Genomic DNA, 207,945 nt, shown 5'->3' on the forward strand with positions numbered 1-207,945 from the left:
GAGGTTGAGACAATGTCTTTGGTTTTAAAAGATGATTTCACAATTTTCCCTCTCTGACATGCACCACAAAGTGCATCTGAATGATAGTCAATGTCTGGTAGCCCTTTCACAAGTTGTAACTTACTAAGCTTAGAGATTAACCTCCAGTTAGCATGTCCCAACCTTCTGTGCCACATCCATTTCTTATCATTCACTGATAGTAGGCAGATCACCTTCTGATCAGCCAGTTCAGAAAAATTGATTTTATAGACATTGTCAACTCTCTTTCCCTTGAACACAATGGATTTGTCTTTCTTGTTGATTACTGTACAGTTGGGTTTTTCAAAAAGCACATCATAACCATTATCACAAAATTGACTTATGCTCAAAAGGTTATGTTCAAGACCATCTACCAACCATACATTATTAATTGAGGTAGAGGAATTACCAATAGTTCCTGTACCTATGATCCTGCCTGACTGGTTGCCTCCAAATTTCACATTTCCTCCCTCTTTCATTGTTAGGCTGAGGAACATGGACTTGTCTCCTGTCATGTGTCTTGAGCAACCGCTGTCTAGGTACCATGATCTTTGCTTTGGCACTGCTCTTAGACATACCTGCATCATTGACATTTTTAGATTTAGGTACCCATTGTTCTATGGGTCCTGGAAGGTTAGTACTTAAGGCTTTACTCTTCACTTCTTGTACCTTGTGCTGTGAGTTGGGTTGCTTCTGATTAACCATCACCTTAGGTTTTGGTACTTCAGAAGCAGCAACTGTCTTCTTCTGAAACTTAGACTTCAGAACCCCAGATTTTGGTTTCACCAGACTCTGAGGAATAGGTTCTGATCTTTTCAGGATCCTAACCTTTGAAGTTTTGGAATCAGATTTGATCATAGCCTTTGACTTAGAGTTCTTTGGCTTTGAAGTAATCTTAGCCTTAAAACTGGAAGCTTCAGGTTCTGATTGAACAACAGTTTCCAACTCAGCCCCTTCTGGTACAAAGAATGTTTTCAGACCTTCCTTGATGCATTCACAACAAGACTTTAGATTGGTTTTCTCCAGTTTCACTTCTGGAAAACCAATTCCTCTGCCATTGTTCTTGTAAATGCTATAAATCATAGAAGCCACTCTGCTTCTGTCAATGCCAGATATAATGAAGTCTTCAAGAGCAATTTCATGATTACTTAAAGGTTTTTCATTACACTTTTCTTGTAGCTTCTGACATAAGAACCTGAGCTGGTCTTCATATGTTTTACACATGAAGTCAAAGCCCCTAAGTCCCTGTTCAGAAGCTTTCAGATCCAATAGAGTTGATTTTTGCTGTTGTACCAAATCAGCATATTTTTCTTTTAAATCCTTCAACTCATTGGTTCTTACTTCAAAATGTGTAAGAAGTTCTTTAAGTGACTCAACAAGTTCATCTCTGGGAATTTTGGAATATACCTCATTTTCATCTTCTGAGTCTGAATCTGATCCAGCTTCTGAAGTTGCTGTTGCTACCAACCCAACAGCTACCTTTGCATCTTCATCAGCTTCCTCTTTATCAGATCCAGATTCACTACCCAAATCATCCCAGGTTGCCATTAAACTCTGCTTAATCTGCTTCTTGAGTTTGCTTGGTTTGAAGGTAGACCTCTTTGACTTGTCCTTTGACTTTTCTCTTTGAAGATCAGGGCATTCAGCAATGAAGTGACCTGGCTTCTTACAGTTGAAGCATCCCTTCTGATCTTCTTTCCTTGAGCTTCTGGAGTTACCCCTTCTGGAGAGAAACTTTCTGTTCTTCTTGGCCAGATATTGAAGTCTGTTTGAGAGCATGGCCATTTCTGCAGCATCTGGTTCAGAATCTGAACTTGACTGTTCTTCCTCTTCAGATTCAACCACTTTGAGAGCTTTTGATGACTTGCCTTTGGATGGAAGAGCTATTGATTTACTCTTCTTAGTAGACTCATGTTCATTAAGACTTAACTCATGAACTTTGAGAGAACTAACAAGATCTTCGACACTTAAAGTGTTTAAATCTTTAGCTTCCTCAATGGCAGTCACTTTTGGTCTCCATCTGGCAGGTAAGCTTCTGAGTATCTTGCTTACATGATCAGAAGCAACATAGCTCTTCTTTAGAATCTGTAGACCAGAAACTAAGGTTTGAAACCTTGAGTACATCTCCTCAATAGTTTCATCATCCTTCATTTTGAATAACTCATACTGATGTACAAGCAGGAGAGCCTTTGCTTCTTTGACCTTCTTGCTCCCTTCATAATTTGAACAGAGAGAAGCAAACATAGCTTTAGCAGTGGATTTGTCACTCATCTTCATGTATTCTGCTTTGGGTATGGCAGTGACAAGAGCTCCTCTGATAATATGATGCTTCTTGTAAAGTTTCCTCAGTTCTGGAGTATGTTTCTTTCTATCCACAGCAGCTCCTTCTTCATCAAGGACTAAACTACCAACGCCGTCTTCCAGAATATCCCACAATTCTTCATCTAGGCTCATGATGTAACTGTAAAAATTGGTCTTCCACCAAGAGAACTCTTCAGCATCTCCATTGAACTTTGGAATTTTTCCAACACTGGTTTTCTTACTATCACTATAATCATGTGAGACATTTTTATAGCTAGTATCACCATCAGGAGGAGGAGTAGTCATGTTTTTCTCAGATCTTTGACTGTTGCACGGTTAAGTGATACACAACAGACCAAGGCTCTAGATACCAATTGAAGGTGAGAAAAAACACAAGAAGGGGGGTTGAATTGTGTTTTTGGAAAATTCTTCGTTTCTCCTAAAAACTGAACACACTGATCAGAAGCTAAGTGAGACAGCTTCTGAAGTGATAATCAGAATCTAAATGCAGCGGAATAAATCAGAGAGAGAGAAGAAGAACGACACAAAGCAATTATACTGGTTCCTTCCACAATCCGGAAGTAGTCCAGTCCCCCTTGCACTTCCAAGGAGATTTCACTATGAGTAATATCTGATTACAAATGCTCAAGCACACAAGCAAGAGACTTCCAATGCTCAAGCACACAAGCAAGAGACTTCCTTTGCTCAAGAACACAATCAAGAGACTTCCTGCTCAAGCACAACTGCAAGAGACTTCCTAACTAAACAAAATTACACAGAAAATTGTTTAAGGTTGAACACTTGATATACAATCAGAGGTGCTCACAATACAAATCAGATACAGACTCAATGGACTTAAGAATTTCTAAGATATGACTTTGAGACACAGAAATTCTAAGTGAATGCAGAACAATTTCAGCAGAGGTTTGGTACTTGTGAAAATCTTTTTTTGAGTCTTTCGTTCAGCGTTCTTGCATTGCCAATTCTCTAGGTCTTCACTCCTTTATATAGAGGTGTGAAAGAGACGTTGTGAAATTGCCAGCACACCAAAGAGTCGTTGTTGAAGCTTGATCTTTCACCAATGATCTTTTGCCTGATTTGGTTGTTGTCCTATGAAGAACCAATTTGAAATCCATTCCTTATCCAAAGGAACATCTATGCAGGCGAGACCGTATTCTGGAGCTGTTTTCTTGTCTTGAAGTGCAGACACAAAACAGAGTAGTGGAGAACGTGGTTGTACAATTCGTACAAAGTACAATGTCAACGCTTTCGTCCAAATTGCAAACACATGCCTTCAAACACCTTTGAAATGACCGTTGCAAACTCCACTAATCCTTTGTTTGTGTTTTCGAATCCAATAGACAGCTTTTGCATTGATGATTCTTCAATTCTTGATTCTTTGCAAATCCAGTTGATATTCAGCTTCTGGTGAAATGGCTTCTGATGAGGCAGCTTCTGATGATGCAGCTTCTGATGAGATGACTTCTGCAGCTTCTGATGATGCAGCTTCTGATGATGTGACTTCTGGACCTCTTGTCTTCAGGAGCACTATTCTTCAGGAGCAGCTTACTTCAGGAGCGCTATTTCTTCAGGAGCAGCTTGACTTCAGGAGCGCTTTTTCTTTAGGAGCAAGTTGCCTTCAGGAGCGTCCAAGCTTCAAATTTTTGTTGTTTCCATAGCTCTTTATTTGCTCATTCAGAACCAATGATGATGTAACTTTATAATTATGGTCCTGTACACTTGAACAAATATTAGCTAATCCAATTTACAATTTTTAATACCTTGTTATCATCAAAACTCTTTAAGGTTTATTGTTAAACACATTTTGTTCCAACAAATAGAACCTATGGTGGTACAATGGATTTGGCAACCCTCAAGAAGACATAAATTGATATCATTGTACCTCTTTTTGTTGTTTTCCTGTGTTTCAGCAACACAAGTTGATTTACATGTATAATGTTTGTAATATAATGGAAATGAAACACAAGATGACTTTTGTAGTTATTGTAAAGAAAAAAGGAAGACTTCCCCTCCAGTGAGGTTTTCACTAGACTCTCTCCAGTTTTAATCCCAACCCTTAAATGTATCTTTTCCCTTTTTTCTCTTTCTCTCTCATTGCAAATCTAGGAATGGAAATTCACTGGACTCTAATGTCACAGGAGACAATCCTCTCCCCATTACGTGACATTGATTTTGGACACAGTAAAATTGAGTCTGATATTGCTATTTTGGAATTCTAGGGTTATTAAACAAATTCAGGATCAAAAATGATCTAAAAGCAATATGTTACGGTGCAAAATTATAGTGAAGAATGACAGATTTTATTTTCACATACACACACCATAGTACAAATGAAAGTCTTCACCAAACATACATTAGATAGATAACATATATATAGGCAGATCCTTAACCTAGAGAATTACCACACACGTAAAAATTTGAAGTTTCACACAATTGCAACTCAACTAGTTCTCCTAGCCTCATGATATCTCTCCTATCAGAGTTGCCTTCCAAAAAGGATTTTAGTGGAATAAACCGGGTCGAATTAAGTTTTGCAAAATATAAGTTTGACCATTTCAAAATAGTAAAGCTCAATTCTGATATATTACCTATCATAGATTTATTTATAGATTTGAGTCCGATCTTTTGAAAGTTTGGTATGACTTGTTAGCCTACTCAGTGAGTGTCTGTTTCCATGTTGAGGTGTGACCAAACACATGTTTCAAGTGAAGCTCCAATTTCCAACTTCTATATTTTCATGTTTAAATAGTTGGGACACGAGATTTTGCCACAGCTGCAGTTCCAAACATACCATTAAAAATTTATTTCATACTAACATCTTTAAAAAACAGTACGACATCTCTTTAAATAGATTAATGAGTTAGTACACCAATTAAATTATATTATATTTTTCACTCAAAAAAACAAAAAAAAGGTTTTTTTTTTTGAAAAAGCTAAAATGGAATTTATTAAAATCGCAATGAATCTTAACCAGCACAAGGAGTGCTAGGCTAGGAGTCTTAAAGTAACAACATACAAATGATAGATGGGGAGCCCTCAATGGAAAACCCATACACCCGTGAATCAAAGAAAAAATCCAAAAAACCTATAGAAAATGCCTACTAACAAAAGGCTATCTCTGAGATCAATTAATAGAAAAACCAAAACCAAGCTAACCGCATGATCAACGAAACAACATAAACATATGTTGTACCAAAATCCTCAAACATCGTCACAACACCACAAAAACAACTTTCACCACCTATATTCCGCTGCTCCCACACAACCCATGAACACCAACATAAAAACCTACACAACAACCTTTGAAAAACAGTCGGGAATAAAACCCCAAACACCACCCTTAACTCTCCCAAGCACCTTCATCCAAAACACACCTCGAAGAACCGCAAAAGCCAACCACAAACCCTTGTACCATCATACAAACAAGGAAATAAAAACATAGCCATCACTAACAACCACCAAAAACACCACCACAAAAATCAACACCCCTACCACCATCGTCACCAAAACTACCATTGACCACCACAAAAACCACCATTAACTATCACTAAAAAGCAACACCAGCCACCACGAGCATCACCACCAAAAACCACCACGAGCCCCACCACAAAAGAACCAGAATCAGCACCATCATGAAAACCGCCATGAAGCACCACAAACCAACACAACCAAAGATCCATCGAAACCATCACCACCTATGTTGCGAGCAAACATAACCTCCACCACAACCAATTGAGAAAACAAATCAAATAGTAGCCCCAATAAAACCAAAAAACCACCGACAAGCATCCAACGACACACCACGAAACCCACCAACGTCCCGACCAAGCGAAACAAAAAAAATACCAAAAACACAAACCAACCTTTACGACGATAGAGAGAGCAACCGTACGTCGGAAAGGTACAGTGGTGTGGAGGACAGAGATCCTCATCGCACCACCATCCATTTGATCTACATGACGGCGGCGACGGATTTGAAATATGTGTGAGGAAGAAAGGAGTAGGGCAGTCCTAGGTTTATTGAGAAAGGAGTACGGCGGCTGTTGTTTTTTTCTAATAGCAATAACACAAAAAAGGTTATATTTTGAGATTTAATATGAAAATTAAGAGAATCAAATTACAAATTTATTTTACAACTATTAATTTAAATATGTTGAAAATTAATGTAGGCTAGTATTTTTATATCAGTGAAAAGGTTGACAAATTTATAAATTAACCCAACGTATAAAATATAGTAGTAATAGTAATAGAAAATATCAATATTTATTGTAACGAAAAAATATATCAATGAAACTATATATAGGACGAGGAATACGGTGTACAAATGTTTGTCTTACTTATTCATTCCCCTCCTAAGTTTGAACCAATGAAACTAGGACGAGCAATACGAGTGATATGATATAAATATGTGGATTTTTTTTTTTTAAATTTAGATCACAATACAAATACGTATAATACTTGTAAAAAATAATCGATTTAATTTTTTTTTTTTTGGTGATGTCCGGAGTTCGAACCCTAAACCTTGCATATTTTATGTACTATCTTTACCAACCGAGCTAAACTCATGGGAACAAATAATCGATTTAATTAATATATAATTACAATCATCACAATTCACAAAAAAAATTAATATATGTGATAAAAACAAATTATATGTTTTTTTTCCCTTTCTAAATCATAATATATTTTAGCCACTATATGTTAGATCATCTACAATTTTTTTTTTTTTTTAAAGTACATCTACAAAACTATAACTAAAAGAACTCACAACAAGTATCAACTCTATACAATAACTAACAATTGAAAAACATTTTAATAAATTATTTCTAATACTAATCGAATAAGGATCTCCTCTATTATCATCACAAAACATAACCTCTAAGTCTGATTTATTAAGAGTTAATTCTATTAATCTAAGAGGTGAATTATGTATACCTTCACTATTGTTTGAGAGCAATTACATCACAATTTACATGTATCATATTTATCTCAATATTTTAATTGATTTGATCATCGTGTATCCGTGAAAGAGAAATGATAAACAAACACAAAAACATAGACACAAATACAACACCGTAACCGTATTTCACTGTTCACTTATAATTTTTTTTTTCTTCCCCTTCTCAACCTCTCACACCAGTACATCTCTCTTCCACTCTCATCAAATCAACACACAGTTTCCTCTCCCTAACCTTTGGTACTCTATGATCTAGCAACTCTCTCGTTCTCTCACCGGCGCCGATCTACAAACTCACCGGCGACCGTTCTGTCCTTATCACCGGCGACCACTCCAGAGTGTTGTCGCGACTGGGATTCTCACAGGCCACAACTTCGCCTTCGCCAGATGCGGCGGCGGCGGATCTGTGAGTTTCAGTAGACGGTGGTCATATGAGCGGTGTCGGAGAAGTCTAATGGTGGCAGCGACGACGACAACAAGGAGGATGGTGTTGGTGTGTGATGCTTGAACAATGGTGTGAAGGTGGTAGGATGATGGTGAATGAACAGCATCGCAATCGTTGAAAAAGAATAAAAAAAATTGATAGCAATTAAAAAATACCCATCATTTTCTGTTAAAATTTCAATTATGCCATTGTATTTTGAAGGAAATTACCAATCTATCCCTGATGTCGTATTTGTGTATGCATTTTTGTGTTCAGTTATCATTGCTCATCCGTGAAATATCAATATCCAATATACGTATGTAACCAATTTTGAAGTATATGAGATTTTGTAGACTAACCCAGATTCATTTTCCTTTGGTTACTTGCTGGTAAAGACAAAACTACATTTAAGGGCACATGATACACAACAAAAGACCCGCCCACACATGATCACTCACTTCTCCCCAAAATATCTCCTTCTTTCTTAAAAATCAAACCTTTTTTCATTTGTCTCACAAAACCCTAAACCCTCAAATCCTATTACACTCTTTAGGGTTTTTCCATTCCCATTTCGATTTTCACCAATTCACCATGATTACCACTATCCTCAGACGCGCTTCTTCAACCCTCTCACGGCGAACCATCCCCGCCGCCGCCGAGATTCTCTTCTCCACCACCGCCGCCACTGAGCTCCGTCACCTCACAGCAAGATCCTTTCACTCTAAATCACAACCCTTACTATTCCGCGCTTCTTCTGCTTCTCGCGCTGGTTACGCCGCCGAAGCTTTTCGTATTGAAGAACCTTCAAAATCGAATAGCGATGAGGGTCTTGAGATCGCGAAGCTTGGGATTTCGCAGGATATTGTCGCTGCTTTGGAGAAGAAAGGAATCACCAAGCTTTTCCCCATTCAGGTTTGCGTTCAATTAGGGTTTTGAAACTAATTACGTAAATTATGATTTGTGATTAACTGTACTAATAATTATCAAATTAAGTTAATTAAGCTGTTGCTAACTTTGTTTATTGAATTTTTTGTCAAAAAAATAAACTTTATTTGTTAATTTGTTGAATTTTGTAGAGGGCTGTGCTGGAACCTGCTATGCAAGGTCGTGATATGATTGGTCGAGCAAGAACAGGAACTGGAAAAACTCTTGCTTTTGGGATACCCATCATGGATAAGATCATTCAGTTTAATGCTAAACATGGGTTTGTTATTTAGATTTTATTGATTAATTAGAGTTTTTTTTTTTTTTTTTTTTTTTCTGTTTGAATTGAAGCTAGATATAGGCTCTGTTTGGATAAACAGCTTATTTGCAGCTTATAGCATAAGTGCTTATGATGATAAGTGCTTATGTATAAGCTATTTCTATAGCAAAAACTGAAATGAAGTTAAATTGTTTTTGGTATAATCTATAAACTGTTTTGGTTAGATATCTTAGAGAATTTGTGAAAATAAGTTGAAAACAGCTTATGAACAATGTCATAAGCTGTTTTTAGAAGTTCTCCCAAACAGTCTCACAAAACTTATGCTAGGAGATAATAAGCTCAAATAAGTCGATCCAAACAGGCCCATAGTGTAATTGGTATCTTTAACTGTTAAAGTTTACATTTTTTTTTTTTTTTGGTTGATATGGCAGGCGAGGAAAGGATCCTCTGGCTCTGGTTTTGGCGCCGACTAGAGAACTTGCGAAGCAGGTTGAGAAGGAATTCTACGAGTCGGCGCCTAATTTGGATACTATCTGTGTTTATGGGGGTACCCCGATCTCTCAACAGATGAGGCAGCTTGATTATGGTGTTGATATAGCGGTTGGTACACCTGGACGAATTATTGATCTTCTTAATAGAGGTGCTCTAAATTTGAAGGAAGTCCAGTTTGTTATTCTTGACGAAGCCGATCAGATGCTTCAAGTTGGGTTCCAGGAAGATGTGGAGAAGATATTGGAGAGACTACCCACTGAGAGACAAACTCTCATGTTCTCTGCAACAATGCCAACTTGGATAAAGCAGTTAACACGCAATTACCTGAAAAATCCTCTAACCATTGATCTTGTAAGTTTTGCTGTTCTATTTTTGTCACTGGGACAATGCCTTTAAGCATTGAGGATATGCATTATTGAAGTTTTGTCAAATGTTGCTTGAATAGCCTCCTACCATGATTAAAATGTTGAAACTAAACCTATTAACTGTCGTAGTAAGGCACATGAACCACAATGGAATCTCATAACATTTGATTGATAAGTAGTGTAATATAAGTATACCAATGCAATGACTGTGTCTGTCTATGTATCATTCTCGAAAAAATTTGGGTTTCAATGAATTTGTTTTCATCCTTCATAAGATAAGACAATGTAAATTTTTGTATATGAATTTAGGAAGCCGTTATGGCTATGGTCATTTAGAAGTATATGGAATAATACTCTTTGAGATCAACACAGTCAGTCATTTTGGTTTATTGAATACTATTTAACTGTGAACTTATTGGTACCTAGGTTGGAGATTCTGATCAGAAGCTGGCAGATGGAATTTCACTGTACTCGATTCTATCTGATGCGTATGTCAAAGCAGGAATTATTGTTCCTCTAATTAAAGTATGCCTTCTGATACCATCGTTCCTTGACTTGTGCTAGTTCCAACTAATGATCCATCATATAATCCTCTTAATTTTGTTTTCTCTTCGAAAAATAATCCTCTTGTAGGAACATGCTAAAGGAGGAAAGTGTATTGTTTTCACCCAAACAAAACGTGACGCTGATCGAATATCACATGGCATGTCAAAAAGTATTCCATGTGAGGCATTGCATGGAGATATATCACAAGTCCAGAGAGAAAGGACGCTTGCTGGCTTCAGAAATGGCCATTTTAATGTTTTAGTGGCAACTGATGTTGCTTCACGTGGGCTCGATATACCTAATGTTGATCTTGTGAGTTCCTTTTACCTTTTTCCCCCCATTGACATCGTAAAGTTATCCAATATATTTTATTCCATATATTAATACAGATATAAAATGATGTAACCCCGTTATAACAAAAATATTTAGTCCCGTCTTAGGTGATACATACATGTGTGTACATGACTTACAATAGCATTCTTTAAAAAAAAAAAACTTATAAAAGCATTGATAAGGAGGGTAGACTGAACAGAGAATAGTCTTACCGTTATAGGTGGAGGGAAACCAAGGAAAATCTCAGTCCAAATCTAAGAGAAATATTTGGATTTAAATGGCCTGTCACTAGACGTGGTTGATGATAAAATGTTTGGACTGAGAAATCTCTTATGTTCTCCTACTTTCTGGATATAGTCTGTTAACTATGTACACATTTTGTTATTGTGTGAACTGGATTTTCTATTCTTTGCACATGCATTAATTTTTTATTTGGAAGTTCAGGTCAAGTAAGTGGTAGATTTTAGTGAACAGCTACTGATATTTATCATAAGTATTTCCTCCTAATGTTTTGAAGTGTTCATTTCAGATCATATAGTATTCTTCAAAATTTGCATTACGCATGCTACTTCTGTGCTTCGATAATTTTTTTTGTTATTATTTAACTATCTCTATGGCGCGGATTTAAACATTCATTCGTTCATTCTTGTGTGCTATGCTGTCTGAGCTTCAAATGGGATAATTTTGTGACAGATGCTCAACTCTTACATCTGCAATGGAAATATTGGAGTAAATGTTTTTTTGTTTTCGGATGTAGAAAATAAAAATTAGATATTAGAATCTTGGATGTAAGGGGTAATGGTAGGATCAAAAAACAACATGCATCATGAATGATCTGGAAGTCTTTTGTGTTTAGGTGTGTTCTTGTATCTTAATGGGTTCTGTTCATGGTTCTATACATTTTGGAACATTATTAGTTTCTTTTTTGTTGGTGTTATTCTTTTGTATGCATCTGGTCTTTTTTGATTTCATATGCCTAAATTAGTGTAATAAGTTACATGCATATGCAAATACTTTAATGCAACAATTTTGTTAATATGTTATTTTCTATATATTTGAAATTTGAGCTTTTTTCCTCATATAGGTGATTCATTATGAACTTCCCAATAATTCAGAGATATTTGTTCACCGATCTGGACGAACTGGTCGTGCTGGTAAGAAAGGAACTGCTATTCTTGTTTATACACAAGATCAGTCCAGGACTCTTAGGACTATTGAGCGCGATGTAGGCTGTAAATTTTCAGAGGTACTCTCCCTGCATGTTATCCATTTCCATCTGTCAATCTTTATTACTTGAAGTTGCACCTTGTTTATTACTGTTTTTCTGGTTTTAGAAATTAGACTACATTTAAAGGGTAGCATATCCTCCTGCCTTAATTCCCAGCTTGCCTGTGAAACACCAAGTACCGACAAAACTCAAGTTACTGAAAATCTAAATTTAGTCTGGCACTCCTCAAGTCTTATAAAAGTGCCCCCTTGTTTTCACATTATATTCTGTTTTTAAAGTTTAAAACTGCTAGAATGAAATTATATGTGGAACCCATCAATTTAGTTTCAACCAACAAGAGTTGTGTTTTTCACATTATATTCAAAGTTGTGTTTCTATACAGAATTACTATCCGCAAGTTATTATTATATCATTATTTTATTCATAGTGTGATTGTTGCTACAATTACTTTATGCCAGTTGTTAATTTATTTTTTTAATAGTCTGTTAAGATTAATGATCACTCTTTTTTCCAAATATTCACGTTTAACAGTTACCAAAGATTGCCGTTGATACTGCATCACTGGGCGGATTTAGTGGTGGCGGCAGATTTGGTGGTGGCGGTGGTGGATTTGGTGGTGGCCGATCTGGTTCTTTTGGTGGTGGCCGTTCTGGAGGCTACAGTAATTCAGGCGGGTTTTCTGGTTCAAGACAATCTGGAGGGGGTTTTTCTGGTGGATCAAGCTCATATGGTGAAAATAGATATGGCGGATCAAGCTCTGGTCGTTTCGGCTCCTTTGGTTCCGGTGATTCAGGCAGTAGATCTGGTGGATCCTCTGGTGGATTCAGCAAACAAGGTGGTTTTGGTGGATTCGGTGGTGGTTCGGATCGCTCTGGTGGATTCGGTGGTGGTTTTGGAGATTTTGGGTCGGGTAAACCTGGCGCATTTGGTGATCGTCGTGGCAGGGATTAGAATGATAGAAACCATTTTAACTTAATGAAATATCATAATATCACCATCGTTTCTTGATGGTTTTAGTTTTTGTAAAGTTTTTTGTTCTTTTATTTCCTCTAAAGTTTACCGGCATGTAGGTTTGTGGCCGAATCCCTATCACTGTGGATTGGAGAAGGTTATAACGTAAGAAACACAAGTTCACTCGGCCATTTTTTGTTCAGCTTCAGCCGTATTGTATCGTGCTTCCATCTATCAAAAAGAAAAAGAAAGGGTTTTGGAGGCAAGCTTTATCAAGAAATGGGCAGATAAAACTCTTAGAAAGCCTGTAGGGTGTTCTACTATTCTATTTTATAAGAAAGATTTGTTAAAGAAAACTCTCATCTATTATGTAATATCTACCTATTATTAATTTGTTTTTTGCCCTCCCACCCTCGGTTATTACTTGGGTCTGATAAAATAAATTATTAAATCAAGTTTATTAAATTCTTTATTCCATGCCATTATGTTTGATTGACATTTTTTTATATGTTTCATTGAATCAATAGGGAAAACTCTCAACAACTTGATCTTTGAAGAAATTTTATGCTCAACTATAAAAACTTGCTGTATTGTCTGAATCAAGAAAATAAGGCCAGTGTTGCAAATGTATTAACAGCAACAGACAAGTGCTCATCACGTGAAAGTCAGATTATAGACAAGTGCTCATCACGTGAAAGTCAGATTATGAGGGAGTATTATTATTAGAGAAAGTTAGTTAGAGTTTAATTCTGAGTTTAATTCCGATAGGCTAATGTGTAAACTGCCTTACGATGTTATGAAAGGTAATTGAGATGGCCATTTCCTCCCTGAATGGAGAGGATCTGCACTCAATGAGGAGATAGTCAACCCATAAAAATAGGAAATATCTGTTTTAATTTAGGGTAAAATCTTGCGTATATATAATGAAAGTGAGTGAATGAATTGAGAGAAATCGGTGGTAACTAACGATGGCGGCATCATCATCCTTTTGTCATAGAAGGAGCAGATCATCGAATTTCAAACAAGAATGATGGCAGAAGCATGTTCATATTTACCAGAGGAGTTATGGGAATGCATCTTGAAATTCCACGACGCCGACAATCACACTTTGAAGTCCCTCTCTTTCGTCTCCAAACAGTTTCTCTCCATCAGCAACCGTCTCCGATCCTCCCTCACAATCATCGATCAAACCATCCCTTTTCTTCCTAGTCTCTTCGAAAGGTTCCCTAACCTCACATCCCTCAACCTCACTCGCATATCCAAAAAAGTTAATCTAAATTCGCTGCTTCTCCGAATCTTCAAAACTTTCCCAAATTTACACCTCGTCAAATCCCTCAGTCTCTCCCACCACAACCTCTCTTTTCTTGCAAAAAGGTTGCGAGCTATGTCCAAAAAGATGAAAAATTTGAGCTCTTTCAGTTATACCAAAATGGCTAATTCCAACAAGAGTGATCTCTTCATCATTGCGGATTGTTTCCCTTTACTTGAAGAACTCGAACTCAGTTTCCCCCGTTTTTTTGGCAAAATTTATTTTATGTTTAGCGAAGATGATCAATGCTTGGCACTGCCCAAACTCCGCAAGATTAATTTATCTGGTACTAAGATCACCCGCACAACTGTTAACCATCTCTGCAAGAACTGTCACCTTCTTGAAGAGGTCATCATAACATGAAGTATTGTGGTCCTGCTCCATTCCATTCGATAGAGTTGTAGTAGCTTTTTAATTGATTTTGTTGAATTAGAATTTGATTCTCAATTCAGTTGCTTGTTCCTTCAAACAAAATTATTGACTTAGATGTTATTATTTATCCAACTTTGAGTTTTTTCTTTTATTAGTAACTGAAATTTATCTAATACTCTTCTGCATATTAATTTCTACTTTTTGTCTGATGCATATGATTTTACAGTCTCATCACATCTTTCAATGTATATATAGTCATTCATTTCATTGGTTGTGTTAATTGGCTATCTAATATATTTTATTCCATATGTTAATACAAAGTAAAATGATGTAACCCTGTTGTAGAACAAAAATGTAGACCCCTCTTAGGCGATACATACATGTGTGGACATAACTTGTATAGAGAATATTCTTCTTATAGTTAAAGGTGGGAGGGAAACCAAAGAAAATCAGAGTCCAAAAACATTAGGATGAGATGGCGCGGATCTTTTCTAACTTAACTAAAGTTCTAAGTTTGAATTCAGTCTTGAGCATACAACAACGTTAAAACTTGGATCCCACAAGACTCGAGGGATTAGTCTCCACAGTTGCACGTAGAGAATAACCCACCTATTGACGAGGGCTTCAACTAATTGTCACAAATTAAAGCCACACTTGACCATAGTGGAATCATAAGAGATATACAAGCAGTAGTTTATGTGATAAAAAAGACAGCTCGCTTATAATTAAATCTCTAGTAACTATATTTACACAAGCCAAGGTTTTAGGTATGATCACAAGTTCACAAGTCACAAGTAATCGGGGAACTAAAGCCTGTCAATGTGCCATTTGCGTTTGCCAAAACAAATTATAAACTTTTCATGTACAGTAAATTATATATATGGCATATCACTTCCTTTTGTTTCCAAACTAACCAACCATGCTGCCCCAACAACAGGCTCCACCTGTTTGCAATAAACCAAAGTTATAATTTTTTTTTTTGGTGGCGTAAACCAAAGTTATAATTTGATTCTTTTGTATTCTTGATAGAGTAAGTTATCAAAATGGTCACAGAGTTTGCATAACTGTGACAAGTTAGTCCTAACATTAATGTATTTAACAAGTTTAAAAATGTAGTAAGATTTTCGAGAAAGTTGTATATTTAGCACATTGGAAGAAGATACCTAACTTTTCAATGAATAATTACTTTGTTTGGAATTCTCAAATAATAGCCTTGAATACTTGTTAACAAGAACCATATTATTCGCCAAAAACTTAAGAACCATATCATTCGCCATCAAAATTTATGTTCAAAATATAAGGGAATATCCGTGGCTCAACCCATAACCCAAGTAGATGCCCTAAGATAGGATATGGTAATATTTCTTGGGGGGTAAAAATGGGAAAACATCGCCTAAAACCCTCAAACAAACTCACACATTCAATCATTTATTACTTTCACTGATTCACTCAGCTTGAACACTCAACTACTGTGCAAAGAAACCCTCAAACAAACCCATTGGGGAGAGAGAGAGAGAGAGAGAGAGAGAGAGAGAGAGAGAGAGAGAGAGAGAGAGAGAGAGAGAGAGAGAGAGTATTCTCATTAACTCAAAGGGATGAAAGTGGAAGAGAATAGATCGATTCAAATATTCGGATGCCTTCGAAAATCAAAAGTTGCATAGGAAAAGAAGTTTTAAACTCCAATAAATAAGGTTGTGTACTCAATGCAATGAATTAGGCGATTTCCTAAGACACAATAATGAATTGTTAGTTATGTATTGCTTGGTGGTATGTGATATTAACCATGCATTCCAGAACATGTGCTAATTAATAGGACTTTGAACATAATTAGCTTTAGAAAATACTCAATCATTTAATGTGTGTTGGGAAGATGGAAAGGTGTCACTTATGTTGTTTAATGAGTAATAGTCACTTTGATCCTTGATGTGTAACATACAGTTATAATAATCTTTCAATGTATCAAAATTATGAAATAGTTTTTGATTGTGCATAATGTTAGTCAAAATAGTTTATGACGCTAAAATAATATTTTAATGCTCACGATAACTCTTTTTATATAAGGACTGAAATATAATAATTAAGTAATTATAAGGATTGATACGACAATAAGTAAGTATATTAAAATACTAATATGACAATATTAATGAAATATTTTAATATTAAAGACTATTTTGATTAATGATGTACATAATTAAAGACTATTTTAAAATTCTGATACATCAGATGTTATTATAATTACTCAAGCACCAAATTAACTATTACCATGTTGTTTAATGCTATCAGTCTTGGGGTTAAAAATGGGAAAACATCACCTAAAACCCTCCCCTCCAACCTCACTCACTCATGAGACACAAACACACATTCATTTTTCCTTCTTTCAGCTTTAGTACACTCAACTACTCTGCAAACAAACCCATTTTAGAAATCATCTTCATCTTCCACACACCAACCATCTTTTTTCTTCATCTTTTCCTTAACAGCATCAACCCCTTTTCTCAAAACTCATTTTCACCTAAAAAAAAAACTCATTTTTTCTACCAAAGTTTCCATTTTTAAGCCTTATCATGATCATTCAACCCAAAATCGAACCTGGGTCATCATCTTCCACCAACCCTGTGATTCTTGTTAGAGATGAAGAAGCTGTGGAAACTCAAAACTTAGAAGCTAAGAGTATCCCTGATCTCGTTGAAGTGTTACTTAGAGCTTATAAGTTAGAAGATTTTGCCAATGTTGAACGTGTTTTGGTGAGTAGAGATGTTGAACTCAGAAACCAGATTCAACATTTACATCACAATGTTGAAGTGGAGAAACAAAAGCTTCAAGAGGAACTTGAAATGGAGAAACTTGCTAGGTTACAGGCTGAGGAAGATTTTAAGCAAAGAGATGAAGTTTGTAAGAAAGTGAAAAAACTAGAGGAACGGTATGAAGCTCTGTTGAAGAAAGTGAAAGTAGCTGGGTTAGGTGCTGATAGTGGTACTGTTGATGTTCTGAGAAAGAGGAACATTGAGTTGAGGGAAATGTGTGAGGAAGGTAAAAGAGAGAAGGAAAGTTGTGAAGCTCGGTTGAAGGAAGCCGAGATAACTAGTTTAGCTGATAGAGATACTATTGGAGAGCTAACAAAGAAAAACATTGAGTTGGAGTGCCAAGTCAAGAAGTTGAAGGAAGATGGCAATGTTGTTGATGTGCTCAGAAAAAAGAATGATGAGTTAGAGCTTCAAGTTTTGGCGTTGAACGAAAAAAGGGTGGAAGATGACAATTTTGTTGATGTGCTAAGGAAAAAGAATGATGAACTAGAGCATCGAGTTTTGGAGTTGAACAAAAAAAAGGTGGAAGATAACAATGCAGTTGATTTGTTAAAAGCAAAGAACATTGAGTTAGAGCATGAAGTTTTAGAGTTGAAGGAAAAAAGGGTGGGAGATGACAACGCACTTAATGTGGTAAAAGCAAAGAATTATGAGTTAGAATCTGAGGTTTTGGAGTTGAAGAAGTTGAAGGATAAGTGGATTGATGATAGTAACGCTCTTGTTGCGCTAAACAAAACGAATGGTGAATTAGAGTTGGAAGTTTCGGGATTGAAGAAGTTGAAGGGGAAGTGGGTTGTTGATAGCAACACTGTTGATGTGCTTCGAAGCAAGGTTCGAGTATTGGAGAATGATAAAACTGCTTTGGCTGGAATTCAGATTGAAAATGTCAAATTGAAGGAAACGTTGAACAACAATTTGGCAACTATAAGTGAGTTGAGGAGCGAAAAGATAAAATTGGCAGACGAGAAGCTCAAGGTTGAGGCATTACTTGAGTCTTTAAACACAAAGTTCGGAGAATTGCATGAAAGAGTTGCAAGGTTGGAGGATGATTCCGAAGTTTTAATGAGTGTAGATACCTCTGGTGGTGGAAACGATGAGGGCGAGCCTCCTGCTGATACTATGGTTGTTGATTCTGTAGAGAAAGATAAAGAGGATGTTTGCGATAGTGAGTTCGAAAATGACACTGTTGACAAGCTAGCTGCCAGTCCTCAGGTGCAAAACAACGGGAGCAAAGAGGCATTGTTAGAGTCTGAAGCTAAAGGTGCACCATCAGGTATGGAAATTATGTATACATTTCGTTATTCCTATAGAGATATGCATTTTCTGAGTGCTATTTTATGAACATAATATTCAATATGCGTGATCGGATAAATAATTGGTTAGAAGATTGCTAGGTATCTTGCCCTACAACAGTGATTTATCTATTTTATTAAAGCAAGGAGCAAGCTATGTTTTATAACTTCTTTGAACTGGTGAGGCTACAAGTGATCAAACCAGACCGCATTGAAATACAATCGATTAGTCATCATGGTTTGCAATTAGAGTCTGACATAACTAAGATAAACTCAATTAGCACCGGGATATTATGGTCCTCTCTGTATGGAAAGTGAATTGTGACTTTTGAAGCTTTTTCCTTCTTTTCTTGAGTCCATCTTTATTCCATGTTACATAGCCCAACCAAGCTATGGGCTCTCTTTTAGCTGGATTTGATTCCTATGGAAATAAGAAGTGGATAAAATTGTTTTAGGAATTTAAGATGTTATTGATATTTGATTATTTTACCTAAACTCTCTATTCTTGCAAAGATGCATGGGACTGATTTATCTTTGTTTTCCGAATTTTAGCAGGGCACTATTGTTGTTTTTTTAGACGTTCAGTTCAGCTCTTTTATTTCGAGGATCGTTGTCAAGTGTATTCTGTTCAGATTTGCAGGGCTTACTTTTTTACCTATAACTTTTGAGGGGTTCTTTTGATTTCTTCTCAGTTGTTCTCTATGAAAACTGCAAATCATATTTTCTTTTCTGTGATGTGATTTCTTCCTTATACCTTGATGAAGTTTTTTTTTCTTCCAGAAAACAAAAAACAAACAAAAGCAGCTAAGAACACTCGTTTGGTTTGTCTGAAACTGATTAGGTATAGCCATAGAAACTGATTAGGTAGCATGACTACCAATGCCAAATTTCACCACTCACTGAAGAGGCACCATTAGTTAGAAAATGATAACCATGAAAAAATATGTTGATACCACTACATTTTTCATCAATTTTCCATCCAGTGCAATAATTTCAAACAAGCTGTTAAAAAATATAAATAACAAATATGATGTTTAGACTTAACAGGATTCCAAGCAAATAGCCTACATTTAGCTATACGATGTGTGGTGTATATATCAAGTCCCATTGCATGTAAACCACTACCTTTTTCACACATTTCGTCACAAAAATGCACATATGTTTGTTTTGTTACTGATATGACATTAACGATGTTGGGCACTTATCTTACGTGTTAGGACTGTTTTCTCTTTGGATCGTTTACTCATTATCTTTCCATAGATAAACATGATTATAAGATGTGTGGTGTATATATTATCTGAAATTCTGATTTTGATGAAATCACATATAGTCAATTACTTTAAGAGCCAGAAGCTGGATTTTCCTTGAAATCCTGAGCCTACTAGCAGTATATTCATTGGAATAAAGATTCTAATTCCTTATATTCCAAGTGTTTGCTTGAGTATTATTATGTTCAGCAAATGTTATGTTATGTAAGCTTAAACATATCTCTTTTTCTATCAGATGACCAAGATGTTGATCAGTGTGTGTCTCGAGAGGTCCATGAAAAGAAGGCCATTTCTGGAATTGCCATGAAGAATGATCATGATCATCCAACTCCATGCTCGTCAACTGCAGTTCAACAAATAGCCAAGTTTGAAAATGAGGTTGGCATGGTCAAAAGAAAATTTTCTTTGACTTACAGTGAATCCTCCACTTCTTCTTCTTCGTCCTCTTCCGTTGATTTATCGTGTCTCGATAATCTTACTATAAGGTCCATGACATCACAAGCAAAAAAGAAAAAAATGTAGTCAAACAATCTAATCTTAAACTATTAGCTAAGGTAACCAGGCTATAACATTTATAGTATAACCTAGTTAGCTACGACCTTTTCTTAGATTTTATTGAACAATTAGCTGATCCTTTTGTTTGGTTTATTGTATATCCTAATTCCTAATTATAGATATGTATGGGAGCCATGGTACATTTCTATCTAGGCCTACTCTAATTAACTAATGAAGTTCACTGTTATCTATTATGTTTGTTTGATCATGGAAAATTGCTGTTCACACATTAGAGAAGGCTGGGACACACATGTAAAATACGCTTTTGCCCCCTCGGCAGTTAACTGCCGAGGAATTAAAAATCCGGCTGCAGTTAACTGCCGAGGAATTCCTCGGTAGTTAACTGCCGAAGTTTTCTGCTACAAGTCTGGCAGAAGCTTTCTCATCTCCATTATTCATCACATCTTCAAATTTTTTTTCTCAAATCTCTCTCACAAATCTCTCTAAAAAACCCAACCAAATCCAACCAAATTTATTCAACAAAATCACAAGTAAGTAATTATAATGCTATTAACTTAAATTTTAGTTGTTATAAATGTTTTTATTTTTTAGTTTTTGAGTATATTTATTTTATTTTAGTTTTTGAGTAGATTTACATAGTATAATTCATTTTTAGAGTAAAATGTTTGTATGATGTTTATGTTATAGTTTAAAGTTTATTGGTTATATTTTAATTTGGTGTTTTAAATTAATTTTTTATTTTAGTTTTTAATTAGATTTACATGTTATAAATAATTTTTAGATTAGATGTTAGTTGATTAATTTTGTTAAAATGTTTGCATGATGATTATGTTATAATTTAAAAATTTTAGGGTTATTTTTGAATTTGGTGTTTTATATTTTTAATTTTATTTTAGTAAGACTATATGATTTATTTTAAAAGTAAATATAATTTGAATAATTTTGCTATATTTTACGTTAATTTTTTTTTTAGACAATTACATTTTAGGGTTATTTTTATGATTTTTAGAGTCTATGTATAATTTGCAATGTTTGAACGAGTTTTTCATTGATTCTTTTAAATTTCTATGTGTGTAGATTTGAAACAATGGCCGGATGGATCGACGTTCATGCAACATTCAACGGCGGAGAAACTCATAGGTTGAAGGTTCGGTGCCTTGATGTAGCGTTAAGAGGTCTCAAGGATCAACTGAATGAATTCTACCAAGGAGTCAACCCCAGAGACACAAGGAGGGTGCAAAATATTCTGTATAAACGTCCAAAGCTCGACGAGGGAAGCGTATCATTCACTTGGGTGGAGTTAAAGAACGACGAAAACGTGACGAGCATGTTTTGGGAGCACACCTAGTTCCAGTGGATCGATATGCGGGTGACGTTGCTGAGATCAACTAAAGATATCATCAACAGCTTGATTCCGCCAGAAGATCGTCATTAGTTAGGGTAAGGTGCATTCAAACTACAACATTTGTCTCACCTCTGAAATGGGGTAATTCAAACTTGCCAAACAGCGAGGACTCAAGCATTTCGCTCGCTATTCATGTTTTTCCTTTGAAAAGATTAAATTCTTGTTAGGCTGGTTTAGATGAAGGTATTAGGTGTCAAGGAATGGACCTCATTTCGGTGGCACTTGAATACCTTCATCTAAATCAAGCCTGACAAAAATTTATTCTTTTCAAAGGAAAGCATGAATAGCGAGCGAAATGCTTGAGTCCTCGCCGTTTGGCAAGTTTGAATTTACCCCATTTCAGAGGTAAGACAGTTGTTGTAGTTGGAATGCCCCATTTATGTAATGTAACGAAACATGTATCGCAATATTTATTCGAACGAATTCATGCTATTGTAATATTTATTCGAATTCACGCTATCGCAATATTTATTCGAATTCACTCTATCGCAATATTTTAAATAACATAAAATAATTTTTAAAGAATTCCTAATAATATTCTAAACAAAATAAAACAAAAAAAAATTTAAAAAAAAAAAGACTCGGCAGTAAAGTGCCGAGGAATACCTCGGCATTTAAGTACCGAGGAAAACCTCGGCAGTTTACTACCGCCGGTTTCATAATTTCCTCGGCAGTTAACTGCCGAGTCGTTCTGAAGCCAGAAATTGGCAGAACCTGTTGAAGGCAGAATTACATGTGTTTTTACACATTGTAAACACATTGTTTGGATGCCAAAGCTAGTCAAAGAAAATAAATTTGGCTCAATTTAAGTGGCGCAACTGTGTTTAAATGGCAAAATAAATTTGGCTCAATTTAACAAACACTAATTAAACGAACAAACTAATGAACCAAATCATCAAAATGTCATAAACAAAAAAGAACATAATGTCATCAAAATACAAACATAATGTCATCAAAATACATACATAATGTCATGAAAATCCGAAATGTAAACAACAAGTCCTAATCCTACTGCTGGTCCTGGTCCTGCTGGTGCCTCCTCCTCGGTCTCTGGGCTCTCCTCCTGGTAATGATCGGCGCGATCTGCTGCCTAACATCCTGCAAGGCCGCATACAACTGCTGAGGGGTCATGCTCATCACCTCCTGACCCAAAAACTCATCAGCATGGGCAACAGCGCCGCTAACCATGTCATAGGTGTCAGGGGAGCTTCTCGCCTCGTACCGCTCCCACTGCTCTGCAACGATCTGCTCCTCGTTTGGAGGCCTCGGAACATCTCCCGGAAGAAGTGGCAAAATCTGAGGGTGAGACATAAGCGTGTACCATCGTACATAGCCCTCTGCCATACGCCATGGCTGCTCTCCTGCCTGCTCACCCCAATCAGCCTCCTTAAGTGTGTGAGTGCGGAAGTCCGAGAAGGCCTGCACAATCTCAGTCGGTGTCAGCGCTGGAACATCCGTCGGAGGTCTAGGTACCGACTGGACGTATCCGTACTGCCTCAATACCCTCTCCGGCAGGTGACGGTACACCCTACGGTCGCCGCACATGATCCAGCCAGAATACCAAAATACCTCCTCGAAAGGCTGGAACTCCCTGTGCCCTTCGTACGGCCTCCAGCATACGTCATCAAACGTAATGCGATCAAGCAATGACCGATACGTGGACCCCTCTCCATGACCCTTCTGAAGAGTCCACCTCGCCGCAACCGGTAAATTTTCAATGTAGTCCGGGTTTGGATCAACAGTGTAAAACTTAGGGAAGTGCGACAAAAACCATGCCTGCATAAACCATACAAATCACATATAAATAAATTAAAGTTAACTAAAAAAATAAAATTTACAATTAACAAAAAAAATATAACAAAATATAACAAAATAATAATAGTTAACAAAAAAAAATTAAAGTTAACGAAAAAATATAACAAAATATAACAAAATAATAATAGTTAACAAAAAAAATTAAATTTAAATTTAATTTTTACTTACAGTGAGCAGTGTCACGCTTCCCCCAAGCTGCCTGTCTCCGGGCAAACAAGCCTGAGCTAACTCATCGTATAGGTATGCAAGTGTCATCCCTCCCCATGAATAAGCACGCATCCCCGCGTAGCCGTCCGCCATAGTCGTCAAATAAATCAACTGGATGCGCTTGTTGCTTCTATCCCCAAACAACAGGCATCCAACCAAGTATAGAAGGTAGGACTTCACACAATAAGTCCTAACCCTCTCCAACTCCTCCAGCTCCTCTGGATCCTGTGTATCCGCCAAAAGGTTGGCTCTACCAAGGTGCGTCGTATAAAACTCCCTCAGCTTAGGATAACTAATGTATCCACCATACTCAGTATTGCAGATTTTCTCTGCCTGCGACCTCGACGCACCCAAGTGAGTCATCAGTAGTGCCTCTCCCTCATGTCTCAGCATCTTCTTCCAGTGGCCCAACATCCGCCCTTCAATCGGGACATGCATAAGACATGCGACATCATCCAAAGTCACAGTCATCTCCCCCATAGGCATGTGAAAAGTGCTGGTCTCGGAATGCCACCTCTCGCATAGAGTCATCAGCAAAGCGTGAGGCACAGTGGCGTAGCCCAAGTATACCAAATCATGTAACCCACTCTGCATAAGCGGATCCCAAAACCATCTCTGATTGGGGTTTGGACGTCCGAGACTCAAAATCTTGGGGCCATGATTAATTGGTTTTACAAAACGCTTCTTGCGGCACTGCAAAAATAGAAAAATAAACATAGTTTAAACAATGTAAACATTTAACTAATAAATATTAAACTTAACAAATGCTAAAATAAAAATAAAGAAAACATATAAAGAAAATCACATATAAAGAAAACATATAAATAAAACATATAAAGAAAACATATAAATAAAACAATTTAAAGAAAATCACATATAAATAAAACATATAAATAAAACATATTTAAAGAAAGTCACATATAAATAAAACATATAAAGAAAACATATAAATAAAACAATTTAAAGAAAATCACATATAAATAAAACATATAGATAAAACATATCAATAAAACATATAAATAAAACATATAATCTAAACATATAAATAAAACAATTTAAATCAAGAAAGGAAAAATAAAGAAAATAATTAAACATAAAGAAAGGAATTAAAAAAAACATATATAAAAGTTAACTAAAAGAAAGAACACATAATTGTTTTTACTTACGTCATCCATATAAAAAAACACATATAAAAAAACACATATAAAAAACACGTAATTAAACATAAAGAAAGAACATTTAAAAAAAAAATACTTACGTCATCCTTATTATACCAAAGCGGCAATGCCACATGACTGGCATAAGAGTGAAGCAAAGATATGTCCTGCGGTCCTCCAGGAAAGGGAGCGTCCGTAGGCAACACCTCCGGGGCAGCCGCTGCTGCAATGTCATCCTCGTCTGGCTCCTCTGGCATATGCGGCTGCTCTGGCATATACTGCTCGTCGTACCCACCGTCGGTCACATCATGGTGATCCTGATAATTCAGGTACTCCACCGCCTGGGTCGGGTCAACCACCTGCGACTCTTCAGGCGGTGCCTGAGAAGCCTCAGAAGGCTGAGAACTCCCTGAACCATCCCCCCCCTCCGACCTCTTCCCCTCTTTGGGATATGTGCGTTTCTCCTCTCCTTCTCCTTCCGGTAGCTTTGTGTCTGAGCACGCCTACCACCTATCATCTTAGATGGATCAATGGGCTCCTGATCGGCCATATCTACACAAATTTTTAATAAATTAACATCAAGTTCCATAACATAATCAAACACATTAAACACTTACAATAAAATAAAATCATTCATACAATCATCATTATGTCCATCATTTCCATCATAACTTAATCATTTCTATACACTTAATCATTCACATCATAACCTAAATACACTAAAAAATCAATATACACTTAATCAAACTATAATTAACATCACTTCTATCATTTCCATAACCTAAACTAACTAAATAATCAAAATAATTTTCATTGAGGCATTTGATCAAACACTTTGTGTGCAAAGTATAAAACATATTCAAATTGTGTTCATTTGCCACCATTCAAAGCCACATTACCATTTAAACAGCATAGGCAACATCTACATTGATTTATCAATTCAAAAACTACACATGCAATCATCAAATTGTCTATTTTAATCATCAACTCATCATTAACCTAACCACATGCAAACTACTCTAATTTTTTAAAAAAATAAACCTAACAAACTAACATTAACATTGCAATGATTAAGGGTACTTACTTGTGATAATGTGGTGATGATTTGCTTGCAATTCGTGAAAATGTGATTTTGGAGAGAATTTGTTAGTGTTTGAAGCAAAATATTGAAACTGGAACTGCTTCTGTTTCGATCTGTTTATGTTCAGAAAACTTCGGCAGTTAACTACCGAGGAATTCCTCGGCAGTTAACTGCAGCCGGATTTTTAATTCCTCGGCAGTTAACTGCCGAGGGGGCAAAAACGTATTTTACATGTGTGTCCCAGCCTTCTCTAATGTGTGAACAGCAATTTTCTTGATCATGCGTAGTGTGTTACACAAAATACACTGCACTCTGTATATATCATGAATGCATTGATGCAAGTCTTGCATTGGATGTTTGATAACTTCAGTACTAAATGTAAATGGTTTTACACTATAAAAGTAGATGTGAACTGGGTCAAATTAATTTAAAAATAAAATAAAATGAAAACGTTTAGTTTTATACATCAGAAGAATTGAGTTTACTCTCAAGTTTAATCAATTATTATGTGACATTTTTTTTTTGGTCAAGGCTATATATGTGACTTCAATCATGACTTTAATTATGATTGATTGACATTATTATAAAAAGTATATTATGATAGTTTATATGAATTATATCCACGTAAAAATAGCTCCTTGTAAAAACCAAAAATTTAAAATCTCATCCCAAACAGGATTTAGTAATATCGTCTTTAACAGGATTACGAACTTGACAAATAGTCCATTAAATAGAAGTATGCAAAAGATTCAAACTATGGATATCATTTGATCCCAAGAAACTATATATAACCAATCCCAAATATTGAAAATGATGAACTCATAATACCGATTTAGTTTAAAAAATAGTTATTAAACCAAATTAGAAAATTTCCAAGACATCCCATTTGCAGCAATGTCTTAACTTGTATAAAACTCCGCAGTGATGTGATATTACCAAAGTAGGTGAAATTTAGGTAGAAGATATATGTAAATAACAAATTCAGATAAAGCCACACTTTACTCTGGTGGAATCATAAGAGGTATATAAGTACAAATTAAATTGCTAATCAGTTAATGATAGTAAAAACCAATAGTAATTTATGTGACAATAAAGACAACTCTCGTATGGTTACACTTACACCTCTGGTAACTATTTACACAAGCAAGGGTTTTAAGGTATGATCACAAGTTCACAAAGAAAAATAATTTGAGAAACTGTGCCTCACTTAGCAAGGACAGGGAGGAACTAAATCCTACCAATGTACCATTTGCTAATAAAATATAAACTTTGGATGTACATAAACTATATGGCATATTGATTTTACTTTACAGCCAAGAATTGGATTTTTCACTTCCTTTCTTTTTTATCAATATTTTTCTCTTTTATTCCACTTCATCATGAATTGTCAGTGGCTGCATAATTCCTTGTTATATTCTTTCATGAAAAAATTCCAAGCTAACCATGCTGCTCCAACAGCAGGCTCTACCTGTTTGCAATAAACCAAATTTAAAATTTCATTCTATGCTAAAGATTCTGGAAAGAGTAATTTACTAAGCCTCTAAGCAAGGTTAGTGCATCATAAAAAATAAAAATAAATAAGCCTGCAATAAAGACGTAGAAAGGCAACAAATAAAATAAATGACGATATATACTGACCTTAGGTCTAATGGGAAGCACCCCAGGAAAGTATTTGGAAATGCATTTTATTACTTCTTTCCCTACATCCCACTTTGTGTTTGCTTCAAGAACGCCACCAACCATGACAAGCGGAAAAGCGCCTTTTTCATCTGCCAAAATTACATAATATCAGTCATAGATACACAAATCATCATCATATAGGTTATGCAAATGTTCGTAACAGACAGAAAATCCATCAATTTCTTTTAAATTTAAATGAATGCTCTAGAGGCCAAGTCAATTACTTCAAAATTTATCCATACTATTAATATGAGGTAAAGTTTGCAGTTGATGTTCTCAAAAGAAATGCTGCAGCTAAATGACCAAGCAGTAAAAATCGTAATTTCTATGTAGCACTGACATTTACAATTGAAGGGGTGCCCAGTGTCCTACACAGATACCGCACGTATTCAATCACTTTTATTTTCTCAAACTATTACATGTGTCAACTTATCAGTGTGGTGTGTGTGTCAGTGTTACAAATCAATAGATGTGACTTAGAACCACATTAAGATCTACATGTAATTGCATCATTCAAGATTTGAAGTAAGATTTTGTTGTGAGGCAAAAAGTGCAAGAAAAATGCTTCTTTCTTTATCTAAAGTTTGACAAATTCCACGAAGCATCGGTAATGTGTGTTAAAATATGTTCGATTAAAACAACATCTAACCTTTACCGCACAATCCAAGTCTCCCTACAACAGCTTTAACACTTGAAGCCAATTCTTGCGCCGATTTTAGCAAGATCTTATTTGCAACCTCATCGCCAGCCTCTGCACAGGATACTACAACTGGAACGAGTGCTGCAATGCGGGCCCAAGATGGATCTGCGTAAGTCCACCTGATTTTCAAAGAGACGGGTAAATGATTGAGACCCTGTATCCAGCTCAAAATGGCTTTAAATTATAGGATTTCAAAATATTACTAGATATTTACTTGTATTGCATGAACAATTGTAAAACTAGAATATATACCCAATCAATTCTTCTGCAGAAGAAAGACCAAGCGTTTGTAAAATACTACTCGTCAGCATTGTATTTGGACCACGACCATCATGTGCTTCTATTACCGCAGTTAGTGCCTGCGCAGATATTCCATATCCACTGCAAATATTAAAGCAAAAATGTCAACAAAAAATGGATATAATCAAGTTGGACATCACATGAAAGACCTTCCCTCCTGTTAGGGTGCCAAATGAAAGTAATAATTTTTACATTGGATGAAAATGAGGGTGTTGAGCAACATATAAGTGAAGGACCCGTATACCCAATGTTTTAAGGTTTTGGGTAGGGGTGTTCACATCCAAATGCGGTCCAAAAATACTGCAAACCGAACAAAACTGAATCTTATTGGATGTTTTTGGATCAAATGATTTTTTGCCGCAAAATCGATCGGAACTGATTCGCAAACACCCCCTAGTTTTGAGTGTAGATGTGGTGTCCAAATCACTTAAGTGGTTACTCTTAGCCCAATGTCGAGATCTCTCAAGTGTTTTAGACTCCCCTTGTGACCCAACACCCCGAAGGTTCTTTTTCCAAAAAAACAATTCCTAGTCATATTATGATTGATGTCGATATACATATGATAATGAAATAGATTTGAAGAAAGAAAAAGGTAACATCAATTTATAGGCTCGAAAGCATTTTCCTGCTAATTGGATTCTCAGTCTACCAACACCACCTTGCTTCACCAGAAGCTCATTTTCATGTAAAAAAGAGCTAGTTTGGATTGGCTTATTTGAGCTTATCTACTAACATGAACACTTGTGAGACTGTGTGCGAGAGCTTATAGAAACAACTTATGACATGTCCATAAACAGTTTATATCAATAAGCTCTCCATGATTGCTTATGAAAACAACTTATAGTTTATATGAAAAGGTTTGACTTTATTTTACCTTTTGTTATAGAGATAGCTTATACATAAGCACGTACATGATAATAGTTTATGCTATAAGCGTTTAATTAAGTTGTTTATCCAAACAAGGCCAAAGGTGTAGAGGGGCGTAAAATAGGAAAGTGCTAAGAAATAGAGAGAGAGGGAAAAGATGAGGCAAGACAAAGAAATGTTTGCAAGAGATTACCTGCCCCAGTCACCTAAGACAGGTCCTGCGCCTGCAGCCCTTGCTTCTTTTCCATCTTCAGTAAATCCATATGCAATGGTTCCTGTGCCAGCAATTAATACACATCCATGAAGTTTGCCAATTGTTCCACTTGCAAGAGCAGCAACGGCATCATTCTGAACATATAACCTCACATCACTTGGAAATATATCCCTGTTAAAGTAGCAGAGAAACAATAATTGAGATTAAATAACAAAAACATCTTCAAAGAAATGAACCACAAAAATGCACAAATAAGTCACAATTTAACTGAAGTTTCAATACTTAAGAGTAATATTAGCAGGGACAGAAAAACTTTTTGAATGCAAAAAGAAGCCAGATACAGTAATATAGAGCAACCTAAGCCAACTGAGAATTCTTTGTTGATCTGTTGGATGGTTAACACCGGATACAGCCAAACATACAGCTCGGACCGAAGATCGTTTTGAACCACACTTTGAAAGCGCATCTGCCATAACTTGCTCTAATGTTTCCCTTGCAGCAATTTCTGTAGAAAAAGTGGTCAACAGTAACAATTAACATTACGATTATCCTTGCAATGTGATCTTCATTTTAATCATATTTGTCCTAAACGATGGTACCATAACATAGCAGTTTTTCCTAAATGATGAATTTCTAACAGGTTACAATCAAATAAACTGTTAGAGCAACCTTCTACAATATAAAACAAATGTTTTTCTCCTACCAAATTGCCTAAGCCATGACCAACATCCTCAAATTCTCCTAGTATTGTAACTAATCGCAGATTGTGGAAAATAACAATTTGTTCAAATACTGCTACGCTACACTGCTATGAGTATAACACAAGCTATTGCTGTCATTTGACAAACCTTTGTACAAAATAGTGTATCGCTATTGCCGTTATTTGACAAATCTTTGTACTAAATAGTGTATTGCAGAACAATAACAATTGGTTCAAATTCCACTATAGCTGCTACAGCCACTATTTGACAACATTGAATCCTCCCTGCCCACTATCCCTAATCCACAAGAAAAAAAAGGGGGAATTGAAGAAAGTCAACACTAAACCAAACACTATTAATGTAAACAAAAACACCCCAACAAACCCAGAAAACAAAAACACCCCAACAAACCCAGGAAACAAAAAATCAAAACTCAAAATTGATCCAAAAAAATGAAGTCAAACAACCAATCTAACAGAGAGAATCGATAATAACCTCCAATATGGACTAAACAATGGTACCATAACATAACAGATTTTCCTAAATGATGAATTTCTTACATCAATAAACTGCTAGAACCACTTTCTCCAGTAAAAACAAGTTCTTTTTCCCACCAAATTGCCTAAGCCAAAACCAGCATCCTCAAAATTCTCCTGGTATTAAACAATCAATCACAGATCGTGGAAAACAGTGGTTTGTCCAAATTCTGCTACGCTTCAGTTCTATAACTTATAAGTACAACACAACTATTGCAGTATTGCCGCTATATGACAAACCTTTATACTAAACAGCTTATCATGGAACAATAACGATTTGATCAAATTCTGCTACGTTATAGTGTTACTATAACCCCTATTTGAATTCTTCCCACCCACTATCCTCAATCCAAAAAAAAAAGGGGGAATTGAAAAAAGTCAACACTAAACCAAACAAGGTTTATCAACCTAATCATTCATTCAAAATTATCAGCACTCCAAACAAGTATTACTACATAATAACAAGCAAAAGCAAAAGCAAAAACAAAAACACCTCAATAAACCCAGAAAATAAAAATAATAAAAATTGAAAATTTATCCAAAAAAGAGATAGAGAATGAATGAATAAGAACCTCCAACACTATTATGATTAGAGCAACCAGCAACAGCCCTTGAAAGAATAGGAAGAGATTGAAGCTGAGAATGAGAAAAATGAATGATCATAGGCATACAAATACAAACAGTTGAGGTTGTTCCACCATCTAAACCCAATAAAACACCATCTGAGACAGAAACATTGTTAATGTCATTCTCAAATTCCCATGTTTCACCATTCCTATACCTCTTCATCTCCGAATCAAGAATCAATTGCTCCTTCTCCGGCATCATAAGATATTTGAATTTTGAAGAGAAAAATCAATGTTGACGGAGAAGAAAGGACAAGGATATGAAACAATGAGAAAAAGACTAAATTTTTACGAATTTTAAATTGAATAAATATGCATGTAACAACCACTGTCTCAATCTCTTTTTCTTCTGAGAGATAAAGATTGGGATTTTTTTTTTCAAGAGTTATAACACTTTTCCAATGTTTGTGGGGTTATGCTATTTATTTATTTTTACTAATTATCCTAATATATATATTATAGTAAGGGATTGTCTAACATGTGCAAACTTGCACATGATAAGGATATTAAAAGTAGCAACTTTTTATTGAAAACCACAATTATTTATTAAAAAGTTATATATCTAATATAAAATGCACAAGTTCCTATACAAACTTACTACTTTAAATTTCTTATCATGTGCAAATTTGTACATGTTAGAAAAACCCTTATAGTAATACTGATTACTTTTTTTTACTGAAATTATATATTTCTTTCATAATTTTTTTTTGCATAAAAGTTTAGGCGAGTGTCCATAAGTCATAGCTCAACGGACAAAAATGTCGAAATTATTAGACCGAACATCATAGTCGGGGTTCAAACCCAGGTACCTACACTTTAGGTAAAAAAAAATGTTTAGATGAGTTGTGTCATAAAGTTTGATCTCATTTCGGTAACTTTAAGATGGAAAAGTTTAACGTCGCAACGACTCCATATATATTCTTTGTTTTTTTAAGGATTTTGTCTATCTCTCTTATACTCCTATTATATTTTCTCTCATCGTATTTATTACTGTTTCTCTTTTTTCTTTCTATTTCATAAAATACACTAAAATTAAGATGACTTTCCCACCTTAAAGTCACGGAAGTGGCTCATAAGATCGCTGCAGGTTTTAAAGTTCATAGAACAGTTATGATCGATAATTAACCCCATAAAATTTGAGAATTAACTTTTTCCGCTACAAATTGTTAAGCTAATGACACTTTAGTCCTTCTATCAATAAAGTACATGGTTTTGGGTTTACAAGAGACAATGCAAGTTCACCACCTATGCTTCTGCCCCAGCCTTTAGATTAAAACTGCTCCTGGTGTATATCAAATATGTTAATTATTACTTGTTTATTTGCTCAAAATTACTCATTGTTGTTTGAGTTTGATCACATTTTTATTTGCTGAAATAATTTTGTGTATATACAATGACCAATTAAAAAAAATTGACCCATCAACTTGAATTTGTAACCTGTTTTGGAGTTTTAAAATCTCACCCAATACATTTGGTGAGTTGCATTCAGGAAGTATCTATAAGTACTATTATCATTTTGATGAACTTGTAATATTGATACAATACTGACAAATTGTTGTGTTCTGTTGGTTTAATGATAGTAGAAATTGGTAGTGTATTGTTTTATATGTTTTTTTTTTTTTTTTTTGCTACTGGTTGAGATTCGTTACTAAGAACTACTATAGTAGGTTGGTAACATGTTATAAGGAATAACACTTGGGTGAATTATTTTGCCATTAAAAAAAAACATTTGGGTGAATAAAGCCACAATTAGTTGCTTATATTCGATATAAGTTCACTTAATTGTTTGCTCTATGCAATCCTAATCATGATTGTTGTTCTTGTAAGATAATACTTGTCTTATTTATTTCATTCCATGAATATCTATATATACAACAAAAGTCATGATTACCAAGTCGTTACTGTCTTCTCTAACAAGTTGTTACTGACTTGATAATCAAGACATTACCAAATATAAAATATACATATTAAATAGGAAATATATTTACATATTGTAATACGCCCCATGGTCAGAACTTGGTTGCTAGATGTTGAGACTATGTCAAAAGTCGTTATAGAATTGTCGTGTAAGGCCCTTAGTAAAGATGTTGGCTATTTGGTAACGTGAAGGAGAACATGTAACACACAAACTTGGCCATGAGTAACTTTCTTACGCATAAAATGAATATTCATCTCAATATGCTTAGTGTGTTGATGTGAACGGGATTACCCGAGAGATACATGAAATGTAACGAAACTCACATTATCAACCATTTGAGTTTGTTGTTAATGGAATCAATTAAAATATTTGACAGGACAGCTTTATAGAAATATTTCTCATTGTTCAAAAAAGAAATATTTCTCATAAAAAAAATGAAAAACTTCATCATTTCCATCAATATCTAGGACTAGTAGTAGCTGACACATGATCCTAATTGGTGGCTCAGAACATGGCCATGGACTAACCTGTAGAGCAACTTCAAACACATCAGAACACTTCCATGATGGAGTTCTACTTCTAGTTCCATTCACTTCATGAAGGTTGATATCAAATAAACAAATATCAGTACAAGGAGAATTTTTCATTCCTTGTATAAGACCAGCTTGCAAAACCTTCACACCCCACACACTCACAATTGTAATACCCTTCACAATTGGGAGGGCATTAAGGTCACATTTATCATCAGGATGTTCTCCAACATCCCCAGAAATCTGTATTCCTTCCTTGCATTCTCCATATAAATATAGACACGCTTATATTCTTTATATACCCTCCCCTTTTAATGTGTCTTAATGTGTATACCAATTCCCATGTCGTAAACATTGATGTGTTCAGTAAGTACATTATCCACTCCACCAGATGTTTCACTGACACCGGCGATCCCTGTGAATGGAGACGATCCACTCACACGCCGGATTGTGATGTTAGAGCTAGGACAGCCGTGTGAAATTTCATATCCGTCCCATCCACTTTTCACTGCGACGAAATTGTCTCCGGTGGATATGTATCAAAGCAAGACAAGTTTAAGATCAAAACATACTAACTAACAATACAAGTTAAATACTTTGCCCAGAAAGTAGAACTAGGGCCACAAACAGAGCAAAAGGAATGGGCAAAAGAAACCTAAGCCTGGAAAGATGTGGTACAGTCGCATTTTAACTACATTAAAGTGTTTTCATATTGAAGAATTTGCTAAACGGTGGATAGATAAACAATGTACTTGATAATGATGTTACGAAAATGAAATGCACTTCGACAATATTGAAAATAATGTGTGGGGAAACATCTGTATATGTTGTATTGTAAACCCCAAAACCATAAAAATAATGTGCTGACACTAAAATAATTGCATACTAAAAAAATCATCCGTTAAGGTATCTTGAGAAATTAGTTCTATCTATTAACACCGGAACCGTTTATTAGCGTCAACAAAAAAGAAAGTTAACACTTCGACATGTCAGATCTATGAGAAAGTAGAGTATGAGAAAAGCGTGTGATCCTCTTTCAACCCGAGTAAAATTTATGTAAGGGGCCAATAGAGGATCTATTATTCCAGTGTAATTCGAAACACTTCCCTAGTGAAGCTCAAGTTTAATTATCTCGATCCCTTATCCTCCTTGGCAGAGTATACCTTCTCTTCGCCAAAACTTTTGTGTATTAAAAGAAAGTTGTGTGGGGTTACTCAAATCATGCTGGATTTTTAGGATTCCGCAATGACTGCTGCATATTCCTTTTTCGCCGAGACCGGGGATACAAAAGTTGCACAATCTGCTTTTCAGCCATATATCCTGAGTTGGCCTGCAAATGGAAAGAAAAATTCACCAAGTTTGAACCAGCAAAATCTGCTTCTCAGGGCTATAATACAAAATAATTTCTTTTGTTCCAATTGACATTTTTCAATATACAATCATGCTATTTTTCATATCAAACACATGATAGTATAGATCCCGTCAGCATCTAATTATACCATCAATTCCCATATTTTTCATAAAGAAATCGACAGGAACTGATATACACACTCAAAAGGATGTTCAGGTGCGGAACCATGATAGCATCAACCTAAAATAATATACAATCCATTAAACCAAGATGTACCTGGACTTTGAATGCAAAGCGGTGAGTTTTAACTTCTGACCCTGAAAAAACTCTAACATCCACACCTAGGCGGTCAACCCCAATCAAATGTGCTTCCTGAAAACCGTTCATGATATTACATTAAACAATCGACTTGAATCTTCTACGAACATTAAACACACGGACACCCAAAGATATTTGTATAGTCGTATAGTGTATATACATATGTAATAATGAGATACTTCCTCTAGACTTATATATAAGCACCAAAAAATAAATCCACGCCCTTTAAGAAAATTGGTTGATGTCATTTATGTCTCTCAAAGTTATAAAGAATACAATTGTAATTTCTAAATTACCCCTCATGGGAACTTGTTCCATAAGAAAATAAAAACATTATTGAAATATAAAATCACATTAATTGAAGGGTAATTTAGGAATAGTAGCATTGAATAAGATAAAAGCAGTTGACGTTTGCTTATATTCAAGACCGTCAATATTTTTGTTTTGTTGCTTATATACGAGACCAGAGGGAGTATAAAAGATTAAACGCATGAACCCAACAATAGACATTTCCTACATACAAATATTTCTGCTATGTTGCTTGCCACCTAATTGTTAAATTTTACGTTGGTCCCTCATTTTCAAGGGTGAGTCTGGCATCTTGGAGGAAAAGGAAAATAAAAGGGGTAAATTTGATATCATGGAAAGACTTGAAAAAGAAGAAATTTGCTGAATATTAGAGTAAGGTACGTAAGTTCAATTAGTATTTTGTCCTAAAATTAAGAAGATTTTTTTTTTTCTTAATAAGTGAAAGAAAATCATTTGTGCAAATAAGAGGATACAAAGGAAGATCTCAGTATCTGTCAAAAGAAGGCATGATCTCCTTATAATAAAACAAAGGAAAGGAAAAGAAAGGATTCAAATGGGGGAAAAAAGAATAGAAAAGTGAAGGAATCATCATAGCATCACTGTATATTCACCATCTAAGCATAGCATATTAATTTTGAAGTAAAATATACTAACCACAAAAAAACTTTGAAGATTCAAATATCAAAATTTTGGATTACCTCAGCATCAAGACCTTTCTTTTTGCAAAAAGCTTGAAGAGCATCATGACCGTTTCGGTTGAAACGTTCCAGAATTGCCGAAGTAGAGTATACAAGAATATCAGGTTCAGCATCTTGAAACTCTAGTAAACTAATTTCAGACTGCAATTTTTGGGAAATGGTAGAACATGCATAACTTCACTGGTTTATAAATAAAGCTTCAATTTATAGAAAATGTACCATTCAACACATAAATGGAGTTTTGAGATACATGCCTGAGATCCATACACACAGTGTAGCTTGATTTTCTCGATCTCCAACTTATAGAGTATCAAATTACTGTCTCTTTGGTCATTAATACTGTTTGAGTAAAAATCTACACCAGCCAAAGATTAAAAAGGAAAAACGTTAAAAGGAAGTTTTCATGTTACTTAGAAATAGGAGGCCCCACCTCTGCAAGAATATAGATGCAATGTGCTTGTAGAACTTAAATGATAAATTAACAAGCCTAGTTTGGATATTACAATATTATATTTGAATCCCTAGATGAAAACAAAGCAAAAGAGTAGCCAAAGTACAAAAGCTAGCATCAAGGTGAAATCAGCAAACAACTTTTGTCCACAAAACAATATCCGTATACTATAAAAAATTTAGAACCTAGATCTCTATCTTGAAGAAATCATATACCTTTCCAATCTGAGCTATATCCATCACCATCTTCAGTGTGATATATCATTCTTATGTAAGACTCTTCATCAGCGTAAGCAGGTCTGAGGTACCCTAGAATAGAAACACCATTTGAAGGATGATCCATTCTCTTATCGTATTCCACAATGACAGCCTAGAAGAAAATTCATATAGAATCAATATTTTTTCTTACAGACCTTATTGGTTTGTTAAATCATTCTCATATTGAAACAATTAGTTTTTAGTTCTTGTCATGAGGGATGGGGTACCTTTTCCAAGCACTTTGAAAAGTAAATTGGATGAACTGAGTTACTATTATCTGAAAGTCCCCAATTCACTGGGGCATTAAACTCTTCAATTTCCGGAACCTGTTTGGAGAAGAATGTGTTTGTGATTTGAATTTTTTTAATGTATAATTGAAAACAAATCATGAAATTCCATAAATTAAGCATTAGAAACTGCAAACCTCAATATAGTCATCATCAAATGGGAACTCATCAGTGATGCCACCATTGAAAATGTCATATTCACTAATAGGTCTTCTGTTATCATACATTGGGATGTCCATTCCAATCAAAGCATTCTGAAGAAACAGAAACCTTGAATATAAAGTTCATAAATGTGAAACATAAGGATAAGGATAGAACAAATTAATACCATAAGGTGAGCACTTAAATTTACCTCTTAACTACAAAGAAAAAAAAGCTTTTTTAGCTACCCATTGCACAAAGACAGTACATAGTCTCTCGAGCTGTATTAATAATTAATACAAATAACATCATATAATTTGATACGCAGTATCTCTTCTATGAATGTGGCTCATTATTTTTAGTGAAGGCATTAGGTTTAAGTGGGGGAGTACATATCACGTCAGTCTAAAATAAAAGGATTGGTCACATTGGATAGTAATATGGTTTGAACAATGGTTATAAAAACCTCACCACATGAGCCAGCCTTTGGGGTTCAGTTACACCCAAACCCAAATTCTAAGATGATATCAGAGTTTGCCCTAAACTTTTAGGCCACTCGTAGATGTCTAGTTTTATAAATCTCACACTCCATGTCCAGTCCTAGGGAGTGAGGGGAGGTTGAGAGCTCTTCATTGAATAGTGATATGGCATGAAAAATGGTTTTAAGTGAGGGGAAACCCTCACCAATGATCTAGCTTTTGGAGTTGAGTTAGGCCCAACTCAAATTCTAAGAAGCATAAGAGAAAACAAAGGCACACAAAATTAGAGAACTAGAACTAACACATCAGTTGGAGGTGCTTAAAATGTTTACTGTTTGTAACTTGCACCAATTTCCAATTTATATAGAGTAAAAATATGTATATATTTTTTAAAAGTAACTATTATCATACGAGGGAAAAAAAATTCTTAAGCAAAGCTGGCCAATCATCCTTGCAGAAAAGGCCACAAAATACTTACCACTGGATTGTGTGCACCACGATCTTCCAAAAGGTTTACATCATCAAATATTTCAAAATACAAATCTACGTGAAAAGCAAAACAAAAATTTAGGTTAAAATTCTCAATGATGATACTGAACCATGATTATGCTAAGATAAATGATAATTCATATCTCATAAACAAAATATAGATTTATCAACAAAACAACAAACCTCCGTAATCATCAATAAGATATTGAAACTCGGCCCATGAAATTTGTTCATGTGGTTCAGAGTGTACCGATCCAGGAAATACTAGCAAAGCGTTTTTATTAGCCTAATACCAACAAAACAGGACATGGTGACAAAAGTATACAGATAATTACTACCTAAATACGTCCAGTGAGTTCAACAGTGATATCATACTTAGTAGGTTGTAATCGTAGATTTTGCAAATTAACTTGTTTCACATACACAAAAGCATATAGGGGCAAACCTCAATAGTAGTTCTTGCTATTTCAGCATTAGAGAGTCGAGCTGGTGGAAGATCATTGGAAACTTTCAGTTCTTCAAGAGGATGATAACCTTGCTTACCCATGTAACTAGATGAATCGGGTATAGAATCTGAATAGTCTGCAGCAACACCAATCTTTGAAACAAAATCATGCCCCGTGGATGGCCAAAGGAAGCGTGATGATCCAAAAAATGGACTTTTGCATCTAAAGATAAACAAAACTATTATCAGTTAACGAAGCATGTTAAAATCTGAATAGTCATTATACACAGTTGGTAGTTATGCTCCTAATTTAAATATTATATCCCTCTGATCATGAGGTTTCTAGGTGGTTATTCTTTGTATAGAATTATTTTTCTCCAACTTCCACATCTCAAGTTTCTAAGTAGATAATAAACCAAATGATCTCACAATCACCATTACAACGCTATAAGCAAGAGAAAAGAGAACAAGTTTTCAAATTTATGAATCTATTTTCTGAATAAGAGTACGGATAAATAAACATTGTTCATTGAAGAACCTTGTGCTGGTAAGATCATGCACTCTTCTCCCATCAATAGGGGATTTGATCGAATTGCAAGTTATTCCATATGATATTGGGTGACATATACCTTCTGCAAGACACAGATTGTTGAACAAATATCAAAACACCGTCCAACATGAAGAGATTGAAATACCCAGTTCTTAAGTTACAAATGTTAACATGTATGTATGCGCAAGTACATATCTAAAATCACCAAAGGAAATAAAACATCGTGTACAAAAGAAAATCCCAAAATCTGTAAAACCAAATAGAACTATCCAAGTCTTGTACACTTGAGAGTTGAGATTTTATCAATAAAAAACCCATTTCCACTTTCCATCAAGATTTTGTTCCCATTCTCACGACTAATTTCCTAAACTCCGCATTTAACCCCCAAAACTTAAGGGCTTAATTGAAACATCAATACTGAATACATAATATAAGCCTTTTATATAAAAGCAAAGCAAATGAACAAAATTCAATTGCCTCCTCAGTTGGTTGTGAGTTGTGACACCTAATTTGTATGTATATCTGAGCCGAGGCAGGGTGTGTATTATGATATAGAGATCTCGCCGTTGAGAGGAGAGACAGATTATCAGTAGAATTGATGACAAGATACAGTGTATATATACTAGCTAGTGGCTACTACAAGTCTACAACCGCATATAACAGAATTTGAGATGGTTTAGTTACTAACAAGTTGATACAGAATTCCTAAGTAACTTGCTAACTGACTTATGTATTAGTGAAAATCTATGAAGCACGGACACTCTTCGGATTAGACGTGTCCCGGTGTCGGACACGATAGCACGACACCAACACATATAATTACACAGAATTATGCAATTTTCTCAACGTGTCTGGTGTCCATGTAGGTATCCGTGCTTTGTAGGTGAAACGCACAAGTTTTGATTTGATGGCATTTTTATTTATTAATGAATACTTTAAATTGGAGAGCTTAAGTGTCTGTTTGACAAGCACAATAAGCTAGTTTATCAGCTATCGGCTACATTTTACCAAACAGTGGCTAATTATAATTCAGCTATTTTTTTACCAAACATTGCCTAATTACAATTTACCTTGTGATGTAAACATTTTAATCAATCAATGATCAATGTGTGTGACACATACATACATACATACATTTATCAAATTAAATTATAACATGATATTCATAAGCTATTTGAGGTAAGTATTCCGATGAATTTGTGAAAAAGAATTCAATTAGTCAATGAAATCAAAAGTACCCAAAATTCCTCCACACGTCGCAACACAATAATATAATAAAATAAAACAGGTACTGCATATGCATGAAAGGAAGTGGCGTTTGTGAAAAAATGATGAAGAATGAAAAAGAGAAGAGAATGGGGAAGAAAGGTTACGAACCAGAGGCAAAAGGAAGTAGGGAAGAAGAAGCCATCGCAATGGTTTGTTTGTTCGTTCGTTTGAGAAGAACACTAACTATTTCAGCTTATTTGTGTTGTGTTGTGTTGTGCGTGTAGTGTTAGAAGTAAGTGAAATGAAACATGTGATGTGTGTTGTGTTTGTTTGGGTTCAGCTTTTTTATTTTCTGACACTGATTCGGATTCTGAACCAACTTCGCTAACTTAAATTTTTCTTGTACTATTGCCCGCAAAAACGTACTATTGTCTCTATCTACACCTTTTTTTTCTCTCAATCAATTTAATTTAATTTTCATTACAATTGTCTTTAGTAATTTGGGTTTTTCAATTGGGAAATTGCTAACCGGTGTCCTCGGGGCACTGATTAAGGATATGAAAAAGGAAATTATATAGTAGTTAATGCATTAAAATTGTGTAATTACTCCCTCCGTCCCTTAATGTAACCCCCCTTTGCATTTTTCACATTTTTTAAGAAAAGTTGTCAGTGTAATTAATGTGTCTGTTTTGTGTATTAATATTACCAAATTGTCCTTTGTTTATATGTGTATTAAATTTGAGTATTCATATTCCAAGATAAGTTAGTAGTATTAATTAGGGGTATGTTTAGGAAAAAAGTAATAAATGCATATAGTAATTTGAAAAGGGGGTTACATTTAGGGACAAAAATAAAATCAAATGGGTGGTTACAATAAGGGACGGAGGGAGTAATTTATAATAAAGTCAAAAGCAGTTTCCTTTTATAGTAATAATTCTCTTTTATGGTATGCTTAACCGGTGCCCGGGGCACCGGTGGGCACCGGTTAGCAGAACCCTTTTCAATTTCATAATTGTCTACTTAGAAAGAATGTCTAAATTTTGTAACAAAAAAAAATGTGTAAATTTTTTAAGAAGAGTTGACCATAACCACCTTGGTGTGCCACCAACTCCCAAGCTTGTGTGTACTTGTTGTGTTAAAGTTAGGAGTTCGACATGTTTATTTTATTTTTTTAGTTTAAAAAGATAAATGTTATTCCATTTCCCTTATTTGAGTTCCGCTCGTTTCTTAAAAAATATTGTTATTCCACACACTCGATCACTGAGACATTCTTTTTAACTGGTTGTATTGAAGTTGAATGTATAGACATGTTTGAACATCCTCATTATTTGAACTAACTTTTGTCATGAGATTTGAACATGCATCGTAACGTTGACATGTTGGGAGAAAAGAAATGGCAGCTGTAGAAATAACAATGGTGTTGATGGTTTTTTTATACCATATACTCTATGACATTGTAAATTGTAATGCCAATAACGTAATTATGTGTGTGTCTAATCGAAAATATCTTTGTTTTTATTACTTTTAATCGTATCACGTATATTACCTAAAGTTTTTTGTTCCATCTCCAAAGTCCAAATGATTATTTTGTATGAATCAAACATTGAGTGTCCCACCAACGTGTCTCGCCAAATCACTGACACTTACCACTGAACTTTCAATAGAATATGAAGAATATCCCAAGCATCCTATCCAATTTCGAAAGAATAGGCAAGGGCAGGAAAGATTTTTCCCCTTAAAATGCCGATAACCAACAAACAGTTCTTATAAAAAAAAAAATAAGTGGCAGGGGATGAAACTCCACTAATTCTAATTAATATATAAATTTTATTATTCAACATTATAATTTTTAGATATTTTGATATTAAAGCACTAAAATACCAAGTCATTTTACATTTTAAAAAGTTTAATGATAAGATTCAACTAAACGTATAACAAATAATTTTAATTAGTTTTGAAAAACAAAAACAAAAAACAATGTCGCCTTAATGTTTTTGTTTTGTTGGTCTTAATCACCCGGTTCTGAGGTAAAAATGACCTTGACAATTCAGAGTTTGACTGAGAATTGAGTAAAGTTTGTCAAAAAACTATTCTAGTTAGAATTCGAACTCTACAAAAGATTTGTCATTAACTTAAGCTCGTTAACCTGTTTGTGTCACCTTAATGTTTGCTTAATGGAATCAATTAAAATATTTGACAATACAATAATTCAAGAGAGGTTATTGAAATTTTTCTAAATAATTAAGAAATGAAAAACTTCATCATTTCCATCAATATCTAGCTAGCACTAGTAGTAGTTGGCACATGATCCTAACTGGTGGCTGATCAACTCAGAACATGGCCATGGACTAACCTGAAGAGCAACTCCAGACACATCAGAACACTGCCAAGATGGAGTTCCGCTACTACCTCCATTCACTCCATGAAGGTTGATATCAGATAAACAAATATCAGTAAAAGGAGAGTGTTTCATTCCTTTTATAAGACCAGCTTGCAAAACCTTCACACCCCATACATTCACCATTGTAATACCCTTTACAATTGGGAGAGCATTAGAATCATATTCATCATCAGCATGGTCACCAACATCACCTGCAATCTTTATACCCTTCCTTGCATTCTCCATATAAACATTAGATACATTTATATTCTTTATATAACCTCCCCTTCCAATATTTGTCTTAATGTGTATACCAATTCCCATGTTGTAAAGGTTGATGTGTTCAGCAAGTATGTTTTCCACTCCACCTGATGTTTCACTGCCGACAGCAATTCCAGCGAATGGTGACGATCCACTCACACGCCGGATGGTGATATTAGAGCTAGGACGGCCGTAAGCAATTCCATATTCGTCCCAACCACTCTTCACTGCGACAAGATCGTCTCCCGTGGATATGTATGAGTCCTCTATGCATACATTTGAACTTGAATCTGCATAAATGAAATTTACTTAGATGATGATGCACATTTACGATTGAAGTATCAGGTACACAAGTATCTGATAAATCTTACAACTATCCTTGAAAACTACATGATACAATGCATTTAGGACACTTATATAGATTTACTTAAAGAAAACCATAAAATATGACAAATATTTAATGAAATTCTTAAAACTCAAATTGAGAACATGTTTCTTAGGGATTACTTTATCTATTACACTATGCACAAGATGTATGGCATGATTAGACAGTACTCTTACCTGGATCAATGCCATCAGTATTGGGGGAGTCACGCGGAGCCAAAATTGTAGCAAACCGAATAACAACATTGCTGCAAAGAATGGATGAAAAGTTACTTGTCGGTCACATAACCACTTAAAAATGTCACATGGCTTCAAGTTTTGGTTTCAATCATTCAGACTAAGATTTAGTGGTAAAAGTTTGTACGAGTGAGATAGTAAAAAATTCACCGCTAGAGCTACACACAGATATAGGCTTGATTGAAAGTTGCTTATAGGTCACATGACCAGTTAAAAAAGTCTTATGATTTGATGTGTTCAATTTGTACTGACTTACTAAAGTAAAATAATCTTTGGATAAATGAGCTATATTTGACATATACCTGCAGTAAACTGGGTGTATGTTCCAGAAGGGGGAATCCTTGAAGATCACATTTGAAATAATAATATCTTTGGAATTCACAAATTCAACAAGATTTGGCCGTGTAAATTGAAGAGTTCTATTCCTCCACATCTTCCACCATGCATCACCTTGCCCATCAATTGTCCCATTCTCACCTATGAAAATATTAATATGAGCGAGAGAGAAGGGATTTAGTTTTGAAATAAAATCATGCAACTTTGAAGCTTGAAGGACAAAAGAAATCCACTCAATTATGAATATGCAGCTTTGATATTTCTGTGTCCTCTATAAATGTTAGAATTCATTCTGCATATACCTTTTACTGTCATATTATTGTTATGTTAAAACAGCAACCCGGTTCAAAAGTAAAAAATACGAAAGAAACACAGAGAACAAACGATATTGATCGCGGAGTTCGGTCAATTGTGCCTACGCCTCTGACTGCAGAGCGGCTATAGTAACTTTCTATTATGACCAAAATCTTAGGATTTAGAGAGTACAACTTGTATTAATACAATGGTCCATTTTACAACATTACTCTTTCCCCGCTCAAGCAACCTACCTGCCCAATATATTCTAGATACAATGTGGTCTAGTATAGACTATAAAAAAGATCAGTACTTTATTTTGTATGAAATATTAGATACACACCTGTAATTACTACATCCTCAAGTCCATCTCCATGGATAAAGCTCATATACCTTCCTCCGGGCCGTTCTCTTCCCCTTCCATAAGACGGCAATGGTGCAATTAAAGGCCAATTCGACGAATCCTGTGAAATCAAGAGAGAAAAGGAATTCAAAAGAAGGAAGAGTGCTCCAGCAAATATGGGTGTAATAGTTGTATCACCAATCTACAACCAAATTATCTTCCAACACATGATTCCTCCAATCAGATTAATATGTTGAAACAAGAGATTGTTGTTAATTGAACAAGAAAACAGTTGCAGGAAATGAACAAGACAAAGGAGAAATAACTGCTTTCATTCATATAATTTGTCTGATAAAAAACAAACAGAACACACACTATGTTTTACATAGTTTGACAATACTAAAAACTTCCAATAACTACCACAATACAACACAATTAATTAAAGAAAACTGAACAGCAGTTACTAAAATAAAATAACCAACACATAATACATAAAAGTCTTCACATCAGCAGTCCTAAGCATGATATTTAACACTCCTCCTTGCTTTAGGAGCTGCAAACACCAAGCTTTGATCTCATATCTTCAAACTTGATAGTTGATAAGGGCTTTGTTAAGATATCAGCATTTTGCTCTTCTGTTTTGCAATAAACAAGAGTAATGACACCATCCTTCTGCACTTCCCTCAAGAAAAACAATTTGATGTTGAAATGCTTGGTTTTTCCGTGAAAAACTGGATTATGAGAAATAGCTATTGCAGCTTGATTATCAACAAAGATCTTAGTGGCTTCTTTGTGGTCAAGATGAAGGTCACTCAATATCTTTCTTAGCCACATAGCTTGATTAACAGCAGCCGTTGCAGCAATAAACTCCGCTTCAGCAGTTGATTGAGCCACTGTTTCTTGTTTTTTCGAACTCCAAGAGAAAACACTAGAACCAAGTGTGAAACAATAGCCAGAAGTGCTTTTCATATCATCAGCAGAGTGCTTTCCATAGATGAAGGCCTGTTTGAGTGTGCTCTTGTTTAATTGATTTTAAACATTTTGTTTTCAAACTGGATTAAGTATATGGTGACATAACTTCATAACAAAAGTTACCAAACAATATTACGAACCTGAAAGTATGGGAAGTGACTAAAATAAGTCAGACAGAAATTGAACTTCCTCACCTAATGCTTTAGAAGTCGACACGATTACAGCCAAAAAATTAATCTATGGAAAACTATGAGTACCGAGAAACTCAATAGACCTATCCTATCACTGACAACATGGTGCCTTTCAAGATTTTTTTTACAGTAATTGACAATGAAAACAACTATAAAAAGTTGCAATCTAGCTCCAACTGTGATGACTATGGTGTCAAAGAAGTAATTGAAAGATGAGGACCTGTGCTCCGATCCTCAGCTATGGCAAGTTTGTGCTTAAGGAATGGAGCAATGCCAGAAGTTAAAACTAAGACCTTCTACTTCCCTCAGGGTCACCCTGAGCGTGCATGTGAACCAGTTAATTTCAGGGCTTATCCAAAATTCCACCTTTCCCTCATGCTCACGCTGTGTTTGTATTTTGAAAGTAATTAGGTAGTTGTGAATATATGCCTACAGCTAGAGGAACCTTTTTGAGCAATTTCAATTTCTCTTTTATTCACATAATTTTTTGACACTCTATAGCTAACACAAGTAGAGGATCACACAAAGTTACAACATTCTTGAAGACTGTCAAATAACTCAGAGGAAGAAGCTTTGAAAAATGTTACAAGCAAATTGTTTAGAACATTTCAAGGTGTGTTGATTGGCTCTCAAACTTCTGCCACTGAGAAAGTTTAATTTTTCCCTGAAGTGTCACATATAAGGTTCATGTAATGAACAAAGAGTATTCCAACTCTTATATCACTCTTAATGTCATTTCAAAATAAGCAAATTATAGTTGCCACATGTTTGAATTTTTAGGTATCATTTATATGACGATGGATCACATCACCAATGGTAAAAAAACAATTCCAAGAATGTAACTGCAATGCCTCTAGTACTTCATTGTTTATAGTGTTTAAGGTTCAATTTCATGAACTATCCCATAAAGGTTCACAGTCAGAAAAATTCCAAGGTGTTGCAACTTAAGGTTTACAAAAGTTAATTGGAAAACTTGTACGCATTGGAATTTAATGTTTTAGAATTGGAATCGGTTAAGTCTGAAACCTGATGGTTCAATGATTAGTTCAACCCTGGTTGACTAGGCTTGAACTGCAGTAGGTTCAACCAGTTTAATTTTTTTTACATTATTTTGTTTTTACTTATGTAATCCAGTTCAACCACAGCCGGTTGAACCGACCGAATCATGACCCGGCTGTATCATCAGTTTGATCTCAGGTCTGATTTTTAAAACATTGATTTGGAATCAATGGAAGAGTCAGAAAATTCAACGTTTCAAGTTATCCCGAAAACCTCCAGCAATGTCATAACTTTGGTCACAATCCACTCATACACACCTACCTACTTTACTAATAGTGTACAATTTGAAATCAATCAAAAAGATCTCTCTAGTTATATAAACACATTGTACTTATACAATCAATTTAAATAAACCACATATTTCAATAGAATGGATCCATGTAACATAATTAACAACACAACTATTAATATTTAGTACTATAATAATACTTTTCAAAATTGGTTATACTATTCTATAAATGAAGAGAATGGTAAAGGGTGATCTTATATTATTACTTACCTGTGTGGCTTTGATAACAGCACCAGCAGCAAGATGAAGAGTCATATGACTGGTAAGATTGAAGGGCTCAGTCAAATATACCCCTGGTGGTACATAAAGGGTGGTGCCTCCTTCCCTTTGAGACAAATGGTTAATTCTGTAAATAGCTTCTCTAAAAGCTTTGGTGTTGAGAGTGTGTCCATCACCGACACCACCAAAATCTGTTAAGGAAATATTGTCGGTTCTGTACTTGAGTGGTACTATGTTGGAACACGTTATCACTTCATTGTTCTCACTCCAAACACAAACCCAACAGCATGTGTGTAACAAGTAGAAGAACAACAACGTTAGCTTTGTTAATCCGAGGAACATGTTTTCTCCACTTTAGATATGCAATTAGTAGAGAGGATAGGATAGAAGAATGTTTGTTCCTTCTACCGTTTTTTTTTCTCCCTTTCAAACCTATCTATGAATTTACACTTAATAATAATAATAAGTGTGACAACAAAAAGTTTTTTTTTGACCAAAGTGTGACAACAAAAAGTTGGTAAACACATTTATGTGCTGTCCTCTTATATACTCTCCCTCACATGGAAACAAAATCAAAAAATTAAGTTTCGCAAGTCCTATCAAGAGACAAAAATGTCAAAATTGTTAGGGCAGACATATGAATGATGTTCGAACTCCTTACCTTCACTTTCTCAAAAAATATTTATGTATAAGTGATGATAAAAAGTTGTCTCGTATTTTTTTTATTATTTATTGGCAACAAATATGTTTTTCATGTATTAGTGAAATTTATTGTTTAAGATTGATTATTAAGAGGAGTAATCATCTTAGAGTTGTGAAATTTATCCTAACCTTTTTCGAAAAAATGTATCCTAACTTATTTTTATTTTAAATAAGTGGTTTTAAAAATTGATATTCAAAGTTTGCTACTATTTACTATTTCCGAATGAAATCAGTATAATTATTTTGATTAAGTTAATTAGTCTAGCATAACATTAATTTTGTTGTATGGGGATTATCAAAATTTCTTTTTGATGATAACTATTCGATAGAAAGGTAAATAGAGTATGGACACGAAATGTTACAACCAGTTGATAATTTTTCACTTGAATCAAATTAATGGTTTTAAACTTTTAATTACATGTTTGTATTTTTTTTAAGGAATAATTGTTTGTATTTTACAATGGAAGAACATGTGTTATTTTTATTGATAGGAGAAAGGAGACTGTCGCGTGGACTTGGATATTTGGTTGGTTCTCGAATGTATGTGTAGGAGAAGAGATATTTTGTCGCTTGGTTAGTAAAGACAATTTACTTAATTTTTTATGTCAACCAGATTTAAAATCTGAATTAACTTATACTACTTAGTAATTTAAGTCTTGTCATTAAAAATAGTTTCAATCAAAGCTCTTGTTAAAAAAAAAGGAAGGATTTGTTACTGGTAGTTGTAACTTTAGTGGAGCCATTCACACGTTGGTGCGGCGTATTCGTAACCTTTTGGCTTTAGATTGACATGTCCAGTTTCGTCATACTTGGAGGGAGGGTAATCGTTGTGCAGATTGGTTGGCGACCTTTAGCCTTTCTTTAGACCCTTTTGTTGTTACTAGATTGGAGTCTCCACCTAGTGAGCTCCATAGGTTTCTTTTTGATGATCTTTCTGGGACTTGGTTTCCTAGGCATGTTCAATTAGTTGTTTAGTTTTCTTCTGGGCCTTTGGCTCTCTTTTGTAAAAAAAAAAGGAAGGACATTTTTCTTAATTTTTTATGTCAACCTGATTTAAAATTCGAATAAACTAATTTAAGTTTTGTCATTAAAAATGGTTTGAATCAAATTATTTGTATGCTACGTACAAATGAAGCTCTTGTAAAAGAAAAGGAAGGACATTTTTTTTTTCAAACATAAACTATGAAAATACTTTTTTATTACTTTGTAATTGATGAAAATACTTGACGGGAAAACAATCGATCATTTTTAACATAATTTCATAACTTTTTATTTTAATGTACATATTATTGACGGGAAAACAATCAGTTCTTTTTTTCAATTTCAATTTTTTTTTAAAATGAATTTTCATATATGCTAATAATTAAAACAAATAAAGAATAAGTCAAACCAATTATATTTTTAATGTCATTAAAATCTCATTTGTTTGGTTTGTATAATATAAGGACATATGTGGCAATTGTTTTGCTAGAAAATAGTTGAATGACGTGTATGGCAATTTTGACTATGTTAAAATGTCTGAATAGGAGATGAGATAGGAGATCTCATACTTTCATCTATATAACTATGCTCGTTAAGTCATCGTTTCATATATATCAAAACACAGACTATTATAACAAATATATGATGAAGCCCTCTGTTATACTTTTACCCTTGCTAGCTATGTTGTTCCACATGATGGTAGTTGGGCACGCCTTTGATTGTGAAGAAGTTAAGGCAACGATACCTCCTTGTATTGGATTTCTCAACGGTGACGACGACCAACCTTCAACTACTTGTTGCAATGGTGTTAAAGATTTGAAATCTTCGGTCGCCACCCAAAATGACCGACACAAGGCGTGTGAATGTCTCAAAAAAGCCTTAACCCACTTCCCTAACATAAGGGATGATTTAAATGTCTTACTTCCTAAACGATGTGGTGTTGACCTAAGCTTTTATGTACACAAGAGCATCAAATGTGATCAGTAAGCTCTCAAATTATTTTTTTAAGTTTGTGTTTAATGAATTTTTTTAATGATAAGTAAATATTTATTATGCGGATATTTAAAATTTAATTAAAAATAAATTAAATTTTGCAATCATTTTTATTTAATAGGAAAATTTTATGAAAATCAAAATTATCTTATTTGTTTGAAAATGAATTAAAATAAGAAAATACACAAACATATATGATATTCTCAATTAAAATTGTTTTAAAATCATTTGTTTCAATATTAACACTTATTTATATACACAACCAAACACAATATTTCATGTAATATTTACTAATACTAATAATTATAATAAAATTAACACTTTCCTCTTTTTTTATGAAATTATAAGAGATATTTTCCTTGATATATACCATCAAGTAATCGGCAAAATCTTTATTAATTCGACAAAAATAGTCAATACAGTAGTATAATCACAATCATTCTTATTTTCTTTAGTCTAGATGCTATAATGTATATTATATTAAATTTTTTTTTTATGTTTGCAGAATTTCTTAAGCTATATGAGGCGTGAGCAATGGAGAAAATAATTTTGTTTGATGAGATGGACACTTGTTGCTTTTCTAAAAAAATAATAATAGTCCGTCTTATGTAATGATAATGTCAATATAAAAAAATTATGAATATATTATTTTTATATTTACTTGTATGTGAATCTCTCTCTCTCTATATATATATATATATATATATATATATTGGGTGTATGTTAGCAACTCCGACATGCATTGTTTGTAGAATACACCCACTTATTTGTTAGAATGTGTGTTTTAACAAGTTATAACTAAAAAGTAGTTAAATGCACCTTAAGGTGTAGCTTGCTAAAACACTCCCACATAAAAACTAGTGGGTGTGTTCTAGCAAATCCATATATATATATATATATATATATATATATATATATATATATATATATATATATATATATATATATATATATATGTTTTGCTAGAAGACACCTTTTATGAATGTGTCTTTTAGCAAGTTATTCTATGAGCATTTGCTAAAAAACACCAACTAATTTTTATGAAAGTGTCTTTTAGCAAAGTTATAATTATAACTAAAAAGTGGAATTCACACCTTGAGGTGTGGGTTGCTAAAAAACACCTTCATGGGTGGTTTCTAGCAAAACCCATGTATATATATATATATATATACACACACACCCAGAAATCAATTAAAATGAGATTTGCAAAGATTAACTCTTTGCAAAAGATAAATGGATAAACAACTAATTTAGTAATCTTGTGTTTACATGAATTTAGGCTGAGCTTTCAATAGTGTTGTTTCATGGTATGCAATTGCGTGTAATCTAAAAATATTGAAGGAAGGATTTGCCATAGTTTTCATCCTTTTTTGGCCAAGTGAAAACAATTAAGTCATATAGAACAAAACTCACTCACTAATGGTATGTTTGGTTTAGAAGAGAAGTTGTGAAGAGAGAAATAAGTGAGAGAGAGTATGAGAAGAGAGAAAGAGGTGAGAAATAGAGTAGATTTGATGGGTTGTTTGGTACAAGAGAGAAAGAAGAGAGATATAGAAGAAAGAAGTGTGTTTAATTTTTAAAAAGACCAAAATATCCTTATACTAAGAAAGTCTTTTTTGACAATTTTATCATATTTCAATTTAATTTTGTAATGAAGTTAATGTAGTTTATTTTAATTTAACTTAATTAAAAAATTAAAAACCTTTTTTAAACAGAAATAAATATTATATGTACTTGTATTTTAACTACAAATTGTTTTTACTACTACTTTTTTTTAGAGAAAGTTTTTACTACTACTTTTGTTACTTCAACGTTGCTTCACCAATGCATGCCTGCAACCTCCAATAGCGTTGCTGCGTTTTCCACTACTTGTTCAATTACCATTGGCATTGAAAGCCATGAGAACTTTGTAACATTTGAAGGCAAGGGCATAGTAGGAATAACAAAGACCATAAACGTTTCTCTCCCCTTTCTTTCCTATTTTGGAGAGAAGATAAAAAAGTGGTGGGCCCTACAGTTTTTTAATCCCTCTATTTCTCTGCATTCCAAACAAGAGAAAAGTACAATCTCTTCCCTCTTTCTCTCTTCTCTCTCTCTTCCTTATTTCTCTTCAACCAAACACAGTGTAAGATTGTCAGAATGACCCTCTAAAAAATTTAAAAAATAGACCATCATAGTGAAAAACTAGTAAAGTGGAATGAGAGGATAAACAAGTTTTACCTAACATACTATTCTTGGAAAAAGCCAAAAAATAGTAACCATTGATTACATACTCAAACTATTTCTTTTGACAATATGACATTCATACTTCCATGGTTCGTATAAAAAGATTGATATATGGTTGATACTCTTATTTATCATTAGATTGATATGATTCTATATTAGTATTATGCACCCTTTACACACTATCTCCCTCCTTAATATCATCCCGATGACTTATACCATGAAGTTATACCCCATACCCCAACAATTATACATCTACAACTCTTGAACAATAAAGTTTTTTGAACACCAAACTTTCTCAACTATGGTTCTTATTGTGATTTTGTCAGATTTTGAAAACTTCATTCAAGCATTGTGGTGTGTTAGTAAAATCTGAAGGAAAAAAAATCAATGATGTGATGTGTAAGATTTTGAAAAGGGATAAAATTGATATTTTTGATGATCTGTAGGGGTAAAGGTAGATTTGTTGGGGGTATGGACACAGACACGGATTGGATTGTATCCATACCCATGGGTACCCATCCCCGATAATAAATTAAGTAAATTATTAATTACTAATATATCTTTATATATCATATCTTATTACTTAAAGTTGGTACCTTATTGAAGAAAATTTTACCGCCCACCTAAAAATCCTCAATAATAACCTATTTTTATTTTAAATTTTTTTAATTCATCTTATTAAGTTCACCGTTTCCACTTCATTCACATCATAAAACATATAGATTATATAAGAATCATGAATTTTCTATGAATTATGTATGATTTATGAACTTTTGTGTGGATTATGTATGGATGTTTAAAAGTTGAAGTTTTTTGGTAATTAAAAAAAGTTATTATTTGTACAAAAAAATAAATAAATTCAAAACTTCATGGGTACCCATGGATACCTCAATACCCACGGGTACCCGTATGGTGGGTATCCACGAGGATACGGGGCGGGTACATGTATCATATTTATCCAACGGAGCGGGGACGGGTATCATATTATCCGTACCCATGGGTATCCATTGACATCCATACTTATGATTGCTTAATAGACACCTCAAAATTGTTTACTTAATTGAAAAAAACTTATACAAAATAAAAACCTGATGAATTTTATACCTAACAACAAGAGTATTACTTTTCCCACCCTATGGCTTTCCTCACGCGCCCTATTTTTTTTCCAATTTTACCCCTAGTCCGGATTTCGTAATCCGGAATGTATTGTTAGTAATTTTCAGATGTCTCCGGATTATAAAATCCGGATATGTATTTTAGCAGAACTTTTGCAATTTTAAGCTCTACAATTCGTAAAATAAAATGCGAATAAAATAAAAAAACATAAATAAAAAGACACAAACATAAAAACAACTCATTTTATTAATATATGAACAATACATTACAATAATTTTCAAGCTTTTTAAGCTTATTACATAACATCCTAACTCTATTTCTAATCTCCTAAGAGCCTAACCACTGCTATGTGATAGGACATAGCAGTAGCTTGGCTATTGGAGGAAAACCGGAGGAGGGGGGAAGAGGAGGGCGGGAAGAAGAAACCAATGCCCCTGAGGGAGGTGGGGGGTGCTCAGACTTACGCCCCGACAGGCGAAGCTAATAACCACACTGACCCACATGACCCTTAGATGAACCGCCCTTCGTTGCAGCGCGGTTCCATCCTCATTGACCGTTCATACAAACCCTGAAAGTTTTCAACGAGGCCCTTATCTATGAAAGGCCAACGATGGAAAACCATGGTTGTAGAAGGAAGAAGAGGAGGAGAGGGACGGTGTGAGAAATGGTGGGGTTTGGAAGGGTATTTATAGGGAGGGGTGGGTGAAAAATGGTTGGGAAACCATTAATGCAGTCAAAAAACGTGGTAAAACACGTTTTTTTGACTTGACCACCGACAAATGCGTGTGGTGCAGACCACCGGCCATGGCACTGAGGCGTTCCGGAATATACAATCCGGAATGCACCGTTGAATTCCGGAATATATTTTCCGGATTAGTGCGATTATGGTGCTTTTATGGTGAACGAGGGGAACGTTTGCACTTCTTTGTAGGGCTAAGGACATTCCGGAATGTATAATCCGAAATGCTTCAGCATTGGCTTCTTTTGAAAAATTGCTTGGCTTCTTTTGAAAGAGTGCCATCAATTAGTGGTTGGACGGTTACAACTACTAACACGTTTTCATTGACTGTATTAATGACCTAGGACTTGTTTAAGGCTATAAATAGGCTTCCATCTTCAACAAATACATTCATTCTTCACTTCACCACTTTCCTTCCATTTTCTTCAAATTTTTTAAGTATTGTAGGAGTGTCGGTGGTGTCATGGTCATTGTTGACCGTTCCTATGAACCCTGCAATAGCATTTCAGCTTGTGTGGGGTTCATATCGGTCAACAGAGACCGTTGACATCAAAGAAAGACACAAAATATTCATTTCGTCTTTGTTCGGATTATAATTTCCGGAACTCTCTTCACCTCTTTTCTGCCATTCTCTTCAAAAAATTTAAGTTTTGTAGGAGTGTTTGTGGTGTCATGGTCATTGTTGACCGTTCCTATGAACCCTGCAATAGCATTTCAGCTTGTGTGGGGTTCATATAACGGTCAACAGAGACCCTTGACATCAAAGAAAGACACAAAATATTCATATCGTCTTTGTTCAGATTTTATAATCGGGAAACACTAACAATATGGTCCGGAAAACATAATCCGGACCAGGGGTATTTTTGGAATTTTTGCAGGGCGCGCGAGAAGGCCATAGGGTGGGAAAAGTAACACTCTAACAACAATGGATCGGAAGTTACAACCCGATTAAACGCAAAGAAGTGTCTATCGAGCAACTTTATGCACCCATAAAATGTCCAATTTAACCCTAGATTATTTGTGAAACCACCCTTACCTGCAACTACAGCTTCAGTTTTGGATTTCCACTGTGAGCCTCTTTCTCCTTCTTCTGGCATATGGTTTTAAGCTTCAATTTTCGATTTCCACACTCATAATCTGTCAATTATCATCACGACCCAATTCATATTTTCTCAATTAGGGTTAGTTTCCTAACTCAAAAATCTCACATTCATGTTGAAAACTTTCAAATCTTCAATTGGGTTCAGTAGAACTCTTCTAGTTTGCATAAAAATCCAATCTTTTCCACTATGCACAACAACAACAACAACACTTGGAAAAAATGATGACACAGAATGGGAAAATTTGCTCAAACCCTATGATCTCAAACACCTTCAAAGATCACTTAATCCAATAACCCCATCACAGCTTTGTAAATTGTTGGAACTTCCTCTTGATGTTCCTACTTCAATGGACTTATTTGAAAAAGCTGGTTTGCAAAGAGGGTATATTCACTCTTTTCATGTTTATTATCTTTTAATTGATAAGCTTGGTAATGTTGGTGAGTTTAAAATGATAGATAAGTTGTTGAAACAAATGAAAGATGAAGGTTGTGTTTTTAAAGAATCGCTTTTTATTTTGATTATGAGATATTATGGGAAGGCGGGGTTACCGGGTCAAGCTACTAGGCTTTTGTTGGATATGTGGGGTGTTTATTGTTTTGAGCCGACGTTTAAATCGTATAATGTTGTGTTGGAGATTCTTGTTGCTGGGAATTGTCCTAAGGTGGCGCCGAATGTTTTTTATGATATGTTGAGTAGAGGTATTTCGCCGACTGTTTATACGTTTGGTGTGGTTATGAAAGCGTTTTGTATGGTTAACGAGGTTGATACGGCTTGTTCGCTTTTAAGGGATATGACAAAGCATGGATGTGTTCCGAATTCGATTATTTACCAAACGTTGATTCATGCACTTTCTGAAAATAATAGAGTGAATGAAGCTATGAAGCTACTGGAGGAAATGTTTTTGATGGGCTGTGAACCTGATGTTCAGACCTTCAATGATGTTATTCATGGACTTTGCAAGGCTGGTCGGATTCATGAGGCAGCGAAGTTGCATGATCGAATGCTGCTTCGAGATTTCACCGCTGATGCTCTTATTCAAGGTTATTTGATGCATGGTTTGTGTAGGATGGGGAAAGTTGATGAAGCAAGGGCCATGCTAAGCAAAATTCCTAACCCTAATACGGTGCTTTATAATACATTGATTAATGGTTATGTTGTTAGTGGAAGGTTTGAAGAAGCCAAGGATCTTTTGTACAAAAACATGAGAATTGCCGGTTTTGAGCCTGATGCCTTCACGTTTAACATAATGATCGATGGACTTTGCAAAAAGGGGCATTTGTTCTCTGCTCTTGAATTCTTAGATGAGATGGTCAAGAAAGGTTTTGAGCCCAATGTGATCACATACACTATATTGATAGATGGTTTCTGTAAGCAGGGTCACTTCGAGGAAGCTTCTGAAGTTGTGAATAGCATGTCAGCCAAGGGTCTCAGTCTGAATACTGTGGGATACAATTGCTTGATTGGTGCTCTTTGTAAAGATGGGAAGATTCAAGATGCCTTGCAGATGTATGGCGAAATGTCTAGCAAAGGATGTAAACCTGACATTTACACATTCAATTCCTTGATATATGGATTATGCAAGAATGATAAGATGGAAGAAGCATTGGGTTTGTATCGTGACATGCTCTTGGAGGGTGTTATCGCTAACACTGTAACATACAATACGCTGATTCATGCATTTCTTAGGCTAGATTTGATTCAACAAGCAGATAAGCTTGTTGGTGAAATGCGATTTAGAGGGTGTCCCCTTGATAATATTACTTATAATGGCCTTATTAAGGCTCTCTGTAAAACTGGGGCAACAGAGAAATGTTTGGGATTGATTGAACAAATGTTTGGTGAAGAAATTTTTCCTAGTATTAACTCTTGTAATATTCTGATCAATTCCTTCTGTAGGACTGGAAAAGTAAATGACGCTCTTCAGTTTCTTCGGGATATGATTCAGCGTGGTCTGACACCAGATATAGTCACTTATAACAGCTTGATTAATGGTCTTTGCAAGATGGGCCGTTTTCAGGAGGCTTTGAACCTTTTTAACGGGCTACAAGCCAAAGGAATTCACCCTGATGCTGTTACTATTAACACATTGATCAGTAGGTACTGCTACGAGGGTTTGTTTAATGACGCATGTCAGCTTTTATTCAAAGGCGTGAGTAATGGTTTCATACCTAACGAAATCACTTGGTCAATATTAATAAATTATTTTGTAAAAAAGCATCAAAGGGAGTAAGACCTTGGTCTATGTTTATTTCGTGGAACAGAGAGCTTCATCTCGTTAAAAGGCCAATTTGGTGTTTTAAAACTCCTGCCATAAAAGATTCACTTTATAATTCTCGTTGATTTGAATTGTCTGATAGTAATTCTGATTCTGAGCAATTTACTATTCTCATGGGAATTTGGGGCTTTTGGCTAGCCGCTATTATCCGCCACGTTTCATCCATAGGATGCATTGCCATATTTATGTGGCAGATTTTTGGCTTTCCACCATCCATCATCAATAATCTTCACATAGCGGTAAGTGGAAATTTCACTGTAGATACATCACTTTTGAAGGATTTCATTTTTGCCATACATAACTGCACGTTGCAAGAGCTGTGGCGTCAAATTCTTGTGTTAATTTTTTTTTTTAAAACCTTACCAAATTTGTGTCGGATGAAATCTCAATAAATTAATCATGTGCTCCTTCTCAATAAATGTCAGAGTTTGTCAGACTGCAAGTACATTGATGGCAGAAGCAAATGTATTGTTTCAGCAGATTTTGTGCTGCTGAGAATCAATTGAGTTCAATTTTTCGTCATTGTGGGGTAAGGGTTTTGATTTGAATTTTTTGTTTTTTCTGATTTTCTTCGATTCCATTGTTGGGTAAGGTGTTTGGTAAAATGCCTATGAGAAAAATCTGGTGTTTAGCATCACATGTTTTTTTGGTAAGAATTAGAAGACAAATGTTTTACAACATGTGTTGCTCATATTGTGATAGATACAATAATATGTCATGGACATAGTTTTAAAAGTGTTTGATAAAATGCCCATGAGAAAAATCTATCGTTTACTAATTTTATTTTGATTGTTCAGAGAACAAACATCCATCACATGATATATTTGGAAAAATCTCTATATATTATACACTGGCCAATCTGATTTCACTTCCAACGTAGCAGTCATTGGCATAGGTAGAGTGCACGAGTATCTGCGTCCAATTATTTCACAGATTGCTGCCACCATTAGGTAAGGATACCTTATGACTATTTTTTGGATTGCTGCCACCATTGTTTGTATTTGAGCATTTTCTCGGGTTAGCTCCTTCAGTATAACATGAAATTATTTTATAAATATTATACTTATGAAATCAAAATTAGTGACTTACACCTACATGTGGGTGTAGCCATGTAGGTAAAGTTCCTACATGTCTTTAGGATCAAGGCTTCCTCTTTTCAGTTTGTAAGAATCTTTTATAGGGTCAAAATAGACGCATTAAATTTACAAATCACTTTTCTTAATATATGCGAAAATGTCAGACGAAAAATGGCATGCCGAGTTCAAACAATTCTAAGGAGGAAAACATTATGATGTGAGTTCTTCATTTGCAGTTCATTTAAGTTCCTGTATGTGTTGTTTCTGAAATAGATTGTTTTTGTTAAACTGAAATAGGTAATTTTTTTGTCAAAACTTTTCATTTTCAAGCTTCCTTTGTTACAGCTTCTGTTGCTCTTGAGATATCATGTTTTAAAGGTTATAGTTTTCTGCAATAGCTCTTGATATTTATGTTTTCTGCAAGAGGGAATCCTTGAAAGTAGTTAAAAAAAGAAGGGACACCTTTGTTAAAGTATTCTCTAATAGCTCTTGAGATTGAAGTAAAGAGCATTTGATCTTTGATTTTTCGTTTTAAGCTTAAGTAAAAATATTTCTTTGATCTTTCATGGTTGTAAAAAAAAGGCATAAAAGAAATTAGGCTTTAATATGTGATTGGTCCCTGCACTTTTACCATTTTTTGGCGTTGGTCCTTGCACTTTTTTTTGTTTGGCATTGATCTCTGCACTTTGTATCTTTGTAAAAGATTTGGCATTGGGCCTTCTGTTAACTTCAAGTTTAAAAAAATGTTAAATCTAACGGTGTGCCACGTGGACCAGTTATTTCACGTCACGTGGCACACTAAAACACAATTTTCATAATTGAAATAAATAGAATAAAATAATTGATTTTTAATAGTTTTTATATTACTATTATTATTACCAATAACGTAATAGACATTGTCATTTTGCTGATAAGATGTGGGTTATTTGATGTCTTACATGTGCAGGCTTTGCGGGATAGATGTAGAAAGCATGCAATGAAATGACGAAAGGCATTGTTTGAGTGGACAGATGATAAATCTGTTTTTGAGAAACTTAATTGATCTTATGCTTAATGGATCTGTTTGTTTTTTTTACATTCCAAACATGTAGTAAACAAGGATATGTGAAGGAATTTTGGTGTGGTTTTAGTTTGTAAATGAAAGTGTATGATGTATTGAAATAATGGTTTTATATGATTGATAAATTACTTATTTGGATTTGAATCCAATTTTCGCTAAACTATTCTTTCCTCCAATTTAAATATTTTAACATTTCTTTAGTAACAAACAATGGGTATGAGCGAGCTGTGAAGTTGTTAGAGCTTAGAAATGATTTTTCATCTATTTTATGAAAGAGAGAATCCATTAGAAAAGTTTTAAAACAATATTGTTTTTTTTTTTTTTTTTTTTTTTTTTTTATATTTGTAAGTTTTTTTTTTTGCAATTTATAAGTATTGAGAGCTAGAGAAATATTATGAAGGTATTGTGAATAAGAATGAGTGTACTCATGTTGAGCAATTTATAAGTATAGAGAGCTAGAGAGATATCTTTATTAATATATCTTGATTAAGATATCTTAACAACAATCGTGTCATTGTATTTAATATCTTTGGATTTGTGTATGTTTTCTTTGCATATGGTGTCAGTGCTCATTATAACGCTGTCATGCAATGTGTTGGCACTGCTAGCTTCCAGATGTTAGCGCAATTACACAGTTAGTTATAGATCTCGAATAATAATCTAATAACAGTTGCAGAGTGAGTTAACACTGTCGTATGGAAACTATACAGTGTAACAGAGTTTTGAATCTATGATAACGTTCACTTCAGCCTCTGTTTATAAAGCTGATGCATGATCGTACTGTAAACATTTCTTATCAAGACTATGCTCATTTCACTAAATTCTCAGACTCCCAAATTTTCTCGAACTTGGTTCTCTAATAAGGTAGTATCAAGAACCCATTTTAATCCAACTACATGGCTTACATTAATAACCCACCACCTCTTCTGCTACCATTGGTGGGTTCTCCGGGGATGTACATGACATATTTCCATGGTAATGACATATTGACATCTCAAGGTCAAGTTGATCGTTTTCCAGTTAGTGTGCTCCAGGTGTCAAAGATGGTGAATGTAAATTAGTTATCCATTTATGTGGCTCTTTGAAGTGCTGAACCTGAGAAATATTGGCAATTTGAATGTATATTCTGCTTCAAACATTATGTAGTATCATGACCATTTTCTGCTTCAAACTGTGGTTGGATTAATTGCCATTGTCATTTTCTGTTTCAAACTGTGGTTGGATTAATTGCCATGGCCATTCTCTGCTTCAAAGTGTGGTCAGATTAATCGCCATTTCCATTTTCTGCTTCAAGCTGTGATGGTACCATGGACATTGATTTTCCCCTAAGTTCAAACATGAAAACTTCAACTTGTGTGGATGAATCTGGCCTCTTGCAGTCCTCTGAAAATGTGGACCAAGCAAATACACCAACCGGAACCTTTGTCAAGCTAATATAACTTTTTTGTTTCTTGGTGGTATGCCTTTGTTTATATATTTTATATGCTACCTTTCTAAAATATCGCTTAATATCTCTTTTACATGGATATTGGGGACCCTTATATATAAGCTCTAATGATTTAATTGATGATTTTTTTCTTGAAACTATATCATTTTTATTGCAGGACTAAGTTTTCTCCTGTTTGTATGTGGATACTATCTACTTTTTAGGAATTCTAGTTTAGCTTCATTTGTTGACGGGAGTCATTTTGTTTTGACAGGTTCATAAGTCGGGGTCCTTTGAGAATTGAGAGGTCGCTGCAAATTTTTAAGTTCACTAGCTATGATGAGCTGCGCAGTGAGCTGGCTCACTTGTTTGCTCTTGAAGGCCAACTAGAGGACCCTAAGACTCATAAATCAGTCTGGTAAGTTGCTATAATGAGCTATGCAGTGAGTTGACTCACTTGTTGACAGAGAGAATGATATTCTTTAATTGTTTTTTTCATTGATTATTGAATTGAGTCTTCCTTAAGATTTACTGCACTTCTGCATCCTAATAGGGAATAGTCCATGTTTTTCTTCTATTTGTTTTGTTCATTGATGTGGAGTATATGTTTATTGCTTTGAAACCAAAGAAATTGTAGGCAATGCAGAAGTATTTGGTAACTTGCATGTCATCCGATTCCTAAGTAGTGGTAGGTAGGCTAGAAGAGAAATGCCCACTGAGAAAAGAATTAAGCAAGAAATGTTATAGTTTAGACCTCACTCTGTGCTGCATCTTTATGATAATTCTCAATTTTCAATTTTTTTATGGCTCAAATATAATGAAGTTCATAAAAATTCATCACTGTTCATATATTTCATTTGTGTATTTGTATATGCTGTTCTTTAGATTTTTGACAGATTTAAATGTTTATTTTTACAGATTGCTGCTTCAATGAGCTTGTCATATTTGCTCACCAACACTTGTTACCTCCGGTCACATAGTAGATCAAGTAATTAAAGTTGCGAAGAATGTGGACTTGATAAATATGTTTAAAGGTTGTAATTCAATTGTATGATTTTCTGACAATCTTCTAAGACTGTAAAATATGGCTACAAGAGAAGGGCTGATTCTAAGAGGAAAATAGTTGCCAAAACCTGGAAGTTACTGGAACAAAGAATAAGGTTGAGGGGTATTTGGTTCAGATTGATCAATTGGAGAAACAAGTTAGTGAATCAAAACAGAAATCGAAATTCAAGGTATCTGCATTTAAAGCGGCGACCAAGCACTTATCTCCAACTCGTGAATTTAGTTTGAAGCTAAAATGTGCAAGATATTAGCAGAGTAAAGAAAAGCCGAGTTAGGGATGATAAAAGCTAACGAAAAGTTGGAGGAATTTGCAATTGTTTGTGACAAAAGCTAAAGAAAAGTTTGAAACTATGCAATTGGTTTCATGGTTTGTCCAGCTGCAGATTTCACTTGTTTGCTTAAATGTAATTTTTTTTTTCCATCATGTTGCAAGCCATTTTCTTGTATAAGGAGCAATAGTTATGCATTTTTTTTTTCATCCCAATTGTTATTCAAAGTGTCTTTTCTTTTTTAATTTGCTTTTGAACAAACTACTGAGTCAACATGGTGTTGTAACTTTGTCAAAAAAAAAAAACATGGTGTTGTAATTGTTTTTATTGACTAAGCAATTTCATAAATAATATTGTTGTTTGCTTTCTTGATAATCTATTTCTTTTCTTTTATTTTCACATACTAATTTTTATCTTTGCATAAGTTCGTTGTTGTGGGTCGAAAAGCTAAGGCACAAATTATTATGGGAATGCCAAACTTTGCAGATGCACAATATGTGTTATGATAGTAATAAAATTAAAGTGTTTGACTCTTAAAAAATCCATATTAAAATATGGGAGAGATGTTTATAATGTTATAAACATACTTGCTAAAACTCATTCAAAAATTTGAAAGTTACACGAGTTACCTAATTTTAAAGATCTAAATACAACTATTTAAATGTTTATGAGGGATCTAATTAAAAGTAATTCATGGATTATATATACACCTAAGATGAGGGATCTAATTAAAAGTAATTCATGGATTATATATACACCTAAGATGAGGGATCTAATTAAAAGTAATTCATGGATTATATATACACCTAAGAACACTTAAAAGAGATAGCAATGTCCTCTTTCGGCTTAACCAATAATCTTGAATTTGAAGCCACCAATAATCAAAGTTAAAAACAAAATTCATATATTTCACTTTCAACCACCAAAAATACAATAGCTTAACTCAGTCTAGAAACGGATGCAAAGATTCCTCTTTGTGCTAAAAAATACGACTATTTCTTTCTTTTCAAATAACCCGAACACACATTTTTGAGAAACCTTCGAGATAACCAAATTGAAGAAAATGATCTGAAAGGAGCAAGAGTCCTAACCAACTCAACACAAAATTCCATATATTTCCAAAAAACTCACAACCAAGAAACAAACGATAACATTTTCAACTTGACTGCAACCACTCCCACAGAGCTTAACGTTACATTTAACGATTTTTCTTTGGAACAAATTGTTTTTGGTCGGAATTTGATTACGCAACAACCGCCTGACAGAAAGAGTGACCTTTTCAAAGGAACATCTTTATGCCAAATAATATTGGTAAAAGCAGTCCCATTGTCATACTCTCCAAATGAGAACAACTGATAAATATCGCTAATCATATAACGTTTAGATGGTTTTGAATGACACAACCACTTATCAAGAACATCATCCTACAAAACAATAGAGGTTAACAACCCACTACACTCCCCCACTTGCTCTTCCTCCCAAGCCAACAACAACTTACATCACCATTTCCACGCGTCCCCTCCCACCTCTCCCAACCTAAAGAATGTATATCCGCCACTGTCGAAGACTTATTTTCTGCTAAGTTAAAAAGCCGACCGGGCCTAGCACACAAAGGACCTCCAACCAAGGATTCCACTAAAAAAAATGTTGAGGAACCATTACATCCCTCCCCCCTCCCCTAAGTTATTGTCAAACCACCGCCCCACTTCCAATCCAACGCGCTCACGTAAATCTCTTGAGGGAGAATTTTAGCACCCATTGTCATACGTGGCTCTAAGGATTAGTTTCTGAAGTTGCACGTAGATAATACTCGATTCACACAATAAAAATATTTTATATTCCCATGTCTCTAATTATAAGACATTTTCAAATTTTTCTTTATCCCTTCAAAGATATGGTCTTTTTTAAAATTCAACATGCATTGATGTTTTCCTTGCAATTTTTTTTCCCTATTTAAAGTACCATTGAAAATGTTTTTATGTTTCTCTCTTATTTTATAAAGCCATTGGAAACGTTTTTATGTTTCTCTCTTATATATCAATAATTTTATGAATAAATATAGAAAACTAACATAACTCTTTGACAAATGTATTACTTCAACTACTTTTTTTAATAGCCGTGATTTTTATACATCAGTCTTGTCCCGACAATATAAAAATTTCTATAAATAAGTGATAGTATTTTTCATTTTATAATGCTTCTATCATTTTTAATTTCCTTATAAAATATATATAAAAAAAATTATTCTTTCAAATGTTTTGTTAACTTTTAAACTACAAAAGAAAAAAAAAATCCAAAATACAGTGGAATCAAACCGAAAAAATAAACGATAACAAGGTTGACTAGCTTGCAGCAAATCCATTCCTCTTGGAGATTCATCAACTTCATCTTTTCCACCTTCTTTTTTTCTTTTTACCATTTTGAGTTGTATAGATTGCAACAAATTCATTCCTCTTGAAGTTCCATTCCACTTCAACTTTTTCCCTTGCTTTTTTCTTTTTACCATTTTGAGTTGTATAGGCACTTGTCTCCCGTTGCAAAAACATGCTCAGCATTTTCACCAACTTCTATAATTTGGCATCTTTTGCAAACCCTAACCTAATTTTTGAGTGTAAATAGAACTCATAAATCATTTTTTCCTTCACTCATCTATCTCCATTAACCCACAAACAATCATCAAACAACTCCAAAAATCAGTAGTCATCAATCAACATACTCTTCTTCAAGTGAAACAATCACCATAGTCCTTAACTAGACTCCATTTTGTCAAATACACCTTCATCTATCAACTTCTGAGGCATAAACCTGAAACATGAGAACTATTTGATCATGATGATGCTTCATCATTTCCTTTTCTTTGTTTTTAACCTCATTAATTATTATTTGTTTTCTTTTTATATTTCTTCAGTTTTGTTAGTTTGGGACTGCTTCGTGTTTGTTCTTTTAAAAATTTGGTTTCGGTTTTGAGTTTTGCCTTTTTTTTTTGAATAAATATTGTTCTAATCCATTTAACAAATATTTAATACCGAGTAATTAAATGTGATATCTCTTTAATCATTGGGATTTTATATGACACTAGTTATGACAGTTTGATAGTACTTAAGCTCATCTTTCAAATAAATTAATCAACAAATATCATTTTAAAAGGTTTAACTAGATATTCATCTTTTTAAACTTTGAGTTGGCAGGACACACGTTGTACAACTTCATCATATTTTTTTTGAGGGAAACTTCATCATTTTTAAACTCACAAATATTTCAAACGATTCAATCAACATATTTTTTCTCAAATAATTTCTTTTATCAAAATCATCACAACAAAAATATGGTCTTTAAAGTAAACCAACTTACAAATATTTTGTACCCAAGATCTACCTAACCTTGAATTCTTCATCCCATTGGGAGATAAAGTGTGAGCATAAGTCTGGTTAAGCACAATAATAAAACTTTTACATTTTCATCACTATTTAAAGTCTAATCAAATTTTAACTAAAGATTAATTAATAATAATGAGAAAATAATAATCTCCAAGTTAACAAAGTTTTTACACAATTAATTAACGGTAACCGTTTCTTATAGATGTTGTAGGGGGCTAGTAATTTCTATACACATAATCAACTCATGAACTCGAAATAACTAATTAAATAAGGGAAATGCTAACCAGTGCAATTTGGGATATTGATTGATTAAGGAAGTAAATATAGTAATAATATTGTATTCTTAGATGTAATCTAATACCAACACTTTTAATGACTATCATTCCTCTACCTTTTGTTTTTTGAAAGAATCATTCCTCTACATAACATGTAGATTTTCGTTTCTTTTTTACACTCTTTATGCTTTTTTATTTATCTTCAAATGTTTACTTTCAAGGAAGTTCTATCCAGATTCATGTTTATAATATGTTTATGGTTTTGTGTTTGCAAAATTTTGCATTTGTCTTTGTTATAGTAAATACTTAATAGTGACAATTGTTTTTTTTTTCCTTCTTTTCAATTAGTTGATTTGATTTTGATCTACTTTTCTGCTTAACTGACATGTGATCATTTTCCTTCAGCAATGCACCAGTTTTAGATAAGACACAACACAGATTGTTAATAGTATGGCATGTCTGTTGTCTATAATGTCTATAATTGTCTCTTGTCAATTGCTCTTTCGTGACAATTTTGTTTTATAACAATTGCATTTACTTAAATATCATACAAGAAACTGAGTGGAGGAACAAGATGTATTAGTATAGTGATGACATGCTGTCATTACGTAATTTTTAGGACTTATTTTGACATTTTGATAGAGTTCTAAGCAACATTAAGTGTCCAGGAGCAGTTAAAAGCATCAAATATGGAAGAACTGGAAGAAGCCAATCGTACTGCGATTTGCTAATCGCAATACGATTTCTTGAAGTCAGAGAGCATGTTTTTTGAGGAGTTGGATCGCAATACGATCCATGCCATCGTGATACGATTTCAAGAAGGGCTTTAAAGGAAATTAGGGTTCAAAGAGACCATCGTGGTACGATTTCTAAATCGTGGTGCGATTTTGGGCGATCCAGAAGTTGCCTATTTAAGCTGAAGTCACTCTCAAACATAGGGATGACGATTTTGGAGAGCTAAAGTGCGATTTTAACACCCAGAAGGCTGCAGCGGAGAGGATTTCATCATCTCTAACCCAGTTTATGTATGTTTTAATTCTTTCATTGATTATGCTATTTGTAAACTCAATTATGAGTAGCTAAATCTCTTAGAGATTAGGTCGGAGATGAACCTATGTAACCCTAATTGATATTATGTTGCTGTGAAACTCTATTGTTTATTAATGAATTTCTAGTCTTTATTCAATTCAATTGTTCTTAATGCTTTTTATATCCTGATCAAATATAAACATGATTTCGTGAGATCGAATGACTACTGACCATAGCTTTCGACTTAGACCTAATTGAATTGTTCTGATAAACATGGTTAGTCTAGGAATAGATAATCGTTTGTTAGTGATATTAGGTTAACGTTCATAAAACCTTCAAGGATTATTAGACCACCTAAGGAATTAGGGGCTGTAGTTTAAGAAGAGGGTCCTAACTCAAGGGATTGATTAGGGCTAATTTGTTAACTATCGTGAAACTAGAAAATCATTAGTAATAATAGGTGCAGTAACCAATTAGGGGAAACATAGAGGATTCGAAGACCTGATCTCATCTCTCTCCATATTTTCTTAATCAAATCTTATTCTTTTATTTGATTTCATAAAATCAAACCCAATCTACTGCCTAGTGGCAAACAAAAATAAACTTTTATACATCCTATTTTTATAACGCGATTGAATTATTGAAGTTAAAAACAGTCCTCGTGGGATCGATATTTTTACTACTTCGATAGTATTTGGTGCACTTGCCAGAGATCTATCAAGTTTTTGGCGCCGTTGCCGGGGACTGTTGAATTATTTCAACAAGGCAATTACGTTATAATTTAGGGTTTTTGCAATTTACTTTTCTGTTTTTAATTTTTATTTTTCTGTTTTCATATTCACTTGATTACTTTGCGTTGTGCAGTGCTACTAAGGTATTTTGCTGTTTATGCGAGGTAAACAGAGCTCAGACGACTTAGAATACGATCCGGAAATTGAAAGGACTGCTAGAGCACTTCGGAAAGCCGTCCGATCGCAAAGGTTAGCTCAGTCCGTTCCACCGGGTGTTCGAGAACAAGTACCGGAGCAACTCTCAAGTGAATCTGAAACAATCTCTTCTCCTAAATCTGCAACTATGGAAGGAGAAGGAGTTGTACCACCGAGACCTAAGCTTGGAGACTACGGGTTAGCCACTCATCGCGGTCAACTGACCCACACTTTTCAACCAGCTAACCCCGTAGCGTTCGACATCAAGACAACTGTCCTCAACGGTTTGAGGGACAAGCAATTCGATGGGACTGAAGCTATGAGTCCTCATGAACACTTGAGCCGTTTTGCTGAAACCTGCGAGTTTTGTGTGCAACCAGCCACCGTGACTGAAGCACAAAAGAAGCTAAGGCTATTTCCTTTCACCTTGACGGGAAGAGCAAAAGAATGGTTGCTAACAATTCCAAACGGGACTGTCCAAACATGGGAAGAGTTAGAGCTGAAGTTCTTGGAGAAATACTTCCCTATGTCTAAGTATTGGGACAAGAAGATGGAGATCTCTAACTTCAAGCAAGGAGAAGGTGAATCATTGTATGATGCTTGGGAGCGATTCAATTTGCTTCTCAAGAGATGCCCTAATCATGAGTTCACCGAGAAGCAATACCTCCAAATCTTCACTGAGGGGGTAACACCAAACACTCGAATGTTCTTAGATGCTTCCGCGGGAGGTAGTCTCAAGAGCAAAACTGATCATGAAGTCCAAGCTTTGATAGAAAACATGGCTGGAAATGAGTATCTTGCTGAAGCTAAGAAGAAAGAAAGAGGAGTGTTTGGAGTAAGTGAGCAAACTGCTATCCTTGCTAACCAAGCAGCGATGAACAAACAAATTGAAGCTCTAACTAAGGAGTTTCAAGGCTTCACTTTGGCCCATAAACAACAACAAGTAGCTGCAATCAAGTGTGACTTATGTGGTGAAGAACATCCCAACGGTGAATGTGTTCCAGAAGGGTCAAATGAAGAAGCTAACTTCATGGGAGGTTATCAAAGGCAGAATCAATACTACAATTCAGGCATTAATAAGCATCCAAATCTAAGCTACTCAAACAACAATGCTTTGAACTCTCAGATGCTCACTCCTCCTCAACAACAACAAAGGAAGCCATCAGCTCTTGAGGAAACTATGATGAATTTTATGAAGATGACTCAAGGCAACTTTGAGGAGATGAAGAAGAGTCAAGAAGCTGAAAGAAAGAACAATGAAGCTTCTAGGAAGATGCTTGAAACCCAACTGGGGCAATTAGCTAAGCAATTGGCTGAACAAAGTAAAGGCGGATTCTCAGGTAACACTAAAGATAACCCTAAAAATGAGTCTTGTAATGCTATTGAATTGAGGAGCAAAAAGGTTTTGACACCTTTAGTTCCAAAAGCTCCAAAGAAGGTTGATGATGTAGTTGAGAAAAGTGATGAGGGTGGAGTTGAAAAAGAAAATGATCATGGAGTAGTTGAAAACGAAAGGAAGAAAAAAATAGAGGGAGAAAAAAGTGAGAAATTAATAGATGAAGATTCGATCTTGAGGAAGTCGAAGAGTCAAATTTTGAAAGATGGAGACAAACCACAGGTTATTCCATCATATGTGAAGCTTCCATACCCTCACCTTTCAAAGAAGAAAGAAAAGGATGAAGGGCAATTCAAGAAGTTCATGCAACTTTTCTCACAACTACAGGTGAATATTCCTTTCGGCGAAGCCCTTGATCAAATGTCGTTATATGCTAAGTTCATGAAAGACTTGTTGACTAAGCGAAGGAAGCCTAAGGATGATGAGAACATAGCACTTTCTGAAAATTGTAGTGCTATTCTTCAAAAGAAGCTGCCACCTAAGTTGAAGGATCCTGGTGCTTTCACTATCCCTTGTTCCATTGGACCGGTAGACATTGGAAGAGCTTTATGTGACTTGGGAGCAAGTATAAATCTGATGCCTCTTTCAATGATGAAGAAGCTTAAGTGTGGGGAACCAAAACCAACAAGAATGACCATTACTTTAGCTGATCGGTCAATCTCTTATCCTTTCGGTGTGCTTGAAGATGTGCTAGTCAAGGTTAATGACTTGGTGTTCCCGGCAGATTTTGTGATCTTAGATATGGCTGAAGATGAGGATATGCCACTCATTCTAGGAAGACCTTTCCTTGCAACTGGCCGTGCTTTGATTGACATTGAGAAAGGAGAGCTAATGTTGAGATTCCATAAGGAGCAAGTAGTGTTTAATATATTTGAGGCCATGAAGCACAAAGATGAAAATCCCAAGTGTTACCGGATTGACATTGTTGAAGAAATAGTTAAAGATGACTCTTGTGAACATCAACCAATACACCCTCTTGAACGTGCAATTGTGAATTCTATAGAAAAAGGTGAAGATGATGAAGATCTTGAAGTAAGTGATTGTGTGAAGCAACTAGCAGCAAGCAAGCAAGAGTTGGGTCCGGTAAAAACAGAAGAATTAATGGGTAAGCACTCTATAGATGCTCCTATTTTGAGTGGAGAAGGAGAGAAAAATCCAGAATTAAAAGAACTCCCTTCTCACTTGAAATATGTTTTTCTCACTAAGGATGCCTCTAAACCAGTAATCATCAGCAATACCTTGACACCTTTGGAAGAAGAAAAATTGATGAGGGTGTTAAGAGACAATCAAGGAGCTTTGGGGTGGAACATTTCTGATTTAAAGGGTATTAGTCCAGCTTATTGCATGCATAAAATACACATGGAGGCTGAATACAAACCGGTGGTTCAACCTCAAAGGAGACTTAACCCAACAATGAAGGAAGTGGTAAAGAAAGAGGTGCTGAAGTTACTAGATGCAGGTATGATCTACCCTATCTCAGATAGCTCATGGGTAAGTCCAGTTCATGTGGTACCCAAGAAAGGAGGAATGACGGTGGTAGCAAATGAAAAAAATGAATTGATACCTACCCGCACCGTCACTGGTTGGAGAATGTGTATAGACTACCGGAGGTTGAATACCGCAACAAGAAAGGACCACTTTCCATTACCATTCATGGATCAAATGATTGAGAGACTGGCTGGCCAAGCCTTTTATTGCTTCTTGGATGGGTATTCAGGGTATAATCAAATTGCAGTGGCTCCGGAAGATCAAGAAAAGACTGCCTTCACTTGTCCATTCGGTGTGTTTGCTTATCGAAGGATGCCCTTTGGGCTGTGTAATGCGCCGGCAACCTTTCAAAGGTGCATGCTTTCCATCTTCTCTGATATGATAGAGAAGAACATTGAGGTATTTATGGACGACTTTTCTGTTTTTGGTAAGTCTTTTGATCAATGCTTGTTCCATTTAAATGTTGTACTTAAAAGATGCACCGAAACTAACCTTGTTTTGAATTGGGAAAAATGTCATTTTATGGTAACCGAAGGTATAGTTTTGGGGCATAAGATAAGTGCTAAAGGCATTGAAGTGGACCAAGCTAAGATAGAGGTTATAGAGAAACTTCCTCCACCAATCAATGTTAAAGGAGTGAGGAGTTTCTTGGGGCATGCCGGTTTCTATCGGCGGTTCATAAAAGACTTTTCTAAAATTTCCAAACCCCTCTGTAACCTCTTGGTCAAAGAAAACGAGTTTAATTTTGATTCTGAATGTCTAAATGCTTTTTCTTTGATTAAAAACAAGTTGGTAACTGCACCAATAATCATTGCACCTGATTGGGAATTACCTTTTGAACTTATGTGTGATGCAAGTGATTATGCTGTTGGTGCAGTCCTAGGCCAACGCAAGAACAAATTTTTTCATGCAATTTACTATGCAAGCAAGGTTTTAAATGAAAATCAAGTTAACTATTCCACAACTGAAAAGGAATTGCTTGCGGTAATCTTTGCATTGGAAAAATTTCGTTCTTATCTAATAGGCTCCAAAGTCATTGTTTTTACAGATCATGCAGCTCTCAAATATCTCTTAACAAAAGGGGATTCAAAGCCTCGACTGTTGAGGTGGATCCTATTATCGCAAGAATTTGATCTTGAAATTCGTGACAAGAAGGGAGTCGAGAACGTGGTAGCTGACCACCTCTCAAGGCTGGAGAATGACGAGGTAACAAAGAAGGAGAAGGCCATCAAGGCCGAGTTCCCCGATGAACAGCTGTTTGCTATTGGAGAAAGACCTTGGTTTGCTGACATGGCAAACTTTAAGGCCGGCAACATAGTTCCTGATGATCTGACCTACCCTCAGAGGAAAAAGTTCTTCAAAGATGCAAACCACTACTTGTGGGATGATCCTTATCTGTTTAAGGTAGGTACTGACGGTTTGATTAGACGTTGTGTTGCAGGTGAGGAAGCACATAGTATCATGTGGCACTGCCATAGCTCAGCTTATGGAGGCCACCACAGTGGAGAAAGAACAGCAGCAAAAATTTTGCAAAGTGGATTCTGGTGGCCCACCCTTTTCAAAGATTGCCACGACTTCGTCACAAGATGTGACAAATGCCAAAGGACAGGTAACATATCAAAGAGGAATGAAATGCCCCTAAAAGGAATCATTGAAGTTGAACCATTTGATTGTTGGGGTATTGATTTTATGGGACCATTCCCTTCCTCTTACTCTTATCTCCATATTCTAGTCTGTGTTGATTATGTCACAAAGTGGGTTGAAGCGATACCATGTGTTGCTAATGATGCCAAAACGGTTGTCAACTTCCTTCAAAAGAATATTTTCACTAGGTTTGGAACCCTTAGAGTATTGATCAGTGATGGGGGGAAGCATTTTTGCAATAATTTTCTTGAAAATGTGCTCAAAAAGTATAACATTAAGCACAAAGTTGCAACTCCCTATCACCCACAAACTAGTGGTCAAGCAGAGGTTTCAAACCGACAGCTGAAACAGATTCTGGAGAAGACAGTTGCGTCAAATAGGAAAGATTGGTCTAGGAAATTAGATGACGCACTGTGGGCATATAGGACAGCCTTTAAGACCCATCTTGGGTTCTCACCCTATCAGTTAGTATATGGGAAGGCATGTCATCTTCCAGTCGAGCTGGAACATAAAGCTTATTGGGCCATTAAGGCCTTGAATTTTGATCAAGTAGCCGCTGGTAAGAAAAGAATTTTGAAACTTAATGAACTTGAGGAGATGAGGCTTAGAGCGTATGAAAATGCACTCATCTATAAAGCCAGGACAAAAAGGTATCATGACAAAAACTTAGTGCCTAGGGATATTAACTGTGGACATCTAGTTTTGTTGTATAATTCCAGGTTGAAGCTGTTTCCTGGGAAGCTCAAGTCAAAATGGTCTGGACCATTCTTGGTCAAAAGTGTGTCACCATATGGAGCTGTTGAACTAGTGACACCTGAAGGAGATCGAAGTTTCAAAGTTAATGGACAAAGAGTTAAACCATACCTAGGTGGCGACCTACCTAAAGGAAGGGTGGCACTCATTCTGAAGGACCTCTGAGGATCCTTAGCAGTCAAGCTAGTGACGATAAAGAAGCGCTGGGTGGGAGGCAACCCACTAGATTTACTTTGTTTTTCAATACATTCAGTTTTTATTTTCTTTTTAATGTCAAAGTCCATTGAACTTATTTCCCTATTGTAATTGCTCTTGCACTTGTTTATTATTAACGAATTGGTTTGTTATGTGACCTATTCCAGTTTAGTAACAGTTGTTTGATGAAACGGTATTCCAAAAGTTCTAAAGGAGGGGTGACTTGATTCAAAGGCGAAGTGTACGGCGTTGCTAGGTAGTCACATACTCCCACAAATCTCAGCCATAAGGTTCATTGCCAAATCTTGTTTTTCAATTTACTTATATTTAGATTAGTTTTCCATGCAACTACATTTCTAGAACTTGCATTGTTTCTCTATTATTGATTGGTCTTTGTCAATTACACACTGAGGCAAAAGTGCTTGGTCCTGTGAGCCTTTTTGAAGCCTACCCTGTTTTAATTTGTTGAATTTATCCTTTCTTAACCAATTGTGAGCCGGTAGGATTAGAACTTTTTGTTCGGTGACAAACTACATTACAAGCCTAGAGACTTTTAGGACTTGTCCCTTAATGTATTTTCTGAGTTAAGGCATTGTAGAATGTTGCTAAAGATTAAGTTTGGGGTTGCTATTGGAATTTGCAACCAACTAAGTTTGGGGTGGGGGTACTAGAGAATAAGAGAAGAAATATGAAATTGTCATGCAAAATACACACAAAAATGGTGTATCAAAAAAAAAAAAAAGAAATTGAATGATGAAAAAGGGACAAAACATTGAAAATCTGAGTAACTTCAAACTCGAGTGTTCCTAAATGTTAAAAATATTCTCTAGTACCTTTACATTGATTGTTGTTCCACAAGGTGAATGAATGAAGGAATGAATTTTGTGCCTTAACTTCCGTAGGAATGCCTAACTCAAATTTTGTGTAGCCTACTTATCCAAATATATCCCACCTTTCACCTAAGCCCCGTTATAACCCTAAAGACCTCAAAAGTGTGTAATGATATTGACTTTGATTGATATTTAGAAACTTTTCAAGCGTATGGTAATATGTAGACTTGCATGTCGACTGGTAGAACCCTATTTCATATTGATGCGTGGAGTTGTGAATTGGTGGATGCGAACAAGTCAAACTAGCTCATCTTTAGCTAGAAGGAGAATGAACTTTTGGGTACTATCGTTTTGTCAGGTAACTGTTATTTTACTGTCATTTGTCACTGTTGCAAGCAAATTCCTTGAGGACAAGGAATGGTTTAAGTTTGGGGTTGTGATGACATGCTGTCATTACGTAATTTTTAGGACTTATTTTGACATTTTGATAGAGTTCTAAGCAACATTAAGTGTCCAGGAGCAGTTAAAAGCATCAAATATGGAAGAACTGGAAGAAGCCAATCGTACTGCGATTTGCTAATCGCAATACGATTTCTTGAAGTCAGAGAGCATGTTTTTTGAGGAGTTGGATCGCAATACGATCCATGCCATCGTGATACGATTTCAAGAAGGGCTTTAAAGGAAATTAGGGTTCAAAGAGACCATCGTGGTACGATTTCTAAATCGTGGTGCGATTTTGGGCGATCCAGAAGTTGCCTATTTAAGCTGAAGTCACTCTCAAACATAGGGATGATGATTTTGGAGAGCTAAAGTGCGATTTTAACACCCAGAAGGCTGCAGCGGAGAGGATTTCATCATCTCTAACCCAGTTTATGTATGTTTTAATTCTTTCATTGATTATGCTATTTGTAAACTCAATTATGAGTAGCTAAATCTCTTAGAGATTAGGTCGGAGATGAACCTATGTAACCCTAATTGATATTATGTTGCTGTGAAACTCTATTGTTTATTAATGAATTTCTAGTCTTTATTCAATTCAATTGTTCTTAATGCTTTTTATATCCTGATCAAATATAAACATGATTTCGTGAGATCGAATGACTACTGACCATAGCTTTCGACTTAGACCTAATTGAATTGTTCTGATAAACATGGTTAGTCTAGGAATAGTTAATCGTTTGTTAGTGATATTAGGTTAACGTTCATAAAACCTTCAAGGATTATTAGACCACCTAAGGAATTAGGGGCTGTAGTTTAAGAAGAGGGTCCTAACTCAAGGGATTGATTAGGGCTAATTTGTTAACTATCGTGAAACTAGAAAATCATTAGTAATAATAGGTGCAGTAACCAATTAGGGGAAACATAGAGGATTCGAAGACCTGATCTCATCTCTCTCCATATTTTCTTAATCAAATCTTATTCTTTTATTTGATTTCATAAAATCAAACCCAATCTACTGCCTAGTGGCAAACAAAAATAAACTTTTATACATCCTATTTTTATAACGCGATTGAATTATTGAAGTTAAAAACAGTCCTCGTGGGATCGATATTTTTACTACTTCGATAGTATTTGGTGCACTTGCCAGAGATCTATCATATAGCAACTTCCTACATGGTGATAAATGTGTCTCGCATCTCAAATAACAACTCTCACTCACAGCACGATTCTACCTAACAATATAACACACAACAAAATAACCTAACAACATGATCATGAGGGCTACAAATACAAATAAAAAATAATGAAATAATAATAAACTATACGTGTAGGAACTCTGATATGACTAACAAGCATAATTCTCAAGTTACAAGAAGTTCGGTCACCTGAGGGGAAATATCAAACACAACCATCATTTTGCATATTGATTTACGTGCAACAAGAAGCTTTAAGTGTCAGTTTGACAGATACTTAAAGTTTCTAGTTGCGCGTCAATCAATACGCAAGATGATGTTTGTGATAACTATTTCATTTCATGTGACTTTATGTCTTGGGTCTTACGGATTCTTGTCACCTGTGCACATGTATTTTCTTATTTTCTCTGTATTTGTTTGTATTATGGGTTCTCATATCTTTGGTAGTTTTTTTGCGTGTTATATATTGTTAGGTAGAATTATGGCGTGAGTGGGAGTTGCATTTTGAGATGCACTTGCGAGACTTTTAACGTACAACCATATATAATATTGATTATATTTTCTATTTACTATTTGAGATGCAGTTAAGAGACTCTTATGTATTTTATTAACCAAATGAATTTGGTCAAATCGCAACAATCAAGGAATGATTGATGGTACCGAATTCTTCATGAGAGCATGTTTGAATCAAGTTACCAAAATGAAAAATAATTAATATTACTGACCATTTTTCAATAATGCTATAGGAGCAATTGATAGAACACATATGTCACGTGTAGTTAGAACTAGTCGGCAAACAAGGTTTTATTGAGAGAAAAAAAAAAAGATTTCCAACAAAAAATGTAATAGTTGTATGTGATTGGTAAATATGTTTCACTTTTGTGTTAGCTAGTTGGGAAGGTACCGCTCTTGATATCCTTATTTTTTACTAGGCTCTTACAAATAGGAACCTTAATTTTCGACATCCTCGTTCAAATATGATGTTTTGTGATGACTCTCTGTCATTACTATGTTTGTAGACACTTTCCATGTAATTTTTAGGGTAATTCATCAAGATTATGAAGCTAAAAGCACTCCAAAATGAAGATTTTAGGCTGCCAGCACAAGTCAAAATCGGGCCCCGACCTTCCTGGTTCGGGCGCCGATTTTACATCAAAAGAATACCAAGTTTCTGCACTGGAAAAATCGGGCCCCGACCTTCCTGGTTCGGGCGCCGATTTGCTGTTTCCAGGGACTGAATTTTCTGCTTTCGGGGGCCGATTTTGAGCAGTCTATATATAGAAAAGTGCGTTTCTAATTGAAGGGTTCACGTTTTTGGAGATCAAAAGGCATAGAAACACATAAGGAGAGATCTAGAGCAACACTGGAGGAGATTTGAGCAAGAATCATTCATGAATTGTTCTTGTAATCTTTCTTTTATCCCTTTTTCTTGTTTAATTGCTATGTGTAACTAAACCCTCCATTGTTGGGGATGAGTAACCTAGATGAACATGATTGTCATATGACCTAGTTTTTATTATTGATGAAATTCATTGAATTGCTTCTCTTATCTCTGTTCTTAATGCTTTTATTGATTGATCACCTTTAAATTGATTTACGGTTTATATTGTGAAACGGAAGTGGAATTTATAAACGCTTTGAGATAAGAAATCCTTGCCTTTGTAATCTAGGAATAGATGCAAACCCTTGGAACCATTTTAGAATCCTTGCTCGTTCATGCTTAATTTTAATCTTAAAACTCACTAAGGAATTAGGTGTTTATTTTAAAATTAACGTTTCTGTCACTAAGGAATTAGGGCACGAATTTTATAGAGGATTCGGTAGCAATTAGATGAGTCGATTCAATAGCGATAATTAGGTTGTTAACATGAAATAGTCATCCAGTAAAACTCATCCCCAACACTTTTCTCTTATTAATTTGAACCACTTTACTTTGTTTAATTTTCATCTTTGCGATAAAACCAACTTCGTAACCTTTGGTTCGATTGAGTTATAAATACAATTCAATAGTATAACGCGATCCTCGAGTTCGACACTCGGTCTTACCGATTTAAATTTACTACTTGAACGATTTCGTACACTTGCGAAAATCGCCATCATTTTGTCTTAGTAAAAATGATTTTTTTTAACAAATACTAAAAATATTTTATATTCCCATGTCTCTAATTATAAGACATTTTCAAATTTTTCTTTATCCCTTAAAAGATATGGTCTTTTTTAAAATTCAACATGCATTGATGTTTTTCTTGCAAATTTTTTTTCCCTATGTAAAGTACCATTGGAAATGTTTTTATGTTTCTCTCTTATTTTATAAAGTACCATTGGAAACGTTTTTATGTTTCTCTCTTATATATCAATAATTTTATGAATAAATATAGAAAACTAACAACTTTTTGACAAATGTATTACTTCAACTACTTTTTTTAATAGCCGTGATTTTGCACATTGATTTACGTGCAACAAGAAGCTTTAAGTGTCAGTTTGACAAATACTTAAAGTTTCTAGTTGCGCGTCAATCAATACGCAAGATGATGTTTGCGATAACTATTTCATTTCATGTGACTTTATGTCTTGGGTCTTGCTGATTCTTGTCACCTGTGCACATGTATTTTCTTATTTTCTCTGTATTTGTTTGTATTATGGGTTCTCGTATCTTTGGTAGTTTTTTTGCGTGTTATATATTGTTAGGTAGAATTATGGCGTGAGTGGGAGTTGCATTTTGAGATGCACTTGCGAGACTTTTAATGTACAACCATATATAATATTGATTATATTTTCTATTTACTATTTGAGATGCAGTTAAGAGACTCTTATGTATTTTATTAACCAAATGAATATGGTCAAATCGCAATAATCAAGGAATGATTGATGGTACCGAATTCTTCATGACAGCGTGTTTGAATCAACTTACCAAAATGAAAAATAATTAATATTACTGACCATTTTTCAAGAATGCTATCGGAGCAATTGATAGAACACATATGTCACGTGTAGTTAGAACTAGTGGGCTAACAAGGTTTTATTGAGAAAAAAAAGGATTTCCAACACAAAATGTAATAGTTGTATGTGATTGGTAAATGTTTCACTTTTGTGTTAGCTAGTTGGGAAGGTACCGCTCTTGATATCCTTATTTTTTACTAGGCTCTTACAAATAGGAACCTTAATTTTCGACATCCTCCTTCAAATATGATGTTTTGTCTTAGTAAAAATGATTTTTTTTAACAAATACTAAAAATAATTTGTTATATTAACAATTATTGTGTTTTTTAACTATTAACCACTACTTTATTTTCACATTTTAATAATTACTTTATTTTCAGGTAATTATTATTTTGTGGGTTCTGGTAGGGACAATGCATAATATATGTAAGGTCTGGAGTTCAAACTCCGACCACCACTAAAAAAGTCCCTACAAATGTAAACGTCGTTACCTTCCCGATTTTAGATGTTCAAGTGGGTTTGAATATCATAATGAAGTATTTGATTATTATTATTATTATTATTGTTGTTGTTGTTGTTGTTGTTGTTGTTGTTGTTGTTGTTGTTATTATTATAACTTAAGTTTAAGGTGGAAAATTGAAATAACTTTATGGGCATGGAAGAATGTAATTGCAATTATGTGTTGCACTAAATATAAAACACAAGTTCAAAAATTTGTCTCAACAATAACAATACACAACTTATTAGAAGGAATGTTGAAATGGATATGGTTTCAATCTTTTATGAAGATGAAAATTTAGTCCATGAGAGTTTCAATGTAGCTTCTATGTCGCTTAGATCCATTAGAGTTTCGACATAACTTCTTTATCGGAGATGTATCATGCTCCAGAGTAAATTCATGATCAAATTATAGAGTGTAAATTAAAGGGAAATGCTAATGAATATCCCCGACATTTTTTAAGAATCTTAAATGATAAATTTTCATTAAATTCTCATGATACCAATTTTGGCGGGCTAGCTTAGTTTTTTTAATTTTTTTAAAATAAAATTTATATATTTAATGAATTGAAAATTAAAATGTTTGACTTTTTAAAAAAATATTTAATGAAAAATGCTAACCAATTTGTGTAAACAATTACTTAAAATTATAAAAAGTGTTATTTTTAACTTAAGACTTACTTTTTTAACTACCTTAACCGGAGCGGTTAGCTTGAACCTTTTTTTAATATAGTATCTTTAAAGAGGGTCACAACACATTCGTTAACATGGCTCGGAACTAAATTGAGTAAATAGGAAATTATCCCCCTGAAATTGTAAGTTTCGTCAAGTACTTCACTGACATTAACAAAACTTCAATTACCCCCTAAAATTGCATAACGTTAATCAATTTACCCCCTCTGTCAAATTCTTCTGTTAATCAACATGACGTTTTGTAAATATCCCCTTGAAGTTTTGCACTTATGTGCAAAATGTTCCTTGAACTTGAAAATTTATATTTTTTTTTCCTTATACTTGACTCAAAAGATATTAAAGGCAAACAAGTAACGGTTATCTTCAATATTTAAATTATTTAAGACGCATTCTCTGAATTATCATGATAGAAATTGGTACCAAACATAGAAATATAACAGAGATAACTTACTTTTATTGATGATACAATAGGAATATAGGATACAATGAGTTTCTAGAAAATTGAGAATCTTGGGTCTCTCCCTCCAAAAATTCGAGAGTTTGGTCTTTGGAATATAAGATATAATGGGTTTCCTAGAAAATTGAGAATCTTGGGTCTCTCCCTCCAAAAATTCGAGAGCTTGGTCTCTCCCAAACCAATATCCAGTCCCAAATAAAATGGCTACTAATTTTTCATTTGATTTCCCTATTTATTCCATAACTTCTTAATAGTAACTGCTGCCTAATAACATAATAATTGCATCGTAATAACATAATAATCAGATGTCTAACACATCATAAGAACGCTAAAAAGTAGAGTTATAATATAGTCGGTTAATCCAGTTTCGTATCCATGTATGAAATCCTACCTAGTGAGTATTTTGATCTACTTCTTTTTTATCAAAACAATGCTGAATTAAAATTCTTTTTGAAATTCTAGCTTATGACTCCCAACATAGGTGTCAAACACATCAATATTGTCAAATAGTGTTAGGCTCCATGGGATAATGCTTATGTTGATTGTCACGTGCTCTTTGTATTCACAAACGAAGTATTTTTGAGTTAGGATTTTCATATTTAATAAAGTATTACAAAATGGTTATGGACTAGTATATTCTTTTGCTTTTTGTTATCTAAAATACTGGACTGTAATAAAGGATCCAAATGTTAATTGCAATATTGGATTGTAATATTTATATTGAATTGTAATATTGCAGAGTTTAAAGTATTAAAGTTAACTGTTAATTGTTTGCCTTTAATATCTTTTGAGTCAAGGATAAGAAAAAAGTAAATATAAATTTTTAAGTTTGTGGGACATTTTGCACATAAGCGCAAAATTTCAGAACAAGAATTTAACGAGGGGGTAAATTGATTAACATTATGCAATTTTAGAAGACAACCGAAGTTTTATTAATATTATACTCCCTCCATTTCAAAATGAGTGTCACTTTAGCAAAAAAAAAATTGTTTCAAAATGAATGTCACTTTACATTTCCAATAGAGCTTTAATTTTTTCTTCCAACTTTTCCCTCAATAAATACTCCAACTTTTCTCTCACACAATTTTCAATGTAACTTTAATTTTGTCTTTTCTTATAAAGTAATGACAGTTTAGTAAAATCGTTATATCCAATGATTATTTCATTCAATTTCTTAATCTGTGTGCCAAACCTAAAGCGACACACATTTTGAATCGGAGGGAGTAGTAGTTAATCGACAAAACTTACAAATTTCGAGAATAATTGCCTCTTTACTCAAACTAAACTATTAGTTTGTGATAAAATGATCGCAAAATCCTTCCCAAAAAACATTATCGCAAGAAGTTTTGTTTTGCAATCTAACATCATAAGTTTTGCGTAGACTAAACTAAACACCGAATAGAAAGATACGACGACATCATCATCAACTACGAATTGAACTGAAAAAGACAAAGACGGCGGTTTGCGAATCTCGTCGTCGGGCATGGCAGTGGCAGCGGGGGAGACACTGAAATCTGATTCTATTATTAACACTTGCTGCGAACAGGTAATTGTTCAGTTACCCACCCCCTTTTCTCTCTCTCACTTCTCCTTTTTTCTTAATTAAAACCATTTGATTTGATTTGATTCGCAGTGGAGAAGCAAATACTTGAAAGCTCAAGAATCGCGTAATGCTCTTCGTCAAGCTGTTAAGTTTCTTGAACTCAAAATCAATGAAATTCAATCCCTCAACAACCACAATAACAATAACAACAAAGGTAGGTTAAGTTAACTATCATTAATTGCATGCATTTGAAGTGTTTGATCAAATTAGTTGTTAAATTAACTTATAATATATATAAATTGACGTATATATATTTTTAACTAATATTTCAAATTTTCAATTAAGCTCATGAAAAACACTAAACTGTTACCAAATGACTCTACTTTGACCATACGAGTTTATTCTCAATAAGCTAGTGTTTTGGCCTTGTTCAATCTAAATGCACATATATTTGATTCTCAATTTTTTAAATAATGTTCATATTTTTTTTAATTGTAATAAATAAATTAATGTATTTGTATTGGTATGTTTTTGACATTAACCGTGTCGTGTCAGATGTCTTTGTCGGGTTTTGCGCTTCATAGAGTGGTACATATACTGACACATAGACACTGATAGTAATTTGATAAAATGGAAGTGATTTTATGTAACCACATGTGTCGGTGTATGTCAAACACTGACACGTGTCGAACACTTAGACAGTCTTTCAATCTAAAGTTTCGGTTCTACATAGTTGAACACTGAACTATAGTTATATTTAGCTATATACTGACTGTAATGAAATGCATTGTAATGCGGTGCAATGTTATGTCTTGTCTGCAGTATGTGATGTGAAAATCGAAACTGGGGAGCGATTGGAAGAATTTAATGCTGGGGAACCAGCAGTGAATAATGGACTCAGTAGCTTCAAGTCTCAGACTGTTACTTCTGCTCATCGGGGATGTAACGGGGATGGGGACGAGAATGAGAAGGTATTAGGTTTACAAGCTTGTATAGCTGAGAGGGACAGGGAAATATGTAGATTGAAGGAGCTTTTGGAGAGTGAAAAAAGAAGGGCTGATTCTAAGAGGAAGAGAGTTGCCGAAACTTGGAAGTTACTGGAACAAGAAAAGAATAAGGGAGCGCAAATTGCAAAACTTAAAGTGGAGAAGGCTGAGGGATATAGGGTTCAGATTGGTCAATTGGAGAAACAAGTTAGTGAAGCAAAACAGAAATTGAAATCTGAGACATCTGTGTTTAAAGCGGCGGCCAGAAGGCAGGATTTTAAAAAGCGCAGGTTATTTGCAGAGAAAAGAAAAGCCGAATTAGAAATGGCAAAAGCTAACGAAAAGTTGAAGGAGATTGAAAAGCACAAAGCCATTGAGATGGTTAAATTGGAGGAGCAGAAGGCACTTGCACAAGATAACTGGAACAAGTTTGTGGAAGAGAAATGTCGTGCGGATCAGATGTCTCAGCAGCTAGCAGAAGATAAGAGGACAATTGAGGATTTGAAGCGGAAGATGCTTGAGCTCTCATCCCTGAGAAATCAAACTGAAATAGCCGTTGACATCAGTGCGAAAACTCAAAGTAGTCAATGTTCTAAAGTGAAACATTTGAAAAACAATCTGAACGTTGAAAAGTTACAAACAAAGCATACCAAGCTAAAATACAAGTTAGAAGCAAGTCGTTACAGTATTTTACATCACAGATTAGGTTGTCTAAAGATTGGTTTTGTTCAGCTTCTACGTCACTTTGATGTACTGGATGCATCTTTTTTGTCTGTTTCAGGAAGTACACAAGACCAAACAAAGGTTGGTTTCACTGATGAATTGTTTTCACTTGTATATAATGTTTTAGTTGTTTTTGCTACTTTCTATCCACTCCCGTCAAAAGCATGCACACACACAAACACACATGAGCTAGGATTGTGAATTCTATTTTTGAAATAAGCATCATGATCTTATCTAGAAGCCGATGTCTCACTCTGGCATACTTACATGATTAAGGTATAGGACTAGCTATCTCTGTCAGGCATTAGTGATTGTGAAGTTGGTTGTGTTGTAAATTACTGGACCTTTTGGGTTTATAAACATATTAGCAGTAACACTGAAAGGTTATCTTGCCTTTGGAAAATGGTAATCTTAAGGATCTTCTGAAAGCAATGAGCAATTACTCCCTCCGGTTTTGAATATAAGCCACAAAAAATCATGTTTAATTAAGCAAAGTTTAACTTACTCTATCATATTCAATGCTGTAAATCCAAAAATACCCTTTAATTAAGTAAAGTTTTATTTTTCAATAATAGAACAATTTCCCATGAGGGGTATTTTAAATAATACAATTAAATCTTTTGTTACCTTTAAAAAATTAATGAAGTTAACTACTTTTCTTAAAGGGTGTAAGGTAGTTTTTTTTTCTTATATATTAAACCAGGCGCTTATATATCAGCTATATTGTTCAGTTGTTAACTTGTTATAGGATATGTGGCTTTAGTTTTTTCTTTTTTGGGGAAAAATAATTCTTGTATGTGCGTGATTTTGTGGATTGTGCTAAAAAAGTATAGTCTCTTAGATTTTGCAAATGGGATTCTCTAATGGTGCTCACTATGCTTCATAATTTTGCTTATCTGGGTGGACAGAAGTTTTTCGACATGGATAATTTTGGTTTGATGGCGACTGTTTTGAAGTCTCTAGTTATGTTGCTTGAGGGTGAAAGCCTATCCGATGTTACTGCTCCTTGTCTTCCTGCAACAAATCAGCTGCATACTGAATTTTGCACAAATGATAGTTGCCAGTTATTAGAAGGCGCTGAATCCATTGATGCAATTGCATGCTTGCTCTTGGAAGAGATAAAGAACTGTTGGCTCCAAGGGATAAACCAAATTGATTTGTCAGATTCTGGATTAATGCCAGGCAGTGATAATGTTCGACAACGGTCTAATGAAGAAGTGGGTCAACATACCACTGACAAGAATAATGATGTGTCCGGTTGTTTGAAAAGATGCCTGGTTTCTGATACTCGACCACATGCTCTTAAGAATGTCATCCTCTGTCACCTTATTGATATCGTGTCATTGGTGGAACTGGTAGCAAACGAAATGGTATTACTCACATCATTTCATGTTGATTTTGTCCCTGTTTTTTAAATTATGTATATCGAGCTCAAATTTGAAAGGTATAACTGACCCTTTAATGACAAGTGACATTAACATTTTTAAGAATCAATGTTATACTGAAATTAATAAAATTCAAAAATATGAAATTGGCCATAATTCTAGTTCACAGTTGTAATCTCACTCATAGTAATAAATATATGGTTTGATTGAATAAGTGAATTGTTACCAAGGGATAAGATTAAGTTTTTATATGGTTGAAAATTGTGTTCTTCTCATTCTTATGGAATGAATACATTATGACATCGTGTGGTTGATGTGATCATACTAGAACCTAATTCCTTGGGTGCCTTTCCCAATACAGAGCTGGCACTGGACTGATATCAAACTTGTTCCTCAGCTGCTCGACATGCTTGACACATGTGTAGAGGAGAAAATTGCTGTTGCTATCATTGTACTTCTCGGTAAACTTGGGAGGTAAATTGATCATTGTATGCTTTCATATTGTTAGTTTTGTGAGTAATCATTCATGTGTATATGGATTTATGAATAGAGGATATATGACGTAGATGTATGCTTATCACGAAAGTGAGGGGCAATATGTGATCATTGGAACATCTTTACTGAAGATTGATAGTCATTTACAGCTGTGATGACTATTTTGTCAAGTGACATAACTTGGTGTCTGATTGACCAGTTATACAAAAAATCAATAATGTAAAAACTATATTTCTATCATATGATATATCTCCTCAACAATGAGGGTTGAGTTAAAATTACGCATGTTGTTGTGATTATTTGCTTGTTCTATGGAATTCTGTGTCGTTTCTTTTAGAAACATGATCAGCCTTTTTTTTGTGAGGCATATGTAGTCCAGTATTACTAATTGAGCTTCAGTCAGATTTACATCTTATATATACATGTGAACTAGGCAACAAGCTATAGATACATGTGCACAATAAAATATTATCTGATTTAATACACAATGATGCTTTCACATGCATTTTTGTTTACATTATAACAATGTGGCGAATTTTATAAATTTCAGGATTGGAGTTGATAACGGTGGATACGGAGTTCAAGGAGTTGAGAAACTGAGATGTAATCTGTTTGCTTATTTATGCCGCATCTCTTCCAAGAAAGCATGCTTTTCTATTCAAATTGCCACCGCCAATACACTCTTTGTCCTCCTTCCTCTTGGTCTTGAAGCCCTTTTTCATACTAACATCTATCTTTCAGCATATTCTAAGTCTGTTTTAGAAAATGTTGAAACTTTGAGGAAGTGGTTCTTTGGGCTGAGTAAAGATCAACAAATATTGCTATCTGGTATTTTAAAACACACTGATGTATATAACAAGTCAAATTCGTCTGTACTTTCACATTTAAAATAGGGTTCCTCATTGACATAGCTCTTAGGAAGGTTTTTCTAGGTCGGCCATTTTCTTGGAAACTAGTTGGAGTTGATTCAATCGGCTCGCGAGCCTTCGATTGGCTTACATGCTGCTTTTGTGCTTAAACTTGCACATAGTTTTTTTTTTTTTAATTGTAAACTTGTAACAACAATTTTATTGTATTTATTGTTCAAACTGTTTGATTGATGAATATTTATACTCTCAAGTTAAATGGGATAGCCCAAAACCAATTTAGCTACTTATAAATTCGAGTTTAGGTTCCATCAAGCAATTTTTGGATAGCTACTTATACTTTTTTTTTTAGTTGCTTACACTATTTGATAGACTTGAGCAAACTTTGTATTGTACCTAACTGTCTTCAAGTTGATTTTTATGCACTATTTTCTTTTGTGCTTGCCTTGGGGTAAATGGGACTGAAGTTGGTCATGAACAAAATGAATTTAAACAAGAAATAAATTAAAAAACGTATATTTTAAATCTCCTAATTTATTTACAGTAGTAATATTTTCAAAATCTATAGGGTAAAGTTAGAGGCAGTTGTTTACCCCAAAAACACACCCATATTGACCAAAATGAATATTTGACCCAACTAAACGTCTTATTCACAACTAAAATACAAAAAAAAGGTCAGCGTACTTGTCTTTTTCAACAGGATTCTAAGAGAGAGACCAAAAGGGTTTGTGTGAGATAATGAAGTGAAGCTATTCTCCCAACTTTTGAATTGAAATGAATCTCTATGTTACATAACACCAGGAAAATTGCTCACTCCCAACCAAATTTCCCAAAATACCCTCAATATGACTTAACTCACGCCTTTAGTGTGACTTAAGTCACGTTGGAATACAACTTACGTGACTTATGTGATCACGTTCCGAACACCCGCATGAGTTAACTCACGCATGTGGTAAACATTCTTTTAGCAATCTCTCCTTTTCACCGCATGCTACCAGCCCAGAGAAGAACGAGTTCAGAGACAATTACTATCTCTGAAGTAGGCGGCAACCCTCAAAATATCACTCTTGCATGTCTAACCTCATTATATCGTGTACTATGTATCTCAATAATCTAGAAACGTAGAATTGATGTTAGTTGCTGCGAACAGGTAATTGTTTAGTTATCCACCCCCCTTTTCTCTCACTCATTCATTCACTTTTTCTCTTTTTTCTTCAAACCATTTGATTTGATTCGCAGTGGAAAAAACAAATGCTCTTCGTCAAGCTGTTAAGTTTCTCGAACTCAAAATCAATGAAATTCAATCCCTTAACAACAACAATTCTCAAACACACCCCCCATTCCATCTTACACACCCCCTCCTTCTCCTCTCTCCCTCTCTCACAACAACCCTCTCCCTCTTCTCTCCCAAACGCGCTTTTAATCGATAAGCTTCTTTTCCGCTTAAAACAAAACGACTTCTCTTCCCTCCGTCACCACCTTCTCCATTCCAACTCAACCCTAACCATAACCCTAATCCCTCAACTTCTCCAAAAATGCCAAAACTACCCTCTCCTCCTTCCCAATCTCATCCAAACCATCGCCTCCACCTCTCCAAATCCATCTATCATCGCTACACTGATCCATTTTCTAGTTCAATCCAAGAAGCTTCCAGAAGCTCAATCTCTTCTCCTTAGAATCATTAGAAAAAGCCGCGTTTCGCATGTCGAGGTAATCGACTCTCTCATTTCGAGTTCGACTTCGAATTTGAATTCTAACCAAAATGTACTTGTTTTTGATTTATTGATAAGAACTTATGTTCAAGCTAGGAAATTAAGAGAAGGTTCTGAAGCATTTCAATTGTTAAGAAAAAGAGGTTTTTGTGTTTCGATTAACGCTTGTAATGCGCTTTTAGGTGCAATTGTTAAGGTTGGGTGGGTTGATTTAGCTTGGAAGGTTTATCAGGATTTTGTTAAAAGTGGGAATATTGTTAATGTTTATACTTTGAATATTATGGTTAATGCTTTGTGTAAAGATGGGAAATTGGATAATGTTGGGGTTTATTTGTCTGAGATGGAGGAGAAAGGGGTTTATGCTGATCTTGTGACTTATAATACTTTGGTTAATGCTTATTGTCGTCAGGGGCTTGTTTCAGAAGCTTTTGGGTTGGTGGATTGTATGGCAGGTAAAGGGTTGAAGCCGGGACTTTTTACATATAATGCTTTGATTAATGGTTTGTGTAAGGAGGGAAGCTATGAGAGAGCGAAATGTGTTTTGGATGAGATGTTGGGGGTTGGATTGTGTCCTAATGCAGCGACTTTTAATCCTATGTTGGTTGAGAGTTGTAGGAAGGAGGATGTTTGGGAGGCGGAGAGGGTTTTTAATGAAATGTTGCAGCGTGGAGTTGTTCCTGATTTGATTAGCTTTAGTTCTATTGTTGGGGTGTTTTCGAGGAATGGGGAACTTGGTCGGGCATTGGCGTATTTTGAGAAGATGAAAGGTGTTGGGTTGGTTCCTGATACTGTTATTTATACTATTCTTATCAATGGGTATTGTAGGAACGATGATGTGTCTGGGGCGCTTAAAATGCGGAATGAGATGGTGGAGCGGGGTTGTGTTATGGATGTGGTTACATATAATACTCTGTTGAATGGATTGTGTAGGGGTAAAATGCTTGATGATGCTGATGAACTGTTTAAGGAGATGGTGGAAAGGGGAGTTTTTCCTGATTTTTACACTGTAACAACTCTTATTCATGGTTATTGTAAGGATGGAAACATGACTAAAGCACTTAGTTTGTTTGAGACTATGACTTTGAGGAGCCTTAAGCCTGATGTCGTGACGTATAATACGTTGATGGATGGCTTCTGCAAAGTAGGTGAAATGGAGAAAGCAAAGGAGTTGTGGCATGATATGATAAGCAGGGAAATATTTCCTAGCTACATATCGTTTAGTATTTTGATAAATGGATTCTGCAGCTTAGGTCTTATGTCTGAAGCATTCAGGTTGTGGGATGAAATGAAAGAAAAAGGTATTAAGCCCACCCTAGTCACTTGCAACACCATCATAAAAGGCTACCTGCGTGCTGGCAATGGGTCAAAGGCAAATGACTTTTTGAACACGATGATTTCGGAAGGAGTTCATCCTGATTGCATCACATATAATACTCTTATAAATAGTTTTGTAAAGGAAGAGAACTTTGATCGAGCTTTTTTCTTGATTAATAACATGGAAGAACGAGGGCTGCTGCCTAATCTCGTCACATACAATGCAATTCTTGGTGGATTTTCTAGGCATGGTAGAATGCAAGAGGCTGAGATGGTATTACATAAGATGATTGATAAAGGTATCAATCCTGACAAATCAACTTACACATCACTAATAAATGGATATGTCTCTAAAGACAACATGAAAGAGGCATTCCGTGTCCATGATGAAATGCTGCAAAGGGGATTCGTCCCGGATGACAAATTCTAGGAATTTTACTGTTACAGCCGCCAGAATTTTACAGCCATGTGTTATAACTTTTTTGATATGAAGGGTGGGTATTCTATCTTTAAGTGTCATCTAAATTTGCTTCATTGTGTGTTTTTTTTCTCTCTTTCTTTTGGGAAGGGGGAGCCTTGGCGCAGCGGTAAAGTTGTTGTCATGTTACTAAAAGGTCACGGGTTCAAGTCTTGGAAACAACCTCTTGTGTATAAAACAGGGTAAGGATGCGTACAATGCACCAAAAAGGTGGGACCCCTTCCCGGTCCCTCCGTATGTGGGAGTTTAGTGCACCGGGCTTCTAAATTTTTATATTTTATTTTTGGGTACAATTTGCCTCATTATGTTGTAAACATTGATTTTGTATCGTTGTGATGATTTATTCAGATATATATTGTTATTTGTTATGTATAATTGTTAACAATGACTCCGCCTTTCCTTGCTTCAGGTTCTGTAGATTGGAAAAAATCATCAACTACGAATTGAACTGAAAAAGACGGCGGTTTGCGAATCTCGTCGGACATGGCAGTGCCGGTGGCGGAGACGCTAAAATCTGTCCCCATTATTAACACTTGCTGCGAACAGGTAATTGTTCAGTTACCTACCCCTTTTGACGTTAATATATTTGATTCTCAATTTTTTAAATAATGTTCATATTTTTTTTAATTATAATAAATAAATTAATATATTTGTATTGGTATCCTATGTTTTTGACATTAACCGTGTCGTGTCAGATGTCTTTGTCGGTTTATATGCTTCATAGAGTGGTACATATACGGACACATAGACACTGATAGTAATTTGATAAAATGGAAGTGATTTTATGTAACCACATGTGTCAGTGTATGTCAAACACCTACACGTTTCGAACACTTAGACATTCTTTCAATCTAAAGAGTCAGTTCTACATAGTTGAACCCTGAACTATAGTTATATTTAGCTATATACTGACTGTAATGAAATGCGTTGTAATGCGGTGCAATGTTATGTCTTGTCTGCAGTATGTGATGTGAAAATCGAAACTGGGGAGTGATTGGAAGAATTTAATGCTGGGGCACCGGCGGTGAATAATGGACTCAGCAGCTTCAAACCTCAGATTGTTACTTCTGCTCATCGGGGATGCAACGGGGATGGGGACGAGAATGAGAAGGTATTAGGTTTACGAGCTTGTATAGCTGAGAGGGACAGGGAAATCTGTAGATTGAAGGAGCTTTTGGAGAGTGAAAAGAGAAGGGCTGATTCTAAGAGGAAGAAAGTTGCCGAAACTTGGAAGTTACTGGAACAAGAAAAGAATAAGGTAGCGCAAATTGCAAAAATTAAAGTGGAGAAGGCTGAGGGGTGTAGGGTTCAGATTGGTCAATTGGAGAAACAAGTTAGTGAAGCAAAACAGAAATTGAAATCTGAGACGTCTGCGTTTAAAGCGGCGGCCAGACGGCAGGATTTTAAAAGCGCAGGTTATTTACTGCGAAAAGAAAAGCCGAGTTAGAAATGGCAAAAGCTAACGAAAAGTTGAAGGAGATTGAAAAGCACAAAGCCATTGAGATGGTTAAATTAGAGGAGCAGAAGGCACTTGCACAAGATAACTGGAACAAGTTTGTGGAAGAGAAATGTCGTGCGGATCAGATGTCTCAGCAGCTAGCAGAAGATAAGAGGACAATTGAGGATTTGAAGCGGAAGATGCTTGAGCTCTCATCCCTGAGAAATCAAACTGAAATGGCCGTTGACATCAGTGTGAAAACTCAAAGTAGTCAATGTTCTAAAGTGAAACATTTGAAAAACAATCTGAACGTTGAAAAGTTACAAACAAAGCATACCAAGCTAAAATACAAGTTAGAAGCAAGTCGTTACAGTATTTTACATCACAAATTAGGTTGTCTAAAGATTGGTTTTGTTCAGCTTCTACGTCACTTTGATGTACTGGATGCATATTTTTTGTCTGTTTCTGGAAGTACACAAGACCAAGCAAAGGTTGGTTTCACTGATGAATTGTTTTCACTTGTATATAATGTTTAGTTGTTTTTGCTACTTTCTATCCACTCCCGTCAAAAGCATGCACACACACAAACACACATGAGCTAGGATTTTGAATTCTATATTGAAATAAGCATCATGATCTTATCTAGAAGCCGTTGTCTCACTCTGGCATACTTACATGATTAAGGTATAGGACTAGCTATCTATGTCAGGCATTAGTGATTGTGAAGTTGGTTGTGTTGTAAATTACGAGACCTTTTGGGTTTATAAACATATTAGCAGTAACACTGAAAGGTTATCTTGCCTTTGGAAAATGGTAATCTTAAGGATCTTCTGAAAGCAATGAACAATTACTCCCTCCGGTTTTGAATATAAGCCACAAAAAAATCATGTTTTGCAGTCTCAATTATAAGCAAAATTTAACTTACTCTATCAGATTCAATGATGTAAATCCTAAAATACCCTTTAATTAAGTAAAGTTTTATTTTTCAATAATAGAACAATTTCCCATGAGGGGTATTTTAAATAATACAATTAAATCTTTTGTTACCTTTAAAAAATTAATGAAGTTAACTACTTTTCTTAAAGGGTGTAAGGTAGTTTTTTTTTTGCTTATATATTAAACCAGGCGCTTATATATCAGCACTATATTGTTCAGTTGTTAACTTGTTATAGGATATGTGGCTTTAGTTTTTCGTTTTTGGGGAAAAATAATTCTTTTATGTGCGTGATTTTGTGGATTGTGCTAAAAAAGTATATTAGTCTCTTAGATTTTGCAAATGGGATTCTCTAATGGTGCTCACTATGCTTCATAATTTTGCTTATCTGAGTGGACAGAAGTTTTTTTGACATGGATAATTTTGGTTTGGTGGCGACTGTTTTGAAGTCTCTAGTTATGTTGCTTGAGGGTGAAAGCCTATCCGATGTTACTGCTCCTTGTCTTCCTGCAATAAATCAGCTGCATACTGAATTTTGCATAAATGATAGTTGCCAATTATTAGAAGGCGCTGAATCCATTGATGCAATTGCATGCTTGCTCTTGGAAGAGATAAAGAACTGTTGGCTCCAAGGGATAAACCAAATTGATTTGTTAGATTCTGGATTAATGCCAGGCAATGATAATGTTCGACAACGGTCTAATGAAGAAGTGGTTCAACATACCACTGACAAGAATAATGATGTGTCCGGTTGTTTGAAAAGATGCCTGGTTTCTGATACTCGACCACATGCTCTTAAGAATGTCATCCTCTGTCACCTTATTGATATCGTGTCATTGGTGGAACTGGTAGCAAACGAAATGGTATTACTCTCATCATTTCATGTTGATTTTGTCCCTGTTTTTTAAATTATGTATATCGAGCTCAAATTTGAAAGGTATAACTGACCCTTTAATGACAAGTGACATTAACATTTTTAAGAATCAATGTTATACTGAAATTAATAAAATTCAAAAATATGAAATTGGCCATAATTCTAGTTCACAGTTGTAATCTCACTCATAGTAATAAATATATGGTTTGATTGAATAAGTGAATTGTTACCAAGGGATAAGATTAAGTTTTTATATGGTTGAAAATTGTGTTCTTCTCATTCTTATGGAATGAATACATTATGACATCGTGTGGTTGATGTGATCATACTAGAACCTAATTCCTTGGGTGCCTTTCCCAATACAGAGCTGGCACTGGACTGATATCAAACTTGTTCCTCTGCTGCTCGACTTGCTTGACACATGTGTAGAGGAGAAAATTGCTGTTGCTATCATTGTACTTCTCGGTAAACTTGGAAGGTAAGTTGATCATTGTATGCTTTCATATTGTTAGTTTTGTGAGTAATCATGCATGCGTAGACATATTTATGAATATAGGATATATGAGGTAGATGTATGCTTATCATGAAAGTGAGGGGAAATATGTGATCATTTGGAACATCTTTACTGAAAATTGATAGTCATTTACAGCCGTGATGACCATTTTGTCAAGTGACATAACTTGGCGTCTGAATGACCAGTTATACAAAAAATCAATAATGTAAAAACTATATTTCTATCATACTCCCTCCGTCTCACAATAATTGTCTCTACCACTTTTTCTTCTCAAAATAATTGTCACTTTAGAATACCAATGCAACATTAATTATTTTTTTCCATTATTATACCCTTATTTATTGAATTTCATCCAATTTAAATACTCCACTAACTACAATTAATAAGGGTGTTTTAGTAAATGATACTAATTTTACCATCAAAATTAACACAATTAATTATTTCCTTAATAATCGTGCATAAACCTTAAACGACTATTATTTAGAGACGGAGGGAGTATGATATATCTCCTAAACGATGAGGATTGAGTTAAAAATATGCATGTTGTTGTGATTATTTGCTTGTTCTATGGAATTCTGCTGATAGTACCTTTCTTTTAGAAACATAACCAACCTTTTTTTGAGGCATATGTACTCCAGTATTACTAGTTGAGCTTGAGTCAGATTTACATCTTACGTATATATGTGAAAATAGTATTGGTATCAATTTTATGTATGTATCAATCTTGTTAATCTTATTCAAGGGATAATACTAAGTCGTATTGGTATTATTAAGTCCCATTTTTTTTATTCTTCAAAAACACAGGGAGCTATAAGGTTTTATCTTAGCCTTTGTGTTAGTTGCTATAAATATTTGTTTACTAATTCTTTATGAAATTTCCTCAATCTAGCCCCCAAAGACACGGGGGGCTATAAGGCGACCATAACTATAGATACAAGATGGCATTTTAAGTATGATTTATAATTACTCTATCTCTAAATATGACTATTGTAAATGACTATTAATGTGCTCTGTTACACAAATTGTATCCCATTTGTTAAGTTTCGAAATGACTATTATTTTTTTTAATGTAAAGGAGGCATATTGCATCACTCTAAATAATGTGAAATTAGACCTTTTAAAGTGAGTCAACCAACACACACCATACTACAAGCCAAAACAACACGTTTAAAGTGAGTCAACCAACACACACTATACTACAAGCCAAAACAACACGTTTAAAGGCATCACTCTAAATCATTGCTCTTGATTACAGAGTTTAAAGGCAGTGTGTGCACACCCACTCATTTTTATGAAGGCGTGCATTAGCAAGACGCACCTTTTTGAGTTGGACAGAAATACCATCATTCTAAATTAAAATAAAATAAAACTGGGGGTAGGAACGTAATTTTGTTGTGTTTCTCTCACATCCCATCTGATTTAACACATGATGATGCTTTCACGTGCTTTTTTGTTTACGTTATAACAATGTTGTAAATTTTATAAATTTCAGGATTGGAGTTGATAACGGTGGATACGGAGATCAAGGAGCTGAGAAACTGAGATGTAATCTGTTTGCTTATTTATGCCGCATCTCTTCCACGAAAGCAGGCTTTTCTCTTCAAATTGCCACTGCCAATACACTCTTTGTCGTTCTTCCTCTTGGTCTTGAAACCCTTTTTCATACTAACATCTATCTTTCAGCATATTCTAAGTCTGTTTTAGACAATGTTGAAACTTTGAGGAAGTGGTTCTTTGGGCTGAGTAAAGATCAACAAATATTGCTATCTGGTATTTTAAAACACACTGATGTGTATAACAAGTCAAATTCGTCTGTACTTGCACATTTAAAATAGGGTTCATCATTGACATAGCTCTTAGGAAAGTTTTCCTAGGTCGGCCAATTTCTTGGAACATCATTGACATAGCTCTTAGGAAAGTTTTCTAGGTCCGCCGATTTCTTGGAAATTAGTTGGAGTTGATTCAATCGGCTCGTGAGCCTTCAATTGGCTTACATGCTGCTTTTGTGCTTCTTAAACTTGCACATAGCTCTTCTTTTTCTTCTTTTTATTTTTTATTTTTTATTGTAAACTTGTAAAAACAATTTTGTTGTATTTATTGTTCAAACTGTTCTTATATATTCGAGTTAAGGTTCAAACTGTTCTTGTATTTCCATCAAACTGTTCTTATAAATTCGAGTTAAGGTTCAAACTGTTCTTGTATTTCCGTCCTTAACTATTCATGATATATTTGGTTTAACATTCGACCAAGCCTTAACAGTTCAGGTGAAGACTTCTTTTTCAATTTTCCTTCTATTCTATTCAAAGGAGATTATCATAACATGCTTTTGATACATTACTATGTTGACTAATTCAATTGTACCACACACTGTATCTTCCCACATGACACTATTGATGCTCCCTAGGTAGTATTTCTTTGTCTCTGAGGATTACTTGCATGAAACTAGTAAAGCATATTCCACTTTCCTTTTCCACATGTCAAGCCATATATGCCTTCACTTCAAACACTAGTGCTTCTGCTTCCTTCCTCTAGCTACACTCACTTGTGAATAATTTGATGACAACCTATTGGTTATTTTAAAATAGAAATCTCTGAAAAAGACCAAATGTCTTCTTTGTAGTGTAGTGCATAATTAGCTTGACCATGAACTTTATGATTTTTGGTTTATAGTCTTTGAAATAATCCGTGTTTTATCGGCATCGATCCTTATAGAAAAATTAGCTAAATTGCCTATTAATCAATCAATTATTCTAAGTTTTAGTACGATATCTATACTAACATGATAAAGACCAAGTATTGAATTCTAAAGACAACAACACGAGTGCTGTTTACTACTGCTTGCATTGTTGTTTTTGTTGATTTTTTTAGCAAAGGTCCAATTGGATGAGTATCTTGTATATTGGATTTTAGTGGTCTAATTTGAGAGATTCATAATCCAAAAAATTAGAAGTAAAAAAAAATCCAAAAAATGAAAATCAATTGAATTTTTTTGTTATAGGTTCTCTCCACCATATGCAATTATATTTGAAAGGGTTGGACACTAAATATGTATACCTCTTCATGTTGAAATTCAAAAGGTAATTGAATTTAGTTCTGATTCGAGGATAATTGGAGACCTACACCTTTGGATGTTGAAGTGTTAGATTTTTTTCTTCAGGATATAATGATTTTGTTAAAGAGCAGTGACAAACTTTTCATGTTGTTTGTTAGGGTGAGAAATTTAAATTGATTAAAGGGAGCTTGAAAGAGTGGCTCTTGAAGTATGGTAGTAATATTGCTAGTTGTTTAAATGAGGCTAAGGATCGTTTGCTTCATTTTGATAATAAGGGTGAAGGGGGTGGTTTTGATGCTTATGAGTTGGAAGAATATCGTTATGTTTCATAAGTTTTTTTCTTGTCTAGAATAATGTGTAGCATGTAGTGGCAGAAGACAAGGTTGTTATGGTTTAAGGAAGGCGATGCTAATTCCATTTTTTTCATGGGTCGATGGCTAGTAGGAAGAGAATTAATTTCATCAACTGTATCAATGTTAGTGGTACTTTGGTGGTAGGTGTGTATGATGTTTGAGACGTGGTTTTCAATCACTTTGAAAATCATTTCAAAACACATAATTTCGTGAGGTTTAGGGTGGAGATCCTTTCTTTTTTTTGTTGCAATTTGTTGATTATACTATTATCTTGAGTGAGAATTTTGAACAAACGTTAGAACTAGGTGATTATGATCCTTTTAGATCTCATCTTAGGGCTAAAAGGTTGATTTTCATAAGAGTTTATTGGTTGAAATCAATGTGGCTGATGATTGTTTGGTAGAGACTTTTGTTGTGTTAAATTGTAAATTTGGGCGATCACCACCCGTCTTTCTTTTTGGTACCACTTGGTTAAGAAATAAGGAAAAGACTTATCTAGGTTTGCCATTTGGTTCTTAAATTTGTCTTGTCTTGCCCCCCCCCCCCCCCCCCCCCCCCCCCCCCCCCCAAATTTAAGACTTCTAAATGTATTATTTCTTCTAAATCCTTATTTAATTCTTTATTATAGGGTGGGAATGATGTTTCTCGTAAAATTCATAAGATAAATTAGGAAAAGGTGCGTCTTGATAAATAGAGTGGAGGATTAGAGGTTCATAGAGTGAATGAGTTCAATTTAACTTTGTTAGGAAAAATGGGTGTTTTGGTATATAAATTTGAAAATCGGGTAATTTGGGTAAAAAATAAATTCATTTTTAGCTTTAGGTTTTAGCCTGTTAATCTTCTATTGTGATTATGATTAAATGATTAAATAGTTGAGGTTAGAGATATGTAATTGGGCATAGTAAAACAGTTCAATTCATCACGGTTTATTCTATTGTGATTATGATTAAATGATTAAATAGTTGAGGTTAGAGATATGTAATTAGCCATAGTAATATAGTTCAATTCATCACGGTTTATTTATAAATAAAGTCCAACAAATATTGATAATTTTTTTTTTGGGAACAAATATTGATCAATTAATTGACCATATATGTTGAATTTAAATATGCAAAAGATCCTTGCAATTACGGGCCACTTTTTTTTTTTTTTTTAATCAAGGGGTCGTTATTTTTTTCAACTTGACTATGCAATTCCAAAAAAACCTATTAAGTTGGTCCCTCGCTTAATTTTTTGTTCAAAAATATTTGATGTGGCTAATTTTTTGTGATTTGGCAGGCCACATAATTTTCTGAGTCAACATTTTTTTTTTGCCTACATGTTCTTTTTGTTTCCCTATTTAAAAAAAAAAAAGAAATCTTAGTCCCACTATTTTAAAAACCAGGTTGTTTGTCGGTCAATTTCATTGTTTTCTCCAAAATTTCATCTTTCATCTTATTCTTGGATATTTTTACAGATATTGCTTATTAGACATTTTTTGGGCACATGAATATTAATGTGACCATACATATAAGCTCGGCCGCGTCACTAACGAATAGATAACATCAACAAAAATGACCCTAAAATGAGATGAGGGAGGAAAATTCAGGAAAATGTAAAATTGGAGAAACAAAAAATCATTTTTTAAATTGGGAATCAAAACTCCATTTTCAAAAAAATAGAGGGACCAAAAACTAAAAAAACTAAAACAGATGAAATGAATCAAATTATATATTATTAGACTCCTTTGCAAATTAAAGAAAATGAAAAACAAATTATTTATATATGCATAATTTGCAAATTGCAATGCAGAACATGTATACAATTGGAAAGAAACTAGCTCCTTATTGAAACCTTAAATTTATAACTTGGAGCATATATATATATATATATATTCAAGTTCAATTCCATGACACTTTCTATCCAATTACTGGAACCTGATAGACAATTCCATCTTTATCAACCCAAACCCTAACCCTGTCACAGCGGAAGTCGGCGGTGACAAAAGATCCTTCTGGCACAATGATGGCATTCACCAATGGATTCTCCCTCTCAATTGTAGCTTCTGCTACCTTTCCTTCCACTCCAACCAACTCTGGCCATGAGCTCTTACCTGACCATACAATATTGATTAATTCAACCATCAAATTATAATTAAAATTTCACAAACCATTTAATTTAAGAGGAGTGATATTTTGACAACCAAAATCAAACAACTTTAATGACAACCTTTTTTTCTCTCTTCTTATTGGACAATAACAATAGAGAGAGAAAAAGGAAGAGAGAGAATAAAAGTATAATGTGAGTATGAGAGAGAAAGTTGTCACAAAAATTGTTTAAAAGTGGTTGTCAAAATATCATTTCTCTTAATTTAAACATATTATATTACTATAACACCTTACCTTTGCATTCATCAGACATTTTTTTTCTGCCTTTTTGATCCTTCAATATGTATGACTATTTCTGTGTCTTTTTCTTTCTTTTTGCAATTCTTGTGTTTGTGATATATAATAATGCATTGCAATGAATAGTGTATTTATAATGCATTACAGAAATCTCATAAGTTGTTGAACGGTCCATGATTTGACTGTGTATTATATTGTCCAATTTGTACGGATAAGATTTTGTCAAATTTTACGATATCACGCAATAGTGTTCTTGTTTCAGAAGCATACATGTTAATATTTTTAGTTAACAAAATGGTTATAGAATTGGCCTTGACAATTTGTTCATAAGGTGTTTGTGCAGCCTTTTTGGATTTAATATGTGTTCACAAATACTTCAATAAAGATAAGGATTGATTATAAATATACAGGAAAAGATAAGAATTGGATTGAACTTGAAGCATATTATATTACGAGAACAAAAGTAAACATGCTGAAAAAAAATATTTTGCATGACTGTTCAAAGGGATTCTGTTATTATCTACACGTAACTTGGTTTTGATGTTCAAAGCTTTGAGAGTTGAGACACATGACATATACAAACTAGAAAATTGCTCTTCTCGTATCTAAAATTGATCACTCCTATACAAACCAACGAAAATACCTCCACATAACATAAGTCAGGTAGGCGTTATACCACTTAAGTCACGTTCTCAATTCAATGTGAGTTAACTCATGTATGTTATAGCCCAACGTGAAAAACAAAGCCAATTGAAACCAGACAGCTGCTGCTGCTGCCGGATCCAGAAATTTCAATAAATGAGGTCAATATTGTTTATCACAAATATTTATACAAAAATATATAAATTTATAACAAATAAAATAGTGACATCATTATCATTAAGAAAAATTAGAGATTACAAAAATATGTCATCATATATCAGTCTCTATAAATATTACCATAAACCAGAGATTACCGGATATACCGGTGTCTATGAATGTTACCAAACAATAATTCTAAAATTCATCTTCCATATATTTACACATTCGATTTTTTTTTTCTCACAAAATTCGTTGCAAAGAAACTCCTTTCAACAATTATATATAGTCGTCACATGCAATAGTAATGTTTGAGTACTTTTTGTTCTCGTTTTTAGTAATGCTAACTTTAAACGTAAATATAATGTCCTTAAAAAAAAGTAAATACAACGTTGGATAAAAAATATTTTATAGTTTTTAAAAAATTTCTTGAGAGATCATTCCTTTAATCTAAATTAGAAAAATGCTCAAAAGATCGAACTACCATTTTTTTCTTGTAATTTCTAGTATATCTCATCATATCAAATTTTAAAATAAATTCAATTTTATACTTGGATTTGTAAATCCAATTTAAAAATAAATCCACGGGCTACCTTATTTTTTTTATTTTTTATCCTTTTGGGAGCATTTTCTTTTTGTTTTAATGAAAAATCAAAATGCCAATGTTTTTTTCCTCGAAAGCTATAATAACACTAATCCAATTTTTATAAACGTAGTAGAAAGTATGAGTTATACTACAATTTTAACAAATATAATTTAAGATTAGGGAAATACTAAAAAGTGTCCTTGGGGCATTAGTTAATATGATAAAAATAGAAATATTGTATTGAAAAATTGTGAAAAGTGATGAATTAACTTTTAAAAGTCAAAACATTGTTGAATCCAATGCAAATATACTACTTTTGTTTTTCTTAACAAGTGCTCTTAGAGCACTTGTTTTACCTCTATTGTAATTCTTAAAATTTTCTTGGATAACCCTTAAAATTAAGGCTTAATTGCACTTTTGGCCCCTTATCTTTTCAAAAGTTGCGATTTTGGCCCCTAACTAATTAAAATACAAAACAGCCCCCTATGTATCGGATCTTTGGCAGTTTTGGCCCCCAAAACCAATTTTGACTTGGTCTTCGCTGATGTGGCCCACATCACTTAATTTTTTTAATTAAAAAAATAAAATAAAAATATTTAATTATTTTTAATAAATAAATATTTAAAATAAATAAATAATTTTTAAGTAATTAAAAAATAAAAAATGATTTTTTAAAATTGTAAAAATAAAAAAAAAATTTTAATTTTTTTAGTTAAAAAATATACTTTTTTGAATAATTAAAAAAATAATAAAATATTTTTTTAATTACAAAAATAAAAAATTTAAATAATTAAAAAAAATTACACGTGGCGCCCACATGTGCGTTGACCGAGTCAAATTTGGTCTTGGAGGCCAAAAATGCCAAAGATCCAATACATAGGGGGTTGTTTTGTATTTTAATTAGTTAGGGGGCCAAAATCGCAACTTTTGGAAAGATAGGGGGCCAAAAGTGCAATTAAGCCTAAAATTAATTTACAAATATGACATTGTTTTACCTCTAGTGTATTAGTTTGGTTATGTGGGGTCAACATTGTATTTAAAGTAAGATCAAGATGTAAAATCATGCTATAATCAGGTGAAATAGAAACGACAGAGTGGGGTCAACTGACCCCAACCGGTATTTCTAGTCAATTTAACTATTATTTTGTTCATTGTTGGAAGAATATTAGGTTTAGAGTTTTGTTAGACTTCTAATATATCATGCATTGTGAGTTCTTGTTGAACGTAGAAATCATAAAAAATTCTTTAATTCAGATGCTTGTCAACTTCTAATATCCTTTTGTTATATGATAATTTTAAAGGATCTATTCTGCTGTAAACTTCTAAGGAATGTGATTAGGCATTCATTTAGCAAATCTTGCATTCAAGTGTCTCGTTCATGTAATTTCTTCATGAAGTTTCGTACCAGTCTTTTCGATCAACTTCATTTTTCTTGGCATCTATCATTAACATTGAATTGATTGGTGGTTGTTCATGAATTGATACTAGATGACTAAAAAAACAGTTCAAAAACAGCACAAGCATTCAAAGAAAGAACCTATTCAGATTACAAGTGCAGAATGGTAGTAATTCTTTTATCACAAGGTAAAAGATAAATCAATCAGAATAATTGCATGAGAAAAAAAAAGAAGATATCTATAATAATCCCAATCAGAAGCTCCCATAGCAAGCTTGCTAAACTCAACTGCACTTGCAATCATGCCAGCAAATATGTACCCATTGGTTTTGTCTATCAGCTTCACTAAATTCCCTACACTCTCTTTATCCTGTAAAGAGATATAATCCAACTTAGAATCTCTACTAAACATTTGATACAAACAAATGAAAAACTATGCATATCTAGCGTACCTGAATATCTAAAGTAGTAATCACATGACTGTAGTGTTCAACGACTTAACACAATTCCTCTGTTAGCTTTCTGCAAATATAATGCATAGTTCTTGTAAAAAAAACTTCCTCAGCAAAAAAAAGAACTGTGTACCTAAAGGATGATATATATAACATGACAGAATAATATCTTCCACAGAGTATTGTCATCATATACAGGGACGGACCCACGTTGGTGGGTGTGTGGGCCTAGGCCCTCACTTGACTTAGATTTTTTTTTCTTCCATGTACTAGGACATATCAAAGCATGAGGAAGGATAAAATTTGTCTGTAAAAACAATACACTATTATTTTTAATACATCAAAAGTCTACATTTCTTACTAGTGTCTCTCAGTTATACGAATATTATCAAAAATCAATTGTGAAATTGTATGAGAGATGAATATTTAAATGATTGCTTGGTTACTTATATTGAAATAATACTTTTATATTAACAAAAAAACTCTTATAGTTCTTTCAAAAAAAAAAAACTCTTAATAGTTTTTATTTTTAATCAAGTAGTCTAATGACTAAATATTTGTGAATAAGGAGTTGACTTGTTCTCCTTATTATATTTATTAGATAAATCAGAAATTGATTTGTTAGTGTAATTATATATTATTTAGTGTAATTATATGTATAGCCTTGTAACCTCTATATACACACAAGGAATAACAATCATCAAGCCAATATCTGTGACAATATTCACCCTTAAGGTGAATAAGTGAGGAATTCGGGGTTCAAACCCCGACCCTTGTATATCGCAATGTTCCTACCAATTGCGGACGAGATATTTTATAGCTTTATTGACATTGAAAATGAGAAATTCATTCAAAAATTATGACATGAAAACCCACATAGAACAATATGATGTACATTTCTTAAAAATACAAGTATACACTCATGCTTTAAAAACTAAAATATTATATGTGGCCCACACTGCTGAAAATTTCTGGGTCCGTCCCTGATCATATACAAAGGTCATAAATCATAAGCCAGCAAAGCCACCAAAGACAATTGAAGAAGCAATTTTCCAGAAGTAGATAGCAATCATCATCTATACAATTGATATGAGTTGAATTTTGAGACATGTATATATGTTTTCTACTGATACAAACAAGACCTATTGCTCTGCAGCTAGTTTGGGTCGAGTTCTACTATGACACCCTAGGCCGGTACTTGAATATTGTCCAAAGCCAATTGAGGTCGTACTCCATAGTAGAAGGTTGCAATCATCATCTTTACAGTTGAGAATTTGAGATGGTAATCTGAATGCTAATTTGACAATAATAATAGAAAATAAATATGAGCTAAACTTTGAATTTTAAGTCATGTAGATGTTTTCTTTTGTTTTTACCAACTAACATTGATAAAGTCGTTGTCTCATATATTACAATCTACCAACAATAAAGAGAGGTTGTGAAATTCGACCACCAGGACAGGAACCCACGGCAATCATCATTGATGTCTTGCACGATTTTTAAGTAGTGATATCAAGCTTTTGGCGGTGGGCAGATAAAAGTAAATAGAAGAATGACTGCATAAATTTTTTCTCCATCAACTTTGTGCAAGTATTTTTTGTTTTTTGTCAACTGACAAATAATATTTTTACCTAGGTATTGCATATTTCTGCATCAGTTTTTGGTGCCTGCAGCCTGGTCTCGGCTGCTGTCATTAGGTATAGCAGGTCTGGCTTGTTTTGGGCCTCCTAGGGTGCTGTTTTTTTTCCTGATTTTCCGGTATTTCGGTGGCCATTGTATGGTTTTTTCTGCCCGCGAGTTTGTTGTGCATCTTGTACACACTCGACGTGAATAAATTTTGTTGATTCTATAAAAAGAAGGTTGATTCTATAAAAAAAAAAATGATGGTTCAATGGGCTAGGCTCACCAGGCCTGATTCTATAAAAAGAAGGTTGATTCTATAAAAAAAAAATGATGGTTCAATGGGCTAGGCTGCCTGAGAATACAGCAGCCTGTGATCCCTCCACTGTCAAGAGAAGGAGGTGTTCACTGCTCTGTGAAGCCAGCCTCATGCGGATCCCTCCATTCTAGTGACCAGGAGATCTGAGCCTTCGCCCAAATCCCATGGCCCAACTCTCAACTTGGAGTGGGCAGGCCAGCATAGTGTACCCATCAGTCCAACATGTTTAGCAACCAGCCATGTTCCATCACCTTAATTTAATACCCCCACATGGGTTACAAGTTGGTGTTAATCAACTCGGCGAACAATTGACTGTGTTGGAAGCTTATAAACCATTGCATTTGTTATGTTTTAAACGATGTGGGACATTTAATTGCTCAGATATATAATGGACTTGAGTTGGAAACATTCATGTCACATCATATGCATACTTAGTTTAGTTCATATTTATCCACTCTTTTCATAAAGTATAATTATACAATAATTTATCATGTTTATAGTGGCATAGATATACTTGCTGGCTCTTAATTATGTCAAATGATTCAGCTTCACCACTGAAATTAACCTGGCCTCAAACTAGTTTATGTGTGGACAAGTCTTTAGTGGCTTATGATTCTCATATTATATTTTATCCTTAGTTCAAAGTGGAGTTGATAATGACTGAAAATGATTATCATTATTATGTACATGTTTGTTAGAAAACAAACAAACAAGCATTGACACCATTTTAGTTTTAAAATTAGGACTAAACTTGCATACATCTTTTAAAAAAAGATAGAGGCAGTAGAGAACAGTAGGAACAGTGCCTATAGCACTATACCAAAGTTTTATCCTTCAACCTAAATATGATTTTGATATATTCATATTTGTCATTTTCCATAAATAGCTAGGAATGGCAAGTGCAGTGCAAACTGTGTGTGGACAAGCTTATGGAGCCAAAAAATATGCAGCAATGTGCATAACATTGCAGAGAGCAATCATCTTACATTTTGGTGCAGCAGTGATTCTCACATTTCTCTATTGGTTCTCTGGAGATTTTCTAAAAGCCATATGGGGCAGACCGAGAGCATTGCTGCACAAGGCCAAATGTTCACTCGCGGACTTATTCCTCAACTCTATGCATTTGCATTCAGCTGTCCAATGCAGAGGTTTCTGCAAGCACAGAAACATTGTTAATCCTCAAGCATATATGGCAGTTGGATTATTCCTTCTTCATATGCTTCTTAGCTGGCTAGTCATCTATGTTTTAGGCTATGACCTTCTAGGTGCTGCCCTCACTCTCAGCTTTTCTTGGTGGATTCTTGTCTTTTTAAATGGATTGTACATCATTTTTAGTCCAAAATGCAAGGAAACTTGGACTGGCTTCACTGTGAAAGCCTTCATAGGAATTTGGCCTTACTTCAAGTTCACAGTTGCTTCTGCTGTGATGGTATGGTATGACCACATGTCTACATCCTCATTTTCACTCCAGTTGTGTTATTTCAATCTCTCTCACCTTTTCAAAATATGCACAAAAATCAAATGACATTTTATTCAACATCAAAAAAATCTCTCTCTTCACTCTGTGATATATATGCATACAGACACACCAGTTTATTTTGATAAATGATGAATTTTTTCTCATTGTAGCTTGGAGATATGGTACAATCAGGGACTATTGCTCATTTCAGACCTGCTATCTAATCCCACATGTGGCACTGGATTCTATTTCCATTTGGTATGTTAACAATTTCTCTTAGAATAGTCTTTCTTATTATTTGCCATCATTTAATCTAACCATGATACTCCATTCTAATGTACTTTCATTTTCAGCATGAATTACTTAGACTGGGATATGCAAGTTATGTTAGGCCTTGGTAGTGACGATCGACAAAAACAATGTTTTTCATTTTAACAACTTCCACACAAACATATTAAAAGTAGATCCTATGATTGCAGTGTGCGAGTTAGCAATGAATTAGGAGCAGCTCATCCAAGAGTAGCGAAATATTCTGTCTTCGTCGTGAATGCAAATAGCCTCCTCATTAGCATATTTCTGTCCGCCATGATTTTGATATTCAGGGTTGGCTTGAGCGACCTTTTCACTTCTGACTCTGAAGTCATTGAAGCTGTATCTGACTTGACTCCATTGCTTGCCGTTTACTGTCAGGTAAAATACTACCATTTACCGTTTCAAAATAAAATAAAATTATAAGCATAAGCACCATATTCCAGGTGTTGCTATTGGAATTGGATGGAAAGTTTTGGTGGCTTAAGTAAACTTGGTTTGTTACTATGTCATTGGTCTTACTGTTGGATGTGTTCTTGGCTTTAAAACTTCTTTAGGAGTAACTGTAAGTGTAAAACATTTCTCTCGCTGATTATAGTTTATTAAATCGGTAGAATTAGTGTCATAAAATGAATGCAATTGTGATTTCTATAGGGAATCTGGTGGGGAATGATCCTTGGATTTTTTCTACAGAATGTTATACTATTAGTTCTGACTGCCAGAACAAATTGGGGTGCAGAGGTAATCAAAACTTTTTTTGACTGACTATAAGATTTTATCTGTTTCATGTTCTACATGTAATGTTTGTCACTTGGGTGCTAAGAGGTCTGCTGAAGACGAGACCTTGGATCAACTGGTTGCCGATGTATGGAGGCATTTCTCGTACTGTAACTTTTCTATTCAAGGCATGGAAGAAAACTTTAACAACATATTAGTCAGGATTGGAGTTGATAACGGTGGATACGAATAGCGAGGAGTTGAGAACCTGAGATGTTATCTGTTTGCTTATTTATGCCGCATCTCTTCCATGAAAGCATGTTTTTCTCTTCAAATTGCCACTGCCAATACACTCTTTGTCCTTTTTACTCTTGGTCTTGAAACCCTTTTTCATATTAACATCTATCTTTCAGCATATTTTAATTCTGTTTTAGAAAAATTAACTATTCCACTAAATGTTGGAGAAATTTCCTAAATATATATTTGGAAGCTTGCAATGATTAAATTGATGTAATGATATCATTTTAACACATTGTATATCATATGGTTTGATGGTTGTGTTGTTGGAATTGTGCTTGAAGCAGACCAGTGAATATATTTGGAAGTTTGCAATGATTGTAATCATATCATTTTAACATATTGTCATAGACAGTGCCATAACTCTTTGAAAACTCTTCGATAGTTGCTAATTTTGATAGATTTCAGCAGATTTTTGTTCATAACTGTCTTCAATTTAATTATTCTACACTGTTATATTGGCCTTGGTGCCATTTAATGCTCTCAAAGCCGATATTAAGCCAACTACTTTAAATCTTCATATATAATGCATAATACTTTCAAAATCTAAAGGTATTAAATATTATTTTAAATTATTCAATGTATCAATAAAATATTATTTTTTATTCTTGGACACGTGTTTACTAATTTGACAAAGGAAATGTTTTGTGTACACTCATAGGTGGATGTATACGCCTTAAAACAAAGAGGGAAAAAAATTAAAAGAAAAGTGATGTGATAATTTGTTAATGTGATAGAAAGAGAGAGATAAAATAAGGTGTTGAATGAATGTATAAAATTTGGAGGTGTCTATTTATATTTATATTGTTCTTCGACAAAACAAAATACAACTATTTAATTTCAGCAACAATAATGCCTATACATAATGCAATGGTTCATGTGAGATTCAGACATTCTTAAATGTGGGGCTAAGAAGTGACAAGTAAGAGGCACTTTTGTACCCCAAACACACTCACAAGTCACAAGAACAATATTGACCCACCTAAAAGTCTTACTCACAACTAAACTTGAGTACTAGTCTTTTTCAACAAAGATTCTAGGAGAGAGGCCAAAAGGGTTTGTGTGAGAGAATGAAGTGGAGTTATTCTCCCAACTTTTGAATTGAAATGAATCTTGTTGTTACAAAACATGAGGGCTAGAAGAGTTGTATAAAATTAATAGAGGGTAGTTTTATCTTCTTTGTCTATGTTTAGAGTTGAATAAAAGGGGTAGGTAGTACCTTAGTAATGACTGCCAACAATAAAAATCAAAGGCCAACAGCAAAATGTGGAAGGGTAGCTACAAAATGAAAAAATAAATGAAAATTCTCATTGATAAATGGTCTACTTGTAATGTTGATGCCTCATTCCTAAGCAGTGAGTGAACTAGTTAGGACTTGTTGTAGGGAACATAATCATAATGGAAAACCAACCATTTCTAGTGGGGCTTGACTCACACTCATACACACACATTGCAAATTTGTCATCAGATGCTATTGAAGAATTCTTGGAACATAGGCCTATTGGGTTGAGATGGTGGCTTAAACTTGTTACTTGGGAGTCAAGGCTTCTATGGATCCTCTCTGGTGCTTCTATTGTTGTCTACCTTTGCAATTTTATGTTATGCTTTGTGACCATGATGTTTTGTGGACATTTAGGATCTCTAGAGCTTGCTGGAGCATCCATAGCCAATGTTGGAATTCAAGGTCTTGCTTATGGCATTATGGTATGATTCTCATACTACATACTTTCTCCTCAGTTCAAAGTAGAGTTACGTTGTTAATGGCTTGAAAATATTTATCATTATTATATTATATGTACATCATGTTGACAGCATTTTACTTGAAAAATTAGGACCAAACTTACATAAGAGTACCTAGAGCTCTGAGCACTGTTCATATTGTTTCAATTAGAAAGAAACAGTTTTTTCGAAAGACGGTATTTTACACCTTTTCAAAAATGTTGGTGGAAGTTATACTATTTTTTAGTAGAGAACAGTAAGAATTAGCATTGTACCTAAGTATTATCCTTAAGATTAATGTTTTTATTTTTTTTGCAGAATCCTTAAGATTAATGGTAAACCTAAATATGATTTTTTAATATTTTCATATTTTTCATTTTCCTTAAATAGCTAGGAATGGCAAGTGCAGTGCAAACTGTGTGTGGACAAGCTTATGGAGCCAAAAAGTATGCAGTAATGTGTATAACATTGCAGAGAGCAATCATCTTACATTTTGGTGCAGCAGTGATTCTCACATTTCTCTATTGGTTTTCTGGAGATTTTCTAAAAGTCATTGGACAGACGGAGAGCATAGCTGTGCAAGGTCAAGTGTTCGCTCGTGGACTTATTCCTCAACTCTATGCATTTGCATTCAGCTGTCCAATGCAGAGGTTTCTCCAAGCACAGAACATTGTTAATCCTCTGGCATATATGGCAGTTGGAGTTCTCCTTCTTCATTCGCTTCTTAGCTGGCTAGTTGTTGAAGTTTTAGGCTATGGCCTTCTAGGTGCATCCCTTACTCTCAGCTTTTCTTGGTGGATTCTTGTCTTTTTAAATGGATTGTACATCAACTTTAGTCCAAAATGCAAGGAAACTTGGACTGGCTTCACCATGAGGGCCTTCACAGGTATCTGGCCTTACTTCAAGCTTACAGTTGCTTCTGCTGTGATGTTATGGTATGACTACATCCTTTTTTTCACTCCAATTATGTTACTTGAACATCAGAATTAACCACTAGATGTGTTTATCTCTCTCTTAATTTATATTTTCTACAACTTGCACACATTCCAAAATATATACGAAAAACCAAAGGACATCGTACTCGACAACAAAATTTTAATGTCAACAGATCATTTCTCTTTCCACTATCTGACATATATGAATGCATACACATAAATAAACAATTAAGGACTAGTTTGTTTTGCTGATATAAAATGTAACTTATTGTAGCTTGGAGATATGGTACAATCAAGGACTAGTACTCATATCAGGGCTGCTCTCTAATCCCACAGTGGCACTGGATTCTATTTCCATTTGGTATGTTAACAATTTCTCTTAGAATAATGTTTCTTAATATTTGCCAACATGTTATCTAACCATGATACTCCATCCTAATGTACTTACATTTTCAGCATGAATTACTTAAACTGGGATATGCAAGTTATGTTGGGCCTTGGTGCAGCAGCCAGGTTAGTGACAATTGACCAAAAACAATGTGTTCCATTAAGACAATTTTCACTCATATTAAAAGTAGGTCCTGTGATTGCAGTGTGCGAATTAGCAATGAATTAGGAGCAGCTCATCCAAGAGTAGCAAAATTTTCAGTCTTCGTCGTGAATGGAAATAGCATCCTCATTAGCGTAGTTCTGTCCGCCATTATTTTGATATTCCGGGTTGGTTTGAGCAACCTTTTCACTTCTGACTCTGAAGTCATTGAAGCTGTATCTGACTTGACTCCATTGCTTGCCATTTCTGTCCTTCTGAATGGCATTCAACCTATACTGTCAGGTAATAAAATTATAACTTATAATCACAAGCACCAGTGTCAGTTTTTCCACATTTCTGAATCGGATCCCTGCTTTTGTTTGCTGTTCTTTGGAAAATTTCAGGCGTTGCAATTGGAAGTGGATGGCAAGCTTTGGTGGCTTATGTAAACTTGGCTTGTTACTATGTCATTGGTCTTACTGTTGGATGTGTTCTTGGCTTTAAAACTTCTTTAGGAGTAGCTGTAAGTTTAAGCAATTCTCTTACTGATTTTTGTTTTATATTTGTACGAAGTTAGCGCCGTGCAATGACTTAATTGTGATTTTTATAGGGCATCTGGTGGGGAATGATCCTTGGAGTTTTTATACAGACTGTTACGCTAATAATTCTGACTGCCAGAACAAACTGGGGTGTAGAGGTATTCAAAACTTCTGGCCTAGACAAGAATTTATTTGTTTCATGTTCTACATGAAATTGTTTGTTGCGTGAGGTGTGAACCAATTTATAATGTTGTAGGTTGAAAAAGCTATTGTTCGCGTCAAGAGATCTGCAGAAGACGACACCTTGGATCAACTGGTTGCCGACGTATAGAGGCATTTCTGTTAACTTCTCTATTCCAGCAATCCAGGCATGGATGGAAGAACACTTTAGCAGATTAGTCTTGTTTTTGAACTTCAGGGATATTGTTGTTGGGTTTGTTCTGTATATCTTCTAGGATTCTGAGTTTGGGGCATAAGCTCCAACTATGCTGAATAGGAAGTTAGATAAGAATTTCATGACATGGCCGGTTGTTGGCCTATGTGAGGGAATATCTGACAAGGAAAGTGAGGGTATTCACCATCTTTTCTGTTAGCAATCTTTTGGGTTGAGCAATAGCTTTTGAATACGAGGTTCTTCTGTTTCGATAAAAAAAAAAAAAAGGGGATTCTTCTGTAATAGTTCCTTGTTTAATGATTAATATTATTTCCTGTCCTCTGTTAATTTGGTTTTCTAAAAAATATCATTTCATACATTTTTATGATTTTAAGTAAAAAAAAAAAAAAAAAATCAGCTTTCAGACCCAGCATTAGTATTTCAACCAGTGGAAAGATTATAGAAAAGGTGAATTCCAAAACTCTCATTTGATGAAGGCGGAACCAATTAGGTGGTGGAAAATATGACTCTAAATAATGTTTGACTTCATTAACAGTAAGTATAGGATCAAAGAAAAGGATCTCTCAAAATATAAATAGATATAATATAAAGATTAAATTAAAAAGAGTATATTGCTCTCCAGAAAAAACAAAATTTCAGGTTCCGCAGCTAAAAATGATAACCAGGGAAAACACCAAAGTAGCAAACCATATTTGGCAGAAAATATAACCAAATGTCCTGTCCAAATACCGAATGATGCATTTATGCTCTATTCATGACATTACTCAACCACTAGGAATCACAATACATTAGAGGTACAAAGATTGAACCGTCTACTGTTCAAAACAAAAAGACACGCCACTCATTAGGGGGCAGCATAAGACTTCCAAAAGATCAAATACGAGATATCAGAAGTGGAATGACTGAACCCTCTTCCAACTCTGGCTGGAATATATCTAGTTCCCCGTATCTTTCTAGGACACGCATCCTGCAGTCCTCAGCAGCCATTGTTCCAGTAGAGTATGCACCATGAACAGACCCTGTATGTAATACACTCGTTGCTTCCCCTGCAAAGAATAAGTTATCTACAGGAACCCGCAACCTCTCATACAGACCATGCGGTTTCCCAACTGCGTCATAACTATAGGAACCTAGTGAATTAATATCTGTACCCCACCGAGACACGAGATACTGAATCTGCATAAAGGAAACAAACTCAATTCAGCCATATAGCTATGCACAGAAACATAAATGGATTCAATTTTAAAGATTCTGTAGCCTACAAAACATGGTTCAAGAGATTTCACTCCTCTAAACTAGACAGTACACATTAGAAAGTAAAATGCAAGTGATAATTTTTCTAATCAATTAGTTTCAATCCCACACTTTATCTTCTAAAATGCACCCTTCAGACCCTATCACTTTAGAGGAACCAAATCCACTCTGAACCTCTTACTTTTATTCCATTGTAAAAAACAAGTTAAATATATTTAAAACTATTATAGTTACCGGTGAAGAAGCATCGGGAAGGATCTTCTTGAGTTGTGTGAAAGCAAAGTTAGCAGCTGCTTCATCAGACATTTTCTCAATGTCTTTGGCCAGCCGCCCAGCAGGCATGTAAACAAGAACAGGATGACCTGCCGCTTTGTGAAGATTAAGAAAGTAGCTGCATCCATAAGATGTCTCAGCAACTACTCCCAGGAACTCCACATTGGGCCAAAATACGTTGTTGAAGTGTAAAATTATTTTATTCTCAACTCCAACCCCGATATCAGCAATGGCAGCTTCTTTCCAATCTGGAAGCTTTGGCTCAAATTTGATTACATTTGCTTTCAGTACCCCAAGAGGTACAGCAATGATAGCAGCGTCAGCAACAAATGTTTTCCCATTTTCAGTAGTCACCTTCACTCCATTATATCCCCTAACTATCTTTGTCGCCCTGAAAATAGGTATCATCAAAGCCAGTTAGTTTGGTAAACCAACAAAACAGGACAAAGACTTCCAAAACAAAACTTCAAACAAATATATACCTGTGCCCCAGCCGAATGTCAAGACCCTTGGCTAGGGTATGTATAACAGGCAGGTATCCCCTGACCATAAGACCATGACCACCAGGGAGCAATTCTTCCTGTAACCAGGTATATAGAGAAGGGTGAGTTACACATCAAAATGTTAATGCACATAGTGATTACAAGTTACTCGCAACATAATGTGAGTATATGAAACCATACGGAGTCACTTATTAATCTCATTTTTATATCCCTTACATCAAATATTATAATATCCTCAATAAAAGCCGGTACAAATGGCATATCATTAACATTTAACCTAAAACTCAAACCAATAGTGTATAAATAAGAACTTGCCACTTAATAATTGTGTCCTTCAATAATGTGTCTAATAAAAAAGATCAACAAGGACAAAGAACTGAAATGGAAAAACCATACATGAATCCTCAGTCCACCGCGTAAAAAATATTTATGTAATGCAACTTAAATTTCAATGACATAAACTTGAAATAGACAATACAAATAATAGAACCCCAAACATCTTGAACACGGTTTCTTCCAATTACCTGGTCCCAACATTTCAGTGATATAGAATCAGAATCTGCAGCAAACCAGCCCTCCATTCTGCATAAATACCACTGAAGCACCTTGTGTGAAAGCCCCTCCAACCTGCATCAACGAATTTGAGTTTTGATAAAATGAATGGTGGTCAACGAATTTGAGTTTTATGCTAATAATGACCTCAGTTCTGGCTTTCTTTCAAAAACAATTGAAAGTGCACGAAGAATGGACATGTCTTCGCTGAATTCCTGTCGTACATTATCTGTCTGCATTAATAAATGTCAATTGTTAGATGAGATGCTCATTGTAAACAAGTTGACTCAAACATTTGCGATTTCAATTAAAAAAAAATTGCGATTTCAATTAACTCTTGCAAATAAACAAATGACATACCTCTTGCAAAATCATTTCAAATGTTTTACCAACTTCTGTAACCAACTCTTGTGGAACTTGATTCCCCTCCATATCGAAGAGCGCATAGCTGTAAAAAGTTGACAACTTTGAATCAAAGAATCCCATATCAAATAATATACCATTCAAGATGACCATAGGAAAGATTGAAGCATTCAATGTAGTCGTTAATTACTTACAAAAGCACAGAAGAAATCGATAACTACTACCAAATAATAACAAAAAATGCATTTACCTTTCCAAATCATGATCGTATAGGACAGAGTTATCCTCACAAGTACGGTAAAGAGGTAGTCCCAGCCTCCCAATCAATGGAGCCAGAGGATTCTCATTGCAAACTCCATGCAACCTGAATCATAATCAGCCACTTTCAATGCTAAAATAAAAAAGAAAGAAATCTTGCGTTTTTGTCAACATGAAAAAATCAGAATAAAAAGAGTATAATCTTTACCATGATGCACCTAGGTCAACAGGAAAACCAAATGAGTAATCAGTGTGAATTCTGCCACCAAGTCTATCCCGGGATTCTAAAAGAACGACCTGAACAAAAAAGTAGTGAACTTCAGTACAACTCTCAATACAAATAAAGGAGCTGATAGATACAAAAGTACGAATGTTTAAATGAGAAGAAGAGGAAAAACAAAATAATTAAAGGAGATGGTGTCTCTCTTCATTAGCTAAATATATGTGTGTTCATATGTCACCATGTGGAAATGGGAATTTGTCCCAAAGGTATGGTTTGGTTTGACTAAAGTACAAAAACAGTCAAATCCAATTTTAAACTCTAACAAAGCAACCAAGTGAAGTTGTATAACCCAAGATAGCATAAAATGGTTTTAAACAAGCTACTTTTACTTTAAGATAACCTATTGAACCAAAATACAACAATCGCAATCATAAATGAGTTGCAAATATTTCCAATGAAATAGATTGCAATTAGCATTAAACTTAAGTTACATGTACAGGACATTTAATTCTTAATCATCTTCAATCTTCAATTAGTAGACATAACTAACAACCCACAGCAAATAACAGACACACATAATTGTAGTCATATTCATATAGCCACGAGCCAAACTCGAAGACACACATTGTGTATTGACGTGGCATGTAATCTATAAAACACTGACACTTCAGATTGAAGGTTTGTCTGGCATACGAGGGACACAAGCAACAACGACCCAGTCTTATCCCACTAAGTGGGATCGGCTACATGGATAAATTACGCCATAAACTATATTTCGATCCAATACATTAATCTTTAGATCTTTCTTAATAGTTTCCCTCATAGTTTATCTAGGTCTTCCTCTACCTCTAGTGATACGACTATCCATCATCTTATCTACTCTCCTCAAATTATTACCAGTGTCGACGTGTGAGTATCATTACTCTTGGCAAACTGAATAGTAAGTAAAATAAAGTTATCAGCTATATCATTTGCTTGAATACCTGAAATGAAGCATCATGAAGTGCACGGGCAGCAGCAATCCCAGCCATGCCACCGCCTATGACAATAACAGACGGTGACCTTCGAGGCTGCTGATCAACATTGACATAGCACAAACCTACATAGACAGTACAACAACAATAAAAATCAAAGTCAATAACAAACATAAACGCATAAATAGAACCAAAACATGTCAAAAAAAACACAATTATCAGACACAAAAACACATCAAATCTCTATTAGAAACAAACCAATACAACTCTTTGAATTATTCATCATTTATCAGATTCTATGATGACAACGACCCAAATGATTTATCACTTTTTTTTTTCCACTTTTCAAACCCTATTCCCGTTTTTTACCAATATATAAAAAATACCCTGATCATAAAAATTAGAAATTTAATCAATTAGGAATGTATAAAAAATATCATGATCATAAAAATTGGAAATTTGATCAATTAGGAGTAAAAATAGCGAAATTAAAGCCCACGATCCTAAAACCAGATCTATAATCTAATCAAATAAATTATTACCAAATTCAGAACAAAAAAAAAAAGCATAAACATTTATAAACCAAAATAAAAAATGAAAAGAGGATAGTTAAAAAATGAACCTTTGCGGGAATTGGGATTAGTCTTAATTCGTGACTCCATATTTGGAATTAGAATGAAAATTAATACTACTTAGGTTATTGGAATTGGATAATGAAGGTTTAAAATGAAGATTAAAGATTAATAAACAAGTAATAAAGTGAAAGGAATTATGGTTGGACAATAAACGCAGTTTTCCAAACCAGCTCATGCAGCTCAATTTGTTGAAATTCAAATCAACGAAAACAAAATTAGGGTTTTTTTTCTCTTCTCAGCTCGATCGGATCATGAAGCGAATTTCGCTGTTGTCTATGAAGATCGATCCGAACGAGGAGAAGAGAAAATTGGGGATGAAGATTGAAGAGTTTGGTTTGGTTTGGTTTGTGTTTGGTTATTGGTTTTGAGAGAAGAAAGAAAATAAGAGGAAAGTGAAAATTGGTCAATAATTGGTGCGAAACGAAAAAGGTGATTCAGATGCTGCTGTTGGTGATGATGCTATATGGTTATATATAGACATTGTTGTGGTGGTTGATAACAAACAAAACCTTGTTGAGGACAATAAAGGGACGCGTCCTATGTTTTAGGGGTGTTTTCGGTATTTTCAATTATTCCTCGGAGCGACACATGGCAATGACAATTGTAAATTTTTTTTTCAAGAAGATTAATCTTTCGAACCGAAAAGAACTATAATGCTTTACAAAGCTCTTTTCAAAAGATTTGACATTAGTGCATTTTCTTAACCAAATTTGAACTTAAAATCTTTTTTTAGTGTTTGGGGTTCGAACTCTGGACCTGCATATATTATGTATTGTTTTTAACAATTGAGCTAAGCTGATGGGATAAACTTAAAATCTTTAGTTATAACAAGGGTGTGATTGATTTGCTAACAAAAAAAATTGATTAAATGATTTTTTGTATCTTGTTTGATTTATAATCCGGTTAAGAAATCGGACAAATATATAACAACTAACTCTTCCTTAAAAAATTATAACAACTAACTCGATAAAAACATAATTTCTTATCATTCACTAAAATTATGAAGCAACTTTTTATCGACAATACATATCGTCAAAAATATCAAAATTATCTCTCTCAAGTATAATTTTATACGGTCATGGATTGTCCACCTACTATTTACTCCCTCAAACTCAAAATAATGTCTCTTTAACATTTTTTCTCTGATTCAAAATAATTGTCATAAATGACTTATTTATTACTTTTTCATTATTACACCATTATTTATTGAATTTAATTCAACTTAATTACTCTACTAACTACAATTAATAAGGGTATCTTAGTAAATTATACTAATTTTATCTTTGAAAACAAAATAATTAATCATTTTTTTGAAAAACTTAAACGAATATTATTTTAAGACGGAGAGAGTAGTATTTTGCAAATTAGACTAGACCCGTCTTAAAAGAAATATTTAGCATCTCATTTAAATTATTTATTTAAGTTGAGAATGATGGAAGTGAGGGGAAATCTTTCTGGAGATATTCTATTGTGATTTATTCCACAAAAGGTCACACAGTCTTTTTTTTTTTTTTTTTTGACAAAGTCACACAGTTGTTGTATATTCGAATATCCATGTGCCAATATAATAGCATTAATTAAAGGAAAAGTTGATTTTCCATGATAAAAAATAAAAAATAAAGAGTTTTTTTTGTCAAAAAAAAAAAGGAGTTTACTAAAATATTGGCATATTTTATGAGTTAAATATAATTTTACTCTATCTAAACATATCATTCTTAAGAATTTAAAATACATTTAACATAACAATCTAATTATTTAATCTTAATCCAAAATAAAACTCGCTACAAGAATTGATTCACCATAAAAGTTTGTAAATATGTCGGCCTTAGTTTTTTTTTTTAGAGAAATTTCACATTTTTTTTTTAAGTTCTCTTTCTCCTTCACTAATTGAGAGAAATGGTTTTATGTCATTCTTTGACCTATAAATACCACTACGTTCTTGAACTATATCAATTTGAATAAATGTATATCGTTTTGTTTTTGTTAAAAAAAAACTTTAATTTGAAATTATAGATAAATTAATGATTTTGTCAAAAAAAAAACAAATTAATGATATTTTAATATATTATCATTTAAAAAATTTACTTGAAATATGCAACACGAGCTTTTGTAAAAATGTGGGGACTAAAATTAGTGATGAAAAATTAAGGAGACCAATATTTGAAGGAAACTTTTAGAGGATTAAAAATGAAAGTTGTTTTTTGTCAACAAAAAAAAGTATGGAAGTTGTTTTATGAGGTAATAGTCATTTTGGTCTTTGAATAACAAGTAGATTTTTAAGAGAGGATTAAGCATTTTTATTTACTTTTGGTCAAATAGTCTAGTGGCTAATAATTCACCACTTAAAGTGAACATCATAGATTTTTAATATATGATTACAAATATTTTTGACACCACGATAAATTATTAACAACATTTTGACCAAAAAAATTTATTAGACAACATTAAAGGAAGGAGTATTTTTTTAATATACATGTTAAAGGAAAGAGTTGATCGAAAAAAATCATAGAAAGAGAAAAAAAAGAGCTTGGAAAGGGAGAGTCGGGACTTGCAAGAAAACTGGAGTTGGCGAAGGTTAAGTTGAGCGCCCGTTGTGGCTAGGAGGAGAGGGAAAAAAAGAAGGTTAGCTGTAGATAATTGAGAGGTTTCTTACGCCGGTATGATTAAAGGGAAAGGGAATAAGTATGAGGGAGTCACATCTGATGTGAAATTAGGTGTGGATGTTCGCGTAAGTTCTATTCCGATAAAGAAGATGTTGTTTGGGCAAGTGAAGGTATTGTTGCAAGGGTGCTCACTGGAGAAAATATTTTTATTGTCCAGCAAAAAATTCACGACGCAGGTTTCAAAAATGTTGGGGTGTTATGTTGGGGGGGGGGGGGGGGGGGGGCGATGTAGTTCTTTTTTGCTATGGGAAAGCAAACATGTTATTTGTTTATCATGGCATAAAAAAAATATTAATGAGTTTTTTTTACAGAGGTTTGTGCTTGGTCTGAACCTAATTCTGATTTTGTTAATAATGTTCCTATTACAAATGCCCTTGTTCATGATCTCAAGAATGACTGGGAGACCTTGGCAGCACAAGTTCTAGTAGCGATACTAGCTAGCAACACTAATGAGATTATAGGGGACACACATAAACAATCCCATGTCTCAGCTACCATTCAACATTCTGACTACTAGCCTCAAGGTTCATTAGCACATGGTTCTACATTTATCCATGTTCATGAGATAGCTGATTCAAATGACACCTTTGAGTTTTGGGGAATCAGATCCACCTATTCAAGTGATTCAACGACACGGTGATGGTGTTTCGTGTAAAGTTCAATAAAAAAGGCAAATTCATGTCATAATAATCGTAGGCACTCAACTATTTCGTGGTCATGGAGTTTCGAATGGATCAAGGATCAACATTTGGGAGAAGTTGGTTCAATTTTTTTCTCATGAAGGAAAGGATAAAGCTATTGATTGACATCAAGCTCAAAAAGGTGTTTCGACATATGAATCTCATTTTCATACTCCTTCTCTTGTTAGCTTGCCGCGGGTAGCTAGAATTCCGCTCACACCCCAGGGGCGCACGACACCTGTTTTCAGTGCATTTTTTGTCTTTTCTTCGTCTTTTTGAGTACTTTCTTCCATTACACGTGTCTTGGTACTTGAGATAGAATTTCCTCAACTTGTAATGTCTTATGAGGCCTTTTGAATATTCATCGATTGTCTTCCCAATTCTTCATGAGGTGCTTTGATTTGCCGAATTACACGATTTTGCAATGAATAAAATCAAAAACAACAAAGAATTGTTTGGTTTAGGGGGAAACTAGAATTACATAACTCAATATGTAAACATTACAAAATATCCCTTAAATCGTAGACAATTGTTCTAAAACTCCTCTATTTTGGGTCAAATCATACTAAATTGACTGAAAAATATGCTGAAAATAACGTAAGTTGACCTGTCATCACAACCCCAAACTTAAATTGTTGCTTGTCGCCTTGCCCTCAAGTAACAAAAAGAAAATAAATCTTAAATTTTACTTATTTTTTCAAAGAACATACCATTCTGAAGAGGTTGCTCATATCATCATCCATTTCATTATCAGGTGTGACTAACTTACTACTTACACAACGGGACAAACTTAGAGAAGGTAGTTCATACTTCCAGCCACACTCTTTTTTAAGATACATGTATGTACCTCCTAAAGTCAGTAGGGTTGGTCACGACATTTGTTACTTTTGTCATGTGAACGTACCTTGCTATGAATTTAAAACAATTCTAAACAGACATTCAAGATCATATTATTTACACACTTTAGAGGTCTTTTAGGGTTGTAACGCGACTTATTTTAAAGAGGGATATATTTGAGAAAGTAGACTAACAAAACAACTTGAAGTTAGATTAACCATACAAATTGCAATTAAATAGTTTCCTTGTACCAAAATAAGATGAGTACGAGTAGAACTATTTATTTTTCTTTTTCTACTTTTTTTTCCGAAGAGACCAATTTTTGTGCTTTTTGATTTTATTTTATTTTTGTGTGTAGACCCCTTATATTTTATGGTTTATTTACATTTTTTTGAATAACCAAGTTCCACCGGTACCACATCCCAAATTTAAAATGTTGTTAATTACAAAAAGCAACCAAAACTTAACTTCAAAACATACCAAATTCTTTAAATATTTTCTATCTAACTTCAAGAAAAATTAAATAGATGACATTAAGATTTAAAACTTGTCACATGACAAACTATCACTCCAATAACTTATCAAAGAGCGATTAACCACCTTCTTTCTCCAAATTTAACCACCTAATTTTGTTTCTTTGTTTATCTCTCTTTTTTCTTAATCTCTCTCTTTTCCGCTCTTACACTTATTAAGGAATAAATATTTCACTCTACTCTTCCATAATGCCTACCACATTTGCAATTAAGAGTTGTAGTCGTATCCTCCAATTCTATCACAACACCTTCCCCGCAACATGTCACCATTCATTAATTTACATGACATACAAAAACATTTATCAATAACATCATCGACAAACTAGTTGTTGGGAATTGATAGGGATCCATAGCATTGTACATGAACTGCTTCAAAATGCTAATGATTTCACTGCTATGCTTTTTGAATTATTTAACAGGTTACAATCACAACAACAAATATTAGTTGCAATGACTCTTTGGAGTCTATGGAAGAGTCGGAACACAAAACTTTGGGAAGCTTCTGACACGACACCGACCACCATTGTTACTCGAGCGAAAGACACACTTAATGAGTGGAGTTTCATGCAAAGAGCAAAGTTACCATTACATGAAGCTGAAGCCTATCATAATTGGAGCAAACCCCCAGCCGGTATGGTTAAATGTAATGTGGACGCCGCTGCTTTCAACAATAACGCCATCATGGGATACGGTATGTGTTTTAGAGACTTTACAGGACTATTTTTGCTTGGAAAATCAGATTATTTTCACTCATCAGCCACAGTCCTAGAAGCTGAAACCATAGGCTTATTGGAAGCTATCAAAGTGGCCATATCAAACGGAATGCACGGTGTATTGTTTGAAACGGATTGCAAATCTCTATCAGATGCTATTTGTTCGACAAAGGTTCCCCTAAATGAATTTGGAGACCTTGTCTTTCAATGTAGAAGTCTCTTACTCAATAGACCCGACTTTGTAGTGTCGCATGTTCGGAGGCAAGCTAATAAGGTTGCTCATTGCATAGCCAGAGCATCCTTATCTCATCCTAGCCCCCATATCTTCAATTATGTACCAACTACTTTGTATTCGTTGATTATGAATGAAATGAATTAATATTGCCTTTGCTCAAAAAAAAAAAAAAAAAAAACATCATCGACAAACAACACTAAGCTCATACTGCGGCTTGGGATCTTTTAAATGAACTAACTCATCAACAAATATCATCAGACATTCTTTAAAAAAATAACAAATATCATTAGACATTACTTGGATCTTCTAATGCAATTCAATTCAACCTCAGCTAGTTATTAATGCAATTTAGTGTTCCACATTTAATACCTCTTAGAATTTTATATAGTTTTGAAGCTTAATGATGATAATGTGTTCATGTATGTTATGTGTTATTTTATTTTTTTTGAAGGAATGTATGTTATGTGTTATTGATGATAACCTTAAACTATTATGACATGCAAGTCACACTATGCCAAACTAAAATTCTAAGAAGTGTTTAATTTTAGTGTTCGACATGATCCGAGAGGGAACTATATAAAAAAAAATGCGTCACTAGCATTGCTCATGCCTCAGGCAAGGAAAATTAAACATGAAAACTTCCTTTAACAAGAGGACTCAATCATTTCTTCAAAAAAAAAAAAGAGGACTCAATCATAAATCCCCTCTTACTTTATCATAAATATTATAGAAATTCAAACCTCTCAAAGTCAAATAGTTTTTAGGGTTAATTATGTTTCTAGTCCCTATAAAATAGCGACATTGTAAGTTTAGTCCCTACTTAATTTTAATAGCATTTTTAGTCCCTATAAAAAAAAATTTACTTATAATTTTAGTCCCTGCTAAAACAAAGTTTGATTAATTATCCTTAAACTCTTAAATTTTTGAACGATTTTTTTGAGACAAGATTAGAACACTATGAAAGGTTCGTGTACTAAAATTTAGAATTTTCTGACATGAAATGAATTAAATATGAATTTTTTAAAACGACAAAAGTTAAAGATAAAAAGTAATAAAATCTGGATGTAGAAATCAAATTTTGCGATAATTTTTTGCGGACGAACTTTTAATAATGTTCTAAACATGTCTGCAAAAAATTGTTCAAAAATTTAAGAGTTTAAGCATAAATTAAACAAATTTGAATTGAGTATAGGGACTAATACTCAATGCAGAAAAACAAAATTAGGGACTAAAAATACTATTAAAATTAAGTAGGGGCTAAACTTACAAGATCGCTATTTTATAGGGACTAGAAACATAATTAACCCTAGTTTTTATTTGTCAAAAAATAGTCAAATATTATATGTAATCGTTTTTTGGCAAAATGTCAAATTGATATATGCTCCAAGATAGTCTATGCATACAGTCCACCACATGGTGGATGATGCAAAAGGCAAGCTTCGTTGATTTCTACAAATTATGGTTAGTTGATATTTGCTTCAAGATAAAAAGTCAAACTTCTTAAATCACAAAATAATAACCAGTCTCTCATAGCATGTTTCATACTTGCATAGAATGTTTTTATTTATAAATAAGTTTTATTTTATCTTTTCAATATAATATTATATATTTTATTTCAATTGTGTATTCTTATGAATCCTGAATACTTTAAATATGGAGAAGTATCCATATCGGATATCGATACTTTGCGGATACTTGTGGATACGTTTCTACGAGTATTAGAATTAATTATTTTAAATTAAAATATATATTTTATCAGACATTTATAAGATACTCGATAATTACACACATATACTTATAAGATAATTCACAGATACGTATGCTCGGAAAAAAAATGAAGGGTAAAAAAGTTTGACTATGTTGTGAAAATTCAATGGAGATGTATAAGATTCAACATTAATCAAACTTTGTTTTGATTTCTTTTATTCATGCATTTGTTGATATGTTAGTATATGAATGAAAATAGAATATAATTTATACGAAAACTTCACATTTTTTTATTTTATCACATGTATTATTTGTTGTAAATTGTGACTTTTCCGATTATATAGTAATGAAGAGTAATCAATACTTTTTTCCAAGTATTTTACATGCATATAAGTTTTAGTATAAAAAATTTATTAACTTATATTAGCCGTATCGTATTTTAAATTTAAATTTTTTGCGTATCCGTATCATATCGTATCTGCACCCGTACAACGTATCCGGGCTTTCATATGTGTATACTAACTTTTCTTTGTTAGATGTTATTTTTTTTGGAATTTTTTCACATTATGCTTTCAATAAAACAAGTTGTAGAAAGTAACCGAGAAGAGAGAGGAATTGAGGTAAGGAAAGAAGAGAAATTCTCATCACAAATTATGAAAGTCACAAAGTCTCTCAATTGGGAGTTAGTTAACCTTTGTCTCAAGTAACGCCTTGAATTTCCTAATCCGTAATTAGCTTTAGGACGCCTTGAGGTACACTTGTTCCAACAGCTTTTTAATTAAGAACATACCAAAATAAGCTGTTTTTAATAATGTAAATTTTACTAAGTCATTTGTTAATTTAGTTGGAAAGCTGCAATTCTCTCATGTGATGTGAGGACCTTGCTTAATTTGTAGTATACTTATCTGACATTATAAATGTTGCTAGCTAAAAAATTATTACTGAAATATGTTTTGATGCTTAGATATACCCGGATTGAATCAAATACAATTTGAAGGGTTTTGTAGATTCATTGATCTGGGCTTAACATAAGAACTTTTTAAGTTTCCAAAAATTGAAGAATTTAAGCCAAAAGGCCAGAAAAAAAAAATAGAAGCCAGAGAGAGAAAGGAACTAATAATTAATAAACCTTGTTTACTCTATAGAATTATGCCATAAAATAAAGCAGTACTACCTATTATAGTAATATAAATTTCAGTACAAATACAGACATGATAGAAGCTTACATAGATTAATTTTTATATAAATACCCCCATTTCTTATTCTACAAATGCAGCACAACTCAGGTGCTGCTAGATATAACTCTTCATTTCTCACCTCATGTGTTCTTCTGGGTGCTAAATCAACTATGCTGCAGGTGCTATATCGATATCGCCATCATCGTCATCTCCTTCACTCTTCCTCTGAGTGCAACAGTTGCTGAATTGAGTTGCAGCTAAGTCACTTCCCATGTTTCTCATGAGAAGATTTGATTCTATGGAACTTAGGACCACCATTGTAGCACAAAAATGTTCTAAAGAATAAAGAGTGTTAAATTTGGCTGTAATGTGAAGTAAGTATGTTGACTCAAGATGAAGTCATGAGTCTTCAAAACCACCTTATTTATAGACTAAAACGTTTACTCAAATTTACTGCAGTAAAAACAAATGAAGGAATTTATGTAATTGCACAGTTGTTTAATTTCAACTGTCAAATGAAGATATTTCCTAAAAAAAAAAAAAAAAAACCTGTCTAATGAAGATATGATTGTACAAATTAGTTGAAACACGAGTCATTTGATCTTCGGTCGAGATCCACCGTACATAAATTAGTTATATTATTGAATGTTTTAGGTTAACCTTCAATTTCTCAAACTTTAATATGAAATTTACTCGAAGACAAGCCAATGAAATTATTCACTTTTTAAATAGGGCAGCTTATGTTTCGTCTCTAAATTTTTTATCATGTCACACATTGTATTTTCATGTATTATTTGCATAGCTGAGACATCCAAATAATCTAGTGAAGAGAATTCCACAAGTTAATTGTGCAAAATTGCAAATTCGAGGCCACGTCTCAACATATTAAATGTCATTGCAACTATCATTTGAATGAACTTAGAACAAGTTCAATCTTATTTTATTGTTGTAATCAAATTTTTATAAGCTGTACTACTATTGCAGTAAATGTATAATTATTATTCTAATACCATATATGGGGCAGGTTTAACATATTCAAGATTGTCAGAAAGGCATGTTTGCTTTATTTGCTTTCTCTACCACAATTAAGGCACTTTTGGTTTTGTTTTCTTGTTAGAGCTAAAACATTTTTAAGTGTGCAAAGGAGGTAATGGCTGAGCTGGTGAGGTTTCTACCATACAATTTGACATGATGGACAGAGATGGTCCATAACCTGAGCAAAGCTCATGGCTTCTTGTTGCACACCACATTCAACATGTGGTGCTATGAGTTTGCACACACGCTTGAGCTTTATGGTCACATGCACATTTTATATGACATGGATAATGATATTATAGCAAATATGCACTCAAAAAGTGAAATTAACGTAAATGCCAAAGGATTTTGTTTTGGCCAAATGTGGCCTCTTGTATAGAGGAAAAGAGTTACAACTGTGTAATGCATGTGCTTGTTTCATTTCCTTAATGACTTTTCAAATTTCAAATAGGTATATGAAACTTGGGTACATATATTCCATTATTATATAGTTCAAGTTTCACCTTTAAAAAAAACTTAAGTTTCTAGTTTTGTGGACTCTAATGACCTCTCCTGCAGAGATTAATCATAGAAACTTAGAATGTGTATGTGCAAATGAGATTGCGTTTAATTTTGCACATGTGTAGGTACAACCTTATCAATAAGACAATTGCTCTATGTGTCATGTGAATTACTCAACCTCTGCAATAAGTTGATCGAAAAAATACAATCTGATGAAGAAAAAAAAAAGTCTGTCAGATTGTATCTCTCAATAAATTTTGTGTGATCGGGAGTTATACAATTTGATTTGAACAAAACTAAAGAGTCCGTGTAGCAATTACATATCCAAAATTGCTCTTCTCCCTTTCGTTTATGCTCATTCCCTTAATTCAACGTGAGTTAACTCACGCTCGGCATTTTTCAACGTGAGTTAACTCACCCTGATACTTTTAAGATCGGTTCAATCACTTTTTAAGTCGAGGTTCAATCATTTTCACAACATTGCCGAGGAGATTGTGCTTAACATAAAAAATGTCCATCAACCTTATTTACAATAATGTACATGGCAATATCACCAACAACATCATCCTTATCAACTTGAACAAGCATTTCGTCTATCCCATCAATTTTATTCCAAAGCCTAAAATGTTTCGTATCATATCCCCAACTAGCCAACAATATCCGATAGCCCCCAATTGTTATAATCAATTAAGAGACTCATTTTTTTGTGAAAAAAAATAAAAATTGATTATCAAGTGTGACATGTGTCATCATTTGCTTTGTTTCAACCCCACATAGTCAATAGTAAATTCACAACATTACACAGGTGGAATAATTAAATAAACCCTAAAAATCTATCTCTTGCACATGGATATTACGGATATCACGCTGACATTTTTAAGATCGATTAAATCTAGGTGTTTAGAGTTGGATGTAGGGTCTTATGAAGAAGGACATGGCCATAGGTATATTTGGTTTAAGTCCAAAGTTTTGTATTCTATATGACAGACTATGAGTATTAAATTTATGTTTTTATTTATATCGTAGGTATAAATAATATTGTTATTAACATTTGTAAAAAAAATCATTTGTATTCAATATATCACAAATCTAAATTTAATTCATCAATATTTCATTAACATTTCTCATTCATTTCTTTTTGCAGTGACATTTGGAGCCATCAAAAGATGTTGAATAAATTGTTGATAATACTTTATTGATAGTATTTGTTTTTATGACTTTATGTGTTTATTTGATGATTATTACTCCCTCCGTTGCTAATTATAAGCAAATTTAACTTTAGGTTCATTTAATTAATGATGTATGTGATCCATAATATGAACCACATACATCATTAATTGAATAAACCTAAAAAATCAAATTTGCTTATAATTAAAAATGGAGGGAGTACTTAGCAAGACACTTATATATGGGTTATGCTAGAGCACTTGTTAAAGAAACCAAAATTATTATGTTTGCATTGGATTCAACAACATTTTGACTTTTAAAAAGTTAAATTAATCACTTTTCTCTATTTCCAACACAAAATTTCTACTTCCTCCGTCCCTATATATAAGCACCCTTTTATTAGAGACAAAGGGTGGTTACATATAGCGACGGAGGGAGTATTTGTATCCTCTAAATCAATGCATCAAGAAAACTCTTTAGCATTTTCCTTAAATTATCTATGAATTAGATTAAGAGTTGTGTTAATGAGTGTCATTTGAGAACTCTTTAAACATTCTAAATTAAGTAATTACTTTTTAAACATTCTAATGTTTTCAATTTCTAATGCACTGATTAATTACACAACCTTTCATAAAAAGTTATCATTTAAGGTCTTTAACTAGTGTCCGAGGTTAGGCTATCAATGATTATGTATTATGAGGGTTTTTCCAATGCACTGATTTCCCTTTTTTTTGGTACAAGATTTCCCATATATTAATTATTCTGTATTGTGTTTTGACTTTGAGAGTCTACCATTTGCAAAGTTACAAAAATACTCCTTTGTTCCGTGGGTTGCACGCCTGATGAAAACCCTAATAATACTTATTCGTAAGCCTTCGGTTCTCCATTTCAGAACCCCGGGGCTCTTGTTACACGCAAGATGAAAAGAAGAAGGGGAGGAGGAAGGTTTCAACAAAATGTTCGTCTTCGAGTCGAATCCTGCAAATCAAGGTATTCATGCGCCGAAGAAATAAAAAAGCATCTCCGCTCAACTTATCCTGAATATCTCAGAACAAAAAATCAAACATTAAGTGGTTTAGTTCATGATGCCCTTCATAACGACTTGGAGGATCAAAGTGAATCTTCTTCTCGAAAGAGACGTAAGAACATGGAAGAGCAACAAGAAGAAGAAGAAGGATCACTACTAAAGAAGGAAGAAACTTTGCACATCACAAGAAGCTCATCTAATTCTGTTTTAGTTTCCTTGAAAGAGACGAATGATGATGATGTAAAGGCGAGAAGAAAGAAAGGACGTATGTTTAATGAGTTGGGTGGGATGAAAGAGACATTTAAGAAACTGAAGATGATTTTTGCACCAATGTTCAATCCTATGTTACGTCAAGTGTTAGGAGTGAAACCAATAGGTGGCATTTTGTTGCATGGACCACCTGGTTGTGGAAAGACTAGGCTAGCTCATGCTATAGCTTCTGAGACAGGTTACAATTTCTATCCTACTTCTGCTACTGCAATGGTTTCTGGAGTCACTGGTGACTCGGAAAATAATATTAGAGAGCTTTTCTCTACAGCTAAAAGGACTGCACCGTCAATTATCTTTATCGATGAGATTGATGCAATTGCTTCTAAAAGAGATAATTTACAGCGTCAGTCTGAGATAAGAATTGTCACGCAGATAATGATTTCTATGGATGAAGCTAACGATCATTCAGAGACTTCCGACAAACCTCTAGGCCATGTTCTTGTCATTGGGGCAACAAATAAGCCTGATGATATTGATCCAGCTCTGCGAAGGTCTGGTCGTTTTGATTGTGAGATTCCTGTTGGTATTCCTGATGAATCTGCTAGGGAGGAAATTCTTACTGTGGTTACTCGCAATCAGAAACTCGAGCATTCAGTTAATTTGCATAAAATCGCCACATCTACACGAGGATTTGTTGGTGCTGATCTCGAAGCTCTTGCCAATGGGGCTGCCATTGTGGCAATGAATAGGATAATTAATGAAACGGAATGCAAATTATCTCAAGATCTCACAAGTGAGCCAGATGAAGACCGCTGGAAGACACCTTTGTTGTTGTCTCAAGATGATTTAGAGAAATGTGCAATCACAATGTCTGATTTTGAGGTGCTTCACCTTTTTACATATGTTTGTTAAGCTATCATGTTTTTGAGAGGATATCTTATCCTTTCACTTCTCTCTAACAAAGTTCATTTCTCTATAAATGAGAAAACATTGGCTGGCACAAGATATGTATTGTAGTCTTAGATTTTACTTGCACATTTATTTATATATATGTATATGCATAATTATAATCACATTTATCTATTTTATACAGGAAGCCGCCAAAACGGTACAACCTTCGTTAGCAAGAGAAGGATTCTCTCCCATTCCTGATGTTAAATTGGAAGATGTTGGCGCGCTTGATCATTTAAGAGAACTGTTTAATCACTACATTCTAGGGCGTATAAAACATCCCGATGATTATAAGGTAATTTTGTCACGACCCAAAAATTCTAACCGTGACATGCACACGAACTAATACGTCCTAATCTGGCAAGCCTAATTCAAAATAATATTAGCTGAAATTTCGACAGAGTATCCTCTGTATTTTCTATGTTTCCAAAGACATACATCATTAGGCTGAATCTCAAAATGACATATCTAAACATTTGTACAAATCAAAGTGAAATATTCCTAGATTCCCGACTAGCTGCATATACATAAACAAAAGAGCGACGATGCTAGAACTTTGAGCATGTTAGCAGCTTGCTACTCAGCTGCTTCTGAATCTGAAAAGAAATAAAAAATGATGAAGCAAGTTAAAAGGACTTGGTGAGGAGACAACAGCCACCATCAACTAGAAGGGAAACACACAAGGGCACAAATAGTTAAATAAATCATCATATAGTGAAGCCGACTTTTATACCTTTCCATGCACCATAATCAATTTTAGCACCTTTTCTTAGATCAACTCTTGTATTGCCCATTTTTATTTGTTCAAATTCATTAGCCAAACTAGTTGGCAAAGTTGGTTTACACTATGTGCTCATTTTTGTGTTATATAGAAACAAGATCACTTGTGAGTGTTACTGAATTTATTTATTTCAGGGGTTTGTGAAGAATCTTGAAACAGGACTTTTGCTTTATGGGCCTCCAGGCTGTGGTAAAACACTGATTGCCAAAGCTGTTGCCAATGAGGCAGGAGCTAATTTCATTCATGTTAAGGTCTGCTTTAATTTGCTTACCTTTTTTCTCCTCATTAGCTTTGATTTACAAAGTTGCCCCATCTCAGTCGAAACCCGATGTGAAAGGATGTGGATTTACCACATCATGTCACCTTACATCGGTTGCCAACTGATGTGAAAAATCATTTCCAACTGATGTAAAAAATCATTTCTGCAGTAGTGGTTGTTAATTATTTTTTAACAAGTTCAATTGGATTTTGTTAAAGTTATCCATATGGATTTTTTTAAAGGTATCAAAGGCTTAGTGCCCTGCACATTATCGACACTCCTAACAGTGTAAGATTAGAAACTGATCTGAGATGATAAACTAAGATGCGCTACTATAATATAGAGATATTGTAGGATATTTTATTGTATTCTGACAATTTTGCAAATTTTTTAGGGGCCTGAGCTTTTAAATAAATTTGTTGGAGCAAGTGAGCATGCAGTCCGGACAATATTTAGTCGTGCCAGGACATGTGCACCTTGTATAATTTTTTTTGACGAGGTTTGTGGCTCTCCCTCCCCAATAATGCTGATAAACTCTATCATGCATTGCCATTGTGCTATATTTGTTGTGTTTCGCATGCTGATGTAAACCTCCATCAGCTCCTGCACGTGCTATGATAATCGGGCACCATACAATTGTATGACTGCACGCTCAGTAGCTTCAATGTCAAATTCATACTTTTTCCATTTTCAGGTGGATGCTTTGACAGCAACACGTGGTGAAGAGGGGGGACGGGTTATCGAAGGAGTGTTGACCCAGGTAAAACATTTTCTAGTGTTCTTTTTCAAAGAAATTGTCATATTGACTTCTTACTCTCTGTAATTGTATGATATTGCAGTTGCTGATTGAGTTAGAAGGTGCAGATCAGCGCAAAGATGTTTTTGTGATTGGTGCAACAAATAGGTACCTCTTTGGTTCCTCATCTCTTTTCCCTGCTTAGTTATTTTACTTCATATCATGTTGTGCATTCAATCAATTTCTTGTTTTGCAGGCCTGGGGCGATAGACCCTGCTCTCTTACGACATGGTAGATTTGGTAAACTTCATTATGTTTCTCTTCCAAGCCCAGACGACCGTGTTAAAATATTGAAAACTCTTGCAAAGGGTAGGCGTATTGATGCCAGCGTGGATTTGAGTGCCATTGCAAGAATGAAAGATTGTGAAAACTTTAGTGGCGCGGATCTTGCTGCATTGGTATGTTTCTACTCTATTTTAGTTTGTATCGACTTCCTATGTTCGGTTCCATGGGGGTAGGTTTATAAGAAGTCATTTTGGTGGATTTGCTGATTTTTCTTGTCCATTATTCAAGATGGAAGAAGCAGGGATGGCTGCTCTCATTGAGAAGCGGACCTCAACGGAGAAAACTAGTGGCACCATCAAGACATGTCATTTTGAGGTAGCACTAAGTAAAGTCTCTCCCTCTGTGTCGAAAATGGTACGGATCATTCTTCTAAATTTCTTTCATGCATGAAATCTGATACCTTTTTGCTGATAAATTAGTTTTAGAAATTTATATCGGAATTTATTCTGATTTTTCGAGCAGCAAATAGAGTACTACGAGCAATTTTCAAAAGGCTTAAAGCAGCAGTATGAGAAGCAGCAACATCATAGCAATGACTTATTTTGTTCTTTAACTGCGTGATTATAATATGCATTGAATTGAAGAGTAACGGTGAAGGAAACCATTGTCTATTTTTAGTGAATTTAAAAGTTTTGTATTTACTTTTTTATGAGAAGTATCTTGTACTGCTTTATTTTATTCCATTCCATTCCCATACTTATTCACATTTTACCTCCCTTCCTTTTTGGACGGAATGGGGTGGAACATTATCGTTATAATAAGTTGAGTGAGAAATCATACTCTAAACTTTTTACATTATCGTTATAACTAGCAATTACGTTAGCATGAATTTAAGTATGTTCCTGCAATTAATTTGGTTTTGGATGCTATATTTGTGATGTTGAACCACTAACATGTAGATCAATTTATTTGTTCAATATTTTTATCTCAATATATTACATAATCGGTTTAAAAAATAACATTAATATATTTATTCGTTTATAACAAAAACAAAAAGGCGGTGTTTAAAAAACTCTATTTTTTTAAGACGCAATGGGTGACTGGAGGCAAAATACATCAACTTTGCTTTTAACTACCACATGTGGTGGCTCAATCCTCTTTTATGCTTGTGATTGTTTTATTTGCTTTCTGTTTGGTGCTTTTTACCATTATCTGATGTAACAATATTTTTCTCTTTGCTTCTCTCTTGTACGCCTTGTGTGGGGAAAGTAAAGTTGTTTGAATAACGTGTATGGCCGTGTATGACCGTAGTGCGACTATTGAACAACACCCTGAAAGATCGAGAGTGTAATGTTGTGTGAGATAAAATTCAATACTACGAGTCACTCTAGTATATTCGAAAGCATCATCACCATGCAATAGTTCAAGTTTACAGACACTATTATTTATGCTCAATCTTATGTTCGATTACCTTAGTGCTGGATGAAATGGCTTTAATAAAATCTAGTGGGGGATTGAAAATTACGAGTATTAAAAAAATTGTTGAAATTATAAACTTGTATGAAATATATGCAAATTGTGGATTAGGAACCCTTAACTTTGGAGTCTCTATCTTTAAAGTGACTTTAGCCTAAAATAGGAGTTTTTTTTTTTTTTTATCAAAATAGAAAAGTGTGGAGAAATATAGAGGGAAAACATGAGAGAGATTGTCTTTCTCTCGGAGTCTTAGTTAAGATGATAGGGAATCCAAACCCGCAAATTTTACATATCTCTATAATTTTTACTATCAAGAAATAAAATGTATTTACATTTTTCAATGGTAAATATGGCCATTTTTCTAAAGAAATCATTAAGTAAATTACATTCTCTAAATAATTCTTCACGAGAACTGGTTCCACCAGATAAATAAGAGTTATTAAAAATAAAATCTAATTAATTATAGAATAAGAATATTTTAATAATAATATAATTAGAGAGAAATTAATTATAATTGCTTATATTTTTTTTTTGACGAAATTAGAATTGCTTATATTTTGAACGACTAACTTATACTTAAATGAGATGAAATATATATCTTTAATATAATTGGCCTCACATAACTTTGAAACCCTGAACATGTGGAAAATGATATGAAATCAACTGTCAATTTTCGTTTTAAGAAAATGTCATAGATATTTTCTTTTTTAGTTATAAACCCAAACTCTTTTTTTTCTCTCTTTCAAATTACCTTGTGCGTTTAATATATTTCAGACGTTGAAACCATTTCAAAATATATCATGCCTACCACTAGAGTCTAAAAACATTGGGTGTGAGGAAATTATGGATGGTCTAGGGTGGACAATCATTTATAACTGTTTGATCTAGGTGCCTTCACAGGATCGCAAGTGCAAAGGTTAATAATGTAGTCTGCTTCCTCACTCAAATAAGGACATAACATAAATTTTGAAGACTCCAACATAGAAAAAGAAATTATTATTATAACCAAAGTAAAAGCAACAAACACAGCTGTGTCCCAATTTCATCACAAGTGAGAAAGAGATACTAAAAATCAAACCATTTACATAAACATGAATCTATCCAAGCTTCTTTCCTTTGGGGATTTTGCTAAGCAAACCAGAATCCACCTTCCTATACTGGTTTTGCATCTGATCAAGTACCTTGTACACGAAGTTATCAATCTGATCATCATACCTTTCGTAGAGAACCGGGAGTGTATGTGCAGCAACAAAACCTTAAGACATAACAAAACAAAGTTTTAGCGATCAAGTATGAACAAAAAACATCGACCGTAACATAACAAAGTTTTAACAATCAAGCTGTATTACCACGAAACACTTAACAAGGTGAGCGTATTATGTTATAGTGTTATACCACACACCGAGATAACAGCAAACTCGGTTAATTGGGTTACTAATTTCACAATTCTGATACATTCTTCAAGCACTTACTCTCAAGAATTCTCTCTTTGTTTGGTTTTTCTTTCATTTTTCATACCGATGAAATACTATTTCAACAGTTTCAACTATTCACTTATTTAGAGATAATATTTTTAGGATAATTGAAGTGTGAAATATACTTTGCAAACTTGAACCAACTTAATAATTAGAGAAAACATCATGGCCAACACATTGTATCAACAAAAAAGGAGGAAGATCTCTCACCGATATACACGACAGTAAAAAAATTGAACCAGTTCCCAATCACAGCACCAGCCCATAAGCATACTACAACCTGCAGATGTTTTAAGCATGATCACAAATTCCGTCAATGTTTCTGTTTTTCAACTTAAAAAACTACCACCTCCGTCTCTAAATATAAAATCATATTGCCTAAAACACATGAATTAAAAAAAATTGGTAGAAGTATTAAATTTGTTGACAATTGAAATTGTTTTACTTTATGTTTCCATCATTGCAAGTAGCAGAACAAGATACAACATAATTAGAGATATAATGGCATAGAAATAATTAATGTAGTTGAAAATTTGAAAGGGGCCTTTTAAAAAAGGACAATGAAAAATCTCAAGAGGGTCCTATATTTGGGGGCGGAGGTAGTATGTTTTAAGCATAAATATGGATTATAAATGACAAAACAAAGGCAAGAAAACATCAGAGTAAACATACAATAACAAATTGCTTCAAGTTTCCTCCACATGAAACATTTTGAAGAAACCTTAAACCACGGTTAACCTCAGTACCAACAGCAGTTGCAATATTAACAAAGAAATCTTTCGGGAGAACCAAACGAGGAGCTTTTGATGGCCTCCTGTCACTACGGAAAGAAACAAAAACATTATTAAAGCTGTAAAGTAGTACCATACATTTAGATAAAAATAAAATAGGCAACAGACAAAAGAAGAAATTCAAGGATGGTTGAATAACCTGCTAAACACGCCGGAAGCATTTGTCCAAAGAAACTGTACAGACATGACAAGAACAAGAGCTAGGCATAGAAGTGATAGGAAATTATAATTAAGCCATTCAAAAAGGAGCCATATAGTTGTTGCAGCGGTTAAAACGGCTGCAGAGATCTTCTTGTCCCTCCACAACATGACATCAGCAGCTAAGTCATTCAAAGTGTAAAAAAGAAAACAGATTTAAAAGCTGAAGCCAATATGATAGATTTTACAGGAAATTCACTAGAATTGTCATTGACATACATTTTCCACCACCTAAAATATGGTGCACAGGTTTCTCGCGTCCAAACAGTTTATTGAACTGGGAGGTCATTGAGTTTGCCTTCACTTCTACATGGAATGAACCAGACTTTTGCCTCTCGCCAAGTGTTTCCACGAAGGTGTTCAGAAGCTTTTCAGCGGTAAAATTCTCAGACATTGTTTCTGTAAAATCTAACAATAAAAAGAACATCATAAGCATTGTATGTAATGTTACCATCATGCCTAACACCGTTGCAAACATCAATCACTAATCATGGAAAAAATCATAATGGTATATATTTCTCATCTAAACATGAAGTGACAAAAGTATCATCTGAATTACATAATGGTATATATTTCTCAATGATACCCTCAACTAGAGCCTATAAGGCTTTCAATTGTTGACTTATTCATAATAAACTCACTTGAACAAAAGAGACATCAAACTTAAACATGACGACTTGTGACTTTTGTGATTGGTTTCACAAAAAATGTCTTCAAAGTTCAAATGACAACTCAATAGTAGAAGCAAACATTAAAGTCAAACTTTTAGCAAAGCTCGGTCCATTATGATTAAGTCGACACAATCACACACCACAGGCTGGTCTTTATGATAAGAGAGAATAAAAGCAACGGATGAGACCCAGATTCCTGCACTTGACTGGACTGTGCAGAAACTTAAACAAATCTACATGCTTAATTGATATTAAAAGTTAAAACTTTATTTTCATGACACTAATTCTTTCATGTTATATATGATGTCCGTTTCACAAACCAAAAAGGTCAAGACAGCATTCCCACTCAAGGTTTTTAAAAACAATCTGCAACCGCAATTGCGGCCGCAACATCAAGGTTTTTAAGCTTCTACAACCACATTGAGGCTGCATTGATTATATTTAACCATGATTTTCTGCATTTTCAAGGATCACAGACACAAATGCTATTCAAACCGTGTTCCCATCTATGAAGCACGGGTATAGACACAGACACCAGACAGTATAGACACAGACACCAGACACGACACACACAGAAACATCAACTGTGATAATAATTTGAAAAAATTGACATAATTCAATGTAATCAGGTGTCAGTGTCGTGTTGGTGTCGGACACCGATGCATGTCAGACATTAGGACACGCCTAATCCAAGGAGCGTCTCTGCTTCATAGGTTCCCATTTGCTTTTCATTTTCGCTAAAAATAAAATGGAAAGCAAATTCAACCATGGAAAGACACTTTGGCAGGTCAAACATCCCATGTCCTTACATTTATTTCTAGACTTTAAGAAATCACAAAACATTTTAAAGTCAAAAAGTAAAAATAAAATAAAATATGATCTCTAATTCTCTAGTCTAAAAGCAAAGTTGAAGAACAAGGATCACATTCACAACTAGAAAAAGATAATATTTTTTTATAAAAAAATTGGATTTTGAAAGCAGAAAAGCAAAAGGGTCACCACAAAATTCTCTTTTTATCTCTTATGAATCACAATTCAGAGGCATAAAGGAAGTGCATTTTACATATAAATGATATAATGACATGGATCAATAAACAAAACAAAAAAACCATAGTCAATTCCCTTCTCACAACCACATTCAAACAGTTTTTCAGATAATTCAATAATTCACACTGTAGAGCAAAAAAAATCAAAAAGTGATAATAATTGAAGACATGAACAAAATGAGACAGTACTTAGAGTAAAAAACATGAATAGATTGAAAAGGATAAAAGAAAATGGAATGAAAGAGATGAAAAAAATGGGTTTGAGAATCAAACCAGAATGAGAGCAGAGGGAAGTAGAAGCCAAACAGCAATGAAGTGAAAAGTTGCGGAGAAGAAGCTAAGATAATTCAGAAAAGTGTGTGGCATTGTACATTGAAAAAGAGTACTTTTTTATAGGAAAAAAACTACTTTTTTTACCTCAAAATGAATTTTAATGCATATTAATGTCTTTTCTTTAATTGGGGAAGATATTAATGTATTATTAATGTATTTGATAAAATCAATAAAAAATGATTAAGTAGTAAGAGTGTTCAAAACCAAGCAATTGTATTTAAATAGTTAATAAACTTTATCGAAAAACGAATTGTTTGAAAGAACGTGAGTTTGATTTTTTGATGAAACAATTTTCGATCAAGTTATATTTACCTTACGACAGAACTTCAAATTACTAGTTAAAATCGAATGGTTAACACAAAAACAATCAACCAATCTTAGTTATAATCACAAATTGAATAAAAAGATTGAAAAATTACACAAAAATGAGTATTCCTCAATTTGTTTGAATGTTATTTTGTAAAAACGAATAAGATCGTACTTTTTTCTTTCAAAAAAAATCATACCTTTTATTGATTTTTTAAGGGACTTGAAAATCGAACAAACTGTAAACATATATTTTAATACTTATTTTTTTTTATAAGTATGATAATGCATTAATTTATTATTTGTTGGATTTTAATTTTTATACTGCTTTTTAATTTAATTTAATCTTTTTTAATATTTCACATGTTTTTATATATGAAGCGGGCTAAATTGAACTGGATCCGATTGAGTTTTTTAACTTAATCACCAAAAACTAAACTAAACCGTGTATAATTTTATCTTTAGATCAGATAAATTTTAAGTTGTAAAATCGATATAAACCTCAACTAAAACAACTCTAACTAAGTAATAAATATCCCTTTTTGGTTGCATGGAAACACAATTTGTTTATAGAAAAAAACAGCTTTAGTAGAAAAATTAATATGTTCCATATTTGTTCTTTTATTTATCTCTATATAGAGATGGTTATTTATTGTTTACGTGTGTATTTATTGAGTTGGCTGTTTGAGTGTTCCTGACCTAACAATTATGCGTAATAGATGTAATTTTAATATATAAAAAAAAGACATTTTAGTTTTTTTATTTTTCTTTGGAAATTGTCTCTACTTTTTTGATATAATGTTTTAAACATGGTTGAGCAAAATTATTCAATTAATGAAAAGTTTAAGGATAATTAAATAATTTTGAAAATACTGAAAAACAACAAGGATTAAAACTGCATGCATAACTTTTTTATAGATGCAAAACCGTGTCACTTGTTTTTAAGGTGACAAAAAATCAAATTTGATAATTTTCTAACAACGAAAAAATTATTTAACCATATTTAAAATTGAATTAATAAATTTACAAAAAAAAAACTTGAAAAAAAAAACTTGAATTAAAAAATTTAAAAGGGACATTTTGATCCTATATCCTATATACAAAGTAAGGTCTGTTTCAGCTTTCATGAAATTTCATTGATCAACAAATTTAAAATATTTTTTTAGAGGATTCAGAAAATTTAAAATAAATAAAAACCTATATTTAATTCAAAACATAAATAATTGCATGAACTGCGTACATTTAATGTCATTAAAATTATCTTTCAAAAAAATGTCATTAAAATTACCATAAATTTCAGATCATAACACATTATATGTGCAAGGTTAATCATTGCAGGATTATTGGAAAGTTAACCAAAATTAAATCAATCTCTATATTGTTTATGTCCAACAAAAAAGAAAAAAAAATTGTCCTAAAAATTATCACGAATTTGTTGTACAAATATCATTGCTCAAATTAAAATAGGAGTGTATTATTAGTCCATGTGTTTATCTTTACTAATTGAAAGACCAACACTGCGAAATCGTCAATCCATATTTTTTCTTTTGTACTTTGTTGTATATTTACCGTAAATATTTACTTTAGTTCAATTCAATTTATGTTTTTTCAATTTAAATATTAAAATAAGTTTAGATTATTAAGGAGAAATTTGTAAAAAAAAAAAAAATGAACTACCATCTGGAATTTGATTTACCAAATGGCCTTGTCAAATTCGTCCTTAAATTTGATGGCTCCTTCAAACTTCAATTTTCAAATCCTTCTTTTGACAATGTTTGTTCACTATATCTATATTATCCTTCGCCTCTTTACTATGGTCGAATTTTGAGTGCGACATTGTGTCATTGATACATGGCCATAACCATAATCGCTCAACTTCTTAGCATGATTAGCATTTTTTGCTTTATCAACAATTTTGTTAAGCATGTCCTTAGCATGTTCAACCTTATTAGGTTTGGACTTCTTTAAAGGAGAACCCTCAACTTGAGCAGAGTTAACAAAAAGAGCATGTGTAACTTTCCCATCCATGGGAGGGTCCTCGGACGCTGAATCCTCTCATTTCCTTTTAACTTGACAAACCTATATTCCCTATAGATTAGAGCTAGTAGAGGAACTACCAACTTGTTGATTGTCCACTTACAAAACAAATTTTGCAAGGAGATATCATCATATTGTTTCTAAAGAAGATGAAATACTAACTAGAAATGATGTATTTATGAAAATAATTTTTTTGATATTTTTATTGTTTCAAAAAGAATAGCACATGATTAACACAACGAAGAATTATTATAAAAAAAAAGTCACAGTAAAGAATTATAATTTTTTTTCTTGATAATAAGAGGGGGGCAAAAGTTATTATGCATGAGGAGATCCTTATGCACCGTGCATAATTGCTTTCTACACCCAACATAATTGCTTTCTACACCCCAAGTGAAAAGAATTATTTGGGTCCACTATAAAATCTATTTATTTGTGGGCCTAATAAAGCCCCATATTATAATTTTTTTCTTAACAATTTATTTATGCAAAATAACTTATTCGAAATAGTTTATTTATGCAAAACAACTTATTAGAATGATTTTTTAAAAACCGCTTATTCAAAACAACTTATTTATGCAAAACAGCTTATTCCGATTAATTTTAAAAACCAACTTATTCAAAATAGCTTATTTATGCAAAACAGCTTATTCGAAACAACTTATTAGGATCACTTTTTTTAAAACCGCTTATTCAAAACAGCTTATTTATGCAAAACAGCTTATTTGTTCAAAACAGCTTATTCAAAACAGCTTATTTATACAAAACAGCTTATTCCGATTTCATTTTAAAAAACAACTTATTCAAAACAACTTATTTATGCAAAACAACATATTTATGCAAAACAACTTATTCAAAACAGCTTATTTATGCAAAACAGCTTATTCGAAACAACTTATTTATACAAAATAGCTTATTTGTGCAAAACAACTTATTCAAAACAACTTATTTATACAAAATAGCTTATTTGTGCAAAACAGTTTATTCAAAACAGCTTATTTATACAAAACAATCCTTATGCACCGTGCAGAATTGCTTTCTACACCCCAAGTGAAAAGAATTATTTGGGTCCACTATAAAATCTATTTATTTGTGGGCCTAATAAAGCCCCATATTATAATTTTTTTCTTAACAATTTATTTATGCAAAATAACTTATTCGAAATAGTTTATTTATGCAAAACAACTTATTAGAATGATTTTTTAAAAACCGCTTATTCAAAACAACTTATTTATGCAAAACAGCTTATTCCGATTAATTTTAAAAACCAACTTATTCAAAATAGCTTATTTATGCAAAACAGCTTATTCGAAACAACTTATTAGGATCACTTTTTTTAAAACCGCTTATTTATGCAAAACAGCTTATTTGTTCAAAACAGCTTATTCAAACAGCTTATTTATACAAAACAGCTTATTCCGATTTCATTTTAAAAAAACACTTATTCAAAACAACTTATTTATGCAAAACAACATATTTATGCAAAACAACTTATTCAAAACAGCTTATTTATGCAAAACAGCTTATTCGAAACAACTTATTTATACAAAATAGCTTATTTGTGCAAAACAACTTATTCAAAACAACTTATTTATACAAAATAGCTTATTTGTGCAAAACAGCTTATTCAAAACAGCTTATTTATACAAAACAACTTATTCCGATTTCATTTTAAAAAACAACTTATTCAAAACAAATTATTTATGCAAAACAACATATTTATGCAAAACAACTTATTCAAAACAGCTTATTTATGCAAAACAGCTTATTTGAAACAACTTATTTATACAAAAGAGCTTATTTGTGCAAAACAGCTTATTCAAAACAACTTATTTATACAAAACAGCTTATTTGTGCAAAACAGCTTATTCAAAACAACTTATTTATACAAAACAGCTTATTCCGATTAATTTTAAAAACCAACTTATTCAGAATAGCTTATTTATGCAAAATAGCTTATTCGAAACAACTTATTAGGATCACTTTGTTTAAAACCGCTTATTCAAAACAGCTTATTTATGCAAAACAACTTATTTGTTCAAAACAGCTTATTCAAAACAGCTTATTTATACAAAACAGCTTATTCCGATTTCATTTTTAAAAACAACTTATTCAAAACAACTTATTTATGCAAAAGAACATATTTATGCAAAACAACTTATTCAAAACAGCTTATTTATGCAAAACCGCTTATTCGAAACAACTTATTTATTCAAAATAGCTTATTTGTGCAAAACAACTTATTCAAAACAACTTATTTATACAAAACAGCTTATTTGTGCAAAACAACTTATTCAAAACAGCTTATTTATACAAAACAACTTATTCCGATTTCATTTTAAAAAACAACTTATTCAAAACAACTTATTTATGCAAAACAACATATTTATGCAAAACAACTTATTCAAAACAGCTTATTTATGCAAAACAGCTTATTCGAAACAACTTATTTATACAAAAGAGCTTATTTGTACAAAACAGCTTATTCAAAACAACTTATTTATACAAAACAGCTTATTTGTGCAAAACAGCTTATTCAAAACAGCTTATTTATACAAAACAGCTTATTCCAATTTCATTTTAAAAACAACTTATTCAAAACAACTTATTTATGCAAAACAACATATTTATGCAAAACAACTTATTCAAAACAGTTTATTTATGCAAAACAGCTTATTCGAAACAACTTATTTATACAAAACAGCGAATTTGTGCAAAACAACTTATTCAAAACAGCTTATTTATACAAAACTGCTTATTCGAAACAACTTATTTATACAAAACAGCTTATTTGTTCAAAACAACTTATTTATACAAAACAGCTTATTTGTGCAAAACAGCTATTTTGCACAAACAGCTTATTCGATTCCTAGGTCGCCGATCCCAAACGGAATTGTAGATCATCCCTATTCTTCTGAGGTATGTGTGTATTGTAATTCGTGACAAGTTTGCGTGATTGTGAATTTGTAGAGATTTCAATTTTGAATTGCGGAACGCTATGCGTGAAATCGTGTAGATTTATAATTATGAAGATGTGGTTACTGATTGCAAATCTCACAAGGTTGTTGTTAAAGGAGAAAAAGCGGATCCATCGAAGGTTCTTGATAGAGTTCAGAGGAAGAGTCATAGACAAGTTGAGCTTCTTTCTCCGATCCCAAAACCACCTTCAGAACAAGAGAAAAAAATTGAAGAGAAAGAGAAACCTAAGCCAGAGGAAGAAAAGAAAGCTGAAGAGGTTAATTAAATTTTTTTTCTTTTTAAATTTATCTGAATCTGTGATGGATCATTTTTATCATTTTTATTTTATTATATGGTGCAGCCTAAGGTTATGATAGTGATTCTGAAAGTTCACATGTATTGTGAAGCTTGTTCACAAGAAATCAAGAGACGCATTGAGAAAATCAAAGGTATGTTACTGTGTTCTGTTTTGATTGAAATTCATATTTTCTTCACTTTTATTTCATTCACTTGTTTTGGTTCAATTCTCAGGTCCCATCCTTTCAGGAATTTGTCAACTGTTACTACCGATGATTTTGTGTTTGAATTCGAATCTTGCTATGATTTTCAATTTTGGTTACATATAGATGATGGGTTTGATTGGTTTGGTGATGAAGTTTGCTGGAGATTTTCAAGTTCCTTTGCATTCTTGATTTTTGGAAGAAAAAGGACGACGTTGATTGTGAAAGGACGACGTTGAAGAGGAGGAGAATTGGGAGTAATGAGTTGGAGGGATTAGGGATTGATTTGAATTTGGGAAAATTGATGATGGACTTGGTTTGAGAAATTGTCGAAATCAAATTGGGAATTTTTCTGAGAATTGTGATTCTGTTGCTAAGAATTCAAAGTTGGTGCCTGAATCTGATGGTTTTGAAAATGTTCTGTTATGGTTAGAAAATTCCATATGTTTTTTATTTTTGATTGTGATATGCACCATGTTGGATCAAAGAAAACCATTAAGTACATCTAATGGTTTTGGAGTACAACTCACATAAACCATTTCCACAGCAAAATGGTTTTGGAGTACAACTCACAGAAACCATACCCATAGCAAAACCATTAAACAATTAGTTTGGTTTCGTGTAGAACACTATCAAAACCATTAAACCACACTTATGGTTTCAGTAATAGTTTTTATTTAAAATCATTTGTCAATAATAATTTTCACTATTCTTTTATTTTATTTAGCATTTGACAATTATTTTTCTTTCACATACAAGTCTATTAAAACCATTAAAGCGCGATTATATTTAGACAAAGTCAGAAATTCGTTTTACAACGTAAGAAATAAAAGAGAGATGACGAGGCTTTACAAAAAAGTGGTTACTTATTGATTAATTCACATTAGGTTATAAGTGTGTACTATTAAGTGGTTACTTAATAATGATTTAAATGTTTATCACAATTTTTTTATTACAAAACCATTTTCACTGGAATTGGGAAATGATTCGATGTGAAATCTGTTGGTATAAGCTGGACTTCGGATTTGATGAATTATTGAGAATGTTGTGATGAATTGTGTTGTTTATGATCAATCCGGTTCGGATCTGGTGTTATCATTACTCACGGAAACCATTTTCACTGCAAAATGGTTTTGGAGTCTAACTCACGGAAACCATTTTCACTGCAAAATGGTTTTGGAGTACAACTCACGGAAACCATTTTCACTGCAAAATGGTTTTGGAGTACAACTCACGGAAACCATTTCCACAGCAAAATGGTTTTGAAACCAACTCACAGAAACCATAGCCATAGCAAAACCATTAGACAATTATTTTGGTTTCTCATAGAAGACTATCAAAACCATTAAACCATAATTATGGTTTCAGTAATAATTTCAGTGTATAACATCTTAATCATTATTCAAAACCATCTAACAATAATAATTTCATTAAAAATCATTACACATTTATCTTGGTTTCACATACATGATTATCAAAACCATTAAACCATAATTATGGTTTCAGTAATAATTTCAGTGTATAACATGTTAAACAACGTTCCAGTAAAGAAACTCATAATCCATACTCATTTCTCTCTCTAACTCATAAAAAGCTTATTCAAAACAGCTTATTTTGTGCAAAATAGCAGTTTTGCACAAACAAGCTGTTTTGTATAAATAAGTTGTTTTGAATAAGCTGTTTTGCACAGATAAGCTATTTTATATAAATAAGTTGTTTCGAATAAGTTGTTTTGTACAAATAAGCTGTTTTGAATAAGCTGTTTTGAATAAGCTGTTTTGCACAAATAAGCTGTTTTGTATAAATAAGTTGTTTTGAATAAGCTGTTTTGCACAAATAAGCTATTTTGTATAAATAAGTTGTTTCGAATAAGCTGTTTTGCATAAATAAGCTGTTTTGAATAAGTTGTTTTGCATAAATATGTTGTTTTGCATATATAAGTTGTTTTGAATAAGTTGTTTTTTAAAATGAAATCGAAATAAGCTGTTTTGTATAAATAAGCTGTTTTACACAAATAAGCTGTTTTGTATAAATAAGTTGTTTTGAATAAGCTGTTTTGCACAAATAAGCTATTTTGTATAAATAAGTTGTTTCGAATAAGCTGTTTTGCATAAATAAGTTGTTTTGAATAAGTTGTTTTGCGTAAATATGTTGTTTTGCATATATAAGTTGTTTTGAATAAGTTGTTTTTTAAAATGAAATCGGAATAAGCTGTTTTGTATAAATAAGCTGTTTTGCACAAATAAGCTGTTTTGTATAAATAAGTTGTTTTGATTAAGCTGTTTTGCACAAATAAGCTATTTTGTATAAATAAGTTGTTTCGAATAAGCTGTTTTGCATAAATAAGCTGTTTTGAATAAGTTGTTTTTGCATAAATATGTTGTTTTGCATAAATAAGTTGTTTTGAATAAGTTGTTTTGAATAAGCTGTTTTGCACAAATAAGCTATTCTGTATAAATAAGTTGTTTCGAATAAGCTATTTTGCATAAATAAGCTGTTTTGAATAAGTTGTTTTGCGTAAATATGTTGTTTTGCATATATAAGTTGTTTTGAATAAGTTGTTTTTTAAAATGAAATCGGAATAAGCTGTTTTGTATAAATAAGCTGTTTTGCACAAATAAGCTGTTTTGTATAAATAAGTTGTTTTGATTAAGTTGTTTTGCACAAATAAGCTATTTTGTATAAATAAGTTGCTTCGAATAAGCTGTTTTGCATAAATAAGCTGTTTTGAATAAGTTGTTTTTGCATAAATATGTTGTTTTGCATAAATAAGTTGTTTTGAATAAGTTATTTTTTAAAATGAAATCGGAATAAGTTATTTTGTATAAATAAGCTGTTTTGAATAAGCTGTTTTGCACAAATAAGTTGTTTTGTATAATTAAGTTGTTTTGAATAAGCTGTTTTGCACAAATAAGCTATTTTGTATAAATAAGTTGTTTCGAATAAGCTGTTTTGCATAAATAAGCTGTTTTGAATAAGTTGTTTTGCATAAATATGTTGTTTTACATATATAAGTTGTTTTGAATAAGTTGTTTTTTAAAATGAAATCGGAATAAGCTGTTTTGTATAAATAAGCTGTTTTGTATAAATAAGTTGTTTTGAATAAGCTGTTTTGCACAAATAAGCTATTTTGTATAAATAAGTTGTTTCGAATAAGCTGTTTTGCATAAATAAGCTGTTTTGAATAAGTTGTTTTGCATAAATATGTTGTTTTGCATAAATAAGTTGTTTTGAATAAGTTGTTTTTTAAAATGAAATCGGAATAAGTTGTTTTGTATAAATAAGCTGTTTTGAATAAGCTGTTTCGCACAAATAAGTTGTTTTGTATAAATAAGTTGTTTTGAATAAACTGTTTTGCACAAATAAGCTATTTTGTGTAAATAAGTTGTTTCGATTAAGCTGTTTTGCATAAATAAGCTGTTTTGAATAAGTTGTTTTGCATAAATATGTTGTTTTGAATAAGTTGTTTTTTAAAATGAAATCGGAATAAGCTGTTTTGTATAAATAAGCTGTTTTGCACAAATAAGCTGTTTTGTATAAATAAGTTGTTTCGAATAAGCTGTTTTGCATAAATAAGCTGTTTTGAATAAGTTGTTTTGCATAAATATGTTGTTTTGCATAAATAAGTTGTTTTGTATAAGTTGTTTTTTAAAATGAAATCGGAATAAGCTGTTTTGTATAAACAAGTTGTTTTGCACAAATAAGTTGTTTTGCATAAATAAGTTGTTTTGAATAAGCGGTTTTAAAAAAAGTGATCCTAATAAGTTGTTTTGAATAAGCTGTTTTGCATAAATAAGCTGATTTGAATAAGTTGCTTTTTAAAATGAGATCGGAATAAGCTGTTTTGCATAAATAAGTTGTTTTGAATAAGCGGTTTTTAAAAAATCATTCTAATAAGTTGTTTTGCATAAATAAACTATTTCGAATAAACTATTTTGCATAAATAAATTGTTAAGAAAAAAATTATAATATGGGGCTTTAATTTAGTGGGCTTGGTGGGAGCTTTTTTAAGTGGGATTTGAAATTTGGGGCTCTATTGACACCTCTACTTATTAGAATTAAGCTTTCACTTGAGGTGTAGAAAGCAATTATGTTGGGTGTAGAAATCAATTATGCACGGTGCATAAGAATCTCTTTATGCACCATAACCACACCCATAAGAGGGATTATAGTCAATAATTATTGAACCATTGTTGGATCACAAATTCTTATAATTATAGTGTTTTATATGTCGTGTGTGAGTTACACGATGAATTATTCACAGCATAGTTTTATTTTTGACACATATATTAAACATATATGAATAAATTAAAAACTCAATTTTTTTAGGGGAAATTAAAAACTCAATTAAACTGTACCAATAAAACAAATCAATTAAACATTCATCATATTATATTTGCAAAAAAAACTACTTTAAAAAGTGACTGATCAAAGACTTCAAGTAGATCAAATAAATAAGGCTAAAATATGGCATTGGTCCCTGCAAATATGGCCAGTTTTGGTTTTAGTCCCTGCAAAATTTTTTTATAGTTTTTGGTCCCTGCAAATATGTCCAGCTTTGGTTTTAGTCCCTGTAATTTTTTTTTATAGTTTTTGGTCCTTGCAAATTTTTTTTTTTTTGGAAATGGTCTCTGGCATCCACGTGGGGACAGGGACCATTTCCAAATAAAAAACAATTTTGTAGGGACTAAAACTAAAACTGGGCATATTTGCAGGGACCAAAAACTATAAAAAAAATTGAAGGGACTAAAACCAAAACTGGACATATTTGCAGGGACCAAAAAATATAAAAAAAAATTGCAGGGGCTAAAACTAAAACTTGGCATATTTGCAGGGACCAATGCCATATTTTAGCCAATAAATAAATGAAGCAATGAAAATGTCCTCTTAAAGTTCATGTATACTGGTACCATGTTACTGTTACAATGAAAAACGTGGCACCATTCACATGCCTTCCTACCTTATCAAATCATCCACTTTCCTATACAAACATCCAAAAACCAAATCACAACCTCATTGTCACACAACAAAACAAAACATTGTAACATACTCGAACATTCTAAACTACTACTAAATTCCAACTCCACAACTTGTCTTAAATTAATTACTAGCTACCATATAGTTTTGATTAACAGAACAAACAAGGAGAGTGAGAGGTATAGTTAGCTAGCTGCTCAAATTCAATGGCTTCTTCAACTCAATTTTTCTTGTCCCACCTTGCACTTACCACCCCGTCTAGGCAAGTAGTAAACGTAAGCACCAAGGCAAAGCAGTTTTTGGTTTGTAAGGCTCAGAAACAAGCAATACAAGATGATGATGGCAACAACATCATAGTCTCTCGCAGGTTGGCTCTCACTGTGCTTATTGGTGGTGCTGTTGTTGGTTCTAAAGTCTCACCTGCTGATGCAGCCTATGGTCAATCTGGTATTTTACTTTCTCTCTCTCTTTTTCATAATCAAATTATATTATTAAATTTATCTATATGAGTAATAACATATGTGTTATGAAGTAGTTGAAATTGTAGAGTTGTATCAACATAATCTTTAGGTTATCAATACTCCAATATGATCCATGAAATTTCAAATGTTAATCAAGTTCGCTGATTTGTTTGAATTTGTTATTAAATACATACCTGACAATCCAGGTCGTATCTGAGGCAGGGCGAACTTAGTTTCAACTTTCAAAGTCATATCCGATCGATATGATCAACTTAATTTCATTCTTGTCCCTGCAAAACCTAGGGACAAATTTGATTAAAATTTTGCAATTTTAAGGATATTTTAGAATATGGATAAAGTGAGGAACTTGAGTGATTCAGCCCTGCAATATCAAGGGCTATTTTGGATATTCATGTGTTATGTTATATACAAGTGATATTACAAAAGCTCATCATAGTCTTTTGCTTTGAAATGTAACATTCATATGCTTGATTGTTATTTTTATATTGGAAAGATCACTGTCATGTCTCAGGAAACCATATACTCCCTCCAAACTCATGTATAAACAAAAATAATTAATTACTACGTCTATGTGATCTTAACTCATTGGTAAGGACATTGCATGATACATGCAGGGGTCAGAGTTTGAACCCGACACCCCTCTTATTCACCTTAAGAGATGAATTTTGAGCCACTAGGCTACTTCATATATATGCTTGATTGTTATTTTTACATCGGAAAGATCACTTTCATGCTTCAGGAAACCATATATACTCCCGGACTCAAATACAAACTAAAGTAACGAACTACGCCTAATTAAAAATGATAGTTAATCCCATTTAATTTTCTTGATGCCATAAAAAAACTAATTGCTTCCTCTGAATTACTCTTTCATTTGATTTTCTATGAAAACTTGTTTAATGAGAATAAAATTAGAATCAATTGAAGGACACTTTCATCTTTATACATTTGTTAGACCAAGAAACATAATTTCTGCTTTTTGCTTATAAGCAAAAGGATTGCTTCCCTTGCAGCCAATGTGTTTGGAAAACCAAAGACAAACACAGACTTCCTACCATATAACGGAGAGGGATTCAAATTATCAGTTCCCTCAAAGTGGAACCCTAGCAAAGAGGTTGAATACACAGGTCAAGTTCTTAGATATGAGGACAACTTTGACACAACCAGCAATGTCGTTGTTACTGTGACTCCAACTGATAAGAAAGCCATCACTGATTATGGTTCACCTGAGGAATTCCTCTCTCAGGTAAACACTTGCTAGTACTAGTGCTAGTGCCTTTTTTGTTTTTGTTTGTGATAGATTACTAGTGCTTGTTTTCTGAAATAGATAAAAGTGTGAATTTGTATATTGAACCTCAAGTCATGTGCAATTTACTACCTGAAGTTTAGAAATGTTATTTTATACATTTTATAAACATTACAGAACAAAATAGAATGATTTGTTTGATTTGAGAAAATGATTTACATTTTTATCTTGTGTTTTCACTTTTAACTACAAGACCGACGCATTGTTTTCACCCTTTCCGGTACAAATCTTTGGAAACAGAAAGCAAAATGAAAATAGTGCGACAAATCTTTGGAAACAGAACTAAATGAAAACAAAGCGACAGTTTTTGTATTATAAGTGATTAAAAAATGTTTTCTTGAACCAAACAATCCAACTTTTACAAATGTCAGGGACTATATCTCATATTGTCCCAAACTTCAGGCACTGATTTGTAGTATTTTTTATGTACATTTTTTATTTACCAAACTCTTGCCATTTATGAAGAATAATGTCTATGAATTTTTTAAGACAATAACAACACTTGCTACTTGGTGGTTGAAATTCAAGATCAAGACTTGATTTTTCCACTTTGCAGGTGAATTATTTACTAGGAAAGCAGGCCTTCTTTGGCGAAACGCTATCTGAGGTAAGAAGCGACTGACAACTAAGCACAAATACAGCTAAAATCATTGCTGATACAAAATTGACATTTTGACGACAAATTTCGACGACAATTTGGATGGTAATAGAGTTCAAATATGTGGTTAATCACATTTAGTAGATGGTTAATGAGTTGCAACGCTTTGTTATATTCATTAACCATCCACTATACATAATTAACTATATATTTGAGATGCGCTAACCATCTAAAGTGTTGTCCAAATTTCAAAACTATTGCTTTTGCTTATATCCTAATTGAGTATGAACTTGAAATCTTCAGGGTGGTTTCGATCCGAATGCTGTCGCTACAGCAAACATCCTTGAAACTTCAACACCTGTGGTTGATGGGAAAAAGTACTATGTTTTGTCTGTGTTGACAAGAACTGCTGATGGAGACGAAGGTGGCAAGCATCAGATAATCAGAGCAACGGTGAAAGACGGAAAATTATACATTTGCAAAGCTCAAGCTGGAGACAAGAGGTGGTTTAAAGGAGCAAGAAGATTTGTGGAGAGTGCAGCAAATTCTTTCAGTGTTGCTTAAGAACTTAATAGATGGTTATATTTATATTATATGTAGTGCATGTAAATCAACTTCAAGTGTTGTGTATTTTTGAGTTTTCTAGAGTCGTTTTTGTCAGCAATTTTCATTATGTGGACTTACGTACTTGAATACTTAATTTGTATGACATTGTAAAAACAGACTCTAATTCCTTTTCTTTTTTTAGAATTTTTTTTTATATATATAAAAAAAAAAGTTTGGATGAATTGAGTCGCAGAGACTCATCAGGGTCAAGTTAAGTCTTAAGTCAAAAGTAACTTTGTGGCATCTCTTATATCCTATTGATTTTAATGTAACACATGAAACCTAGATGATCTTCCATGGTTACTTTCAATAACAAAATTGGATCATGCTTTGTGTATCCCGATGCAAATATTGATCTAATATTGTATGGACTAAGTTTATAATTTAAGTAGTATATAAATTTCATGATGTCAAATATTGAGGGTGTTTCATTTTAGTAAACCAAAAATAATAAATTGCAGCATCTCTAGTATCTATTGATTTTAATGTAAGACATGAAACCTTCGTCGATGGTTACTTTCAATAACAAAATTGGATTCAGGGATGACTATAACACATGAAACCTAGATGATCGTCGATGTACTCCCTTTAAGGGTGATTATGACACAGTTTAATTAAGCAACTGGTGACATGAAGAATCAATTACACTCAATCAACAAAATGGTATATAATTACACTCTCTGATGTTGAAAATTATTTTTTATAAGCGCAACACACATGCACATGTATGTGTGCGCATACACACGCACGCACACACGCATAGATTGATGGCTAAGATTTGCTACTGCGGCAAACTGCATGAATTCGCTCCACCTTCTCACTTCTTCGCGTATCTGCTATTCTCTCCGCTCATAACAACAAATCGCTTCTCTCAACATCAAACAAACCCAATGACTCTCTCAGCAGCAACAACTTCTCTCTTCTTCAAAACCAGTATCTCTCTCACAGTTCTCACTCACTCTAAGTCAAGGTAATTCAATTGATTCTCTAATTGAAACATTCCTTCTTCAATTGCTTGTTTTAGGGTTTTAGAATTCGGAATTTTATTAGGCTTTGTTTGCGAGTTTAGAGGGGAGGGGAAGGATAGGCTTTAGGGGGACAAAAATATAAGGAAAAGTTGAGAAATCTTTCATATTTGTTGAAAGAGTATTTTTTTAGAGAGTGATAAATTAAGGTTTATGGTTAATATATTTTTAATTTTAAGAATATTATAACAACATATATTAAATTTGAAGAATTGCTACTGCCAGTGACATATGTATAAACAACTTAATTAATTAAGTGCTTATATTGTTAAAAAATTAACCCAATTATTTCCAGTTAAATTCTTATGTATAAGCTATTTCTATAATAAAGCATAGAATCAATTCAAATCAATTTGTTTTCATATAACCTAAACCTATAAGCTATTTTTGTAAATTATAATATAGAGCTTATGGATATAGGCCCTGTTTGGATAAACAAGTTGATTTGCAGCTTATAGCATAAATGCCCATCATTATAGGCTTTTTAGTATTTATCATGATATGCACTTATGTATAAGCTATTTCTATAACAATAGGTAAAATAAACTTAAATTATTTTGATATAAACTAGTATAAGCTATGTTCAAGAGCTTATGAAAATAAGCTGAAAACAGCTGATGAAAATGTCATATGTATCATTTACTTTCCTTATGACTTGCCTTAGAAATAAATACCATTTACCTAAGTTACTTTCCTTATGTATTGTTTCTTGCCAAGTTCACCTTTTTCTTTCAAACAGAAACACCATTTCAATCATGACAACTAAACAAGAAGTGATATTGGATGGAATGTCCAAACTGAACGCATTGTTGTCGGTAGTTGTTTTCATTGGAATTGGCATGACAACTACCAACATCAACAGTTTCAAACATATCTCTTCAATGTGTGAAGCGGGTATAGAGATTGTTGAGCGTGCTTTCGTTTGTGGACTTTTGTCCTTTATTCTCTCCATCTTCGCCATAGTCCTCTTCAACTTCTCCCTCGTCATTCGAAGAAAGGTTCAACCCCTTTAATTCGCACCATATCATTAGTTGGGATGGTGGTGGCAGAAGTTTCACACTATGCATCTTGGATACTTCTCACCTTTACCTTAATTGATGCAATTCAAATAAAATTAGGAAAAGAATCTTGTAGTACACTAGCCACTGTTATGGCTGCTTTATGTTTGTTTTTATTATTCCTCCGGTGGTTGCTTTAACCGGAGTTATTATTTACATTACTATTTATTGATTAGTTGCTTTGTATTTCTTTGATTTTAATGTAACACATGAAACCTAGATGATCTTCGATGGTTACTTTCAATAACAAGATTGGACCGTGCTTTGTGTATCCAGATGCAAATAATGATATAATATTATATGGATGAAGTTCATAATTTAAGTAGTATATACATTTTATGATGACAAACATTGAGGGTGTTTCATTTTAGTAAACCAAAAATAATAAATTGTGGCATCTCTAATATCTATTGATTTTAATGTAACACATGAAACCTTCGTCGATGGTTACTTTCAATAACAAAATTGGATTCAGGGCTGACTATAACACATGAAACCTAGATGAGGTACTCCCTTTAAGGGTGATTATAACACAGTTTAATTAAGCAACTGGTGACATGAAAAATTAATTACACTCAATCAACAAAATGGTATATAATTACACTCTCTAATGTTGAAAATTATTTGCTATAAGCGCAACACACATGCACATGTATGTGTGCGCACGCATGCATGCACGCGCAGACACGATTGTTAAAAAATACAATCAGTAAAGTGATCTAGTTCTATAACTCAATGAAGGTTGACTTAATTAATAAGAAATTCATTAAAACCGTAAATTCAACTCTCGTTATGTGAGGATTTTTTATGGATGTTTTATAAATACTTTTGGTAATGTTCCTTGAGCTATGAAAAATGTCTTAACTTCGATGAACCCCGATGAATTCATCTAGATTTCTTTTATAAACAAAGAAAATTAAGAGAAAATGACAAATTCAAAATAAATATATGAAATGTGCATATCGACATCTAAGTGTCAAAAAATTTACATTGAACTGTTTTATTATGATCATGTTTTTTTTTTACAAGAATATTATGATCATGTTTAACTTTAATTATAACTATTAATATGTTCTTAACAAAAAACTATTAGTATTTAAAAGTCACAAATATAATCGGTTGTAAATTGTCATATTATACGATGTTTTGCACTAACAACGTATGACAATTGAACTATTTGATATTTAACAAAAGTTTAATTAAGAGTACGACCGAACCCTAATCTTATTTTTGTTAGGTATAGTATCTAACATTCCATCATTTCATATTATATTTGTCAAAAAAAAAAAAATCATTTCATATTATATCATTTTTATATTAAAGTATTCTTTAAGTGAATTTAATTTTAGATGGTTAAAATTATATTATATTTAGTGCTTGTAAATCAGCTTCAAGTGCTATGTATTTTTGAGTTTTCTAGAGTCCCTTTTGTCAACAATTTTCATTATGTGGACTTGGTACGTGAATACTTAATTTGTATGACATTGTAAAAACAGCATCTAGTTTCTTTTTTGTTCTTATAATTTTATGTTTATATATATATATATATATATATATATATATATATATATATATATATATATATAAGTTTAGATGAATTGAGTCTCAGAGACGCATCAGGGTCAAGAAAAGTCTTAAGTCATAGAGTGCTAATAAGAGTATATACATAATTGCCACCAGCTATGTCCTCGATAACTAGATTCAAATTTAGGTCTTTGTGGAAGATGAATTTAATCCTTACCAACTGAATCAATATTTATGGGCATAATTTTCTTATTGATGAGAAAAAAAATATTCATGGTCATGAAAGTAGTTTGTGAAGTTGATTGATCATGAAACATTGTACAAGATAAAGAAAGATACCAAACAAGAAAAAAAGAACCGTTCAAGTCAATTAAAATAGAATTATATCTGGTTTGCTACAAGCATAGCTAGCATTATACAATTATATAGGACAAGATGCAGTTCATAATTGGAAAAACTGAAAATTTAGTCAGGTTCATTGTTGAAAAAATATTGACATCTACTACAGTGTTTTTCCCAACAAACAAAGGTATCATGCTTCTGGTTTGGTCCAACATTAGTACCCTTTTTGTACATAATACCAAATATGACACTCGCAAATCTAATTTTCTTCATTCAGGCCATTAGAACATCTCCAATGATAGTATCGAGAGTTTCATACTAAGATAAACTCATATCTTCTTTTTTGATGAGAGACCTTAATTATGCTACGATAACAATAAAATTAAACATTTCCTTAACAATTGCATAACTTTTTCTATCATTGGAGCAAAACATGCACGAGTTGCATAAGTATGACATGCGGAGACCACATATAATAGTGTATGAAACCTAAAATGTGTTTCTTATTAGTAACTATTGGATATGCTTTTAACTTAAAATGCCGAGACCACATTTCAAATACAATAAATTAGATGTAAAATAGGAAATTGGAACGGGAATAGTTTCATCTTATCTTAGCTTCACAGATACTTTAAACTGCGTGACTACATCAAATGTGTTATCTGAGTCCATAACACTTAATCGTTCAAATTGGTACAAGTACAACAACCATTTCAAAAGAAAAACGTTATGTTGTATCACAAGTTCTACGTAAAAATATTGAACGGATGAGCAACTTGAAAAGAAAAAAATATATGGATAGGATCTAAGCTAGGTACAAGATGTGCAAAGAATAGATCATAAATGCATGTCTCATACAAAGCTAAACACGTATCAAGACAAATGCCACCCAAACCTCACTAAATAATCTCCATAGCAAAATAATAGCATTATGACTAGTCTCGTGTAGGTAACTCGGTTGATGAGCTAAAACCGTTAAAAGAGATGTAAGGAGGTCTCAAATTCGATCTTGGGCAACTCTTACCAAAACCAAATTAAGTACATTGGTACTCCTTTCAAGTTTTCAAGTTCGATTATCTCATGTGTCAATTTTAGCAGCTTGTTTGACTTCTTCTAAAAAATTAGTTTTTTTTTTTTCCATTTACCTTTCTAATTATAACAATATCTTATTCTTAAAAAAAAAAAATCTCTTTAATTGAATGTCAATTTTAATTTTCAATAATATATATATATATATATATATATATATATATATATATATCTTTTTTTCTCATATTATATAATTAATATTATGTGAATAATTTCCAATTCAACAATTACCATTTTACATTTACGTTAACGGTGAATACAAATATATTATTTATTTATTTTGACAATATATCCAACAATTGTTAAAAACTAATTAATTGATGAAAATGCGTTCAATTTTGTTTGAGTTCATGTGATATGTGAGAATTATTCTATTAAATCCAATGAGAAGTTCATACCCTTAACAAGTTAACTATTTAGTATTTGAGAAATGAGAAACTCTTGTGTGAACTAGGACCAAGAAATTTGGTTTGGTCACACATAGAGTTTTTGCCTTCTCTCTCTCTTCACAAATAAACAAATACTTTCCATTTTCTCTCTCTTCTCTCTTCTCTCTCTTTTTTCTTTGGTTGTGACCAAAGAAAATTTATTGGTCCTGGACCACCTAAGAATTTCTCTTGAGAAATGCTACCGTCAAACTCTTTGTCACACGCTTACTAACACACGCTCCACAAACAAGCCACGTCTCCTAGTTTTGAAAACCCACTACCGGTTAACTGGTTCTTCAGGTCTCTATTTTTTGTACCTTTTTCATTACTGGAACCCAAAACATAGTGAGACCTTTCTTCTTCCAACAGCTTGCGTCACTTTTCCCGTGATGGTTCTGCTCTGAAGGTTGTGAATTTGTAGTGGAGAACAAATTGTGTCCTCTTAATGGCTAAGGAAGTCAGATAAAAAAATAAAGAAGAAGATGGCGAAGACAAAAACAGGCGAGGATATACAAAACGATGTGAGATAGTTTCAGACTGAGGTAGTCGGCGGTAGAGTGAGATGGTGGTGGCTTACGGTGCGAGAGCGATATGGTTGGGAGGCTGGAGATTGATGCCAACATAATAAGTATTCGCCATATGTTAGCTTGTGTACAGTTCCATTATAAGCTCTTAATTTTATTTTTTGAAATTAAGACAGATAATATAAGTTCTTATAGAACTAGAAAACACTCGTTATAAGATCATCTAATCTGTAAATCAAAAGAATTTGTTAGATTGAAAGGAAGAAAAACCACATTCATATACGGATCTACCATGCCAAAGAAAAGTGTGAGGTTTGTGGGACAAATGGTGGCTATGGAACGATTCGATTTAAATTTGAATAGGTTGAAACTCTTGATTGGAGGTTCGCAGTTTAAGGGTGAATGAGATTGAGGGAGAATTGTGTGTCTGTAAATGGGTTTCTCATATCTTAACCAAGACAGCCGGTTGCAAGTATCAGGTCTAAAAAACAGGATGACGTGGCTTGCTTGTGGAGCGTGTGTCAGTAAGCGTGTGACAAAGAGTTTGACAGTAACAATTCTCTTAGTATTTTAGTGATTATTATCCCATTAAACATTTGATCACGACTTAAACCTAGACATCTCTCATCCTTGTTCATCGTGCATACCCTTCATACCAAATTCCTCTCACTATTTCATTGATCAATAAGGTAACCATATTCTTCATTTTCCCCTTGTTAGTAGTGCAAGCATATATGTTACTAACCTCCAATTTTATATATAAGAAAGAATCGAATCAATAAAAATTGATATATTTAATCTAAAATTTGATGCAAATCATCAAAAAAATTATAGATAGAACTGGATGGGAGTATCGGTTTATGTGTATGTTCTCTTTTTAGAATTCTTCAAAATGAAGAAATGTGTCTCCATTATGGGATATTGATTTAAAAACTTTAAATTGATAAGACATTTATTTACATTGGTGTCACTGAAAAATACTTAAAATTTTCAAAATGTCCACGATACCCATTTTCTTAACCACTGAGATTACATTTAACAACATTATAAATCAGACGTGGAAGATTATAATCACACAATAAATTGAATTGAAGATAATGAATGAATAAAGTTTCGTATAGAAGAAGAAGTAAGAACACAATGTCGTAATGGTTTTGGTTTAAGACACAAGGAAGGTATATACTCCCAATTTTACCACCAAACCCAAGATGAAAGTAACTGTATAGCTCAAGGGTGGCAATTGTCATTTCACAAGACGTGGGGCTGAAGCAGCAGCAGTAGTTGTTGTTATTTAAAAAGTTAAAATCATCAAACAAACTAGAAAAAGAGAGAAAAAAGAACAGAGAAAAAGGAAAAATCCAGTAGAATAATAATAATCAAGAAAGATTTCATATAAAAAAAAAAAAAAACATTAGAAATTAAATTAAATATTATTATATAATATATACTTTATCTATATCATTTCATTGGAGTAATAAGAATAAGGTTTGGGATTTTCATTTTCATTTTCAGCGTTTATAGTTTTTGATAACTGAACAGAGAAGAAGAAGGTGCGAAGAAGAAGAAGGTGTTGAATTGAATTGAACTCACTCACGATCGCACCTCAAACTCCGATTCCGATCATTTCTCTCTTTCTTTTGTAAGTCGGTGGAATATCTTTATCTTCTTGCAATCATTCTCAAACTTATTGGATCTGTCAATTCTCATACCGATTCATATATCTTAATCTTTTGATTTTATTATTCAGATTAGATGATGATTTTGTTCGTAATTGCAATTTTTTATTTTATTTTATTTTATTTTATTTTTAGATGATGATTATCTTGATTTTAGATGGTTTCTGTTATATATCATGTAATCTGGATAGAAATGAAATTGATTGAAACATTATGCTTAAATGCTTAGATTATTGCATTTTTTATTTATTTATTTGTTGTTTAAGTTTGAGGAATCTATGAGTTTGTTAACAGATTCATCGTTTTTAACGATGTTGAATTTGTGTTGATTTTTGATGTACTCTACCAAATAGAATGAATGAGTATCATTTCAAATTGTATGATGTTTTCGCTTTTATTTAAGGATTGATTTTATTGTAATTTTTGTTATTGTTGTGATTCTTTGACTATTTTTTGTGCAGATATTGTGTTCCTTTGAGGTTTTTTTCAGAGGTTTTGTTACAGTTTTATGCTTGATTGTGTTGATTTTTTGACTGTTAAGATTATTAATATATGGGCTGAGGTGAACTTTTCATGGGAGGTGTGGACGATGAAGAACCAGCTTTGAAACGTATGAAGGTTTCGGCGAAAGGATTAGTTGGATTGTCAAACGGGTCTTCTTCTAAAGAGCCTGTTGGAAGTTTCTCAAGTGACTCCATGGCTCGGCTACTACCGTCCGAAGGGGACGATCAGGTTGTCGGTTCCAAAGGGGTTATAAAGAGAGACGAGTTTGTTAGGATAATTGCAAAGGCATTGTATTCGCTTGGTTATAGAAAGAGTGGGGCGCGGCTAGAGGAGGAGTCTGGAATACCTTTGCACTCACCTGGTGTCAATCTGTTTACGCAACAAGTACTTGATGGGAATTGGGATGAGAGTGTAGCTACATTGCGTAAGATTGGTTTGACAGATGACACTATTGTCAGGTCGGCCGCGTGTTTGATATTGGAACAGAAATTCTTTGAACTTCTAAATGGGGGAAAGGTTATGGAAGCATTGAAGACCTTGAGGGAGGAGATTACTCCACTTTGCAGGGATAGTAGTAGAATTCGGGAACTTTCGTCCTGCTTAGTGTCTCCATCTCCTAAGCAAGATATTGTAAAGGTGAGATCTCGGTCAAAGCTTCTAGAGGAATTGCAGAAACTGCTTCCTCCAACAGTGATGATACCTGAAAAGAGGTTGGAACATCTGGTTGAACAAGCCCTTACCTTGCAGTTAGAGGCTTGCCCATTTCACAACTCATTGGATCAGATGTCGTTATATTCAGATCATCATTGTGGAAAGGATCTGATACCATCTAGAACAGTACAGGTTAGAAAATTATATGTCTAAATTCTAATAGATGCTGTTAGCTTTAAATGTGAGTTGTTTGACTTCTATTCTTCTTAATACATGTTAAGAAATTGCGATATTTATTGATGGCTGACTTGTTGATCAGTAACGGCACCGCCTTGTAGACTGGAACCTTTGCTGAGACTATTGTATACTTTTGCATCATTATTATTATCATGTTTGTTTTTTCTTTACTATAAAATTATGTTGTGATGTACTGGATTATGTGGATAATAAATTGTGGCATCTTGCAAATGGATGTGATTATTGTTGAGGTCCGGGATTTAGATTTTTCTGGTTCCTGTCTTTGCATCAAAGGAATATTAATGATGAATAAGATTTGACCAACCCCGATTAACTACTTGTTGGTGATATCCAATTATGATAGATTTTGGAAAAGACTTGATAACTACATGCTAGTTTGTCATCTGAGTTCACTAAATTAATGGTGATATAACTAGACAAAATCTTCTATTGGATGAAATGATAGTCTATGTGCATGTACTTACTATCTCATGAAAGATTAGTTGAAATTTTCTCTAGTGACAGTTGCATCTATTTTGCTTTCCCAAATCTCAATTCGTGAAGTAACTTTTCTGTCAAAATGTGGTCACATTTTTTTAATACCAGGGTTTGATATTTTTCTTTCGCCCTTGGCCCGACAATACTCTACTTGTTACTGTTTGAGAGTGTTGAGTTTCCTTCAATAAGAACTCAATAACCTTATAGTAAAAATTCTATAAAATGCCTTTTCGATGCAAACCCATGCCCATTTACATGAGTATGTATGCCCTCATTCATCAAATTGAAGTCCACGAGTCAGTGCTCCTATCTATATTATTTTTAATCTGATTTCTTTGAAAAATCATCCCCAAAAGCCAGGGAGGAGAAAATCGAGAAAAGGAGTATAATTTTGTCTTTCTGTTTAACCCTTTTGCTATTTAGTACAGCGACCTTCCCTCCATTACTTTCTATATAGCTCGAGTGTTATCTATATTCTGATGATATTTTCTTTTCCTGCTAATACTGTGACAGATCTTAGAAACACATGATGATGAGGTATGGTTTGTACAATTTTCACATAATGGGAAGTATTTAGCTTCAGCGTCAAATGATCAAACTGCAATCATCTGGGAGGTAATATTTGATTTTGATCTGAGAATTTCAATTTGTTCTCTCTGTTTTCATGCTTTTTTTCTGGTTTTATGTGTCAAATGTTTTTTAAGTTTCAATTTGAAATCCTAGTTGTAATTTTTTCCTTCAAATCACAGCCAAATGCCCTCACTCATCAATGCACAAAAATTGCTCACTCATACATGCACGCGTGCACTCACATTTAGAATATGGCTTAACTCTGCAACATTGGGTTTTAGATTTTAATTTTTGGTCTTCTTTTTAAAGGTTGGCGTAAATGGAGTGCGTGTAAAGCATAGATTATCTGGTCACCAGAAACCCATTTCTTCTGTTTCATGGAGTCCTAATGACGAAGAGCTCCTCACATGTGGAGTGGAGGAATCTATTAGGCGTTGGGATGTTTCTACCGGCAAGTGTCTCCAAATTTATGAAAAAGCTGGTTCTGGCTTAGTCTCCTGTACATGGTTTCCAAGTGGGAAACATATACTTTCTGGCTTAAGTGATAAGAGCATTTGCATGTGGGAATTAGATGGGAAAGAAGTGGAGTCTTGGAAAGGACAAAAATCGCTTAAGATTTCTGATTTGGATATAACGGCTGACGGGGAAGAGATTATAAGTATCTGTAAACCCAATACAGTATTGCTGTTCAATAAAGAAACAAAGGATGAGAGGTTTATTGAAGAGCGCCAAACAATAACTTCTTTTTCTTTGTCAAAGGATAATAAATTTTTGTTGGTTAATCTTTTGAACCAAGAAATTAATCTTTGGAATATTGAAGGCGATCCTAAGCTCATTGGGAAGTACAAAGGTCATAGGCGCTCGAGGTTTATTATAAGGTCTTGCTTTGGTGGACTTGAGCAAGCTTTCGTTGCAAGTGGAAGTGAGGATTCACAGGTATGGATCATTATTCATTGATAAGAATGAACACAATCCTTTGAAGGATAATATCTTGTAATTTGCAAAATAAAATTCTTTTGGTGCTTGTATGTTTATCACTTTATGTCTTACAAGGGCCTTTAGAAAATCCATATTTACTTGTTTCTAGGTGTGATGTTCAGTAGGTTTCCTGAGATTAGATATAAAATGTAGTTTGGATTAGTAGAAATTTAGCAGCTGTGAATCTTCTTTCATTTGGATGTAGAACAATTCCATACCGCAGTACCTAACATCTCTGATTATAGTAGTCTCCATTGCTTAAATGTGGACAATGATTAAACTTGAGTTTGATTTCATTCCTTCTTTGTAGGTCTACATATGGCACCGAAGCTCAGGAGAGCCGATAGAGGCACTGCCTGGTCATTCAGGAGCTGTTAATTGTGTGAGCTGGAATCCAGCTAATCCCCACATGTTAGCCTCTGCCAGTGATGACCGTACAATTCGGATATGGGGCCTTAATAGTCTGAATAAAAAGTACCAACATGCGCACAGCAATGGCATCCATTACTGCAATGGAGGAACTTAGATGACAAACTCTTTTCAATTGATTTACCTTTTTATTATCATTGCAATTGTGTAAATACCATTACTGTCATCAAAAGTAGACATTTATTTCAAAACATGCATGTGACATTTCATAAATTTCATAATAAATTGTTGTTTCATTTCATTCAGAAGTCGCCTTTTAATTCCTGAGACATTATTAGTTTTTAATGATAAGTGTATATATTGGAGTCTTAGTTTACAACCAAGTGAATTAGACTCATGGAACTAATTTTATTTGCACAGTTTTATTTTATTTACCAAGATCTCTTTTCGAGCCTAGCATAGCATAGCATGCATGTATGTGATCCTATTTCTTTTTGTCGTGGTCATAGATTCCTTTGGCTATTGCACATGCCTCAATAGTCCTACAGGCTACCGTAGTACCATTTATTTAAGAAGCATACAGTATTTTCGGTGCGTAACTAAGGGGAAAAAATCGTTTTTCATGGCTAACATATTTATCATGTTTAATACTCCCTCCGTTTCAAAATGAGTGTCGCTTTAGCCAAAAAAAATTGTTTCAAAATGAGTGTCGCTTTCAGTTTCCAATGCAATAATAACTTTTTCTTTTCAATTGTACCCTCCAATTAATACTCTACACACTACTTCCAAAGTATTACTTTTAAAACTAACCAATAGTTAATAAGGATAATTTGGTAAAATAATCATTCTCTTTCTCTTAATCATTGCATTTCTTAATATGTGTGTAAACACCTAAAACGACACTCATTTTGAAACGGAGGGAGTATATGCTTGCTACACACGAGTACTTTCTTTTTGTTTATACTATTTTGAAGTATGTATTCAACCCCTTCCCTTTCTCTAAAACCAGTAATATGAGGATTGCATTTCTTTCAAGCACGTGAAAAACACTTGATTTCATAAAGTTAACCCAGAAGCAAACTCCAGCGTTATTTGAAACAACAAAAATAAATGTTCAATTCTAATGTTTTCATCTTGGGAAGCAGGGAGGGCAAGACTAGAGAGGTTTCAAGTGGTTGGATTGGTTTGGTTATGTTGTAGATTTGCTGCAATGAGGATGGTGGTGCCAGCAAAATGGTTATAATTTATAAGAGACTTTGACTTTTTTTAGAAGATTCCTCTATAGCCTCTCATTTTTGCTTAAAAGTCCAAGTAAGCATCTTCCGAAGGTACAAACCAGTTAAAAATTGATGTCTGTTTTTATAGACTAAAGGATATAGAAGATCTTAAGGGTGTGTTTGGATGGAGAGTTTATGTTTTTATTTTTAAATTACGGACACTGAAATGTTTTTTAAAATGTTAACATCTTAACATGATAAACAATCCTATAATACTTCAATCACACTTAATTTATTTTAGAAAAATATGTTACATAGTCCGTAATTTAAAAAAAAAAAAAGTAAACCCTCCTAAACCCTCAATCCAAATACACCATAAGTTGTGTTTTACTACCCTTACTCTATGATTGATATAAGTGGTTACATGATGAAAGATATAATTAGAAAATACAATTATTAGATAGAAAAATAAGGTAGCTCCATCGTAAATATTAAGATTTTTGGAGAGAATTGTAAAAGTCATGAAGAGAGATAAGAAGATATAGGATACACGTTTAGTGATATGATATGGGAAGATAAAGAAAACTGTATGCAAGAGAATGTTGACCAGGTGGTAACTTGTAAGATAGAGGATAGTGTAACATTCTTGACTTGAATCGTGATGATCACCATCCTGATCACTTGAGGATGAAGATAAATGTCCTGAACTACTAAAGGGACTTGTTTATTTCTCTTCATTTTACTTTGGTTATGAGAAATCCTAAGATTATTAATGATGATTAGGATTCAAATTTGTCTTTATCATAATACACTTGAGAGCACAAGTTAGATAGTAATATGGATCAACATACTAACTATCATCAGGGCCGTCCCTGAGAATTCGGAGGCTCGGCTCTGGGAATGAAAAGAGGCCAGTGATAAAATCAAAACGTATTTTTTTTAAAAGAGTAATCTATTTATATTTTTTAAAAGATAAATACAACGTGCCGTATATATGCGGTACACCCATAGGTGAAAATAACTACCGTATACATGAGGAATCCCCACCTAACACCAAAAGCAAGAGGAAAATTAAACCTGCACAAAACAATCAAAAGTCATGCACTGTTTGCACCCCCTTTATTGCAGGATAGTATACTACTGGATAGCATACTACTGGGTATAATATTTTTTTTTGAGGCCCATCCTTGGGGGAGGCCCATCTCGGTTGAGCTGTTTGCACCCCCTCAAGGCCGGCCCTGACTATCATTAAAAGGACTAGATTATGCAGAAGATGATGATGAGACATGCACGGATCTACATTAAAGATATTAATGGCAAATGTCCCACTAGCTTGTTTTTTCTTAATAAGTTATTGAATAATCTGATGTTTATCTCCATTCAAAAACCAAGTGTTGACCCCAAAAAAATTTATCCAATATTTTTTTTTTGAAGAATCAAATAAATAATAGTATGAGATATAAATTATTGAATGATTTTGGATCACATACACACAAAATATATTTGACGGTGTTTTCTTTTTGACATGAATATTTGACGGTGTTAAAAATGAAAAATTCATACATTTTAAAATATAATTCGTAGATGTTTAAACGTATTTTATCATATACACTTATAGAGAGTGTAACATTGTTTACTTTAAAAACACTTAAAATAATAAAATATAATAAACCACAAATTTTTTTGGTTCAATTAAAAACTTTGGTGGTGCTCGTCCTTTAGCTTTGACATCTACATCTTATTATACTCTTTGTTGTAGCTTTCATATTTTCCTAGATTGTACTCTGAATTTGCTTGATAAAAACTTAGTTTGGTTCCTCAAAAAAAAAAACTTAGTTTGAGTAAACTAAATAAATAAAAACTCTTAAAATAAATGAGCCACTTATAAAATGGTTATTTGCCTTCCCATCTACCTTGTATCATGAACACGATCATCTCTGAGATAATAATACAACTGTCCAAATAACAAAACAAAAATACATACTTTTTGCATGGATATGAGTGTGACTTTTGTCAACGAGAATGGGGCACCCAACCAAATAAAGAAAGTGTGTTCTCGCAATACAATCAATCTACAACAAGCCTCATACTCAAGTTACGCAACGAGGATAACCAAAAATAAGAACTCATGTTACGAGGATGAAGCAAAAACCTTATTACGTTTAATCCCATCACCAACTAATCTTCAAGCCATTGAATTACAACGTTGGATTTTATACCACCGATGCCTAACAATCAATCTCTTTCAAAGATTACATATCCATGAAATAGGGAGCAAGCATAATTATTTTATAGAGTTTAATTTATATACAATGTCAGTGTAAAAATTGTTACGTCAATTGATGAGGTATGATAAACCATATATTTGTCGCTCGCTAATGTCGTTGATAGTAACTGTTGTGGGAGTATTTTGGTATTTTTTACGGTGTTTGACAGAAAAAAAAACAAAATGAAAAGAGTAATTTCCCCACCACGATTGGAGTTTGATACGATCCAATAGCTGCTCTGAAAGATTGTTGTTTATCGCAAAAAAAAAAATAATATTGAGTTACATTGTTTGCAATAATCGAGATACATGACATCCAAAGTGATCAAAAACATGTACAAATTCCCTTTCCGAACATATAAGCACCGCAAAATTGTAGAGCAATGCTCTCCATTGTCAATTGGGTTCTCAAAACATACCCATCGGAAAACACCATTCCAAACATTACTAAAAACATCACATCTTAATTAAAGATAGTTGTTTCCTCCTTCCCACACCATCCTGAACAAAACAAAGAAGTATCAGGTACCACTCCACGGTGAAATACATGATCCTTGATAAAAATCCAAATGTTCAACAGTATCCACACGTATAACGACACTTTTAAAGGTACAACTTTGTTCCAAATCAAATGAGAAAAAAATATCTAAGTTGAATTGATCAACATGCACAAAAATCTTGTACGTGTCTTTGACTGAATATCAGTCAAACTAATTATATACCAAGACACATGGATCAATCATGTTAACTAGTGTGGATGTGACACTTTGAATTGACTTTTTTTTTCTTCAAACTATATCCTTCATTCATACTAGGGGAATTAATCACTTTAGTCCCTGAATGGGGAACGATTCGTCAATTTAGTCCCTGAATGCAGATAAATTGCAAAATAGTCCCTGAATATAGACTTTGTTAGTCAATTTAGTCCCTGAATGCAGACTCCGTTAGTCAATTTAGTCCCTGAATGTAGACTTCGTTAGTCACTTTAGTCCCTGAAATTGACCATGCAGGGACTGTTTTGCATATTATCTGCATTCAGGGACTAAATTGACGAATCGTTCCCCATTCAGGGACTAAAGTGACTAATTCCCCTTCATACTACTATTTTAATTAATATTTTATATTGTATTATTTAAATCATTATTTATAAAAATAAGTTAAAAAAAATAGTTAAGTCTATATTTGATAAATAAATATATTATTATAATAGAAGAACCAAAAAAACAAACATGTTAATGTCTGTCTTGACGCCGGTGTTTATAATAAGAGTGAATGAACAATATACAATCACTAAATCAAAATGATTTCTGGCATAACAAAATAAAATAAAAGGACCATGAAATTTTAAATCATGACTATTTATTTAATTTATTGTACTAAATAAAAAGGATTTCTGGCATAAAAAAATAAAATAAAAGGACCATGAAATTTAAATCATAACCATTTATTTAATTTATTATTATACCTTTTTTTAAAGGAATTTATTATTATACCTGTTTTGTCAAAATATATTATTATACTTTTTTGAAAGGAAAATTTATTATTTTGCTTAAATGTTATAGTCAAGTCAAAAAAACATTTATTCATTAAAAGTCAAAAATATTTTATTTAGTAAAAAAAATAATATTGACTTTTTTAATGAAGAAAAAATCCAGCCCAAAAAGATGTATTTTCTTTATATATTTTTATGGATATTTCTATTTTAATGAGATTTTATTAATTTTTTAATTAATAATTTAAATAATATTAAGGTAAAAATGTAAAAAAAAAAAATCCTAGTAAGGTATATCTCTTTTATATATTTATATAGATATAGATAGATACCACTCAATTTATTTTATAGTATTGATTACTTAAAAATAAAACAACACTAACATCATATTGATTTGAGTGGAACGAAATAACTTAAATTCCATAAACATTGATAGATGATGAGGGATTTGTGAGAATGAGTGGTGGTGAACTACTCTCGTCCTGGTTGAGGTTTAAAAGTTAGATAAAAAGTATTAACGAGTGTCCTGAGATGCTCTCTAAGGATCGTAAGTGATAAATATTTATGAAAATGTGTGTATTCAAATATTGAAAATCAAAATATTTGACTTTTTAAAAAAATAATTGTTTGATTTGGAATGCTTAAAGAGTGTTTCGAGAATCTCGTCAGCAAGACCCAAGTTAGATTTCACCGTATGTTTAATTGTTTAATGTGATGATGTTTAAATAGTTAAACGACCGAAGACAAATATCTTTTATCGAACTTAACAATTTGTCGAACAAAACTCATCCAAACAAATTATAACAATTGACCGTACTTTATATCATAGACAAAACTTATGTGCATTTTCTTATGTGCTTTGTATCATAAAGTACTAATAACTACCAAATACTTTTCAAATTCACAATTTTTTCAAAGTTTCATATAACCATAAAATGTGAGTTTTATGTGACAAACCATAAAAAAAAAACACTAAAAAATGCACATAAATTTTGTCCAAATTTTCTCCTAATAGTATTCGTAATTTCTTATTTCAATTAATAAGATAAGGTCTATAGATCAAAACTAAAAACATTGATTTGTTAGGCCATTATTTTTCTTTCGTTAATTTTATTTAAATTTAAAATGAAAAGTAAAGAAAATAACTTGACGTAATTGAATTCTAAAAAGTACATGATGTGTTATATGTACTTCATGAAAAAGTGCATAAGATCCACCAAAAATAAAATATAAAATAAAAAAGGGAAAAAGCACAACAATTGTTAGGGAAAAATTGGAACTGAAATTGGAAGTGACATAAAAACAAACACAAAGCTCGCAAACACAGCAGCAGCAGCTATGGCGGCAGCTTGAACCTTGAACAACCTTTCTTTCTCTCTTCGATTCATTCATTCTCTATTCACAACAAAGCGCAACAATGTCGACCACGTCGAACAAAAAGGCCAACAAGCTAGCAAGATTTAAGAAGTACGCTCAACCTACCAAAATCGATGAATCTACCAGGCGTCGAATAATTCGAACTTTGGAATTTTTTCAATCTTCTGATGAAGAAGGTACACTTACCCTTTTGCTTTTTTCGCCGTTTTATCAACAAAATATTATATGGGCTGTTTTCATTTTTTCGATGGAAATTAAAAAAAATCGTCTTTTTGTTTTTTTATTAATTGGGTGTTTTGTTTGAATTGGATATTTGCATTTTAGGTTTTTGTTTTTATTTTCAAGCTTGGTTTTATTTTTAGCTAGTTTATGACCCAATGAAATTATTTAGGTTTAAATGTGATTTTAGTACATGCATGATGATGCATATATACATTTTTTGCTTTCAGTTCATGTAGAATATTTTCTTGTTTTTATTAGCTCTGTAACACCAACATTTCTGATGGAAAGTGTGTTTGGTGTCTGACATTGACACATGTCATTACGTTCAGTTTATATTACGTTCAATTTATTCATTTTAGGTAGTGTCGTGTCCGGTGTCGGTGTCTGTGTTTGTACCAATATTTCATACTTGTTAGTACTTGCAAATATACCATTTCTGCTATTAGTAATTGGTGTTTTGTTGTTTTGGTTATTGAAATTAGTCATTGTAATAATCATTTTAGTCTTTATTTTGCGTGACTAAAATCAAACATTCAACTTATTACATGTACCAATTTCAATATGAATCAATTTTGCAACTAAAAACAAAACAAGAAGGATCAAAAGGAAAGTTGTATATTTGCTAGTACTAAAATAAAGTTTTTTTACAGGGACAATTTGCATATTTAAGCCAAATGTTTATTGGAATTGTCAATTATGATTGTTGTTTGACTATATCCATTTATGAAATCTGGGTGTTTTTGTTGTTGTTAACTGCAGAGTACAAGTTTGAAGCTGGTTTGTCCAATGATGACCGTCGTTTTGCACATTTATTGGCCCAAAAAATGGGGTTTAAGTCTAAAAGTTATGGGTGAGTGAACAGCACAATTCTTCAATGGAATAATTGGTAAAGGAAGAATGTGTTTGGTTAAATTTTTACATACTGTGTTATTGATAATGAACCTGCCTTTTGTGTAGGACTGGGAAGGAGAGGAGATTGTCGGTTCGAAAAGCCAATAAGAAGGGTGGGAGTGATAATCAGTTTGCGAATCTTCCTCATTTCACATTCTCGGAAGAGTCAAAACGGGCAATGGGCGATTTATTTGCTCATTTTCCACCTGGTGATGGAAACTTGAAGGATCTGGTTGGAGAAAAGAGTGGCAGTATAGCTAACGCAAGACATAGGCATTCTGATATTTTTAGCAGACCCGTAATGACAAAAGATGAAATTACTCGGAAATTGGAAGCTGTAACTTCTAGAAGGGAGACTGTATCTGACTTGAAAGAGGTCATTTTCCCCCCCTCTCCATTCAACTTCAAAGACCTTGTGTATATGAATTTTTTTGGATTGATGCTGTATTGTTTTTCCCCTTTTCTGTAGTATGTTTATTTTAGCACTTGCAAAAGAATAGTTTCATTATTGAATCATTTAATTGATTTTTGTTCACGCAGATTACTGTGTTGAGATCTAAGCTACCGATTGCATCTTACAAGGATGCAATTACATCAGCAGTTGAATCTCACCAGGTTAATGTTTTCTTTTGCTTTGCAAATTTGCCTTTGAAATTTATCCACATGGTAGCTTGGTTACAGATAGTACTACAATCAAGTTTATCTAATATACATTGACATTTTAAATATGTTGGAACATAGTTTAGAAATCGTTTTGTTCTTAATCCAATTTCAACACTTGAAGATTGGATTTTTGCACGTGTTTTGATCTTAATATTCCTTGCATTTGTTTCAAAGCAGGTAGTTCTCATATCTGGTGAGACTGGCTGTGGAAAGACTACTCAGGTTAGCAATTTCTTTGCTTTTTCTTTATTATAATTTATCCACAACGTCATTTATTATAATTTGTTGCTAACGGTTTCAAAATGATCAATGATTTACTTATATATTGATGTTTTTATCCAGCTTTGGGTTTCTCCCACAAGTACTCCCATCATTGTATATGGACCTATATTTTTTGACAGTTTTTGTATGCCATGTGAAACATTCTGTTTGACTTATAATTAATATTAATCACTGATTCAGGTCCCACAATATATTTTGGATTATATGTGGGGTAAGGGGGAGACATGTAAGATACTTTGCACTCAGCCTCGGCGTATCTCTGCAATGTCAGGTGGGAAACTTTTCGAAACATTAATTTTCTTGATGTTCTTGTTTCAGTCTAAATTGAAATTTGTTTCTTGCACCCATTCTATGTCTAGTTTCTGAAAGAATCTCTAGAGAGAGAGGTGAGGCTGCTGGAGAAAATGTTGGATACAAGGTAAATTTATTTGCGTTTCTTTGTAGCAATGGTGCTGTGATCCTTTGTTCATTACTTTCTATTAAAAATATTTGTTGAATATTGAGCATTGTCAAACTGTTATCATTATAATTTGTTAATTTGATTGTCAATAAATCACAAGGATGCTTTTGCACTTCCAATTTTTTGCAATCACATGATAAGCATTCACAATGCACTTTTTTTATTGATATGTTGGAAGAGATCTTTAATTTGTCATTAGTTACTACTAAGTATGATTTTCCCCACTGCCAACGACTCAATTCACAATTTTTTTCCTTTTCTCTTCCTCATCTCATTTCTTTCTTTTATAGAATTATTACGACTTTTGCCCTTCAACATTCAATAACTTAACATTGAAGCAAGTTCCATTCCTAGCATTGGTCACTTCGCTTCTTAATAGAACATTACTAGCTTATCTAGTGTTTTACATGCCTTTCATATAATTCTCACGTGTCTTACATTTTATAGCAACTGTTAGAAGATATGAAAATATCTTCATGTTAAATCATCTCACAGGACAAGTTTCTTATTTTAGAGTATCTCTTGAAATTAGTTTCCATATGACTTAATTATTATCAAGGTCTTTCCCTATTTAATTAGGATCTGGAGTCATGTATTAGTAAAAATAAGGGATAGTGTTTACTTTATTTTTTGTATCATCAAATCAAACCATAATCATTATTCAAAGTCTTTATTCTTTCTCTTCCCTTTTATCTGATATATCCTATAACTTAAAAATAAACAATTCAGATACGCTTAGATAGCAAAGGTGGACAGCAATCATCTATTGTTCTATGTACTACTGGAGTTCTATTAAGGGTGTTGGTTTCTAAGGGTTCTCGTCGGTCAATGAAGAATCCCGCGAAGGATGAAATTTCTGACATCACTCACATCATTATGGTACTTCTTTCAAATTATTTTTAATCTTCTGCTAAAGCATAAAATATTATATTAATATTGTATAAATACTTCAAGTTCACGTTTCTTCATTACTAGCTTTTCTATTATTTTGACGTGAAATCTATTTTCAATTTTTCATATGAAAGACTTTGTTGTGACTAATGAGAACTGAGAACTGAATTGAAACGTTTTCGTACATTCTATGTTCAAGAATCTTGGCATATTTGAAGCATAATATTTGCATCCTTGCAAGATATGTATTGTAAAAATGAGGTGACATTCATTTCTTGTTCAGGATGAAATTCATGAAAGGGACCGATATTCAGACTTCATGTTGGCAATAATGAGGTATAAATTTGAAAGGAATATCTCAGCTTTTACTTTCTACTGTGGTATAATAGTTAAATACAAATATTTAAGTGCCCGTTGCATAAGCAAGCATAAAATTGGGCTGTAGGTTAAGCTTGTCCAAAGATAATTTGCATCTAATAGCATAATTTTTAGGGTAGAGTTGGTCGTTCGTGATCACAAGATTTAGTTTAACTCAATGGCATGGCAATAGCTTTCTTTATTTTTACTTTTTGGATAGGCAAATGTTAGTAAGTGATTATGTTAGTTTCTAGGATTTAAACCCTCAACCACTTGTTTAAAAGTTAAAACTCTTCAAGGTTTCTTAGCTTACCAACCAAGCTACCTACATGGATACAATAGCTTACCTGTTATATTTAATCCCCCCCTCCGAAAGATTTTTTTTTTCTGTTGTGAGATCATTCGTCTTAAGGAGTTTGTCTGGTTTTCTGACTAATATTTCTGATTTTTGATAACTTATCTGCAGAGACATGCTCCCTTTATATCCTCATCTACGTCTGGTCAGTTACAAGTATTACAACTATATTTTTATATCTCTATTTCTCTTTCATTCTCCCAAGTTCTTTTTCAAATCATATACATATTATTTCCCATTTCAGCTTATATTTTAACCTTATCTGTTTTCTGGTGTGTTCTAATGTTAGGTATTAATGAGTGCTACCATTGATACTGCGAGATTTTCTCAATATTTTGGGGGATGCCCAGTTATCCAAGTTCCAGGCTTCACTTATCCGGTACTTATAGAGTAGATTGAGAATTGACTAATTCTTTTTCTTATCACATGTTTATGTTTACTATATTGTCTATTTGCTATTTCTTTCTTCAGGTCAAAACATACTATTTGGAGGATGTACTTTCTGCGGTAAAATCAAGCAATGATGATGGTTCCACATTTAGTATTCCAACAAACAATCACATGATAAGTGAAGAACATAAGCTTTCCTTTGATGAAGCTATTAATTTGGCTTGGTCTAATGATGAGTGGGACCTACTGTCAGAATTGGTTTCTTCCGAAGGAACCCCAGAACTCTTCAATTATCAGCATTCTTTAACTGGCCTTACACCGTTAATGGTGTTTGCCGGAAGAGGTAGAATTGGGGAAATGTGCATGCTCTTATCTTTTGGCGCAGATTGCAATTTAAGGTCCAAAGACGGAACAACTGCGCTAGAGATTGCTGAAAGGGAAAACCAACCAGAAGCTGCTGAAATAATAAAGAAACACATGGATGGTTCCAGCTCGACAGAAGAGCAGAGTATACTTAACAAATATCTTGAAAGAGTCCAACCCGAAATAGTTGATGTTGTTTTGATAGAGCAGCTGATAAGAAAAATATGTACTGATTCAAAAGATGGAGGCATCCTTGTTTTTTTTTCAGGATGGGATGATATAAATAGAGCGCGCGAGAAGTTGCTAGCATCCTCTTTTTTCAATAATCCATCAAAATTTGTGATCATATCTCTGCATTCAATGGTTCCAACCTTGGAGCAAAAGAAGGTTTTTAAGCGTCCACCTCCTGGCTGCCGCAAAATTGTCCTCTCAACCAATCTCGCTGAAACAGCTGTCACCATTGATGATATAGTGTACGTCATAGACACTGGGCGAATGAAGGAAAAGAGTTATGATCCTTATAATAATGTGTCAACTCTTCAATCATCTTGGATTTCAAAAGCGAGTGCGAAGCAACGAGAAGGGCGTGCTGGCCGTTGTCAACCTGGAATTTGTTATCATTTGTATTCAAAGCTTCGAGCAGCGTCATTGCCAGATTTTCAGACTCCAGAACTCAAGAGAATGCCTATTGAGGAGCTATGTCTGCAGGTATTCATCTTCTCTAATTGCTGTCACAAAATCTTGGTGCTTATTAATATTATACTCAATGATAAAAGTGAAATTTGTGAATATTAGAATCAGTTAAACCAAATTAATTTTAAACTAGTTTTTTTTTTTTGGTTTATTTAATTTGTTTCATCTTGTATCATTTTAAATTAGTTTTAAAAGTTGAGAAACACCCACTTAATGCAATTTCTAATTTAATCCAATAAAAAATCAGCAGGATATTGATATTTTTATTGGGCACAGGAAATATGTTCATGAATTGAATTTTTTTATATAAAAAAAACAAAAAAAACCGGCATTAATTTTGGTTCCCGCTCTTTCTCTTGTGACAGGTAAAGATGCTTGATCCAAGCTGCAAAATAGAGGTGTTTCTTGCCAAGACATTAGACCCACCAGTTTCTGAGTCCATACGTAATGCAATTGTCGTCCTTCGTGACATTGGTGCATTATCAACCGATGAAACGCTTACTGACCTTGGAGAGAAGCTTGGTTCTCTACCTGTTCACCCATTGATAAGCAGGATGCTTTTTTTTGCTATCTTAATGAACTGCCTTGACCCAGCTTTAACCCTAGCATGCGCATCTGATTATAAAGATCCATTTACACTTCCAATGTTACCTGAAGACAAGAAGAGAGCCGCAGATGCCAAAACTGAACTTGCTTCTTTATATGGGGGTTGTGGTGATCAGTTTGCCGTACTAGCTGCATTTGAATGCTGGAATAATTCAAAGAAAATGGGTCTAGAAGCTCGGTTTTGTTCCCAGTATTTTGTGTCTGGAGGCGCCATGAAGATGTTATCTGGCATGCGTAAGCAGCTCCAAAAGGAACTTATCCGAATTGGATTTATTCCTTCTGATGTTTCAAGTTACAGTATGAATGCGCATGACCCCGGTGTGTTGCATGCGGTTTTGGTATCTGGTATGTATCCGATGGTTGGGAGATTATGTTTTCCAAATAAAGGTGCAAAAAGGGCTATAATTGAAACTGCAAGTGGTGATAAAGTTCGCTTGCACAACCGTTCCACAAATTTTAAGTTGTCGTTCAAGAGAAATTTAGGCCACACTCTAGTTGTGTTTGATGAGGTTACTCGCGGTGATATGGGTGTTAACATAAAGAATTGCAGTCTTGTTGGAGCACTTCCACTCTTGCTGCTTTCAACTGAGATTGCTGTTGCTCCAGGAGAACAGAATGATCATAAGAAGGAGGCGGAGGAGGTGGAGGATGACAATGATGACGATGAAGGGAGTGGAGATGAAGCTGGAATTGATGATGGGATGGATTTGGATACCAAGTCCATTGGAAACAATGAGGATAAGTTCATGTCCTCCCCTGATGATATGGTTAGAATAATCGTAGACCGTTGGCTTTATTTTGGTTCAACAGCAATTGATGTTTCTCTGTTGTATTGCTTAAGAGAGCGATTGTCAGCGGCAATTTTATACAAAGTAACAAAACTATTTTTACTTTAATTTTCTTCATGGTTTACATTTGTGCAAAAACCATGTCATTCCTTTTCTTATAATATATCTCTACACATTTTCAGGTAACACATCCGAGCAGTCCTCTTCCTCCCATACTAGGGGCATCTGTACATGCTATAGCTTGCATTCTATCTTGTGATGGGTGTTCTGGCATGTCAGTGGCCACTGATGGCGTGGACAAACTGACCACTATGGTAAATGCAACAAATCTAGGGAAGCCACAGCCACAGCAACAGCCACAACCACAGCCACAGCCACAGCAACAGCCACAGCTACAGCAACAACCACAGCCACAGCGGTATGGCAATAGACCAAAAGGATCCTCCGCAGCATTTATAAATCATGGTGGACACCAGAACCATGGACCTTCTACAGCCAGCACATCTACTTCAAGGAACATTGGAAATCCAAGTGGGATCAGTTCCCAACCTCTCCCCCATTTCACTTAATAATGGTTTAATGGAAGTTAAGATTATTTTTTGTTGTGTAGTTATAACTGTTAACCTTTTACTAGAAAATATGTTAGCATGTGTCACATTCAGCTTATATAGAATGCCAATCTTAAATATTATGCTGGCATGTGTTTAGTTGTGACGGTGAAAAATTAGACGGTGTTTAGCTTATATACACAATACGAATCTTAAATTTCAGTTGCCCTTTTGGTATGTGTTTCAATTCACTTTTTGATCTGTGTTTACTTTGTTGATTAAATCATGTTAGGCACATCAATGCTTGAATCTGTTCAAGGTTTTCAAAAAACTAACTATCTATCAACCTATCCCCTTTTGTGTATGTGCACCTCTAACTCGATAAAAAAACAACTGGTTCAGAAAAGAATTGTATAAAAGAAAAGAATTTAAAACATTGTTAGTATAAGAAAATTATTTTGGTTTCTATCAAGGACCACCTTCATAGATGGTATAGGGTGGACCATCATTTCTAACCGTTAGATCTGTGTGCCTTGTAAATGCCTTCACAGGATTGCAAGTGCAAGAGTCAATAATAAGGTGGACATAACGAAAATTTTATGGACTCCAACATAGTAAAAGAAATTCTTAGAGCCAAAGTAAAAGCAACAAACACAGAATCCAAAATCATTTACATAAACATGACTCTATTCAAGCTTCTTTCCTTTGATATTTCCCTTCGGGATTTTGATAAGCAAACCAGAATCCACCTTCCTATACAGGTTTTGCATCTGATCAAGTACCTTGTACATGAAGTTATCAATCTGATCGTCATACCCTTCGTAGAGAACCGGATGTGCAGCAACGAAACCTTAGGATATAACAAAATTCTAGCAATCAATTATCCGAACAAAAAACATCAACTAGAACGAAAACATCATCGTTGAACTTCTTAAAGACATTATATCATCCATTTGAACCATGGAAGAAAAAATATATCTCACACAATATAATATACATCAACATTGACTAACATATTCTTTTCCAAGATATGGTTCTTCATAGGTGTATTATAATAAAGTGCTGTACCACGCACACAGACATATGTATAATTCAACAAACTCAAAAGTCAAAACAGGCAACTATTATCACATTTTTGTACATGGAATTTGATGCAAAAACTCATAAATGCATTGGTTGATAGAGTCCTAATCTAGTGAAAGATATATATATCTTTTGACCAAATTAAGCCAAGACTTAATTTAATAGAAAATCCCTAACTGCAATCAAATCAAAAGAATAATATCAAGATTTGAGACTTGGCACTAGCTTTAGAAGAGAATTTTGGTAGCCTAAGCATTTTTTTTTTTTTACATATCCTACTTTGTGGACTGATTTATGCTAAATCACATTTTTTGTTATGTTTTGGAGGACTTGCAATTCATAAGAAGTGAACCAGACAGCAAAAGGCTACATTGTGGACACATTTATGCTTAGTTGCATTTTTGTTATTTCTTTAGTAGTAATTTAGATTACATCACTTCTTGTTATCTCAGAGTGTAACTTATAAGTAAATCAATATTAAAGCATGATCAAGAACCAATTTATATCTAGATACACATACCTAGAAGACAAATGGTTCAATCATTAACATCATCAGTGACGGACCCAGAAATTTTGAGGAAAGAAGCTTGAATAGATTCATGTTAATGAGGAATTTTTGTTATCTTTCAGGTCCCCATTCTCATCTTCCCATCCCAACAATTTCACAAGCTTCTTCTTTCCTTTTTCTGACCTACATACATTATACGAAGTTAGTTGGTTCTCAATAATCAATATTGTATCAAAATAAATAGAAATTTATAAATAAAAATCTCAGCATTGCCGTTGGCATGAAGGTAAGTCATCTTCGAGATCATAATACTTGGGACATACTCAAATAAAGAGTACTTAAGTAATCCTCTACAATTTTGTGGTGCTTATTTGTTCAGAAAGGAAATTTGTATGTGTTTTCAATCATTCTGAATTTCATGTATCTCGATTATTTGCAAAGAGCACAGTTCAAGAATACGTCCACAACATAATGGTGGTGCTTGGAAAATATCGTGTGAGGTGCGAAAGTGATGATAAAATTTAAGTTACAAATTATTTTAAAAAAAATGATTAATATATGAATGAATTAATATGGCTACATGTGCAACTAGTAAAAATAAAGAGATATATATGCTGCGTAACATACAAATAAATATAAGAAAAATTGTAACAAACAACACTAAATAGCATACCAATTGTTTTTTTTTTTTTAAGAAATCAAAATGGAATATATTAACAACGGCGATGGAAACTCCTCAGTACAAGGTGTACTAAAGTTCCAATCCGGCAAACAAATTGTCACAAAGTATAATTACAAATAGAAGTCAGTCAATACTCAAACAATATAAAGGGTTCGACCACCAACTTTGAGAACCGCACACAAAAGTGGTGTTATTGGCTTTAAGCCACCACAACGAATGAAATTTAACTTTATCTAATAGCTGCTCAATAGGTGTTTCAGTGTTTTTGAACAGTCTGTTGTTTTGTTCATTCCACACCAGCCAAACGCACAGAAGCCATAATAATAATTGTAAAAATGAACGACGAGCCTTTGAATAACCTGTATAATGTATAAATTGGTGAAAATGCTCAATGACATTGTCAGTATCAACACCAGTCACGCCAATCCAAGATCTAATATGCTGCCAGAGAGAACCAAAAACATGACAGTGTAAGAACAAATGTGATGCCGACTCCTCTTTACCGCACCCCAAAACGCACATAGTGTCTGTGACCTGAGCAATACCGCACCTCTGGAGATTGATATTAGTTGGTAACCTGTCTTTCAGCAACCGCCACGCAACAATGGAAACTTTCAAAGGAACCTGCTTATGCTAGACAAGGTTCGTTGTCGCGTCAAGAGTGGGGGCTACCATGTATGTCAGAGCATGATAAGTGTCTCTGACAGTGTATCCGGCATGTTTGTCCAGCTCCCATTGCCACATGTCAGAAACATTTGACTGCACAACAACATTAGCCAATAAAATCCTACACTCCTCTACCAACTCCTCCTCCCACACCCACAAACTTCTCCTCCAACTCCACGCCTCACCACCGTCCTCCCAACCAAGAGCACACATATCCGCCACTGTGTTAAACTTATTTGTTGTAAGATCAAATAAGCAAGCAAACCTCCTACACAAGGGAACATCTCCTACCCATTTATCCAACCAAAAGAAGGTATTTTTTCCATCCCCTAGAACTTTCGATATCTTCTCTGCAAACCAGCCCCCATCAGTCTCGCCCACTCCATCCCTAATCTTCGCTATCTCTCTCCACCACGCTGAAACACTCCGGCCCCCAACCTCCAACCTCCCTGCCTCCTCACCATATCTCGCCAATAAAACCCTATACTACAATCCACCTCTCTCCACCAACATCCTCCAACACCACTTGCCTAACAAGGCGGTATTAATTATTCCTTCAACTGCCTCACCCCCAAACCTTCATCCCTCTTTTGTAAACAAATAGAGCTCCAAGCAATCCAGGAATCCAGGAAATTTTCTTGTTAACCTCACACCCTCCCCAATTTTTTTTGTTAAAAATAGATTCAATGAGAGAAATGATACCTGACGGAGCTTTGAAAAAGGAAAGAGCATAGACAGGAAGCGAGGTTAGGATAGACTTGAGAAGAATTAAACGGCCCCCGAAGGATAAGAAGCCACTTTGTCACCCCGCCAATCTAGTTTTAATAGTATCTATCACAGGTTCCCAAAATGCTAACTTTCGAGGGTCTCCTCCAATCGACAAACCAAGATACAGGAACGGAATTTTACCCACTTTACAGTTTAATAAGGATGCCGCCTCAACCAACCACGACTCCCCTATATTGATGCCAACCAATAAACTCTTATTAAAATTCACTTTAAGACCAGACATGTCTGCAAACAAAGTCAGCACTGCCCGTAAAACTCGCACATTTGCCCAACTTTTTTCACCTTTCAAGAGTGTATCATCCGCGAACTGCAAATGAGACACCACCTCCGAATTGGACGTGCCAACCACATATCCCGTATACAAATTATTTTCCACCACAGAGTTCATTAAAACATTCAATCCCTCAGCATACCGATTGTTAATCTCAAATCCCCTAAAAAAGTCTCAAAATTGACTAAGTATATTTCATATAAGCTACTAATTTATTCTTTTTGCTCATATAGGATGATCTAAAAATAAACACCTTAAATCCTACTAACAAAACAACCATTACAACATTTAATTTTGTTTTACATTTTTAATTAATGTTGTGAGTTACACAACTTGCTCGAATCAACTTGCACATAGAATTATTTTAGAAACTCATCCAACCTTGTTGAATGCATGAATTTTTAATTAATTAAATAAATTAATATATAATTAAATTAAATTTTTTAAAAAATTGAATATTATATCAATCATACGTAATTGATTTTCTCTCATCCTCATGAACTAAACCTGATTTTGGAGTAATGTATTTCAATCACAAACTATATGCATGAAACACTAATATATATATCTTGCAAATAATACATGTCTATCTCATTCCTCGTGTTTTAAATATGACTTTTGAAATCATGTATTTCAATCACAAATAACATCAACTACATGCATGAACCATAAATATATATTTCAAAGAATACACATTTTCCTTATTTTGTATTTATTAAATAAGTCTCTTTGAATCATTCATGTCGTGTGAGAATAAATATTATATATGTTAGAAATATAAAAAGATTCTCAAATTTAACCGTGTTATATTTATGTATTATGTTTATATTTTTTCGTCAAATAACTAAACTAGTTTTCTAGAAATAGTCGCATAATATTTAGTGACATTATATTATTTTCATGTATTCTTTTATATTTATTTATTTTCTTCTTTTCCACAAATACATAAAATAAAAGACATCTATGCCAACGAACACAAAATTATAACTAACTAATGATTTCACATATATTATTAAAAACAATTAGTGCATATCTAAATATTTATACCTCCTTTAAAAAAAAAATCTAAATATTTATACCATATGTATATTAAACAAAAATTGGTGCCTTTTATAAAAGTAGCGCGAGCAATCCCCCATTTTGGTCATACTTAAGGCTCCCGCTGACTACTCTTATGAATGTTTTACTTTAAAAAAAAATTACCATAATTGAGAAAGAAAAAAAAACCACAAAATTACTCTTATTCATAAAAAATGAAATTTATCATAACGATAATATAAAAAAATAAAATAGAATTATGTTGATAGATTCAAGGTAGAAACTAGAAAGGATGATTAATGCTTTGAAGAATTGGGATATGCAAAGAGGACCACACCAAGATTTCCACGTTAAACTAAAAAAAATTGATAATTAAGTTTTTTGTTTACAATAATACATCAAAAATTTCGTAATTTTAAATAAATATTTTATTCATTATATATAAGTATATCAATACTATATCTATACTATATATAAAGAATATACAATAATTTGAGCTGACTTTTTCACTTTTTAATTTTACCCTTCAATAAAAGTATATTATTTACTATTTTATGTTTTTTTTAATATTACTAATTAAAAAATAGTTAAATTCCATTAAGATAGGACCAAGCTCACTACAACAAGAACAATATTATCTATATCAATATATAAGGAAAATAGGAGATATTGGGTTAGATTATTTATTATTATGTCATCGTGAGCTTATCTTAGTTGGTAGGGACAATGCATAATATATGCAAAGTACAGGGTTCAAACCGCGGCCACCACAAAAAAAAATATTTATTATTCTAATTATACCTTTAAACAAAAATAATTTTTTCTATAATAATGCTATATTGTTTTTTTTGAAACATTAATGCTACATTGTTGATGTCATTGAAAAATATAAAATTTTATTATATTTGTTGTATTATTGGTGTAATTTAAAAAGATAAGCACGTTGTTACAATTTGAAATTACAAACAACTATACATATACTTTTAATCAAAACCTAACTAATTTTATCGGATGTCTTGTTCATGATTTACAAATGTTAGCGCAGTAAAAAGAGCGGACAAACGGGCAGGAAGTGCCCGTCTGAACGATAGTATAAAGAAATCACATTAATTTGGGCTAGATTTTATCTTTCCAATTTTGCGCTTCATTAAAAAAAAATTGTTTACTCTTTTATCCTTTTTATAATATTACTTAAATTATTAATAAAAAATTATCCCCTTAAAATATTACTTATATTATTACTTAAAAATAGTTAATCCCATTAAAATAGGAACAACCTCACTACAATAGGAAACATGATTTTGGGTTAAATTATTTATTATTTAAATTAGAAAAATGCTAGGTACAACGACATAAATTTCCCGAAATTATCCCGATATATATATTTGCACTACATGACATCAGCCACACCTGAATTCCACTAATTCAGCCTTTTATTCAGTGGACCATTATAACTAAGAAACTCATTTCGTGAGTCCCTCGTGAGGATTTCTATCCCGATGAATAGCATCGCTGTTTAAATTATAACCTTAAACAATTTTTTTTATAATATTGCTATATTTTAAATTATAACCTTACAATTTGAAATCACAAACACCTATATGTTTCCTCAACAAAAAAAAACACCTATACGTATAATTTTAAACAAAACCTAACTAATTTCATCAAAAATATTGTTTCTACTTTACACGCGTTAACACAATTAAAAAAGCAGACAAACGGACACAGAGTGTTTGACAGAAATTAATGGAGAATATAAATCATTATATTATGAACAATTTTTTTAGTGGGGTATCAACAAAATATATTATATAATACTATAAAATAAAAAACAATATCAAAATGAAAATTACCATCTGCATCCCTTCAATTATATATTTTTTTGTCTTTTTACCATATGTGTGGCGCACGGGAACAAAACACTAGTTTACATGATGAAAACATTAAGAGTGTTATGTTGAATAGCGCATCTTACACCCATCTCTTAATCTCCATAAGATGCGAATGAATTTATCCTCACGCTCAAACTTCAATTCGTGCAAAAAACGTTAATGTTGCCGGTAATTTTGTTGTACTTAAAGTTGTGTTGATCAAACCAACATTTTGTAAAGATTTTGTATTCAGAAAAGATGCGACTTTCGATGGATCAGGGAAAACCAAGAATCACTTCCAATTTACAACGCACGTTAGCGACTGGTGCTACCAAGTATTGGCTAGTGCAATGAATCCATGCAAGTGTTTCCAACCTTTGTCCTGCAAGACACTACACTTGACAAGGAGAATGGATTGAAGAAGTTGCAAAGTAAACACGTCTTCTTCTTTGGCTAAGCAGAATGCATTGGCGTAATTGCAAAGAAATCACATCAAAGATTTACAAAAAGCAAGGCACAATAAATAAACACATCTTCGGGTTTATTGCCCAAATGATGATGGTTATATTTTTTTTGGTTACAATGATGATGGTTGTAACACCCCGTTTTCCCAACGTAAAAATTTCATAATAAATTATCAGAGTAATTCACATAAACGGAATGCTACATCTCTTTATCATAAAATCTTACAAAATAGATAATAATTTATCCTTCAAAAATTCATCAACATAACATTTAAAAACTTCGCAGCGGATTTAGTTTAACAATAGAAATAGTCTTGGCACGCAGGCCTCATCATAAAAGTCTCATAAATCTTAGTTCAAAAATAATTCTTAAACTTCAAAAGTAATACGTAAAGGAACAGAAAATAGTATTAAAATCCCCATCCCGTTACGTATCAGAGCATCCTAGACACGATGTGAGGAGTCTACTCACGAACACAGCTAGTCTTTATTACCTGCACATTACCCACGGTCGAGGCAACATATACGCAGAAGGGGTGAGATTTCTCAAACAATAATATTAAGCTTATAAATCATAAATTACATTTAACAACATAAACATCTTATAATTTAACAACTATAATTAAATACATAAACATCATCATTTATCTTAGCAAAATATCATCATATAGCAGTCACAGTCATCGTCACATGTCATCATACTAAAAGACATCACAAAGTAATTTGTTAAAACATCACAACTTAACAACTTGACAACTCGACAACTTGACATCTTAACATCTTAAATCATCTTAAAAACCTCTTGATATGCAAATGCATTTGGTACCAATACAGAGCATCAAGCTCCCAACCAACTTATATGAGCGTAAATAGGCTCTTCAGGGCATCAAGCCCCCAACATAGTGAGCAAAAGCTCCAGGGCATCAAGCTCTCACCAATCATGTGAATGACTAAGCATTCCAGGGCATCAAGCCCTCAACCAACTTATATGAGTATGCAATGGACTCAACTTTCTACATCTTAAACATCTTGAACATCATAACTTCTTAACAACTTGATGACTTCATAACGACTCGACGACTTAACAAACTCTTTGACTTAGACCGACATTTACATCTTAAATAAGACTCAGCAGTATATGCAACATATAAATAATTCATCTCATATCAGCATCATAGTATAACACCATCAAATAAGCATCATAAATAACACATATAGTGCATAAATAACAAATCTCACATCATTAATAATCTTAGTCATCTTAACTTATGCTTCCTGGACAGCTTCTAATTATCTAGACATCCTTCCTTTCCTACTCCAAGTTCATCTTAAAACTACACGATCTTTAACTAGTAACACATCTTTATATAACACATCTTTAAATCATATATCTTCAAATAGCTCATCTTTACATAACACATCTTTAAATCATACATCTTCAAATAGCACATCCTAATACATAAGAATTAAATCTCAAAATAAATAATAATAACCTATTTATTACTAACCATTTATTTACTATTAAATATTTGAAAATAGCAATTTAAATAACAAATTCTAAGGCACACGGAAGAACACGAAAATCAAACTGTAAAATGAAGAAACCTCATTTGATATTAGTTGAATTCCAAAAGCTTATCAATCATCATATAATTAAGAGTATTGATTTCTAAAACAAACTTAATCTCATGACATAGGTTTCGGATCAGCTTCCTTTTAGAATTACCTATTTTGTCTCAACAAACTTAAATATATATTTTTTCTTTAAAACAATGTCTCGTAATCCTTTTAGAATCATTTAAAAAAATAGTATAAATATATAGATACCAATATTTTAGGATCAAATATATGCCCTTTTGAATCACATATTTTGGTGTCCAGTACCACGATAACACGGAATTAGCAACAAGCAACTAATCGTAATTATAGAGATGCTAATAATCATTATAAATTATAGCACATGATACAAGTATAGTAGATCACAGAAGCACATACCCACATCGATAAAATCTAATAGAAAACGGTAACAGAGGTCCTCGAGGTTCTATATTATATTGTGGGAAAAGGTTTTTATTCACTTTTATTCATATGTTTAATACACAACATCATCATATTTCAATCATGAATTTAGCACATCAACATCACAGATTCACAAATAATCACATACTAAAAATCACAGCAGCAAATTATAGCACGAAGTTAACATGAATTTATTAAAATATCACGAAAAAGAATAATAGAATCAAAACCCTTCACTACCCACATGTTCATACAACCCTAATTTCTCATAATCTCACAAACTCATCCTAAAGCATGTTAGATGCAATCTAATGATTCACAGACCTAATATTAGTGAAAGATAGTCTCACCCTTACCTTAGATTGTTTTTCTGAAATCAAAAGCAGCGTTCTTCGTTCCTAGGGTTCTCTCTCTCTGAGTTCTCCTCTTCTTCTCTTTCTCCAAAAAGCGGTTTAACATAAAAACTCTTTCTAACCTAAGCTTCCTTATATATAATACTAATCACTCTTCCTAAATTTATTTAGGCCCAATAACTTATTCTTATTTCTATTCTAACCTCCAATTCTACTTACACTAATAATTCTCATATTCTAATAAATAATAGAATAATGCTACTTAATAGAATACTAACTCCTCATATATTTATTTTATTTTCGAATCTTATTTTATTTCTAAATTAAATATATCTCTCCCCCACTTAATAATAATACACCAAATAACAAATATATTTCCACACAAAATAACAAATATATTTCTACACCAATCATATAAATATATTCTAAAATTCATTAAAATAATTAAATAAAAAGGAGGGCGTTACAACTCTCCCCAACTTAAAAGAATTTCGTCCTCGAAATTCAAAGCACAAGAGAAAATAAATTTAGTCATTACTTCTTCAAACAAAACAAAAAAACCACATCAAGTTAGTCAGTTAAACATGATCACATAAAAAAAACATAACTACTAACTAGAAAACATGACGACACGACACAACGACTCATCTACTTGGCCGGACGGACCGACCTGCTCTGATACCAATTGTAACACCCCGTTTTCCCAACGTAAAAATTTCATAATAAATTATCAGAGTAATTCACATAAACGGAATGCTACATCTCTTTATCATAAAATCTTACAAAATAGATAATAATTTATCCTTCAAAAATTCATCAACATAACATTTAAAAACTTCGCAGCGGATTTAGTTTAACAATAGAAATAGTCTTGGCACGCAGGCCTCATCATAAAAGTCTCATAAATCTTAGTTCAAAAATAATTCTTAAACTTCAAAAGTAATACGTAAAGGAACAGAAAATAGTATTAAAATCCCCATCCCGTTACGTATCAGAGCATCCTAGACACGATGTGAGGAGTCTACTCACGAACACAGCTAGTCTTTATTACCTGCACATTACCCACGGTCGAGGCAACATATACGCAGAAGGGGTGAGATTTCTCAAACAATAATATTAAGCTTATAAATCATAAATTACATTTAACAACATAAACATCTTATAATTTAACAACTATAATTAAATACATAAACATCATCATTTATCTTAGCAAAATATCATCATATAGCAGTCACAGTCATCGTCACATGTCATCATACTAAAAGACATCACAAAGTAATTTGTTAAAACATCACAACTTAACAACTTGACAACTCGACAACTTGACATCTTAACATCTTAAATCATCTTAAAAACCTCTTGATATGCAAATGCATTTGGTACCAATACAGAGCATCAAGCTCCCAACCAACTTATATGAGCGTAAATAGGCTCTTCAGGGCATCAAGCCCCCAACATAGTGAGCAAAAGCTCCAGGGCATCAAGCCCTCACCAATCATGTGAATGACTAAGCATTCCAGGGCATCAAGCCCTCAACCAACTTATATGAGTATGCAATGGACTCAACTTTCTACATCTTAAACATCTTGAACATCATAACTTCTTAACAACTTGATGACTTCATAACGACTCGACGACTTAACAAACTCTTTGACTTAGACCGACATTTACATCTTAAATAAGACTCAGCAGTATATGCAACATATAAATAATTCATCTCATATCAGCATCATAGTATAACACCATCAAATAAGCATCATAAATAACACATATAGTGCATAAATAACAAATCTCACATCATTAATAATCTTAGTCATCTTAACTTATGCTTCCTGGACAGCTTCTAATTATCTAGACATCCTTCCTTTCCTACTCCAAGTTCATCTTAAAACTACACGATCTTTAACTAGTAACACATCTTTATATAACACATCTTTAAATCATATATCTTCAAATAGCTCATCTTTACATAACACATCTTTAAATCATACATCTTCAAATAGCACATCCTAATACATAAGAATTAAATCTCAAAATAAATAATAATAACCTATTTATTACTAACCATTTATTTACTATTAAATATTTGAAAATAGCAATTTAAATAACAAATTCTAAGGCACACGGAAGAACACGAAAATCAAACTGTAAAATGAAGAAACCTCATTTGATATTAGTTGAATTCCAAAAGCTTATCAATCATCATATAATTAAGAGTATTGATTTCTAAAACAAACTTAATCTCATGACATAGGTTTCGGATCAGCTTCCTTTTAGAATTACCTATTTTGTCTCAACAAACTTAAATATATATTTTTTCTTTAAAACAATGTCTCGTAATCCTTTTAGAATCATTTAAAAAAATAGTATAAATATATAGATACCAATATTTTAGGATCAAATATATGCCCTTTTGAATCACATATTTTGGTGTCCAGTACCACGATAACACGGAATTAGCAACAAGCAACTAATCGTAATTATAGAGATGCTAATAATCATTATAAATTATAGCACATGATACAAGTATAGTAGATCACAGAAGCACATACCCACATCGATAAAATCTAATAGAAAACGGTAACAGAGGTCCTCGAGGTTCTATATTATATTGTGGGAAAAGGTTTTTATTCACTTTTATTCATATGTTTAATACACAACATCATCATATTTCAATCATGAATTTAGCACATCAACATCACAGATTCACAAATAATCACATACTAAAAATCACAGCAGCAAATTATAGCACGAAGTTAACATGAATTTATTAAAATATCACGAAAAAGAATAATAGAATCAAAACCCTTCACTACCCACATGTTCATACAACCCTAATTTCTCATAATCTCACAAACTCATCCTAAAGCATGTTAGATGCAATCTAATGATTCACAGACCTAATATTAGTGAAAGATAGTCTCACCCTTACCTTAGATTGTTTTTCTGAAATCAAAAGCAGCGTTCTTCGTTCCTAGGGTTCTCTCTCTCTGAGTTCTCCTCTTCTTCTCTTTCTCCAAAAAGCGGTTTAACATAAAAACTCTTTCTAACCTAAGCTTCCTTATATATAATACTAATCACTCTTCCTAAATTTATTTAGGCCCAATAACTTATTCTTATTTCTATTCTAACCTCCAATTCTACTTACACTAATAATTCTCATATTCTAATAAATAATAGAATAATGCTACTTAATAGAATACTAACTCCTCATATATTTATTTTATTTTCGAATCTTATTTTATTTCTAAATTAAATATATCTCTCCCCCACTTAATAATAATACACCAAATAACAAATATATTTCCACACAAAATAACAAATATATTTCTACACCAATCATATAAATATATTCTAAAATTCATTAAAATAATTAAATAAAAAGGAGGGCGTTACAATGGTTATATCATCTAATAAAAAAATAAAAAAAATAGTTTTAATAATGTCAGCTATCTCTTGTGTTTTACAATACCATCAGTTAATAGATCACTAAAACACTTATTGTTATCAACAATTGTTGTCACTCTCTCTTTGCTGTCTTCAACGTAAAAGAAAGAACACAAAATACAATTAATCACAAGTTCAAGTTAATCACAAATTCAACCAGGTCAATTATAGACTGCTACTCCCTCCGGTCATTATTATAAGCAAATTTTGACTTTTTAGGTTCATTCAATAAATGATGTATGTGGTCTATAATATAGACCACATACATCATTTATTGAATGAATCTAAAAAGTAAAAATTTGCTTATAATAGTGACCGGAGGGAGTACTTAACAACAACAAAAACCCTTAAACTAAATTAGAATCGGGTCTAGGCAACCTGATCCACTCCAAAGTACATTACCCAATACTTTAGCTGACAACCTAAATCTTAAAAAATTGGTAAGAAAAAAACCCAACAAAAAACCGTAGTCCCCTATGATTGGGTAAGACCTATGAATTAATGTTCAACCCAAAATTTGAAGATGGCTCTTTAGACACATAGTGTTTGCTCACAAACACCTCTGTTGTGAATTCGATGAAAAATCACACCAATAATAAACTTGATGTGTGGAGCAGGTGATAGTCAAGTAATCAAAAATAAAGTGTATGGAAGTTATAATCACAAACAAAAGTAGAAAACAGCGAGAGAAAGAAAGAGAGAACACAAAAGAATTTGTTTACCCAGTTCGGTCCAAATTGACCTAGTTTGGAGGAGAGAGCAACCCTCCGATTCACTATAATGATGAGTAACTTTACAAAAGAGATATCAATGGGTTACAAGAATAAGTCTCCCGTCTAATTATATCCAAAGCCCCAATCTCTTCCCGTGACCAAGAAACTCAACTTTACAAAAGAGATATCAATGGGTTACAAGAATAAGTCTCCCGCCTAATTCTACCCAAAGCCCCAATCTCTTCTCGTGACCAAGAAACTCAATCCTAATAGTGTTTCCCAAGGTGAATCAACCCCAACCCTAGTGTTTGTTGCGAAGAGCAAACTCTATACAAACCCTAGTTTGATTTCTAAACCCTTGTTTCAGCCCCTCTACCTCAAGGTTTACATCTGACACAAGGTCTATATTTATAGTAAAAGTATAACTCAAATTTGGAACGAATATCACACTGAAGATACGTTTCTTTTTTTTTTCCTCCTTAACTGAAAGAATATTTGCATCAAAAATATAATATTCCCTTTCAAAATATATTTGCATCAAATCGTTAATCATACGGTATAAAAATATTTTTATTGTCCATAAATATATTTTCAGCACAAAATATATTTAAAACAAATCTTTTATATTTTTAGCAATAATATTCTCCATCCCTCAAATTTTGAGTCATACTCCAACAACCTCAAACTGACCGACAAAAATGCCTCCAAGACAATTAACTATTGTTTGAGGTGGATCAATAGTTAGCTGTTATTCGAACTTAGCCATATTAAGATAAGTTTTTTTTTTTTATGTTGAAGGAATTTAAGAACGGGTATGAACTACCTTTCAAATCATCCATACAAATATTGCAAGTTAACCAAGTTGCGGCTCTGTTGCAATACATCTCAAAACCGAATCAATATTAAGTTCTACATATCAAGGATCATGGTAAAACAAAAACATGATGGTAGCAGAAGCCTCTTTACATACAAGTGTTCCTTATCTCGAAAAAACCAGACAAGCCTTTCACAAATTTTCAGGAACTCTATTCTCATCAACTTGAAACCACAATTTTGTATAGAACTAACAGTAGAGACAAACAAGGTGATATGGCCACCTTCCACCCCAAAATTTGTCATTTGTATAGATGTCCCTTCTACCATTAGAAATGAGGCTAACCATTGAATTTGGTTAGCAAGTTCTTGCAGGTAATTACATCTCAATATATCATCCAAGAAAACCTTAACAAGTGCATTTAATGGAACTTTATTGGTTAACAAGCTTTCCTACACGCTCACGACATCAACTAAAATCTCTAATTGAACTAGCCTCCAACAACTACTCTAAACTAATCCAACGAATGAAACACAAGTAACCAAGTAAGTGTGGGGCACATAATATTCCATCCTTGTGAATATGCACCTCTTTCGTGATGGATCCATAATTTTCAATTGATCGGGGCAAACTTTTATATCGTGATTTTATTTTTTAAATTATTTTTATATGAGCATTAAAAATAATAACATAATTATTACAAAGCAAAAATTTAGACTAAGAAAGTATTGATAATGAGTACTTAATATTTTAAAATTATTACATGATTTTTTCATTTTCAACACTATCAAATACATTTTTTTTATATGTATGTGACCAAATAATCATCGAACAATTTATCTATCATTTCACAAATAAAATTTTCAATATTTTTTAAGTAAGGGTGAATGCTTAATTTTTTATGGAACAAAAATAAGATTATTAGATACTTTACGACAATATTATTAAGAGTAAATTACACTCCCCTCCCCTCAAAGATGTTTAAATTACACTTCCCTCCCCTCTTACGTTAAAATATACACTTTCCTCCCCTCTTATTCTAAACATATTAGAAAAAATTTCACTCCCCTCCCTTGAGAGAAGCTTGAATTACATTTCCCTCCCCTCTGATGTTAAAATCTACACTTTACTCCCTCAATAATATTTTTTTTATTTCTAATAATCTAGAAAAAAAATAGTCTAACACACTTTGAAAAAAAATAGTATTACAAGTTCATTTTAATCTAATCAAAATTTGAATACAATTTTTTCGCTATTTGTTATTCACAATTTTAATAACATGTAGTTTTAAACCCTATTATAAAATATGAAACAACCCAAAATAAATTAAAATATGTGAAAAATAACTAAAGTCAATTAAGTAATGCTTATTTAAATGTGAATTTTATACTCCAAATTATAAAATTAATAACAAAATATTTAAATTTAATTATAATTGACATTTAAATTATAAAAAAAACGAATTTATGTTTTTTAAATCGTGATTTAAAATTAGTATATATTATAAAAATATTTATTTATGTTAAAATAGATTAAAGCGTAGTGTATATTTAATTATTAAGGGAGAGGGTTGAAATTCAAGCATCTCACAAGGGAGGGTATCAACTTTACTTTTCAAGGGAGGGGAGTGTATATTTTAACATAAGAGAGGAGGGGTGTGTAATTCAAGCATCTTTGAGGGAAGAGGAGTGTAATTTACTCTATTATTAAATGAGTGGGAGCACTTGCCATCGTGTCTGACCTTAAAGGGGTCGAGGTCCTCCTGCAAAGAAAAATTGAAGCACACTAGAATTATTTTATTTATTTTTGAACTGCAAATTTTATCAGGCAACCATCCTCACAAGAAATGAAATATGTGCACAAGCAACCAAAATCGAATACAAAGTAGCAGCAAAAGCAAATGCCCTACAGTGGGCAAACAAATGTGCCCACAAATATACAAAACAAGCCTCTCCTCATACATACACCATAAACACCAAATGTGCTACACAAAAATCCACTCATTACACAGCCTATAGTCAGCATCAACAGCAAAGCCACACAGCCTAGCCGAACCTCCTCCACCCCTTTGTTCACCCACCTTTTAAGGCAATCCTCCTGATCTCAACACCATTCGTAATAAAGAGAAGGAGAAGTTTTAAGTCTATGTAAATTCCAATTTCAAGAGAGGATTTTGACTTCCTCTACCAATTCGTCATCCACCTTGAGGACATTATTAACGACCTTATCATTGCGCATGAGCCACAAAACCTAGATCGTCGAATGCTAGATTAACCAGAAACCTTTCTGCAACGCCTTTCCTCTCGCTTCCCTCATGCAACTCTCAAAATGAGAAAACAAAGTATGAGGAATAATAAAATTAACACCCAACCAACTCACAAGCTTCCTCCACACATAGTACGACAACTCACAATGCATGAAAAGATGGGTTGATGTTTCCACCACTCCCTCACATCATACACAATTCATTGAGACATTCAAATCGATAATAGGGCCTTTTTAGATTAGCTTATTTCAGAACTTAATTATATAAAACAACTTATACAAATAAATAAATTTTTATATATTATTTATAAGTTTTTAAGATAGTTTATGAAAAACCGTTTATGAAGATACAATTTTCGTTAGTGAGAGCTTATAAATTAAAATAAAAGCTTATTTATTTACATAAGTTATTTTTCATAAGCTCAAACCAAAATAAACTATTTTTCATAAGCTCAAAATAAGCTCCAATTTCCAAACAAACAACTCCTTCCTCCATAACAACCTCCACAACTTCCTACCTTCCACCAAATCAACCACCTCCCTAACCTTACTTTCCTTATGAGTTGAGAGAGAATATAAATGGAGAAAACGCTCCCTAAGGGACGCACCGCCCGCCTAACCAAAGTTCTTCCGTTTCCTATCCTTCTGACTAACTCACGACTAAACCAATTTACTCCAACCACCCTCTCCAACGACACTATATCCTTCCACCACTTTGAGGCGCAATACATAACCGCCCCCAAAGACCTTATTCCCATATTAATGATATTCACACCATATTTTGCTTCAAGATCCTCTTTCCAAAGTGCATTCTCACTTTGAAGCAATCTCCACCGCCATTTCGCCGAAAGGCTCAAATTCACCAACCTCAAATCTCTAACCGCAAGACCTCTCCCTTATTCTGTGAAGACACACCGTTTTCCACCTCACCCAACACACTTTCCTTTACCCTCCACACCACCCTACAAAAAATTCCTTTGAATCGCCACCATCTTCCTAACCACCTTTTTTGGCATCTTAAACAATAACAAATAAACAATTGAGATGGAATTTAAAATGGAGTTTAAGAGCACAATATGTCCTCCAAGGCTAACATATTTGTTACCCCAATTATTAAGCCTCTTCTCAATTTTCTTTAAAGGTTGAACCCAAGTAAAAGAATTACTAGGGCTATAGCACCAACCGGTAACCCCAAATACTTAAACGGAAGCCCGCCTTTCTTACAATCCAAAAAACTACAAGCCATCTCCATGAAACCACCATCCACATTCACACCTATCAAACTACTCTTAAAAAAAAAAAAAACTTAGACCCGAAGTCATCTCAAAGCCTCTACAAATCCCCTTCATACTATTATAAATTCTACCATGGAGAGAAAAATCAACCTGATCGACTCACCTTGCTTGAGGAAGGAAACTGACATCAACAACCTGATCTCAGCTGCAGAGAAAAAAGAAGAAGAAAGCACAGGCAAAAGGGTTTTAAGTAAAAATGGGAATCACGACGATAAAAGACGTTATCAACTTTCCAACAATAATGGAGATGCAAGGGATCCCGTTCTTAAGCTTGTTTCTGTTCTAAAAATTTGAGAAAGTAGTAAGGTGGGCCAAAAATAACGTGTAAAATTCTAACTAACACTATATATTCTTTTCTTCTTTCTTTTTTTGACAAGATATTCTTTCCTTCTTTCAAAAATTATAAAAAAATTCTTTTAAAACAAAAATTATATATTCTTTCCAAAAAAAAAAAAACTAACATTATATATATTATGAGGAAAACGCGATTTAGAACTCAAAATTTATAAATAATAGAAAAGTGAGCGAGGCAGTGTATTGCAAAAGATTTGGTCAAAAACTGGAGAAGGAGAAAGAGGTGATGGAGGATCGCCGACGCCGCCCGGTTATGGTTGTGAAGGTAAGTCAAGAACATGTTTGTTATCTGCGTACTTTCTTTCATGTGGAGCAGATCATCGTTATGAACTGTTTTGGTCCCCTTAGCGGTGTTAAGCGAATCGAACACAACGATCAAGGTTTTTCTTTCTATTTCAATAGTTTAGATTGTGCTTCGCGTCTTGTGGGTTGTATAGGAGACATAGCTCCTACTAAGAGTCATTGTCATCAGATTCCTTCTGAGTATAGATTCAATTTTTTTGTTGAAATCGTCCCAATTTGCTGTGCGGATTTTATTTTTCTGCCTCCTGATGTTGCTGCATCGTTTGGTGCAAATATTGGTCCTATTGTCATATGCACTAGGGTTGCCAAAAAAATTACTTTACTTGATCCATTTACCCTGACTGCTTTTTCCTTAAAGGCTGATCAGTACTGGAATGCACCCTTCACGCATTCATTCAATAGGACTCAGTTAGTGAAATATGTTGTTCTCAATATTGTCCTCCAAGAGGATGAGGAGGAGATTGCTGCTGATTCTTCTTCTACTGCTGCTAAAAAATACCGTTTAGCTGATGCCGTGGTTGCTCGTGTGGAAGATTTTGGAAATAATGACATAACTTTTCAAATCACCACTCATCTTGGTCATATTTTAAAATCCGGTGACTATGCTCTTGGTTATGACTTGTCTAAAGGAGTAGAAGGAGGAGGAGCTAACACCGACATCAATGGCGGCTACTTGCCTCCTGCAATTTTGATTGCCAAGACTAATTGTGATGATGAAGAGAATGATGGATCGGATGTTGTTCTGGATAAGTGGCAATCTGATTATCAACTCTTCTTAGAAGATCTAAAACAAGGCCCTCATCTCACCTTCAACTCAGCAGCAATGTACCGAAATCAACCCAACCACAACAAGACTAATCTCATCTCTTTCAAGGTTGCCAAAGAGGCCGAGGCCTCTGCAAGACCACCTTGTCCATTGGAGAAGTTGCCGGATTATATAGTTACAAGGTTAAACAAAAGTTGATGTTTTGTTTGTTCAAATAACAAGAACAATGCTTTTCATTTACTATGTTATTTCGATTTGAAATTTCTGTTTCATGTATATGTTTATTCTAATAGCAAGAACAAGTTATGTGTGTTGGTCGTGTTTCCCCAAACCATGCCTATTGTCATTATATTCAGCATTTCACCTCATCCTGCGTATCTACTTTCTCTTCTATGCGTTACAATAGAAATCTTACTTATGTACTTCAACAGGTAACAATATAATATGCATTGGTTTGATTTTCTATGCTATGTAAATTGTAAATTTCTGTTTCATAAATCTTAGAACAGTTTTTAGTGTAGTATTACCTCTTATATGGTGATTCATTCCTGTCCTTGATTGAAATATTTTGTGGATCTGTTATATTGTTTGTTATAAATAAATGGTTCATTCTATTTCTAATTGAGTTTTGATTAATCTCTTACGTATTGTATGGGTTTTGTGCTAAAAGAAAAACTCAAACGTCTAAAACTCCGGTTAAGGGCGTGGCATAAAGTTGAGTATGGTGCTAGGGAAGGTAATATTGATAGGTCGGTGGGGGAGATTGAAGTGCTTGATATCAAAGGTGAGGAGGTTGGCTTGGTGGGGGATGAAGTGTTGAGTAGGAAAGAGAAGTTCATTGATCTATGGAAACTTTTGAGGGCTAGACATGCGACGTGGGCGCAAAGATCAAGGGCGAATTGGTTGAAGGATGGGGTCGAAAACACTAAATTCTTCCATAGGTGTGTTAAAATAAGAACTAGTAGGAACTCGATCAAAGCTCTTAAGGTGGGAGATAGGTGGGTGCAAGCGCCTTTGGAGGTGAAGAGGGAGATGGTGGATTTTTTCTTGTAGCGTCATCCGATTGGGAGAGGCCGACTCTTGATGGGGTGCCTTTTAATAATGTGGCGGATGAAGCAAACGTGGAGTTGGTAGCACCATTTTTGTTGGAAGAAATAGAGAAGGTTGTGAAGGATAGCGATAGTAATAAGAGCCCGGGGCCCGATGAGTTCAATTTTGCGTTCGTTAAACATTTTTGGTATTTGATTAAGGATGAGGTTAGAATTATGTTTGATCAATTCCATGCTAATGAGGTCTTGCCGAAGAGTATGTTGGCTTATTTTGTGGCTTTAATTCCTAAGATTTCTTCTCCTTTGCATTTAAAGGATTATCGCCCCATCTCCTTGCTCGGGTGTCTTTATAAAATCCTCTCTAAAGTGTTGGCTAGAAGGTTGGAAAAAATCATGGAACTTTTAATCTCACCATCTCAATCGGCGTTTCTTAAAGGTCGTAACATGGTGGACGGTGTTTTGGTGGTGAATGAGGTGGTGGACTTTGCGAAGAAGTTGAAGAAGGATTGTTTGGCGTTGAAGGTGGATTTTGAGAAGGCTTACGATTCGGTGGAATGGAGCTTCTTGGTATATATGATGAGGAGAATGGGATTTTGTAGTAAATGGGTGGCTTGGATGAAGGGTTGTGTTTTTGGAGGTAGTATGTCAATTCTAGTCAATGGTTGTCCTACGGATGAGATTAATATTCAAAGAGGTCTTAAGCAAGGGGACCCTTTAGCTCCTTTTTTGTTTCTCTTGGTGGCCGAAGGTTTTGGTGGGTTGATGAGGAATGTTGTGAGGAGGGGTATGTTTGAGGGGTTTAAGTTTAGAAGTGATGGGATGGTGATATCGCATCTTCAATATGCCGATGATACTATTTGCATTGGTAAGGCTACGGTGGAGAATTTATGGATTTTGAAGGCGTTGTTGAGAGGTTTTGAAATGGCATCGGGGTTGAAGGTGAATTTCTACAAAAGTTGTTTGGTGGGGATAAATGTTACGGCCGATTTTATGCATATGGCTTGTGACTTTTTGAATTGTAGTCAAGGGGGTATTCCTTTTAATTATTTGGGGCAACCGGTAGGAGCAAATCCGGGAAGAGTTGCTACTTGGGACCCGTTGTTGAATCTTCTCAATCAAAGGTTGAATAGGTGGGGGAACAAATATGTTAGTCTTGGTGGGAGGGTGGTGCTTCGGTGTTGAATTCTATACCTATTTATTACTTGTCCTTCATGAAGATGCCTTCAAAAGTGTGGAGGAAAATTGTGAGAATTCAAAGGGAGTTCCTTTGGGGGGGGGAGTAGGTGGAGGAAGGCGGATTAGTTGGGTGAAGTGGAAGATGGTGTGTCAACCGAAAGGGAATGGAGGGTTGGGGGTGAGGGATGTTAGAGTAGCCAATTTGAGCCTTCTAGCAAAATGGAGGTGGAGAATGTTGCAGAAGGGTAATCCAATTTGGAAGGAGGTTTTAAGGGAGAAATACGGGTTGATAGATGGGGTGCCTCGGCTGGACGGGGGTGTTGTTGGCCCTAGCTTCGCGTCGCGGTGGTGGAAAGACATTACTAAGTTGGATGATGGAGATGGCCTAAATTGGTTTAATTCGGAGGTGTTCCTGAAGGTGGGTAATGGGAGGGAGACTAGTTTTTGGAATACGGTGTGGAGGAGTGAAGTGTCGTTTAGGGAAAAGTATCCTAGACTGTACTCTTTATCTAATCAAAAAGAGGCCGCTGTCGGGGACTGTTGGGTGGCAGAGGTGTTGGGAGGTAGTTGGAGTTTTAGTTGGCGTAGAGATTTCTTTGTCTGGGAGGAAACACTCCTTCAGGATTTGCTGGAGGATTTGAATGGTTTTGTTGTGTCAGAAGACGATGATATGTGGAGATGGAGGTTGGAGGAGGATGGGGCTTTCTCGGTAAAATCAATGTATTCCAAATTGGAACCGTTGATGGTGCCGGGAGGGATTCTTGTTGATGAAGAGAGGAGGGTGTTTGCGAATATTTGGAAGAGTTCGGTGCCGTCTAAAGTTATCGTTTTTGTTTGGAAAATGCTTCATGATAGAATTCCAACGAAAATCAACCTAGCTATTAGAAACTCTCTTCCGCCGGAAAGTTCTCAGGTTTTTGTTTTGTGTAACAATTCTGCAGAATCCACAACTCATCTTTTCCTCCACTGCACTATTGTGTCTGTGATCTGGCGTAAGCTTATGGAGTGGCTGGATTTCAATTTTATAATTCCACCGAATCTGTTTATCATGTGGGAATGTTGGAATGGAGCGGTTTTTAATAAAAAGATTCGTAAGGGAGTGAGGCTTATTTGGCATGCCGCCATTTGGAGCATATGGAAAGATAGGAATGATATAATTTTTAATAATGCGGTGTTGGATTGTGAGGCTTTGCTGGAATCTATAAAGGTGTTGGCCTGGAGGTGGTGTTTAGGTAGAATGTACTTGCCAGCTTGTTTGTTTTACGAGTGGAATTGGAATCCGAAGGAATGCTTGTTGCGGTGAAGTGTCTCTTGGATTGGGTGGTTGCTGTTTTCTGTTTTTTCCGGCTGATGGTCGGTTGCTGCTAAAGTTTCTGGTGTAGGCAGAAGCTTACCTTGGCTACTATGGTGCTGCTGTTGCGTTTCGGATGCCTCTGCTGCTGTTCAGCTGTTGTTTCTTTGTTGTTTTTGCAATTTTTTGGTGTATTGTTGTTTGTTGTTTTCCTGTTCCTGCTAGCTCTTTTTAGTTTGGATCTTAGGAGGTTTTTTATCGAGTTTTAGGTGGTGGCTGTTAGCCTATTGTTATATGGTGCCTATTGTACTTTTTTTCCTCCTAGCCGGCTTAGTGCACCTTGCGCTAGTCGAGCTTAATAAATTTGCTGATTCAAAAAAAAAAAAAAAACCGACGGATTAAGGTATTGACTTTTTTTCTGTAGTCAAAGTCATGCTCAAAAGTAGTTTGTGCATTTTATAAAGGAACTAGTTCCTGGCTGCAAAGAGTCTTTTTAAGACAACCGATTTGTCCATCAATTATACAACATTTTGAGTTGTTCAATTCTATCATTATAAGCTACTGAAATTGTTACACCACGAGCTTGAAAATTATTGTCTCAAAGCCCTTCTCAATCTCATTTTTTAATACTCCCTCCGGTCCTATTTATAAGAGAAACTTGAGTCAACAAAAGTTGATGTATCTAGTTAAAAATTAAGTCTAAATACATTAATTTTTGTTGACGTAACTTTCTCTTATAAATAGGACCGGAGGGAGTATATAATCTTGTCTCAAACCCTTATAGGGATGCAGATTTTGCAGCAAAACTGGTATAGACAACTTTTGCACTCAAACATGGCTAGTTTTACTTCTTTTCACTTGGAATATGTAGACTAGAGTGGCCAAACTGTATCAATGTGTTGTGTGATATGCACAGCTTCACCATGCTGCTGAAAAAGTCTTCTATGCAGAAAACTCTTCCTTAGCAGCTTATGCAGAAATACCTCTATTTTTTGTAAAAAAATTGGATTTAACTCGTATACACCGACAATGTAAAACTTTTTACAGATGCATTCAATCGAATTACGCTTTATAGGTATTTGTGGAGATATTTTAGAAACTTACATATGAAAATGACATTATACAATGATTTTGTTGGGATGCATATGTAAAAAAAACTTTATATTGTTACTGGATAAAAATTAAACTCTTAGAATATTATTAAAAGTTTGTGTACAAAAACTTAGAACTTTTTAACATGAGTAAATAAATTAAATAAAAAAAGTTCAGGTTTAATTTAACTTATCCAGTAACAATATAAAGTTTTTTATTTAATTTATCTCCACATGAAGCAACTGCTATGTGGGCCAGAACACTGTTATAGTAGGGGTGACATAAAGGGTTCTAAACTTTTTTTTGACAGAATAAAGGGTTCTAAACTTCTAGAGTTCTAGTTGATAAGATTGGAGATTTTGGTCTAGCAACTGTTTATGAACCTGATAGGAAGGTTCCGTTAACAAGCCTTGTTGTGACCCAGTTTATGAACTTTTATAGGACACCTTGTTGGAATTTAAGTTCTTGATGAGCTCTAACCTGTAATGTTGCATTTAAGCTCTTGAACCTTGTTATTAAGTGAGCCATAACTTAGTTAATTTAGGGTCTTTCAGTTTGGTTATTTTGTATGATTGTTTTGCAAGAATTTTATGCTATTTTATGCTTGATACTTTGGTTATTGTGATGTTTGTAAAGTTAGTTGCAATTATTTGATGATATATTTTATGATTTTCGTATTCTCATTTATTAAGTTTATACATTTGATGCTAAAATAATAATGAAAAAACGTTATTCGTGTTTTAGGGATAAAAGAAATTAAGGTTTTGTCATTTTTTTAAAGAATATAATGACTAATGCTTTACATAGTTACAATTAGATACTGACGTTTGCCCCAACCCAACCCAATGCTACAACAAACGATAATTGAAGACTATTGACAAAGAACAAATGCAACACGTTTTAAACCACATAACTCTTACAAACGACTTCCCTCAAAAAAAAAAAAAAAAAAAACTCTTACAAACGACAAAGTCGCCCATACGTGAGTAATTAACTAGCCTCATCATTATACCTCACATTAATATTTTACTCCCTCCTTTTCAAAATGAGTGTCGTTTTAGGTGTTTACACACATATTAAAAAATACAATGATTAAAAGAAAGAGAATGGTTATTTTACCAAACTATCCTTATTAACTATTATTTAGTTTTAAAAGTAATACTTTGGAAGTAGTGTGCAGAGTATTAATTGGAGGGTACAATTGAAAAGAAAAAGTTATTATTGCATTGGAAACTGAAAGTGATATTCATTTTGAAACAATTTTTTTTGGATAAAGCGACACTCATTTTAAAACGGAGGGAGTAATTTATTTTAAAAACATACATTATCATAATTTTTCACTTATATTTTTCTAAAAATTGTATATACACGTACTGCAAAACCAACAAGTATACTGATTTATTGATAATGTGCTCCTTTTGAAGGTTACATGGAGACGTCTCTATTTGTACCCCTCAACTTGTTTCTTAGTTCCATGTCATTTTCATTCCATAATAAAAAATATGTATATCTTCTCTGGCAAGTTCACTAGGAAGTAATAGTTAAAAAGGGAGTTTCCCCCTCAACGCGAGTTAAGTCAGGTTGGTAGGGTGTACTGAGCAGTCCCACACTTCAACACACATTTTCTTTCCCTCTTCACCTCTAAAAACCTAGAAAGTACAAATTTTTGGAGCAAAATCTTCACTTGAAATCATTGCAAATTGTTAGGAAGAAAATTTATACGCTCATCAAACATCAAAAATCAGGTAATGTGAAATCTAAACTCTTTTGATTTAGCTGGTTTTTGAGTTGTGTTGGTCATTTCTAGATGCAGGTTGAACGTGAGTTAACTCACGCTGGGCCAACGTGGGTTAACTCACGTAGGTGTAAAACCAACGTGACTTAAGTCACGCAGGTGTTAGATGAACGTGACTTAAGTCACGTTGGCGCCCAATATTTGAATTTTTTCGCCATTTTTTATTCTTTCTTACCTTGTTGCACAAGTTATTTATATTTTTTTCCTTGTTATTTTTTTATTGAATAGACATAGTGATGACTGAAAATATGGTGAACGATGTCGTTGAGCTGAAATCGGCCATAATTGAAGCTTTTGGCGAAGCTTCCTTTGATGTCAAACCAACCGTTAATGTGAAGTTTAAAGTCAAAATTCCTTTTCAAGCTCACATTGAAGAAAAACCTACAACGGTACCTACCAGTGTTGTCAAGTTTTGCGGTTATGAAGTAGGCACCGCCTCATTTTTTTTAACAAAGGAAAGATGGCGTGAGCGAGATGATTTGCTTAGTTGGATTCGTCGACAAGCAACAAAGACGAGATTTACTATATCTATGATAAATCTAGTTTTAAAAAGTAAACATTGAAGTTGCAATGTGAAAGGAGTGGTGTATACAAACCACCAAAGACGAGGAAGAAACCGAAGCTTGAAGGCACGAGCTCAAGGAAATGTTATTGTCCGTTTAGGTTGCGAGGTTTCTTTGAGAAGGATACAAATGATTGGTGGTTGGAAATGTTTAGTGGAATTCACAACCATGAGTTGGAGCCAAAGTTAGGCGGCCACCTTCTTGCGGGTAGAATAAAAGAGGAGGAGAAGAAAAGAGTTGTAGACATGACAAAGAGCTTGGTGTTGCCTAGGAATATTCTCACGGATTTGAAGCAAAAAAAAACAAATAAAGTTTGACGAACATCAAACAAGTGTACAATGCGCGAAATAGATGGCGCAAGGGGATAAGAGGTGACAAGGCAAAGATGCAATACTTGATTTTGAAGTTAGAGGAGCATAAATACGTCTATTTCACAAGAGCAAATAGTGAGGAAACCACTCTTGAAGACATATTTTTTGCTCATCCGGAGTCAATTAATATGCTTAAAACTTTTTGAACCGTTTTGGTCTTGGACTCCACTTACAAAACCAATTTCTACTGAATGCCGTTATTTGAGATTGTTGGTGTCACCTTTACCAACATAACATATTCTGTTGGTTTTGCATTTCTTTCATTTGAGCAAAAGGATAGCTTTACTTGGGAACTTGAGATGTTGGTTGGTCTTTTGTCCTCAAAACTCAACATGTCTAAGGTGGTTGTCACCGACATGAACAATGCTCAGATGAATGTCGTTCTAAAGTTCTCCATGAAACTGACGCTATACTTTGTTATTTTCATATTGGGAAGAACGTAAGAGCTAAGTACATCACGAATTTTAGAGTCAAAGTGAAGCCTAAGGATGTAAAAGTTGATGAGAAAGAAGCGAAGGATGAGAAGACAAGTGATGTTATTGACAAAATCATGAGTGCTTGGAAAGATTTGGTTGAATCTCCTACGGAGGATTCATATGCAAGTACCATCAAGCGATTCAAAGATGTATGCAAACCATTTCTAAAGTTCCTTACATATGTTGAAACCACAATATTGAACACCGTTAAGGAAAAATTTGTGAGGGCATGGACAGATAAAGTCTTGCATCTAGGGTGTAGAACCACCAACATTGTTGAATCGGCTCATGGAAAGTTGAAAAAATATTGAGGAGTAGTGTGGGAGATTTGACATCACGTTGGGATGGAATAGACAAAATGTTGGCTATCCAACTTGGTGAGATACAAGAAAGTTTTAGGAGGAGGAGTACCGTCTTTGAACACATATATAAAGACAACATTTTGTACTATGAGTTGGAGGGTTATGTATCTAGACCCGCATTGTGTTTTATCTTTAGGGAAACGATTCAAGACATTCGGCTTTGCTAAGAAAGATTGCGGTTGTGTGCAAAAGACATCGTACGGGTTCCCATGTGCATGTATTGTTGCCATGAAGAGAAAAGGAAAATTGTCTATTCGATTGGATGACATAGACCCTCATTGGCAAAGGTTAAGTGCATGTGGAGAAGAGGATGATTATGATTTTTCTATAATGGAGAAGTGGAATGGCATTCAAGAACGTCTCAAAAAAACCTATTTCAAGATGAAACTCCACATCAAAGAGGCGATGCGTCAACTAGCATTTTCAGGAGACACAATGTTGCCTCCACCTGTAACCAAGGGAGCATCTAAAAGGGTGAGGTCTACACTGAAAGAGACATCCACGGGTCGAATCCCCTATACGTGGGAGCGTATTGATTCTCAATTTCCGGATAGTCAATCGTCACAAACGAAGATATCACTTCCAAAGGGGAAAAGTGCACGCATTGGCAATTACTCCCACTCACAAGCTTCGACGCCTACTACACAACCATTTCGGGATTTACCATACATTACACAAATGCCTAAGATCATGAGACCTTACATTGAAAATATTGTGAATGTTAAAGGGGATGGTAATTGAGGATTCCGGGTCATAGCTAGACATATGGGCATGGGTCACATTGTTGCAATTTACTACAATATAGTCGTTGTTCAATTGGTTTTGCCCGAAAGAGGTATATGTGAGACATATTTTTTAGAGAAATGCTAGAAACACACATTCTAACACACATTTTTCAACACACTCTCTTTGATTGGTTAAAATTCAAATGGGACCCACCAAATTTATATGGGACACACATGTTTTGGTGGAACCCATGTGAATTTTAACAAATCAAAGAGAGTGTGTTGGAAAGTGTGTGTTCGAATGTGTGTTGATAGCATTCCTCTATTTTTTTATTTTGAGAAAAAATATTAATTAAATAGAAATATATAGTTTACGTAGAAATACTAAATAAGGTTTTAAATTTTTTTATTATCTTTTTCAATTTTTTACTTTATAATCAAAAGAAAAAAGTCTTAAAAAAACACGAGTTAAAGGAAAATTTACAAATATAGAATAAAAAATAAGTAATTTATATTATGAGTCAACTAATATGATATTGACCATTTAAAAATGTTCCAAATGTAGAATCTTATCTTTCTTTTTTTTGAGGAAAAATGTGGAATCTTATCATCTTTAAGAAAAAAAGAATTTTATAATAATAGAAAATAGAGATTAGATATAATATTTTATTAAAATTTACTAAAACGAGTAAGATTCACCTTTGCACTGTGTCAATATGAGACGTCCTCTTATAGAAATATTTAAAATAAAGGCAATTATTTTAGATTGGATGTTATATAAGGTAGAATAATATGTATTTTCACATATATTTGATTTAAGCTATTATAAAAAGAATGATTTATAAATAAGCTTTAATTTATTTATTACACAATAACATTTATGGACTACTTTTGCTAGTTTTTATTTCATTAATCATTTTAATCAATTCAATTCAAAATAATTAATATGATTCCTATTAGAGAAATTATACTTGTAAAAAAAATGCAATTATAGCAATATAATAATATTATTGTAATATTATTAGTATACTAGTAAATTGTGTCCTGACCAAAAAAAAAATTGTGAAATCCTCTTAAAACTACTAATAATTATAAAATCTTCATTAATTTCATTTTATTTTGAGAACAAATATTAATTAAGTAAAAATATACAGTTTACGAAGAAATACTAAATAATGGTTTAAATTTTTTTCCCTAAAAAAAATGGTTTAAATTTTTTATTATCTTTTTCAAATCTTTACTTATAATCAAAAGAAAAAAGTCTTAAAAAAACACGAGTTAAAGGAAAATTTATAAATTTAAAATAAAAAATAGTAATTTATATTATGAGTCAAGTTAATATGA

General features: G+C 33.6%; 19 protein-coding genes, 3 long non-coding RNA genes, 2 other non-coding genes and 2 pseudogenes across 37 annotated transcripts; 16 read left to right on the forward strand and 10 right to left on the reverse strand.

Moving 5' to 3' along the window:
• The first annotated feature begins 8,235 nt into the window (after positions 1-8,235).
• LOC146924748 (DEAD-box ATP-dependent RNA helicase 53, mitochondrial-like) lies at positions 8,236-13,305 on the forward strand. Its single transcript, XM_085709700.1, has 7 exons — positions 8,236-8,633; positions 8,798-8,925; positions 9,357-9,768; positions 10,209-10,307; positions 10,416-10,640; positions 11,746-11,907; positions 12,421-13,305. The coding sequence occupies exons 1-7, from the start codon at positions 8,313-8,315 to the stop codon at positions 12,838-12,840; spliced, it is 1,767 nt and encodes a 588-aa protein (XP_085565826.1). The 5' UTR covers positions 8,236-8,312; the 3' UTR covers positions 12,841-13,305.
• Positions 13,306-13,870: 565 nt separating this feature from the next.
• LOC146924749 (uncharacterized) lies at positions 13,871-14,622 on the forward strand. The gene has a single exon (XM_085709701.1). It carries the CDS (start codon positions 13,871-13,873, stop codon positions 14,510-14,512), a length of 642 nt encoding a protein of 213 aa, XP_085565827.1. The 3' UTR covers positions 14,513-14,622.
• A 2,242-nt stretch (positions 14,623-16,864) lies between these two features.
• Positions 16,865-20,634, forward strand: LOC146924750 (uncharacterized). Of its 2 annotated transcripts, none has more exons than XM_085709703.1 (2): positions 16,865-18,598; positions 20,121-20,634. In XM_085709703.1, the coding sequence occupies exons 1-2, from the start codon at positions 17,086-17,088 to the stop codon at positions 20,405-20,407; spliced, it is 1,800 nt and encodes a 599-aa protein (XP_085565829.1). In that variant the 5' UTR covers positions 16,865-17,085; the 3' UTR covers positions 20,408-20,634. The 2 variants fall into 2 exon arrangements, 1 of the variants encoding a protein (XP_085565829.1); XR_015010255.1 differs by having other exon boundaries at positions 16,940-19,458.
• Positions 20,635-27,046: 6,412 nt separating this feature from the next.
• On the reverse strand, positions 27,047-32,082 carry LOC146924751 (Actin-like ATPase superfamily protein). Of its 2 annotated transcripts, none has more exons than XM_085709705.1 (7): positions 31,637-32,082; positions 30,185-30,332; positions 29,807-29,998; positions 28,699-28,827; positions 28,402-28,565; positions 27,705-27,835; positions 27,047-27,534 (listed from the first exon to the last, which is right to left on the reverse strand). In XM_085709705.1, exons 1-7 carry the CDS (start codon positions 31,890-31,892, stop codon positions 27,454-27,456), a joined length of 1,101 nt encoding a protein of 366 aa, XP_085565831.1. In that variant the 5' UTR covers positions 31,893-32,082; the 3' UTR covers positions 27,047-27,453. The 2 variants fall into 2 exon arrangements, with proteins under 2 accessions (XP_085565831.1, XP_085565830.1); XM_085709704.1 differs by having other exon boundaries at positions 28,396-28,565.
• A 2,820-nt stretch (positions 32,083-34,902) lies between these two features.
• On the reverse strand, positions 34,903-41,435 carry LOC146924752 (Pentatricopeptide repeat (PPR) superfamily protein). Its single transcript, XM_085709706.1, has 12 exons — positions 41,291-41,435; positions 39,902-39,995; positions 39,364-39,586; positions 39,102-39,204; positions 38,908-38,972; positions 37,947-38,063; positions 37,750-37,848; positions 37,481-37,634; positions 37,069-37,169; positions 36,815-36,955; positions 35,766-35,861; positions 34,903-35,468 (listed from the first exon to the last, which is right to left on the reverse strand). Exons 1-12 carry the CDS (start codon positions 41,322-41,324, stop codon positions 35,358-35,360), a joined length of 1,338 nt encoding a protein of 445 aa, XP_085565832.1. The 5' UTR covers positions 41,325-41,435; the 3' UTR covers positions 34,903-35,357.
• A 1,796-nt stretch (positions 41,436-43,231) lies between these two features.
• On the reverse strand, positions 43,232-48,571 carry LOC146924753 (putative polygalacturonase). Its single transcript, XM_085709718.1, has 5 exons — positions 48,079-48,571; positions 45,358-45,478; positions 44,687-44,861; positions 44,325-44,395; positions 43,232-44,053 (listed from the first exon to the last, which is right to left on the reverse strand). Exons 1-5 carry the CDS (start codon positions 48,427-48,429, stop codon positions 43,410-43,412), a joined length of 1,362 nt encoding a protein of 453 aa, XP_085565844.1. The 5' UTR covers positions 48,430-48,571; the 3' UTR covers positions 43,232-43,409.
• A 1,803-nt stretch (positions 48,572-50,374) lies between these two features.
• Positions 50,375-51,423, forward strand: LOC146924754 (non-specific lipid-transfer protein A-like). Its single transcript, XM_085709719.1, has 2 exons — positions 50,375-50,753; positions 51,269-51,423. The coding sequence occupies exons 1-2, from the start codon at positions 50,413-50,415 to the stop codon at positions 51,276-51,278; spliced, it is 351 nt and encodes a 116-aa protein (XP_085565845.1). The 5' UTR covers positions 50,375-50,412; the 3' UTR covers positions 51,279-51,423.
• A 4,475-nt stretch (positions 51,424-55,898) lies between these two features.
• Positions 55,899-60,518, forward strand: LOC146924755 (uncharacterized). Of its 4 annotated transcripts, none has more exons than XM_085709712.1 (4): positions 55,899-58,461; positions 58,648-58,751; positions 59,020-59,172; positions 60,245-60,518. In XM_085709712.1, the coding sequence occupies exon 1, from the start codon at positions 56,057-56,059 to the stop codon at positions 58,175-58,177; it is 2,121 nt and encodes a 706-aa protein (XP_085565838.1). In that variant the 5' UTR covers positions 55,899-56,056; the 3' UTR covers positions 58,178-58,461; positions 58,648-58,751; positions 59,020-59,172; positions 60,245-60,518. The 4 variants fall into 4 exon arrangements, with proteins under 4 accessions (XP_085565838.1, XP_085565839.1, XP_085565837.1 ...); XM_085709713.1 differs by having other exon boundaries at positions 59,106-59,172; XM_085709711.1 differs by having other exon boundaries at positions 59,020-60,518.
• An 8,748-nt stretch (positions 60,519-69,266) lies between these two features.
• Positions 69,267-69,373, reverse strand: LOC146924756 (small nucleolar RNA R71). Its single transcript, XR_015013030.1, has one exon. It is a non-coding gene; the product is annotated as a small nucleolar RNA R71 (small nucleolar RNA).
• A 13,210-nt stretch (positions 69,374-82,583) lies between these two features.
• On the forward strand, positions 82,584-87,525 carry LOC146924757 (uncharacterized). Of its 2 annotated transcripts, none has more exons than XM_085709716.1 (6): positions 82,584-82,799; positions 82,887-83,010; positions 83,619-84,586; positions 85,414-85,875; positions 86,252-86,364; positions 86,936-87,525. In XM_085709716.1, exons 1-6 carry the CDS (start codon positions 82,737-82,739, stop codon positions 87,276-87,278), a joined length of 2,073 nt encoding a protein of 690 aa, XP_085565842.1. In that variant the 5' UTR covers positions 82,584-82,736; the 3' UTR covers positions 87,279-87,525. The 2 variants fall into 2 exon arrangements, with proteins under 2 accessions (XP_085565842.1, XP_085565843.1); XM_085709717.1 differs by having other exon boundaries at positions 85,417-85,875.
• Positions 87,526-88,277: 752 nt separating this feature from the next.
• LOC146924758 (Tetratricopeptide repeat (TPR)-like superfamily protein) lies at positions 88,278-92,746 on the forward strand. 4 transcript variants are annotated; one of them, XM_085709708.1, is made up of 4 exons: positions 88,278-88,401; positions 88,491-90,771; positions 91,165-91,301; positions 91,718-92,746. In XM_085709708.1, exon 2 carries the CDS (start codon positions 88,503-88,505, stop codon positions 90,705-90,707), a length of 2,205 nt encoding a protein of 734 aa, XP_085565834.1. In that variant the 5' UTR covers positions 88,278-88,401; positions 88,491-88,502; the 3' UTR covers positions 90,708-90,771; positions 91,165-91,301; positions 91,718-92,746. The 4 variants fall into 4 exon arrangements, with proteins under 4 accessions (XP_085565834.1, XP_085565835.1, XP_085565833.1 ...); XM_085709709.1 differs by lacking the exon at positions 88,278-88,401 and having other exon boundaries at positions 88,448-90,937; XM_085709707.1 differs by lacking the exon at positions 88,278-88,401 and having other exon boundaries at positions 88,448-90,771.
• Positions 91,678-96,652, forward strand: LOC146924759 (uncharacterized; annotated as a pseudogene). The gene is made up of 4 exons (XR_015011202.1): positions 91,678-92,684; positions 93,577-93,990; positions 94,367-94,479; positions 96,008-96,652. The product of XR_015011202.1 is annotated as an uncharacterized LOC146924759 (transcript).
• A 2,965-nt stretch (positions 96,653-99,617) lies between these two features.
• Positions 99,618-100,320, reverse strand: LOC146924760 (glu S.griseus protease inhibitor-like). Its single transcript, XM_085711892.1, has 2 exons — positions 100,302-100,320; positions 99,618-100,012 (listed from the first exon to the last, which is right to left on the reverse strand). The coding sequence occupies exons 1-2, from the start codon at positions 100,318-100,320 to the stop codon at positions 99,819-99,821; spliced, it is 213 nt and encodes a 70-aa protein (XP_085568018.1). The 3' UTR covers positions 99,618-99,818.
• A 5,162-nt stretch (positions 100,321-105,482) lies between these two features.
• Positions 105,483-105,777, reverse strand: LOC146924761 (signal recognition particle RNA). Its single transcript, XR_015013085.1, has one exon.
• Positions 105,778-106,233: 456 nt separating this feature from the next.
• Positions 106,234-108,147, forward strand: LOC146924762 (protein DETOXIFICATION 41-like; annotated as a pseudogene). Its single transcript, XR_015010256.1, has 5 exons — positions 106,234-106,909; positions 107,105-107,192; positions 107,288-107,624; positions 107,677-107,808; positions 107,898-108,147. The product of XR_015010256.1 is annotated as a protein DETOXIFICATION 41-like (transcript).
• A 1,390-nt stretch (positions 108,148-109,537) lies between these two features.
• LOC146924763 (protein DETOXIFICATION 41-like) lies at positions 109,538-112,700 on the forward strand. The gene is made up of 8 exons (XM_085709720.1): positions 109,538-109,961; positions 110,367-110,911; positions 111,186-111,272; positions 111,368-111,424; positions 111,505-111,743; positions 111,845-111,963; positions 112,051-112,137; positions 112,236-112,700. The coding sequence occupies exons 1-8, from the start codon at positions 109,656-109,658 to the stop codon at positions 112,308-112,310; spliced, it is 1,515 nt and encodes a 504-aa protein (XP_085565846.1). The 5' UTR covers positions 109,538-109,655; the 3' UTR covers positions 112,311-112,700.
• Positions 112,701-113,052: 352 nt separating this feature from the next.
• LOC146924764 (polyamine oxidase 2-like) lies at positions 113,053-117,851 on the reverse strand. The gene is made up of 10 exons (XM_085709722.1): positions 117,396-117,851; positions 116,783-116,898; positions 115,785-115,873; positions 115,569-115,682; positions 115,316-115,403; positions 115,103-115,188; positions 114,928-115,030; positions 114,383-114,480; positions 113,862-114,291; positions 113,053-113,549 (listed from the first exon to the last, which is right to left on the reverse strand). Exons 1-10 carry the CDS (start codon positions 117,433-117,435, stop codon positions 113,247-113,249), a joined length of 1,467 nt encoding a protein of 488 aa, XP_085565848.1. The 5' UTR covers positions 117,436-117,851; the 3' UTR covers positions 113,053-113,246.
• Positions 117,852-129,553: 11,702 nt separating this feature from the next.
• LOC146924765 (cell division control protein 48 homolog C-like) lies at positions 129,554-133,770 on the forward strand. Its single transcript, XM_085709723.1, has 9 exons — positions 129,554-130,776; positions 130,988-131,140; positions 131,761-131,877; positions 132,280-132,384; positions 132,580-132,645; positions 132,725-132,789; positions 132,878-133,079; positions 133,195-133,320; positions 133,429-133,770. Exons 1-9 carry the CDS (start codon positions 129,577-129,579, stop codon positions 133,525-133,527), a joined length of 2,133 nt encoding a protein of 710 aa, XP_085565849.1. The 5' UTR covers positions 129,554-129,576; the 3' UTR covers positions 133,528-133,770.
• A 1,593-nt stretch (positions 133,771-135,363) lies between these two features.
• LOC146924766 (reticulon-like protein B8) lies at positions 135,364-138,927 on the reverse strand. Of its 3 annotated transcripts, none has more exons than XM_085709725.1 (6): positions 138,837-138,927; positions 137,066-137,245; positions 136,788-136,968; positions 136,530-136,677; positions 136,068-136,137; positions 135,364-135,637 (listed from the first exon to the last, which is right to left on the reverse strand). In XM_085709725.1, exons 2-6 carry the CDS (start codon positions 137,238-137,240, stop codon positions 135,480-135,482), a joined length of 732 nt encoding a protein of 243 aa, XP_085565851.1. In that variant the 5' UTR covers positions 137,241-137,245; positions 138,837-138,927; the 3' UTR covers positions 135,364-135,479. The 3 variants fall into 3 exon arrangements, with proteins under 3 accessions (XP_085565851.1, XP_085565852.1, XP_085565850.1); XM_085709726.1 differs by having other exon boundaries at positions 136,530-136,671; positions 137,066-137,254; XM_085709724.1 differs by having other exon boundaries at positions 137,066-137,254.
• Positions 138,928-144,096: 5,169 nt separating this feature from the next.
• Positions 144,097-145,414, forward strand: LOC146924767 (uncharacterized). The gene is made up of 3 exons (XR_015010257.1): positions 144,097-144,474; positions 144,559-144,646; positions 144,729-145,414. It is a non-coding gene; the product is annotated as an uncharacterized LOC146924767 (long non-coding RNA).
• Positions 145,415-149,827: 4,413 nt separating this feature from the next.
• LOC146924768 (oxygen-evolving enhancer protein 2, chloroplastic-like) lies at positions 149,828-152,848 on the forward strand. Its single transcript, XM_085709727.1, has 4 exons — positions 149,828-150,121; positions 151,170-151,402; positions 152,019-152,069; positions 152,364-152,848. The coding sequence occupies exons 1-4, from the start codon at positions 149,881-149,883 to the stop codon at positions 152,622-152,624; spliced, it is 786 nt and encodes a 261-aa protein (XP_085565853.1). The 5' UTR covers positions 149,828-149,880; the 3' UTR covers positions 152,625-152,848.
• A 7,312-nt stretch (positions 152,849-160,160) lies between these two features.
• On the forward strand, positions 160,161-164,440 carry LOC146924769 (WD repeat-containing protein 26 homolog). Its single transcript, XM_085709729.1, has 5 exons — positions 160,161-160,295; positions 160,794-161,679; positions 162,736-162,837; positions 163,102-163,728; positions 164,081-164,440. Exons 2-5 carry the CDS (start codon positions 160,906-160,908, stop codon positions 164,294-164,296), a joined length of 1,719 nt encoding a protein of 572 aa, XP_085565855.1. The 5' UTR covers positions 160,161-160,295; positions 160,794-160,905; the 3' UTR covers positions 164,297-164,440.
• Positions 164,441-170,375: 5,935 nt separating this feature from the next.
• Positions 170,376-178,251, forward strand: LOC146924770 (DExH-box ATP-dependent RNA helicase DExH6-like). Its single transcript, XM_085709728.1, has 14 exons — positions 170,376-170,667; positions 171,473-171,563; positions 171,671-171,980; positions 172,145-172,219; positions 172,445-172,489; positions 172,730-172,820; positions 172,909-172,967; positions 173,739-173,888; positions 174,184-174,236; positions 174,724-174,757; positions 174,902-174,991; positions 175,084-176,073; positions 176,424-177,536; positions 177,635-178,251. The coding sequence occupies exons 1-14, from the start codon at positions 170,532-170,534 to the stop codon at positions 178,019-178,021; spliced, it is 3,624 nt and encodes a 1,207-aa protein (XP_085565854.1). The 5' UTR covers positions 170,376-170,531; the 3' UTR covers positions 178,022-178,251.
• Positions 178,252-185,612: 7,361 nt separating this feature from the next.
• LOC146924771 (uncharacterized) lies at positions 185,613-188,526 on the reverse strand. The gene is made up of 2 exons (XR_015010993.1): positions 187,748-188,526; positions 185,613-185,866 (listed from the first exon to the last, which is right to left on the reverse strand). It is a non-coding gene; the product is annotated as an uncharacterized LOC146924771 (long non-coding RNA).
• Positions 188,527-188,541: 15 nt separating this feature from the next.
• Positions 188,542-190,749, reverse strand: LOC146924772 (uncharacterized). The gene is made up of 2 exons (XR_015010994.1): positions 190,677-190,749; positions 188,542-188,795 (listed from the first exon to the last, which is right to left on the reverse strand). It is a non-coding gene; the product is annotated as an uncharacterized LOC146924772 (long non-coding RNA).
• Positions 190,750-196,744: 5,995 nt separating this feature from the next.
• Positions 196,745-198,069, forward strand: LOC146924773 (60S ribosomal export protein NMD3-like). Its single transcript, XM_085709730.1, has 2 exons — positions 196,745-196,897; positions 197,294-198,069. The coding sequence occupies exons 1-2, from the start codon at positions 196,859-196,861 to the stop codon at positions 197,897-197,899; spliced, it is 645 nt and encodes a 214-aa protein (XP_085565856.1). The 5' UTR covers positions 196,745-196,858; the 3' UTR covers positions 197,900-198,069.
• The last annotated feature ends 9,876 nt before the right edge of the window (positions 198,070-207,945 follow it).

Source organism: Medicago sativa, chromosome 5 (assembly GCF_051527215.1).
Source record: "Medicago sativa cultivar Bolivia chromosome 5, Bolivia_mono, whole genome shotgun sequence".
In the NCBI taxonomy this organism is placed as follows: Eukaryota; Viridiplantae; Streptophyta; class Magnoliopsida; order Fabales; family Fabaceae; genus Medicago; species Medicago sativa.

Bases quoted from the DNA above. Each gene is read 5' to 3' on its own strand.
- LOC146924765 (XM_085709723.1), top strand. From the start codon at position 129,577: ATGAAAAGAAGAAGGGGAGGAGGAAGGTTTCAACAAAATGTTCGTCTT. The intron at 132,646-132,724 runs GTAAAACATTTT...ATGATATTGCAG, and splicing joins TCGAAGGAGTGTTGACCCAG to TTGCTGATTGAGTTAGAAGG. The intron at 133,321-133,428 runs GTACGGATCATT...TTTTTCGAGCAG, and splicing joins CTCCCTCTGTGTCGAAAATG to CAAATAGAGTACTACGAGCA.
- LOC146924764 (XM_085709722.1), bottom strand. From the start codon at position 117,435: ATGGAGTCACGAATTAAGACTAATCCCAATTCCCGCAAAG. The intron at 115,874-116,782 runs GTATTCAAGCAA...TTTTTTGTTCAG, and splicing joins TTCATGATGCTTCATTTCAG to GTCGTTCTTTTAGAATCCCG. The intron at 113,550-113,861 runs GTAACTATAATA...TCCTTTATGCAG, and splicing joins TTCCCGATGCTTCTTCACCG to ATTCAGTATCTCGTGTCTCG.
- LOC146924758 (XM_085709708.1), top strand. From the start codon at position 88,503: ATGCTCTTCGTCAAGCTGTTAAGTTTCTCGAACTCAAAATCAATGAAA.
- LOC146924773 (XM_085709730.1), top strand. From the start codon at position 196,859: ATGGAGGATCGCCGACGCCGCCCGGTTATGGTTGTGAAG. The intron at 196,898-197,293 runs GTAAGTCAAGAA...TTTTCCTTAAAG, and splicing joins GCCCGGTTATGGTTGTGAAG to GCTGATCAGTACTGGAATGC.
- LOC146924751 (XM_085709704.1), bottom strand. From the start codon at position 31,892: ATGATGCCGGAGAAGGAGCAATTGATTCTTGATTCGGAGATGAAGAGG. The intron at 29,999-30,184 runs GTTGCTCTATAT...CTACTTTAACAG, and splicing joins AGAATTCTCAGTTGGCTTAG to GGATATATTTCCAAGTGATG. The intron at 27,535-27,704 runs GTCAGTATATAT...TATTGCAAACAG, and splicing joins TGCTTCCCATTAGACCTAAG to GTAGAGCCTGCTGTTGGAGC.
- LOC146924769 (XM_085709729.1), top strand. From the start codon at position 160,906: ATGGGAGGTGTGGACGATGAAGAACCAGCTTTGAAACGTATGAAGGTT. The intron at 161,680-162,735 runs GTTAGAAAATTA...ATACTGTGACAG, and splicing joins TACCATCTAGAACAGTACAG to ATCTTAGAAACACATGATGA. The intron at 163,729-164,080 runs GTATGGATCATT...CCTTCTTTGTAG, and splicing joins GTGGAAGTGAGGATTCACAG to GTCTACATATGGCACCGAAG.
- LOC146924766 (XM_085709725.1), bottom strand. From the start codon at position 137,240: ATGTCTGAGAATTTTACCGCTGAAAAGCTTCTGAACACCTTCGTGGAA. The intron at 136,969-137,065 runs GTATGTCAATGA...TGAATGACTTAG, and splicing joins TATTTTAGGTGGTGGAAAAT to CTGCTGATGTCATGTTGTGG. The intron at 135,638-136,067 runs GTGAGAGATCTT...TTATGTCTTAAG, and splicing joins TTTTACTGTCGTGTATATCG to GTTTTGTTGCTGCACATACA.
- LOC146924750 (XM_085709703.1), top strand. From the start codon at position 17,086: ATGATCATTCAACCCAAAATCGAACCTGGGTCATCATCTTCCACCAAC. The intron at 18,599-20,120 runs GTATGGAAATTA...TTTTTCTATCAG, and splicing joins AGCTAAAGGTGCACCATCAG to ATGACCAAGATGTTGATCAG.
- LOC146924754 (XM_085709719.1), top strand. From the start codon at position 50,413: ATGATGAAGCCCTCTGTTATACTTTTACCCTTGCTAGCTATGTTGTTC.
- LOC146924768 (XM_085709727.1), top strand. From the start codon at position 149,881: ATGGCTTCTTCAACTCAATTTTTCTTGTCCCACCTTGCACTTACCACC. The intron at 150,122-151,169 runs GTATTTTACTTT...CTTCCCTTGCAG, and splicing joins TGCAGCCTATGGTCAATCTG to CCAATGTGTTTGGAAAACCA. The intron at 152,070-152,363 runs GTAAGAAGCGAC...TGAAATCTTCAG, and splicing joins TTGGCGAAACGCTATCTGAG to GGTGGTTTCGATCCGAATGC.
- LOC146924753 (XM_085709718.1), bottom strand. From the start codon at position 48,429: ATGTTCCTCGGATTAACAAAGCTAACGTTGTTGTTCTTCTACTTGTTA. The intron at 45,479-48,078 runs GTAAGTAATAAT...TTGATTTCACAG, and splicing joins CTGTTATCAAAGCCACACAG to GATTCGTCGAATTGGCCTTT. The intron at 44,054-44,324 runs GTAAGAGTACTG...TCATTTATGCAG, and splicing joins TACTGATGGCATTGATCCAG to ATTCAAGTTCAAATGTATGC.
- LOC146924770 (XM_085709728.1), top strand. From the start codon at position 170,532: ATGTCGACCACGTCGAACAAAAAGGCCAACAAGCTAGCAAGATTTAAG. The intron at 174,237-174,723 runs GTATAAATTTGA...ACTTATCTGCAG, and splicing joins TTCATGTTGGCAATAATGAG to AGACATGCTCCCTTTATATC. The intron at 177,537-177,634 runs GTAACAAAACTA...ACACATTTTCAG, and splicing joins CAGCGGCAATTTTATACAAA to GTAACACATCCGAGCAGTCC.
- LOC146924755 (XM_085709711.1), top strand. From the start codon at position 56,057: ATGTTGAAAACTTTCAAATCTTCAATTGGGTTCAGTAGAACTCTTCTA.
- LOC146924763 (XM_085709720.1), top strand. From the start codon at position 109,656: ATGGAAAACCAACCATTTCTAGTGGGGCTTGACTCACACTCATACACA. The intron at 109,962-110,366 runs GTATGATTCTCA...TTCCTTAAATAG, and splicing joins GTCTTGCTTATGGCATTATG to CTAGGAATGGCAAGTGCAGT. The intron at 110,912-111,185 runs GTATGACTACAT...AACTTATTGTAG, and splicing joins GCTTCTGCTGTGATGTTATG to CTTGGAGATATGGTACAATC.
- LOC146924748 (XM_085709700.1), top strand. From the start codon at position 8,313: ATGATTACCACTATCCTCAGACGCGCTTCTTCAACCCTCTCACGGCGA. The intron at 8,926-9,356 runs GTTTGTTATTTA...TTGATATGGCAG, and splicing joins CAGTTTAATGCTAAACATGG to GCGAGGAAAGGATCCTCTGG. The intron at 10,308-10,415 runs GTATGCCTTCTG...ATCCTCTTGTAG, and splicing joins TTATTGTTCCTCTAATTAAA to GAACATGCTAAAGGAGGAAA.
- LOC146924749 (XM_085709701.1), top strand. From the start codon at position 13,871: ATGGCAGAAGCATGTTCATATTTACCAGAGGAGTTATGGGAATGCATC.
- LOC146924752 (XM_085709706.1), bottom strand. From the start codon at position 41,324: ATGGCTTCTTCTTCCCTACTTCCTTTTGCCTCTG. The intron at 39,996-41,290 runs GTTCGTAACCTT...TGTGTCTTGCAG, and splicing joins CCTACTTCCTTTTGCCTCTG to AAGGTATATGTCACCCAATA. The intron at 37,635-37,749 runs GTACCCCATCCC...ATTTTCTTCTAG, and splicing joins TTTCAAAGTGCTTGGAAAAG to GCTGTCATTGTGGAATACGA.
- LOC146924757 (XM_085709716.1), top strand. From the start codon at position 82,737: ATGGCAGTGGCAGCGGGGGAGACACTGAAATCTGATTCTATTATTAAC. The intron at 83,011-83,618 runs GTAGGTTAAGTT...TCTTGTCTGCAG, and splicing joins CAATAACAATAACAACAAAG to TATGTGATGTGAAAATCGAA. The intron at 85,876-86,251 runs GTATTACTCACA...TTCCCAATACAG, and splicing joins AACTGGTAGCAAACGAAATG to AGCTGGCACTGGACTGATAT.